Source organism: Anser cygnoides, chromosome 6 (genome assembly GCF_040182565.1).
Source record: "Anser cygnoides isolate HZ-2024a breed goose chromosome 6, Taihu_goose_T2T_genome, whole genome shotgun sequence".
Classification (NCBI taxonomy): Eukaryota; Metazoa; Chordata; class Aves; order Anseriformes; family Anatidae; genus Anser; species Anser cygnoides.
Genome location: NC_089878.1, coordinates 19,798,488 through 20,086,845, shown reverse-complemented (window position 1 = coordinate 20,086,845; position 288,358 = coordinate 19,798,488). Strand labels below are relative to the sequence as shown.

Sequence of the window (288,358 nt, the reverse complement as noted above, 5' to 3'; positions counted from 1 at the left end):
GGACAATACTTATCTGAAAACATTTATTGGTCATTGGGCGTAACTATTGCAATTCTTAACAGTGTTAACATTGCAGAGTTAGCCCTCTGCCTAAATACAGATCTGGTCAGTGTAAAAGAAAAAGCATGGCAAAAGCAGATGGAAAATCTTAGAAGGATGGATGTACAATAAAATTGGAAAACGTGAGGAAGAGTTTGAACTGGACACTCAACAAAAGGTGGAACAAACTTACTGCAATTTCATTCTGTGCATTTGGCATGTGAGACGGAGCAGTGAAAGCTTGTACTTTGGCATGAAAATAAATTAATAAATACTATGATCTATTTAAGATACAGTTACTGTTATTTACTACTCCGATTCTCTTCATAGGTAACAACAATTCTCTGATTATCAGTTAAGATAATATTTTATTACTTTTCCCATTTCTCTACATTTGGTTGCTTGCCTAGTCTTTAGCAGATAGAGTGTAGTTAAAGCACCATTAGTCCAGGGTAAAATTGCCAATTAAAAGGAAAAAGGATTTTGTTATTGGGCACATGGGAAGGGCAAGAAAACACTCGTATCACCGAAGTATGCCCTCAAGCCAGAACCGTGTTAGTAAGCTATCCACCTCACCCCCCTTACACGCTACCAAGCCCCAGGCCCTGCTTAGATTTAGCCAAGAGGCAGTGACCTTTCCGATGTGCCAGAATTAGACTAGCAGTAACTGCAGAATAACAGTGCTGCTATCCTCCACCATTACTGTTGTGGATTTTAAACTGATTCAGAAATTCTATTGCAGAATATTCAAATCCAAAATATATAAATAAGCTTGAAATCAAGACCTTAGTGTACTCAAATAAGTTTTAGAACCTATGTTTCTCTGTAATGCGCTGCATACATATTACAATCTTCCAAGTCTGCAGAAAGGAAATCACAGAACGGGAATGAAGCAGATGTTTACCATACCATGGCTTTTATGATTTCATACATGAAACGTGCCTGACTGCTGAAGACTGTTTTCCTATTCCAGAGCATGACAGGCAGATACCATGTCTTCCATGTCACTGTACATTTAGTTTCTTGGGAGCAAACTTGCATCACTGTATAATTAGACAGTTATATTTAAGTGCACCTGCTGTGTCAATGACTCTTCTCCGTGCCTCAACATGTCAAACCTGAAATTAGCCTGTGCCTTCTAGAAATGTCTGTAGTAAAGGATGAGGAAATGCTTTTCTCTAGGGTCAAATCCTGCAGGCATTGCACCTGAAGCAGTGAACTTGCATTTAGATGTTCTGACCCAATAATGCATTGACACAGTGCTTTATAGCCTCCAGCAGGGCATATATTGCATTCCTTTCTGCACCAGGCCAAGAAAATGGTCCCATGCTCATATTAGCAAAGCAAACTGCAAATGCTCTGCAGGTAGGCATGCTGTCTTTACCTTTCAGTTCTCTCATCTACAGCAAAAACCTTTGAAAAGCAGGTTGCACAGCAAAGAAAACAATGGCAATTCTGTGCTTGCTGTTACATTGTCTTTGTCATTTTGAGGAATGGGGGTAATGGTTTTAAAAGCTGCACTGGCAAAATGTAGTGAATAAACATGTCAAAAAGGATGATAAGGTTTGCTCTTTCCAAGTATCAGTTCAGCTTTGCATAAACCCAGAAAAGTAAACCCATTAAAAATAAACAGTAACAGCCTCTTTGACATACCAGCAAAAGAACAGAAGCAATGACAAATAGTGGGAATTTATATCTCTGCTATAACTCTTCTGTTGAATCAGATGGCAGAACTTTACCTAGCATATTTACTTTTGTTTTAACATATTAAACAACATATGGCATTCCTGAATTACAGCATAAAGTTGAAAATGCTGAGTGTCCTTAATTCCCATTGACTTCCCAGTGGAACGTAAGGGCCCAGCACTTTTGCAGGGTGCGAGTGCAGCGTGTTCCTATGCCTGCATCTGTTCCTAGCTCTCCTGTAGCAGGATCTCCTAATGTGTATTCCAGATGGCTTCTGTTTGAAGTGTCATTCCTCCCAAACCCGACTGCTAATAAACTCCCTATAGATTACAATGTGGAGGTCAGGAATTTCTGCTTCAGTCTACAGCAAGGATATCTGTAGGGATTTTAATTTACGTATTGGTAGTTGCAGTATTATTACATAGACCCACTGAATTAACTGTTTTTGTGGGACATCAGTGAGCTGCACTTTACCGAACAGAATCCTTAAGGATTAGAAAAGCCATGTATTCAACTCTGTGTATTTATTGCCAGTGAGATGACTGAAATTCACCAGCAGCAACTAGTTCACTAGCAGCAAAACAAACACAACAGAAAGATACAATACAATTTTCATCTCCTATCTGCTGCAAGAAGTAGTCTCAAATTCAAGTACAAATGAAACCACCTGACTGTGTTGGCTCACTTTCAACACGACAGTCTCCCTGACTTTGCCAAAGAAATGTTCTGAGTCTCACACTGTGAACGACAGAATATATGACTCCAGTGGCCCATAAAAAGAAGCAGAGAAAATGTAAAGCCAGCAGACAATGTCATCTACCGGCAACAACTGTATGACTTGATAAATCTTTTCTGTTGTTTCTGATCCAAAGGTAGAGCTATGAGACTAGAAATATTTGTAACTGCATACATGTGGTGCACTGCAAATATGCTTTCAAATATTCTGTTTTCCTAATGAAAAATTGGAGGGCTAATTTCACACCTGACATACAGGTATGACTCAACAGAAGTCAATGGAACTGCATCATTTGCTGCAGGGATAAATGTGACCGAGAGTTCTTGTTTCATTTTAACTTATCAAGAGACACCCAGTGCTAAAATTAGCTTACAGTAGAAGTCACGTGGTCATCTGAATCAATCTCTTCCCTCTAGTTCTGTGAAGACACCTCTGGCTGTGAACCACAGCCATCTGTGGGCAATAATCCTGTCTATCTAATAAATATCAGACAAAGTCATAAATTATGTGAGGCTGCACTGTACTTTAGAATAAAGGAAAAATGACAGATGGCAGAAAGCCCACGAAGTCACTGCAGGGGTGCATGTAAGTGTGCAAAATGTAGTGATGGAGCTGCCGGGAGACAGGTACATAGTGTCTTCCAAAATATTTTGCAAAGAGCTAACAAACGAATAAACTGTAAAACATACAGGCAAAGAACCATCCCATCTTTGCTACCATCTCACAGAAAAGGAAATGCATGTCTATCTTCATGCCCTTATAACCATTAAGCCTTTGCCCTGCCTTGTAGAAAGTGGGAAGCCACATAGTTTGAAAGAAGTTTTGGAGAGAAATAGTGTTCAGGAACTATGCAATGGCCCCATATGCTTTCTCTGCCTGGAAAGTGAAAGCAGCCCAAAATAAAGCTGGATGAAAATATGAATGGAAAACAGCTGTTAAGAACAGCAGTAAAACTGGGTTTGGAGGAGGTGCTCTTCTGTGGTTCTTCCCAAGCACCACAGCAATCAAACTGGAATATATAATATCAGATTCTGAAAGTATTAGAAAGCTAGATGACAATTAATTAAACTGGCAAAGAACTTTAGATATTGGAACCTGACCTTCCTACCTTAAATCTGTCTATACTTTAAAAAATGGAAAATACTTTTCAATCTAAAATTAAACCGTCTTCTGCCAGAAAACTAGCCAGATGCTGTTATTAATCTCGTAATTTTATTTATGGGGTCCAGACTAAATCAAAAGTATTCACATAGACAATGTCACCTCTGGATACGTTAGTTAAAGTTGCTGCTAAAAAAATGGCTAATTTCAAGCCTTACAAGTCTTCATGAAATACCTTTGTTACTTGGTACTTGACAGAACCTAAACAGAAAAAGCAAATCTCATTGTCATTGCCCCTGTTTGTTTTTAAGTAACTGCAGTGTTTGTATGAACAAGGTTCATAGAGTGCCCAAGAAAAAACAGTTTATAACTTTTTTTTTCCTACAAACCACCACAGTAGGTCTCCAACTAAACAAATCAATCCTTCTGTCCTGCATATCTTGCACAATCTGCATTAAAAGAAGAGCAAACATCCTGAAGATTTCCCAGATCTACTGCATATCTTGGGATCAAAGAAATGGGACGGGACCTCTTCCATTTTAATCAGATTTTCATCTGCTTCTAACTCCTCTGCTTACATGTTTTTTCTATGCCCCTAAAGATTTTCCTCTAATCTCTAGGTCTAGGTTAGAGCAATTTTTTTCCTTCACTTAAGCACATCCAGATTAGTAGGATTTAAAGTCGTTCTTTCAAATGTGGAATATTAACCACTTTTTAAAATTGTATTTGTTCAATTTTAATTTCCAATCGCTTGGGTTAAAGAACACTGGCAAATATGTCAAAAAGAGTTTAATCTTGATTGAGCCTTCATTTTTTTCCCTATGAGTACTGTAGTCACTACTGGTGGATTTTGTATATCGCTGTCATCCCACACTTCTCGCTACAGAGCACATTGCCACTTACTCTACTCATGATACTAAACCAAAGCTACTGGAGGCTTCATAGGCAATGAAATGCAAATCCCAACATACTCCAATGCATACATGTTTATCCCATGAATTCATAAAGCTCTGAGTTATCTTTATAAATCTGACAGTAATACTTACATGTAACAACATTAAATATGGGATAATCTCTGCAGGACTGGGGTCTCATTTACACTACTGGCCCAAATTACATGTGAAAACCCAGTGTCTGCTTTCCAATAGCACTTACAATCAGTTATTTGGTAACTGAAGTTTTTCAAAATCCTCCTGAAAGACTGAAATATCAACAGGTACTAAGACTGAAGAATGAATTATTTTTGTTCCTTAAAAGAGAAATAAAAATAGGGGAGTTTTATCAGCCTTTAAGTAGTAAACAAAATGCATTGGAATATTCACGTCAATTTCTCTGTCTGGAATAGTAATCACCACCCAGAAAATCAGGACAAAATTTCTGATTGAACCACAAATTAACGTCACTGCATTCCAGAGCTGAGCAATTACACTTCAGATCCCACTTAACAAAATCTGAGACATTCATTAAAGGACAGGTGATGGTTTAAGGCAGTCACAAATCTCCTCCTAGGGCACCAGGATCACATGGTATGTTTAAGTCATCTGGAGACTGTAAAGGGAAAAGTTGTACCCATCTGCCCCCTATTCACACCAGCCAGCAGGTGGAAGCCAGCCCAAAGTACACACAGATACATATTGAAAGACATGGTCATGGCTGCTGCTGTGTCCTCCTACTTCTGAGGGAATAAAGGAGGCAAAAATTTTCCAAGCAAAGCTTTGGAAACTCCCAGAGTTGAGACTTTTACATTGAACAATGCATTAAGAATATCTGGGAGGGAAAATCCTGTGCTGGCAGATGGGAGGACTAGATGATCTACAATGGTTTGTTCCATTTTTAAATTCTATCATCACATTTGTCCTCAAGCACAAACCCTCAAGGAGTTTCTTGGGGGCGGTGTATCCCTCCACAACCCCTACTGCGGGCACTGGCTTAAAAGCCACAATAGAGTCCTTAGAATCTAACAACAAGAGCTATTCTAGGCGCTGGTTAGGAAAATGGGATTTAAAGGAAGTTTCTACTATTGTGCAAAATTAGGGCAAAAAATCTCCTTTCAGATAAGCAACAAAGTATATCAATTCCAACAGTTTGCTCTCCTGCTGTTGTATCCATCGTAAAGAAAGACGGTCTTTCTGTGGTGAATAAAGGTGATAGTCTAATCAATTAAGATTCCATAGAGAAAATGGAACAATTCAGCTGTCTGCCCCACCCTCTTCCCAGGTTGAAACAGGACCTTTCCACTTTACTCTGCATGTCACTTTTGTTAAAATGACAGGCTCCTCACAGAAAACACCAAACATACATGTAGAGAGAGAGAAGAATTCCCATTTTGAGATCCACCATACAAGTGAAGGTTTTTGAGCTATGAATTTGATTGCTATATGCGCTGGACAATTGCTTATATAGCATGATATGTATCATTTCTGTATATGCAGTTATAACTGTATTACATTCTGGTTATGATTATATTTATTTTGATTATATTGATATAAAGAAAAGGCATTTGTGAAATTGATATAAAGCATGCACTGCACAGAAGTACTTGTAATACAAATCACTTACCTATCATCCATGACAGTGTTCAGTTGAATATGGTGAATATCTCCACAAAGCACAATCTGTTTTGGGTGATCCTGGAGAGTGGCAGAATGTTCTTTTACAGCAGATGAAAACAGGCCTTTCGGTTGAAGTCAGAAAGTTGATTCCCTTTAGCCATAAACATGCAACACGTTAGTTATTCATTTAGCTAATTTATCATGAAGACATCTTAGAGATTTCCACCTCCTTTACTGAAGGATGAAGAAACCCAAAATTGTTCACATGTGGTGGCAGCCTTAAGTCTAACGTCACAACAACATTAACTTCATGTTGGTGTAAATTTCACACAACATCTTTAGTACGTAATGACAAGCACAATGTTAGAGCATAGCTACATTTTCTTTTTATCTGAGTCAGAAATAATGTAATGTTTACAAAATATAGAAAAAATATAACGGCATAAAAATTTAGATTTAGGTTAGCACTGAACTCCTAATACTTAGAAATTATTGTAACACATTTTCTCTTGTACTTGTTTATGGAGGTTTGGCTGAATAAACAAAAGAGGAGATAAAAAGGACAATAAATTAAACAAATGGGTGCCAATATGAGATGCAGAGAAAATGCAGGGACAGCAGCAAAGAAGAGATATCTCCTAAAAATAAACTATAAGATATTACAATATAGGCAAAATACACATACTCTATCACAAAAACAGCATTGGCATAATACACCAATTTTATTCAACTTACCTCAAGTGTGAACTACAGTGTGATTCATAGAATCTGTTGTTTTAGTATGAGCTTATGCTGATAATGTTTTCTAAGTAATGAACTTGCAACACATTGTTTTACCAAAATATTTCCTTTAAAAAACAAGCAATTAGCAAGCAAAACAGGTGTTTTGGGAGGGTATTTGAAAATATAATTTACTTTATCTGATCTTTCCCCATTCCAGCATTTACAACCACAAAGGCTGTCTCTCTGTCAGCAGTACTTACAACTATGAGAACTAGAAGTCAGTAGATTTTAAATTTAAAGATTACTGACAACCTGACACAGACAGTTATATTCTACAAATACTCCTGTAGTATTAAAACACAGGAAAACAAAACTTTGTATTAAGAATTTCCTTTTCTTTTTTTCTTTTTTTTTTTTTTTTTAAATCTTCATTTCATGTAATTATCCTGAAGATTTTCTTCAAGGGAAGGGGAATAAATATGTACAAACAAGGGTTGTCTCCCTCCCAGAGGTTTAAACTAAGCCACCTCAGAAAGACCTGACCAACATGTTGAAGTGGAAATTCTCAAATTATTGCTTTATTTATCTAGGCAAGGTTGGGCTAGTGTTGACACAACAGTTTCAGATGTTTCTAACTTTGATAATTATCAGGAAGTGCGTACATAGTGCCCTCAAAGCAGTTACTGCCAACTTCTGCTCTTTGCAGCAGTGCTCTTTTTTATAGATCACTTGGGATTTATCTAAGAGAAGAGCTAAAAGGAATCCAGACGTGTTCTAAACATATGGGAAGAAAGGCAGACCTTGAGTACCCCGACACTTATATCTTCCTGACATAAGGCAGAAATCCCTACTGTAATTTCAATAAAATGCTATGATCTTAAAATATAGTGCAGCCATGCATGTTAATAGGACTCAATAGTCCTGCATAGTAAACCTATGCAGCAGACAGTCTCTGCATTCATACTGCAAGCCATGGCTTACCAGAACTGATGAATACCCTATGGACGTTAGCTTGCCTCTGACCTCAAATGAATCAGAGATCTCTGATCCTAGGCGACATGAAAATCCACAAAAGCAATTGTTAAATGCATCACCATTTCTCTCAGGAAATACCTGCAAAATAAAAAATAGGTTAGAGCTTCCAGAACCAGTAGCACAAATAAGCTAGCGAGGACTGAAGACGAATGGTGAGTTGTATGCCTCATGAGGAATAGGCCCAATGTGCCCTTCAGGTGTTAAGAGTCATGGAGCAGTGGTATGAGAGTAAAGAAAGAGATAGGGGAAATAGTCAAGAGAGAAAATAGTATGAAAACCTTAATAACGGAAAAAGAAGTTTTTAAAATGCCACAAATTGCTCTTTTATTCTCTTTCCCCATTTGGCAGTCTATTACTGGACTCATGAGATATAAGGACAATTCAAAGCCTCGCACAACCTTGTTTTGGATTTCAGTCCAATTTTTGAGAATTGTGTAACAAATGGATGATCATCTGGTCTAGGTGTTCACAAAAGCACTGGCTCCTGCTTTATTCATATTTGTTGCACTGGCCACCCCTTCTCCAGTACTTTTGACACTCTTCCTCTCTGGTTACTTTGCATCCCTTCCAGCAGTTCAGGTAGCTAGGTTCAATTGGCCAACTACTCTGGATTCTCTGAGTCTGATAAAACGCCATTTCAAGTGCTAAGAACTCTGCTAACCACCTCAGTTTGCTACCACCATGTGAGACAAAACAGTGATGCTTGGGGAAGGTACAGAGGGGTGACTAGCCAGTGCTGTAAACAGACGTGGAGAACAGAAAGATCACTCACCAAGCCACAGATACTGACACGGATACACAGATAAAATACTGAGTATTGATTTATGCCTTATGTGACTTGATGATAACCACAACAACTCATAGATCTCAAATGAAAGCCTGCTTAGCAAGCTTAACATGTTGGAATTGGTAGAATATTTTTATTTTACTGATGAATGGTCATTTGATACAACTGATAGTATTTGCCTACAAAGAAAATTAACGTGTCGAAACCTAAATCTGTGAGTGTTGATATGAATTTTACTGCATCTGTAAGGAAGAAGTGAAAGCTATCAGTCCAATATAAAGCTTGGTTATAAAGAAATTAAATCCATGAGGTACTGTCAATGTGAGTTGCAAACATACATCATGCTAAAAGAGAAAAAGAAACAGCAACTAATCAGACTCATAGTGATTATACTGTGGGTTTTGTTCTGGAAAGCATTGCCCTTTGAACTCTAAGCCACTGTCCACACTATTCTATTCCAGCTGATCATATAAATTGCTTGCATTGATCCTTAAATCCTCCTGTAGCTGACATTAGGTAGCATTAGTTACAAACATGGTACAAATTTGAAAAGATCGAAGAAATAACGGAAAAAGAAGTTTTTAAAATTCTCAGTTTTCAAATGCTATATTTAGCAATCTTTTTCTGTGCCTGTCACAGCCATTCTCTTCAGATCCATATTATAAATAAAACCTTGTCTAAGTACACATTTGTCCTGCCATGAGAAAATTCTGAAATTATGAAGCTACGGGGTGGGGGGGTGGGGGGGGAGCCTTTCTTGTCATGCTACTCCAGTACTCAGATTTGGCATTAGTTAAAAACTAACTGCAAATTCACCATAAACAGCATATGATTCACAAAGTTTTCTTCATGAAAAATTATCAGACTGTTATTAAGGATACTTAATGTCTCAGATTCTGATAGCTTTAATCAGAAGCTTAATGCTTTGGCCACTCTTTATATCAACAAGTATTTTATAGGCCTAGCCTGAAGAGTTTGCTGTCTAGACCAACATAGCATAAACTGACAAAGCACCGCAACTTCAGGAACAAAACCCAACAAGAAGATTAAATACTGACCACCAGACCAGTGTTCTGAGCACCTAAGTAGGTGGTTGGGTCCCACTTCAGCAATATATTTTAAGCCTGTGATTAAGGTTCCATTCAAATCAAAACGTTGTGCCTACAGTTCGGTATGTGTCCCCACGTGTTTTTTTAATTATTATTATATATTTTTTAATAAAGCTAGACATTTAAAAACAGTATAATGCTATTAGAGATTTTGGCAATTTGTTTCACGAACAGTTGGCCATAGTAGGCTTCTGAACGAGTTCAGACAATGCTATCCGAATTTCTAAAATAAAGCTTCTTAAATTGTTGTCATTGCATAGATTGAAGTGCAACCAAGCAAAGAGACAACATAATTACATTTGAATATTGAATGTTCAATTAAAATATAAAAATACATATATATAGACTAAAACATGTGTATTTCAAAATATATATAAAATTGAAAATATTTTTCCAGCGTGATTTCTGCTAATAATACTCCTTCAAGTCAAATAGAATGCAGTGACAGAACAGACTAATGACTTTGGTGATTTAGTGAATTATCTTCTGCAAAATCAGGTACGACATATGTTGGTGTAATGTAGTCCACCACTTTGCAGAAGGTGGTCTTCACCCTGCCTTACAAAGAAGAGCAGTCAGTCTCACTAGTGCTTCCTTCAGACCCTACATGTGAAACAAAGCAATATTTTTTTATTTTTATTTTTTTAAACTTACATTGGGTTAATGGATTGGGTCTGTAGCAAGAATAAATAAAAGGGGACTTTAAATAATTCCAATTGTTAAAGTAGAAATCAAACTCAGGTCACAAAAAAAGTACAGTGCTGGCATGAACAGTGCTATATTTTTATGGAATATTTCATTTCACTGTTGTGCAGACTGGGTATCAATATAGATACTGATCTAGAGAAATAAAATATATATTTTTCATATGCAGACATCAAGCACATATATTTGTGTGTGTGTACACACATATATACACATATGGTATAGTCTATTTAATGAAAAAAAAAGTATGAAACACTATAGTGCCTTTTCTTACTGTTACAGTTAGTAAAGGCATTAGCCAGATGTTGAAACACAGGCATCAAACAACAGTGATCATTACAGTCTTCAATCACCCCATTTAGAATTTACAATAAGCTAAGCAGAAAACCATTATTTCCACCTTCAGTATAAAGTTTTCCTCAGGCTGCAAACAGAGTTCTGCAATGGACTGACACACCATCTGTTCTAACTTCAGAACCCTTTTCCGTGAAACTTCCAGCAAGGGGAACAAGCCATTGATTACACCCACGAATATAAGGACATCATTAGTTCGTATCAATAGTAAGATTAAAATCCCAGAGGGCTCTCATCAAAACCAAGACAGAAAAGACAAGACTTACATTATAATAACAAACCATATTATAAGGCATAAAATTAACAAACATTATGAATTAATCATACTCAGACAATTACAACCCATATGGCTAGTTAAATTCAATCTGCTACCTGTAGTGACATAGTCTGGATACCGTACATTCAATGCCAGTGCATTTCTCCCAGGATGTAATTACTTAATTTTGTGAATGAGAAAATGATGTGTAAAAGACAATGTTTCCATGGATTCAATGCCCCAAGTCAGATAAAATGCATGAATGCTTATCAAACTTCACAACGCGTTTTAACCCTATTTCATCACATTTATATTACCTTTAGGTGTGTATAAACATATTAATTTTGCATTCACACTCACTACTACTAAGGTTAATACAAGAAACTAACTGGGTTCAAAGCTGAGTTGTCTACAAACAGGACCTTTAAGACATAGATGCCAACAAATGGCAGAAGATTAATGAAATAAGTAATTATACTCAAGTTTTTACATCACTCGAAGCATATATATTTGGATCTTGAGAATAACCACCCACCATATTTCCATTCCACTAGCGTTTCAGTCTGTCAAAGACGTTGGCCTTGAGATTCTGGTTCAGTCCCCTCCTTTGTTAACACATAGCATGTCTTAGCATGTGACATTATACATTCTGAAACCCTGGATGTCGATTCCTCCTCAAAGACCATGTCAGCTTTCTTATAATATTTATATTTAGGGAATTCCAAACTAATGCTTGGTCTTTCCCTACCCCAGTCTTGAGGCCCAACCTTTTCTCCTAGAATATCCAGAAGATTCTCCTTAAACACTTTACATTTGACATAAGCAAATCAGCTGTGTAATACAACAATGTAGTTCATCGTTTTGCCCTAAAGAAACATGAATAAAAAAACAAAAACAAAAACAGGAACATTCAGGTAACATAACATACACATGAAAAAGGAGCTGAAAAAAAAAAAAAAAACATGAAAAAAGATCCAGTAGGATCTTTTTCTGATACCTCAGAACCTTCTGAAGCTGTCTTCCATCTAGTTATTCAGACTGGGTCGCTAAGATGAGGAAAGATGATATTCACAAAGGTAATTTGTCTACCAGAGATTTGGTTCTGAAAGGAGGGTAGGACATCACCTTTCTCTTACCACATGGTGACTTTCCATGATACCCAAAAAAGACTGATACTATGGCACATTCCTGGTCATTTGCTGCTGCTTTAATGCCGGACAACCATGTGCTTATTTGGGGTTGCTTTTACTGGACCTCAAGTAAAATGTTAAATGATTATTAAAAATAAGTAGAATTAATTAACCATAGTGAGTAAATGACAGCTGAAATGAAACATTTTACAAAACAGCAAGGATTTAGCAGGGAATTAATAGGTTAAAACAATGACACACTCATAGGTCAAGAAATTATCATGTGCTCCTGTATTCACGAAGTATTACCAAAACCCAGCACACCTATATAATATCTCCAGGTTTACTTCCATCTTTTCATTTCCTGGACAGAATTACAACCAACACATTTAAATACTTTGAGATACTGGTCATAGTAGTCCAACTTACTTTGCACCCATCATTGAACATGCAAAAGAAAAAATGCAATGACTGTTTGAAATTAAACAGACATTTGTTATCTCCAGCATTTTCTTATTTCATATCATAAGACTGATGCAATGAGATACAAAATAAGTTACACACAAAGCATTCCTATCTGTTTTTCCAGTTGACAAGTAAAAAGAAATTGAACATTTTCACTTTCCTATTCCCTGACTGGTGGGTATTATTTAGAAAATACATATTTTTCCTTGGGTCCATAATCTCATTTATCTTCATTATTTCTGACTTGTGACACCTACTACATTATGCGATTCAAGAGAGGACAGGTGATGTCCCTTATAGACAGTATGATGTGCCCTGAATATATTTACAAGCTTTCCTGTGCTGTCATGAGCACATTAAACCCTGAGATAGGACAGAAGGTTTTAGAGCACGAATGGAGCCTTCTCAGTGGCCAAGAGCAAAGACTTGGCCCTGATGACTATGACCAGTAAATGACACTTTTATTTGATAATATATACTTCATTAAAGAAAGCAAAGGACACTTTAGTCAGTCTACAGTGATTATTAATGCACATTTTGCATGGTTAAAATCATCCAGCTTTCAGACACATGCCTTATAATATGTTGTGAGGCACGCTATACTCACCATGAAATCCTCTGCTTGTCATGTCTTACTGCTTAATTAAAATAATGTAATCAAAAAACTCACAGAACAAATGTTGACTGAAAAAATTATGCTAATCTATATGTATCTACTATTCACATATTACTTTGAGCAGAATAAGTTGACTAATGTGTTAATAAAATGAAACATACCCAGCTATCTTGTCAAATGCTATTTTTATCTCAGCATTTACATACATTTGTCATGAAGGGGGTACATTCTGAGTAAAAGGGATAAACACTGTTATGATTAAACATGTCTGACATGATGTTCTCATCTGAGCATTAGGCAATGCCACATGCATAGGAAACTTGCACTCATACAGTCATAAGGCCAGTGGCCTTATGTCAAAATCAAACTTACAGTGAGCAGGACAGCTTGAATTAGTCAGGAGATGCATCTGATTATACTTGCTCTGAATTTGGCCCCTAGCACTCGGGTGAAAAGATGTGGCACAAAGCTTTACCAAATACAGATTGGTAGGTCCAAACACTGCATCTCACATAGATCAGAAGAACACTGCTATAAGAAATAGAGAAACTGAGCAGAATCTTCTTACTCTCCACAGCTGCTCTCAGGAAGCAAGGGGGACCCAGTCCCCTCACACAGGCAGACATGCTTGATACTCTGCACCAGGAAGGAATTTAGAAGTATCACACTTACTAAAATTGATAGTTAAGGAAGAGGGGAAGAACAGAAAAACTAGTAAGGAGAGGGACTGGAGAAGTGGTGCCATTTGTCCCTTTGGAAAAGGCCAGATAAACCTATATAATTATGCACCCCAGCTTTCTTAGAAAGGACATGTCTTTTAGCAGCCTTCTTTCCTCTACTCTCTGAAGGCGCTGGAAAGAGATAATCAAGACCTGAGCTCATGCAGGAGTGTACACTAATGACTTGTCTGCTTTCTTTCTTACTGCTGCTGCCATTCAAGTACAATACCAAGAGTATTTCTCACATTCTTGCTACTGAATATGCGGGGAATTCTCTATAGTCCATTTCAAATGGATAGTGCCCTGCCCCCAAAATTCTTTAGTGTGCTTGTTTAACAGTAGCATTAGCAGCGAAAGTTAAAATTTTTCCTCCAGCACCCATTTAGATACAATGTGTAGAGCCAGATTAACTTTCTCACAAGTCTCTTTGAATGTGTAACTACTCTGATGTCAACATTATTTCACACAGAAGTCTGAAATCACCACTGTGTAAGCTCTGCAGGGTGGAAAGAAAACATGAGCATGAGACAGAGCTGTACTGCCACCATCCTCTGTGTTGTTGATTATGAGAATTTGTGCCTAATTGTCAATCAATCAAAAGTGTCAACAGCTTAATGACAACATCATATCAATTAACAAGATATCTGTGAGCAATACGGATGGTTTATAGTAATCTTTGTACTTTGACATTTTCAGACTTAAAAATCTACAGGAAACAAATAATTAATACTAGCAATAAAAAAGAGAAGATTAAGAAAACCTCATTAGTAGTTCACAGATCAATAGGCATTTTCTTGTCTTAGATTAAAAGACCATAAATGTCTTAGAATTTGATAAGCACCAAAGACTGATTTTATACTAAGCCAATTTTTAAAAAAGGGAACTGTGTGTGTTTTTCTAGAAGAATGATACAACGAAAAGAGAAGGCACTAAAATCTGAATTTAGCATATACAGACAAGAACATTTGTGGTAAATCTGCCGTGGAATATTCAGACAAAAATCCTCTAATAAAACAGTAATACTTTAATACTATAACCCATCTTTTACCTAGTGGCATTCATATTTATTAGACAATTCAAATATTTGAGATATTCAAGCAGGAAGACATTTTCCAGATTTAAGTTAAAGAAAAATTTTGCCTTTCCCATACATTATCACAAAGCTCAAATTCTTAATACTATAAGATGCCTCACAGTTCTTTGAAATCTGTTTTACAATAGAATATGCCATTAGACTTTAATGTCTTGTTTCAAGTGTTTCTAGCAAGCTGCCCCCAAGAAAGTTTCTTGATCTTCGGCTCTAGCCTTCATCTATTTCTTGTTAGTGGTCTTAAAGACCTAATGCTATAATTCAGAAAAAAGGGGAAAAAAAGATTTTTTTATATACCCACCAAAAAAGGGCTTTCGTTTTTTTCTGAAACATCTCTTTTTTTCTAGATTTGTTACTATGAAAATCTGCCATTTTCAATTCAGTAGTTTCACCTAAAAATCAGAAAAAGGTTATTGTGCCATAGGATAACACAAAAGTAAGCCTGAAAATCACTATTCCTCATCTACCTTTATTCCTTGGCCAAATACCATCCTGCAGTGTCTTAACGTAAACTGCTGCAACAGAAAACATATCCACAGAAATGCAACTGAGTTCATAAAAGCACCCCCATGCTCCAGTTTCGCATAAACCTTTATAGATACTTCAGACTAGTGTTTGTAAAAATGACAAAGACCCCACTGCAGTGATGAGGGCCCAGAATACCAAGACAGATTTTTTGTGGCGTGTTCTAAACATGGTTCATTTTGATTCACAGAGATTTCTGAAGACGTTACAGGTACTTCAGTTGCTACATATGTTACAAGGATAACCCTGTCAGTAGATAAACTCTAATGGCACATTTCATCTTTTCTGACTGGTGGCAAAAGGAATCTTACTTATTCACTGTGAGGTAACATAAGCAGTGTACCATTTCCTAGAATAGTCTAGGGTTTATGCATTTTTCTGCATAAGAGGGCTTTTTTTGTGTCTTTTAAGGCACTTAATTGTTTTGCCTTCTCTTCTCAAAATTGAACAGTCACAGCTCTCTCAGCCTCTCATCATGTGTCAGATGCTCCAAGCCCTTAACCACCTGAAGCCCTTTACTGGGCTTGCTGCAGTACGTCAACATCTGTCATGTACTGAGGAGCCCAGAACAAGACCATGGTGGTCTTTCTGCCTTCGTCTCGCTTCATTTACTGGTGTCTTATGCCTCTTGCATACTTCTAGTGCTATAAGCTTTACTTCACCATAAAATGATTTGCTTTTATATCTGACCAAAGGTTCTCTGCTAAAACTATACCTGCATTTTTATTTAATGGATGTGAGCCTTCATATATCACAACTTATGACAGCAATTTTTAATCTCATGGGGGCAGAAAAATACAAAATAGTCCAGCAAGAGGGTTGCTTAATTTTGTTTGAGAATTTTAGAAATAAAAACAATTAGCAGAACAAGGTAAATCATCATCTGTCAAAGCAGTTCTAATATTGTAATGACTTATATCAAGCCCAGTAAAACAAGGACATCAATTATTACATTGCCTTAAATTCAGAAGTGATCCAACTCCCTTCTTACAGTAATGCAACATACATAATCTCATCAGCAACAACAGATATATAAATTAAGAGTATACAATTAGTCAATCAGACAATTCCTGAATTAATTATGTAAGGAAAAATCAGCAGACAAGGGCAGGACTGTATATAACACCACTCTTCCCTTTTTGCTAACAATCCACTTTATATAATTCAGTCTGATTTAAAATTCAAAACAAAGAATATGATCACTCTAGGACAGGGCCAGTGATGAATTTAATCAGCATTTTGGTCTCTGAATTATTTGTGTTTATATAAGACATCACTCTTGTGTCCTCTAGTTTCACTTACTGTGTGTATCATGGTGCTTTCCTCTGATCCGTCCCACTTGTCTAGCATATCTCAATATATTATGTGTAATAGCCATACCTTCATTGCATAGCGCTGTCTACTTAGCTCTGAAGATCCTCAGGAGCCCGTTCTGTGACTGCACGCTACATTTGCAGCAGCTCTAGGTAGGTCATAAACTCATAAGGAATATCAATCCTCATGCTTCACAATATATACTGTATGCCTTTGGGGTGCTGCAAAGGGACTCCACAATTTACCATCAATGACCAATGACAACATTTTCCAAAACTGGACAAGTGTTATCTTGTATGTAAATTTTCAAACTTCCTCTAAATATTCATCTCCAGGACACTAAAGACAGAAGAGTGTCCTTTTGGTCTGACCTGTAGTCTGTCCTGAATCAGCATTTCCCTTCTTTTCACATCACTACTTTGGTAAGTATTCCATGATTCTCCCACAAGCTGCTGATCCTAGGATAGAGTCAGTGGCACACTTATAGTTCGGTAATCTCTACAAAAAAAAATATCAGTTAAACAGGCCATCTGTATATGACATAAATACTTGTTAATTAAGAAACGTGAAAGTGTTGCAATTGCCATCCATCAATCACACATTTCCTGAATGCTACAGTCATTGGCTTTACATAGATTTTCTTACATTGCATAAATAAAATTAAGAGAAATGAGAAAACTCTAAACATTTCTACCTATACAGCACATGGATTCTGTGCGCTCCTGTCTCACTCTGCTGATTGCTTAGCTTGAGAAACACAGCAAAAAAGGACAAAAAACTATTGAGATGTCAGTCACTACAACTCCAAACAAATCATTTATCTGCCACAGCCTACTCTTTCCTATGGTTTGTTACTCTAGATGGTAAATTTGGAGTAACAACTATGATTGACAATGTGCCAGTAGTAAGCAGTGAAAGAACTGAAATGCAGCTCATTGTGTTCAGAATTGCTCTAGTAAGAGTGACTTCACACAAGCACAGTCAACGTTTCAGAAGTTTCTGCAAAACACTACTTTGATCAGTTGAAAAATAAGACTTCAGCCAAAGAAGCCTAGTATACACTCTTAGGGAAGTCTAGCACTTAATTGAACTTAATATGTCTGCACCCACAAAAAGAAAAAAATGAAAACTGAAGTAACATGAATGACAAAAAATCACTAGGAAAGGGTGAGTGACTGACACCTTTGACATTCTGGCTCATCTGGCCCAGCAGGAAACATGACAGCTTCCTGAGGAAGAGCCCTACACACTCTGGCAGTTTGAAGCCGAAGAAAGCAGAGCAGCAGTTCCCAGAGCAGTCATAGTGCCAAAATAGATGGTTTCCTCAGAGAAACGATAATTACTCTGGTTGAATTTGCAAGTGTTTTTTTTATTTTCTTCCCCCAGGGTTGTTGTTTCCCGGAGTAAGGTGGGTAAGACTGAGCATTTGCTCACTCTTTTTGCTGGGTTAAATTCCAGAATGATGAACATTTGCAATACACGGCTCTTAGTTATGCCCTGATTAACAGGATGTCCATTTCTGCTTTGATCTGCCCTTTTCTTTAATATTGACTTTGAGAAAAAGAAAAGGGCACTAAAATGAGGTTTTTTCATGCTGAACTGGTGAGCACTGGCACATATACATACATACCACATTCTCACTTTAACAAAAATCAGAGTGAATTTAAGCTACGTATAGATTCACATGGGGAAAAATGCACTGTAACTATTCTTTAAAGTTGTTTTCCATGATTTCCTTTGACTTTTCAGAAGATCACAGACAAAGAAAAACATAATTCCTTAAAAAGTAAGGATTTGAGTCAAGAACCTAAGCATCCCTAACTCTGCATGGTTCCTATTTACACCAACTTAAGATCTGATTGTATATTGAAATTCTGTTTCCATTTTAAAAAAATCTGAACTCCCCAGGTAGGTGCAGAAACTATTCAAGGGGCTTCATTCAATCAGGTATGAGTGAAAAAGACTCCTCACTGCCTATCACCATGAGAGAAGAGAATCTGAAACATGACTAAAAGGAGATCTTGTTTCAGAAGCTACTAATGAACAGTACAAAAGTGTCTAAGCAAAAAGTGCCTAGTCATCTAGTCTGTCATATCTCTAAAAAGAGAATATTAAAAACAAAAAAATAACCAGGTACTTTTGCCTTGACGGCTCTGCATCCATTTGGAGACCTGAGCTCCTTTAAAACCTTTCCCTTCTCCCCACATTCCACTTCAATAGGAGGACGTTGCTTCATAGCTCTCAACAAAGTGGAAGGCCAACCACTAAAAATCAGGCCTCCTTGTTTTGATCTACTTAAAAGCACTGACTTCAAGATAAGTGAGAGCATGTTCTGGATCACATTTCCTTCAGTAATTAGGGTTGATACCATTTTTAGCAAAGGTGAGATGATCAAGATAAATTAATGTAAATGTAAGATGTTTTTGTTTGGTTAGAATGGTAGAGCATCTCAAGTCAGAAGACAGAAACTATGTTATCAGGTAAATAAAAGTTTTATCAGACTTCTGACTTCTTTTCTTTAGCTAGCGCACAAGTAGCCTCACCTTTTTAAATAGCACAAGGTGGAGCAGATGGTATCTCATGCTGGTAGTTTTCCTCTGTATTTTGCAGTTGACCTGAGTAAGAATTACTTTCAAGATCCACAAAAGGGCACTCAATATCATGAACAGAATTACAAAATATTTCACATATGTAAAATGAAGATGTTCTAAGTGCAATCTGATCCTATATTCAGTTGCGATCACTAAATATGAACCAAAATTAGAGAAGGGAGAGCAGGAAAGGGCAAGAAGAGCATCATTTTGATTGTGGTGCTGCATGAGATAATTCCCACCATGCATGCACCTTTGAGCCTTGTACAAAATTTAGATGTTTCTTTCTTTAATTCCATCTGTAGTCCTGTTTCCCCACTTTCCAACTGCAAAGCTGCCTTATGCAGGAACAGCATAGGCCAGCATTCTCTCCAAATACAAGAAATTAGGAATTTCTCTTCTTTTCTTACATGTAAATGCTCCTGAAAAATTCTCACCAATTTCCCTGTTCTAAAAGCCATTAGTTTGCCCCACCGACCTTTTCCTGCCTCAGTCAAGGCAGACTTCCTACCCACTGATATTTTTCACTTGCTTGAAGAAATCCCTTCTCCTATTTATCAATCTGTGTTCTTTCATCTCCCATGCTAGCAGGCACCAGTGGGTCTCCTTGCTTGCTCTAAATCTCCCAGGCTCATTAGTCCTTTTCTCCGCCCTTGATCTTCATCTTCTGCACCTTTGTGATTGTCTTCCATGTACTTTCTGATATCTGTGACTTTCTGAAAACCTTTTCCCTTAGCACTGCAGTACTTCTGCTTTCTTCTGTGACCATCTCCACATGATCCTCTAACCCTGCAGTATTTCTTGTTATTGCTGTAAACTGCTCACCTTGTATTTTGCTTGCAGGTCTGCCAACCCTTGGCTTCTGAGGAATCAGGCTATTTCCTTTGTCCTTTCCTGATCAAGATGCTCTGTCTTTCTGTCTTCCGCTCCATGAGTCATCCTCCTTTGTTTGTTCTTGTACACCTCTCCGACACATTGATCCCAGAGCTTTACAAAGATATAATTGATCATATCTTCCCCTTACCATTTGGTGAAACCTAAGTGACCAAAACTTTCCTGTATTTTCTCATCCTTTGTTTGAATCTTGTGCAAAGAAGTTATTTTTCCTTTATTTCTAAAATTATGAAGTTACATTTGGAGAGCGATAGCATTACATTAAGCTATCTCCTCCTTTAAATTAAGAGGACCAGCATTTAAAAGAAATTACCCACCACAGCTTCCTATTCAAGCTCACCAAAAATTTATCAATAATGAAGAAGGAAACATTCTGCCAGAGTAACGCTCATCCCATGTTTATACGTTTATGGTTGCAGCTATTTGAAAAGTCATTTCTACTGCCATGGAAAACAAACCTCACCATAAGCTTTGGAGACAGACATTTTTGCTATACACAGAGTAGTGTTGCAACATAAGCACTACTGATACAGCATTGCCTGCTCTGCATTTCAAGCAAATTACAACTCTGAATTTAGGGCTAAAGTGATGAATTAATATCCACACCTGCTCAATACCTTAATCTCTTTCTTTAGACAAGAAAGGCTAGCAATGGGGCTTCTGAACCACAAACACCTATGCACAACCACCTGACTATGCCCCATTAACTTTATTGTTTTTAAACTCTGTAACAGGACTGCAATAGTTTATAAAGGAAATTCTTCAAGCTGACAATATTAACATGATGGAAACACTAACAAGATACAGCGATTCCATGTTTATGGCTAAAATAACTTCTGCTAAGCTATGCGAAGAAACAATAACAAGGACTCCCATTCTCAGACAACCTCTTCCACCACTTACAGAAGCCAACTAGAGACTCTTCATTGACTTGAAGCAGGTCCTAATTAGTTGGGAACAGCATGTGCCTGCTCCAGCACTCAGGGGATGAAATGGTTTGTTAGCAGAGCACATGGTTTTGATTAGTGGTCTAATGAACTAACGCCTCAAATCAACAGGAAATGCAGCATCTGGTCAGCATTTCATTGCTTCCTTAGGTCTCAGCCACACCTTAGTACCCCCTCCAGCTTTCTTGTACTATATCCCAGTACACAAGAATGTTGAGGGAAGCAGTTATTTCAGTTATTTAGAAGAAAAAATAGAGATTAATATTTTAATTACTACAAGTGAGACATAGGGAAAGAAGGTTGCTGAGTTCTATAGTCTAAGGAAAAAGATTCCTGGACTTTTGCCAACTGAGGCAAAAATATGAGGTTTTATCTTGTTTTAAGTGTCCAGTATTTCTTCACCATTTCTTTAAATAACTGACAAGCTTTAATGATGTAAAATACATTTCATTCATTATTCATTCATAAACCTATTTGTATCCAGTAGTACTCTTTATTGACCTTTACATACTAGAATATATAGAGGCAGTTGTATCTGTGGCAAATAATTTTACTTGATCCTTATAGAGCCCCCCCACCCTGATCCCTACCCAACATTCTAATTAATAAGGATTCCATATTTCCACACAGCTTGTCAGTTTGATTATTTAAGTACTTATTCAGTGTACTAAGGACCATAATCACCCCTTCAAAGCATGCAGCTCTATATAAGGCCTCCAATGTCTGAAATACATAAGGATCATCACCATCATAATAGCATGGCAGCTGTGCTTCCTATAAGCCAGAAAAGTTGGTCCTGTATACAACAGACACACCTCAGCTACTGTGTGCCATCTGCCTAGTTAGCGGTTAGACAGTCACAGCAGATAGAAACAGCTGCTCCTGACAATATGAAAAACATCAGTACTTTCTTAAAGGCTTTGGCAATGTGGATAAACAATTCCAGTGAAAAGAATATTTTAAATTGCTGCAAATTTTCGATGCAACTGCTATTATGCATCACACCACAACAAAGTGATTATGCTCAGTAGAATGGATTTTGCTCAGCAACTGTAAGAGTTTTCTTTTTTTGTTGTTGGTGGTTTTTTTTGTTTTGTTTTTGTTTTTTAAACTGATTTACAGAATACCAGTTAACAAGGCTAAGAAACCATTGTCCTGGATAAGGAGGTTTCATGCTTTTTTTCTATTTTATTCTTTCAAGTAAAACAATTTTTTCCTTTCAAAGGTTTATTGTGGACTACTTCCTGTACTCTTTATTTAGGTCATTTATGCAAAGACTGGATTTCTGAGAAACCTCAATAGTGTTTGTCTGGCCTACAGCAAAATTATTATTTATAATAAAGCAAAGCATTGTCACACTGAACTCCTTACCATCATAGGGATGTACGGTGTCTAGAAACAGAGAGGGGGGCAATCCTTGCTCTTGGCAGCTACACATTGCCAAAGGGTGAATTTCACTGTGAGTAAACATGTTAAGATGCAATAAATGGAAGGATGACAGGCTATATAGGACAGATGAATGGATATGTGCTACATAAACAATTCGTATTTGACACAGTTCTCTTCTTCTCCCTTGTTACTTCTCACGTAGAAATGGGAAAGCTCTAGGTGTCTAAATCTGGAATAAAGCTGCCCATTCACACTGGGGGCTCAGTGCCTGCTCTGGCTGTCAGAGCTATCCCTTGCCTGAAGCTGGTTGCAGGCAGGAGGAGTGGAAGATACAAGAGCTCTCTCTCACCTGCCTAACCATGCATAAGGGAGCAGACATCTCATGGTGTCCCCCACCACCTCCTTCCTGTCTGGGTGGTCACGGTCTGAAGATGGAGAAGCAAATTACTATAAATAGGCCCCAGCAGTGCTGAAATCAGGCATGGAAAGAGTTAGCTGCACAGACTCCACCTCAGAAATTGATAGGGAAATAAAACATAGGTTAAAAAAAAGAAAAAGAATGATGTAATGCTGTCTGGAAACATAACACAATTGCTGTTTTATATTTTGTACGTATTAAACTTTCAAGCTATCTGTAATAAATGTGAGGTTTTATATTAATTGTGAGCAGATCAGTAATTGGAGGCAAATTAATGAGAAACCTGCTGTCACATTACAGCACACTTTTTTAATGGATTTCTTTAAACATTTGGACAAAACATCTATATATTTTAAAGGGTAATTCTTTAACTGGTAAATGTAATTATCTGACTCTAAAGCAAAAAATATAAAAGGACAAAAATGGATTGAATCAAAATAGTCTGTCATTGCCATACATAAGCTACCAGAATATCTTTTCAACAAATGAAATTATTCTTTATTTTATGCTTTTAAAAATGCATTAGTGTAATTGCTCTGTAACAAATTACCTTCTGTGCTATAAGCGTGGCTACAACATCCCTTGCATGTACATCAATTGTGCATGTTGTCATGATGTTCTGATGATCACCAGGGGTGAGTTCCCCTAACAGCATGTTTATAAGGGCATTCAGTTGAGCAATCTGCAAAATAATTATATTTCAATGGAGATATTATACTGTGGGAAAAAAAAAACAAAAACTACTATATGTCAAGTGCTAAATGGAGCAGTTATAGAACCAAGACACATTTATTGGTGCTTTTAATCAAAGCAAATAACTTTTGCAAACTAATAATGGTGTTGTTTTCTTACAATTTTAATTTGACTCTTTAATAACAAAAATACACTTTTCAGTTGGTGCCCAGAACTTAATCTCAGAACTGATAAATACTAGTCTGAAAGTGCACTTGTACTGCATCCTCACAAGCATGCTAAAGCTACTAGATCTTTAAAGCATTACATGCATACTTAAGAATACCAATTCCAAAATAGTCACAATGAAAGCCATGTTTACTACAGCAAATGCAGATTAAAAAAAACAAAAAACAAAAAACATTATTTGGAGCCTGATTGCAGGGACACAATGCCTGCTTTTTGTGTCAGAGGAACAGGAAAAGCAAGTTAACCAAACCATCCAATGAATCCCTGAACAATCTCCTTCACCAGACTGCATTGTAGTTCCCTATACTAATGGGAATGGTGACACTGAAAAGGTGTCCCAGAGTGCCTGCTTTCATGGCACTGGAAACCACAGGCAGTCCCTAAGGATCAGTTTTATTCCCAAGGCATCCAGACATCTTAGTAGAAAAGTGACGCTTCTGACTAATAACAGTAAAGATTTTTTTTTTAAATTATATTTTTGACTGGAACAGTCCTTCTAAAGTCTACTTGCTACTAAAATAACAACAAGCACAAATCTGCCTTTTTTTTTTTTTTTTAATAAACAGTTCCAAGACATACCTTTCTGACAGGGCCTTCCAAACAATATCAAGACCATGATTTTGCAAAGCTGACTCATACAGAATCCCAGCTTTGCCAGTGGAGAAAAGTTCACACTAATGCAAGAAACAGGACTTAAACACACATCCATAGTAGACCAAACAGCATCAAATGGACTAATTTTCTTAACCATTAAGATGTCACAGATCCAACTTATACAAAAAAAACTTGTCTTCGCCTAAAATTACCCTTATTTATTTATTTATGCATTTCTATAGGAAGTTCACATATCTACTTGTGGTTGCAGTCTTTCAGATGATTTCAAACTATTCCTCTGGACTCTCAAAGGAAACTTCAACATCCTCAGCTCTCCAAAATTCAATATCCGTCAAAACACTTCGGTTGAATTGTCAAATAAACACTGATTTTGTAGTTTATCCTATGTGATGCTACATCATCTGTGATTTTCTTTTGCTGGAAAGTTAAACAGAGTTTCTTCTAAATGCCTTAGCCAATTTTCTATCCAATGTAAATACTATTTTCCTTAAAATCATAGAGATACAATGTATAGGAAAGCCATTACAAAATGTTATGAACATTACAGACTTTGTCTTGTTGCTTCTGAAGATCAGTCTTGCCAAACCTGCTTTCAAAAAAACAAGACACAGAGACCTTAAGTCTCTGCAGGACAGATGACAGCATTTCAGTGCCCCAGAGACAGACCAACCTACATCCTATTTCCAGGCTCCAAGTTTGAGTTAGTTACACTGTGGAAGTCCTCTATCTTGTCAAATACACCATGATCTGCTAGTGCTTATCTGCTTTCTTCATTATCCTTGTAAAGCAGCCTGTGAAACTCCCATGAATTTACAGAGAGCAGGACGAAAATCACTGGGTTTTGGTATGCTTGTCTTGAATCATTCCTCCCTCCCTAAACTCTGACTACAGAGGTATAAAAGTTTATGAACCTGAGAGACAGAAATTGATCGAAGTTACACCTAGACTGGAACTCAGATCCTCAAGGGAGAAAACAGCTACAGAACCAAAAAAGGGGTAAAATCCCTAAAATTTCGCTTTCTCTCAGTACATTCACTACACAGGTAACACGGCTTATACATTTTGCAATGTACAGCAGTGACTGGATTTATAGCCTGTGTTCCTTACCAGTATGAAAAGAATGATTGTGGTGGCCTACATCCAAAGACACAGCAGTGGATCACTGTTCATATTACTCAGTGATTGCATATAATTTGGCATCACTGAAACAATCGCAGCTCTGAAAAGGTTGAGCTCTGGGCTATTACGAAGACTAAATTAACTCTCATCACTTGAGTGAATGATCCATTCACGCCAAGGTCAAAATCACTAGCTGAGCAGCATGGCAAAGATGACACTACAGCCGACTGACCTGCAGTTGTGTATGGATAAGACTTGAATTTTATTATTTTTTTAGACCTGAATTTTACTGAAAACATTAAATTAGCTATTTATTATGAAAAATAAAAAATCCAAAATGTAAAATCCAACCTATCCACCTTTTTCCGCTACTTTGCTACTTGGCTTCAGACAAAAGTATGAGAGCTGTGTGTAAGTGACTGACTGAAGTTACTGGGGCAGGAGTCCGGGAGAAAAATGAGGTGAGACTTTAGTAGGTTTCCTCTCAGGATCTCTAAAACTCAGTCTACAGATCAGATGCTTGAGCGCACTGTTGAGAAAGGAGAATAGGGAAGAAAGGAGGGCTATCAGGTGCTTAAGAGAAATAGAGAGTAGGCTCTCCCAAAGAATACGAAGTTCCTTTTGTGGAAGAGGAAGGGCTTTCTTTTTTATTCATTCTTCTTTCCTCTTCTATCCCCAATTTCAAGTGAATAAATACGAAATCTCCATGTGGTGGTAGGATAATCTGATGTTTTTTTCTGAACAGCAAGTAATAGTTAAATCAGAAAACCTCTTGGAGATTTTTTTTTTAAAAGCCACCTGTAAAGGTCAAAACTTTAAATTCGTCATTAATATTAATCTCCACATCCAGCTGCAGTGTCCTAAGTTAAGTTTTCATCCTCCATGGCTCACATTTCTAGGAAGCCTTTGTTTCAGATTGCACATCACTGTGTAATTGTGGAGCATCGTTATTATTGGTGTCACTGGCTGAATTACAGGAAGACAATGCGGTATGTCATGGGATATATAGTTCCAGAGACACAGGTCCCATTGTAGAGGAGTGGGAAATAAAAATTAATCACTCCACTTTCTTGTACAGGCTGTGGGGTATCCACAGCATGAGCAGAGCTACCTGATCGCTGTAACCTCTGCCTCATGCAACTCCACAGTAATAATGTGAGCAAATCAACTGCTATTTTTAATCCAACATTATGTTCTGTCTTGCTTTTCCCAACAGAAAGCTTACCTTAAGTGTCATTTTTTCCCCAATAGAAAAAATATTTGACTAATTGTTTTGATTTCCCAAACTCTTCCTGCTCCTCCCAGGAGGCAGGGCTGCATGTCAGGCCACTGCAAAGCAATTCAGCCTAAACCTCAGTACCCACTCCTAAACCTGGGTGGATTTGGTTACATTGCCTCCTCACACTTGGTAAGTTATTTTATTTCAAGTGTGTGAGGATACTTTAAATTAGAAAGACGAGTCTTTACATTCTGAGATAACTAACCTAGCTTTGACAAATTAGCTTCCCATCATCTTTGCATACAAATACACTTGAGTGAGCCTCAGGGAGAGAGAGAAAGAACAACACTTCATACAACTGGTAAGCAGTCCAGGGATAATGGGATTCACAACGAAGACTTACATTTTCCTTCAAGTTCCCCTGGTTCTGGCTTTGACCTCAGGATTGGTGGAGCTTCTCCTATTAGAAGCCACAGATAGTGTGGTCCAGACAGAGGGTCCGTGGTTTCTAAAATTATTTGCCTCATACCTTTCTAATTCAGCAGAATATTAGGCAGGAAAACACACTGCTCAGTAATCAGAACTGTTCTTCACAAAATAGAGGGCTTTGAAAAGTATATATAATTGCCAGATTCATATTCTCATCAAATGCAAGGTCAGAAACATTGTCAAATAATTTCACTACTTTGCAATCTGTTGATAGCCATTGAAGAAAGCTGGAGTTAGAATAATTTTCATTTGGTTAAACACAACAATTAAAGAACACAATAATCTAGGATGAAAAGTTTTCCTACTTTGAGTGACTTCCCTTAAAAATGATTTTCAGTAAAGCTACCTCAAAGAGGAAGCAGAAGAAGACTCACAGATTCCAAATGCGTTGCTGAGTCTTTCTGATAAATCCTGAGTAAAGAAATTTAATACAGCACTTCTTAGAAATACACTTGGAAATATTACAGTTTTAATGTTAGAAATATCCTTAGAAATATCACCATTGTAATGACAAATGAAACCACAACCGAACAGGGTCATTACTCTGCTTTCTATGACTGCAAACTTTCTATGCAACCTTAACGTCTACACAGGTGTTTGAGATCACCAGAAGGAAGATACTGTAAAATTGAAAGTATTTTCATTGTTTTAAAGTCCTCTGTGTTTCCAAAGCGTGTATGAGCCTTAAGTACTGATGTGCAAAATGGCTCTCGGAACTAGAACAATTCTTATTTCACTGAAATAAGTTAAACCATTTCAGTACATATGCACAGCTGGCCAGTCTTCAAAATAAGAAAAAGTTGCTTCTATCTTTCTGTTTTCAGTCTGAAGTGTGTATATAACAAAATCATTCTGTTGGTAAATGGTTCACCAGTAAGGACATATTTTCTCCAGATGAACTCATATTATTTTAAGCCACAGTATTGGCCATCTTTCAATTCTGCAAAACATTCTTCAAAACATTCTTGGTCTGTTAATTCTTAAGTATGAAGTTCCTTGAAAATTACACATTTTCTTGATAAGTTACTAACGTTATCTACAGGATCTGAAATGAACTCATTACACTGGTGACAAAAGAATTGTAATTAGAAATAGAGGACCTGTTTCCAAGAAAGGATAGTCCAAAGTTAAGAGCTCTGGCTCAAGACTTGAAAGATTTGCTCTCTCACAAAAGTTCTGCAGGTGACCTTTGATGAGTCACAGAACCTCTTTTTGGTTCTTTGCTGTGAAATGGAGATAATAGCACATTCCTGTCCACAGGGTACGTAAATATATTTCTTACTTTTATAAAGATTAAGAGATATCCAGATATACAGCAGGAACGCTTTTCTTGCAGAAACCAAAATCTATAAAGAGTTTATGTAAAATTCAACACACAGCTTTTGTTCAAACACTTGGGGCTGAAAGGGAGTTGCATTCGAACAAAATCATATGATAGACTCACATTCAACATTCTCCCGCAAGTAAATCTTGGCCACTGTGTCTCCCCAGCAACTGGAAATTGTTCTGACTACTGAGACATTCTTAAATTTCACTTTTGATGTTACCCCACACTGTATATAATATTTAAATACTTAAGCTGATCCTTGTGCAAAAAGTCAAAGAGAAATTTTCGTCCTAAAGATGATTTAATTTTAGCCCAATCTGCACCAATCTTTCTTTTTGTCTTTGGCTGCAGGTATCTTGGTGTGACAAAAGCAAGAGAAAGATGATGAGAGAAACAAAAAGCTATACTGTATTAATTATTTTTATTATAAGGAGATTGAATTTATAGGTAGGAAGACAAGAATTGCCTGTGGATCTGGTCTGGGGACTTCTATGTAAAAAGAGTCTGTAGACAAAGAATCCTGAAGAAGCTGCATGTAACAGTACAAGAATACACAATACATAAGCAGTGGTGGGTATATTATATATATATTATACAATAAATGTTCATTCTGCACTTCTTTATCTGGCAGCTACTGAGCTTGCTCAAAAGCACAGTCTACCTCATGAGCTATTGGCCTTCTCATTAGCCAAAGAAATATCTCAGAATTATTTTAGTACTTGTAAATCACTGTGTTGAAGTCATCACTACACTGAATTCATCACCAAACTTTCACTGACCTCAACAGTGTCTGAATTCAGTGACACCAAGAACTATAGATAGGTATTGCATTTTTCTACCTATTGCATTAGGTAGAAAAAAAAGTAATCATTTGATCTATTTGGCCTTTTAGTTTCCAGATGATTCTCTACCTTAATTATGAGAACAGAGAAGCATGTCTATAATAAAACAATAGTGATAAAAACCTATTTCAATGTATTTTATTAATATAAGCAATTGCTTTGAGATCATCTTCAAATTTCAAAGCACTTTGCTGAGGAACATAATTATCCTGAATGTCAGCAGAGAGGGAAGTTGAACACAACATGACACACCAGCAGTACAGCACTACAGCTGGTGAACAGAATTCAGGTTCCTGATCCCAGAAATGACCGTGCAGTTCCATTCTTCTGCAAACTGGTGACATCTGGATGTCACCAAAATCAAACTGGAGTGTTTTCTAGTTGGACCAACGGTATTAAAAGCAAACTAGCAACTGGTATTACCCTATATATATTACCTTTAAAATGCATTAAATTTTGGATCTATGCATATAAATTGCAATGTTTGTTTTCAGTTAGAGGTAGTAGAGCTACTGTGGACTAGTCATTATGATGCTGAGTTTCTGAAATTACTGAGACTAGCTGATGGTGTCATTCTGTTGTTACTTAGAGAAAAGGTGAAGATGTCATACAGACATAATGTAATGATATCGAATTTAGAATTTGTTTACCATTGAATACTTGCATTTGCACAAATATCCATCATTATGTTTTTAGGCTACACAGAAAGAATGGAAAACAGATTAGCATGAAGCAGATTACTCTCCAAAACACTTTCTGCCCAAGAACAATTACCTAAATATATGTTATACTGCAAGCCTTAAATTATGATGATACCTGCTCACATATACAAATAATGATGAAAGCTGAAGTTGGACTTTTTCTTTCATCCACCCAGATTGCAAAGCCAGAAACCAAACACTATTGTGTTCCTAACTGCTGGGTTCTGAGTTTTAAGGTTTAATTTCTTAAACTTCAAACATTTTCAGACTCTTAACCATTAATTCAAAAGCAACAGGCACATCCCAGGTACACAGTGCTTTGACAGGTCTTAATTTCTTATGCAGCAGATAGATAGATGTGAACACAATGACAGAAGGAATGAAGAAAAAGAAGGAAGCAGGCTAGTGAATGCATCTTGGAGATGGGCTTCTGAATCTCATGTGAAAGCCAGCTGGGTAATTTCCTGGTTACTGAAGAAAAACTGAATTCAGAAGGATATTTTCAGAAGTACTTTGCGATTTGGGAGTTCAATCCTGTAATACTTGTTTCCCCAATTTTTGAACTCCTTTGAGTTCAAAAACCCTCTAATGAAGGGAATTTAACAAGCTGCAGGCTCCTACATAATGCAGAGTACTCAGAACAGGAGAGATTATTTCAAGTAGCAAAACACCGTTCATTAGGGAAATGATCACATTTGCAAATCTTCTGAGCTCCATCTCCATGTGTTCAACATTTATTTGTTTCTATGGAGTTTTCATCCAATCTTTAATACTTGTCTATAAAATTAAAAAAAATAAACAAACAGCTTCTATAACGTTCTAAGCGAAGCCTGAGGCAACTGAAAATTAAAGGAAGGTTTCAAACTCATCAGCAGGTGAATATTTATAAATATGTATGGTATACAAATGCAACAATATCAGTTTCAACATTTGAAACCTACTGATGCTGAAATTTGAGAGGATTTATATTCTTTGTTCTTAGTGCTAGAATTCTGTTTGTTATAGGGAAAGAATCCCTGCTTAAATTTCATGATTTTGATTTTTGTTTTGTTTTCAAAGCTTAGAACATGTTTCAAATGTATACATTTCCAAAACTATGAACCAGTTTATTTTCTACACAATACCTTTTCAGTAGCATTAACTGATGAGAAGGTTGAAAGTAGTAAGAAAGAAAAGAAGGTTGAAAGTAGTAAGAAAGAACTACATTTCAAGCCTGAGGTAAGCAGGTATTTCTTTCTTACAGTCATAAAATGCATTCCTGCTTTCTTTGAGGACACATATGTCTCAAGAACCTCAAAGAGAATTCGGTGAAGGTAAGAATTTGACACTCCATGAAACTGAAAGCAAAAGTATACATGATTTCCCTGCTTTAGTATAATCAATGATTACAAACTAAACAGGATCTTTTAATGGAATTGCTCATCTGGCAATATTAATGCAAAAAATAGAGCTCTCACTTGAACATCTCTGGAAAATTACCTGGAATACATATTCAGTAAATAGTGTTGCAGTATTGCTACTTTAAATAATTTACTGTGTGGTTTACATCTACACCAATATAAAGTGACTTTATGCCTAAGAAATTACTCCTCTATGTAACCACCATGGTGGACAACTGAACAAGACGTATAACTAAAATTATAAATCACGTCTGCATGCAAATCAGTGGATTAGTGTGTAAAAATCTACCTGACATTTTAGAAACATTTAGTTTTTGTCATTTGATTTCAAACTTAGATCAACTTGCATTTAGACAAACTAAACAATAGTTTGTTCATTAAAAATAAAAGTTAAAAAATAAAAAAATCAGCAAGATCTCTTGCTTCCTAATCTTGTCAGGCACTGTTTCATCCGAGCAGAGGGAGCGTTTCCTATTATTCCACAACAATACCTTCACCTCTGAGGTAACTGTGCACTCATGGACATTAAAATAAATTTTGTCCTCTCCTGGAGACTGAATGGCTTGTGTACAGCTGCAATTACCTCTGAGGAAAAGCTGGTGAAAAGAGAAATCTGTGATGATCACTGAAAAGGACTCCTGTCATTCCAAACAAATACAAGTGAAGCTGGAAGCCAGATTAGCGACTTAATCATAAACTCTAAGTCAATAGACAGGATTCTGTTATAATCCATCCAAGTACAGGTTTTCATAGTCCTTACGTTATAAAATAGGAGTGCTGCAAAGGTTATTCTTCCAGGGGATTATTAAATGGCCATTTTGAAACCTCCTTTCTCCAGGCTAAAGAAAATATAAAGGAAAACAAAAGAGAGTTGTGTAATTTCCTGCAAGACACTATGAGAAACTTGGACCTACCAGGAACCATGTTATCCATTTGAATCCATAATAATGTGCATTTAGGTTTGGAACTTCTCCAACTTCGAATTGATTTGCAAAATTTCAGAAAAATTAGTAAAAAAAACCACTTCGTTTCCTCCTTGACGACCTCCGAAACATATTTCAGCCCTGGGCACTTTTTACAGCCATGCACAACAATTCAGAATAGAAGAAATGGCAGATCCCATACTCCAGCAGTGCTGGTAAATACCATTGCAATAAGGTTATCATTCACTGTCAGATACTGAAAGGGTACAAATCGAGGCAGGCAGTATGACACTGTGGGTGCACATGGTACCGTGTGAGACTTTTTCTTCTCCTTACTCTTCATTGCTTATTTGTGCAGACACCACTAATGCATTACCATCCAGAAGAGGGTTATCACAATGAACTACTGGTGCTTATGTTGCAAGGTGAGTTAAACCAAGTCTGAAGTCTAAGCTTATAATATTGTACAGTTCACAGATGGAATAATCTCTGTTTTTTAGACTACTTGAGAACACAGTTCACAGGTTGAGAATACTTGAGCAAAAACCTGAACTACATATTTCAAAGTTCCTTCTGCGACCATTCACTCTACATATGTGCTAAGATTGAGGCACACCCAGAGTCTGTCTTTTGTCCAAGTCTCTTCTACTTAGGAGATATGCTCGTACCTCTGTGGTGTTTCCTGATGCTGTCCATTCAACAACTGAGCTGCAGGCCTGGGAACCAAGCCAGGCTCTTTTCTGTGGCAACACATGGCAGTATTATGCCTGGAAAACTGAATGCTGCCAGTCCCTCAAAATCTTATTCTCTTAATGCACAATCCTTAGAAAGCCTACACTTTTTTTTTTCTCGTTTTTTGAGGGGGGTATCACAGCTTATGTTCATATTACTTTGTTTCTGATAAGCCATATTTCTGTGGATATAGTGCTATAAGCATCTAAGACACCTCATCTAAAGTTTGCTTAGCTAGATTTGCACTGTCATAAAGGCATTGATCATATTTATTTCTTTGAAAGATGCTTCGAGATCAGTGGACGAAAAACATATTCAGACCATTAACTTGATTCCATCAGTTTGTCCAATCAAAATGACCAACTCTGCCTTGAAAACTGAATTTGAGAGCTTAGTCCCTCCCACAAAATTTTTGCACTCAAGTCAGTGTTACTATAAAAGAGCTGTAGTTGCAATCATACATTTATGAACGTGTGGGAATCCTTCAAACATCAGGCCATCTCTCCAGGGCTCCACTTTATATGAAGGCACCTCTGAGTCAATGCTACTGCCTGTGACTCAGCAGAATGTCTGTCCTATAACCACTGCAATGGGAAGCTGGGTTCTACACCTGCTGACCCCGTGAAATCACCCATAAAACCAGAAAATCATAAGATTCAGAAAGTAATGCATTTGCAGTTAAAAAAGTATAATTAAATTAATCAGAAACACATATATCCACCACCATTTTAAGATCTGTTCTATTTTTCCTATTATCCAGCTAAAAACCTAAAGGATTTTAGATACTCAAAGCATTTTACATATTCAAACTTATCCTGGATGTCTACTCAAATTCAAACATCCCCTTCTTCTCCAAGGAATTCCTAACGTTCCTAGAGTCTTTATCTGGATACTGAAGAATATTTGACCCCCCTTAACTTACTTTTAGAAGCATTGATGTCCTTTGGACAAGGGGAGGCAGTGCCTTTTCCTATTTGATAGGTGAACAGAAATGTGTTGACAAGCTTTGCTTAATTTGCGTTACTGTTAATAATTTGCTTAATTATTAACAAATTATATACAACACATGAAGTAAACAATATTTCTTGCTGTTGGGAGGGGTCAGGAAGGGATTCAATTCTCAGTACTTAACTTCATCTAATCTCTAAATCCCGGTTTCATACACACAGACAAACCATACTTTGTACAAACAAACAATCATGCATAACTCATAGTAATTTCTTGATTTGGATGTAGCAGTACCGAGAAAACTTTGACATGAGCATAGATCTAATTGGGTTTTGAAGTATAGTGTGACATAGACCAAATGGAACTTGACAGTTCTCCTTGTCACTGACCCTTAGAGTGAAATAAGCACGAAACAAATTCATATAAGCAAATAATTTTGCCAGGAAGAGCAACCAAGCCTTACATCTGAGAACATTGTGTTAAGAAAATATCTAAACACATATTACTTGTCTGCAAAAGGAATAACTGTACTGACCTTCGTCTCTTTTCCTGCTGTGCCTTCCCCTAAAGTGCCTGTGGAGGTCAGTAATGCATAAAGTTGATAGAAGCCTGTGAATACCAGGTCCATGGAATTTACTGATGATGGAATTTTTCCTCTGCAAATGAATGAAGAAGGTCTGCTTACTCTCAACACTTCACAAGAAACTGCTGGAGTAGTCAGCCATACCACTATAAAGAAATGTATAAGCAAATACATATTTAGACATATACATATACATTCTTTTTCACACAGACACTTTTAAAATCATGAAGCCTGCAAATTAATTTGAAAGGAAGTCTAAGTAGAGGTCTGTCCTGGACAGCTTGCTGTCCAGCCAAATAGGAGTATTTCAAATACCATAAGGGAGAAGAGGGAGACAGGCTTACAGATTTATGAACATTAAGTGACATGGTTTAAGAAAATCTATGTCTTGGGGTTCCAAATATTTTTTTGTCTATTTGTTCACCTCTTTATTTAGAGGTTAATTGCTCTATATAACCCTATATAAATGAAGTTTGGGGAGCTACTTGAATTTGACAAGATATTTGAGGGAAAGGCTATTAGCCTAATTTGATAGTTATTCATCTTTTGAACATTTTCTTCTCTCCTCATTCATGTAGATAGTTGTTGTGATCAGTGCTACACATTTAGGTAGCACGGTTTTGATTCTGTCCTTCTGTAAATTAGCAGACGTAGGCACATCGCTTGGAGTAAAATATTGAAATGGTACATCCTGACCACTAAAGAAGAAAAGCAATCTGACTTCTATCTACTTTGCTGTTTAACTGTACAGTGAACGTGCCCATTGCTAAGCAAACCAGTCAAACAAGCTTTTTCCAGAGAGATAACAGAGCAAAACAATTTGTATATTTGGCCCTAGAGCACAGATGTAAGGCAGCACCAAAACCTGAGAACTGTAGCCATAATACAAATAAATATCATTTTTTGCTGGCTTTGTTATAAATAAAGTATTAAGCAACACTTTTGTCCTCAAAGTGTACATATGTAATTTTATTTCCTGGGTCTGGTATAAGAAAGCACAAATAGTGAGCAGTAAAAATCTATGCACTCCCTTGAACAAGCAGCTGTTGTTCCCAGTTACTTTTGGTCATGAATAGGTGCTCATTAGGCATACAAATGCATAAACTCTTTGTGTGTGGAAAAGGATAAAAGTCAGTTTACAGAAGGTAGAGTCTATCACATGGATGTTAAGAGATTTAGTCAAAATCTATGCCAGGATGTTTAAGCTTACATTCATCAGAAGAAAAAAAAAAAACAACTTTCTTACCTCAATTTACTTTGGTAAGTTGATGTAGAAGTAAAAACACTTTAACATCTTGTTCTTTTCTGCCTGGACTGATCACCATATTCTGTTCTGTAGTGACAGGCTGTGACCAACTCCCTCTGAATTCTGAGGGAACTATTTGCACACATCTGGCAGCAGAAGAGACAGACTCCTGAATTACCAGCTACTTGTATCATGAAGACATTTATTTTTCTTATTCAACATTCTTGTTTTCTGTAGGAGGGTGCTAATACATTCAGGAGAATTTGACTTGCTCATAACGTTTTTTTTTCAAGGACAAGAAGTGGTAATATTTTTTCAGGTAAGCAGGACTTGGGATTCGTTTTTGGGAATCACAAGAGTGATGCTGCAAGATGAGATCTTTTTGTATAAAGAGTTTCCACCTATATCTCTGTTTCTATTATAGCTCTTGCAAACCTAAGCAAGGTGAAACTCACAATGAAAACTTGAAGGCTTCATACTGAAATCAGATACACTTACTAAATTCCACATTCTTTCATGTAACTATTACAAACATAAATATTTATGCAATATATATTAATACACACACATAGAGAAGGCAGTAAGAGAAGCAAAGTAAAGCTTCTCTTCCAATTTCTTCATAGAATGTTTACCATTGAGGTTCAAAATTCCAGTTTTTCAAAAGGTCGAGGAGGAAAAATAAGAAGATTTGAAAATGATAACATCAGTAGAGAAAGACCATCAAGCAGAATATTGATATGTTTGCCCAGCATCTATTTTTTCTTTATTTTGTCTGCTTTTCAATCATTTTTGCTTGCATGTGCATAAATAATTTAGAATGGTACTTTAAAATGCACTAATATTCAAATGAGAAAATAGAGGGCTTTTTAAAAGCATGCAGTAACCACAAGAAAGTCAAAATAAATTAAATGGAATAAATTTCCAAGGCTCTTTTTCCCTCTTATATCAACCATCTAAGGGGTCTCTAAATTCAGATAAATTGAATAATAATAAACATCTGAAACTCTCTATCCTTTTCTCTTTGGGGATGTTCTCTCTCTTTTTCCTTACATGAAGGTAAATAAAGAGAGGAGGCCTTACTTTTCAATGGACACTGTATGACACAGTCTTTAGAAAAATGGCATACTTCAGTCATCTATACAATCAGTTATGCACACTTCAGAAAGATGTAGCTGGAAGCATTTGCAGTTCAACCTATAACTTTGCAACATCTCCATTAGTTTGCACAGAGAGGTTTTGTTTCCCATCATCTGCCAGTACCTTGATACACACTGTGAGAATGTTCATGCTTTGTCCAGAAATTTGTTGTCTTCACTCCACCTTTTCCATCTTTTTTGTCAGTAATCTTTGTCCCAGTGGGAAAGCTGGTAGGGGAGGTACCTCATCATGTTTGAGGATCATGAAGGATCATTGTATGACCATGAAGGATCACTATATAGTCCTAGAACAAAAGACAAACAACACATACTGAAGTATTTGGTCAGAGGAGCAAGCTGGTTTTCCTACCTGCAAGCAGACAATGTTTCAATCACAAAAAGTAGTACATGACTTTTGTTGGAGGCTCCTTCAGAGCCTTTACCATAGCTACTTCCCTTCCACAGAAAGCGATGATGACCTGCAAATATGTTTCTGTGTCTATACAGAAATGTGAAATTTACTGTGCATATCTGACACACACATAGCATATAAGGCAATTACAGAAAATTCCCTTCTGGCTGTTAAGAGAATCCAAGAGAGAGAAAGAGGCTAAAGGCTTGGCTGCAGGCTTGATGAATTGTTCCTGCCAAGCACATGCAGTTTACAGGCCCACTGGCTGAGCACCTTCATGCTACAAGAACTGCATAGCTAGCCCTCACACTGAAGAAATATATGAAAGGATGCAGGGATAGATGGTCTTCATCATCCTTTGTCTGGTAGTTCTTTTTAGTATTTACAGAAGGTCTAAATGGTAATGCCAAATAGCAACAAGGAGAGAGTAGTATCTATAGCCTGCTAGTCACATGCTTGCTCAGTCTTACATTCCCATCTTAGGGTGGAGCAAGTCATCACTAGTCAGCTCCACAGGGTACGTTTATGGAGAAAGGTTTCTCCTTCAAATGCAGAAACAGTGCCTGTGAACATCCCTTCCACTGAGCACAGCTGACGCAGATTCCTTCCATATTCCAGATTCATCATCTGTTGTATAAGTAGCACCTGTATGTGTGTTTAACACAATGAAGGTAGGTAGAGGCCTCTAGAAGCCTGAATCAAGGTCTGAACCACAGACAAAAATAAATTAAAATAAAATAAAATAAAAGCAAAACAAAAACAAAAATAAAAACACCACACACCACCACCACAAACCATAAAAACTCAAAACATAAAAAAATACACACCACACTCACAGTATCCCATCTTCCCCTCTTTTGATGTTTTTAGCAGTCACTTAGCTCAATATCTCCAAAACCTCCAGTGACAACTTGAAGGACAAGGGGAAAATAGATAAAAACAGACTTCTAACATTGGTCTCAAGTCCATGAGCAGCCTGCGGTTAGAATATACTTCAGAATAATTTCAATATTTCATCACTAGCATTTTGAAAGAATACAGAAGGATTCTTCATTTAGGTTCTTGATCATGGCAGAGAAACAAATACATTTTTTACTAATTCATGTGTTGCAGACTTTCAGATGAGACTTGTGAACCTTCCTCAAGGCAGAGGTCATGAGAACAGACATTTAAAATCCAACATTCTCAGATGAGCTACTCTCTCTTTAAAATATATTTCAAGCAGTGACAGACTTTTTGTTATGCTTTTCATTCTCACATTGTAGAACACTCAGGAATATACATCAGTAAATGTTTATGCAGTTTGTATTTTGACTGTATACTGGGATTAGTACTCCAAACTATTGACATTGATCAACACATAATGATAGTTCATAAACAATGGTAATTCCTAATTTATCCATATCCTGGAAAGGAACTTGAGAATGAAACCTAAGAATGACTTTGTTTTTAAAACTGTTTCTAAAGCTATCCTGCTTAACCTGAAAGATACAACATAATTGTTGAATTAAGGTTCATTAGGGATTAAGCAGGTAATCCACAGAGATTATTCCATAATTTTTCTGTAGCTGCCATTTATTAAATATGTTCCATCTCATGAACTATGAATCTTTTTTTTAAAGTACTATTTTATTTCCTTTAAATTTACCTAGAAGTTTATTAGGTTCAGTCTGTACAGCATACATTTAAAACATTCCCAGTGGAGAAGCATAACACATTTGAAATCTATATTTGATCTGACAACAACAGCACCATGTTTGAATTAGAAACAGATTAGACATAATTGAAGATAAAGAGGACACAAGCATCACTCCCATTTTGGTGGAATGGGCTTTAAATTATCAGATTCATCCAGAATACATTACTGAGAAACATTGAATTGTTATCTTTAGACAGCCTTTTCTAAGAGTTTACAATTTCTCAGTTCAGTGAAGCTTGCCACCAGCTTGTTATCAGAACAAAAAACGAAAAATCATTTGGTTCAGAGCACAGAACTGATCTCACCTCCAAAAGTACACGTTTTCTTCTGATAACAGACACTTCATTGGACTGCAGAGGTACCACTTCATGGTTACAGTGAAGGCAATCTTTTTAAGATTCTTCCACTTTTCAGGTAATTCCTAACAACATTACAAGTAGATATTGTTTGTCATTTTGCAGAGCCAACGACCTTCCCCACATAGAAACACACATACACATGCTTTCATTCCCTGCTCTTTTTATTTTTTTTTTAGCAGTAGTTGACTTTGTGACATTCTTTTGCCATGTCTTTTTGTGGTGACAAATGTGGACTCATTATCCACTCATTATCCAGGGTAATTTGCAAAATGCAATTTATACAAAAGATTAAAGTTTAAAATTTCTGATATTTTCTAGTTAGAACATATTTATCTATATTAAATTTGGAAATAAACCTCAGCAATAAAAAGAACACCACAGTGACGCAACTCACTATAAAATAGTTTTAATAAGTATGTTATTAATTTAAACCTCCCCTCAGAAAAAGAGTTCAAAAACGCACACAGTGACAACTGAATGTATCGGTAGGTGTGAGCTCAGTGTTAAGTGCTTTCAGAAACCTGCCTAGCTTTTAGCAATTGCATATTTGGTCTCAGCCTGGTCCCCCCAAAAGCCATGTTCCTTACCCAGCTTTTAGACATCCTGAAGACTCATCTACTCTACAAGAAATACATATTGCTGACAAAATAGTCAGCAGCGAGTGCCATTGAATATAGACAAGGACTTGATGACAGCTTGCCTAATTAGACACTGTAGTTTAAAGGCCACCACACACAGATAAAGGTGTTTTTGTTGTAATTTTGGAAAACTTTTATTGGGCTTTTGCAAACATTTGAGTTTACTTTGAATCTCAGTCTACATAATCCCACAATTCTGTGATACAGTTGAACTTCATTACCTCCTTGCAAATCATATTGTTCAAAAAGGTTTCCTATCATTATTTGAAGCAAGTTTTGACACAGCTGACTAAAGGCTTAATAAACACAAGCAATCCTTTGACAACGCATTCATAAATAAGAATACAATGAAATATCTGTCGATGAACTGTACTTTAAAAAGGATATTTCCATGGTAAACTTTACTTTTCAGCTTCATTATGAGGCAAAAAAAAAATTAAAATTTAAAAGTAAGGAAATTATTTGGAAAAAGTTCCCCATTTTCATATGCAGTGTAAGTCTTTATACTTCCTGAAAATCATGCCAGGAAAAAAAATAAATTAAAAAAAAAAACACCTACACAAACACCTTTAGTCTGGCACAAACTGGCTTGATAGCCGGGCCCAAAGAGTTGTGGTGAATGGAGTCAAATCCAGTTGGAGGCCGGTCACTAGTGGCGTCCCCCAGGGCTCAGTGCTGGGGCCAGTCCTCTTCAATATCTTTATCAATGATCTGGATGAGTGAATTGAGTGCACCCTCAGTAAGTTTGCAGACGACACCAAGTTAGGTGCGTGTGTCGATCTGCTCGAGGGAAGGAAGGCTCTGCAGGAGGATCTGGACAGGCTGGACCGATGGGCTGAGGCCAACTGTATGAAGTTCAACAAGGCCAAGTGCCGGGTCCTGCACCTGGGGCGTAACAACCCCAAGCAGCGCTACAGGCTGGGAGATGAGTGGCTGGAAAGCTGCCTGGCCGAGAGGGACCTGGGAGTATTGGTTGATAGTCGGCTGAATATGAGCCAGCAGTGTGCTCAGGTGGCCAAGAAGGCCAACAGCATCCTGGCTTGTATAAGAAGCAGCGTGGCCAGCAGGGCTAGGGAGGTGATTGTCCCCCTGTACTCGGCTCTGGTGAGGCCGCACCTCGAGTACTGTGTTCAGTTTTGGGCCCCTCACTACAAGAAGGACATGGAGGTGCTCGAGCAAGCCCAGAGAAGGGCAACGAAGGTGGTGAGGGGTCTGGAGAACAAGTCTTACGAGGAGCGGCTGAGGGAGCTGGGATTGTTCAGCCTGGAGAAGAGGAGGCTTGGGGTGACCTTATCGCTCTCTACAGGTACCTTAAAGGAGGCTGTAGCGAGGTGGGGGTTGGTCTGTTCTCCCACGTGCCTGGTGACAGGACGAGGGCGAATGGGCTAAAGTTGCGCCAGGGGAGGTTTAGGTTGGATGTTAGGAAGAACTTCTTTACTGAAAGGGTTGTTAGGCATTGGAATGGGCCGCCCAGGGAAGTGGTTGAGTCACCATCCCTGGAGGTCTTTAAAAGACGTTTAGATGTAGCCCTTAGTGATATGGTTCAGTGGAGGACTTGTTAGTGTTAGGTCAGCGGTTGGACTGGGTGATCTTGGAGGTCTCTTCCAACCTAGATGATTCTGTGATAGTCATTTGGAAAAAATCAGGTTGAAAGCAAAGATCTGATTGATAGAGAACTAGTGTTTTACATACTAAAACCATCAAATTTTGTAATGGTGCCATTTGTACTGCTTTAACTTTTGGTCTGTCAACATTTCCCTAATTAAAGGTATATTAGGGAGTATGGCTCAAATTTCAAGAAGATCACCTTCAATTTGCATGTACCATCTGAAACCATTCCTGCACACGTATGTGCGAACAGGCACATACACAACAGTGCGCAGCAAGGGCTATCTGCTTCCCAAGGAGAGGTGAGCCAGGAACAGGAGGGACCCCAGCATGGGCAAAGCCCTCACCAGCCAAGGGCATAGTCCCACTACATAAAGGTCTATCCAGGAGACAACCTACTTAGAGCATAGGTCCAAGTCCATCCAGGAGGCAGCACCAGAAACGGGCTTGAAAGCAGGCACACGTACTGTATAGCTCATGCAGAGACTGAAGTCCCAGTGTTGAGCTTAAGAGGAGCCCCTGGTGTGGGGTGGAGCCCCCAGGTGGGGATGGACGTAACCATTAAGGGCTTATTAGTGCACTCTTGATGGTTTGCACACAACCTAAGCTGCTAATTACCTGACCCGCCTGTGCAAACAAGGAATACCCCGATCCTACAACATTTAGACTTCTCAGTAGTTTTTTAGAGGATCAAGATTTATCCTGTCTCTGGTTATGCAAAAAAAAAAAAAAAAAAACCAACCAACCAAACAGCAACAACAACAAAACAACAACAACAACAAAAAACAACTAAAAGCTATTCATTTCAACAGAGACAGAATTGAGAACTCTTAATACTTTGAGGCCTTATTTATGAAAACTAAAACCGAAAGCACCCTGCAAGTTTCTTAGCTAAAATCAGATAAAAAACAAAATTTCATGTAACCAGAAATGTTCGTTTTACAAAAATTATTATTGTCCTGGTGGGGAAGTAGAGGGAACTGACCTTACAACAGTTTTGCTTGAAAAAATATGTATATATGAATCCACAGCGGTGCACTGCCCCGGGTTTCATGCATTCATTTGGAAGGTGAGAAACGCCCAAGGCCAAAGTTCTGCTCTAAAACAGACACTGTGGATTATGTTCATGATCTCTCACATCCCACCTTGAATCCCCTGACCAAGAATCTTTGCCTGTTTGAGCAACGTCATCCCTCAGTGTCACCCAACTCTACTCTTAGTCCCAACGACTGGAGAGGAGCTGGGGTTATGTTTGTGCTTTGAATTTCAGGTTTAATTGCAATGCAAGCACAACCATAAAAACAAAGTAAAAATTCCCAAATGTACCTTCTAGTACACATCTATGCAACCTGGAAATCCTATTCAGTGGAAGGCAGAACACTCAAGCTAGTGAGCCTATCTGGCCTTAAAATCTGCTATTAATAAAGGTGATACAAAGTTAAAAAATGTCTTAAACTGTCTTTAGCTTATGACTACTTGTGTGAAAACACTACTTCCCACTGAAAAATCATTTTTTTCTCCTAAACATTTTGATTGATTCCTAGGAGGACAATGATTGGACAGCATTGATAAACGCTTCTCATTAAATCTCTTGAATGAAACTTGAGAACATCGAGAAAAAATTATGATGTCCTTACTGTACACCCAAATAAATCAACAGAATAATTCTGTATTTAAATATATATATATATATATAGTAAAAAAAGTGTCCAAAGCAAACATCTCCACAGGGGATAAAGAGATTAAAAAAAAGATAAAAGCTCATTTAGGGTTATTTTTGTTACAGCTCTTATTCAAGTATGTTGCAAAGCTTTATATGTGTTATGTCAGACCCTTACCTCCAGATCTGCAGAAAAGCCTTGCCTCCAAGTTCTGGCACCTACCATCCATAAGTTCTGAAATGGTCAGTTTCAAGACTTTGAACACATCATCTTTGGAGTCCTGGTCTTCCGTGGCTATTAGATGTCCCATCATTTCACTTAAAGCTGTTCACCTTCCTCTTTACACTTTCTTATTCAAACCTCTCTTGGTTTCATGCATGAGTCTCTCCATTCCGTAACACTAATAATATGTAACGTGAGCAAATGTCAAGTTAATTAGCACAGAGCACCTGAAAACTTAAGGCAAACCATACACATCAATTATATTAATGAACAAGTAAATGCAATCAAATCAAACATAGAAGCATTGTGTTAGTGCTTAGTTGGTGGGCTCCTTTTTCCCCCTTTTTAAACAAGATGAGAAATACTTTTCACACACTTGATGAGATGCACTTGAGAAATATCATGAACTCATTTACACTTGCCCATCTCTTGACTTGCTGTATCTACTGCACATGATTCAAGTAATAATCCTGTTCAGGTTCTCAGTGTTGCAGAATTGGGGCAGAGGGGTGCTGTCTGGCTGCAGGAAATAGTTCAGATCTGAGGTGATGGGTACAGCACTGCGATCCATGTCAACCTTTTAGAAGAGTCCAAGATTAACACCCATTTCAAAGAGCTTTTCTCCCAGAGAGCAGATCTTCAGCATACCTTATGCAGCCAAATTGCTGTCTAGACACTCTCATGCTCTAAACACTCCTGATCTAGCTTTCCAGCATGGTGAAAATACTGCCATTTTGAAGTGCATTTTAGAAATAAATTTATACCAAAAATGAGATAGAAACATTGAAAGTTCTTAATATAGTATTATAAGCCAAACCCGTGACAAATAGTGAGTCTGCATCAATCAAAGAAGAAATCATCATTTCTAAGATCACTGATTAATCTAGGTTGGAAGAGACCTCCAAGATCACCAAGTCCAACCTCTGACCTAACACTAACAAGTCCTCCACTAAACCATGTCACTAAACTCTACGTTTATCCAGAAGAAATTTAAGCCCAAAGAAGCCTTTCATCCCAGGGATGCATCCAAGGTAGCAGGAAAGACCCATGTCTGCAAAGACTCTCCGTTGTCTGATAGCTAAAAGGGATTGAATTGGCTTCAAGAGATCCTTCAATCCCCCCTTCTGAATTAAAATACAAAATATTTATATACATAAACACATATACAGATATATTTGTATATATGTGTATGTGTTTATGTATGTATGCAAATGAATCAGAAACCAGAGAAGCTTGCCTAAGGGAATTACCTGAGCTGTTTTCCTTAAAAAATTCAGCTCTATTTTTTTTATATTAAATTCACCAATGGTATTTAAAAGGCTTGTGGTCAACTTGGTTTGAAAGAACTACTAAAAAATCATCTGATTTTTAGATTCACTAACTTCTTCGGAATATTTTGCTAATATTGGCTCTAAAGAAAGAAAAAAAAAACATAAACAGTAGGTCTTAAACAAATCACCAAAATAATATAGTTATTAATATTTCCTTAATAGGTAGGAGAAAAAAGAAACCTCTGCAAAAAGTGAAATATCTGTTCTTTAGAATACTTTACATCTTGCGAAAACATTTTGGAAGTGCATTACTTTCATGGAAATCCCGCTCCCCTCTACTAAGAATTCTGCTCTACTCATCCATAGAGCAGAAACTGCTTCATGCATCCAGTTTTGTCATCTATCCTTAAGTAGCACTATTTGTTCAAGTGACTTTGATGCTCCAGAACATAAACAGCGACCAAGTTCCCTTTCTTCATAGCCACTTATTTCTTCCAGGGTATCCATCTGATCTATATCATGCTAAATGAACACCTCAAATTGAAAAGGCAGTGGAGACAAAAATTAAATCAAAGAAAGATGTCCTAATAGCCAAGCCACGTGCCACGACCCAAGGTACTATACTGATGGCAATCACAAGTATAACTTGTCAGTTAGTAGCAAGTTCCCTGTCTGCTCCTTGGAACAAGTTAATGGGAAATGACTGCTTGGATTCATATTTCTCAAGTATTATAATTTCTATTTCACGCATCATACTAACATCAAAAATTCAAAGTACTTACTGTCATCAGCTAGACACAAAACATTGCACTTGCTATTACTCACATTCTCCAACATGTTGATTTAAATTACAACACTTGCTAGTGAGATGGGTTGTGACTCAGATTCTTATGGCTGTCAGTGTTACTTTCTAGTAGACCTCAAAAAATTGGAATCTTGATTCCAGGCATCTTCACCAAGAGTTTCCTTTATCCCATTAACAGATTTTTAATGCCACAGGGAGATGATGAAAGTACTTCTACTGACTGGGCTGTTATGGCTAGTAGAGAGTTCAATGGGACTCAGAAACCCCACCTTTTCTAAATCTGGGTTTGAAGATATTGCTTTGCAGGCAAAGGTAATGGACTCAGTAAAGACCAGAGTAAAAACTGTGGGCTGTTCCTGCTTCTAAAGGTACAGGGAAAGCACATTTTACAAATACAAGCCATTCCAAATACCATAATCTCCATTTCCACAGACTGCAGCACTTGGTGGAGGAAGAAGAAATAGGAAACTCAGAAGTTATAGAGTACAGATTATGCAAACTTGGCTCTCTATGTCTGAGAACACAGTTTAGGACATTCATTTCCTCCGTTTGCTCTTTGGTCCTAGGTAAAAAAAAAAGAGCCAGTCCAGGGGTGTGTGACAGGCTCATAAAGAACAGGGTAAGTCCTCCTGTCCACTCAACAGGTAGTGCTGCTTTCTGATATCCCCAAACCTTCATATCCCTGCTGCCAAGTACTGTAGAATAAGTAGCCATGAATTTCAGAGAAAAATCAAGCTGGCAAAAGCCAGAAGGATTTCAGGAACAGAGGTTCTGGACCATTTTGTTTGCTCCAGCCCTCTTCTATCTTTTCCTTTACTATCTCCTGGACTCTTTTCTCCAACTACTCCTTTTTATACTCCCCTCTGTCCTCTCAGTACCCCTTCTCAACTGTTATTTTACCCTTTCTTTGTTTCTTTTCACTGTTATGCAGTGTAACCAATTTGTAATTAATCTGGTTTTCCCTAGAGTCTGTTTAACTGTGATATTTTGATACATTTATTTATTTAAATTTGTTTCTATCTCATAAAAAAAAAAAGAGTTTGAAGAACTGCATAAAGATTTTTGCAGTCCGACTAGTCTGGCAAAAACAGTCTCACAAAAAAACTTGCATTAATATTACATCTCTAGAAAAAGTGTTTACTTAATTCACAAACCACTTCTGTCCCCTGTCTATGGACACAGTCTTCTAATAGTCTCATAATATAAGCTCAGTGGTACTTGCAGATGTGGAAGCAGAAACAGCACCAGGTATCCTGATGAGAAACGAGACACCAAGAGACCAAACATTCAACTAATAATCATATGGAACCAAAAAGTTCTTGAGAAAGATACAGCCTGGAATATAGCTGTAGAAGAAGACATTTGATGCCAAATCCTCAGTAACACATACACTGTAAAGCCACACAGTGCCTGTGGACAATACACAAGCAAAAATGGAAGGTAAATCAATGAACAAGCCTTGCGGATCATCCAGCTGCAGACTTCTGTGTGTACTGCCAAGGTGAACTCAATTGGGCAAGTGAATCATAAGGAGTTAAAAAAAAAAAAAGTTAGCCAATATCATTTAAAGAATGTGTGCTGGATGCTGAAAGAAATTACTAGACACATTCATAATACAAGAAGAGAGAAAGAAGTTAAGGAAAGCAGAAAATGACAGCTCACAGTGAATAGATGGGAAAAGCCTCACCACTTCTCTTGAGATGTTAGCCTTCTTGGCATAAACCACTGGATAGGGGTGACTCAGGTGGGAAAACAACTACATTCAAATGCTTAGATGGAAGGTCAACTTTAAAAAAAAAAAAAAGTAGCGAAAGTAACAATACCTGAAAAGGGTCCAAAGTATTTGACAGATCTGTTTACAGATGATGAAATATCATGGATGTCTTTGATTAGTCCCTCTGTAGTATCACAGAAATTGCTACTGACATTGAGTCCAAAGAAGGTTTAAAAGTCGTTTCACTGCCATTAAGAACAAGCTGCACTTCAAATAAAGGAGTAGATTTAAATGTTGTCTCACTGCTTTCAGCCAGATACTGAAGAGAACACTTGATAACTTTGAACAGCCCATCTACAATCATGTGGTCTCTGTATTCAGTGTACGGTTTCCATTCATCAGAAAGAGGATCTGCCTGGAGCAAATACTGATTGTCCTGGAAAGAGTAATTTAGAGAATCAGTAACAGGGGTTTAGAATTGCTCTTCCCAGTGTGGATTTCTTATCCTAGCTAACTGATCAGTTGAAGAATAAAGAAACTCTCACTTTGATGAAGAAAACCATTCCCATTATTTAAAACATAATTACCTTTTCATTGTAACTTTTACAAGTACGTCTGGAACTAATTACTGAAAACTCTTTTCCTTTGGAGTTAGATTTGCGTCAGCAAGTGCAAATACTTGAAAAGAGTTCTAGCTTTTACTTTTTTTTTTTAAAAAAAAAGTATTTATGTCTATTTATGGACAATTGCTACTCCCAGTATAAAAAATTTACTGTACCTAGTATCATGTGGACTGTCTGGTGGGTCTACTGTTTCTTAAATCATACTCCATAGTTTGAACATTTGTTTTATTGGACCAAAGGAATGATTTCTGTAATCTTTCTTCACACACACGCACACAAAGATATGTTTTTGTTTGTTTTTCTTGTCAACACAACAGCCAATTCCACATTATGCTTGATTGTTCAGATTATCTCATCCACATTTTAAACAAGGTCACCCTGTCTGCTCAATACAATCCCAGAGATCATCACTCTGCCAAGTCAGAGGCAGGCATCCATTGTTTATCAAAACTCTCCAATTCATGTATAGAATCATAGAATGGTTTGGGTTGGAAGGAACCTTAAAGATCATCTAATTCCAACCCCCCTGCCACAGACAGGGACACCTCCCATTAGACCAGGTTGCTCCAAGCCCCATCCAACCTGGCCTTGAACACTTCCAGGAATGGGGCATCCACAGCTTCTCTGGGAAACCTCTTCCAGTGCTTCACCACCCTGTGAGTGAAGAATTTCTTCTGAATGTCTAATATATACCTACCCTCTTTTAGTTTAAAAACATTACTCATTGTCCTGTCATCACAGTCCCTGACCAAGATCCCTCTCCGGCTTTCCTGTAGGCCTCCTTTAGGTACTGGAAGGCTGCAGTGAGGTCTCCCTTTCTCTTCTCAAGGCTGAACAACCCAACTCCCTCAGCTTGCCTTCATAGGCAAGGTGCTCTAGCTCTTTGATCATCCTTGTAGCCCTCCTCTGGACTCATTCTAATAGGTCCTTGAATTCTACTTCAGATGACTGTGCAAAAGCAGGATACTTTTCTCTACACTGCAGCTCCTCCTCTGTCTTTCTGACATAGCTTCTATGTGAAACAGATTTTAGTTCACAGGCAATGGAGCCAAACTGGTAAAGTTCTGAGTGTGGAGATTACCCTGTTTTAAAATAGGATTATACCAGTTTGTTCCTATTATCTAACAACCTGTTTAGACCCCAAGAAAGTGTATTTTATTGGCTGTGTATATGCAGACCAGAACTATCTTACCTAAAATCAATCCAACATAATATCTTGGATTAAAAAGGAACTTACCAACTTTTACAGAAAAATCCAACATGTATCTGCAGGGTTCCTGAGGTGCTATTTTCATTGACAAGAAGTCATCCAATTAGGAAATTACTTTCTTTGTTTCTACAGCAGAGGATGAAACACTCCCAGTCAGTACTCACTACAGTTTTGTCAGCATACATCTCTGGGAACTGGACTAAAATCACCAACAGACTTTATTCCGGTCCCTGAAAACCATTCTGTTCGGCCTACTAAGAGAAGTTTCATCATCTGTTACTAGTCTTGTAAAGCACTTATGCTTGATTTCAGAAAGTTCCTGATGGGAAGGATTAGTTCTGTCCCTGCATTTACAAATTAATGCATTAGGAGTCACCCTTCTGTATTCAAAGAAAAACATACATACACTCAATAAGACTACAATGTATGACTAGCTACAAAATACAGAGTAACAACCATCCAGAGGACAAGATAATTGGAAAAATAGTTGAACGCAGTTTGGTTTTGGTTTAGTGTAGCTGAAGATTTGAAGAGATTATTATGGTTATGTGAATTTTCTAGTATGTATTTATATTCGCATACATCTGTCAGAAAGAATCTTCCTTATTTACCTTGTAAAGTGTCTCTCGGAATACAAGAGCACTGCAACCGCTTTGTGTTAGAAAGATGTTTTAAAATCTCAAGATATTTCACCTCTTGCAGAAAGCTGCAGAATCACAAAAATGTTGTTACTCAGAAAAAGGCAATCAGACACTAAAAAGCTTGTTCAAGTTAGTATATATCATGAGTAAATCCTATAGTATTTACTGAAGCAGAATTTTCATCAGCCTCCCAAAAGCAAGAGCTTCAAGTCTTTACTGTCAGTATGCTTCAGTTCTACTCACTTCCTTTAGGTCCCACATACAAGACGCAGCCTCTAATGTTTCTCAGGGAACAGGCATTGTAGTACAAATACATGATCCTGTAACATTTTTTTTTGCACCCTGAAGTAAAAACATATGAAAACTGATACATAACATGCATTTACCTCTACAGAAAAAGAACTTTTAATGTAAAACAAGGTAATTGCTAAAATAATTAAAATAAATCCTTAATATCATACAGTGAGATTTACTAATGTGTTACTTTCTGATTAAACTTACTTCATACAGTCCAAATGCCAGAGAATGATTACATAGAGGTCCAATGCATAGAGAAGTATATTTTGAGATCTTTAGAAGTATATATATACTGTGTCTAGCAGAGGTACATTTCTTCATCATATCAGTCTATCCATTCCACTGCTCTCTCACATTTTGCAAAATAGGATATGTTTCCACTATCTGCAATATTCTACAGAGACAAAAGAGATTTCACCTCAATGTCATTTTAAGTACACAGAACAGCTATAACTTCAGAAAGTGCCTGAAGTGTTTTAAGCCCCGTTGTACAATGTTTTACAGTAATACTTAAAGATGATTGATGTGCTTAAACTGTGTTCTGTGCCTGAGAAGCCTCTCGTAACTCCTGAGACCATTTTAAACTGCCTGCAGTCACTGGCATGTTTTTTATGAAGTGCATCACATCCCTTCCTTAACTTAAATAAACAGAAACATTTATGGTGATAGACTGCCAGTTCTACCATTGTATAAGCTGCACATAAAACCAAATTTGCTTTTTGTAACTAAAGGAGTAAGCAGCTTCAGATCCAAAATACTGTCTCCAGGCAAAATTCCTAGAGACTCCATAGAACGTTATACTGGGTGGCAGAGGAGTTTCAGGTGCTCCAGGGAGATGCTTTCATTTCTCCCCTCTGTGAAACATCCATCACTCTAGAAAGAATGAGGCCTTCTGCTGGCTGCAGGCAAGTCCAGTTATTGCAGAAAAATCCCAGTGGCTTTTCTGACAGGCCCCAGAAAGGAAAACATATTTCTGAAGCCTGGAGAGTTGCAGGGTGTTCCTTGGGTGAAACTGCAATGATAAATGTATGGATGACACTAAAACAGAGTGGGCTGCAAACACAAATAGGGACACTGTTGTGTAGTCACAAGGTCCCAGAAGAGGAGATGCCTATGAGACCTCATTTGTTTTGTCACCATGCAGCTCTGCGACTCTTTAAGATCACCCTGGAACCTAGTTTCTGTTGTAATTACCAAGATAGCCAATTACTCTTCTTTTAGATTTTTCTTACAGAGAACATGCTTCTTCATATTTGTGATTCATGCTCATGGAGCAGTTTATAAAAATGAAAAAGCATCCTATGAGAACTTTATGAGCACATTTCCACATTTGTCACTCATGTCAAAATACACCTGTAATTGCTTATATAAAGATCTGCAGATCTGAATTTTTAGAGACAGGAAATAGAGCCAAAGTGTAGCTGGCTACATCAGCTTTCTTTTATGTCTAGGCAATCTCTGCTGTAATTATTTTCCATTGGGATTCTAAGGAACTGGATACGGCCTATCAAATTTTTGTATAATTCCATTTATCCTTTAAGTGTTTTGCTTTCACTGAATTTCATCAGAAGGTAATTTGGTTGTGAAAAAAATTAAGAATTCTGAGCATCTGCATACTCATTTTAAAGTGGAGATTTAACATAATTTGAATTTCAATGAAATAAAATGAGAAAGTGTTCAGATTTCAAGTATTTTTAAATTTCTCATGAACATTTCAGCAGCCTACAGAATTTGTGTTTTGGTTCGCAAGAGCATCTGCCTTTTAAAATCTCCCTGTTTTCTGCTACTATTGTTACTCTGTCACGTTCCTTATTATAGTGTCTCCTTTTCCAAATCCTAATGCAGGGAGAATTAATCTGCAATGCTCAAAAGTACCAGTGTCTTATTTCCACATAGGCAATAGGTATCATTAGAAACTTGATCAGTAGAGAGAGAATTTAAAATATTCAACTTCCAAATCCTACATATTGTCCAGAAAAACTGGCAAAATGCCACAGTAAATGTCTTCTAAATCAGCTAGATCATGAAATTATCACTAAATATGCTTGTAATCAAGCTAGGAATATCATGAAAACCTGCCTCTCTTTCAGGACCTTTCAATAATTCTGATTTTGGTTTTGTTTTGAAGCAAGTGCCAAACCTGACAATGCATGAAAATGAGCCATGTTCCAAGAGCCAGTTCAGCATTTCAAAAAGATCAGCAAAAATCCACTGGAGGTTTATACTGAATTCTGTTCAGCTTTATCAATTTTGCTAATTTCATTGTGTGGGGGAATACGTTGCCTGACTTTCTGATTACTTTACATAAAGAATTAATAGCCAGACAAAATTTCATTTTTTACCTTAGTAATTGCTGGCTTGCAAGTGAAGACACTGTTCTTAGCTTTTTTTATGTTTCTTTCAAGGAGAAAACTTTGCTCCTCTTGTTATATAATAAATAATAAATATACATAATAAATAATAAATACATACATAATAAATATCCTAATAGATACAAGTATGTACCTGCAGAACAATAATACTACTAAAAACACTGCACAGCATAAAACAAAAGAAGCCCTTGGAACTAGACTCCTTTGAAAATATGGCATATAACAGAGAAAATCAGTAGGTATAATCCAGAAAATAGGCGAAGAAAATTACTATGTTCCAGAGACTGTATATAAAACTGTAAAGAAGACAAAAATATAGAATGGAAAATACCTAATTAATTACTTAAAACTTTTGTCAAACACAAATTCAAATAAAACATAACTCTCTGGGGAAAAAAAAAGTGGTAATAAATTATATTAATTAATAAGAAAATCGAGAATACTAAAATTAAGAAATGATAAAACTAAAATAAAGCAAATTATTAATAAAATAACTGAAATGAAATGAATAAGAGAGGAGATTTTCCCTATTTTTTGTCTTTGATTCTCTTTATAGCAGGTAATTTCTGCCTCAAACACTGACGGAAGAACAGCAAAATTGGGATAAAAGCTGGAACTGATGGCAAGCCTCTCCAGCAAATTACTAAATATATGCAAATCTGAAGAAAATTCTTTGAGCAATAAAAAAAGAACTGCTACTTTATTATAAACCATATTACTCTAAAACCTGATTTCTTTCCCATGCAGATTGCTTTACAAATAATATTTTGTTAAAATTACTTCTTACTATCTTTCTAATTAATTGTGTTTTTGTTTTTGTTTTTTCTTTTCTGGAAAATTTTTCCTCACATGGAATCTTATTTTACAGTTATGTCCATTGGCTTTTCATATGCAAGATTAACGGATTGTGTGAAATGCTATGGCATGAAGGGTGGGGAAGATTACTAAGAACTGAATGATGGGAATGATAATAAAGCTAATAAAAAAGCTATTAAAATACAACATAGGAAAACAAAAATAATAGAAAAATCTAGCTACTTTTACTGTGACTAAAAAATGAACATAGAAGAATTTGCACAAACCATTGTAGACCTATTCCAAACTGCAGAACACTGGACTAGCGACCTGTATATGTGAGGAAACACTTTGAAGTAGCATTGTTAGGCAGTGCTGTGGCCCCACAAGCAGGGATAGATACTTTTTTAGGCATTATCTTCACTAGCTGTTTTGCTACAACAGTGGGTCAAAAAGCCAGTGGCAAAAAGCTCTGAGGAAACTATTCTGGCAGAGAAGAGGAAGACGTCTGTACTAAAGCACTGTATAGTTACTGTTTCTCCACATACCCAAATAATTTCAGAGATCTTGATGGACTGAGACAAGAAAAATCACTCCTCCTCTGATCTGGTTGCACCATTCAGTTAAGATCACTTGGTAAAATGCTATCAGGAGGAAATCCAAGAAATACTTAACTGTTGTGCACCTTCCTATTGAGTCTGTGACAATCCAGTTTGTCACACAGGAGTACTCACAGGCCGCAGGAAGTCTTCTTACTTTGCACACGTTGCTGCTATTCTCATGACACTGGGAGAAATTGCACCGAAGCAACCACTTCTTCAGATGTTCGTAAACACACTCTGCAACAGACAAATTGCAGATGCTTCATGCACAAATTCAGGAAATGCAACCAAAAATTTTATAGTGTGATTTTACGTATTTTTTTCCCAATAACGTATGCTGTATTTGAATATGTATTACATGCAGCAGCCTCTGTTTATGACAGCTTGTGGTTAAATATCCCATAAAAGGTAACTCACTTCTTCTATTCTGAACTCACTATAGTCCCGCTGACAGCCCAAATTACAGTATTTTATTATATTGCATCTTTACTGTCTATTTTATTTATCTCTGTTGTGCCTTCAAGTTTTTGGCATCTATTCAAAACCTTTACCTGTGTCCTCCTGCTGTTTGTCCTTCTGGTAAACTGTTCTGTTTCTTCTGTAGTTTTTTTGGCTTTCTATGCAGAGCAATGGCTCTTACTTTAATATGCTACAAAGTTTATTAGTTTAGAGAGTTTATGAAGATTCTCAATGACACCAAATTGTACTTCTGAATTCCTCGACAGCTGCAAATATAGCCTGTGCATTCAATTACCAGTTTTGACAACCTGTAAAACACTGCTTGTAAATATGCTCTTTATAGTATAAAGACAGCTTAATTTTAAGTGAAATGTCACAGTAAATATGTATGTTGACTATAACCAATTCACAATTCAACTGTTTGTGCATTGTCCATTTGCTATTCATTAGAACTTCAAATCTGGGCCCTTTTTGTGTCTCATCACAGGTTCTGATAAGATATCATCCACAAAAACTGGAACTTTTCATGGGATACCTAAGTTTGCTCTGTGATGTAACAGCTACGTTAACTTAATTGTTTCTGAATTTCCTTGAAGGAGGACATTCTTCCTAGATCTAAAAAGCTTTAACAATTAATGTCTTCATTTGGCAACATGTCCTACTGCATAGCTCCTAAAAGTAAGTACTTTGATTAAGTAAAAAAATTGGTTTACCTTTGGAACCTCTATTGGCTTACCTCTAGAGTCTGATATCACAGCCCAATCTCACCACAGAAATAAAATAACATACTTGCATTCATTTCAATGGTTGCGCAGATGTGAATGATTTTTGAGCTTCATTTGGTGATATTTAACTTTGTCATTCTTCATATCCATTACAAAACCTCGTCTTCCTTTTAATGTTTCTGAAGAGATTTTTTATCAACAACCTCTTGTTTAGTTGCTTGCCTCTCTGGAAGGCGATTTCCAAAGAGTAGCTTTTTGAGAAAAGAGCTTTTACCCACTCCTGTTTGGATGAGATTTTATAAGGGTCATAAGCACCTGAGTTGTGTAAAAGCAAAAGGAATGTGGGTGGTAATGGCCCTATGTTTCTTCTGAAGCTTCCCACTATGTTTGAAATCTTAAGTATCAGAAGTGAATTGGACCTTGAAACTACATCACATATCAGATAAAATCCTATGTTTTGTTGTTCTTCTTTTTATGGGACTAGTGAGTTATTTTGCCGAACTTACGTGCTGGATAAAATACAGCGCTTGTAGGGAACTAGCTTCTCCTTGTGCTGGTAAAAGCTCACGACCTGCTGAAAGTATGCTGATTACTTTCCTCAGAATCACCCTTCTAACATGGAGAGAGCACTTCCCATGTTCCTGTCAGCCATATTCTATTGTCAACTTTCTTCCTCAACCACAGTACACTGTCCATTTTCTCCTATGTTTTTTTTTCCCCACCACAGTTCCCCCTTTGTTCTGTCTGTTCTACATTACACGTGGTATGTTTGTATGTGTATACAAACTCCTTCTTCTACCTCTTGATTTTATGATACATCTGCTTTTATGTTTGTTGTACTTCTTAGGATGTATTTCTACAGTGTTGATGGTAAACCTGTCCTGTCTCAGCAGGAGGCTGCTCCTTACAGCAATTATACCTGATGACTTCCTTTCCATTTTCCTTCAGCTTCTCATGAAATTGTATTTTCTGAAACCCTGTGAATTCCCCCTTACATAACTCAATGTATTCAACCATCTCTTTTCCATCCAACTTGTTTTCCATCATCTTTTTCATTTTGCTAGATATTTGGCTCATTTACTCATGTATTATCTACTCCGCTACTTTATACTTTTCCCCACTATTTTGATTGTCATTTTCTTCAAGATTTCCTGGGTTTATTTGAGATCAAGGTATACAACTCCCACTGATTTTAGTAACTCCCACTGACTTTTATGTGAGTTTTGTGGCCAAATCCCTAGCAACTCAGAAAACACAGGGCCTGGTGGCTATCATTTATACTTTGTAATTTCTTTCAACAGGAGTTTAGAATCACCTTTTTAAAAGAATAACCCTTTTAAAGCTTTTTCTGTTTTTGCGATCTGACATTACTCTGACTTTTAATAGCTGAGGGACGAAAGAAGACATTTTCTTGGAAGTTAGAGTCTTTGAGTCCTGCACATCCACACTCAGAACAAATTAAGAAAGATTAGTAATTTCCCCTTGAGTCACGGCCAAATTTTGCCCTTGCTTTTTATCATTGCAGTCTATGGTGGTCTTCTCACTTCTATTGCAGATGAGCACACGTCTTGAATAATGAATGACTCTGCCATCAAAAATATGCAAATCTTGTTCTTCATTTCAATATTTGGACATATCAATTTCAATTTCCTAAATCCTCTCTTCTAAGTTGAGCTATTAATGATGCTAAGACAATTATCTAAGTCTACCAGACTGCCTATTGTTCATTCAACAGAAACTCCTATTTTTTCTGGAATGTCAAACTATTTCTGTAATTTTCACATATCAGTTCCTTATTCTTCCACAGAGTTTGTGTATCTAAGTAGTATCCTTGGTGTGTACAGATAAAGGACAAGAAGATTTTGTCTAAGAAAGCAATATTTTCTAATAGACCATCTAATATAACTAAGAACAACAGGTGAGCCTTTAGGTTTAATCCCTTCATCTGTAGGTTAATCCTGTGTTCTTTCCAACAAGACTACAATCTACTAGCAGACTTTGGCCACCTAAAACCATGTCTTTTTCTTCCACTTTACTCCTGCATCTCCAAAAGCAGTTTCTCCAAACCTGAGTATTTTTGTACCTATGTTTCTTTCCAGAAATCAAGCCATTTCTCACATAGCTACAAGTGTTAGCACGATTGCAGACAATGGGGTTTTGCTGCCCAGCAGTTTACAACATATGAACATTAGAAATACCTAGCACGAATGGCAACTTGATGTCTTTATTCAAGGTCAGACTGTGAATATCCTTTATATGATTTCAAGGGAAAAAAATAATGGAAGGATTTTAAATCATAATATACTGGCAGCCAACATGGCTGATGTGATCCTGAATAGACTCTGCAGAGCGAAAGACCAAGGTGTTGGCAGAGCCCTGAGTCACCCATCCAGGATCAGTGATGAAGCTGGCCATGAAGAAAGAATTCAGATTCCAGAAAGTTCCAGGCACTTGGATGCACAAACGATTTTGCATCTCCTGTATCAGAGAGGTGACCTACACAGTTTCATTTACTGTGAGCAAACAGGATTACATCCACTATCTACCATTGCTTCTTAGTCAAAAAAGCTATGATATTGGAGTCAGGGTCCCTATATATAAAGCAACTTTCAGCCACAATGACTGATATAATACATGTCTTTAAAATGCTGCAAGAATGTTGTATAAACAGATTTTCAGCTATTCACATTGATTTTCATTGGGAGCGAGGGGATATATCTCATTTAGTCCATATTTTGCAGATTTTATTTCACCACTTCACTATTTTCCTTCACTCGGAGAAATTTACTCCATGTGAAAGAAAGCTTTACTGTAAAAGTTGAGAACATCGTGCAGCAGCAAAAGACTTAGGCACTGAAGGAGGAATATTTGCCAAAATTATGCATTTCCCAACATTTTATGTTCAATTCCCTGAAGGCTGAAAGTTGCATATACATCAAATATAACAACAAACAAACAAAAGCTATACAGGTAGAAAAAAGGGAAAAAAAAGAGAAAAAACACAAGACTGTAGGTGTGGAAACACGTTGGCTACAGCATAATTTATTTTCATTCTGCAACCCTTATTCGTGCTATGTTGAATGTTAGCATCCAATCCTGAAAATTGCTCCACACAGCTAAGTTTTTATTGGAGGTTTGCCTGGAGCAGTTTTCAGGATCAGGGCCTGACTCATCAGGTGGTCCTACCCACATGAATTACATTAGTTCAAAGCACAATTCTAATACAAATTAATCACAGCATGTACTCAAATATTTATCAAATGTTTCTTAACCTAGTAATTAGGTTAGCAATTCTCAGGCTATCGAATTTTAAGATACGAAATAGATTAAATGTTTTACCTTAAAATCAGATTCCAATCCTTCCGACTCTTGAAATGCAGGATATAATATTGTTCCTAAGTGGTGATCATTCACCCGCCAAGTGAATCTCACATAGAGAGAGAGATTCCCACATTACAAATGTATGGAAAGTTCTACCTCAGAATTCAATTACAAATATCAATACTTGCTATTCAGAGCAACAGCTCCAAATTAAAGCTCTTTAATTCCATATTATAATTGAAAGTGTAACCAAATTATTGCATACTCTGTCACTTTTGGCACCACTGACACATACGGGAACTAACCCTGTAGCTGTTGCTCACATTAACACTAATGCAAGTAATCCCATTCAAATTAAGGACGTGTAAATAAAGATTACGCATGTAAGTAAAAATTACAAGATAGGGTGGATAAAGCTCCTGAAATGGAATGATACAATCCAATTAGTTTCTTTCTCTTAGGTATGTGGTTACACATGCCTGGCTAGAACTAAAAGTACAACTGAGAATGTAAGACCCTAAATAACAGATACTGCATAAGGTGCAGTCAGCAGCCCTGATACCAGTTGTTGAGTTTATCAAAAAAGCAGTTCCCAAGAGCTCCCTGCATCCCTCACAGTTCATGTTTTCCTACATGCTTATAGTGTTTAAGAGGCTCCTGACTGAAGCATAGGGCTTGACCTTCTTAACTATTACTTAAGCAGATACACCCTGCTACCATGAGCAGTTCCTTCAGAGAGAGTGAGATAGAAATAAACATTTGCAGGATCACACCTAGAATTCTCTTCTCTATTTTTCTGCCTCAGTTTTACATCTTCACCACACCACTATTCAGTCACAGCCCAGATGACTTAACAAGAAAAGGCATTATAACCAAGAGACTAGCGTATCACCATTCTTCTTACAAAAGGCTGAATAAATATGCTATGAATATAAAATAGCTAGATTCAGACTACATTTTTCCAACACGTCCGGCACCTTCAAACATTTGTGTGCTTAAAATCTTCTCATGCACAATTCCACAACTGGTACTGGTCCATTCTAACTACACTCCTTCCAACATACAGCCAGGAATGGAACTAGTATGGCTGAGCTGGTGAAGAGAGCAATTCACTTGTGCAGACCCAGAGTTTACTTCCCAGTTAGCTTCCCGTGATTTCCAGTCACCCTGAGCCATAAGTCATGCCTTCATCTGCCTCCGTGGCAGCTGGACTCTTTGCCAGCCCTCCTTACAGCCTGGTTCTTTGAAGTACACTCAGTCCTTCAAATGGCAAGGTAAAGGCAATTTGTAAGGTTAATTGAAAAGTTTTGTGAATTAACTTTGTAATCCATGTCATCACTCTCAAAAGGGTAAGTATTTTTATACAATTTGTTTAAAAAATAAGCAAGCCATATCTAGATTGAGCATGTGTCTTCTGTACAAGAGTAATAACCACATTTCACCAAAAATTGAATAAGTCTATCGTGTAAATGAAGGACTCCCTAAGCACACATTAGCAAGAGAGACTGTAGCAATCTATCATTTCAATGATTCCTGAACAACAGGATCTGTAAGTAATTTTGATAGAACAGACTGTGACAGCTTCATAGGAATTATTACAAGTTGCATAGGCAAAAATCTACAGAAATCAAAATAGGCCGCAGGCTGTTGTGTCAGTTCACATGTGATCAAGCATTGAAACTAGCCTTGCTAAAAATTAGTGAAAGGATTCACTTGAACAAAAAGATAAAGCGACGGTACAGGGATGACTGAGGTGTCACATACGTTAACCACATTGAGAAAACCAGTCTTGTTGTTACATAAAATATAAACAAAATATTTCTTTTCATCTTTCAGAAAAAGCTAAGCTAAGCACTGTACTCCTCATCATATAATTACTATTATAAACAGTATGTACATGCATATATAAGCTTGAATGACTCCAGTCAGCCAAACTGTATAAGAACAGAAAAGTCTGGATATTTTACCCATCACTTCTGTCATTTGTCCTTGTATGTCACCTTACACTGAGATAGTCAGAAGAAATTTGCCAAGCAGGACAATATTAGAAAACTGCACCAGCCTTCTTCTTGAGGAACAATTCTAGTTTTTAGAAAATATTTCTCCGTTTTAAAAAACTCTCAGACAAGACACTTACAATGAAATACTTCAAAGACTGTTAAGAGCAGACAGTAAAATACGGCCTTCTCCCCTTAACTTCTCTGCAAAAGAACTAAAAAGTTGCTGTCTGTGAAAGTGAATTAGTAGAATTTATCTGCCAATCTCTACTTGTGAATAGTCAGAGATGAAATAAATTAGAAATAAATTAGAATAGTTCAGAAGTTCTTGTCCACAGTAGTTTAACCTTTCATGTCAGTATTTCTTTTACTACTGACATTAGTGCATCCTATAAATAGAAAGCTGTTTACATATTTACAATTTTGCACAGGTAAAAAAAATACGCAGAAAGTTAAAAAGGAAGAGTTGAAAGGAAGAACAGTTTTTATGTCAATGTCCTAGCAAAAGGCCAGTTTTGTACTTGCAACATGCTGTCTAAATTTTTGCATCTTGATGTTGAATAAATATTTCACTTATGTTTCCTCTCCTCTGCTCAGGGATCACTCCACGTGCAATGAACAAAAGCAATTCAGACTGACACAGACCATTTCATCAGAACCTCATCATGCCTGACAAAAGCCAGTAAATGACACTTCTTCTCACTCGTACCAAGTTCAAATGCAGCTTTGCCAGGAAGTTCAGGGGAATTAGAAGTGTCTCAATTCCCAGCACTGTTGCAAAGTATGAGTAGGGTTTACAACTTCAACATATTGATGATTCTATGATTCAATATTACAGGAGATCTAGGCCACAAGAAGGAATTCTGAATGTACACAGGAAACCAAAAACAACAGATCCCAAAGCACCTTGATAATGATTGATTTAGATGAACTGTAACACCTTTTTTCTACTTTTTTTTTTTCAAACTCTGATCTTCCTTGGTGCTATTAGTCGCTAACATCAAATAACTTTCCTAAGTAAAGCAAACTGAAAATATTCCTTTGTAAAATATGATTATGATAAAACATGATACATTGCAAGTAAGAATTGCCTCTACAGAAAGAGCTCTATGGAAATGTCATAACATTTGTATTTACCAACCTGTTGTAATCCAGTAGGCTGGATTTACTTTCCTGTGTTTGCCTTCTGGCTCCTATGAAACTCTTCACTCGTGCACTGATCACCTTCTCTTTTTTCTTTTTTCTTCAAGAAATAGGTATATTTGCTGAAAGATGCATATTGAAACAACCCAAAAATAAGTGCCCACATAATAAACAGCCTTCTATCCAGAGCTTATAGCTAAACACAGAAGTTGTGTCTATTAAAATCAGCCTACACAGGCAGAGACAGCTTCACAGACTTGCATATATTTAAATGTTCATCTCTCCTGATAATTCTGAAATCAATTTCAGTGCACTAACGCTATTTTTGAAAACAGACTGTAGCAACAATATGACTATGGCTAATTTTGATTAATCAAATCCAACTGTGGAAACTTTTTTCAAAAGTAGAGTCCTACTTTCCAACTACTGCTAATTACACCACAAAATGCCCTTGCTTTCCTTGTCTCAGCTGAGCACACACACTGGTTTTCTGACAATTCAGGCATCATAGTCTGCACTATGTTCCTAACACTGTACTTTCTTTTTAAACATAACATATAAAAATTGTATTTAGCTTTGTATATAGTTTAAATATCAGAATAATTACACTATCTCAATATACAGCAATATTTAAAACATTTTATTTAACAGAGAAAATGCCAGTGCAGAGGGAAAGCCCCACTGTTTACAGCTTCCCCATTTTCAAGGGCTCTAACAAATTGTCTTAAGTACAAAAAACAAGCTTGTGAATACAAGCACTTTGTTGAATTTTTTCCATTTCTTCTTCTAGGTCTACTTTGAAAATCTCCACATAAGCCTATTTCAATTTAAATATATATATAGATATTCCCATGAATTTATATTATGCTTAAATATTTCAAAATATAAGATACCAGTTAATCATTTAGGTGTACAAATCGGCCTGTCATAGAGATGATATCCCTGTAAAATAAACATGTAAAATTTGTTTTGTGCTTCAGAGCTTGATGTACAATAATTAATACCCACCTTGTTCTAGAAATGCACGAAGTGCAGAGAAACATATATAACTGTGCAGGAAAATTGACCAGATACGTATTTAAATTTCTATGACAGTCAGGGCACATACTTAGTGGTGTCAAGGAATCTGTGGTAGACCAGGCTGCAACCAAAAAAAAATTTTTAGAGCTGGAAAGGAAGCAGAAGCAGCAGCATTTGGGGCTCTGTGGAGGGTCTCTTGTATTAAAAAAAATATGGATTTGCATCAACCTGAAACTATTTTGTTTCATTCTAAAGATTTTTATCCTTCTTCTTTTTCCAAATAAATTAAAAATGCCATGCCAAAAAATTGACAACCTCAGAAAACCTTTTGTTTTTAAATTCTCTAACCAGATCAATTCAGCTTTTCCAAAAAATAACTTGCCAAGTACTCAGTATCAGATGTTCTAAAATTTGTTTAATTTTTCCTGAGAAAACTGTTTTCCAACTTTGAGAGAAAGTTAGCAATGTTTTCAAATTTTCAAAGATCCTTTTCATGATGAGTACACTATGAACAGTAAAAAACATTATCCAGTTCAATGCTCTATCCTAAGAACTTTCTTTTCCTCGACATCATGTAAGATGTAGTAAATATTTACATCCTCACACTTCGCTCTCCTCCCCTGTATGATGATATGCTGCCACACCTGCACTGTCTTCATCTAAAGACTGATTCATTAGTGATTTTAAGACACACTGAGAGGCTTACTTAGCAGAATACCAGAAACAGCTTTTGCAAAGAGCATCATAAATGAAGTGTTGTTATAATCAAATTCAACTTTTCCAGAAGGTACAATTACATTCATATGTATTTCTTCTTAAACATTAGAAAGAACGATGCTGAAAGTTTTTAACCAGCAAAAAGGCACTGTTATCCACATTTAAGCACAGCAGGGATATTTAACAATGAGTCTATTTTTAACATCTGGTAATTGTGATCTGGAAACCATGTATAAGGATAGGATTAAACTGATTCTTACCAGACAACAGAAAACTGAGGGTTAAAATCCGCATTTCTGCTTTGTTCCCGCTCTCCTGTGCCAAGGTGCAACAAAGAGGCCTAGCTCCAGGTGATTCCATTTGCCATATGCGCTGCATTTCCTGCACATGCTAGGAATTGAGAACAGCATTTCCAGGTTTGCAGCTAGTCTGATTTTCTTGCTTTTTGTCAGTTTAAGCCTGCCCCCTCCTGTTGTTTAGACATTTTATTTAATTTGTGTCTTTCAATATTTTTATGCCAAGGACAATTAAAAACATACCTCCAAAAAAGCACAGGAGGAATGGAATCATTCTCTGAGAGACTTACAGCCAAATTCAGCCCTTTGGAGAATCTGCTCATGGAAGCGTGAAATTTTCACAGATGTCTGTGTAGTGCAAGGTTAGCATGACTGACTTGTTCTGCTGCCCTTGCTATTCAAAATATTTTGGTGTATGGCTCTGGGTGCGGGGCGAGCTTCTTTTTCACAGTGTTTCAAAACATAAATCAGCATAGACATTTTCAAAGGGGGTAAATACTAAAAATGCTGACCCCATATGCTGAGCTTTAGCATTTCTGAGTGGTCTCACTGACTTTGAAGTCCTTTCTTCATTCAGATGTGAAAGGCACAGCATTTGGTATGGGCTCAATTTTATGGCTTGATTTTAGGAGGTACAGCTTTTCTGAGGCAACTCAGACTGATGAACCTGTACTGAGCTCAGCCATGGAGGAGCGACAACGAACACAGGAAGCAGAGGTGCTGCAGGGTCATACAGCAGCCGTGCTCTACAGAGCTTCAACACCAGCGATGCTTTCACGGGAAGGAAAAGAACAAGGAAACAAGACGAGGCTAAATTTCCATCGGGGATTCACTCTTGGACAACAGCTGTTATTGTAGCTACCGTGTAGTATATCTTCCAGTACAAGAACACCCTACATGCAAAGGGCAGTTCCTCAAAAAGTAGTCAGACTCGTCATGGATCAAGCATTATTTACCCAGGTCTGCAGAGGCAAAGATGTGGATCACTGGCAGTAATTGTATTCCAGCCATGATTTCCTCTTGGGATTTGGCACGATGATGGTCTGAGCCTTGCCATAAAAAAATAAAAAATAAAAAAATAAATCCAATGCTACAGGCTAATCAATTCTCAGATTAATTTGGAAACTAAGAGCCTACAAAAGCAACCAGCATTGGTAAATATTTTTTATCTATCTATCTGTTACTAGTCACATGAAGTACATTTTCCCCTCTCCAAATGTCATTACTCAAACCTCCCCAAAATATCCAAAACATTTTAAACTAGATTCCATGCATAGGCCTGCTTTTAGGAATCAAGTTATGCGTCTACAAAAACATGAATCAGGGTCAACAGTGCTAATCCAAAAAATACCGCTTCTCAAAAGAAACAAAACCTAACGTCACAATCCAGGTCTATTTCATTTCCACATTTGGTCAGTAAGACAGTTTTCTGACCACATTTGTGTAATTAAATAATACTGAATCTCATAAATACAAGAGTTCTCATCTCACAGGAATTGACAGCAAAGCTGCTAGCTGAAGTTTGGAATTGATCACACTTCTATTTATATCTAACACACTCAACATGCTAAGGCTTCTTCCCCTCTCCCCTGCCATGCCCCCTCCCCATAGAAAAAAACCTGGCAAAGTACATCTGTTTCACAGTAAAAATAAAATATTAATACTACCCAGTAATTGAGCAGCTTCCCAGCCTTTGGGCAAATTTTGGTGAAGTACACAGACTCTGGTTTGTACTTGCTGATTCTGCCAGCTTCCTCTTACGCAATTTACATGAGAATATGTTCATTTCCATGTAAGTCAGGTTGTGAGGTGTTTTCCAAACAGCTTTCCAGAGTAATAAATATCATCCGATTGTAAAGCTATACCCTGCACTACAAGTTAGGTTTTGAGTGTCTGTTTAGCAAAGAAAGTACAGTAACTAAATGTTATAATTGCACAAAATGGAACCTGGATACAATTCCAGCAGGTTACACAGAATGCTGATCACTGGGAAAAAGAAAGTCTTTCAGATAGTGTATTAGTAACCCACTAATTGGAACGCTGGAAAAATTAATAAACTGTAAATTGCTTTTCATACTGAACACACTGATGCCCAAAAGAAGAGGAAGAACTTTCCTGTTATAGAATTTTACTCTGGTGCAGGAAATACACCTTCTGGAATTCCAGCTGGAAAGCAGAAAATAAATGGTATTTTCCCTTTTTCCTGGGAGAGCTCTTTAAATTATCAAGGTAGGGACTCCGTAGGATGCCATTTAACATAGAAGTTGTGTCAATCATACCTGCTTTTGGAGTGAAATTGTCCTCAACTGCCTTGATTTCAGCCACTCATGGCTCCCCTTTTAACACTTCCCAACCATTCTTTCAGATTATCAGCACAGTTCAAAAGAACACAGGCTGCGTGCACGACTCCTGCACTTGAGAACAGGCTAAGCAAATGCAATATATTTATACTGCCAGGGCACTGGACAAGGGCCTTTGTGTAAACGAAACACAGGTCTTGAAGTTATGGCCTAAGGAAGACTTAAACAGTGCAAATGCCTTTGAGTTACTCTCCATGTGTATCATCAAACTACTGACCAAACTCCCAACATCTTGTCACCACTCATAGGATTCAGAGTTAACTCTGCAGCTGGCTGCCCGAGGGGACAGTTGTTCCAAACTCCTAGGCGAGAATCTGGAAGTGACTAGGACATAGAAACAGATTCCAGGAAACAAAGGTTCGCTCTTTCAGCTGAATGGATGAAAATCGCTTCTCAAAACTAGGACCACGGGTAACATAAAACATTAATTGCCCAAAGAAAGAAAGAAAGAGCAGCATTCTCCCTTAAGCATGGGAGCGCGTACAATAGCAAACAAAAAGCAAAATATTCTGTGGGGGATATTCTGGGATACAGAGAGTTAATTGTTCAACAAGAAATTCTATCACTGTTCAGAGATGATCTACGTAGTTGAGGCTATAATGTAATATGCTGCTTTTGAAGGAAGTTGTCAGTGTCTGATGGGTTTTTATTACAATTGCTCACTATAAAACGCACTATTTAATTACTAGCATGAAAGTGATTCCAGCATAAAGGAAGAAGGGGAAATGAGACCTCTCCACCTTTTTAACAGTTAATGCACTTGCGCACATAAAATACAATGCTTTTTCATGTGTATTTTTAATGATGCATTGCATTTTCTTAGATCTATGGGATATATTTTCTATGTTGATCTCCTTAGATATGATGGCATATCTAAAGCAATATACAATGACAATATATAATTTAAATAAATCTAAAATTGTTAAGATACTGGTCAAGAAGAGATTAGTGATTTTGTGTGCAACTTAACAGTCCATTAAATGACATGGCTAAGTGCTCTGCTTCTAAAATACATTATCTTTCCTAAGACATTTCAAGTTGAACTCCTAAGATAAGACATCTATTTCCTAAATGATGAATTAACACTTCTGCAATACTGTATATAATCTGGAACTTGACACTTTTTAACCAGCCAACCAAATTTAAAAATACCCATTCTGCAACAGTATACAGACACTGTAAATTAATTGTCAAAATAAACAAACTAACACAGAACACAATGACAGAAAAGAACTAATTTTAAGTGTCAGTTTTTCAACAAAGCAGAGCACAAGCCAGAGTTTCTGACAAACGGCGTTTTTTGGTTTGCATCTTAAAATCTACAAACTGTAAGTGTACATGGCTATTCAGTGTTTATACCCATTATCAAAGAAACAACTGAACATAATGTGGATTGTCTTTACCCTGACTGAAAACTCTTGTACCAGGACAACCATATCTATTGGGAAAGCAGTATTATTTGGAAAGAGGCCAGATCAGACAGATGGCAGAGAAAAAGGGATCAGTGAAATATTCAGTGTTGGAAAGTTTCAGTAGCAATGTAACATTTAAAGGACAAAGAAATTGGTCAGTATCTTGAGCTTATGATATTGCTAAAGACAAAGAAAGGTATGGCATAAAACCCCCACATTTTTCTAGATTAAAACCAATAAATATAATCACCTGTGTTTCTGAGAAAAAGATCTGAAATATTTACTGGAAGTATCAAAATGGAAAAATTATCTTAACGTATAATCAAAAATAATTTACTGTGTTTTCCAAATGAGTATACTGTGGATAAAAAAATCATTCCTACCTTCCTTAATTTTTAATATAAGTTTTTGAAATTGGGGTAATGTGATTCTTATTATTTTTATGATATGTATGTCTTTTCATAGCTTTCAACTTTTTAACTATGATAAAAACGTGGATGATAGATTCAGTTCAAGTGTATGATCAACAGGCTACACACTTCAAGTCCCTGCTCTTAATTTCATGTAATGCTGCTCACAAAAACCTGAGATAAGCAGACACTATCTGTTTTTTCATGCACTGAGTTTATGGATTTACAGTAAAACCCTAAAGTAAAGATTTAACCAGATTTAATCAAGCTATCAAAAAGTAATTCAAGCAGATCTGCTTTTCTTGCCAACACCACACAGAAAGTTGATGTGACTCTATCATCCAGCCACCTTGACTCCCCATCTGCGTGATTCAAGGAGATTGATGAATTTGAGAACGAAGCTACTAGACTCATACAACTGCATCCATAGTGTTCAGCGACATAGGCGGCAGTTAATAATGCAACAAGCATCTGCTGAGACACTGGGGGGAATCCAGCTGAACTATAGTGAAAGCAATTATCTTTTGCAGACCCTCAGAACTGTTTGGAGGGAAATATTCCAGAGATTCTTGCTATCAGGACTCCTGGAAACATTTCTGTATTAAACCTAAGTCATGTGTATGTACATAATCTTTGAACTGGATCCTATCCAGCTCAAACACGTGGGTAATATGGATCCCACTGTGCCAACAGTGCCATCATGCTACACAATTATTTTCATTTGTGATGCCACAAATAAATAATTGAAGATAAAAGTGGTACTTCTGGTATGAAATCTAGCTTTTTTTGTTAAGATTATTTCCTTGTCCAGTGACATAAAAGGGATCTGTATACCATTAAGTGGATAAAACAATTAAAAAGTTTCTCAGAACTAACTCTGTCATCTTGGACAGCAAAATTACTGTTGGAAGGAGCCACCAGAACATTTGTTTTCGTTATAACCAAATGCACCACCCTCATCAAGTTGATAATTTGACAGGGTTTTTTTTTGTTCAACTCATGACAATTTATCCATGTCAGTGTTTATTATCTTACTGTCATGAAAGCTCCCATGCAGGCTGCCAGTTCATTATCTATACACAAGTTTAAAGCAGTGTTTTGCTTTATCAAAAATGCCAAGCAACTTATCATTTTGTATTTGCCAAAATTATTTTGTAATAGGTCACTGTTGTGGTGGTTTTTTGTTTTCCTTTTTTTCTTTAGAAAACAATCTTTGCTGAATCTTTTTCTAAAATATTAGATATCTAGTGCATCTAGTGGATTAATATGGTTTCGTTAGAATACAGTGCCACGGTTTCAGTGGAATGTTCCCTGGAAGAAAAAATTTGGCTAGTTATAATGAAGACACGTATCAATTCTTAACTGTATTTTCTATTAATTTGTTTTATAAATTCTCAGGTGGTAGCTCTTTTGATCCTTTACAATAACAGAAAGCTGATTAAATGTGGTTTTATTATCAACAAAATAAGGAGGCTCATAAATGCTGAGTCTCAGTACAAATCTGAACATTTTACACACTATTGTGGGCAAGTAACAAAGACAGAACAAAATATAACAATAGGAATACATCCACATACAGAAATACAGAAGACTACATACAGTAGGGCCCTGTTCTTCAGTTATGAGGGAATTGGATTCCTGGCTGCAGTGCATTCCTTCAAATTAAAAGATCTGTCTTGAAAAAAACTCTCAATCGCTGTTGTTTTCCTACCACCTAACTCTTAACATATCCACCTTCATATAATGCTGATAGATGCTTTCTAAAGTTGTTTTCATCTTTTCTGCCCAAAACTTTTCTGAGGCACACCAGCCGCTGAGTTGCTCAGTCTGCCTCAACAATCAGCAAAGACCTTCTTCGGTGCCTTATTCTGTCTTGACTTGAGGTTTAACATGTTCTTTTACTTCTCCTTATACCTACTTGCCTTTGCACAGCTCTATAGAGAAAACCCTGTGCCTGTGGCCTCTAGCTTGCCAGCTCTTCAAGGTCTAGCAGGTATTTTGTTTCCTTGTGCTCCCTTATCCACATCTGAAGTCTCCAATACTAAGCCTATGCTTCAACTTCCTTGAGCCTTTGTCCTTGGTTAGTCTCTCCCTGCTCTAAGCAGTACCTCTCTTACCTTCAAACACAAGTTCTTCTAGTGCACACATGCAAACCCAAGAACTTCTTCAATTTCCCAAAACTTGGTTCTTTCTGTACATATACCCTCACCCACTTTCTGACAGCTCCCTCTGGATCATAGAATGATAGAATCATTAAGGTTGGAAAAGACCTTCAAGATCATCTGGTCCAGCCATCACCATACTATCAATGCCACCCACTGAACCATGTCCCTAAGCACCAGGTCCAACCTTTCCTTAAACACTCCCAGGGTTGGTGACTCCACCACTTCCCTGGGCAAAAAAAAAAAATCCCAAGGCAATAGCTGATTGTCAGTATGGCTGAAATAGAGCTGTTACTCTCCCTACCCTTTTCTCTCTCCAACTTCATCTTGCATTAGATCTCCTGTTGTAACGACAGTGGATAATATTGCCATCCTGCCCATCACTCAAACAGAACTGGGACATCGTCTTCAACTCAGACTTTTCTCCAGGTCCTCTCCTGAGAGCTATATATAACTGTTACAGGACTTTGCTGCTTAGTGCAGGAGATAAAGTTTTCCCACCCATCCATATTGATGCCTTCCTCAGGCTCTTGTCATCTCACACCTTGATTATTCTAGTATCGTTTCTCCCAATCCTGCCAAGTGCCACCTTGTTAGATGGTCAAATAAGAACACATTCACTTTATCCTACACCACCCTTCATGCTTGGGAGGAACTTTTCAGAAATACCTGTTCAGGGCCCTGTTATCTTCAAATTCTTCCTTCAAACTCTCTTTTAGCAGTATGCCAATTAAATGCAGAGAAAACTGCTGTGCTCCCTGACCCGCACTGTCATTGGGTCCTTCTGCTTCCCTATCTCCATGTCCATCCGTCACCTCTCATCTCACAACTACACTGCAAGGTCTTGGGACCAGGGATGGCCTCATGTGTTTGTACAGCACCAACCAGAGCAAAGCCCACTGCACCACTAGGATTTCTGCAGAGCAGAGAACAGTACTGCAGGCCACAGAAGAGCGTCACTGTGGTAAGAGCAGCTGCCACCCTCAGCACAGCTATCCTTACTGCATCAGGGAGAAAAACCCCATCAGACCTTTCTTCCCACACGTGTCTGCTTGCAGCTTCTCTTAACAAAACACTGTCTGCTTGACTTGGAGGCAGGCGCTCCAAGGGATACATCACTGTCTCACACTTTGTAGTCTGTCAAACACTCAACCGGCTCTTTTCCCTCATCAGAGAAATAATAAGGTAAACCTTGAGAGATCCAGCAAACAAAAACAGTGTCAAAACAAGCATGGGCCAGATCCAGAGCCTTTTATATTTAAAGGAAATGCTAAATTTACTTTAATGGGCTTTGACAAAGGTCTGCTGTTATAAAGAAAAACAGGCTTTTGCTGAAATTGGTCGAGTCATCACAGTAAGAGGCAGAGCACTCTTCCAGTCCCACCACTGAGTTATTCAGCCATTCCCAGCCACCTGCTGGCAGTTCACACTCCCTCTCAGGGCTGCCTTCCTGTAAACCTAACATATTCCAGCTGTTCTGTGGTCCCAGGCCTTAACCCTTGCCTCCCCTTACAGAGCTAAAGGACTTACTGTCTTCCTCTGCACCGTCCCTTTTCCCCAAGCAACTTCGTGTCACACTCTTCATGCAGCTCTGCGAGGAGGCCTAAGAGAAAGTTGATCTGTTTAGATTGCAAAGTAAAACAAGCAGACTGTAAAGAAACAAATGATCTGTTCTGGATCTGAATATTTTGCAATGATTTCATATTTTAATCCTAATTCTAACATGAAAAATAAATGTGTCTTTAGCATTGTCTTTTCTAATTTATCTCTTAGAGAACAAAATTAGTCCTTAAGTCCTAAAACACCAGTTTTATTTGTATACATATATATATGTATGTTTCCTTAGCCTTGTTTGATAGGAAAATTGCACCTTGGTATATTTACAATATGATATTGTAGCAGATGCAGCCTTAGAACTGTTGCCATTTGTTACTGGTCATCATGAGAACAAAGTCAAGGAAAAACCCTACAGTTTCTTCATGAAAAGAAAAAAAAAATCTTCTTTTGATTTCACTAACCCAAACAAAAGAGTATCATGAGAATTTCATATGCATCTTCTTGTCAACTGCTTCTGACCCCAGACACTGTGGTTTATACCTATAAGCAGACCCTGTGAGTACTTATCCTTCAGCTTCATCCACAGTTCCAACCTGTGAGAGGAAGAGTAAATCAATACTTGCTGCCACGAACTTCTTGAGAAGTTTACTTTACTTTGCAGCTTTTCAATATACTTTTTCACATCCTCAGACACTGCTTGTGGCCAGCCATCATAACTGTTTGGGCTGGAAAGAACATCAGTAGCATCTATCAATAAGTGACACACAGGGAAATAACTGAGGTTCTCACATGTGAAACTGGGAGCTGGCAGCGGGAGAATACGCTTCCAAAAGGAATCTCTCAGCAATAAAAGCTCTATGCAATATGCACAGAGACCAAGATAACATGATAGCACACATTTAACACCCGCCTCACATTGCAACTGTTCACATTTGACGAGTTTATTTATATTCTCTCTGTTTTATGACAGGACACATTGGGACACAAAGTCATTAGCTGATATACCTTATTGCAAGACTGTCAAATTCCTACACACAGAAATACTGAGGGCTGAACGTAAGATACTTGTGAATGATAACATCCACTTCGTTGGAGATAGTTACGTATGGCAAACCAGCTATTAAAAGTAGACAACGAATTCAGTGCTCTCTCTAAAATCTTAAGACAGTTTGAGAAACAGCCTCAGTTATTAGTAAGAAAAAGTTTTTGGTGGTCACCAAACATACTAACAAGGAGGATAAAGCACAACTGGGACTAGATGTGAAATTCATTCAAATTTTGAATGTTACTTGTATAAAGTGATATATATCTACATTCTTGATCTTTACAAATAGTTTTTTAGTTTTATTACTTCAAAGGGCATCAGGAGCTGACAGCATAGAAAGTAATTAGAGCACAGCATATCCACAGAAAGTATTTTGATAGATAGATATAGAAAAACAGGCATATGATGGATTGCCCTCAATGCAGGAATTGTTTCAAAGATATTTCAAAGTTTTGCAATTGAATTTAGAAAGAAGCAATGAAAAAATATGGGGAATCCTATGCCAACCACAAAAGAGTCCAGCAGATGAGAAATATTCTCTACAGAGACCAAATTCACAGGCTTTTCCCTGCCCCAATGAAGCTAATCAATGAAATATAGAATCTGATTTGGATATTTATTTTTATATCAAGTATAAATTTATCCTTGGTTCCTTTTACCTTCTGTAATTTGGGATATTTAGATCCTGCCTCTTAAGCTTGTATTATATAAGCTTAATACTGTGAGTCCCTTTGAAACTTTTCCCTATGATATGAGCACATTGTGAAAGGAAGGTTTGTACTGCCTACCAACCCAGACGATAACTGACATTCAAGACAGCTAAGATGGCAGTTGCGTGGGTTTTTGGTATATGCTTTATTTGAAATATATATATATATATATATTTGTCTATATGGAAATTTGAGAAGTATTGATTTTAACCCTGGGTTACAAATCTCTCCATTTCATTTTTCCATTTGACTCTTTAGAGAGATCTATAGAAACACTGAAAACATGCATTTCCTGCTCAAACCTCGTCTTATGGAACTTGGTATGCTAGTAAAGTAGTCTTCAGTTGCCAGATTCTTAAAATGGCTGCAAGAAGTCTAAGACTGTGTCTACTATCTATCTTCTCTTTATCATTTTGAACAACTGGTGCCCTTAGTATAAGCTAGGCTTATAGTGATGATTATGCCCTTCTAATATACCGTACAACATGTACAGTATATTATCGATAGTTGGATCAGATGATCTTGGAGGTCTTTCCAACCTCAGTGATTCCATGATTGTATGAACAATGAATTTTAACAGAGATGTTTCAGCAAGTTCCTGAAAAGCAGTATTTGAACTTAAAAAAGCAGAATCTGTTTGGTCCATAAAAACATAGTGATTGCTGTTACAAGTTCTACATAAAGTATCTAGAAGTACTGGAAAGTCCTCCTATCTGGGCTAACTGGCTTTTTTCTGAAGATATTTTCTAGCTTTTTTCCTACTCAGATGGTTTCAAATTGTGATTTGGGCAGCTGGAACCTGGGGGCATATTTGCTTCATTACATATGTTATTTTGTCATCTGGAGCTGATTTTTTGTTAATATACAGATGGACACAGAAAACCTTCAAAGACCTTACAAATATATTTTGTTTTAAATGTAAATACCACCCTGGTATCATTAATAGCTAAGCTAGCTTGTTTCTCTTAGCATTCTACGCCTTACATGCCAATAATCTCAGGGTTTTATTTTGCCTGATATAAATTTTCATTACGCCTGAGGAGGGCTCTTTCTGTCTTTCCTGACTGATTCAGGTTTAATTGGCCTCTAAGGACAGTAAGCTGCTTGAGGGTTCTTTTAGAATCTGTGTTCATCTGCTGCTTTGCCAAATATTTTTTTATTATTATTTCATCTAACAATTTGTTTCCATCAGCTTCTTTTCCCCATTTTCCTCATCTGAGACAAAGCGGTTACATTTTTTTTCCTCATATTCTATAAGCATCCCTCCAGCAGTGTTCTCTGAAGAACCACTATTTTTCAGGTAGCTCCACCTTTTCTCACCTTTTCTTTCCAAGTCTGTTCTGGTATGTCCTAAAAAACGTTTAGACAAAAGATTTTGTCTCCATTCTAACTGAATCTCCATAGTAGATGTGTGGGCTGACCATGCTATTTAACCTCTTTCCAGCAAGGACAAACTGAGTGTAAGTTAGTCAGAACGTAATTGAATCTGACATAGAGACAGTATGGAAAAAAAAACAAACAAACAAAACCAAAAAACTCTTATACAAGGAACTCAAAATTATACAGAAAAGTATTTTCGATTTCATCTTTTTTTTTTTTCATCTTTCTTAATAAGAATTTAAGATTTCTTGGAGCATTTTCCTTCTTCCTGTCTATCAGGGAAGACTAGGATTCTTCTGTGATTTCCTCTAAAGTGAATAAAGAGTTTTGCTATCATTGTGCAATTTCCTGATTTTTTAATTTTCTTCTGTGTAGGTACAGAAGCCTCCACTTCAGCAATACATTATTTCCATGAGCAGCACTAAATCTATTATTTACCTGCCGTACTTCTAATTGTGCTTTCAGCGTTTCAGAAATAGTGCCATTCTGCCACAGTAATTAGCAGATTTCTAAGCTGGTAGCTCACAGTTTGCTCTTTGTAGCTTCTATTTCTCTATGCAGCTTCTTTTTTTTTAATAATAAAAAAAAATCAACCATAAAGTTTGTGGCCATCTCTCTGTTCATAGATGATCAAAACATTCAAATAAATAGCTATTTCATACGGCTGAGTACTCCAAAAGCCAAGCTTTGTCTGAAATAGATTCTGATCTCTCACAAGTGATATTCAGGTTTTCAGTAGTGTAAACTACAAACTTTGAACCTCCTCTAATAGGCTTTCATGGTCTTGTCATTATTCTGATGTTAAAGAGCCTTTAAAAATGGAAACCACACCTCTCACAGGATCTGCTGAAGTTCAGGATAATAATAGCAGAAACTACATCAAGAGGAGTGTAGCAAAAGTCAACAAATTATTGCACAACATTTGTAATGCCTGAGTACTAAAACGTGCACAGAAAAGATAAAAATTTATACTTTGTACTTTCCGTAACAGGGACAAGAGACAGAGGAATGGACTCCAGAGATAAAAAGAAAGAGAAATAATAGGGAGGGGATAGATAAATAAAATGTTAACTTGGATAGAAAAAGGAATGACAGAAATAGTCTGCTTTTGACCGAAGTGTAGCAGATGTTCCCTATTAAAGCAGCTGTCTTAATTTAACACCTTGAATTAAATTCTGTATCCATTGAACATCAAGGAGGATGAAGCTCCTTGAAAAAAAATCACAATCTTTAAGATAAAACCAAACAACTGGATGTTGGATGGTGTTTAAGACTGCCATTAGAATATTTTCTGTAGTCTTTCTTGAAATGAAGAGGAGAGAGAGAGGCATGGAAGTAAGAAGTTAAATGCAACTTTAATTATTTCACGCAAATATTTAAGCTTACCTGGCTGAGGAGAAGTAAGAGGATATGTTCTCCTAGCTCACTTGCTTGCTTATAACCAGTCTTGGACCCTTTCACTACCTTTGTCTTCCTAAGAACCTGTAAAATTTTGTGTTCCAAGAAGTGGGAATCTAAGATAACAAGCAGTAATATTTCATTGCCTTTATAAGTTTGCATATACAAAGGCTATAAATCAAAGGATACAAGATCTCTTTCATAAACTCACATTACTCAATGAGCATCAAATACTGTACCTGTATCTCAGACTGTTTTTGAAGTCTTGGGCTGACAGGACCACATTTTGCTTGTCTGCTATACACAATCTGCACGCACTGAATTGACAGATCACAAACTGTGCTGACAAACATAGAAACAAAACAACAAAAAAAACACTAGAAAACTTTTGGTCTCTATGGTCTTTTCCAGTCTTTGCTGCTTCAACTGTTTGTTAGATTAAGCGCAGGTTAAAGTATACTCAAAAGGAAATGTCATTTTAAATTGCAGGGATCACTAATACATACCTAACAGTGCACTTGAAAAACAAATCACATTATGCATGCACACACCAGTCTTTAAGCATTCAGGCTACAAACTATTTACATTTGAAGTGTCAAACGTGCGTGGGTTTTTTATAATTACATAATTTTATTATTATTATTTTTTAAATTTATTGTAGTATTTTACACCTATTTACACGCTCTGACTCTGAAATCCATGATTTTTGCAGTATCTGGTGCTGAATTTCAAAATTAGCGTGTTTCTAAACCATGGAAAAAGTCATGAACACTGGGAGACAACTTACAGCCCTTGCTCAAAATTATAAAGGTGTTTCATTTACTCATTTTGTAGTGTAACACTGAACTGAGCGTTACTGTGGAAATCCATTACTATTGTCATAAATGTAGATATGAACCTTACTTGTACCAGTCTGTGACAGAAGGTCCAATGTACCACCAATGTAACTCACTCATAGAGTCTCTGAAACTATTTCACAGAGATGGTAGAAAACATAAAGAAAAAAAACAGCCTACTGGGGAACACAGAGTCCATTTTGCCACGACAGAAAAGCACCCTAGATAACCTGAGCCTCAAATTCCCCTAGGGAGCCAATTCCTCCCCCCCCCCAACTTCTCATGCTTCCTAGATAGCAAAGGTCAAATAATCCACACCTGGCAGATTTCGGTTAACAAGGGTGGAACCAAGAGACCTTGTGGAATAGGCTCATCTACCTGGCTTCAATGTTTTAAGGCCAATTGCTCCTTATTTTCCAATTGCTCCTAATAGAAATAACCTGACAAGGGGCTTAGTGGTTAGAGTTGACCTAATTAATTAACTACAAAAGGTGCACAAGGGTCATATTTCTGTTAGTCATTCTGTGAGGAAAATTATTAAAGTCTGTTAAAAAAAAAATAAAATAAAATAAATAAAAGAAAAAAGAAAATAACCTTAAAGGCAAAATTGCTATCATAGATTGTCATCTGTCTAGTCATGACAGATAAAGAATATAGCAATCAGAATTACTTTTCTTGACGTTAATGTTATTTAAATTTGCTTTTCTGAGATCTCTTCTTTATGCAGGACTTTTCAAAATCTAGCCCCATGACCTCTGGCTACAGCATTTACTTCAGCTGCGTATAAACTATCACATATAAATGCCAGGATCCGGATCCTCACTCACTATTCAGGTCAAGGACTGGGATGAAAGTTTTGGCCTTAATTTGGTTACGTGCCTACATTGCTGTTTCCTGGCAGGTCATGGGAAGAAGATTGGCTGGCTTGGGGGAGTTTATGTACACATGGATTTTAGGCTGCAGCCAAAGTGTTCCTCCTCTAGATCTGGAAGTTTGAAGATGGTTGCAGTCTCCAACCTCAGATACAACCACATATTAGTCTGGTGCAACTGATTTTTGTGTTTCTTGCACTAGCTGTTCTTTCACCTCCTCTTCAGATAGAAGAAAGACACGCATCTCTTTCACGCTCTTTCATTAGTAAACAAACCAGGATAGATTAAAGTCTCTTTCTTCAAGTCAGTAAGATACCTGCCTTTGGTTTCAGTGAGAATTCAAGCCCTAACAACTTGAAAATTCAAGCCCTAAAAACTGAAGAGAAAAGCACATCTTTCTACCTTGTCAGCTACTGGCAGACTTAGGAAGAAAAAAGAAAGTTGTTAAAATCAAAAAGTAATGTTTTTTTTAGGACATTTCACCAAATATGTAACATTTAGTAGTAACCAGACTACAAATGAAAGGAAAGATGAAACAGTAGAAGGTACTTGCACGGCTTTAATTTACATGGCAATTGACAACAACCACCATCTGCAATGATTTGTAAGTAGCTTACACCATTCGCCCTGGAGACAGAAAAATGGGATTCCCATATTAGTTAAGGGGAGTGCAGTCCCTCTCAAAATATGAGCCTGGGGTACACTTCTGAGTACTGAAAATCTTAAGACTACACAGAACCGAACTCAACTGAGAAGGGAGGATGAGTCTCTTTGGATCTTCATGTAATAGATTTGGCCACAGCAAGAATCCCCCAGGATCCTTCAAGAAAGGAAACTCAGATTTTAGCCCTAAGCAACTATTTGTAGAGACAGGCTGGGAACTGGTTCTTTTTAACCCAGGGTCCATTTCAGCATCTTCAAAGCTAAAGAAATGGCTGACTGCTCTGTTGAATCGTGTTCCAGGCGGAAAAACTCATGTTCCTATTAACGTAAAGAGCTTAAGGTCTTGCTTCTGTCCTAAAGATGAGTTTGGGATTCAAACATACCCCCTCCAAGATGAACAACTACCTTTACTTTGTGGGGCACATAATCTGCATAAGAGATTTGTAACTTAAAACTTCATAATGTCTCCTCTCGATGAAAGGAGGAGGTTGCAGATGTATAAAAGGGCAAGACAACCTCCAAAAATACATTGCATTGCCACAAAACTACTTTAACGTATTCCTGCCAGTGCATAAACACCTTTGCAAACCACCACAGATTAGACATTAGGGTTAAAAAGTATGGAAGGCATTGTTTAACATTTTTCTGCATACTTCCAACTTTGTGAGCCAGTCAAGCCGAGATGACAGCTTGAGATCCCAACTGTGGTTTAGGATACGCTGTGCACCATAGAACTTCCTCCCCATAAGACGCCTTGTTTAGGAATTACATACTTTGTGGCCACCTGACTTTTAAAGTTCCTTCAAAATATTTCTAGTGTTATGTGTTAAATCACACTGCCTTAATCCAGAACTTGTTTAGCCACTGTTACTCTCCCAACAGCATGGTTCCAAAGAGTGTTTATCAATATGGAGATCTGGGACAGATCTTACCTCCTGAACAAAGGCATAAAACATTTTTTCAATCAATAAATTATTTATAAATTTGCATATTTAATTAAAATTTGTAAAAAAAATGTGTTTTTTTTTTTTCTATTTGTATAGCCTTACTTGTATGAACTTACGTAGATTGGCTAATACAGATTTTAAAATCTACGCAGTGACAGGACAAGACACATCCACAAATAGCTCTTCTACCTTATTTACCATTCGCAGAGTTGAAGGCTCCTCACACTAACATCAGGCCATAGTTAACTCCTTGCTCCCTCTTTATGTGTTCAGCATTCAAGAGCAGTGTCCTCAGTCTGTTTTTCACGCTGCATCTCATACACAGGCCAGAACAAAGTTTTGACCATTTCTACCCCCTACACTTTTTGTCTACCACAGATAAACAAGATTTCGTACAGGAAATATCTGCTGCTCTTGCTCAAAAAGGCAGGAGGAGCGAAGAGGCTTCTAAGAAATCTGGAGAGCTGTGGAAGAGGTGTGTTACATGCTGCTGAAAACAAAGGTAGTGAGAGGCTGGGACGTGACAGTTCATCTCCTGAAGCCAGAGCTTATCTAGGAATCCTCTGTATTTATGTTTTGTATCATGCACAGAATTAAAACTGTAAAATACACCAGATCTGCCAGTCTTCCCACACTGGAAATATTTCTCATAGCTACCTACTCCTTGCTCTCAGAGCTGTTATGACTTCAGAGGAAGCTAGAAAACACACCTGTTCTGAATCTCAGATGAGTAAGTATGTAATTGGACATTTTAAAAATCTAATTAGCACAACTGAAAATTGTACTATTTTAATCTTTCACATAAATATTGACTTGGGATCCCACTTGTGGTGAGATTATGCTTTTCTTTCTTTCCTTTTTTTTTTTTTTTAAAGGAAGTGTAGGAGAAGTAATGGAACAACTAAATATTGATATAATTTTAAAAGGTGTGTTATTTACAGAAAATACCTGAATAGCTCCTTGGGAAGAATTTCAAGCTGTTTAATAATTACGCATTTATGACACATATTTAGTAAAAACATCTATGAGTTTACACAGCAAAATCACTACTAAATCCTGTTATCTCAGAAAGCAGCTTTGGCATAAATCACCACAAAATTATGGGCTTTTTTTTTTTTTTCCCCCGGGACTTCAGCTAAGAACATACGGCATTGGCCTGCATGTGACACTGTTCACATCTGTAGCACCCCTCACTAGCAGGACTGAAACATCACCTCAAAATGAAGCTGGATGCCACATGCTCCCATCCTGACCCACAGCCCACGCTGGCCCCCACTGCTCTCAGGCCCTGCTTGCCCTGCTTGCCCTGTCCCTCCCCAGCTTACCTCCCTACATACGCTTTCCCTACCTACCAGCTTTCCCTCCCTACATACAGCTTGCGTGCCTTGGAAAGATGTAGGGGATGGCGAACTTGGGGCCATAATGCCCTCCCACCATGCCTGTGAGGTCCCCACCACAGGGAGGCCCCACCCAGCCCCGGTGGCAGGACCCAGGCTGCCCTGAGGCGGCTGCCGGGGGAACGGTGTGTGGTGGGTTCATCTCCAAAATAAATAACAAGCCTAGATACATGCTGTGTGTGTGTGCACGCACCCACGGAGGCAGGCACAGCAGAGCTGTGGCTGGGGAGCCACGAGTCTGGGGGCAGGAGGGGTCTCTGCTTGCCCGCCCTGAGGTACTGTGGCCCACGCCGCCATCACAGGCCAACCGCAGCCTTCTTGTGCGGCAGGAGGCAGCAGCTGTGGAAACCAGCTCTGACCACAGCAGGCACACGCAGCTAATGGGGGCCAAGGGGAGCTGAGAAATAATCTTCTTTCAGGCAATACATAAAGCTAATATGCAAAAAAGACATGCTGGTAAAGAGGCGAACAAATTTGATTTGCCACAGGACCAATCCCCTCTCTGGTGCTCAATTTCCAATCCAGTTCCTAAACCCTGGTATCTCTACATTTAAAATGAAATGACAGGATTCAGCCAAGATACCTTTCGAGTAACAGTCTACAGTTCAGTCATTAATGCATATCTGTTTATCTCCATCGTAAATAGCCACCAGTAATGCATATTGCTGGATAAAAGCTTTGTTAGTCCTCAACCAATAATGCATATCGACAACTAGACCTCAGTCTAGCAAGCGCGCTCTTGGTTTATGTTACCATCTGATGGGGCAAGTGACCTGGCAGGAGAATTACACCAGGGGAAGAACAGTACACAAAGGTGTAAAGAATCAAAAGGAAGTAAGAGCCACTATGAAAGCATCATGAGCATAGGAAAGCTTTATACAAATTTATGCACAAATTTAGTGCTGTAATAGCCACACTATTAGCCCTGCTCCAGCCGCAGTAAAACAATAAATGCTTATTTATATAAGGCAGAGGTCCCAGCTGGGATCCAAGGCTTATGCAGTAAGAGATACAGGCCATGCCAAATCAGCTTGTGCTGAACACTTCTGAAACACATGAACAATGTGACCATAAACCATAGAAACTTGGAGGAGTGGAGGGACTGGTGGAAGGCCCCAGAGCACAGCCACACTAACAATACAAGAAATGGCTTCTTACCTTTCAGAAGCTGTAGTTTTCACTGATAAACCTTCCATTACCACCATTCACAGCACTAGAACCATACTCTAGTACTGGGGAAAAAAGAATGGTTGATAGAATATATATTAAAAAAAGAAAAAAAAAAAGAAAAACCCACAGTGCATGAAAGCAATAGTTTTTTTGTTTGTGTTTTTTGTTGTTGTTGTTGTTGTTTTTGTATTCAGCTATCTCCCCTACGTACTGTTAATGACTCATGCAGGGGCCTAGATAGAGAGAATAGAAATCAGGAATCAACTTATCCAGCAAACATAGAACCGTCTTATCAGAAACATCATGATGTCTCACCATGGAGTGAACGTGTGCACAGAACCTGTCCTATCAGAAGCATCATCATGTCTCACCACGGGGTGAACACAAATCCCAGTGATTTTCCCTACAAACCTCTACCATACTGTCATTTCTTAACACTGCAGGTATTAACAGGTTTTCACTGGCAAGGACATTTCTGGTTTCTGGGTGAAAACAAAAAATCTTCAAATAACATTTTACCTGCTGCCCCACATATATACAAAGAGAAATGTCTGTAAATTGTACATACATTATATATTTTGTACCTAAAAAATAAATTACGTATGCATTCTATAAATACTTGTTTTCCAAGCACAAAGGCTGAGACACTGCAAAAAATCATACAGCACAGTTCTAAGCAAAGGGACAGCTTACATTTTTGGACTATTGGGGGGGTGGGGAAGTCATTGAAAACATTCAAGATGTTTTTACCTTTTTTTTTTTCTTGGCCTCTTGGACATCTCAGGAATTGGAAAGGATCATTATAGCTGGACTAGAGAGTTGGAAGGCTTCCACAGACCACTGTTTACTGTCAGGAAGGTGTGGTCACAAATTTTTGTGATTAATTACTGATCCCATTTGGAGCAATTCTTGGGGATGCATAAAGCACTTACACATCTGACTAAGATTCTAGCAGACATCCTACAGACACGGATTATAGGAAAGATGTGCAAGAATATACTGACGTAATAATGAACAGCAAATCTGGAGCATCAAAATGAGGTGGACTTTCTATAAAAACAATCATCTGCTGTATAAGATCATTGTCAGCCACGTCAGTCTCTTCTGCCCTGTTCTACAGTGCACACTGCACTTCTGGTGGTGATGGTGGTGGTAAAATGCTGGAGGAAAGAGAGCCTCACGCTCATTAGTTTGTAAAAAACTAATAACTATTTGACAGGTGACTGACTATTAGGTCCCTTCACCTCATTCCCTGACACCCTGAACAACTTGTTAGAGAACACATCAGAGCTTTCCTGAAGCCATTGGGAAGGTTTATGTTACTGATTCCAGAATCTGAAAATACCTCAAACCAAAGCCTGTTACTTCTTGTTCAGACAAGCTGAAAGAGCTCTGCAAAGTCCCTTCCCAGAGGAAAAACTGCATTTTGAAATCAATCTTGCTCTTCGCAAGTGTTTCTGTGATTACATCATTCTCCTTACAATCACATTGCCCCTTAGCTTGGTAAGGAGCAACGAAGAAAATCTCTTCTCTGCAAGAACTGGTACTAGTTTGTAACTTGCAAGAATCAAACCATGAGTTCAGTCAGGAAAGAGACCAGGAATTTAGATTACAGCAAATGTACATCCCAGCCTTGTACATACTGAAAATAAGTACCCTGAGTGTTGAAATTGAAAACATTGTCCTCTCAAGCTCATGCTCGCTTGCAGAACCAGTTTTAAGGTCTTCTTAATTACTGATTACACTAAGCTGCAAGAGAGACAAATCATCCAATGATCTAAAGGCTACCATACCAAGAACAAATTCAAGTAAGAAAGCCTCATATGAAAGTAAGTATGAAAAATGGTAAAGATTGCACAAATAAGCAGGAAGACACACACAAGCAAGCATCACCAGGAACGCATGAAGAACTGTGATTCACAGATAAGCTCAGAAAGCCTTCTATAGAGCGCACAACTTAGTCTTGGTATCATACGAGTGCCTAATGCAAACAGAAGAAAGCCATAATGTGGCAACAATCTTAGAATACACCAACATTTTCATATCAAAGCTAGCGAACCTTTGTGCTAGGGGTGAGCAGAGATCTTTCAAAAATCATTACCCTGCAACATGTGAACACGTGCAGTAGCATTCTCAAATACAAACACTATGGCTGTGAGCCATTAGACAGACAGCCCTTAGACTGTAGGCTTTCCATCAAACTCTTACCTACACATTTCCAGTTACCATCTTCCAAAACTTACACCTTCTGAAACTTCTGAAGAAAATAGCCTTTAAAAATTGTGCCACCTAAACATCAATTATATTAATCAGTTGATATACTGAGTATTGAAAGTTCTGGGAAATGAAACAGCATGGTTTGCAGTAAGGAGGCATCAAAACCCTTGGCACTGAAACACTTTAATCCACGGAGGTACATCAGTGAAAAGTGTCATTCGATAAAACTTCTGTATTGAAGAGCAGTTTCATTACGAAATTAACCCTCTTCCCTTCATCTTAAATAAAGCACTAATACAGCTACAAATAAAGGGAGAGATTAGAGTGCATGTAAATCACACTAAAATGCTCTGTGAACTAATACAGCTATTGGAAATCAAACCCATTCACCTGTCAAAGTGAGGTGGATTCAGATTATGTTAAAATATTGACAGCATCCATGGAATGGTTCAAGTTTAAGCAGAACTTCCTTTTCTCCTAAGCTGCTGCCTTTTAGCCAATTGCACTCTCTCATTTATTAAATAGATTAAACTGATGGTGAATTAACTCCCTTTTCTTTGTACCTGTCGATTCCTGTTTCTCTGAATCTTGAAAGATTTGCATTAATTTTTTCTTCCATTTAACTGCAAATGCAGAAAATCTTCTTTTCATGACTTTTTCCAGTTCTCTCTCTTCTAAGCTGAGCTCTATCCGGTTTATCTTAAATTATCCTGGTCTGTCCTCTAGCAGTTTGATACTCCAAGACTTTAGGCTTCTTTTATCACAAATATGAACTTTTCGCTTTCATTTTAGCACCAAATGCAACCATTAGTCTCTCTGATCTCACAGTTCTCACTGGCCCTTCTTACACCATCTAAAATTTTCAATTCAATCTTCTAAACTCATTTTTTCCCCCCTTGTCCTTATTATTTCTTCCTATGCTTTAAGCAAAAGGCCATTATAATTTTTAGACACAATTCACTATCAAGTCTGTGTGTATCATGGCACTTAAGTGTAAGGGGATTTAAATGCAATTTTATTCTCATATTCAGTAGGATAGGGCCTATGTTTTCTTCACGCTCTACTCAGCATAAGCTTAAAAACATTACTACAGCACCTCCACAGTATAGTACATGTATGCCTGGGCATACAGAGATTTTGGGACGGAGGGAGAAGGAGGTGCTATCTCACCATTTCTGTGTGCACAAGGAAAGGAAACACTATTTCTATTTCCCACCATCTGAAGAAAAATAAAACATTTCAGGCAATTAATATATATTATGAAATTACACCTTATTAGTTAATAAGAAGTACAGTAAACTCAAGTCAAAAGAAAAAAAAATAGTGTTTTATTAACTACCACACTGTTATAATACACTTTAAACGTACAATAAGGTAGCCTTTAAATTTGAGGTGGTTTTAAGAATAACAAATGAACAGATTTCCAAATGTTTGTAAATAGGTGAACTGCAGTAATTATTGTTGTACATTTTTGGAAAATGGTATAGCACTTACAGACTGGCTATATAACTTCATTTTGTACATTTTTTCTATAATTGAAAATATAAACAGTAATTAAAAAATAAAAAGAAAATTCAGCATAATAAAAAACATATATGTTTATCAGTTAAATGTACTGGATACATACAATTTTTAAGGGAAGAAGCAAAAAAGGAAAGATGGCTGATATTTAAATGCAGATTGACTAACCAAAAACTAAACAACAAACAAATAAAAACCTCATAAAACCCCTAGTTCACTATGACTATATCCATATGTTTGGGAGTACTGTCAATATGGAAGTGATTTTTCTGTTGTATTTGCATATGTTATATTTTACTGGTAATTTACATGATGGCTTTTAAGGCCCTGGCAGACAGATGTTTTTGGAAAAAAGATTTGATAAAAATCACTGCTGCGACGCAATACACCTTATTTTTGGTCCTCCAATGTTCAAGAGAAGGGATATACTTCACTATAACATTTGCCTTACCACCCAAATGCCTCAACCTATACATATTTATTTTTTTTATTTTTTTTTATCATTTTAAATTTTTTAAACATTGGTTATATTGCCCACCTTGGTTATTGAAAGAATATTAACAAGACATCATTTTGGCAAATTAAATCTTAAACATGGCTTTTCAATAGGATTTAAAAGGTGACTATCCCTAGAGTTCCATGTTAAAATGTAGTTTTCAAAATCTTACAACAGTAATGCTTAAAATATTGTACATAGTTAACCTAATTAAAATAATTAGCTTCAAAATGACAAGTTGATGAGCTAAGTAAAGCCTACACTATGTAACATTTGCTTGGAAACTTGATTTGTCAGTTATGCATAATAAAAATTCCAGTCATCAAGAAAATTACAAAATTTCTTTTATCATAACATGATTTCTTTTCACCCATCAACTTCTTTTATCTTACAATAGATAAATACCAACATGTTCTCATTTTTTTTTACACTAAACCACACAGGATTGATGCATTTGGTTAGACTACCATTTCCATCGTTAAATTCTTTTTTTTTTTTTAATATAACTTGGTAAAATTTCATCTCTTCTAGATTCCAAAAGTACCTACAAAACCCATGCAATTTTACCATTTTAATATACTATGGAATATCATACAAAGTAAGGCATTTCAGTGTCATGTATAACCAAGTTACTGTCAATCCAAAAATTTTTGCACATCAATAAAAAGATATCTAAGAACTTAGGAACAATATTCTTCTCACTACTGTATAAAAATAACCACAATTAATAGGTATCTTGTGTAATATTTACTCCATTGTCTCGTTTCCCGAAACTGTGACAAGCTGTAAAGGTATTTCAGTGTTGGTAAGAATATCTTGATTGCTGGTGCCAGATGTATTAACAGTTCCTATTCCTGAAACAGAACCTTGTTGAATATTTGCAAGGATAAGTGTTGTTCCTCCTGCAGTAATCAAAGTATCATCAGGCGTTGCTTCTACTGATGCCAGCACTGTACTGCTGGAGTGAATACCTTTTTTATTCTGATGTGTTTTAATGTGTTTGGCAAGGTGGTCACTTCTCATAAAGCGTTTTGAACATTCTGGACAGACAAATTTCTTCTCACCTGTCATATAAGATAAGAAAAAAAAATTGTTTTCAAGAACATTAGAAAAAAATTCACATATACACCAAAAACTGAGGTAACTTAGTGCTTCTAAGAGTCAGAATTCTAACAACATCTTAAGAAAACCCCTATCCAAGATGATAAACTTAAATTGTCATTTAATTTTCTAGATATTCATACAAATAATTTAAAAGAACGGAATTATTTTTCTGTCTCTCACTGAGCTTAGGGAAATCTTTCAGGCAAGATAAAGAATATCACAATCTAATATCCTCAGCTGCAGTTATTACCAATAAGTAACTTCTAAGAGGAGAACAAACCCTGCAGAACAATGGACAGGAAAGATAACATGAACTGCAGAATCCCACTTGAGACTGACAGACGGGACAATAGGGCAATTCAGGTTGGAAGGGAGCTCAGGAGGTCTCTAGACTGATCTCAGAGCAGGGTCAGCAATGAGGTCAGTCCAGGTTGCTCAGGAATTTATCCAGTCCAGTCTTGAAAGCCTGTAAGGATGGAGACCGTACAAGCTCTCTGGGCATCCTGCTCCAGTGCCTAGCAGTCCTCACAATGGAAATATTTTTCTTTGCATCTGGTCCGAACATCTCTTCTTTCAGCTTGTGTCTGCTGCCTCTTGTCCTCACACCAACACACCACCATGAAACGTCTGGCTTTTTCTTCCTAATGTTGGCCTTGCAGATTCTAGAAAGCTGCACTTGAATTGCCCACCCCCGCCATTACTCTTCTCTTTGCCTAGCTGAACAAGCTCAGTTCCTACATCCTCCCTGCTTCCCAGTCATCTTGGTTGCCCTCTGCTGAACTCAATCCTGTTGATTAATGTCTGTCTTATGCTGGGGGCTGAAATATTCTAGATGCAGTCTAACCAGTACTGAAAAGGTGATAAGCACTCTCCTAAATCTACTGTCTGTGCTTCTGTTGACACAGCTCTGTCCATCTTGGCTGCTGGATCACGTTGTTTATCAAGACTTCCCTAGATCCTTTTCAGCAGAGATACTTCCCAACTAGACAGCACTTCACCTGCATCGATGCAATGGTTTATTTCATCCCAAGTGAAGTACTTTTCCATTAACCATACCCTCTGAGCTGAATCACTTAACCAGCCTTTTTTTTTTTTTGAACAAACAAAAAAAATCTGGCTGTCCAGCCAGCCAGACCACAACACCCCAGATTAGATTCAACCATCCAACATGTTGAACAAAAGTACACCATTGCATACAAAAGATGAAATAATTTTCATAGACACTGCAGTTTTCTAAGCAATGCATATGCAGATAAGCACAAATTATCTACTGTCATTGGGTTTTTCAAATAATCTAATTTTAAAGATAAGCATGCTGTAGTTTGAACATTCTAGAATATTATCATGTGTTCCATTTGTAGGAAAACAGGTAATACAGACAGACTTGAAACAAACCTCTTCTTAAAAAGACAGAGAGCTAAACTAATTTCTATTCCTTGTATTAGACAAAAGGAGAAGTGTAAACTTCGGGTCCCGGTATCTCTAACAAGTAGTCTAACCACGAAACTAGAAGATGTAGAATGATGCACCATCAAATACTCTTCCTTGATTTTGTGAATGACATCTAATCCCTTGGACATCTAGCCCTCCATTTTTCTTTTTTCTTTTTTGCTTTTATAAAAAGGGAGAAAATTATTAAAGTTAAGATGTTTAAAAACAGTTCTAATCTGGTTCAAACAAATCAAAGTCATCACTGAACCTGAATCAAAGTTTTCTGATTAAGCTAATTTAAATATTAACTTTAACGTCAGTTCTGATTCAGGTTGCATTTTTTCCTCCTCAGATCTACTAAAGGACCTGAAACATACACATACCTGTAAATATTAGCTGATTTTAGAAATGCCATACAACAGTAAAATCAACCTAATACAAAGATGTTTTACTCTTTATTTATCCAAGCCCTCCCCATGAGACTCCTTTAGTAAAAGGCACTGGAATCAAAAATTGAAAACCTGTGTGTGTTCTTCGGTGTCGCTGAAGCTCATCGCTGCGAGTGAACCTTTTGCCACAGAACATCCAAGTACAAACAAATGGACGCTCTCCAGAGTGCCAGCGGAGATGAGCTCTCAAATGCGAAGTCTTCCCATATACTTTGCCACATCCTGGTATGTGACAAATGTGCTGCTTCTTTTTTCCCAAGTTGGAGCCTCTGTTAAATAAAAGTGAAGTTATTCATTGTAAAGCATTCCTCCTGAACAGTGGTCATACATAGAACTGGAGTTAAATATACCAATAGATCTATGAAAAAAATCTGAGCAGCTGCCCATTTTTGTTTCAAATATATTCAGAGCCCAGTACACTCCGTAAGAAGCTGGAAATAAAAACTATAATGGTATCTCAATTCTGCAGCAAATTATAAATTCAAAAGCATGTGAAATTTAAATGACGGAAGTATAATCTTTAGCAAACATGCATGCATATAAAGTTAGAAATACAATAATTACAGCAGTTTGTATTACTTTGATATTGAAGTGCCCATATCTTAAATTTCTCCCAATTTCAGCTTTTACTATGCCAAACACAGTTTTGGCAAAGAAACACAAATCACTACAATTGCCACTAGGGAAATTGGAGATTTTGGCAACTGGGAAGAGAGCAGATGGGACTTTTGGCATCTTGGGGAAACTTGAGAAATAGTTTCAGGTTGGAGGATAAGCATACTAACCTGCAGATTTCCACTAAAAGGAATGACAGTGAAATAGCTGATCTTGCTGACATTTCAATTAATTCCTTGATATTTCAGAAATAAAATTCATCAAATATGAATACATAATTCCTAGAAAGTGTAATCTAGACACATGAGCTTGATGCCTATTTTCAAGATGCTACCTCACTGAAATGGTAGTTGATTACATTCAGTGTAAGCGCCTAACACAAAAGCATAGCTTTTTTTCTTTTCTTTTTTTTTTAATTTAAAAAATAAACCAAAACCACCAGAGAGATAAGAACTTATGAATACTCAAAGAAAGATCAGTCTGAGCAGTGTAAGGCTGCTGCTGCTATGTCAGCGCAGTTACATGAATGGTACAAGGTAAGAGACTGAAAAATGCAGCCAAGCATCAGGACACCTTATTCAACAGCAATGTTAACTTAAAAGAGCTTAAGTTGATTCTGAAATCACAGTCTTTGGCGCTCTGTCCTTGATGACTAGGTAGAGAATTTTTAGTTGCCTCCCCAGGACAATTTTTTTTCCTTAAATTCGGGTGCTCCACTTCCTCTCAACAGTCCAGTGAACGATTTTCCAAACAACTATTAAACCTAGATTCTCATCCCTGCATTCAGAACATCGCTGTTTCACATTCGATGTAATCTAAAGGTGACAGAAGAGATTCCGCTCATCTCACTTTTTGTTGTTGTTACTGCTACCCCTCAAATCCATAGTCTCACAGAAAGTTCATCTGTCTTTTCCAGCTGGACTATAAGTTCCTTGCAAAGAGTACGCTGACATATGACCTGACATCTTAAACTCTTTCATCATTATTAGTACTGGCAAAAATATTTTTGACTTTTTTTTCCCCAAATGTCCCAAAAGCAGATTGTTTATCTGGACCAGATAAATACTGACTTATTTTTTAAACATCTACCCCAACTAAAATGTCCTTTGCTGCATCTAAACTGTCATGTTCACACTCGTACATGGCCTCCCCTCAAGCCAATATTAAAAGACAAAAATCAAATCTAATGTCAGACTTTTATCTTTGTACTGTGCCACCTACAAAAAAATCTCAATATTCACAAGTTTTGAACATTCAGCCAATCACAAAGGTATTTAGGAAAACGTCTTCAGAGTGCCCCCTTTCTTTTCTAATTACTCAGCTTCCACAGAAGGCTAGGCCAAAGAAATCTCCATAACACAAAATTCAATCTACCTCTAACAGTTTCAGTAGCATTCATCCATCGTCCCCAAACACCCAATTCTCAAGACTCCAAGGAAGAAATTTTCTTTAATTCCCCTTTTGTCTCACTGCAACCAGTTCCCCAGTTCTCAGGCTCAGTTCACCTTCACCTAATGTTTCAGTTCTGGGCACTCATATTATCACAGAATATCCTGAGTTGGAAGGGACCCACAAGGATCATCGAGTCCGACTCCTGGCACCACACAGGTCTACCCAAAAATTCAGACCACGTGACTAAGAGCACAGTCCAAACGCTGCTTAAACTCCGACAGGCTTGGTGCCGTGACCACGTCCCTGGGGAGCCTGTTCCAGTGCGCAACAACCCTCTCGAACCTTTTCCTCATATCCAGCCTGAACCTCCCCTGTTGCAGCTTGACACCATTCCCTCGGGTCCTATTGCTGGTCACTAAAGAGAACAGACCGGCGCCTGCCCCTCCACTCCCCCCCGTGAGGAAGCTGTAGGCCACATTGAGGTCTCCCCTCAGCCTCCTCTTTTCCAGGCTGAACAGGCCCAGTGACCTTGGCCGCTCCTCGTATGTCTTCCCCTCTACGCCCTTCACCATCTGGAGGGGAAAAAGTCCTTCAGGTCTTCTTGTTTGGTGGCTCAAGGCATCCAACAATTGTGGTGACAGCTTTCTTGGCAATACAGAAAAAGGAACACCCATGTCTCTTCCCCATTATATAGTCTTGGTAACTGATGGAATTCCCCATAGGATTCTGTTATCCTGTATCTTTAATTGCTTGTCCTACTCCATGTAACCCTACGAAGTGCTCAATCTATGCTTATAACAAAATTTATTTCTGCATTTTAAAATCTGTATACATTTCTGTATACAGATTCTTTTTTAATTTGGTATTTCATCCTCATATACTCCAAATATACTATAATCTTCCCCCTCCTGTAATAAACAGTCCAAATACTTTGGAACTTCGCATGACACAGTATACAAGTGTGACACAAATCACATGAAATCACATCCAATTTTGTTAAAATAACTAAGATTCCTAAGTCAATCATTTGGAGTTGCTTAACTACACCTTTAGTCTAGACTGAAGGAAATCATGGCTCAATTCACGGTCAGGTTATTGTGCTTCAGAGGCAGTGTACGTAATCCTGAGCACGTCACCTGATCGCTGAGGGAATTCCTCAGTGGACTCCACAGTACGAAGAGAAGAGAAAGTTAGGAACTCATAGAATAAGATCTGCAAGACTACTGTGAATGAGTAACTGAGCGTATTTACTGTACGTAGCTTCATACAGGCATGTGCACGTTTGCTTCATGCATGCTCTAAAGTGACTGGATATGAGCCAAGTTCTGTCTGGACGCTTTGCAGCTGTGACAGACTGGCACTGCGCCCTAACACGTCACGCTAAGAGGCCTTTCTTGCTGCACTGGCCAATAACCATTGCCACTGAGTAAAAGGATATGACTCACACCTCAACTGGAGTCTTCAAATCAATTAATACGTTAAGTATTTTCATAGCACATTTGAGCTTTATAAAGACAGGAAGCCACATTTCTCAGTAGCCATACAGAGTGCAATGGTTTCAACCAAAGATACCTTCATCTACAAAGAAACCAGACTTTCAATCCAGCAGTATTTCCAGGAAAAACGTTAATTACTTCAGGGGTAAAACAAAGGCTTTTTAGTTATTTTAAGAATGTGCATTTTAGGGTTAAGTATCTGAAGTGGTACTCAGAAACACTGTTCCTCTGTAGATCCAGAGGGTTGTAGTTACATCCCAATGTAATTGCAGATATAATTGAGAGGACAGTGAAACTTCCCCCTAACTTCTGACACCCTAACAGTAACCTTAATACTATCCAGTTGGGATCAGAGTCATCCTCTGAGGCATGTATCTCTCTTCTCTTTTATTCACCATTTACCATGTAAGCTTGAGGCTATAAGGCTTTCGATTTACACATTTACTACTTTCTCTCTACTTCACAGAACTGGTAAAAATATAAATTCTTTGAAGACCGCAATGTGTTCTAATTCTACATTGAGAGTCAAAAACCAACCGAACAAAAAAACAAGAAAACCAACCCTCAGCTCTCCTTTGCCCCCTCAAAAAAGAAAATACAAAAAAATGCCAAAATTAAGACTACATAAAAGATGAAATTATGATGAAGTCTGCATATGTGAAGCCATATACACTATATTCTCCTACCTCAGCACACAGAAGGGATAGCATTCATTGAGTGAACTACCATTCAGCTTTCTCATATTGATTTCATGTGTTTTCCTAATCTTACTAGTTACGTATTATTTAAATATTATCTTAATAGAATTATTCATTTCCCAGGTGTTTTTTTCCTCATTAAGAACACTCACAACAACATCGAAGCTTTTCAGAAAAAAGAGTTTATCATCGTGCAACATACTTGTGTAGTAAGCTTGAACTAATACAATCATTTCATACATCCAAACTTGAGGCAGAAAATGATTAAAATTGTCAAACAACCATCAACTTGAGGAATCAAGCTCAATGTAGCAGAAGCTTGATCTTTTAATTTTTTTTTTTATTATTATTATTTTTTAAATACTGTAGATATTCACAGTTGAGCTCAACTGATTCTTTACAGCAATGAACTCAGTACTTCTGTAGTGAAAAAAGTGGGGCAGATAGTACAAACGCCTCCAAAACTTCAGAGACCTGTTACTGCAATCCCCTATTTCAGTCCCTATATGCCTTCCAATTTCTGCAGTAAGCAAAGCAGGTGCCAACCATTATACTGTCCTGACTCGCACCCTGAGCATCACCCATCCCATCCACTGAATAGTACTGGGGTTGTATGATTATTTTTTTAATGCAAAATTAAAATAATTTAGAATAAATATAAATTTAGAACAATTATACAAATTTATAATATATATATTTGAATAAATTAAATTTATAAATACATTCATAAATTAAATTTATAAATTTAAAATGATTACAAATAAATTAGAATGACCAAATCAGAATTTGGTTTCTATTTTTTAGAAACAAAATCATAATGCACATGCGCAATTAATGTCACAAAGGATATCTTAACTTTGGCACTTGCCAACTTCCAATTTTTCAGTTTTGCAACCTTAAAATTTAAAAAATTCTGATTGCTATCTGAAGAAATTTATGGAAGCAGATGTCCTATTGACTGAAACTCAAAGTCATCAGCAGAGTTGAAAGACAAAATAAAACTCTGCATTACAGCACTAGACATAAATGAGCAAATGGAACAGCTACAGAACATTATCCATGTGTATCAGAGTGAGAAGGAAAACATTCCTCTGGTGGGTTTATTGCTTTTTGCTAGACTCTGAAGGAATTTTACATTCTGGTGGAAACATTGCTCTAGCAACTGTAGGCACTTTCACTCTTTTTCAGTTTCACTACCATTCCTACCATTGTCTCCTTCGCTATCCTGTTTCTATTCCAGTCCTAATTCTCACATCCTGACTTCCTGTCCTACTTTTCTCCTTACTTTGTATGTTTGATGTATCCCAGTCCTTCCCTTAACTGTGGAGTTCAGATTCACACCCATCTCACCTCTGACCTCAACTCCTTCCCCAATTCCAATCAGAGTTTCAGACAATGTACACCCTTCTCCACACTTTCTCAAAACCATCTCTCAATAAGACTCTCTCTCTTGGGCTTCAACCTTACGATTTGGTGTTATAGCAACTTCACTTAGGAGTAAGAGTAAATTTTAGAGTAAAGATGTCTTTAAGTTAAAGCCACTGCAGGCTGGAGTAGAGCACAAAGAAGAAGAACTTTATAAGAGTATAGTCATTGCCTGTAACATTATCAGAGTTTTCTCCTAGACCGAAGCAAATCTCAATCCAGGCTGTCCTTTGGGCAAATCTTCATGGCAAAGCCAAGGCTCACCAAGCCAGGTTTTCAGTGGACTACATGTAGGAATTTAAGAAAAAGCTGACTTACAAAGATGCTATATGACTATAACAGATATTATCAATAGCTTCATTTGTGATGAAAACATATGAAAGTGTTTTTGTCTTAAAAAAAATAACTTTTATTTGGCTAGGCGGACTAAAATATTATCTCCTTGTGCTTGCAAAGAAGGTATATGGAACTTGGAGCAAAAAAAGCTCAAAAGGCTAGACAATACATGTATTTAGCCAGTACTCATTTACAACTCTTAAAGCCGTGGAACACTGACAGATTCTTGAAACAGAACTCAGTAATTTACATTATAGTTCCCACAAAAATAAGACTTCCACTTTAGAGAATGAAGTATTATCAAAATGGGCAAATTTCAGTGTACTAGAAATAAGTCTTTGCATAGTTATATCAACACAAAGTTAGGCTGCCTTTTACAATTGAAAATATTTAGTCTATTATCCCCATTACCCCTCTTATATCCTTTCAAATATCACAATTATAGAAGTGTTTTAGAATAGAATAAAATCTTCGTATGCAGCCCTGAAGTCTTATATGAATAGAAACTTAATATCTTTGCATTTGCCATATCTATATTAAATTTGACTAAAACAATCAGCCAATTAAAAATTTTATATTTAGGGTTATTATACAAACGTTGTTTTTCTTAGGAACCTAGCAAAAAAGAAAACCAGGATAACTGTATTTTTATAACACGCCAAAGCAATAAAACAGAAAAAAAATGCTCAATCAGTGAGGAAATGCAGGAACACAGCATTTAATCAAGTCCCTGACATACGATAGGAAGCCAATCACAGATGCACATATTCCAAAATATTTCATTTTCATATTATTTAGAGCAATGTTCTACTCCCCTCACTTGTACTAGGTGGCATCTAACACCAGATTTTTCCAATTAATCTTAATGGAGTAACTCAGAGAGGATGGAATAATTTCCCCTTCCATCTGCAAGCCCAGAAAAAAAGGTGGCTGTCCTTTAGCGCATAAGCCCAAAGTTTTCTCTTTTTATAGCCAACTGTTATTAACTAAGGCTCCTTTTTTTCCTCACTCATTATTTGTTTTCATTATTATATGCATTATATGACACTGAAAGTTACATACCTTCCACCACCTTCTTTGCAGTTGGGGCATGTACAAGCTACTCGTCGCAGTCTTTTTCCTTCTTGATGTGGTTGGTCCCCTTCCTCATCTACCACCTGTACTCTCAAATGTGTTAGATCATTGGTATTCAGTGTAGAATCACCACTGAGCTGCCACTCTTCTGGATCAGGCTCCTCTTCTTTAATCCTAATATCTGAGGAAAAGAACAAACAGAGATCCATAAGTAGCCCATTAAATACAGAGAAGGAAACCATTATGATCAAATCTTTTTTTCTGTTGAGAGCACTATGTCTGTCAAAAGTCAACATACTTTAGTGCATACTGACATTGCTTCTGTGCCCTTATAACCCGTAAGGTATTTAAAAAGTTTATCTTACTATACAATTCAAAGTTGAAGACATGCTGTAACAAAGTATTAAACTTCAAGTTTGAACCATTCTTGGTAGTGAATGCTGTCACCTGCAAGATTTTGGCTGCTTGAAAGATAGGAAAAAATGAGGAACAAGGGGTTGGGAAAAAAAACGTAAACGCATGTTTCAAATGATCCTGAGTATCCATTTATATTCCCAGAGGGTTTCTCAATTAATGTGACGCATAGTAGAAACATTCTTTCTAGATGATCTTCAGGATTTTTTCAGTATGCACAGTAACAAATGAAATAATATAATAAATTAAATAAAAGGTTTCAACCTAAGAAAGACTAAGAAATCCAATGAAAAAAAAAACCTAACTCCTTTGTTCCCTCTTCCCCTTCTCATCTCAAATTTATGTCTTTTTTTTTTCCTTAAACTATTCATAGAGAAGAAAAAATTCAGGGAAGAATGTTCAGTATTAGAAAGAAGTAAACAAAACCCAAACTACTTTAAGGTTATTTTGAGCTGGTAGTCAAAATAGATCTTTGCAATTTCATGAAAGCAGAAAAAACGTCTCAAGTCTCAACTCACAGGATACACATTCACAAGTATGTGTACTCTACCTCCCCTTCCAAGGAAGCATCTAAATGCCCCTTAAATAGTACACGTTTTAGGAAAAAAATGGAATCTTCTACCACTCTTTCATCTCACCTAAAACACAGGTAGAAAAGCAAAATCCAAACCCAAAACCTATTAGGCAAAACGTAGTGTCCAATGTGAACATTCAATGCTAAGCATTTGTTGGAAGTACTACATCCAACTAAAAGGTAGAGGACTACCCTCATGTAAAAGCTCTATTTTCTACCATCACTGTCATCATAAGCTGAACATAAACATCACACAGCTTTTAAAACAGTAACATGGAAATAAGCAGTTAGATCCAACTCAAAGAATAAGTGCTGCATATTACACACAATACCACCAGCAGGTAATGAGCATATATCAACTGTTGCTTTGAGCGCTCTTTCTGGGCAGCCACACAAAGCTACACAGCATTCATTCGGTTTAATCCAAGAACCAAGTACAGTATCACAGTACACTGTGAGACAACTATTTCAACAAATTTACATTTTAACAGGAACATTTTTTCCCTCCAGACACTACTCTGGATTCCCCATGAGCTGAAAGTCCATAAATCAGTATTTATAAAAAAGTTTCTGTATGGCATTTTAGAAAGCTCCCTCTTAGATTCAGCACTCTAGTTTGGATTTTTTTCAGTGAAAATGGATTAGCCACTATCACAAACTAGTGAATAAGCCATCAAAAGTGTTTTTTTTTTTTTTCTTTCTTTCCTTGAAGCTTCAAACTAAAAACTGTCTCCTCCTGGATGCATTTAGCAACTGATTTCTCTGCATAATTGACTCTCTTAACATGTAGGTTTTCATCCTCAACACAACCTCCACTCAAACACTAAAACCTTAAGTGAGCACTGTGGCAATTCTAAATTCTTTTGGGGAGTCAGTGCATCAGCTACCACCTCTATAACGAAGACAAAGCTAAACAAATTGCATAGCAAAACATATGTAAAACTGTACTGGGCCAGATCATAATTGGCAACTGCTCGCAGTGAAGATCAATAAATAAATTCATGGTAAAACCTGTAAAGAGTAATAATTACCTGGTCTACCTTCCAAATGAAGTCCAGCATGCGTTTAGAGACAAAGGATGCAGCTAAACTAAAAATTTCTTGGTGCTAATAAGGTGTCAGTGCACTCTTTCTGAACACCATAGTTTGCCTTCCTTTTGGTTGCATCTATATAACCGCTTGTGGGATTGTCCTGTAAACTACATTGCTGACGTAACTTGAGAGTTATTTCAACTTGAGGAAATCACTCCTTTTGGGATAGCATTACAGGTCAGAACCAAGGAAGTCTAGATTATTAACTGTTTTAGCTGCAAAAGTCAATGCTAGAAACTAGATTGAAAAAAAAAAAAAAGCCAGTCTCAGCTATGGGAATTCAAAAGCTAGCACGCTTACTTTTGCTGATTCTATGCATATGGTAACATCAGCAGAAGTACTGCAGTAAGCTTTTGCACTGTCCAAAGTCACCTGCACACTAACTAAGATTTACTGCTACAGTAAGAAGCTCAAAATTTCAGGCAGCAACGTGTCTTTCACATGAAAGGTATAAATTTTGCTATTAAATGAACAGAAAAAAAAAATAAAAACCTGCCTATGTGTACCTCAGAAACATCATATTTTTTCAGGCCTCCAACTATCAGAAGAAAAAGAAAGATATACTATTAAGCATACCAATATATTCACTTACAGCATCTTTAGAAAAAGGCAAAAGCGTCATTGACTCTTACGCAACTGGGCACTCAATAGGAATTCAAACACAGCCAAGTGATAAGGTTGCCAGCACAGACCAATTCAGCCTTGTATGGATGTGCCACAAAAAAATTACAAAAAAATCTCCAAGCAGTTCTTTAGGGCTGGCTGTGGTAGACACCACGGTTAAAATTCTTTGACTGATCAAGTGTGCCACAAGGTGTTCATCTAAAACGAGATGAAGTAATGCTAATAAAATAAAACATTGTTTTAAGAAGGTAATTTCATTATCATCTTAGATACAAAAGTCAGTAAGTGAATCCAGCTAACACTACATACACATACTTATAAAGAGATACCAACATGGCCCAGTAAAGTAGAAAGGATCACATCAGGGATGAAACTGTGTTACCAAATCCAACACCACTACTGAAGTCAAACATTCCACGTAACACAATTTCCATTTCCACATACCCACGTTATACGGGCAAATCATATCTGCAATAACCAGTCACAAAGAAGACAACTGTCTGTGCATTCTCCTTGTAGCTATGGGCCTCACTTGTAACAACTCTTCTGGTTTTTGGGTATCTGAACATGCGCACCAATATTCTAGATAAAAAGATGATCAAAACACTAGATGCTCCAAACCCAGTGCACAGTTGGTATGGTCAAGCTTGGAATAAACTTTGAACATCCCAAAGCCTGTCAGTCCTTCTCCATTATATATGCAACATGGAACTGCTCTGCTCCTGAGGTGTGTGTCTGGACAGTGGACAACTGCAGACAGAGCTGGTCAAGAACTGAGGAGGTACACAGACTTCACAATCCCTTCATAACCCACTTTGTTTCCAACAGTATCACTCTATTCCCAATTCCCATTTCAAGGTGTAGTCTAGGTGAGAGTGGATCTCATCAAATCCCATTGTGAATCAGACAGCCTTAATAGGATCCTTAGAAGCAATGAGGCTGCTGCTCTCTGAGCAGATTCTACATTATTGCAAGAGATAAGGGTAAATCCCATCACTATTTTGGGGAGGAGAAGGGGGTATAATTTAGACATTGGAACAAAATGAAGGGGTAGAAGGGAGAAAGCATGGAGAAGAGCAAAAGTTAAGAGTCTTCTCAAATGCAATGCAACTGCAGATTATGCAAATTCATATAGATAGCAACGACACCATATTTCTCCCTTGGTGTTCCTCTGGATGTGTTCCATTCTAATTCAGTCTTAACTGACAGAATACTAGGTTTCACACATGCTCTGCAAAAAAATGGGACTAAACCCCCCCTTTTTTTTTTTTTTTTTTTTTAACATAACCCCTAATGTCATGACAAGCACTGATAAATTTGAGGCAACTTTCATTTTCTACCAATTAAACACGGGCAAAATGAAGGTCACATTTGCTTTATTACTATTTTATTTCCGTGCTTCCAAGTTTCTTTATGTCCTTACTTCTTCATTACGTGTTCAAGACCTATTCCTAAGTATGAAAGGGAAATTCAAAGATACTATTTCAAATGAATTCTTCTTGGTATCTAATGAGCTAGATCTGGTTTAGTATTTGCTTTCCTCTAAAGGATGCAAACTGGGGTCCTGGTGCATAATTGTTCCAAAGCGACTATTCCATAATCACATAAAAACTAGAGCTGGCTTCAACATAGAACAAGTTTAAGTGTATTTGGTGAATAAAAGTAATAACTAGAAGATTCATCTTCAGTGCTTCAGAGAAGATTAACTGATAGGATGAAACTATGCAGGTAAAAATGCAGCTGAACTATTCTTGAATATATTTCAGCTACAATCTAGTGTGGAAAGAATTACCGCTGCCCACCGATACAGCCAGGTCACTTACTCACTTCATCAGGTATCAGATGAACGCAGCAGTTAAACTGAATCAAAACAGAGAAGAAAAACTTCACATTCTATTTTGGTCTGTTTCAAGTGGGACTTTAATACTATTTTTTTTTTCCATCTCTGAGAAAAATTATTGGTTTACCCAACAGTTACAAAAACAGATATAAAAGAAGAAGGCATGAAGATGCAGTGCAAAACCTCTTCATTTGCATACTTCACCATCACCACCATAATTTTAGGATCTATCTGCCTCTGCAGACTGTCACATCAAGGTACTCTTGGAATTACCTGTAGCTGACTCCAAACTGTGGGCTTCCAGTTTAGCTTCTTTTCCTAGATGCTGAAAGCCACCCTGCCATTTAACTCAACTAAGATTTACAAGTTCCTGATCTGAGAAGCAGGAATATGGCTGTTCAACTGAAAACAGATTTGTATCAGCATTGCATACACCTTCATACCAATTTCCTCACAGCATCACAAATTGTCCGTCTACAGTTTCAATGTCTTGTAATCAGTCATGCCTATTCATTTTTTTTTTCCAAATAGATACTTCCTTTCCCACCCCTCTTCTCAAGAAAAGAAAACAGATGTGAATTCCCATCTCCTTTCCATCTTCTTGCTCATTTGGCTTTCACTGTTCTCTCTACAGTGCACCCACCATTCATTCCCTCAGTGTCTTGACTTATCTTGCTTTTATCTGTGGATGTGAGGAAGCTTTAATAAAGATTTCTTAGATACTGCCTTTGTTCATTCCCATCTAAACTAACCTTCTTCTAGCCTAATTCCTATCTAAATTAAAGCCTACTTAATTGGACAGCTGTCCAAGTCATTCGCACAGGAAATTCAACTAGGTGAATGATTTCTATTTTGATTTGCCCCTCAAAACTTATGTTTGAATTTAAGTATTCTTGCTACGTCATAAATTAGAAGGGTAATAGAAAACACACTGTGTAATGTCATCTTGCAATACCAGCAAAGCTCAGCTCAGAGAAAAGACTGTCATCTAGTTTCAACAGAGCAAAATCACACTTTAAGCTTCTAAGGAAAACAGCTTGTGTACAAGTTGTATACAAGTCTAAGAGCAGGACCTCACAGTACTGAATATTGAAGTAGTACCAGCAAAATGATTAAAAACAGAGCTATAGATCTCTTGCAAGAAATGCCACATACTGTATTTCCAAGTGATCCCATGCATTATTCTACACCAATTCTTTAAAAATTTCAATCATTCAATACTTATACCAGTGCTGATGCATAATTTGTGCTGTGATAAAGAACACTTACTTACCCTACAGCAACTTCAGTTCTTCAAAGAAGATACACTGTCTACAGATTCTCAAGATTTTGGGTTCTTTTGAAGGGTGATATCTGCTACAGCATGCCCCTATTTTTTTCCCCTATTTTCCATTGTTAAAAATTTAAGAGGGGATTGCTACAAAGGGGGAAGAAGAGTTCGCCATACTCAGTACAGAAGCCAGGAACTGCACAAATAGGTAAGGAAAGCAGTAGGACACAGAATTCTGGGTCAAATATTCCTGCATAAGAGTACTAGAATGCTACTAGGATTAAAAGACCAAACTGTCATCAGCAATTCAGAAAGGCAGAACTGTACAGTAAGAATTTCTGTTACGTATTTGGCTTTAAAGCCAAATAATAGTTCTACCACTAGATGAGAATGAAATGCTTTTCACTGACAATAAATTAGGAAAATGTAAAAAAAGCTACTAAAATAAATACTTAGTAACAGATCAAAAGATCCTAATCAACAGATTAGGATAATTTTCATTCAGTAGTTTTGAAAGAAGGCTGAAGAGCTTTCTGCAGTTTTAATGCTGTAAGCCTTGGACCATGTGAATGCTCCACCAGGCTTAGAAAAAAGCTAGCACTGTGGTAATATTGAAAAAGGATAAACAAAGACTCAAGAAGTAGGGAAAGAATTAATGCCACTCAAGATGGGATTATGGGAACTATGAGATCAAAAAGTAAGTTGTTTTTTGGTGTTCGCTTGTTTAAAATCTATGGTGACACCGTTCTTGACATAAATACTTGAGACTTCTGCACAGCAAGTGACTTATTAGGATACAGTAAACGTTTTGAATAAGAAAAATTAGGTACAAAATGTACATGGAACACACGGGTTAAAAATTGCAATGACATTTAAATGCAGACTGAAAACTATCTCTTCTGTATGACCAAAAAATGAAGAGGACATGCCACTCACGATACAAATTTCTTCCTCCTTTCACCCTTAACAGCCTCTTGAGACAACGCATCTCATCCAAGCAGTATTCCCATGTGTACAGCCCATCCACAACCTATCGCCTGAACACAGATGCATCAAGCCTCACCACCGTGGGCTGTACGAAAGTGCATTAGGCTGTGAGCTGTTTTGGGATACAGAGAGCAGAGAAGCACATCAACCACAGACATGGAGGATGCACGTTAAGATTCAATCTTTTCCAGAATTCAAAGAAAAAATGCAATTCTATACCACAGCAGTAGATACTGCATTAAAAAAGACTAATTAAAGTTATACAAACTTTCTTACACTTGAAGTGAGTTAATTTGCTATATGCTGTTATAAGCAAGATTGTGAAACACGAGTATGATCATCTAATTCTTCCACAATTTATTAATTTCCTTTGAAAATGATGGAAATAGGGAATGTAATACTTGCATGCTGAAAGCAAACTGTTTACATAAGATTGCTACATAAATAGCTCTAATTCCTGCACTAACTTAAATCTGTCAGTTTCCAATTCAAGTTTTTCATATCAAAAATAGAACAGTGGAAGTACCATTTTAAACTACATTGATTTTACAACATGTAAACTAAACGCCTCAAATTTAAATGGGATAGCCCAAAACAGATGTCAGATGAAAATATTTATTTAACATCATAGCTTCAGCTTACTTGATTTCATAAGACTTTTCTTTTCTAATTAACAGATTTAATTTCATATGAACACCATGCCCTTCTTGCAAAAGCTTGGAAGACGATGCCTTAGAAGGAAAAACTGCAAAACCAAAAGTAAAATTAATAAAATTTTGAACTGGAACTTGAAAAGAAAAAAGTCAAGAATCTTGAAAAGAAAAAAGTTGTGTAACACTGAAAACTAGCCAAAACCTTTTATAAAGTTCTAGATGCCAGAAAAAAGCTATGCTTTAAGTAGCATTCTGCAGAACTTCACCAGAAGCATTAGAACACTGAAACAACCACTCCAGCAAATAAAACGTAAATATTCCATTTTTAATTATCTTGGGGGGGGGGGGGGGGGGGGGGTTAGACTGTTTTACCTAATGGATGTCAGACATCAGCCTCACAAGACATCAGCAGATGAGCAAGAAATTGTTACTTAGGCAACTATTTACCTAGAAAATTGCCATTTTTTTGGCCAAATTTAGAATAGCTCAATTATTTCAGCACGACAGTGACTTCAGGTTCTGGCAGGAATGGAATGAAGTCCCCACCACAAATAGCCAACCACTCCCACTCTCTATCAACTGGTGTAAGTTGATCAACAGGCACAACTGTAAGCTTCAGTGGGAGCAGGCAGATGAGTCCCTAAATAGCTGTACATACTCCTGCAATGGAGAAGCTGGGAAGAAAGACGCAAAAATTAAGACCTCAGTTTTGCTGCAGCACTTAAAGTCAGCTCTTGAAAGGGACCCCTTTGACTTTATTTCAACTATAGACCAAATGGAAAACTGTGGGGTTTTATTTTTAAATAAATTAATCTTCCAGCTGAGTGTGCCTGGGTTGATAAGCAGCAAAGTCCCTTCTCAAGCCCATGCTACTTCTTCTCAGGTCACTCGCTAGTTTCTTCAGATGCTACTGGAAAAGTCAAAAGGATTATTAAAAAACATTCATTCCAGCTTTACAAAAAGTGAAGTAACCTAGATCAGACCTGGTAAAGTTGTCTTTTTTCAGGTAGTAACCAGTCCAAACGCATGATTCGGTATATTAATAACTTAACTTAGACACTATTACTATATGTTGCTGTACTCCAAAAGGAAAGTTACTTCATATTAAACTTTTTAAGAAGAAACCAACGAAGAAACAAATACCTTCCTTGAACAGGTACGTTGCTAAAGAGTAATGTGAACAGTGTGCCTAATGCCTCTTTTTGTTACAGACAATGCAGTGTTTTATTACCAAGTGCCTATAAAAGGAGTAGACTACTCAAGGGTTTACTCAGGCTTAGCTTCCTCTCAAGACCAAAGGACTGAAGCTAGAACACCTGTGAAAAGGTATTCTCTCTTTGCCACTGGTAACACACTGATAGCATTTGATACCACCTATTTGTTCTGAAAAGCAATGCTAAAGAAGGTTTCAGATATGACAAAACAACACCCTTCCCTGCTCTACCTCATGACAACACTAATCACAAAAAGATGGAATATGTGCTCTGATAAACAGCCAAAGATAAAATAAACTCATCTAGGACTTTTCCAAAACAAATTTAGTGCAATGAAAGTCTCCGCATATGTACACCCAGTAAAACAAACATTTTGGTAGAAAGCATAATTACTGGACGTTTTTCAAAGAAAATTGTACATTTACAGGACAGAACTATTAGCTTTGTATGAGGTATGTGATGACTTTCCATTAAGTAAAACGTAGGATGTAGGTAAAGACATTTTTTCTTCTCACACGCTCATGAGAATAGTGAGGATGTTCTCCATTGATTATCTGGAAAGCAACACCTCTTGCACTACAGACTGTAGCTGCCAAAAGCTAAAACCAAACCTTCGGTTTTCCCAGCTACACAGCTAACAGAGCAACCTGTATTATTTGAATTTCAAATAATTACCAACCACCTCTGATCCAAAACTAGGAAAGTGTTTTATTTTAGCCTCAAGTAGAAAAGTTCTGCTAAATGAAAACACAAAATACAGCCTAGCAGTATTTGTTATGGAAGTTTTTGTCTGTTTGTTTTGCATTTTAATGTGCACTTCACTGAGGTGAGGGAGAACATACAGGGAAAACCTTATCTTGCTTCAAAGCTCATTGGTAGCTTGTAGAAAAGAGGAATAAAGTAACCTCTCACCCTTTAGCTTTACCTTCTCATTCTGCTGTCCCTTCCATACACCTTCCTCTTTCAACTTAAAATTAAACTGTTTTTCCTCATTTGCAGGTCAGAAGAGCAATATACTCTCCACTGAAAAAAAAAATGAACATTTCACTATCTGCTTCTACTTATGCATTTATTCTTCAAAGTGAAGAAAGGGTGCCATACCATACCATGGGGTGTTATAAAAAAAAAGATGAAAATCACTCAACAAGATTATCTTAGACAACCTCGATATAGACAAAATGAGAGATTCATATGGAAAAGGTAGTGAAGGTCAGTCAAGATAATTCCGTTTGAATGCTAGATTGATCGTTACTTTGGAAAAGTCAGTTTCCTGTAATATAAAGGAGGGACCAATTAAATTCTCCCCAAATTTAGGGGATGGCAGTTTTAATGCCTTCCAGTCCATATATCACTCCTAGACAAGTAGGAAAAATGTCACTGTAAATCTCTGCCCTGTCTTTAATATAACCAGGTGTTTATAGCTAGTCACTTCAGGCAATAGTTTCTGCTCTGCCTTGGCTGAATCAGCCTGTTTAATCACATTTCCTATATCCCATTTATTCACTTCCATTCACATGTGAAATTCCTTACAGAAGAATAGTTCAGGAATGCTTGATGGAATTCCCTTCCAGTTGATTATGAACTGGCATTAAAACACTCTCAAAGAGTGTCAATGGACAAACTAACATATACACAGCTGGCTCAACTTCTGTTTCACATGCCTTTTGTTTTGGTTCTTCTCTGCTTTTCTTTTTTATCTTTACTCTCAAATTTATGCTATGTTAATCCGTAAGCAATAACCATTACCTACATGTTCCTACTCATATAAACCTCAGAAATAAAGAAGTTCTCATCTTTCTTGTACTTCAAGTTAGCCATAGGGCTCTTTTTCCAAGGGTTGGAAAGACACCATCAGACAAATCACAGGCTTTTTCTTATTGATGTCTAGACCCACTGCCCTCATAGGTAACAAGGTGTGACAGAGACAAACCAAGACTTTCTGTTTTCACTGGAAATAGAAAATTTAAGAACGAAGATTACCCAGCAGAGCAAATGCTGTTGGCAGCACACTCATTTATTTGCTGTTGTTGCTGACGAGCCAATGAAAAACAGGTTTATCTAGGTCTGGGTAACTTCTCCTTAGTAAATCTATAATATAGAAGTAATTTCCAAAACAAAAAGAACTAGAAAAACATCCCACTTATTATTTTAAATTCAAATTTTAGATCACAAAGGAAAAGTAAGCTTATGACATACAATATATCAACAGCAGCAACTATATGCAAGTATTATAATCAGTAGGCCTTAACTCAGCAGCTCCTCTAGGCATTTTTACTTAATATTGCTTTCTGCTCATGTGTTTAAATAGGCATACAATACAAAACATTCATGCTTTACATTATACATGTATGCTTCAGTATCTTAATGAAGCGGAGCCTTGGATCACGTGATTATAGTAAAATAGCAATTCCCAAGCTACTTTATGCAGCACTTCCCTCCAAAATTATCTCTACTACCCACTCTGCCCCTCATAACTAGCCTGAGCACAACGCCAAAATGATTAGATTAAATGGCTTCTGGTACAACAAAACACCTTGAGGCTCTCTTATTCTTGAACCTCTCCTATTCTTTTTTTTTTTTTTTTTAAGCAGCTAAGCCCTGAAATTGGGAATGCACTGTATTAAATTTACCAAAAATAAACACGCGTTTGTATTTTCCTCACACTAAGAAATTCCTATTTTAAGAAAATCACATTTCTTATCTGCTTACAGAGATAAAACATGCTGTGATGCTCATCATTCAAAACTGTACATTCTGAAACGTAACGCAAATATGTACTACTGGAAACTCATATGTGTTGTTAAGTACGGCCTCCATTTTGATATTCAGATGCTTGTTTCACTTCTGCTTACATGGGTATTGTACATCCTAGTAACACTGACATTATATCAACAGGAAATTAATTTAAAAAAACATCAGGTCAATAACAGCACCTCAGAGGATCCACAGATTTTCAAGAAAGATAATGGTAAACACATATTTGGATTTTCCATGAAAAATTCATCTATTCGTTACGGGTAATGCTAATGACACTGCTTTATTGGAAGCGTAGTTGCTTGTCAGGTTTCTGTAAGACTTGTAAGTACTGACAAACATTGTATTAGAAGTGCAATTAACTAATATGACCAGCTGAGAGTTACAGGAGTTTATAGTAACACAAGTGGGGTAGGACCATGTTCTACCACTACAGTTGTTTCTTATGCAATAGTACTTTCAAGTAAAATCTATCATTACTTTAACCCACTGTATTTTGAAGGCTTCTGCAGCAAAAACAGTAATGTTATGATTATCATCATTCAAACCAAGTACATACAATAATAATAAAAAAACAATTTTATGCAAAAAGAGTAAAGTAAATACCTGCAGGACTGCCAGCATTTTCTCCTTGATGCAGCTGAATACCAGCAGAATCTATAGAGTTTACTGTAACTGTCTGTAGATTTGGCAATTGAGCAGTGCTTAGACTAACTGGAGTTGACGTCAATGCCCCACCTGCTGCAACTTGACCAAGAGTGAGAGTCTGCACAGGGGTTAGAGTTATTTGTTGACCAGGTGCATTCTGAATTTGCAAGTTCTGCAAATTCTGAACTCCTTGCACTTGAAATGTCTGCCAGGTTATCTGCCCAGAAGGGGTCACTGTTTGTGCCTGAATTAAAAAAGTTCCGGGGTTCAGCTGCAGTTGAAGGTTCTGAAGAGCCTGTTGAGATATGCTTTGACTTGCCTGCACACCGTGGATTGTCTGTTGCGCAATACCTTGTACAATCTGGGCTTGACTGGTTGGCTGCTGAGACTCTTGAAGCTGTATGTGTTGTACAATTGGCTGTGCTGTGGAGACCTGAATATTCTGAGCCTGTGTATCATCAGAGACTGATGTCTGAATGTAATTTCCCTGAAGATCAGAACTGTGAACCTGACCACTGGTTGTGGTCAAGTTGTTTGCATTTTGTTCCAATATACTTGAACTGTCTATGGTAACGGGCAATTGTGATGAAGATGATGTTGGCACAAACAAGTCATTATCAGTGGCAGTTTCTGAAATTTCAGGAGAAACTTGCTCACCAGTCCTTTCAGAAGTATCTGAACTATCCATGGCCTGTCCAGTATTTATCAAGTGCCCATCTGCATTAATGCCTGCTGTCATGGTTTGAGAACCACTGCCGAGTCCCAGAGAATCTAGATCAACACTATTGATGGGTACAAAAGTAATATTTCCTGGCAGTCCAAGAGGGACGTTAGCAACTACTTGTGCTTGGCCAGGAAAAGACGAACCACCAATTGCAACTCCCTGAACCTGGACTTGACCAGACTGTGATAAGATATTCTGAATATTAGTTGAAGGTGTTCCAGAGGCAATGATGGTTTGATTAGAGCCAGGAATGATCTGAATTTGACCGGTTTCTTGATTTATACTGCTATTATCAGAAGAGGCTGCAAAGCCAAGTTGAACTTGCTGACCATCCGCTGTCTGGATCTGGGGTATTACTTGGTATTGTACGTTAGACACTGTACCATTCGACGAATCTGATCCTGGTGCAACAGAAAAGATTTGTTGATTTTGCAAACTCTGAATAGGAAGGACATACTGCCCACTTGAAGTTACTGTGGCAGCACCTGGAATCTGTACTATATTACCAGCTTCATCCTTTATAGTGGCAGGAGCTGCAGACAAGACCTCCCATCTATTTGGAGTTCCTGCTAATTGCACAGAAGCCAAATCCCCTGTCTGAATAAAAAGAAGAAAAGAAAAGAAAAAAATTAAAACAAGAGACATACAGATTACACGCTAGAACAGTCATGCAATTCAACACTAGAGATCAATACACTACTGAAAAACATGCAGTGCAGCCCATGTAAACAACAGCAACTGAATTAGAACTACAAAATACAGATTTTTGTTAGGTGAGCTAATGCTTAAGTCAGGGTAACCAACCTGTGGTTCGTGAGCTGCATGTGGCTCACAAGCAGATCAAAAGCAGTTCCTGTGCCATGGCTACAGCAGGTGACCAGCAGCAGAGTTATTCTGGTGGGATGCTGCTGGGTAATCCAAACCCCTGGCTGTGGGAAGAAGGGAGCTGGCACGGGCTGATGAAGTTGCCATCACCAGGTTACCCTGGGACTCAGCTACATGCCTTACCAAGCCTTGCACCTACTGCACAGCAACGGAGGAATTCCTGTGAAGCCAGCATCGCCTCCATCTCCTAGAGTTCCACTGCCTTTTGACTCTGTGTTATATACGGTATATACATGCATATGGTGACTCTCAGCAATGTGGAGAGCATTCAGAGGTAACTTAGTCATCGGGTTGGAAAGACCAGATAGCCTCAGTTTGAGTTACGCATAATACAAAGTCCTAGTATTTATAAGCTTATACGAGTTACTGTTTCACTAGGCAAAAACACCTCTAGAACTAAGGATTTTTACAGTGAGATCACGGTTGGATTAGTCATATGCATCTGTTTGGAAAAAAAAAATCTATCTGCATTAAGTTGGAACAATAGAAAAGGTCAGTGTTTCAGAACAGACCCCAGATGGTTAAACATTAAAGAACCTAAGGATTGGTGTAGTATGCTCTTGTTTCTTATTCAGTAAAGGAAAGGTAAATTGCACTTACCTTTCTTTACCAAAGCAAGCTTTTTCAGAATAGAGTATTAAGAATTAGATTTAACATTCTGCAATGCTTAGATGCGTGTAGTCAACCAACTTGGTAATGTAAACATCCATCACTTTTAAAAAAAGATATAGGTTTCTCATCTGTTTTATGGCACTACAGTAAACCAATGGAATAATTTAATATTTAGCAAAAAGTAAGTAACTTGCCTTACAATTCATTAAACTTTAATTGTGAAACAAATTCTGTCTCATTGGTGGAGTCCAAGTACATAGAAAGAAAAGCTCTAGCTTGTCCTTCTGCACTGATCCCATGATCGCTCCTGTTAGACAAGTTACCGGAGCATATCGCAGCTTCCTTCTAATGCTGCATGCCAACTTCCTTTAGAATAAAACCTGGATATGCAAAATATAGCGCACAGCTTATTCTTCTCTAGCATGGCATTGAGATTTAGCCAGCATGAATGAATTCTGTGGCATGCATCAGAGTGAATTTAGTCTACGACGTAGGCTGGGACTTCTCTAGTTTCACTTTCTGATCCTATTCTGAGCAGCAACACCAAAACGTTTACATATTAAAAAAATACTCAAGCTTAAGAAGTATTTTTCTTCTATAATAGTTTTACTGCTCTTGGTAAGCTTCTTTTCCAATAAGGAAACCCACATCTTCATTCTACATTCCTCTCAAGAGCTGTACAAATAAAAACTGTCAATAAAGAAAAGAATGCAAGCCTTCCTTTTGCCCTGAAAGAGATACAAAATCCTTCAAGCAGTTTGTTAGTAAACAGACACAGCATCACCAGAACAAAACAAATTTTATGGCCTTAATGTTTCCAGGAACAGAAAGAGAAAAAGGGGTCTTGGTAATCCATCCTACTATTTTCTTTTCCTTATACTGATTAGCCTTTCACTTAAAGAACAGTTTTAAATCCTGTAGTCTTATAAGCTTGTAATTTACATGATTACAAAAATGTTTGTCAATATTCCAAACCACACCTTCCTATCTAGAGAAAGGCAAAAAAATCCATTTTCCTCTACTACCACATTAGCTTTATAATCTTGTGTTTAATATTACTTACACATAGGTACTGGTTGCTGAAATACTGTTAAGAAAGTTCCTAACTACTCAATCTGCTAGTATAGAAACATTTGTTAACTGGAAGTTCTATAAAGTATCAAAAGACCCATAAAAGTCATAGGTAAACGGCATTCAGAAAATACCAAAAGCAAAAATATGATCGTTATATGTTTAATGCATGCTGTTATAAAATAAATGTGGAGTACAACGTGCTGATAGTGACTGTTAGAACGAGAGAAAGAAAGATTAATGGAAAGCACTGCAAGTCTGATACTACTCCTTGCCGATTTAAGATTATGCAACCTAAACATTTGATGTTTGGTTCTACAACTAGACTGACTTAATGAGCAACAGCAGGTATGTACGTAAGAACATTCCCTATAGAAACTGTCCAAAGGGAACCTGTCTCCTTCACGGTACAGAGATGACCTACCGTCTTCTTCCACTTCTCCCTAAATGTACGTTGATTTCCACGTCCCATTCAATGGCCTTTGGTCTTCTCACCTTGGGCACATATCTCTCCTCACCTATTTGTGATACAGTGAAATCTTCCCCCAAATCCTGCTCCGTTAGGGTTTTAGCTCAGTACAGGCACTCTTAACAGATGCACTTGCCAGTTCACAGAAAAGTTTAGGAGGGTCATGCATGTGGATACAAAGCTATCGCTACGCATAATAGGTGAAACGCCAGTTGTTCACACGTTGCCCTTACAGCTGGCTGTATCAAAGAATACCAGATGAATCATGAGGAGGGAGGGGCAAAAAGAGGGCGAGGTTTTCAAGAAGCTATCTGCCAGCTACCAAAATTACTAGTATTAAAGCATGAAAAAAAACACTTGTATGATGGTAAAGAGTATTTGAGGATGATTTCTAACCTCAACTGGTCATCATCCTGTCATAACAAGCTCGACTGCTATACCCTTTCTCAAAGACTCTGGAGATAGTAGGACACTTATTGGACTCCTTTTCCTGCTAAAAGGAGTAGTCATCTTCCACTGCATCCTCAAGCAATTAGGAATTATTGTAGTAACTCAAATTTCTACCACTGATGCATAAGCAGCAACATCTACAGCCCACTCACTCACTCATCTTTACAGGGCAGTCCTAAATAAAACACTTCGTTTGCTGTGTCTCGGCCATCCGTAAAAAACACTTCAAGGGTATACATAAAGCAACAGTCTCCTTATCGACTGATACGCAGGCAGCAGTTTTGTGGAAGCTGCTCCTTTAAGGGCGGGCTGGACGGTTGCAATCCCAACGCTGTGTGTCAAGAGGAAGGGACAAAGATCTGAGGAAAGCTCAGCACCAGCGCCGCTTAGCCAAGGAGGAGGGAACAGGAAGCAACAGGGAGCTCGCTGGAAGCAGCAGCAGGAAGCAAGAGAAAGAGACAGCAACAGAGCAAAGAGAGTAGCTGGAGCAGGGCACAGGAAGAATTAAAATCAAGTGATATGTCCACCTGAAGACAGGTCAAGTACCACCAAAGAATGGGAGCAACAACTGCTAATTCAGCCTGTCTGTTGGTTCAACAAGTCTTGTGTAAGTTCCTGGCGGTAAAATAAAGAGATCTCTCAGAGCCAAAACTCTCATGCCTGAAGAATGAGGGGTCATGATAAACAGAAACGTAGTAACGGCCCTGTTTGTTTTTTAAGAGAGTATCAAAGCAACACTAAGTTGAATGTGGAAGGAGACAAGAAACACACAAGGCAGATACCTTTATGAAGTGCTCTAAAGCACGTTGAGGGATGGGACTTGAGTTAGAATAAAAAAGTCCTTCAACCAAAGTAAAACCATCCCTGTGGTAACTGCTATGTGTTGTAGGCATCTGCATTTCTACAAGACAAGCGTGATCAGCCTGACGTAAGTCATTAACTATGAGTACTCTGCTCCTAAAGAACTCCAAAAGTTTCCCTGTACCAGTCTTTGGTGGCTTGCCTTTTGCTGCACTTCTCAGAAAGTCAATTTTTCCCCCTTCAGTCCTGGAGTAAAAGCATCAGCAAACAAGCAAGCAGAGGTGGACAGATGAGTCAGGAGCTCCTAAACACTTAAAAATCACATACCTAATGAACAAGATTGGCCAGTGCCTCATCCAAATTGTTGTTTTATGAAAGACTTAGGGCACTAATGCAGGAGTTTAATACCATGTGTTTACCAAGCTACAATAAACTATCTGTGCATTCTTGGGTTATTACAAATATAAGATAAAATGCACCTGCTTCAACTCCCTCATTAAGGTATGAGCTAACACATTCTATCTCGTATTTGCCACAGGTTAAAAACATGCTTAACGCCAGTCACTGTGGTTCAGATGACACAAAGCTTGTTAAGGCAAATTAATTCTGATGCATGTTTCAGAAGCACTCAATTCAAAGTAATACATTTTTTCCAAATCAAAATTTTAGAAAATAAAAGAAGGTTTCAGGGAAGAAGCACTACCATGGGTTGCTTAAAATGTTATTTAAAAAAATAATCCCAATCTGGCAAAACACATTTAACATTAATTGCATCTCATTTAAGGAGGGTCCACATCATTTTGCTCAGAATGGACAATTGGGCCCAGAACTCTAATACATTCTTTTTAATCACCAGCAGTCTAGAACCTGTCTATATTAAGACAATACAACGTCCCTGACATTAGTAAAAACTAGAAAGCTGCAGTAGGCATTTTTAACCAGACTGCATGTAACTTCATTTATTAATTATTAACCTCTATATACGTATTAGATGCTTTGTAACTGCATGCCAAACTAGAATTTTGAACAATTTCATGCAAACTTCTACTCATTTTCGTCATGCCTTCACCTAGGTGCTGAAAGCTCTACCAGATCATCAAGATGGTTAAGAAAGAAGACCTGGGGCCAGTCAGCCTCAACTTGACCTCCGGGAAGGCAACGGAGCAAATTGAAAACCGCTTCCAAACACATCAAGAACAAGAAGGTGATCAGAAGCAGTCAGCCTGGACTTACAAAGGGGAAATGATGCTTAATTAACTAACCTGACAGACTTCTACGGCGAGATGACTGGCTTGGTAGATGAGGTTTCGAGTGGATATTCTTTACAGCTACTGTAGGTAGGCTATTGACACAGCTTCCTGCCCACCGTGACATCCTCACAGCCAAACTAAGTACAGCCTAGATAACCGTACAGTGGGGTGCACTGAAAACTTGCTGCATTGCTGGGCTCAAAGGGTTGCAAGCAGCAGCACGAAAGTCCAGCTGGGGGCCAGTCACTGTATCCCAGTGGGTCAATACTGGGGCCAAGACTGTTTAACTTTTTCACCAGTTACCTATGTGATCAGACAGGGTGCACCTTCGGCAAGTCGGCAGTTAATAGCAAACCAATAAGGTGGCTGATATGTGTGATGGTTCTGCTGCCATTCAGTGGGACCTCAACAGGATGGAAAATTGGGCTGGCAGGAACCTAAAGAAGTTCAACAAACAGAAATGCGCAGTCCTGCACCTGGGGAGGAATAACTTATACACGCACCAGGACAGGCTGTGGGCCAAATGGCTGAAAAGCAGCTTTGCAGGAAAAGACACAGGGATCCTGGTGGACACATTCATCATGAGGCAGCAACGTACCTTTGCAGCAAAGAAGGCCAAGAGCACCTTCATTAGGAAGCGCATGGCCAGCAGGTTGTGGGAGGTAATCTGTCAACGCTGGTGAGGTCACATCTGGAGTGCTGTGTCCAGTTCTTTACTCCCCAGTGCAAGCAAGGAATGGACATACTGGTACAAGTCCAGCAAAGGGGCAACAAGGATGATTTAGAGACTGGAGTATCTGATGTACGAAGAGACTCATGTACAAAGACCGGATGAGAGAGCTGAGACTCTTTAGTGATTCAAAGAGAACACTCTGGGGGTGGGGAGAACGTCTTAGCAATGTTTATAAATATCTGATGGGAGGCTACAAAAAAGATGAGAGCCATGTTCTTCTGAGTGACACCCAGTGGCAGGACAAGAGGTGACAGGCAAAATCGGAATGCAAGGAAATCTTTGTAAATATGAGAGATAAGATCTTCTTTTTTCCTCTTTTTTTTTTTTTTTTTTTTTTTTTTTGCATTAAGGGTAATTTAACACTGTCAAAGGTTGCCCAGAGAGGTTGTAAAGTCTCCATCCTTGGAGATACTCAAAAACTACTGCACATAGTCCTGAGCAACCTGCTCCCATTGACCTACTTTGAGCAAGGGGGTGGACCAGACGATCTCCAGAAGTCCTTTCTAGCTTCAACTGTTCTATGAAACGTTTATGTGAAATCTCGCTCTTCCTGAATTTGTCTAAGAGTCAGAACTTTTTGTTTCATTTTGTTTTTAAACATGGAAATGTTTGTTGTTTTTTTTTTTTTAAATACTTTCTCTAATACCATAGGGAAGAATAAAACCAAATTTGACAAACATCCTTAAAGCACTAGAAGAGGAACTCCTACGCTTGGCTCTGACCGAGGACTAGGAAGATGTAACTGGAAGAGGAAGATTAAAGAACATTTTAAAGGATGAGCTTCCAGGCAGCAATAAGGGGAAAAAATGGTTAGGGTCAAAATGGTTAGGCACTCTTTCTACCTGAAACTTCTCTATTTTGCAAAAGCATAAAACAGAGGCTGGACAATCCCAGGTAGATTTCGTATAGTGGATAAACACATTCCAGTGCATCTGTTCACCTCCAGAAACATAGCTTCAGGAAGCTGTATTATCACCCATAAAGGAGAAAACGGACATCGAGATCACTTGGAGCTTCCTCAAAAACATGATATAGGCCAGAGAACTGAGAGGTATGGATAACTGATGCATGGCGCTCATCTGTATTTTTGCCTACTGCAAAATACAGAATTTGAAGACCCTCGTGTTTCTCTATCCTACCAGCACTATCGCTATTTCCATCTAGAATGAGATTAAGCCAGTTGCTTCTCAAATGGTTAAAGTAATGTTCCGAGGCATCAATAAACTGGACTTACACATTTTCATTAAATTCTGCGAATCACTGATACTCAATTCTAAAGCTGAAGATACGCCAAAGCAGTCCTATAACACTCTAACCTTTATTTGTAAAATATGCAAACAAATGCTTTGTCTACAGCCCAGAAATGACGCTCATCTTCCCCACATTGCTAATTATTAACCTCTACAAATGTTTTTAACATCTTGCTGGTAAGCAACAGTACATATTAATCACTCCCCACCCTTTTTTCTTTTTAAAACTGAGGAATAAGTGCAGCCTGCAATGCACTGTTTGCAACTACCTACCGCAACTGGGGCAGTCAACTCCGACAGCTCCCATTTTTTGGCAGCTGTCAGAGTCAACAGCTTTCTCAGCCAGCCTGCCACTTTTCTTAATTCTTGGGCCTTCCAGCCCTCCCACCCCACGCTCCCATCAGTCTTGCACTCTGTCCTCACCTATCCCAGCCATACCTGGCACAACCGTCAGAATGACCCCTGGGAGCCTGGTAGTATCTTTCATTTTGCATCGCAATGAAATTGGAGCACACACACACCTGGTTACCATCTCAGCTTTGTAGATGACCAAGACTTAGACTGAAATTTTAGAATGTTTCCTCTTTCGTTTTCTCCTCTATGCACGGCTCTGCCGTCTTCTACATTGCTTCTCCTTTTCCCCTAACGCTAAAATCTTTGCAGATGTTTGAACTGGAATGAAACTAGATTATTTATAACTAAACGAAAAAGAATCCTAAATATGAACGTTTAAGTAGAACTATTAGTCAATGATAAATAGTGAAAAAGCAATACCCAAATTAAAGCTTCTCAGACTTCAAATTCCCAAGGGAGAGAGAGGCATCCATAGAGGTCAGGATACATGAGCTGTCACTCTGGGTCAGGCAGTAGGGCGTACCATCCCAGCAAGACTTTTGTACGCACCAGTAGTCAGCAGTATTCAAGGGGAAGTTTCCATGGCGAGCGTTTGAACAAACCATGGATACAGCAGTATGCAATGGAGGAAAAGATTCTCAGGTAAGCAGGCCACAATCTCAAGGCCATCTACATTTAATGAAAACCAAGCAGGCAGAAAAAAAAGCACCAGGGTCAGATGGTCATAGGCAGGACAAATCACAGTGGAAAAGCCTAAGTTGAAAGACTGCAGACTCCATCAACATACAATGACAAGATCAACAGTAATGCTTGCTAATATTTTGTCATCCAAAAGCAAATATAGCCCTAATCAGAATCCTAGGCCAAGCTGAAAACCTTGTGAACTAGAGACAGCCTTTGCAGTTAGTTCCCTGCCAGCAGGATGGAAGGTAGGAGAGGGCTTAGCTCCGTTGACTATCTTCCTCACTTGCTTTCCACACCAAGCAGTTGAGACTTTCGTTAGTCTTTTTATTTCCATGCTAATCCATTCAGTGCTATAAAAGTCGTGTCTGCTCCAACAGCAGGCCTGGATTCAGACGCAAACATAGAATAATTTTGGTTGGAGAGGACCTCTGAAGGTCATCTGGTCCAACCCCCAGGCTCACGGCAGGGCCAACTAGATCACAGCAAACACAACCACATTTGCTCCGGCTCTTTCCCAAATCCCAGACACACGATATTCCCCACATTCCTATGGGAGTTTTGTTGTTGCTGTTGCTTTTAAATCATTCTCCTGGTCTCTTGGGGAGCAGCTGCAGCATACCATTTCAGCCAGGAAAGCAGTGTGCAATAACTGGCTAGTCCAGCATACTGGCTCCAGCCCTGCCATTTCCTACCAAGTGAATGTCAGTAAAGCGTTAACAAAACTACCCTAAAACGCAGCACTGCTATCCTTATACATAAAAGCTCTTCAAGTGCCTCTAAAAGCAAATGCCTACTCGCTTATCTTCAACTATCCATTTACATGGCTTGAGAATCCTACCAGACCTTCAGCAGTCTGGACCACAATCCAGGTGTGGAAAACTTCGGGAAAGGATCTCCTCCCAGTCGCTAAGCTAGGCACCACCACCCATACGCACGTATCAAACTGATTCATCTGTAAGCCTGAGAAAGGGAAGAACACCAGAAACCCCACAAAGACAATATGCCTGCATCCCCGCATACAGACTTCATTTTCCCTATGACTTACGAGGCGTCTACAATTTAAGCCTTTTTAGCTCCTCCCTCCTTCTCCCACTCCCCAGCAAGATGCATTCCAGGGATCAGAAAAATCTGTATTTCATCAAAACTCTTTTGTCATTCTTTTTCACAAGGAACACGTTTCAGGGACTTCCCTCCCTCCCTCCCCTCCCTTAATCAAGGTCATCTTAATTAACTCCAGTGTCTAGTTCAGCTACCATAGACATCTCCTCCAATTTATATTTAGATTCCATCCAAAACATTCTGAATCATTCAAGAGCAATGTTGCAGCAGAAAAAAATTACCAGAATTGTATAACCTAACTCATGGCAGATATGTTGGAGAGGCCTATCTGCATGTATGTAGAATAGTGAGTAAACCTCTATTAGTATTTTGTTTTAACCTCTCATAAATTGTTTCTGCTTTGCCCTGAAGAGCCCCTCACACGTCAGCCTAAGACAAGTAAAAATGTGACTTTTCAAAACCTGTTTGCCCATTTTGAACTATTAGGAACTATTTGTCTTGTCCTGTACTAGCACTCTAGCACCCATTCAGACCACTGCTCATACTGAACAGTCAACCGATTCTCAAGATGCACATTTTTAGCTTTATAATGAGAACCACCTTGAGATGGATATAGGAAAGCAAACCATCATTTAAGCATCATTCATTTTTTGATGTGTGTGTTTATGCAAGAGACAGATCCGACATCCCACTTTTCAGCACCATATGCATCTGGTATTATGAAACAAGTTTTAGAGGCAGTAGACACTTAACAATATCTACAAAGACTTTTAAAAGACTAGAGCTTAAGAACATAAACATGCTCAGCAGAAAGCGCAGCTGAAAGGGGGGAAGAATTTTAATATATTTTCAAGTTGTTCTTAGGCTGCAATATGCCGCATGACCTCAGACAACTATTTTTACATTCTTCCTTTACCTGAAGGGAAAAGGAAGCTGAAATATACAGATGAACATACAGTATGTTAAAGTTCAGCACTTGAGCGTTTAGTAAGCTTAACGTTACCATTAACATTCTGACGTTTGTAAAAAAAAAAAAAAAAAAAAAAAAGGTCTGGCAGTGCCAATCTGCTATGCAGATTTTTTTCTCCAATTTCCAGAACCCTGGAAACATAGAAGGCTTTTGTACAGCAATTTTTTAAAAACAGCAGACTTGCTTTAAAAGAAAAAAAGAAAACAGGAAAAAAGAGCTTTGTTTCTTCTTTTAAAACCCTGTTTGTTAAAAAGAGGTAGTATACATGATTTCCCAAGTAGTAAGGCCAAAAAGACCTCGTCACGTCATTTTTAAAGGCATTCTGGATCCGCCCTTTTTATATACCCGTATTTTTAGATACCATTTATTTTTAAACGCCCCATCTCTGCTCGCTTTATGAGCATAAGCCAAAAGAAGAGATTAGGTCAACTGATCGAGGAAGATAGGAGGCTTTTGTTATGGAGATGGTTAAACTAGCCTCCACAGGAATAAATTTCTAGCGTGCAAGATCCATCTCATCACGCAAGGTCCCAAGGTCATCAGGGCTCCTTTCGGAGCAGACGGCACCCGGGAGATAAGGACAGAAATTCAGCCCGCGGTAGGAGAGACCGCGTGGCGACTGCGTCTGGAAAACACAGCGTCGACACAGGAAGCAGCTTTCCGCCGCCGCGCTCGGTTTCTAACAGCCATTTTACTTCGCACTACATCCTTCCCGGCGAGGCAGCCTTCATTTTGTGCTCCCGCCCGGCCGCGCCGTCCCGGGCCGCCGGCCGCCGGGGGTGCGCCCAGGTGGAGGTGAGGCGCCTCCGGCCCCGCCGGGCGAGCCGCTGCGGTGCCAGGGCCGGCGGAGGGCGAATTTCCCGCCTGCCCCCGGTTTTGAAAGTAAACGGAGGCGCCGCTGCCGGCGGCGGGGGAGGGGGGAGCCAGGCTCCCGCCTCCTCCCGGGAGCCCGGCTCCTCCTGGAGAGGCAGGGGAGCCCGGGGACCCCTCTCCTGGCAGGTCGGCCCTGCTATCGTCCCTCCCCCCGGGCGGGCAGTGCCGTGTGTCCCGTCCCTCCCCCCGGGCGGGCGGGCTGGCTGGCTGTGCTGTCTCTCCCCCCGGCAGGCCGTGCGAGAGCGGCGGGGCGGGCACTCACCGCTCCGGCAGAGTGAGAGGCGGCGGCGGCGGCCTCATCCTCCTCCGGCGACGGCGGGCCGATCTTGCTGCAGGTGGCCGCCAGCAGAGCGAGCGGTGACGGCTGAGCGTCCTACCCACAAGGGGCGGGTTCAGGGAGAGAAAGTGGGTGGCGGTTAGTGCGGGACGGCGGCCGGGCTCCTCGCAGGCGCGCACACAGGAAGCGGCGGCGGCGGCACCGGCTCCCGCACCCGCTCCCGACGTGTCACCGGGGAGGGGGGGGGGCCGGGGGGGGGGGGGGGCGGCCCGGCCGGGCCTGCGCTTACCTGGGGGGCGGCCGCGCCGGCGGAGGCCGAGGCGGCGCCGTTGCCGTGCTGGAGATACTCGCCGTGGCTGCTGCTGTCCACGTCCAAGGCAGCCATTTCCTCTTGTTTCACGGGCTTCTCGGGAGCTGCGGGCGCAGCGGGGAGGGGGAGGGGAGAGTCACTGACGGGAGCGATCACCCCCTCCCTCCCTCCCTCCTCCCTCCCTCTCCTTCCCTCCCTCCCTCCCTCCTCTCCCCCCCCTAACCCCAGCGCTCCCCCCGCCCTCCCGCACGGAGCCCTCCTCCTCCTCCTCCTCCTCCTCCTCCCCGTGCTGCTGCCCCTGCCCCTCTTCTCCCTCCTCCCCCTGCTCCTCCTGCTGCCGCTCTCAGTGCCGCTCTCGCCTCGCTACCGCACGGACGGCTCCGGGGCCGGAGCGGGGGACGCGCAGGGCCGGAGCAGGAGCGGGGAGCCCCGCGGGGCGGCTCGGGCGGTGCGTACGTACCGGTCATGGTGCGGGTGCGAGCGGCCGGCTGGCTGGCTGGCGGGCTGCGCGGGAGGGAGGCAGGCGGGCTGGCTGGCTCGCACGCAGGCCCCGCCGGCTGGGGCTAGGCGGCCGCCGCCGGGGACATGCTTATTGTGCTCACGGGCTGAAGCGGCGGCGGCGGCCCGAGCCTTACTCCGGGGTTTTTTTTCCTATTTTGATTGACGGTGCGGGAAAGCCGAAAGGTGGGGCTTGCAGCGGGAGAGGGGGCCCGGCCGACACCGCCGCCCGCCCGCCCGCCTGCCAGCCCGGAACTCCCGCCTACGCCCGGCCGCGCGCGCTCATTGGCTGCGCCCCGCCGCCGCCGCCGCTCGCACCGGCCGCCCGGCCTGCCACTCACCCGCCGGGGGCGGGGGGGGCGCCTCGCGCCGAGGCGGCTTCCTGTTTGCCGGGGCTCGGCCGAGGAACAATGAGCGGCGCCCGAGGCCGCCGCCGGGCTCCGGCCGCCCGCCGCCGCGCTGCCCCCGGCCCCGCGGGGGGCTCGGCACCGGCCCCGGCCCGCGCCGAGGGGGGTACCGCGGGGCCGCGGCCGCCCCCTGACCGCTCCGAGGCGGCCCCGAGGCGGGGGGGGGGCCCCTCGGGGCCGCTCGGCCCGGCCCGGCCCGGCCCTAAGATGTCGGCGCCGCGTCCCCGGGGAGCCTGGTGGGGGGCCTCGGGGCCGGGCCGGCGGGGCAGCGGCAGCCCGGGGCCGTGGCCGAGCCGCCGCCGTTGCGTAAGGCGCTGGCCGCGGCGGGCCAAATCCCCAAAGCTGCTTGGGCCGGGTCGGCCCCGGCCGGGATCAGGCCGCCAGTCACGGCCTGCTGGCAGGAGCACGGCGCTGCGCCTCGGCACCGAGCGCTCAGGCAAACGGGCCTTTTTTAGGCAGACAGGCCTTTTTTAGTCATATCAGGGGGAATTGATGAGATTCCCCTCAGCAGCAGCAGTTGGTCGCTCGTGTTACACAACAGAAAGGAAACTAGTAACTCGGGTTGCCAAACTATGACAGGAAATAAGTTCAAAGTGTACGATGATGCAGGACTGATGATTAGTGGGGCCTGTTTGTTACACCACAGCTCGCAAAGGCTTCCTGTGAAGCTGGACAGCTTCAGCGTGGCCTTTCTTTGCTTCCAGGTGCAGGTGCAGCATGATACAGCACCGCCTGGCCTGTGTAGCGAGCGTGACCCCAAGCTTTTAGACACCTCCAATAAATGAGCTCTGCCTTTCATATAGAGTTCCAGGGAGTCCATGAATGAGGTTGAAAAGCATCAGACTGAAGAACTCAAGCATACTTTCCTTAAAAAAAAAGTGATTATCACTGAGAATCACTTAGAAGATCCAGTGAGCATATTCTCATCTGTCCATATTTGTGCTTTATAGCTGAACCTGCAGGCTACCCAGAAAGGCCTGCTGACATTAACTATGAAACCCAGGAACGTGGTCAGGATTTTCAGCATATTCTCTGAACAGAGAATAAACATTTCTTCTTAATCAGTCCATCCCTACGACCTTGCAGTAACCGCCCAGCCTTACTTAGCCCAGAAACTGTCAGAGAACATGAAAAATGCACTGTGAAAAATGTGAATTTAATATTAGGAAGTTAGAATGGAGGAAGACTGCAGCATCTGCACCATCAGCATAAGATTGCTCTTACTGTGTCATGTGCAGTCCGACTTTTGGCATATGTATTTTGCAAGTAAATTGCGAGTGCCATCAGATGACTTTTAATAGTAAATTGCAAATCAATTCCAAAACTATTTGTCAAACTCCTTTTTTTTTTTTCCAGGGTATTAAAAAAACACTTCATTTTGAACTGGCTGTATGTGTACATAGTTTTTGTGAGTCTACTTTAGAATCAGTTGTTAGCGAGTTAAATAGCACATCCATAAAAGAGAGGAAGCTTTTTGCAATTTGTAATTTTTATTTTAATATCAGAACTCTTAAGAACGAAAAGCTTTCACTAAGAACACAAGTCACATTTATTTTGACATAATATAACGTCAGAAATAACTTTTAGCCAGTAAAAGCTAGACTCCACAACATTTAAGGATGAGTCACTATATACACATGAGCAAGTTAGGGGATGATGAAAATGGAAGATTACATGCTGCATAAGACCAGTGTAGTATCTAAAAATTTCTGTTTGTATCAGACGTTGTTAGTGATACCCTGTCATCCTGGAACAAAAACTTATTACAGATGGCTTTGGACTTCCGATAACCTAGGAAATAGTGAATTTAAAGTTTGATGTGTAAGGGAAGTAATTTCCTGTTCATATGCTGGGAATTATATTAAAAAATTGGGCCTTTCTAATTAGCAGGGTATTGCTGAATATTAGCATGGCGTTTTGCTTTAGAAAGAGGATGTTGTCTAGGACGTAGATTTCAATTTCTACTGCAGTTGGATATACGTGGAGAGCTCTGTAACTTCTTCCATGAGACGTTGCTGATCTGGCAGTTTAGCTGTATGGATCTGACTGCAGACCTGTGGCATAATTGCAGTGCTTTAGGACAGAAGAATTTGAAATACCTGTATTGGGATTGTTTTTATTTATTAAGAGAGTTTTTTTAGTACAATAAAACTCAGATGTGTAAGCAGGCTTCACAACACCAGTTGAAGACCAATGTTTTCTAGTCCAGTACCTAAAATTAGGGGGACATGGTCATGGTATTACTAAATGCAGATAAAGAAAGAAAAGTGAAACATAATAGAATAGTTACAAGTATTAAAAAGAGTATGAGATAAATCACAATAAATTTGGAAAAAAAAAACTAACTAGGTATGTTATTACCAAAAAAAAAAAAAGTAGGTACACTATTACAAAAAGAAGCAGAAATGTTAAATGAAGACTGATAAAAGTTTTGATTTACAACTTTACAGTGGAGAACACAAGAAAAAAAAATCAAGGAAAAAAGGAGACGAGACATTATTTGTAGTTTTGTGTTTATCAATGTACAAGAATCAAAACATTCACCAGGAAAATCCTGGATGTATCAGGGAGGTGATCATATCCGTAGTGTGTGAAAGCTCTGTTAGGTGGTGGTCTTGCTGAATTAGCGCTGACCTGGTATCCCCACAGAGACTGAGCTCCATGCCCAATTAGAGGAGCCATTGTTTCCTCTTTCTTGAGATTACCCACCAGATGTACTGTATCAGTATGTGATCTGAATAAACTAACCATGACCAGTTTATTATTAAACAGTCTTGCCTCTTCAAACCCTCACCACCTCTTTCTAGGCTGCTAGTGATAAACTGCAGGCCCTGTGATGAATTCCCAATCTATTTGCTGAAAAGGTATGTTGTAGTTTGAGCCATGTAGGTCTAGAGAAAGCAACACTGGCCTATAAATAATGAGAATAGCCAACAGAGTCAAAAATGCACCTATTTCAGAACTGAGATACAGCCCTTGCTGTAAGTAGCAGCAGAGTTCAGGAGAGGAACGATGCCTACCTGATTCTGATGAAACCTCAGGGAAGGTTTTGAAAGATCAAGTAAGATGCAAATTGGAAAGAACTCTAACACCTCTCCTGTCATTCACCTGTAAGCTTAGTGTTGCATTTGACCACTTAATTAGATCTCATTGGTTTAAATCTTTGAGTTGTACAAATTCAGAAGGAAGTGCACCATCTAAGACAACTTCCACCAACTGGAAATGTCTTTTCTGTTTGTACACTCCTTTGAAACTGCTAAGTTACATACAGTACATTATTTTTGGGTTTAGCAGTCCCTTCTACCAGTGACCCTGCATTTTTTTAAGGAGCATGTTATTTAACAATTGCTGGTATGTGGTCAAGATCAGTTTTCACATCCGTGTTGCTCTGTTCCTCTGTAAAGTGGTGTTTTTTTCATACTGAAGCCTAGAATGCAACTGGACAAGACGCACAGGAATGCATGCTGGTGTGGTGTATTCTGCACCACTGGGAGAACTGGGGCTCAGGTTGTTTTAGTTTGAAAGCCTGGGATTTAAAATGAGGTTGAGTAATCATTAGGGATTCAGTTCAAAAAAACACAGCCTTTACTGAAGGGGCAACAAGCAGAATATCTAAATTGCATGCCTGAAAAAGCAACTATGACACACACAAAAAAACAATGAATCAGAGGAGGTATCCTCTGAATGTGAGGTACCTTCTTTGAATTCAGTCACCTGGGTAAAAATTGCAGTAGAATCTGTAGGACCACGTTTTGCTTTTTAAACCAAACATTTATGTGGTTCTACAGAGGAAAAAAAAACACTGACAAGGCTCTGACTCGCTCATTAAACTTCCTAGAATCCAACTTCATCCAGAATTTTGGCTTTCCTCTTCCAAAAAAAAAATTTTTTGAAGTCTTAGCAGCCCAGCAGAAAGATTTAGCTACTATTCCTAGATGTTGCCCCCGAATTTCTGTCGCATATGGATCCATTTGCTTAAGAAGATTGGGAGATCTTTACCTAAGGCAGCAGGAAGGACTGGCAGGTTGACATGAGAGGTTTCTTGAGTCAGCATGTGGTAGTTGGAGGTAGTTGCATGACTGAGTTCAACCCTTCAGATACCAACAGGGAAATGATTCCTTGTGTGGTATAAAATCAGCAAGGAAGCAGCAATGGTCAGAGAAAGGTGTTGGCTGGGATTGTATCATTAGCCCCCAGAAAGCACCTCCCTGTCCTGTGATGAGTGGCTACAAGAGCACAAATTTTGCAAGGCCGGAGCAGGCTTGAGCAGTAGGTGTGGTTTGACCAGAAGAAGCTGAGCCAACCTAACAGCTCACTGACCTCACCATAATTTAATCAATTTACAGATAGGCCACAAAATCAACCCTGCAAAAATACTGCTTCCCACATTGCAAGCTAAATTGAGTCAAACTACAGCAGACATGGCTCCATGGGTGGGAGCAAATGAGTAGAGGTAGGACTCTCTTCAGCAGCAAAAAACAGATTAGTTCAGGGTGTCAAGCTTGCCAGACTGCTCAGGAACTTGCTTTTGGCTATGTTTATGTGAAGTGTCTGTCAGTAGCCCAGGATTTCTAGCCTCTAGAGGAGCACAAACAGTACTCAAGAGCACTTGAAAAAGCCCTATGGTTCTGTATGGCTGCCATGAATATCAAAGACCATGTAGTTCACTGTGCAAGTGTGATAGTATCCAGCTGTAACCATATAAAGGACAAATAATACTCATTAAAGATGGAACTGGATTTTAGACGAGCAGTTTTTCTGTTTTCAAAATATTAGTTTCTGCCTGAATGTCTCCATTAAGCACCTCCATTTTATAAAGGTCAAAGAAATCTCTGGTACTTGGGTCCAGCTGTTAGCAGGGGAGACATTTGATTCCACTGATCTGCTCACATCCAGTGGGAACAGTTCATGGGACAAAGCAAGGCCTAGTCATCTAGTGAACAGTTCACAGCAGTAATACACCAGGCCCAGACTCTTTCAGCACTGAACTGGAGGTCTGAGACATACAGCCTAGCCACAGAAGAGGAAGAACCTGTGAATAAGTAGCTTAACCAACCAGTCTACACACAAATCTAAAGGCCATGACTCTTCACCAACACCGATGACAGATCTTCAAAGAATGGGGCCAACAGAAAGTCTGTCCAAGCTCTACACATGCCAGTGTATGAGGACAGTCATCAAGAACATTGTTTCTAGCCTAGTCACTTTATTTACAAATTTTTTTAAGCAATTAGGACAAAAAAAGTCATGTTGCCTTTTAGTCAGAAATTCTTCCTCCTTCATTACAGCTGTAACTCACTGGGTGATACTGTTTTTGTATATTCTCCTCTCCCAGTTGTCAAATTCCATGAGGATATCTTTTAATATTTGACTGGTAAATAGGATCTGTCCTTAATAAGATGCTAGCGAAAACTAATCCTGCTGTTTTTAATTTCCAGTGTTAAACTGTGTGACTAAGACAGGAGAAAAATTTCAATGTGCTATGCATGTGTTGTTGGTTTTTTTCCCCATTAATTGTATTGTCTTGTTTTTATTTGTGTGTACCTGTAAATAAAGAGTATGTTAGTTATATCTACTCTGTAAAATTTGGGTGGTTTTTGTTCAATTGGCAACTTAGTCCATCTAAGTAAGTACATTTTTAACAAAATCTGTTTCTTTCAAAGAGGAAACAAATTAATCTGCCCATTTGGAGAGAGGTGGCAGGAAAAAGCAGATAGGCACACAAAGCTAAAAACTTGTCATTTGGCAGGTAATGTCACTGGAGAGAGGAAAGAACTCTTTTATTTCACCTCACTTAAATGAGAAATATGTGTCACATTTTTCAAGCTTCCTAAAACTTACTACACTTGGGCCCTGCCATTATCCCGTTTGTTTATGCATAATTCCTATCCTCCAAGGTCATCGTGACAGACATAATTGAATTAAATAAATAATTTAAATAAATAAATAAAAACATAGGATGCTTTAGGTAAGGTTAGAAAAACTGTTCAGAGGAAAATTCCATAACCATGACTTGCAGAATTGGTAATATGGTGTCTAAGGATCTTTCTCCATAGCCTGTCACAAGGTTGGAACAGAAATAAATAAGTAGATACATAGATAAAAAGAAAAAAAGATTTTTTTTTCTTTCACTGAAAGAAAAAAAATGTATTATGTACTTCTTGTCTAGCATAATTCTGTCTGTCTTCCAATTTGGCATTTTACTTTTAATAATACTGATAGCAGAAAATTAGGCCATTGTGGAAACGAAAGAGACTGGCAAATTATATATATGCACATATGTTTACTGAAAATTTGAAAACTTAATAGCAGGAATTATGTGCTCTGAAAGGAAATATTTTTAGAAGGATTAAGTGACATTTTTAGGAATCTCAATCTGAATTCTAGTTGCCAGAGCAAGATCAGGCAGGACTCTGTGGCTCCCCCTAGGAGAAAGAAGCTTGGGGCTACAGGTCCCAACCACATCCCAGCTCGCGCTGGCAAGCAGCAGGTCTCAAGGCTGTTGGAGAGTAGCCCCTGCTCCAGCAGCCTCAAGGCCGGGGGGTTAAAGTGGTCTGAACGGTGAGGGATTGAATGCAAATTTTGTATGCAAAGGGGATTGATAAACCTGGGTAACAGCTCTAAACGCTGTCATAGCTTTCAGTGAGGGAGGGGTTGTTTTTGGTTTCTTAAAAAACAACGACAACAAAACAATAACAACAAAACCGGATCTTTGAAAGAAAAGTTGTGGGCAGTTACTTCTAGAAGAGGGCTCAGGGCCACGTGTGACAGGAAAACCTTCTCCAGGAAGGGTCTGGGGCAGGAATGACATGAACACCCAGCAGTTCCCAGCATTTTGTTTTAGCTGGCCCTGGGAGACTGCATGCAGCCCATGCCATCACCAGACTGCTTGGCTTGGATGCTCCCCAGGCTGCCTGATCTGCTCTCGCTCGTTTGCAAGGAACCCCCAAGGTTTAGCTTTCTTTCTGGCCTGTCCACAGTGGCATATAAAACCTTTGTGGTTTTTGCTACAAGCGTAATTTCATTAGAAGTAGACATAAGCATCAAGAGTAATGGAACAAATTAGGTTTGTGCCTTTAACTTAATAACTTCTAAAGAGGAGGTAGAAAGTTTCAAGGTTCACTGCAGGTTTTTCTGTTTTTACACTGCAGAAAAGTCAATATTTAAAATTTGGACAAGACAATGGTAACAGTTATGTTCGCCTTTTTTTTTCCCCGCAATACCACAGACAAGGAGAATTACATCACAAATACCAAGGAAGAGAAGAAACCTGGGTGAGATTTGAAATTCCAGTTCTAGTCATAGAAGAAACTTTTCAGGAAAAAAAATAGATACTTACTAAAATTTATCCAAGAAACACCGTAGTAAAAGAATTGTCAGTATTTCAGCGTAAGTCTGAAAGAGAGACATTTGAGATTTGAAAACGATAATTAACACACTGATGGTGCTGATATAAAACACTGTATATATTTTTGACTGTTAATTAACTTCTGGCTTCTATAAACACCTTAAAAAAACGTGCATCTTCACTGCCTTTTTTGCAGCTCACTAGCAATCGCATAGTGCACACAACTTCTCAGACCATGCTGCAAATCACTCTTGGTCCTCTTGACCCATTTTTGTTTCAGAATTACTACACAGCCTTCCCAGTCTAATGACACCCACTAATGTCTGTGCTTTGCCGCAGGTGTCCTTCCTATTTCTAAAAATTAATTAACAAAAGTTAATTATTTTTACTGTATTGTTTCTCTCTCGTGTGTCAATTAATATTTGAATTATTGAAGTGGATCATTGCTATTAGTTTGTTTTCACAAAGTTGGAAAATTCAGAAACTCCACTATCATCTTAATTACTTACAAGTGAAGGGTAAAATGCCTTCCTTTCCATGGCAAAACTCCAAAAGATTTAACAGAGACAGGATTGCACTGCAAGCCTAAGTTCCCTGTGCATTCCTCCAGTCTCAGCAGGACCACTCGAGCACTGAAGGCTAAGTCTGCGTGCCCTGCATAAGCATCAGCATGCAATTCCAGGACAAGAATTCCAGTACATCTTTTACTTTGCTACAGTAGGGCCAGATTTTCAGCAATGCACACAATTTAAACAGAGAGGTAATTGAATATTTTATCTGCCGCCAAAAAACAACAAACCACCTTCCTGCTTTTCTTCTTTCAAAGAAAAAAAAAAATACAGCACTTTTTTTTTTTTCCTCCTAGCCTGGATTCCTACAGAAATTAAAAGTTTTTTGGAGATTATTATCTCTTCGCAGCTTTAATAAATCTCTGTGTGTGCGCCTGCGTGCACACATACGTGCGTGTACATACTTGCACGTTATGCAAGAGAAAGAGGGGGAACAAGAACAAACAGTAGCCAATTTTAACCACATCTGACAGAGCAATAAAAGGCTCTAAAATGGTACATTCTTATACATTTTGTGAAAACAGGCTGCTAAGTAAAGGAGACAAGACCCACTGCAGCTTGAGTTAAACCCTTATTAAACACCAGGAAAGCTGCAAAGATGAAAGATGTAATGAATACCCACCCACAGGAAAAGCTGCAATCGGAGCCTCTAGCCTGCTAGACCTAGGAGAATCCAAATAAGAGATCACCCAAGGGAAGCCAAGCCCCATCAGATCCATAGCTCACAGGACTACTCGTTTATGTTGGATTTCTAATCCATTGTTGTCCAGCTCTGAAGATGACATCACACATTTCTGCTTAAACTTTGGGGAAGAATATATCTTTTTTTTTTCTTTCATACCAATTCCTGAAATCTAATTCAATGAAACACAAGATAAAAGCACCAGAATTTATTTTCTAAGATGTCCTGGGATGTTCTCACCAGAGCCTCAGTGATCTGCATGCAGCACGCTAGACAAAGACAAAACATCTTCAGGTTCTTGGATCCTGGAGACTAGAGAAAAGCTCCAAGCCCTGGCATCCAGGACTTTGGTCTTAAATCAGCAAGAGCCAATGCTGTTAAAATGCCTTTATCCCACATTTTAACCTGTCTCATCACTGATGTCCCAGTGTCTATCCACTCTCAAAAGATTGTCTGAGGGATACACGGCTCAGGTCTTCTGACTTTTCCCATTTTTCTGCAGTGCAGCTGTGGTGTCTATGGAGATGCCACAGTTGGAGAAAGTCAGGCTTCTCTGGACTGCTGTCTCCTGCCCGTGCAGCACAGTGCCCTCATCTGGGCCGTGCTGCAGGAGTTGTGGATGCCAGCACCATTATTTAAGCAAAGCGCAGGGACTTGCTTTTGCATTCCTGGAGTCCAGGGCTGACCGCAGTGATGAGTCAGGTGGCAGCTCCACTCAGGACTGTCATCAAATATCTGAAATCTCCTCTCACTTGGATGCCAAGGGAAAACTGAAAACAAAAGAGGTTCCAAACTGTACTGCATAACGTACCAATGAACACATTGTCTTCCAGATGATGCTTACTAACTGCAGTTTTTGTGTCTTGGTCACATTTCCTCCCCATCCATAGCTGGAGCATGTTTGACAAAGCTTGTTTACTTTATCCCAGAGTTGCGTGTTTATCACCTATCAGTCGTACACCCAGGGGCAAGTTATTTTACTCCAACGTTCACAATCCCTTCTGGATGACTGCCTTCCTTTTTATGTTCTAGTCACAGTAACTGATCTTTCATCTCTAACTCTCTTCTGCACTGCACACTTCAGTCCCTCCTTTGCTAGGCACGTTCACATCTCTAAAAATATCATCCAGGAACTTTTTATTCTTCTTAATGCTGTGTAGCAAGGAAACCTGGCTCTCAAGATCAGCAATCTTGCTCGTAGGTGCTCAAGAAATCAATGTGCATAGACTCCCTTGGATGCCTGTAGCCATATCTAGCAGTGCTCTGATTCAGTCCTTCATACCCCACACAAAGGAAGGAGAGATAATGAAAGAATTCAGCAGCCAAATCCTGCTATTTCCTTCTTCTTCCCAAAAAGGTTAACTCCAAGAAAAACAGAAGTGCCCATTCTCATCACAGGGTGACAAAGGGATTTGTGTGGCATTTGTATTATTATTGCTGCTTCACACAATGTGTGAGGTTAGCCTGGGATATTTTAAATTATTTTTTGTAACCTTTTGTTGCTAAGAGAGTAATAATGACCCTAATAAGAATGTCCAAGACTTGGAGCAATAAAGTTAAGGTACAGTCTAATAAACTAGCTACATTTTGCAATTTTATGGGAAAATAAACGTTCATTCTCTTCAGTATGTTATAGTTGTCAATTCCTGTTTTTCCTAAACTAACCTAAATTAACTGAGACAAGTAACTGCCTTTTTATGGTCTGTCATTCATTACTTAAAGATATATAAAGTCAGAGCAGCATGTTTGTTGAATAAGTAAATATTTAACAAACTGACTTTCATTTTAACAGAACTGTAAGAACATTTTAACTACTGTAAGGAAACAGTACCACAAAGTCTTAGAAATTCAGTGGTATTCTTATTTTTTTGTTATGTGACACTGAAGTTAGTCACTGGAGTCATTATATTCCCGGATGAATGATAATTCCTATAGCAGGACAATTCAACATAAATATGTGCAATAAAACAGGTCGATTAAATCTGCAAGGTAATTCTGTGCAAGAATGAGAAGGCTGCCTTAGTCTTATTCACTGTTCCCTAGGGAGTTAAAGCCCCAGGGCAGTATGGCTCTGCCTGGACTAAAGGTTAAACACGCACTTGATTTCTGAGTTGGGACCCAGATACTCGCAGGTCTGTGATTCGCTGCATGCGTTCAGCTGGGAAGTGGTTTTCATTAGGAAACATTTTCTTATTCACGTGATTTTCAGGCAATGTAAGAGGCATGCTGGGAAACAGGTCTCTAATGGCCATAGTGGAAAAAAAAAAGAAAAAAAAGCAGTTTCCAAATGATCTGTAAAACTTTGTATTCTGCCTCTGGGCTTTCTGTGGGAAAAAAGTAATTTATTTGTCAAAGTCAGTATAAAGACACACAGTTTGGCTTCTGTAAAAGCTGTGAGTTGGATATTACTTTTGCCAAATAGAAATCAATAAGAATTAAAATATGTTAATGATTTCCCAGAGGGCCAGAGGGCCAGCCACTCAGGCATCAAAACCAAGTGTCAGCCAATGCAGACAGGAGCTAATACTCATTTCTCTCATTTTCTCATTGATTCATCTACCGTTTGCCCACATTTGATACACAGGTCATCAACGCCATGACTGTAAGCACAGAAGAGACTTCACTGGGAACATCACCTGCTGTATCCTGAGTGAAAAGGCCTCAGCCTGCCCCGTATCTAGCATTTAATTAAACTCCCAGTCACAGTCTATATCAAACCATTTCTGATCTATCAACAGAGTCTGAGAACTCCCAACTGGTGACTATGGAAAATATTTTCATTGCTGCGCTAATCTACAAAGGCAAATATTTTCATGTTTACACTGTGAGAAACAAAATATCCTTATCTCCCAATAGAAAACATTCGGTCTTTGTTGGATACAAATGCCATTCAGTTCCAAAACTGTTTTAAATCCTTGCTTGTAGCTTATCTAATTCAGTAATGCCTGTTATAGGAACGGGAGCATTGCCTCCAGTACTGCTCCATAAGCACTTCAGTCAGCTGAGGATGTTCTCCGCCTGAAGTCTCTGTTAATCATGAGAGAAACTATCCTCATTTCACAGACATGAATCTGATGCACAGGAGTACTGAGAGCCTTGCCAGAGGCTATGCACTGAGACTCATGGCAGAAACAGGTGACCACCTTACCACCTCAAAGAAGAAAAACAGAACAATGTTTTTCCTTGTCCTCTGGTTTGAGTAAGAGCCTAATTATTTATTCACTGCTCCATTCTGTTCTTTGGAAAACATTTTTCCATCCTGTTGTAGATTTTCCATGTACACATGCATTCACAATTTGCAAATTTATGCTGCCGATCCAGGCTCTGCCTGTACCACCCACCTGTAGCTCTGCAGATCCCAAACAACTTGAAGCATTAATGTGGATTCTCCAGCTCACAGGTGGAGTGGGAGCAGCTCCAAATCCAGCAGCAACTCAGTGTCCCCTTAGGGGGTGAGGCACTGGAACAAGTTGCCCAGAGAAGGTGTAGATGCCCCACCTCTGGAGGTGTTTAAGGCCAGGTTGGATGGGACTTTGAGCAACCTTGTCTAGCAGAAGGCGTCCCTGCCCATATCAGGGGGGCTGAAATTAGATGGTCTTTAAGGTCCCTTCCAACCCAAACCATTCTGTGATTCTGTGATCTGAAGGGGGAAGCCTGCAAAGACCACCACAGAGCTGCCACCAGGCCCAGGCTCCCTGGTTTGGGCTGTTTCTCAGACACTTGTGCATAGGAAGTGTATCATTACAGCCCTGGGCATAATATTCAAACAAGCTTTTCAGCTGGGATTTTAACAGAAGCCATTCTCAACATTTTGCCTATTAGTGCTATTGCCAAAATACCAGCTGGAGATTAGAGCCCATTCAGAACTTGTTTCTCCACTTTTTTTTTTTTTTTAATTTAAGGTTTTGCTGTATTTTAAAACAAAACACTACAACAAAAAAATTTAAGTCCACCTGTGCAGTACTAATAACTGCTTCCTTGTGGGACAGTGCTCCTCTCTCTGTCATCTCCGTACAGTTTTAGTCCTTGCCCATCCAAGTTGTTAATTCTCTCTGACATTTTCCTATATCTTTCTTCCAGAGAAGAAAGAGGCCATTGAAGAATATCGTGCAGAGTGTCAAGCAGTTCCCGAACTGATCCCTCAAGGCTCAGGCTGGTGAGAGGGCAGCCCGGCTCAGAGGCAGAGCCCGGCAGAGTTTGTTGAGGAACCTTTGAGCCAGCAGCATGCCACTTGAAAAGCCTTTTTCCTTTAGACATACTTGTGCTTCAAATCAGTACCAAATATAGAATGTATTCTTTAAAATATACTACTTTCCTCGCATGAGGTATCTAAAACTGTTGGAAAAAGCAAAGCTGAAAAATACATTGATGCCCGTTACCATATATGACACACAATTAAATCAAAATTCCCCCACAGCCTGACTTGGTGGCCATATAAGCCTTCACTTTACTCCCCTGAGTGGGTTTACAAGATACAACCAGATCCTTACGCACGTACACAGCCACTGGCAGGGCTGCTTGCATACCCATTTGCCTGAAGGAAGGGGCACTTGACAGAATCATTGTTAATAAATAACAGGGAGATATTAACAGTGACCAGAACAACAATATAAAATCCCCTTGTCCAGACTCTTCCAGTTGCTGCTCCAGCTGTTGTGATATCTGGCAGTCACAGAAATGGCTTCCCACAGTATTAATATCTCTGTGATGCAAAAAATAGCATTGCTGGCTCTCCTCCTGCCCCATCCCTTCCCATTAGGGCTCCACACACAGCCACGAAGGGTCACTGGGCCCTCGCTGTTCTGCCTTGTCCTACTCTGGAGCACAGCAGGCCCCACTGCAAGGCTGTGCCACAGACGTCACACATGCTCCCTCACCCAGGAAGCACAAGAAAACAATTTTCAAGGCTTATGGGACATCTTCCAACAGGAAAGGCTCCCAGGAAAGTGTTAGGGATGAATAGGAGAAGAATAAAGTCCTCCCTCCCTCTACTTTTTACACACACTCACTGTGTAAGCTCCCCTTCCCATTCCAGGAAGTAGGCTGCCATTTTGTGACAGCTCTTCACCTAAAAGCCATCTTAGTTTACTTCACACAAATTTAAAAAACAAAACAAAAACAAAAAACTTATTCATTGCTTACAATGTATAGATGTTTTAGACCCCAGTACTGTCAAAGTAGGAGGGATAACTCTTCCTCTCTCATTTCTTTTCCACTTGTATCTGGTCTCTGGCCTACTTCCCCCATGGCTGATTCTGTGGCAATAGGTGCTCGTGCTGCTTGGTTGAATGAAGGAAAAAATGGAGAGGAGGAGGGAAGGCAAACTATCACCACTTCTCTGGTCAGAGCCCCGACCCTCAATCCATTTCATTGCTCTGCCCAAGCACCTGAACATTACCACGATTGCACTGCTGAGACATGAATATAAATCCATCCTTTCAATGTTGGCCAGCTGATCACTCCCATCTTACAAGTTTTACGTAATCCTTTTAGTATTCTTTCACTATAAGGCTAACAAATGGCATCTGAAAATTGAGGAAGTGGGAAGAGCCAGCATTCTTCCACACTGACACTGTTCCTAGAAGGCAAATCTAGTCAAGGCAAGTCTTACTCCCCAGCAGGAGCTGAAGAATAACCTTAGTTTACATTTTGTTCCCCTTTACAGATGGAGCACAACACGTCTCTCATGGAATTTTGCTAAGGGTTATTTTTCCGCTTGTGCTCCAAGTAAGCTCCCTGGAGGTGCAGTACGCATTTATTAAAACCGGAGGACAGCAGCTGTGGGTCAAGAAAATCAGAGGCAGAAGGCGCATGAAAAGTATTTTCTGACTGATCACAAAAGACAACAGAGAGAGAAAACCTTTAAAATCCTCTCAAGATATTTTAATATTAAACATTAAAAATTTTACAGATGTGATACTTACAAATTGCTCCCAAATATACAAGAACTTTGTAAGCAACTATTAGAATAGTATGCAGTTTGTAGTAACACTCAAAATCCTGAAAATATTTACAGACGTTCCTTTTAAGCCAGGGGTGAGACACAAAACAAAAAAGAATTATGTTAACAAGAAGACTACAGAGAGAATGGTCTTAATGTGAGTTTCCCAGGCTGTGGAGAGTGGAAATGCACTGGGATCCTGCTTGTTCACGTATACCATTTGACATCAGATTTAAAGCAAATGGGTTCACCATGGGAGAGAGGCTCTACAACTCCTGCTGGTCATCCAGCAGTGGGCATCTCTCAGCTTGTTTTTAGGAACTCAAAAGAAAGAAACATATCACTCTGTCTAGACTCTTACTAGTGAACTGTTTCTAGCTGCTGTTAAATTAGAAGCCTCTGATCCTTAACCAATACTAGTCTTACCAACAGCAAGGAGTGCAAATGAAACCAGTCTCTCTCAAAAGTGAGCAAGGATTTAATGCTAAATGTAGTGCTACCAATTGAGCAGAAGGTAAAATTAATCTATTTCACTGTTACAACAGACCACGTTTGGGATTCTGGGGGAAAGGCTAGGTAGGACTTTCCCTTTCAACACAAGTTCAGGATCCAAGTACCTCCCAAGTGAATGGGGTCTTCTGGTGTTGCTTTCTTACCTGCTTGTTGTGGTTTAGCCCCCGCAGGCTGCTGAGCACCACCCTGCCCCTCGCTCACTCTCTCCGTGTGGGATGGGGGAGAGAATCAGAAAGGTAAAGCGTGAGAACTCATGAGTTGAGACAAAGACAGTTTACTAGGTAAAGTAAAAGCCACACACACAAGCAAAGCAAAACCAGGAATTCACTTGCCACTTCCCACCGGCAGGCAGGTGTTCAACCACTCACAGGAAAGCAGGGCTCATCACACGTTAACGGTTTCTTGTGCTCCAAATGTCCCCCCCTTCCTCCTTCTTTACCCCACCTTTTAGTGCCGAGCATGATGCCATATGAAATGGAGTATCTCTTTGGTCCATTCTGGCTCACCTGTCCTGGCCATGTCCCCTCCCAGTTCCTGGTGAACCGCCAGCTCCCTCGCTGGCAAGAAGCAGAAAAGTCCTTGCTCTGTGTAAGCACTGCTCTGCAACAACTAAAAACATTGCTGTTATCACCACTATTTTCACCAAAAATCTAAAGCACAGCATTATACAAGCTTCTACAAAGAATTAACGCTATCCCAGTCAAAACCATCACACTGCTATATTGGGTTAGCCATGAGAGACTGTAGAAGAAAGCGCCCCATTCTGTTCAAGCACAGAAGTCCATCAATCGCCTGCTCTACCAGACTCATATTCAACTGGCTGTGCAGGGAAGGGCAGCTCAACAGGGCTGTGTCCTTGCCAGCTAGTGTCTCAGTAAGCCTGCCCATCAGTGGATCAAGCTGTGACGTCTTGTGGTTTCTTACATCCCACCCCAGAATTCTTGCTTCACTTCCCATATCTTCTTCATTCCGTTCCCTTCATCCCTAGCTATGCTTGATATTTATAGAAGTTTTACTTCTCCTTTTTTTAGCTTTGTTTATTCTGTTTTCTTGTTCTCAGTATTTTCACCAGAAGCTACATGTTTTTTCTCTCTTTTGACATGCACATTTGGAACAAGCAGCACAGACACCTGAGCTCTGCGCTTGTCCCTGCACAACAAAGGAGAAGAGAGGCATACAGTAGGAATGAGGAAAAGCAATAGAGACAGAGGCTGACTTCCTTTCAGCTGCTGTGCTGCCTCTCAGCCGGCCTAGTCCTCCCACACGAGCCTAGAACCACCAACCTACTTCATACCAAAAGCAACAGTTTTGGCAACCCAAACATCACATGGCTTTGCCTCCTCCTGCCAGACAGATGGCAGAGGACAGCTGGGAAAGAACTCACTCCATCAAAACAGCACCTCCAGTGGATCTCTCCTGGATCTGCCAAAATGCCAGCTGCAGCGCTTCCAACAGTTCAGCACAGAAGTAGGCGGCTACCTGGGACCTGCCACCTCTGTTCCCAGCCCTTCCAAAGTCTGATGAGTCCTGGTGGCCTCAGCATTGCACCCAGCCCAGAAGACAATTCCAGTTGGTGCTCTTTACCATGCTGTTGTACTGGGACCTGCGGGGAAAAGTCCCATGTAAGGTCCCTGTGCCTTGCTGTGCTGGTGTGGGGGAAGCGGGTTGCAGCCTTTGACTGGTTGCCTCCAAGTGTCCTCAGAAACCCCAGGGAGATGAATGAGCCTCTTGCATACACCTGCCTTGATATGATTATGGACTGACCAGTTCCTCCCTTCTACCCCTTCATTCAAAATCATCTTAGAAATTCCTGTTAATAACGAGTAATTTTTTGCTGTCTGGTGTCTTTCAAATACTGAGTGATATCATGTATGCAGAGAGTCGCAGCAAGGTTTTTGTCTTTCAAAAAAGCTTCATTTCCTGAAGTACATTATATCAAAATCCCACCCTATGAATCCCTTCTGTGCAACACAGCTCCTCTTGTTAAAATTCTGCACAAGCATATTGCCTCCCCTCTCCCTAGGTACCATTCTCTCTATGTACACTACAATAACAACTGCGCCTTTACTAAGATTGAGCACAATAACCAGGTCTTTGTAGGGGATAATTAACAGCCAGCAGTGAATCTTAGTGTTTATTCAATGGACTATGAATGAGTTATGAAAATTCTTTTCTACTGGGGAAGTAGGGAGATATCATTACGTTTGCATATGCTTTGCCTCTTGCATGATAGCATATTTATGGTTTTCATAGTTTAAAGTCAGAAATATGTACACAGTTATTATACATTTGCATTCAGGCAGTTATGGCTCAATGTTTGCTTCTCCTTCTGTCATTAATGAAATCCCCACTCCATCTGTATCTAATCCAAATGCCTCATGTCCACCCTGAGCTGGATGAGTAGACCTGAGCCTCTGCAGCTGTTCCAAGAGATGCAAAGGTTCATTTCTTGGACTGAATTTCTACAGCATTACATAAACTATCTAGATTAGTGCCCTCACACAGGATACTGCACAGAGTGCTTGGAGGTGAATACAATGATATTACACAGCTCTGAGATACATGGAGCACCTAAATTTGCATGTGAGCTTTTCATTTCATGATAAAAAAGCTGTCATGTTGTTCTCTACTATTTAATAGATTTGTCAAACACAGCAACTTCCAGTTGTAGCATATATCTAATACATATATACATACGTATCTATAGAGTGTATTCATATACATATAGTCAATTTTTATATAACACAGAAACATCTCTCAAATTAAGACTGGAGAACAACTCTTGTATAATTTAAATGAGAACACAGTCTTTTAAAGTAGAAATACTAACAATCATTGACAGAACAGCAAAAGGAAGAAAAAACGTCCAGATGCATTAGAAAAATAACAAATAAAAACAAAGCTTTACTGTTACTGTTCCGAATATCCAGTTTCAGTTCTCATCCAAGCTACCAGGATATGACTAAGAGAAGAGAGGACTCGGGCTGAGGAAATGTGCACATTCACTGCTGACTCAAAACACCTTTCCCCTACATTTTTCTGACCAGGAAACATTGATCCAGTAGGTAAGCTGCTCTTACCTGGATGCATATTGCTGGAAAAATACAGCAGACCTCAGTGTTTTTTCTCACAGAAGATCCTCCCTGGGAGCTTCCAGAAGCATCTGCTCTGGGTGCTTGAGCGATGGAGATGAGGCAGTCACCTCTGAGCAGGGAAGGTGGGTGAGTGCCTTCAGGTACATCCCCTGACTTGCACAGGTAATTGCCACACACAAAGAGACACTCGAGGATGAGGCCCAGGAAAGCCTAAAGCATCTGAAAAGGGTGTGAGGCCAGGCACTGTGGTGAGCAGAGGCCAACAGAGAGCACCTGAAACATTGCACTTAGGAAGTGTTGAATCTGTCCAAGACACAAGTCACCTGGGACAGCAGAATGGCCCTTTTCATGGTGGGACAGGTGCATTCCTGCTTCTGTAGAGCGTGTCGGGACACGATTGCTGAGGCACAAGGGCTTAGGCAGCGAGCAGGCTTTGTTGCTGCTGTTACATAGTTTTGCATTGCTAAGGCATGCACAAAAACTTGGGAACACTGCTGAAAGATGAGCCTTTTGGTCTGACCTTGAGTGCGTGCAGTGGCTGGCACCGCAATTACATGATTGCTGTCATGCCAGTAAGCATGCCAGGCAGCCCAGGTCGGTGGAGGAGTCCCATCTGTAAGTGGGCCACAACTGGGAGTTTTCCGTTTTCGGCCAGGATTTGCTAGAGCTGGAAACATGGCTGTACGTGGGCACTTGGAACTAGCACTCCTGACAATGAACTTCATGCCATTTCTGTAATTGTTACTGAATAGGGCTTTTTTCCTCTCCACTGCAACCTAAAAATCCCCTTTCAGTCCAGCAAGTCATTCACACTGAAGGGCCGCTTCCAAAGCAGCGATCTGACGAGAGGATTGGGAATAAAAGCATCACAGCCCTTGGCTGCAGCGCAGCAGCCCTCAGAGGTGACCTACAAAGGGAGCCCGAGAGCCTCTGACCTCCCTGGCCCTTTTATGATATTTTAAAGCTGTCTTGTTTTTTTTTCTTTTCTTTTCTTTGAAAACTACCAGGAATAGTGGGGGAGGTTCTGCATGGTGGTTTGTTTGTTTGTATGTTTTGCTCTCAAAATGTAGGTCCCATCTCTCATGGAAGGGGTTCTGACTATCTGGACAACTAATGACATAAAATAATATTGCCTGAGTCAAGGGGGTGAAAGTCTAGAAAATAAATTTTTGTTTTTAATCTGGCTGCTTAGCATTCCTCCTTCCTCATTAACATTTACTGGAGTTTAGTCAAAAAGTTACATTTTGGAGTAACAAGGTTTTTGTGAAATGTTAAAGAGCTCTGCTCGTCCTGGCACTAAACACACATCTGCCAGCCCACTGTGTATTTTTTCAGATACTCAGGTATCAAGGTTTAGCACTATGCAAATTTTAGAAGTTAAACAACACACACACAAAAAAAAGTCTTTTAAGTAACTGCCTTTTTAACTGCACAAGAAAACAAACAAACAAATCAAATTGGTCTATAAGTTACCTGTGGACGGCAAACATGATAAGTTGGAGACATTTAGTTTCATTCATTTATAGGGATTTCTTCTAAGCATCATAAAACATGTGCTCCGTGGTCCATAGCCAGCACAGCCTGCACCATGGTATCAGTGAACACATTTCTGCACTGCTGGTCAGAAGGGCACTTGACAAATACTGCACTTGAAATTATTCATTGCACAGATGAGTTAAAAACGAGTCTGCTTCTGCATAGGTGCAAAAAAGCCACTCACTTTGTAAGGGAGGGTTTCTTGAAGTTAAACTAGGTTCAGTAGCTGATGATGGAGATGCACATAATGAATTTGTAACAATGGGGAAGGAAAGCAGAGCTTATGACCCAGATAAAATCTGAAACATTTTGCTGATGTCCCACCCGGGCTTGCAGGACAAGGGCTGCACACCGAGCCCTGCAGTCACAGTCAGAGCTGCCAACGCGCAAACACCTTTCCCAGCTCCAGCAGCCTCATCAGAGCGAGAAGCACAAACATGGATTACTACACCAAACACGTCAGACTAAGTCAATAGTTTAATAACCACTATTAAGGCTTTTCCAAATCCATTTAACAACTGTAAATTAGTCCAAAATAAAATAGCCTCAGCCAATCAGCTGTGTAGTCACTGACCCACTGGTATATGCTCATTTCTCAATTAAGCAAATCTCTGCACTGCGATAGGCCTGGTTGTTTTTGCATGTTTGTGTGGTCCAAGATCCAGCGGGTAAATCCCTGTACCCCTCTGAGAGCCTCAGCAGGCTGTCCCTGACACAAGGCACGAGCTTCTTTCTCACTGCGGGTGATCCTGATGCTGGATAAACCCCTCCGAGCCACTCATCCCCTGCTGTCCCCTCCTGCCTCATGCCCCCAGCAGCTCTGCTGGGGTGCGGGACCACCCTGAAGACCCATGCACATGTGTGGAAGGAGACGGGTCACTCACCTGCTGCCGCCATCCCCTTCCTCTCACAGGAGCTGCCATTTGCCTGGGCCAGTGACGCTGCAAGGGAACAAGGTCCAAAATCATCACCCAGAGCACACCCTCGGAAAACCAGGCAGCTCCCCGAGCCGCACGCACTTTTCGGGCCATGCCAGGGCTCCTGTCAGGCTCCAGGGCTTGGCGGGCCCCAGGGAGGTGCAGTGGCAGCACCAAGGGGAGGTGACGGGGCGAGGCAGCCGCCGCTAACGAGCCGGTGGCACCGCTCGCTCGTTTAGCACCGCAGAGCTGACAGTAGCCAATCAGCCCGTCGGGGGGAGCGGGGAGAGCCCGTCAGGCGCAGCAGGAATAATTGGAGGGAGCTCCTAATTAATTTGATAATAACCCTATCCTGTACTAACACACTCCACATGCAAAAATGGGTAAAAAGTGCCAATTAGCGGTGGAAGGGGAAGGAAGCGTGTGGTGGGGATTCAGAGATCTTCGCAGCCAGCTCCTCGGGGCGCGCAGGTGTGCGGGGCCTGGCCTGAGGCAGCCACGCTCAGCGGCATCGCACTGAGGGGCAAGCTCGCGGCCTGGGCAGCCGCTGCCCCTCAGCGCTGAGAAACCACGTCCCTAACATGGTGTGAGGGCATTCGTGCGGATTTCCATCAGCAGGAAGGTTTTTCCCCTTTAGTTGTATGAGGTCAGGAGTGCCAGGCAGCGTGGCTCATGCCAGCACTGGTGTCGTGTCGACCCAAAGAGGCACCTGCAAAGCCTGTGGTGGGCCGGGCACCCGTGGCAGCCATGACAAGCTGCTGGTAGTCCAAACATCAGGTTTAGGATTTCATTTCTAAGTACTGACATTGGCCTGCCACCAGCATTTAAGGTAGGTTACTTTTTTTTTTTTTTTTTAGTCAGTGACAACCTGTTTTGTATTTTCACCTCCGAATTTTCTCAAAACTCTCAACATTCTGTATTACAGCCTAATCACAGGGCAGAAACTAGCTGATAATGCAATATGGTTTTCAGAAAACAGCCAACTTGGATCAAATTATACATTGTTAAAGTTTTAACAGGTATTCCATACTCACCACTTTAAAACTCCCATAAAGCATGCAGCTGCTATAATGAGCTCCAGCTTGCTCTCTGGGCAAATATGAAAGTTGTTTTTCTATTCATGTTTGTGAACACAAACACAAGTCCAAGCTCTATGGATGCTATTGTGATTGCTGGAACAGACAGGTGGTGTTTTACTTTCCTGATTCGTGCCTTACAAAGCAGAGACCCCGTGCAAGAAGCTACATAGCGGTTTGCGAGGTTGGCAATGAGGGGAGCTTCCAACCATACAAAGCCACTTCTCCCAGGCCTTACTGAGGGCAAGCGCAGAGAAAAGGGATGGCAATGCAAAGAACTATTCTTACAGCAGCTCCATATTCAATGAGCAGGGGCTGATTTCCAGCTTCTTGGTACCAGCACTTGTTTCCAGGCACAGAAAAGGCGAAGGCTGGGACAATGCCGGTGCCTCCAGCACAGCAGTGCCCCCATCCCAGAGCTGCCAACCTCCAGGGCCCATAGCTGGGGAATAGATGTGTGGGATGGTAGCCGCGTGGTAATCTCCACAGGGTGGGGATGCCTGTGCCGGCAGGGAAGGATGTGTGTGGGGAGACCAGACCCCGGCCTTGCAGCCTGGCCAAGTGTCCCTAGTCCTGCCCACTCCTGTTCGTCACCCGAGGGAGCCTGAGGTTTTTTGTTTTGTTTTGTTTTGTTTTTTTGGTCTGTGTGACAATGCCAAGCAAGGCATCATCCCTCCTTACATGGCAACATGCTTACAATTGAGGCCAGATCTCGGGTTTAAAATGAAGTCCAAAAAAATAAGAAAACAAAGCAAACAACCACCCCTCCCTCCCAACATTCATAAACCTCTTTAAAAGGCACCAATTTAAAATGAGACACAAACCTGGCACCTCGCCATGGGACCGCACCGTTTTTAACTGACCCCATATGTAAAATCAACCTGAGTGAGCTGTTAAATACTTTAATCCAGCCCTCCAGCCCCCTAGAGGCATGTTTCTCCTGTGAACTCTGGAGCCAAATTTCTGCAAAAGCAAGCTTTAGATCTGAAAACATTAACTACCCTCCCATGTAGTCAGAGAATGAAAGTCTTCACTGGGACATAATGAACAGCCTACCAAATGCACCAGTTACAGGTAAGGCAGACTTTGCGTCTCGCCGCTGTGCAATGCGGAATTGCAAAGCGGTGTGAATCCTGAATCCCGGCCCCAGCAGCCACTGGGGCAAGGAGGCTGTGTTCGGGGCCACCCATCCCCTGCAAGGTATTCACACAGGAACTTTGCTCATACAGTAGATCACAAAAACTCTATGTTTCAAACACTTAAAAATGACATTTAGGTAATTATGGATCAGCATTGCGGGTGAGATTAATACCCAAAGCAAGCGGGACAGAAAGCTCTCCTAGCAGACGCTGAACAACCACAAGAAAAGTCCCACATGTTGGTGTGTTGTTTCGGACACACTCAGCTTTGTGATGGAGTTGCCCAATTCTGCTTTTCTCCGTTTCAGGTAAAAGCTCCCTGCTAGCTACCTGTTCCTTTCTCCCACAAAGCACTCGCACCTGGAAAGTGCTGCTCTTAGTGGTAGCACTCCAGTTACTGGTGACAGCAGAGCTGTCTTGCTGTGGGATGGTGACGTAGGGAGGCTCTCCTTCCCACCACGTGGAGCTCAGAAGGTGCCAGTTGTAGCCAGGATCCCTGAAAAAGCTTCCGCATTGCACAGCTGCCAGCAAGCACACGGCACGGGAGGAGGACTCTGCCCCCATCCTCTGGTAATTTATTAATTTGCATTGCTGTATATCCGATTCTCCCCTCAGCAGAAAGAAGAAATAAAGCATTGTCTTTCCTTAGAGCAGAGACCAGAACTGATGCACAGAACATACTTCAGTGATTTTTGCTGTTGTTGTTTTAAACAACAAAACTTTGATGTATTTGATGCAGGAAATGACATGGCTTCTCTGTAGCTACATTTCTATGAAATCTTAAGTGAAAGATTGCTTCCAGCAGAACACCCTGATTAAATCTGAAGAGATTTAGCAAAAAATAAGATTTCAAGACCCAATTAATTTTCTGATTAAGAAGTCAAGATGGGTAAGGAACTGGGAAAGAGCAGCTGAGATCCTAGTCTTTCTCCTTGAATATGCTTCTGTTCGTTAATGAAGTTTTTAAAAACCAGGGGACAGGAGAATAAAAGGGTGACCTTTGATGTATGTGATATGCCATAAACTAGAACCAGTCCTCCGGATTTTTGCTTGTCAGCTTTGCATTTACTAAACAGAAGTTGCCTTTAAAGATAATTTGACATGATTACAGGTTTCTCTCTCAGACTGAAGTTCTCTCTTAAAAGTAACCTATATACATTGCCCCTGTTTTACAAAAAGGCCTGAAAGTTCTGAAAATCAATGCTTCCTGCTCGACTCTCTTTTATGATATCTTAAAGACATCTGAAATCTTGTCCTTTTTTTTTTTTTTTTCCCTGGAGAAATTTCTAGATGATCTGGTTTTCTCTGTGAGGCGAGAGGGGCTTCCTTGCTTCTGCAGGAGAAAGTCAGTTCCTCACAAAAAGAGCTTTTCTTATAAATGTATTCGTAACGATCATAAAAATGAAAACAGCCTAAATAAAAACCATTTCCAGGCACTGAATTAGGATATCACTCACTCGGAAGAAGTGAGCCCGCATCAGCCAGTTCTGTCATCAACCAGAGCCATGCGGAACAGATCTGCCAATTCACTGTTTAAAAACATACAACTGAGAACCAAAAGCCAGGCCTCTTTAGGTCTTTTTCACACACCAACGGTCAAGCAGCAAGTTATTTTCAAGTAATACTGAGTACCACTTATATCTATAGATCCGTGTTCCTAACCAAATACAAAAGTCTCAAGTTTAAACCTTTGACTGAAAAGGGGAAAAAAAAAAATTCCCCTGGATCAGGGAATTTGAGAGACTTTCCCCTGCCTGAAGCAGACACATGCAAGTCCTAGAACAAGGGGTTACCTAAAAAAGTAAGGGGAAAAAAATCACCCAGGAGTAAAGTAGACTATACTGAGAATCCAATATACTGCAGGTAGTGAAAATTGTCTAACCCCCTGAAGTTTGCAATGCTTGTCTAAAGTACTGTATACTCTGTAAGTAAAACCTCCTGCCCCAGAAATCCAAGGGAGGGTGAAAGAACTCACTTGAAGGTTTGTCTCTTTGAAAAAGACCTGAGGAAAGGAAAAAAGGTCCATTTCAGGGCTCGCAGAATAAGTGTATTTAGATACTCCTCCTTAAGAAAAGACCCAGATGCAAGCAAGGTTTGTGCCATAGTTTAAATCCAGGTTCCCAGAAAAAAACTTGCTTACAGAAAGATCAGAAGATCTGAGGATCATTACTGCAGAGGATTCTGAGAAATTATCTCCTAATACGCAGTTGAAGACAGAACTAGTCTTGGTCTCTCTTTGGCTTGAACCTCTACTGAAATTTAATGCTGACAAATCAAAAAGGGATATATCCAGAATCCGTAACCCTGATAAAAATGGGAAATCTGTATCATCTTAATCAAAGGATATGCCACCCTGAGCTGGATCTGTGTCTTGTCCCTTGGCCTCATATGACTCCTGTGTGCTAGAGGTTAAGGGTTTGTTAAAGAATATCGGTTTTGATTAAGTGTCACATACGGTGTAAAACATCCTCTTTATCATTGGAAGTGAAGGTTGGGGGCCAGACAGTGCCTTTTAGAGAGCTTCTAATATAAATTAGGTGTCTTAGGTAATGGGTGGTTTTCAGGCAGGATTGATCTTTCTGTGGTCCAGTGAAAGTAGGTGTGTTTGGTGAGATGTCACAAAAGCGAGCTTCCTGGCACCTATACTAATGGGCTGGTTACCCCTTTTGGAGTAGGAGTTGAAAAAATATAACACAGGAATCCCCCCTCCCCCTTCCTAACTTTTTCATTTTCTTGATGTAATGGGCAAAGGTCTATATATCCTTTACTCCTTTGGTATTTCAGTCCTTGTATTTGCAGTATCACTCAGTGAATCTTAAGCCACTCATCCTTTTAGTCACTCACAGCTCCCTAAACTTGCATGAACTTAAAGATGAAGCTGTTGTGAGTAGACTAGGTTACTTACTATTTTTATCAATGTACAGCCTTTAAAGAAAAATGTATCAAGTATGCCATCACCACCACAACCAAATGATTTCTCTTCCCCATTAAGTCCTCCTTGGAAACTTTGATTGCACAGAGAACTAGGAAGAACTGTAGAGATGTTAAACCTGAAGTTCCCCTGCCTCAAAAATAAGAGCAAACATAAATTTCTATAGACTTCAAAACGTGTCTGTATTTTCCTCTTTATGAAGCAGAAATTCTCTCGGCTTTGTGCAAAGAGTGGTATGATCAAAAGCACAAACTGAGCACATGAGAGCAAGAAGCTCTAATGCAGAACCTAACCATGGACCTCAGGTAAAGAGGGTATATACAAAATAAACCTTCCCTTTGTTCATTGACATGATGTAGTTAAAACTTTTCTGAAAAGTTCCCATGGATTTATGAAGAAGTGAAAGCACAAATGCACAGTTGGTATTGCAGGCTCACAAACTCAGCCAATGAAAAAAATCCCTAAGTCTTTAAATATGCAGGAATATGTTGTAAACGCTTTAGTATTTCACTATTTCCCACATACCCACTCATCATTTGAGCACTGATAAATACCGATTTAAAAAAAATATTTAGATAATCAGGATACATAAATTCTGATTCTCACCCAGAACAGCTTCCTTGGTCCCAGTTTAACTAACCAGGATGGACAGGATTTAGAACATAAGTATCCTTAATTCACCAAAATTACTGCAAAGACAGAAAATGGAGACGTTCCACTACAGCAAAGAAGGATTACAGAAATATCGGTGACTTTCTGCCGTATTCCACTTACAGGGAATTTGTGGCACCTAGGTATTACTCAATGTATAAGAGATGAGAAGTGCTAGAAATGTAATGTCGGGCAGACGTTTCCTGAATGATCAGTTCTGCACTTATTATTCTTTTTGTGCTGATTAACAGAAGTCACGACAAAAGGGTGACGGGATCCCTGGGATTTCTCCTTTTATCCCATGGCCATCCAACGGCAGCAGCCGTGGCTGGATGACCCAGCGGTGCGAGGAAGGGCTGCCCGTTCTGTTTGAGGGCAAAGCGCAGGGAGCAGGGAGGCTTGCAGGCCCACTGCCACGGGGATTTCACCGTGCCTTGCTGGCAGTCCTGGTTAAATGCAGAATAGCGCCACGTATTTGAAAGGCAGCTAACGCATGTGAACTGGTGGCAGAATAAGCAAGAGAGGGAAACAAAGGGTTTTGGCAACGCAGATCTACTATCAGAGCAACCTACTTAATGGGGAAATACTGAAATCACAACAAAATGGTTTCTCTTATCCCTTGTTCTATAGTGCTAATACAGCGGCTTGAGATACCCAGCTGTCCTACACATGCCTCTGAAGGACATCTCCTGCAGACCTTCCGAACGCAGAAGCTCCCTGTACAGAAGTGACCCTTCAAGGGTTTGACAGTTTTCCACGTATGGGTGGAGGAGGGAGGAAAAAAAAATGACCTTTAAAGAACAGACCTATCCACTTCCAGGGACAATTTTTATGAAATAGAGTATTAATTATTCGGTGCTCTTCCTAAGTGCAAGTTCCCTGATAACCGTCCTGCACCCACTTTGGTTTTATTGATTTCTAATTCCTATTAGCCTCTCTTCATTAGTAGGGTGAGGAGCAGCGGCTGTCCTGTGCCGCCACGCAGACCCACCTCCGCCAGCCCAACAGCAGCGGGCAGCGCAGCCCCAAGCACGGTGTGCCCAGGGTTTTTGCTGCCTTTCCTGTGCCCCTGCCCTGCTGGAGGTGCTTGGTGCCGCACTGCGGCCAGGTGACCGAGCATCGGCTTGCCTGCGAGCACTGCCTAAATCCCATTCCTAATCCACATCGCTTTTGGTAAGAACAAAAGCTGCGGGCAAATGAATATTTCCATCTTATTTCAAATTCTAGGTTTCAACTGCAATATTAATGCTATTTTACAGTGTAATTTACTTGTAATAATATGTCATTATTGCCATTTTACAGTTTTCTCTTAAAGTAGTAAAGAAAATGTTTTAAAAGGCACAAATAGCTGCAGCACAAATCTCCATTCAGCCTAAGAATCTGTGCTCTCCCGTCAGAATGGCACGTAATTGAAAACAATGACATCCCCAATGCGCTAAACGCTCCAGTCATTACTGCATTTTTATTTTGGAATAAAAGAGCGCACTCACAGCTTTTTTCCCCTAAATAGTAAATATAAATTAAACATTTCTCTTCTGTTCCCAGAATGGCATCTGCCAGGGCTGACCTCGAGCACTTCCCACACGCGCGTCCCAAGCCAGCAGGCTGCGGAGGCAGGAACCTCTGCGGGAAACTCAGACAGCCCGCCTGAAACACTGCGCAAAAAGGTAGGAGAAGTGTCCTCACCTGGGAACGAGCTCCTGAGCACCGGGACCCGGGGCAGGGATGGCAGGAACTGCAGAAATCTCGGGCAAGCCGTCAAAAGCCAGGCTACAGGTGAAGGGATAGAGACATCGCAAGGAAGAAGGCATCGTTTAACGGAGAAGACATCCTTGTTGCAGTAATTTTCCACCAGTTGTGTTCCCATCTCTCCTAAGTATATTTAGAGCAGAACTGATGCGGCATTAGCTGATGAATAAGAGAACTCGCCCTGGAGAAGAGCAGACAGTCTTTGCTCTGTGAAAGGTTCTGCAAACATTAAAGGCAGGATCCCAGTGTTAGTTACGAAAAATACAAAAGTGACAATGGTCAGACTTCAAGAGCAGCCATCTGATGAGCAAAAGGGACACAAGGTTGCTGTCAGGAAGTAGAACATCTTCATAAAAACTTTTCACCCTAACATGGAGAGTGAAGAAAGACCAGACGTGTCTTTAAAAATCCCTTCTAACCCAAACCATTCTACAATTCTATGACAGTGAAAATTGCAAATTGCAATGTTAGGGCACATTCAAGACAAGAAGCTGATGCCAGCCAGCCAGCACAGCTCCACCAAGGGCAAATCATACCTGACCAACCTGTGGATGCCCCATCCCCAGCAGTGTTCAAGGTTAGGTTGGATGGGGCCCTGGGCAACCTGATTTAGTGGGTAACATCCCTGTCCAGGGAGCTGAAACTAGATGGTCTGTAAGGTCCCTTCCAACCCAAGCCATTCTATTATTCTATAATTCAAAGTTTATTTTCAATTACTCTTCATCCTTGCTTACTTAAGGGTGTACTTGTCGGCATTACTGGAATATTGCAACCATTCAGTTTATTAGGGTGGAGCCTAGAGTCAGTGGATGCAAGCAGTCTGTACAGAAAAGTCCTAAAACTTGACATATTTGTGTGGGAAAAAAAGAAAAAAAAGAAAGAAAGGGGGGCTCACAGGGTGTGGTGGGGCTGTGCACATGTCTGGAAGTGCCAGCACTTCCAAGCAGCAGCAGGACCGAGCCACAGCCGCTCACCAGCCTGGGGAACTGTCCAGCTTCCCTGGCCACGCTGCAGCTTGGGCATGTTTCTTGTCTAAACTGCTCTGTAATTTAAACACTTCACAGCAGCTTGTGATGAAAGATGGCCTAAACTGCCAGCTCCTTGCATTTCTGAAAGCCATCCCCACCACATCAAATCTCTGGCTGCAGCAGCCATGCCCAGGGGCAGCGCTGCTTGCAGCTGTCTTGGTGCCGCAGCGCGGCTCCTGGGAGAGCCTGCAGCTGCAAGGCTGCAGGTTACATCAAGTCATCTCTTGCAGTATGGGAGCTTGTGCCAGTAGTGACTGCTGCTGAACAGCAGTGGGATTTACGCTGCATTTCCAAAAAACCGTATGATTTCTCACTGCGATCTCTGTCTGAATTCAGCAAAAAAATATTCAGTGACTGGCAAAACATTAGTAAACAAAAGCAGATCAAGACGATGTTGCTATAATAACAGATTACATTTACTATTTTCTGTCCTTGCAAAAGCCCTGATTAGACCAAAGGCCTCATGAATAAGCCAGGAGGGGGCTCAGCCACCCCGTGTGAGAGTGCAGGAGCCCAGTGCAGCCAGAGAGGGGCCAGGCGCTGCTCGGAAAGAGGCGAGGGCCTGGCTGACCTATGCAGTTATCAGGGGGGTTGCTGATTTTCTTAATAGCCTGGGCCAGATTTTCTGCTAGCATAAACTAATACTGCTCTACTGAAGCTGAGAGCACTGCCAATTTGTGACAGCAAAAACTGACCCTTGGCTACATCTAATCCCTTTTTTATGCAAGTCTTCATTCTTGTTTTATGCAAGTCTGCATTATCTTAGTGAAGAATTGTACCTCAGTGAGAATGTTCCCCACTACAGCGACAAGCAGCAGACTTTTTGCTGTTACTCAATGGATGGGGAACTCCACCAGCTGAAGTATGCTTCCAACTCTGCAAGTGCACCTAGCATTGATTGCTGATCTTAGATCTGCAATTGCATAATTACTGAACTAAGAGAAAATTACTTTTTGCTCGAGAGTGCTAGGACAGCTCTGAATCCATGAATGACTCACCCTCAGGCACTGGTGTTTAATTTATGAGCTATTTATCTCCTTGCACACACCCCAGCACAAACAATTATACATAGTAATTTGTTGATCTTATCACGGCTGTTTGATGCTACTACTGCTACCTCCAATAATGCTGTGCTTTGAAACTTAAGCAGGATTTATAACCAAACTCAGGTACTTCACACACAATTCAGACTTCAGAGAAGTTTAACTCTTCAGCAGCTACAAGAGTTCGCAGACAATTTTTGAAGGAGAGCAAATGTGTTTTTTGCTGCCAAACATGGCAACACGGCCCTTCAGCAGCAGCAGAGCCCCTGCTGGGAGCTGGTCCTGCCCTCACACGGCATGGGGTGTTGGGGGGTTCCTACCACAACCAGCGCTGAGCACGGGCAAATCCCTGCTCTGCCATTCGCACACTGAGCTGCTGCATTCCTGCCTGAGCCCTTCTTCGTGGTGCTCAGGCTCCCTCCTAGGATCTTTTTACATGGGCAACAGCTTTCCTATCTACTGAATGGAGACATTATTGGCTTTGAAGTTATCGCATGTTTACCATGAATCAAAATTTGTGGATGCCTTTGTGCAGCCTTACTTTTTTTCTTTGTTCTTGGGAGCAGGAACCAAACTTGGGGGCACACCATGCTTACCTTGGGCTGTACCTCAGGTATGCAGCTCCTCTGTGGCCAGAAGGCAGTGAAGGTGCTCACAAATAGGTCTCCCAAGTCCCCCTCAGGAACCTCTCACCTTCCGGGCATGCTGCCATGACTATTGGGCTCACCAAAATACAGCAAGTTACCTGGATACGAGAGATACAAGTAGGGCAGTGATTTAAGTCTGCACTTCAAAGTCCAGGCTGAGATTAGACATCACATTGGAACTGACGCTGCTGCTGCCAGTGAGGAGGAGAAGGAAGAGGAGGAGGAGGACAGAGCTGAGGCAGGGCACATCGCACCTGCCCCCACCTGAGCTGGAGCCTGGGTTACCGAGGACAAAAGCCTGGTCAATGCAGAGCAGCACTTCTTCCAACACCATCCCCACGGAAACAGCCCTTGGCATGCTATTTATCTGCGCTTGGACATACCCACATATAATCTCAGCCTTCTGAATCCCTTCTGCTCTGCAGATTTCCTGCCCCGCAGGGGCCCAAAGCCAAGGACCTTCCCCTCCTGCAGCAGCACTGGAGCCGCAGAGGGCAGGAAAACGCCCGCGCCTCTGCTCGGCCAGCCCCACCTGCAGGCCTGCTGACTTTCCCAGTCGGACGTCTTCTGGGAACTTCTGCACCGCACGTGCTCTTGGAGCAGCAGAAGATTTTGTTTTCTGTATGGTTTGTAAAGCTGTGCTGAACACATACATTTTGCATGTAGGAAATAAAATGCTACAGGCAATCTGCAAATGCACGGAGCTATAATGAGCTCTGATGAGCAGGCACATACCAAATCATCTGTTTATGTCGGCAAGTACACACATGTAACTTATTTCACAATATGCAACACGCTGCCATATGCGTCTGTTCTCATAGATCAGGAACTGGCACTACCTGTAGATAGAAGCCAAGAAATAACTGCTTCAAAGACAGCCTTGAAACACAGAATTGACTTTAAAACTTTCAAAGCCCGACCAGCACGCAGCTCTTCCACTCTGCCGGGATACTGTGATGAATACCACTACTTTGATTTTATTTTTTTTTCAAAGCCTTCAGTGGTTTTCCTGGTTTAATTGAAGCAAAATGGTAGGATTAGCATAATCAAACATGTGGAATTAGTATTGGGAGAGTAAAAATTAAAACAAGTGATTATTAGTTTTAAACAATTACCAACTTTTAATGACTCCCCACACACACCCTTCGTGAGCGGAGTTCATGAGTGGAGAAAAACGTTAAAACTTAGCAATTTTTTTTTTAAACTGACAACTTTTCCGCATTCTTTGCTCTTTCAAAACGCAGTTTTACCGCCATACCTTGCAACTGGCAGGAGCGATGCTCGGCGCTCAATCCACCTGGTGAAAAGGGCCTCGCAGTGCCACTGCCAGCTGACACGGTGAGGAGCAGCCAGGCTCTGCCAGGATGGTTTGAGGAAGGCTGGCGCCCACAAAAGCACGGGAGGCTGCACGAGAAAGTGCATTGCTGACACCTTGGTCGTGATGAGGGTTGTTGGCCAGCTCGCCGTGCAGGAGCACACTCCTGACGGCTTTCCGAGGCGGCAGCCACCAGCAGCATCGCTCCAGCACCAGGAGCTACGCAGCTACGGTGCAGCCGCTTCACCGGGGGCTTGTTCAGCCAGCGGAAGGAAAGAAAATAACAGTGTTTTCAAAGCAGGCTCTCTGACATGAAAACTCCTCGACCAGCCAGACCCTGGGCAGAGATCAGAGAGAACCTGGGTGACGAAGGGAAGAAGGCAGATAGGAACCTGCAGCAGGTTAAGAGAGCAATGTTCCAGAAAAGGTAAATAATTTAAAATAGTTATGATCATGCTACAACCACTACAGAGCTGGTCAAATTCATTGAAAGACCAAATAAACCTGACATTAAGCCAGTAATCCCCCCATTTTTATTTTTTTAAGAAAGGCTTTAATCAAAATGCAGTACCAGGAAGGACATTAAAGAGGCCATACTCTTCACTGGTGTTTGTGGGCAGCCTTTGAAGAAAAGTTGCTTTGGAGAGGATGCACGAATGGCAGCAGCAGGTCAGACCACAGTCCCATCCCACCCTGCACCCCAGTTTGTGATGGTAGCCAACTGATGCCCCACAGCTGAGAACAAAACCAGAGACAACATATACTTAACAGCTTTTCACCAGCTTCCAGCAACTTGTGACTTAAGGACTCCAAGTGCAGAGGTGATACCTTTTTTTTTTTTTCTAATCCCATCAACTGCTTCTCCCCTCCCCACCCCAAACGTTTTGTCCAAGCATTTTTGAACCCTCGCCAACTTCTACCATCAACATTTTGTGGCAAGGAGTGCACAGCTGAAACCATGGAAAATAAATACCCTTTTCTTTGTTTTAGCCTGTCACCCACCGCCTGAACATGTTTATGAAGACACTTAAGACACCAACTCCTACGTTTATGAAGACATTTCTTTCATTTCTCTGTGGAATATTCTGACCACACTGATGCTCAGCTGGGCAGCCAAGAGGTGGCCAGCTATATCCCGGTGGCTCTTATCCTGCCAAAATATTTCCTTCAATTTTCAGTTAGCAGGAAAAACACACCTAATTTCCAGGCAGTTAGGAGTTCATGCGTGAGCACACCTGCTATTTTACTTTAGGTAGCATACAATGGAAACAACATTATGATAATATTCAATATTTTGAATCCCAGAGAAAGCCCAAGCCTTCTCCCCTTGTGTTGTTTTGGGAAATGCTGATAAGGACAGAAAATATTATCCTACATGAGAGGTATCCTTGAGTACAAGTAGTCTTTAAAAGTTAAACCTCCGTGCTTCTTAACAGCCTGAAATGTCACGTGGAGTATCCAAGTGCAGCACCTAAATATTGTTATTGATGCTGTCAGTGAAGACCACAAAAAGCCCTGAGTTGTCTACAGCAATGTTATTTGAACATGCTTTCAAAGTGAATCCACGGAAGTGAATGGGAAGGGTTAGTACTCCTCCTCTGCAAAATCCCCTACTTCCAATATTTTGGAAGAACAGTGCCTAAAATCCTCTCTCACCTTTCTTCATTTGGGGGAATAAAATGTCTCCTCCTGCTCACCATCATCCGCCTCAGTTTGTATGGGCCATCAAGACTTTGGTAGGAGCATGCAGATATAGATTTATTTACTTTTAAATAGAAAATGTGAGTAAGATGGATACATTGCACCTGGAATCAACTGCACAGGTTGAAATGCATAAATGCTATGTGCTTGGCTTAAATTAAAATCACAGTTCTATTTAAAACAGAGCATTTGAAACTTGTTACATCTATCTACAGGTTTTTAGGAGTGGTACATCTTAAACGTATACAACTGCTGAAGAGAAACACAGACTGCACGTATTTAATGCAGCAGTTGCCACAAGTCACCAGAGATGGGAGTAACAGAGCTTATCAGATTTTTCTTTCTTTCCTTTAATAAAACTTCTTTTATTCTGGAATAATTTATTAGCTTCAGTAGTTAAAAAGAACACTGAAACAGAAAAAGAAAGCTGAAATATATGCCATATTTCAGTATACATACTTTTAAAGAAGATGTCGCAAAGTTTTTAAGTTCAGTTTCTATTTTCAGAATATTGTAATAGCTTCAAAAAACTACCTATCTAAAAGAACTTACTTCAATTTTTAACTATTTCTATTTTTAGAACAGGGACATATTGTGAAGTATAAACATTCAAACAAATATGGCTTGCTAAATGTAATGAAGCAACAATACAAAGGAATCCATTAATTGTGCAGTCCTTTCTAACAACTTCTTCATTTATACATATAATAATTAGGGGGCATGGGAATACTTTGGAAGCCAGAATGGATTTCAGATGGACAAGACAACACGTTTAGCTGGTACCAGCGCAGCAAAGAGGTGACTTCTCTTTTCCCAGCTCATACACTCCACTTCTCTCTCACCTTTCACTGTGTCTGTAACCCAGCACGAACCCTTCTCTGTGACTAGCACCTTGCTGACTTCCAAGAGAAACGGGCAGATTCTACTTTCTTTTGGATTTGACTTTTAAACACAATATTTGGTGCTCCTAATTTTTTCTCAATTAAGCAACATCAAAATAATGCCAAGAACAAACACCAGCTGCACCAGGGAAATGATACAAAAGAGAATTTCAAGGGCTGCAAAACACATGAAGTCCTAATTTCCCTGCCTTAAAATACTCTCCCCCCTCCTGCCACCATGGAAAAGGAGAAGCTCTTTAAAACAAAATCAACAACTATGTATTGAAGTCATCTGCCCTCCCTCTTTCTCCTCAGTTCAATTAAAGGCACGATGCCAACTTTTCCACAATAAGCCTCCTGGCTTTGACTGACCCATGCTTTGCTCTTTCAGGGACGAGCACTGAAGCTCAAAGGTGGCGTCTCGAGGGAAGTCTCTGTGCAGGACACGACCAGCGCTCCCCGGATCTCGCACACAAAGGGTAGGCCAGCCAGCGAGACGTTGTCTTTTCAAAGTTTATAACAAGCAAATTTATCACAGTGATGCAAGAGGTCTGACACACCAGTAAGCCATGGGTAACATCAGCATCTCCCCTAGCCGTGACCCACTGAATCTGTAGCTGAAACCACGGGCACAGGCACTTCCAAAAATAATCAGGCTATTTTAAATACATTAAACATACTGCAAGCAAGGGCAATCCTACAGCTTGCATTCAAAGTACAAACTTGGTTCTATTTTTGGCAACAACTTACTCTTCTGTGTTACCCGAGAAGACTAGCTCTCACTCATGGTTAAAAGGGAAAAGAAAAAAAAAGTATTCATATCTGCAGCCTTATTTCAGCAGAATGACTTACCTGCCAGCACAGCGTGACCTCTTCCCTCACAACACTATCTGTGTCACCCTCCACTGGCCTGAAATCCTGACCTGAGAGGACAACACACAACATCAGGCACCGCTGCTCCAGCCTCCACAATTTAATAATTTCAAGGCGAGAATGAAATACTCTTTAAAAATGACTTGAGCAAAAAAAGCTTCAGTCTCCAAGAAAAACATGATTTTTCTACATACATTTGCTCTCTCCAGTAAAAATCATTTATGCTGCATCGTTTTTATTATCCTTACTATCATCTTTCAGTGAATGTCCATCTACAAATTCATTAACTTTTTTGAGACAAATCATTGGCATCCTAATCTTCTGATTCCCATGAAAGACTCACTTTCAAGATACAATTGCAGCTGCCCCACACTGCCAGTTACTGTATCATACACGTCTTAAAATTCTGTAATCAGCATCCACCAGGTGCCGTATCGCATTCAGCACACCACAGTCAGTCAATACAGACATCCCCAAACACACCAAGGCTGGTTTTGTCAAATGTTTTATTGAGTGTAGACATCTGGAGTACTGTAAAACATGCATTATCTGTAGATTCAAAAAGGAGCAAGCCACATTGTCCTCACTGTCAAACGTGTCAGGCTTGGCATACATGATGGAGATTAATGAAGTATCATGAGAGTAATATGGTTCCTGAAAAGCTTCTACAATTTGGAGTAGGGTCTTAATCGTTTGAAATGCAAAGCTGTTCACATTTAGTGAACTTGCATGTTCACTGGAGGTGCCATATTTTAATTCAAAACAAACAAGAATAATTTCACTGGGGGAGGGGAGGTTCCCTAGGTAGAAACTGTATGCCTTTTGTTTCCAGATATTCCATCCTAAATAAAAATTCATACGCTTTTTGAAGCAGCACAGTTTATTTCTGAGCAATGAACAACATCTGATACTCATTTCTTCTTGGGTTGCTGAGGTGTATTAAATTTAAAGAAGATAATATCTCCATCCTCCACTATGTAATTTCTGCCTTGTTGTCTGTATTTTCCAGCAGCCTGTAAATACAACAGACAAAAGGAAAATTGGTTATTTCATTAGATATTTTATAGTATTTCCAAATTATAATTATTTAAATACATTTTGGTTTAAAAAAATAGAAAAAAGGTATTGCTTCAGCTTCAGAGTTTGACAGTCACACAGCACTCCTCAGTTTAACACAACTTGGTTTTACACACATATAAAACGTATCCACAAATAATTTAGCCTCCACTGAACTGATGGCGCTTGAGTGCCTTCCATGTTATCAAGTGGTAAACCTGAAACTTTTCTGTAAACTCTGGCAAATCTTACAATAAAGGAGACTAAACCAACTCAAATATTTTTCTTCCAGCTTTTAGGCTTTCTTTTTCTTTATCTAAAAGAACCCTTCAGATGGCAAACAGCAGTGGCAGGAATCTAAAATGGTACTGCTTGAGAGAGCAATCCCTAACAGCCTGCACAGTGGCTGCACGGTTTCCAAACCTGTACACGAACTACTACTACTATCCTGCGAAGGGCAAGCAAGTACTGCCAAAACTGAAGATAGAAACGCCGTGCAAAGAAGTCACAATGGTACCTGCCTCGTGCTTTGAGTGGGGCTCTCGTCTGCTTATGCCCAGATAACGATGGACTCAGGAGTATAAAATACAGGCTCAGTCCTTCTGTCAGAATTTCCTTTAGAACAAATTTGCTTATGATGCAGACATCAGAAGGACGGATGTAAGAGCAGATAGGTTCTGAAATCAGGATACAGGGAAGGTACATAGACCAAAGACATGAAAAGAAAATTCCTCATGGAAACTTGAGGAGATCAGAAAATAGGCACATAATCTATTTAGTATCCGTACTCTCCGCATTAGAATTTATTATTATACTTCTCTATCTTTACCTCTTTGTAATTAAACCTAGCATTACTGAGGCTACAGAGAAGCCGTAGCATTAGGACTGACAGACTGGGCAGGAGGTGGTCTACGGCTGCATTTATCTTGAAAAGTGATCTACGATACGGAAAAGTTGAGAGCTTCTGCTTTAGTTCAATAACCATTCCTGTTTTGAAGTTTCCTCTTGCAGGAGAAAGTGCTTCCATGCAAGACCTCACTGTGCCATTATTCTCAATGACACTATCACAGTGGTGGCATGCTAAGATCCCATTACAGGAACGCTGTTAACTAATGACCTTAGTTGCAGTAGAACAGATCAGATTAATGGTACGTAGTTAACTTAGACACCTTTCTTTCAAAAAACCTGCTCTGTAAAGCAACGTATTCCCGCACATTGCTGTTGAGGAATTTAGAAGCACGATAACCTTGTTGCTGTCTTTCCTTATATTTAAGCGACACCAGTGATGCTAGCCTACAGAAATTTTCAGATAAAACAGCCTAAACAATAAATATTTAGTGCAGCAGTAATTGACCTTATCCCATACGACACTCTATCAATAGATAATAAATAACACTTTACAAATGTTTTTATATTTTTCCCCTGGAAATTTGCTAAACTATAAAAGGTTTACTTTCAAGTAGTCTTAGCAGTTCTTTCCTTTGAAGATCCTAATAATGCTCAAAGTCAAGAGTAATTAGACTAATTGATGGCATAAACACTAATAAAACAGTGCCGTAAAAATCATCAGCAAGTGTAAGCTGCAGGCACAGGTACACAGACATTTTACAGCCGAATACATTTATTACTCTCATATTTGTAGAAAAACCTGACCTCCACAAAGTAACAATTTTTTTTCAGCACACTATTGCACACTGTCAAAGTGGCACGGACTTCTTTAATTAAATACATTTTGACACACTAATACAAGTTTATGTATTTTTTGTTACCAGTTTACAGTTAATTAAAAGTGACAGTGTTCCTTTAAATTCTCTAGAGACCATTTAATCCATTTCCATTGCTATCAGAAACACTGGTTGAAAAAATCAATACCCATTTGTGAATCTTGAGTATGTATTAAACAAGACACGTCTAACCAGTTCATTTGCACTTGAAAGCAGCCATCTGTAGAAGCCAGCTTTGCCTAAGCAGATATGATTGCTAATAATGTGATATCCCTGTAGACTACAAAGCCCACACAGAGCTATTCAGTGTATAGTTCACAGCACTGGCATTAAATTAGTTATGCTGTACTGGTGTTAGACACACACAAAATCAAACTTAAAAATCGATCAACTTGATAACATACAAAGCAAGCAACTCCCATTACCACTGTTATTTCAGTTGACTCCTAAAGGCTCCCAAATTTAATTTTGAAATTTACCAGCAATATAGAAGTAATTAGTATTGTATATAGCATGAAACATTGTATTAAATGCAAATTAGAAAGACTAGAGTAATATCATGCATTTTTCTAAGAGCAAGGGTTTTGTTGTGTTTTTTTTTGGGGGGGGGGTGCTGTTTTTAACTGACTTAAAAACTGAATAACAAAGGCAAATATGCTTGCTTTACAGCTAATTCAAAATAATGAAAGTTTAGTCATTAAATATAATTTCAACATGGAAGTTTGATGTCCAGAATCTTGCATTGTGAAAAGCCAGTCACAATATACAGGCAAGATGCTTATAGATTAATTCAATAGATGACGACTGATGCAGCTTCTTAGGGAGAACACTTAGATTTGAACTTCAAAAACTGCTGCTAGCAAAATTTGAATCTTGGTTACGTAAAGTGGTTTCTGACTACAGAATATTAGATTTATTTATAGCTGTGGTTTCACTTTACAACTACAACTTTACTTCCCTTTTCATAACACAGTTCACATGCCGCAACGAACCAATTATACTGGGATTTTTTCCCCCCACTTCCTGGGGTTCAAACAAACCTATTAAAGCCCCGCTGCTCAGTATGATCTTCCTTAGCGATACCACTGAGAATAAGCTGAATCTGAAATCACAGTTTTGCATACCTTTCAAGCTATCAAATAGCAAACAAAAACCCGAACCTTTTAAATTCTTTAACACATTCTAGTGTGTAGGAACCTTCAAATACTGGGATGGATTAAATGAAACTCATGCTCTCTGTAATTGCAATTTTATAAAATACAAATCTTAATAAAACATCAACAATGCCAAATGAGAAATCAAATGCATATGAAACAAAGGGAAGTTTCTCTGCTTAAAGAAGATGGAAATAGTGCAATAGCAATGCAGAGAAGAACTGCTTTTCTTATGACACTTATTTGCCATGTACAAGTTAATTTTGTATTTAGTAACTTCAGATCAGATATAATTTGTCAGCTATAAGAAGGGCACAACTTTGGGCACCCAATCAGTCTCTGCCCTCTAGTGTTGAGAAAGCAGATAAAACTCTTCTGAACAGAAGTGTAACTACAAAGAAGTGTGAGCTCAAGAAAAGTTTTTCATTAAAAATCTTTACCGTCTATTCAGTAGATAGTAACTAGAAAACTTCACTTACTGTAATACATTTTTGTGGGCCATCTACAATTATTACTGTACCCTAAACAGAGTAAGGCATGGCATTTTTTAATAAGATATCAATCAACGGGCGATTTAATTAAATATTTAAATGGTAAATTTTAAGATTCAATTATATCTATCACAGACTACAATAGGAGTCCACTAGACCTAAAAACACAATGGTAATTTTTAAAATTCTTAAATATTCTTAAATTCTAAATATTCTTAAATATTTGCATTTGACAACTGTAATATCTTCACTGAAAGCTCAAAACAAGATGACACGTTGTTGGAAGAAACATTTTCTGTTTCCTGCTCTTCTTTTAATTTGAAAATCTGGTATCTCATGGTAAAAATTTGATTTTTCAAAAGCATGTTCATTTTAAAGATTATTACATTCTGAACACTAATATAAAACCTAAGAAAAAAAAATCAGCATAGCTTTTGCTGTTCGGGTTGACGTTTAGTCCATAAACTGTCATGTCTTGGACACTGAAACTGTTGCATTCCTGGTCAGTAAGTTGGTGGATTTCAATTCTTTCCTAAGTAGACAGTGGATTTTTGGTCTATTGCTAGAGGAAGGTGACTGCTAAATTCACTTAACATCAAGAACATCTTCCCAATGTAAAATACACTTGAAAATTGTATATATGGAGGAAGGGAGAAGAAAAGATGGGAAGCTCACCTTGACAGCGGCTTCTGAACCTCCTTCTTTAAAATCTTCATATTTCATTACTTCAGCCATAATGAATCCCTTTTCAAAATCTGTGTGAATCTTCCCTGCTGCCTGAGGAGCCTTCGTCCCTTTCTGTCAAAGGAAAGACCGGAAGAAAATTAATTGCATTTAAGAAGATTGATTGCAGGAGAGAGGTTTCTTCCTTTTTGATATATTTTCAGGATCTGTTGAAACTTTGTTTCGTATCAGTTAAAATGTCACACATACAGCTGGGTAATTCTCAATATTGGGACACACAGATAAATGCCTTTGCCACAGATAAACCAACTGATATTAAAGAAAGGCAGCTTTGTTTTTTCCTAATAGGTATAAACAGCAGTATTGATTTTAGAAGCTATGATTGTGTTTTGTTGTGGGATTCACTTCGATCCCTAGCTCTCCATACAGAAAGTGAAGAAAATATAGATTTTTAAATAACTTTAAAATCTGAAATACTCTAGACTTTTAGTCACATCCAAATAATTTCAATTAAATGATAACATTCATTGGCGAATCATATTTGTAATCAAAAATGATGTATGAATCTCAAGTTATATATACTGGCTTATTTTTATTTTGGAATAATTTTAGTAAGTCTAAGGTAGAACAAAATAAGTATTCTTACCAAAATGTCAACAACTGAATGACTAAAAAAAATTTTTAAAAATCACATGCAAATATTATGAGATAATTTCAGCTTTTGCAGTAAAGGAGAATGCATTATAACTGTATGCCTTAAATTACAAGGACATACATTCTGTGCACATACAACCATGGAAAGAAATTTGAGAAATAATGGTGACCTAAAGGCTGCTTAATAAAGCATGTTAAAGTGCTAAGGAGTCTGACACTGTAAAGCACAGTTTTTACAATAAAAGATGTATTGGGTTAATATGGCTACTCACTGATGCTTACCTGACTAAATATCTTTGCACATTAAATCAAAGATACTTACAATCAGTCTTAAGATAAACCAGCTTTCAAATTTTCTAATAAAGAGCAAGCATTTCTCCTACTGAAAACAGCAGAGTTTCAGAACGTGCTTTTAAAAAGAACAGAACTTCTGCTTTTATATTATTTTGGTAGCTATTTCAAGGACACTAGCTACGAGTTATCACGTAAAAGGAGATGCAGATGAAAAGACTAAAAAAATTTTCTAAAGCACACTTGTAAGTTTAATGTGCTGAAATATATACACGAACATCTGTAGCAGTATCAAGTAAAAATATAAATTTACTGGAAATTATGTTGATTAATGAAAACAAATTAATTCCTTTGAAATGAAATTAAATGCAGCACTGAAATTCACTGCACAGCTCTAAACATAATGATGCAGCAAATAAAAGCTCAGTGACAGATCTGCATCTCCAAAAGTTGACGTTTTAATAAATTTTAAGGTAGAATTTATAACTGCATGCATTTCAAAATATTTTTCAATACTAATTTTTATATTATACTGTATTTTCAAAGGCAAACTACTACAGCTCAGCTCTTACTGTCCTCTGGGAATAAATTAGTCAATCTCTATGGCTGTAATCATTCTACATCAACATTTAAAATACGTAATTTAATTTTAGGCATTACATAAGTTCCTGGATAAACATATATAAAACTACCAAAATAAATCCGGTCTAAATATTAGTCAGTAAACAACCTGAATTATTGCACACTGATTTTAGGTTTTGGAGCCCAACTGTGTATCCACGAGGAATATAATGATGTTATATTGCTTTTATTGCTGAAAATGTAATCCGAGCAAAGCAAAGGAGGAATGAACCACCCGCAACCCAAACAAACTTAGTGAATACAAAATGAAAAGCAACATCAATTTCACTGCAGACAAACCCAGTCACACAGATTAAGCAAGCACAATACTGGTACGTCTTATCTCTGACCACAGGAGGAGGGTAGACAGATTCTACAGGATGAAGAAATTCAGACTATGTAATAGGCAGAATCAATTGTTACCTGCCTCAATCAATGCAGCTCCACTTTCACTGTTCAGCAGCTCACAAATAATTAAAGTTATCCTGGACAAAAACCTCATCTGTAATGACTAGCTAACCGCCACCATGACAAACTTCAAAGTCAGTGATATCAATCTGAATTCAATAGTGTGGAACTGGATATAGCTGATGAATAAGTATGAATCTTACCCTGATGGTCCATGCACGCACTTCATCTGGGCCTGCAGTGAAAAAGTATTCTAGTTGGAGTGCCGCATATCCAGCCTTAATGATCTTTGCTAAAGCACTGAAAAAAAAAATGAATCCAATTCATTCAACATATACACATAAAACAGATAAATGCCTCAAGTAATCAATTTATGTAGAAAGACATTGCATATTTGGAAGACACTGGATCTACTTTAAAACCCCGTGATAATCGGAGTAGCCTTTTTCTTTGAACTCTCTTCAGAAGAACTTTTTTTTTTTTTTTTACTGCAGCATCATAAAGACAGTATTTTGATTTGTTTATTCCACAGGATACAGAAATGTGGGATCCATTTAAAACACCCTATCAGGCAGCACTTTTGGTCGCATGCAATTTTCAGGACTCCGGGTCATGAAAGCATAACTGTTTGACTGAAATTCAATATTGAAACAATTTATTAGAGTTCTTCAGAAAAATTATGGCAAAATTTTTTCCACCATCCCTGTTCCCCATGGATGACGAAACAGTTTTGGTGATCATTCCTTCTCAAAAATATACATAACTAATACCTATGTTATAATTAAAACACTGTACAGAGATGACAGATGACAGTTAAAAACTTAATTTAAAATAAATCTTTTCACTCTGTCTCATGGTAAAGAAAGGAGAAGATTCTCTCTTTATAATGGTAATTACTCTGTCATTTATTATTCTATCAGCGCAAGCAATTAAATTACTGCAAGGAAATAGTTGATAATAAAGTGTAGGGAAAATGAATGCTAATTAACCTTTGTGTCATGTTCTCTTCCAGATACTTCTGTTTCTCCTCAGCACTCATATCTTGCAACTTGAGTTCCAAGGCCCCACTAAAAGGAATGACCAAAGCACCCGGGTCGTGCTTGTCCACCCACTCTTTAATTTTTATCAACCTGTAGACAACAAAGGGCACAACATTATCTTGTAGTGCATGCATGGCTGTACCACATTCATTATTATCAAGTAGCACATACATATTCATAAGAATTGCACGGTTTTATGATGCCATCTTTTTGTGTATTGCTTTCCAAGGTCAAGGCATTAACAGGCAGCAATTGCTTCAGGTGTACTCCATTAACATTTCACTGTTTCTTGGTTTCTGTTTGGTATTTAATCTATAAGAAATGGGCATAATTTGAGACAATAACTAGGTTTTAGAGGTTAAATACTTGCAATCTAAAATGTTAACTGAATAAAACTTCGTGGATCTGTGGACGTAATTTTTCTGAGACTTACAAAGGTGAAATTCATCAAATGTAGCAAAAACTGGGGGTCTTCAGTTTTTCTTCTGACATCACCTCGCACCCCCCCCCCTTTTTTTTCTTATATATAAGCATCTCTTCTCAGTGGCTAAGGCAACTGATATTAGCAGACCGAAAAAAAAACTACATACTGTAAACTCCTAGACAGCAAGGAGTACCCTGTTTTTTCTGGTTATTGATCTCAGAGGATGCCATAGCTAATGAATACAGGGCCATGTTGCTAAGTTTCTCACACCTTTCTATTATCTCCCCAGGACAAAGCTTCTAGATATTACACTACTATTATTTTAAAATAAAGAATCAAATTTTCTATTTCTCATCTTCTGTTTTCTCTTCACAACTGGCAGCATCGGCAATAGCTTAGTGTACATCTTTTTTTTTTTTAGTTGAATGAAATTAAGCATTTAGATCTACAGATTCATGGAATGTTAAAAGATCTGTTAATTCTGCAAATATTTTTTATTTGGATATTGAACAATCTTTAAACACAGACAGTGCATTTAGAACTGCAAATGCTATTTATTGTACATGTAAGAGAGATATTCATAAATGACCTGGAAGGACTGATGACTCTTCACAATGTTACCTACAGGGCACTATTTCTGAACAGGTGGAAATGGTAAGAACGGGGACAACTGCGCATTCAGCAAGTAAGCACAACAGGCAAGAGAATATTTCCTGCACGCTAAGATAAAAAGTACAAAACACAGTACTTTGGGTGCCGTAGATGTTTCAGACCTGAAGCACCCACCATACAGCATAGGGTTTTATGCTTGCTGAGTTCTTTTTCTTAGTCCTGCTAATCTCCAAGATTTAGACTAAGGTTTTAACTGCTATTATACTAAAGTGCTTTGAAACTGTGGCCTGCAAACCTTTAAATAATCAATGCAAATGTCACTTCAGAAAAAAATGAACTGAACCACAAGTTCATCAACACACATTTGTCAAAGAAAATAGCAGGGGATCAGAGCTATTATGAGATTAAGTGCATGGCCCACTGAGTAGGGCTTTAGATGGGACAAAGAATATAAAAGTTCACTCAACAGTTTTCACACGTTTGTTATATAAGGCTGGTCCTTCTATCATTTACTTATGTAAATACCCCATCAGTGGTTTTCAATCCTCATTATACTAATCTTTTTTCCTCCAGTTATCCAATGAAAATAGTCTGGTATCCAGGACTGATACTGAAACACTTTTGCCTTCAGACACGTCTGAACTGAAAATCACAATTAAGGTGCGTTCCTGAAACCACATGTGACATTTAACAGCGCTTCTAAAACTGACGTTTGTAGTTAACTAATTTACTTTGGCTAACAAACTGGATATCAAAGTTCACAGCTTATAAATGCCAACCTTTTATGGAAAACGTATCTAGGAATGTATCTGCTATTCATAAGCATACTTCAACATCTGTGCATACATCCTTTTTTTTTCTTTTCTTTAAAAAAGTATCTAACAGCAGCCTCTGGACTAATTTAATAATGTACCAAGTGAAAGACAGAATTAAACATGCAAACTTCAAAAACTGAAACGGGCATGAAAGTCGTGCCTAAAATAGGATTCAAATTCTGTTTGGTAAATATGGTCATCGTAACTAATAAACTAAGAATTATTGTGGAACAACAAGATAAGAAATAATTACTTTGGCTAAAACACCAATTCAGAATAATAATAGTCTTAGACTGTCATTTTAACAGCTTTTCTATTGAGTCCTTAGAGGGATTATTTGCATTCCTCAGGTATTCTATTGTACAATTCAGATGAATAAAGACTTACAAATCATTCCTCTACCGCCAGTGTGAGACTTTGATCCAGTGAATACACCATTGTACCTTAACTATAATTGGCAAAAAACCTGACAGTGTAGAGCATCACAAGCTTAATAACAAAGGAGAATATCTCAAAGTGTTGACAGATGATCTTCATAATGCAGGAGCAGAACTGGTACATTTTAGCAATAAATGAGCACTGAGGTCTAAAGGTCTCTGAAGTGACTGACATCAGACCTGCTACAGCCTCACTAAAAGATACGGTACTGCATCGTACTCTGTAGAGACAGTCGGGTTCTCTGCCTGAGTGTTTCACTTTTGTGACTTTCAATGTCACAGAATTACTAAAAAGCACTCAGGAATTCCCCTAACAGTGACCAAAACAAAGCAAACAAAAATAAAAAGCACATACTCAAATACTGATACATATTCTAAATTAAATTTTCCCCAAAGCAAAACGGTTGACCAATGATTGGTAAAGTGGTCATGCAAGTTTGCTTTTAAACCAAGTAGTGCTAAACAGATAACCAAGTGTGCTAAACAGAACAAAATTCCCTTAAGAAATGGTAACAATTAACGTCAAAGTCTGTTTTATTTGAGCACATCATTTTTCCATGGAAATACTAGGACATCTGTAACAGGACAGCATTAGCACATTTACTTGGACACATGGTAAGCAAATCCTAGAGTATTTCTTCATTTTTTCATGCTACATGACAATAAATTACAAAGGGTATTGGACTTCAGGTGGAGAGAGAAGACAACAGAAAATCTCAATTAAGAAAACACACTGAAATCTAACAACATATAAAAAAAGCATTAAAACAGGCAGAAGAATCAATGACCATGGTTAACAGATGGAACTATTTTAACTTTGAGAAACAAGAAAGTGCTCAAGATGAAGACACCACTTAACGTCAAAACTACCTGTAAATGGTGTACACACTAAAAGCAATTTAAAAAATCCTCTTTCCTAACCATGTTACTAAAAATGCTGTTAGAAGCAGAGTCAAAACCAAATTCTGGTTATAAACCATACAGCAGAAAGAAGAAAGGCTTTTCTTCTAGTTCTGCTCAGTAACAACAGCAAGGGATGTCGCAAAGCATTTTAGGCAACTAACAGTGCTCCTCTGCTGAGATGGTTCAGTTGTTCCCTCCAGCTGCTTTGTGGAGAAGAGGACAGCAACTACAGAGGGTTTCTGAATTGAAATTCGACTCTGTTCACCACAAATGGACAGTGAGCTCCTTTCTGGAAAAAAATACAGGCCCAACAGACAGCAAGACCACCAGACATTCCGGCAAAGACAAGAGTCTTAGATAAAAGTTGAACTTCAAACTAAATTAAAAAGGAGACTTTGTAAAAACCTGACACAAGAACAAAACCAGATCTGAATGGACTTGCACATGGAGGAGGCACTCAAAATTCTGACCTGGGAAAACAGCTAAGAGGAATTAAGATGCTCACTTCCACAACTAACACTGTTACTGGTGGCTGATACATGAGGAAGGACAAAAGCATGACAACATACCTATTACCAAATTGGAAAAAACTGTGAAGACCTAAGTGTTTTCTTGCCACTACTAGATCCCCAAATTTAACAAAGGCATCGTTTCAGGGGATTCCAGATTTTAACTCTGCGTCAGCCTGACAAGGAAAAAGTAAACTAAAGAAGCCAGTACTCCAAGGGCAGCAGGATCAGGATGACGACCAGAGTTAACTGCTGGCATTAAACCAGGATGCAGAACAGGATTTAAACCTTGGAAAAAGGTTTAAAAATCAGGACTGCCACTGAGAAGGCCAGTAAGCAAAGAGCACCAAAAAAAAAGGGAGCTGTGGAGAAGGGAAGGAAGCTGTAAAACTGTGGTGGTTCCTGAGGCAAAAGAAACCAATACCTGCAGACAGCCAAAATAAATAGATACAAGAGTTGCAGAAGGTACATTAACTATAGAATGACATTTGACAAGCTGAGTTTCACATGAGAAATCCAGCTGGGAACAGAGGCAGAGTTCTGATGGAAATAGAAGTAGTGATGGAAGAGAGAAGCTGCAGAGAGAACGCGAGCTCTGAGGATACCTGCAAGACAAGATGATCTGAGAAACTGACCCCGACAAGAAAGGTGATTTGTCAAAGTACGCTTTCATACAAGCAAGACCAAAAAAACTCACCCATCCAACTCATGGGAGAGAAACAATTGCTTCTCTGTCCTATGCCTGGACTAAGAGTGGAAATTGGCAGAAACTAAACAGCATGGCAGGGAAGGAGAAAATACCGGGTAGCACCGCAAGAAAGACAGAAAGGTGGAGAAAGAAATATAAAGATCAAACTAAGTCATGAAAACATACAGAAGATTGGAGGGAAAGAAAAAAAAAGATTTATAGATAAGAGCAAGACTACAAGGACCTAGGAATTTCAACATGTTCTTTCTCTTCACAGCTCTGAGCAACTGAGGATTTTTAAAAACTATTCATGGCAATCTGTTTAGTGCTTCCTTCCCCACTGCAGAAAAGCTTTTTTTACATACTTTAAGACTCAGATCTTTATTATTATTATTAATTATTTTCCATTTATTTAGAGCTTTCCTTATATCAGACATGTATTAATTCTAACTTTATACCTCTTAGTTCCTAAACTTCTAACCATTCTCACTGCTTTTTTTCTGCACTCTGTCCAGTTGGTCTAAATATTCCTGAAAGCACATGGTCCCCAACGCACTCCTCAGACGTTTCAATAATAAGGTCTTATAAGCGGGGGGAAGTGCTAGAGAATTAACTCACATTTTTCAGATGACTCTTCTGTTTATAAAACCTGGCACACCATTTGCCTTTTTTTTTTTTTGTGACAGCATTGCAATGTTATCTCATGCTCAGTTTATAACTTTTTGTACGACCCCATGTGACTAGCTTGTCCTTAATGCTATATTTGCATAGTTGATTATTCCTGCTTAAAATCCCTCTCCTCAGAAGCTGCACCCTAACTCTTTTTTTACCTAATGATTTCTTCTATTTCTTGAGATGCTCCTAAATTCTAATTTTGTTCTCTGCATACCTGGACATCTCCTAGTTTGGGGTCATCTGCAGATTTAACAAGAACGCTCATCATCCAGCTCATTAATGGAAATACATAACGGTATTCAACCAGCAGCCGCTTCAGCAGATCTCATAATGAGATATTCTTCCATTTGGAAAGTGAACCACTGATAACTATGCTCTGTATATTATCTTCCAACCAATCTTTCACACTCAAACTTTCAGTAGTTTCCATTTAACCAGAATTTCCTATCTTGTTTATGGAAACGCTGTAAGGCATTAAAGCCTTTAAAGCCTTAATAAAAATCACAATACATAGATTACCATGTTTTTTCACAATATATAAGGCTGTTAAATTTATCACAGATATCTGACAATTTTGTCTTCGCAGATTCCTGTTGGCTACTACTTGTCCACTGGCTTGCTTCTAGATGATTAAAAGCACTTGAACTGTTCCAATGTTTATCTTGAAATTCATGAAAAAGTCATTAGAAATTGCGTGTTTCTTCTTTCCTCTTTGCGGCTGCCTTCTGTCTTTTGAAGCCTCACCCATTACCCACAAGTTATCTACAGTGATGACAAATTAGGAAGTAATTTTTTTATTTTTTTTTTTTTTACCAGGTCCCAAATGCGTCTACTATAAGAATCATCAGGTTTAGTTGATTTGGTGGGGTGGGAGAGGAAAATCCAATTTATCTGAACACCAGTGCTACACGATACAGTTCACAAGTGATGTCCTTTCCTTCCATTTTGTTAGCATGCAGACTCCACAACGACCAGGTCCTGCTATTCTCAGCACTATAGGTATACATACATACGTAGGTAGAGATACATACAAACCTGCACAGCCTCAGTAAGCTTTCATTCTAAATTTCTATTTTCAACAAAGAATGTAACACGGAAAATGATGAAACCAATGTATATAATAATGTTATATCACAAAATAGGTCAGTAGTAGAAATCAAGAATGGGAAACAAAGCTCAGGCCGTAATCTGTTACTCTGCTGTAACAGATGAACATGCTGTAACTCTTACTGTTACCTGGCTCTTTTTGAGGGTATCCCTTTCTTCTTGCCCTACATGAACAGAAAGGAAGACTAAACAGGAAAATATTAAAGAATAAAAAGGTACTTTCTTCCCCATCATGACAGCTTGCTTTTTATGAAGAAAAAAGACTTACAGAAGGTTTTGGAGTACCTGTTACCGGCCTAGGCAATCCCATTTCAAACCATCAGTGACATTTAGGAATTTATTCTACTTTATTTGCAGTTCCCAGATGGTCTGTAGGAACACAGCAACCCTCAGATTTCAAAAGGCCCCTTCCCACCCCCTGCCCTCACCTGCAAGTACTTCACAGCAACACTTCAGAGCCGACCACCGCGTCCCACCCGCGGGGCTGCTCCCTAGCCAAGAGCCTCCCCTCAGCCCCTCGGGACGAGAGCTGTGGGAGCTCACACCTTCATTTGTTCTGTGTGTCCCGAATGCTTTAACTTCTTTCATCTTCGGTAACTTCCCAGAGTCTGATGTTCATATCCCCTTCCGGATCCTGCCTCCCACGCTACTCACTGAATCCAGATGAATCTCCAGAGACGAGGGTAGAGAACTGATCTCACCCCTCAGGCGTCACTTGCACCTCCACCACACACTGACTTTGGCCTTACACCACGAAGTGCAAGAGTCTTTAAAATTCTTTACCACAAAAATTTTGGGGACTTCTGACACATCCTGTGATAGGTACCTTAAAGGAGGCTGTAGCAAGGTGGGGGTTGGTCTTTTCTCCCACGTGCCTGGTGACAGGACGAGGGGGAATGGGCTAAAGTTGTGCCAGGGGAGGTTTAGGTTGGATGTTAGGAAGAACTTCTTTACTGAAAGGGTTGTTAGGCATTGGAATGGGCTGCCCAGGGAAGTGGTTGAGTCACCATCCCTGGAGGTCTTTAAAAGACGTTTAGATGTAGAACTTAGTGATATGGTTTAGTGGAGGACTTGTTAGTGTTAGGTCATAGGTTGGACTGGGTGATCTTGGAGGTCTCTTCCAACCTAGACGATTCTGTGATTCTGTGAATCTTATGACAGAACAGTTATATAAAGTATTTCGTTCTACCAGAACTGATTTCACACATTTTTAACTTAATTGTAATTTCAACTGATACTATATCAAGAAAAAAAAATAGAAGTTTCTGATCTACACTGTCATTTGCCATTTATTCAGATGTTTTTATAACTTTCCTTAATATTCTCCTTTCAAATTTAAGCAATTCCAGGCTCTCTGCCTCATGTATGTCAAAGGCAGTTTTTCCATGGCCTTGATCTCTATCACTGCTGTTATCCTAAATCCCCTCTAACTCTACAAAATCATTTGGCAAATGGGGTGACCAGTATTGCACCTACTATTTTAGTTCACATTGAATCCCGGTTTCTAAAGAAACGTTTTTTTTATACCCTAGACGTGAGCTTCTCATCCTATTCCTTATCCATCCAGATGTTACACCTGTTTTTCTGCTACCAGCTGGACATGGAGCAGGAGTCCTACCAGCACTCGCTGCAGTCATACTCAAGCCATTCACCAACAAAAACAATCTGGCAAAATGCAGTTTGGGGAAGGAGAGAGAATTCATTTATTTCTTTACTTCTACATCCCTTTTCTTCTGGAAGTTAGATCAATTCACTTGCCCATGTATCCTTACAACCAGTTGTGTCAACAGAATGGGAAGATGGTGCAGGAGCAGCTGAAGACTGAGGGACAGGAATGCATTAAGTTATCCTTCCACTCAAAAAAGAGCAAAGCTATGTAGCCAGGTTCAATCAGAATTTTTAGTGTTTATTACTGGAGAATGCTGGTATATGACAAGTCCTCGGTCACAATTATCCTGTATGAGATCACTAAAAAAATATATCCTCCGAGGCAGAAAATTTTAGTTGACAAGAAAAAAAAAATCAAGGTAATACTGCTGGAAATTCATGTAAAAGCAATTCACACCCAAGACACAATTTTGTTAACAAATTGTCTAATATAGTACAATATGTTAGCAGTATACAGTTTGTCTGTTCTAGATGAACTACCTGGCAGTATTCACTGTTCTGTGGTATGTTAAAACAGACAAGGATGTTAACAGTTCACTTACAACATTATGCTATGGACCAGTTTTTGAACATATTTCATATCAAGATTTAGCTAACACAAAGCTTGTTTAGTTGTTTTGGGTTTGCAAGATGTTGGCACTGTGAAAGAAATTGTAATAGAGAACATGATGTTACCTGTAAACTGAATACAGATATCAGTTAAAGGACAAAATACTTCTATAACATGGAGAAATAAAGCCTGCAGAACAGAAAAATCAAGTTGTTGATCTCTAAAACCAAGTCCGAATTCAAAAATATCAAGATGGTAAGAGAGAGAGCCAGAAAGAGGCAAAACAATCCAGCATGATTTTCCTGCCAATAAAGCTTTCAGTAAGACTTCCAGTACCTTATAAAACAAATTCCATCTAACCAAAGGTCAAACAAGGTAACCTTATTTTAAACATTCGTAAGGAGCATCATTCATGAAGAATGAAGATCTTGAGATTCATTTTAAACATTCCTTTCTGATCTAATGTTCAAAACTTCAGTAATACCTCTTTATCTGTAATATAGTCCCCATTAAAGTGATCAAAACCAATTATAACTTAAACAGTAATGGAAATGGTACTACTCTGCTGCTGCAGCACCTGCGTGTATGTGAAACGCTTACAGTATCCAGTTCTCCTTGGTCTGCCAATTCTGAAAATTAATTGTCTTAACTCAAAAAAGACATAGCTTTTGCTGTCAGCAAGCATCAAGACAGTCAGGACGGAACTACTGATGAAACTGCGTAACAATGCAGACTGCAACAAATCATGCACATTACATGTTTCATGGTCATAGACATAATAGGCTCCATTTGTGGCAGATATACTTTGGACAGAAAACAAGCCTTTGGAAATTCACATCTTGTCATTCTTTCTGCTATCATTGCTAAAATACAGACTTTTGAAAAGTTACCTTAAAAAGTTTATAACAGTAATTTAACAAATACTCAGTCAAACTATAGCAAATCTCAGTCACAAGACCTATGTGAAAAACGATGATGACTGAGATACTACAGATCAGAAGAAAGAATCCCTATTCCACAGTCAGGTTTACATTATGGCATGATAATTTTAACTTTCGTCTCTTGACAGTGCTTCTTATGTCACATGGAAAACTATATTCTTAAGGATCGTGTATGAAAAAAGTAGAATAATTTATACCAATGCAAAGTCTCAAAGTATGAAATCCCATAAAAAGGAATTATAAACCATGTAGAAACAGAATATTTGATCAAAAGAATATGCGATGCTTTCAGAAAAGGACCTTTACATGAAACACACGATGGACAACATCTTAAATTTATATTCCCTAATTCTATGCACTGTGTGCACATGTATAGTAACAAACACAAGGCCATACTCTCAAACAAAAAAATATGATCTACATAAAACTCCCACGTAATTAAATATATATATATATACACACATATATATAGTAACAACACTTGAAATAAGACACTAGAAGAGTAATTGGGAATATATTCCACTAGTGCTAATTAAAAATCTGCAATGAGTAACACAAATACAGACTACACCATGTGTGAGTTTTGGCTTTCATTAATGTTGCACAACAATCAAATGAAAACTAAACAAACAGGCTCAGGACATTGCTCTCTGATTCTCTTAATGAAGTATCTTCCCCTGCTCACACATGGTAAGCGGAGATATTCCTTGCATCTCCAAAATTCTTTTTTATCATTTTAACTGTGGAGTCTTTCTACACCACACAACTCACAAATTCTCTCTCCCTTCCTCCATCAGTTGTTAAAAACTATGTAAGCATTAAAACTGCAAGAGCCAGGTGTTACTACGATAAGTGCATTAGATTTAAAATAATAAAACCTGTTTATTTTTTTTTTCTGCACCCAGCTTACCATATAGTAGGTCCACACTTCGATATCACGCAATACTACAAGCAAGATTTTTGAAACAATTTTAACAAGACTAGAAATAAAAATCACAGAAGCTAGCAATATTGGCATAAGCTGTGGGTGTTTTTTGACAAAGAAAAGACCAAATTCGCTTTAGTAGGGAATACCCTACTCAGCAAATCAGAAATTAACTTTGATATTTATCCAGAAAAAGAACAGCTTCTAAGCTCTCAGTACAGCAATGAACGAATTACTTAGCTGAACACTTAATATTCACAGTATAGCAACTCCAAGAATACAATGCTTCATTTCAGACACCTGATACCTAATCTCACTCTGCTCCCTACATAGTTAATGAAGCAGGAGGCTCTTCTGAGAGCAATTCAGACCACTTAAATTTGGACTCCTGTTCTAACATTCTCCTTAAAGCATCATCTTTCTGCTTTTCATAGGCTGCTTTAGAAACTAACCATAGCATTAACTGCCTAAGTTGTACATGTAAAGTTCTGTGGTGTGTCCAAAGTCTTACCCCCTGCTGGTACATTTTCCCCAAATACTCTCTAATAAATACAACAACAGATACTGTACTGTCAAAGGAACATCATCATATCCAAATAAAACACTAAACGAGCCAGGGATTTTCACAGTGTGCAGAGATGCCTTGACCTGAATAGCTGTCACAAAAATATTCAGTTCTACAGTCTGTTTATCTATTTAAACTATGCTGAACAGAAAAAATAACAATATTTGAACATTCTACTAAAACATACTTGTCCTACAGGAACACTAACTTTGATTTTTCAGAAGCAGGAATAAGTAAGTATATGGATCATTGTCTGAAATGACACTGCTTATCTGACAGGCTGTAAAGGATCTGTTAGACACAATTTTTATGGCTGAAAATGGAAGGAAAAGTACATTTGTCAGAGATACTCTTATTCTGTGGGTGAGTACATATAAAACGTTTTTATTTTGCAAACACCAAACTAAAACTTGACTTACAAAACCACCAGTATACTTATCTTCACCTTCTTATTGATTATGGAATCAGGATGCACTGAACGCTCCCAGCCATTTTAACTGAATGTATTTGACTGAAAAAAGTTCCACCTCTAAGTCACAGGTCTCCGTGAAATGTTTTGCCCTTACAAATACTAACACTAACAACAACAACAGAATCAAAGAGACAAACCTGAAGTGCAAGCTACATCAATCTTTATGACCTGGCCAGAAACCACTTTTCAATAGAAAACTGGGAACGTCAGCCCAAAACCAAGCTAATTCATGTTCAGTCTCTTCTGACTACATAAAAGGCTCCATGTGTGGTGGCATGCATGATAGTTGTCAACATAAATGAAAATGTTCATGAATAAAAAACAGCCTGCATAAAGAGCTAATTATAATATTACTATCAATTGCTAGCTTGCGCTTGCAAATCTTTCATATCGTATAAATGCATTGTTTTTGACATTTCTCTGTAGCTAAACATCACATCATCTCACTTTTTCAAAGTAATTCAAATATGCACAGGATATACTATAGGAAACGTATCTAGAGTTAAAAAGAGAAAGCCTATGACATAAATGTACATTGTCATTAAACATTAACTGAAAACAATCAGCTCCCAAGTCAAAAGAATTCTATACTTCTGATAGCCTATATAACCTGTTTTTCACTTTCTTGTTCATTCCTTCTTTCTATCCAAAACAACACTTGAAAACACTTCACCCAGTCGTGCATTTGAAGACTAAAATAATGGATACACCATTTGTTTACCATTACAAAACCGCTTGATTATAACAGATCACTTAGACTCTTAGCATATGAGATGCATGAAAACCGATCTTATTTTAATGACCAAATGGATTTATTTTCTCTGTTTTAGAAATACCATATAACTTTAAGTTTGGAAAAGGCCTGCTCAGCAGGCAAAAGCTCTAGTAAGCACTATATGGTTAAAGGCAGACCAAGCCAAAGGAAAAACACTAAAAAATTCTAGTGGGCCATTATTCTGGTATGTGATCGTCAATTCATTCCTCCACCAAAGAGTCACTTATCAGATACAAAGCTATTTTAGACTTAGTTTGGTTGAGCAATGATATCATCAAAGAAGAAACAATCACAGAAAATAACCTTGGTAAATACAAGTAATTTGGTTTAAAGGAAGAAATAAAGCATGCCCTGATAACTTTATTCTCATTGATATGACATATGATTTTCTACGCAGGAGGAATGCATCTATAAAGTATTTGATACGGTGCTGTGTGTGACACTACTCATTCACCAGTAAAGAGGTGGAAGTGGATTTGTATAGACCATGCACTGAGTAACGCGCTCCATGTGTTGACAGGAGAACAACTTGGTGTATGAGGATATCATTAATGAAGTTTCTCAAACTTATACAGATCTTTTTAACACCTACATTCATGACCTTGACACAAACATTAGGTGCCTGCTACGTCCGCTACAAGACCAAGAGATGTCTTCCTCAAGGAAGTAGCCATCATCACCAATTTGGAGTGGCAAAGAAGGGGGATCATGACATGTTAGTCTTCCTCAAAACAGCTCTAAGCCACCAACACAATGCAACTTGGAAAAAGCAAATGTAATCTACAGATCTTGCTGGAAACATTTCCCTTTGTTTAACCAGATACATTACATCTGCATATAAGCTATTTATGGAAACATGGAGTACTACGTGCAGCTGTGGTCAGCTAAATTCACAGAAAGATGACTTATTTTCAGAACAGATATAAGGTTTTCAGAGGAACAGAAACCTCACATAAATGACAGAAGCACAGAATTGATAATGCCTGCTTCAAGTACAAGAGGCAAACACCAATTAAGTAAGATACTATTTAATCTGCAGGACAAAACTACCAAAACCACCAATGAAAAAACCAGCCCCAGAAAAACGCAGGCTGGAAATTGGCAGAATATTTTCAAAGCAGGACAGCAGCGAGGTTCTGTGAACAGCCTCCCAGTACTAAGTGCAAAACAATCAGCTACTGATAAAAAAAATCTTAATTAACTTATGAAAGTCATTACTACATTGTGTAGCTACCAACAATAACTGGTTCTGTTCTGAATGCAGAGGAGGGATTACAGTAATTTAGGGATTACCATATAGTTACAAGGAAGCATTACACTTTGTGAATTCACAAGTACATAAACGCTACCCAGAAATGCAGAAGTGGGACAAATCGGTCTCAATCTGATACAAATCAAGTCCCTACAGGTTTTGTAAAAAACCAGCGTCTCCACTAGGGAAAAGGCATGAAGAACATATGTTTGACATGTCTGCAGCTATCCAGCTGACCAACAGTGGTAGGCTGGCAGACTGAGCATCGCACACAAAGTCCTCACTATCCACACAAACATGATGGTACCTACTGTTCATGCAACATGTTGTTATTTTTTAAAGAATTAGTATACATCAGTAATCACTGTTGTAAGGAAACAAGATTCAAACTTGTGGAAAATTAGACTCCACGAGTTCTGCTCTTCCAAAAGAATATGTAATAGAAGTCAAAATTAACTCATGATAATTCTCAGACCATGTATAGGTCAGCATGGATCCAGCACCACTCATAAGGAAAGTGCAAAAGTAAGGAAAGTGCAAAAAGGGCAGAAGAGGTGGCTACAGTACTTGCATCACAGCTATAGAGTAAGTGATTAAAATTTGTACCTTGCCCAAATTTTGAAAAAATAGAACTAATGAGAACACTGGATATCGTTATCCCAGCTGGTCAAATGAAGAACATGATTACTTTAAAACATGTGAAAAAGTTAATAAAAGTTACTTACTTGGCATCACGAATGGAAATCTAAAAGAGACAAAAGAGAAGTCTAGTTCTCCAACCCCAAATCTCCAGGCAGATAAACTGCTTTTAACATAAAGCTACCCCTTGTCCTCTTCCAGTTTCATGTCATTATCAAGTTTTGCTCCAGAGGAAGTGAATCCCATTGACAAGAGTCTCCCATCCTACCCAACCCTCAGGAGCAAGCTTGTCCTTTGCACTGGGCAAGGCTCCCTGTAAGGGAAATGGAACTGTTAGCGTATCCGGGAGCAGACACGCCTCTGAAGCAGGAAATGGATTCTGAAATGCACTGGTACCCTTCACACGGACATTTTGCGACTTCAAAGTGCTTCGCTTTACAACATTAAGCCATTTAACGTACCTGTACATAAATTCCAATTTCTAAAAAGGCAACCAATAAATGTGCTAAATTCTATTCCGAATGTACTCATTACATATCCACTACACAAACTATCTTTGAGCTACAAACAGTAAGTACTAGCCCCTTGATGTGCTAGAAGCTGGGTAGAGGTAAGACATCCTTCTGTATGATATCACAGGTACTTGCAAAGAGCAGAGAAACAAAAAGACACAATTCTGAGTTTCTCCATCTTACAAAACAGTGCATTAAAAACCTAGTGAGTAGAGTCTCTTCTGACCCTTCTTCCTAAATACAGCTGCTTTCCCATGCCATCCAACAGTTGTTCACAATCTGTTGCTCATTCTTGTTTCTTTTCCCAGCATCATTCTCTGATCTTCACAGCTTTCCATCCTGGTCCAACAGCTCTTTAGAAAGATGCTTCCAAGTGTCCCCCCAGCATCTCTTCATTCAGTTTGTACCTCTCTCTTACTCCAGCTTTCAATCCCTACCACACTTCTTCCTTTTGCCTCCTTTGCAGTGCAAACCCTTTTGGTCCTGATCAGGGACCCAACTCCTCATCAGTTTCTTTCATTCCTCAACATACAGGACATGAGGAAACGGCCTCAGGACATGCCAGGGAAGGTTTAGACTGGATATCAGGAAAAATTTGTCCACGGAAAGGGTAGTTAGGCACTGGAACAGTCTGACCAGGGAAGGGGTGGAGTCGCCATTGTCAGAGGTATTTAAGAGACATAAAGATGTGCTGCTTATGGACATGGCTTAGTGGTGAACTTGTAAAGTTACACTGGTAGTTGGATTTAATTGTCTTTTCCAATCTAAATGATTCTATGATTCCATACAGAGGGACAGATGGATCAGAGACACATCCAAATTCTGGTTAGGTATGCTCAGTTCTTAAGTAACAACTGACTAATTCCAAGAAAAGCCCTCAGCTACTGTGTATCTCACAGTATTTACTACTACACCAATATTTACCACTGCACTTTCTTACATTTTATTTAATAATTAAACCATAGAAATATTGAAATGTTGTAATTTGTGTTCTGCACAACTGCAATGTATTTTTTAAGATTTTCCCATTAGGAGGAAGAGAAAGTAATTATGTAATTGGCTAAAATGGCTCAGGATCGAAATAAAAATTTTAAACAAGAAACAGTGTATAGACATTAAGTTGCTAGAGACACAAAAGTGGTTCTATAAAGGATTACAGCTTATCATATACATAGTGGTATTTGTTCAAGAAATATTCATTGTAAGTCCTTCAGTAAAATCTACCAAAGCACTGAACTTATTGTATTTCTAGTGCCTCTACTTATCAGACGAAGTCTTCTCTTTTCATAGGCAAAGGACAAAAAAAAGGGAACCTAAATACAGCAGGCTGTGGTACAGTTAACAAACATCGTATCTTTCCTAAAAAGAGAAGTTCCTCTCAGCAAAGATGCTGCTAGTAGTTTCTCTAGCAGGCTCCTATAGTTACTGTATGCCATACTTCGGCACGCACCTGTGGAACACCCAGCAAGTGCTAAGACTGCAGAAGACAATACGGTGTGTCCTTAGTTTGCTTTTAACCACATCAAAACTACAAATTACACATCAATCAGAAAGAAGATTCTACATTCCTAGATCTCTTAATAAAAATAACATGAACCATAGAATTCCCTGGTGACAAGATGCCTAAACCAGAAGTACTTTCCTAGCTCTACAGCAGTTATAAAGCAGCACGTAGTAATTCTTTACGGAAAAAGAGTTTATTGAATTTGTGCAAAACTTGTATGCTGCAATTTTCAAAAAATCACCACAGTACAAATGCATTCCATTCATTCAAAAGCAGCCCATACTCAGTACTACAGAAGCTGAAGGTACTGCTCAATGCAATGATTCATAGTTTCTCTAATAGAAAGATTCAGCAGTTTTCAATCGAGACCTTTATTCCCTCTCTGAATAAATGATGCCTGAAATTTTTATTCTTGTTCTAATGGAATTTCAATGGCCTTCACTGCAAATCTACTGGAAATTTTCGCATATTAAGTGGAAAAAATTAAATGATGTTAACCACATTTTAATGTGATTAAAGCTGACAGGGTCATTATTTCTGCTAATCACTCAGTTTAAAAAGCTCAAACAAAACTTTGTAACAGCCGGTGTTTTTTTCTATTTTTCCGTATGTCTGCTGTAGTTGAGAATTAAAGCCACTACAGAATATGAAACAGTATATATCATGAAAAAGAGTTTGCTCCAATTTGTACATGGATTTCATTATAATTAATCTCAAGATTAAAAAAAGAAAGGGGGGGATCAATCTTACAATATGTATACCACTACCGCTTTTGTCTTCCTCACTTAAAAGGCTTAAGTTCCTTAAAAGGAACACGTAGAGCTTTTCCTGTAGCTCCTATTTGTTACTAAAAATTAGAAAATATCTCTGCATGCCTCTACTAAGTAATGAAAGGTATATGTAATCATATAAAATCATTTATTTTGGAAAGTGGCTGTTGGGCCCTGCAATACAAAGTTCTGTGTCATCAGTGAGGTCAGCAAAAGCTAGAAAATGGGCATTGAAAAAAGCAGAAAATAGAAGCAAGAGACGATGATGAAAAGCAAACGGTATTTGGTTATCAGTGTCTTGTAGTTTCCTCTAGTGGACATTCAACAAAAGAACAGAAAACAGAAACAGCTGCTCTTGCTCAAAGGTCCACCAAGTGCAGCTGCACCTCTGCGAGATGAGGAATAGACCACAGAAGCCTCAGGGTGACCAAAGAGGGTAGAGGGATCGAAACTGAGAAACAGACATCCGTCTGCCTCATCAGATCTCCTGGGTGGGAGTTGTTTGAGGTTTGTTTTTTGTTTCTGGATGGGAGGAGGTTGTTTGAAGTTTTTGTTTGTCCTGGGTTTTAGTTGTTGTTGTTTTGTTTTTTTAATGACCTTTACAGAAAAGACTGATCATGCAATGTAATTAATTGCTTATTGCCGGCTTTATTATTACTACTGCTCTCTGTGGATGGATCCTCATTCCTGGAGGACCTATACATCTCATAACAACCCCACACCCTCAAAAAAAAAAAAGCTTGATGGGGCCATGTTCTCTCTGTTCAGAAAATCAAAACTAAGATGATTAAAAAAAGTGGGGGGGGGGAAGCATTTCAGCATCCAAATTCATTTTTTCTACGTAAGTAACTGTTTATACTTAAGTTACTTTAGAAGAGAATGAAAGTTCAGACTGATTCACATTGATTATTTCCATCTGGTTTAATAGATACATTTCAACCTTACTGAATCACTAAATACAAAAACTGTATTACAGCAGCTTCTTCTATTACAAAAAAAAATAAATTAAAAATCTCAAACAAGACCATTACCTTCATAACCTTAAGGTACATTAAATTAATCTGAAAAACATTTTATTTCCTTCCCATTCCTTGGCAAAGTATCCAATCACATATACAGTGATTTTTAGATCTGCTACATGATTAAAACAAAAAATGCTAGGAAAAAAACACAGTAATTAATCATACATAACTCTCTCCAAGCAAGAATTTTTTTCTACCTTCATATCTAACATGTATTCCTAACTCTGTATTTCAATACTCAGCAGCCTTTTTTTTTTCCTGAAGAATATTGCTTCCTGCCTGAATACTTTCTGTAACAAGAAAAAAAATGTCAAACAACATTAGATCTTTTTACAATCAAGGAACAAGCTACATTAATATCAATATCACTTTATAGCTGGTGTTCGTGATGTTCTCAAAAAGAAACATTACTGATATTGTTGGACCTTCTAGCTTTAGCGTGATGCCATGCACTAGTGCATCAACTAACAGCCTCACAGAATTCTTGTGCTCATCTAAGAAGGGACCCTGCTGAATGTCCTAATGCATCTTATTGTGAATCTTCAGCAAATAAAACTTCATGTATGAGCTCATGATGTGCTTTGCTGCTGGAAAGTCACAGACTCTGTGGGAAGCTTTTTATCTTCCCAGCAGTCAGTTCTCTGAGAACATCAGTGCAGCTACTGTAGTTACCTGTAGATTACTTGTATTTTCTCACATCTGTGTCCAGCAATCTAAACCATGATGATAAAGGGTCATTAGGTGTTGAGTGAGGAAGGGGATGGACTAGACAATTTGCTCTGATAAGCTCCTTGTTGCGAGCTCCAGTTTAGAATGTGAAACGCGGGGTACGCATGTTCTCAACTCAAAAACCAGCTCACTCACAGCACCAATTAAAAATCATGCTCATGCCATCTGAAACTACATGAAGACATCTTATCTGAAATTTTTGCAATTAATAATATTGTAGCAAAAATAATTCTGTCATGGTAAAAAGGACATCAACTGTCTATTAGCCACAAAAGAATTCAGGTACAATTACTGAGATAACTGCTGTTTGGAGCACAGCAAAGCAATTTCCCACAGTGGGACTTAGAGTTCAATTTACCAGTTGGGCAAATATTTTGTGCTCTGTAGTGGTCTACAGAGTTAACAGTTACCTGTAACGTTTGAGCTGTGTTATACTTGAAGAAAACTTTCTTCAACCAAAACAGGTGTTTCAGCTTTACCTGCTCCCAAGAACACACATTTTTTCTAACATGGTTTTAGGAACCATTTTAATGCTTTTCAATTAATATTAAATGCAAACTTATCAAAGAGCCAATGGATCTATTTTCCCATTCCAAGCTGCTCACAGTGAGGTCCTGTAAGTTATAGGCTACTTGGAAGAGGCATGAGAATACACACAATGCCATCTGTAAGACTACGTTAGTCCTCAAGTAAACTTTTTTTCCCTAGAGGATGGTCGAAATTAAGTAAAATAACAACCTGATCACTTAACTAGACAATACTGTCACAAATGGAAGAAAGCTGTGTTTTCACATGTAGCAAAACCAAATTATACCATGAATACAATATGTAGTGAAAATGCTCCACTGACTTGCTCAGTAATAGAGCTCTAAGAGTCACTTAAGATATATATAGTGACATTTTGTGTCAAGTTCCAGATAGTACCATGGTATCACATTAAGTGATAGATTAACACCTGAAAAGGCAAAGGAGCCATTGAACATTTGGTCAACATGCAAGTCATCAAAAGAAATTGACTTGCAAGTATGAAGAATGTAACTACTACACTTCCCTCTTCTCAAAATTAAAGGTTAAAATAATTACCATTCAAACACTAACTCATCAGCTTAGATAGTTCAAAAGGGTTTTTCTCCATTGCCCTTGCAGAGATGACGATATCCTGCTATGTTGCTTTTGAGTCTCAATTTCAAGTCAGGGAAAAAAGACAGAATAATGCTATTTTAGACAAAAAAAAAGAAGTCTATTTCCAAGGTAGGATAACAGTAACAGTGCATGCTGACAATGTATATTCCACAGAGACTCGAAGTCAGTATTTGAAAATGAGTTTTTTAATTTGGTCCATTACTTTTATTTTATACATATACCTCTGCTGGTTCTATTTTCTGCAGCAGCACTAGCTACGTACACCACACTTGTGCTTTTTTTTTTTAAACTACATGGCCTTTAGTGAAAATGCAACATTTGAAGAACTAACATTAACAGTCTGCATCATCACAGAAAATGAATCCTTAATAATTATTCATACACCAAGTAACTGTAAACCCAAATCATTTCAGAAGACCTGAATGTGTCAAGAACTTTGACAATTATGACTGGAGCCAGGAAACTGTAGCACTGCAGAATTTCTTATGAATTTTTCTAGTTACTTTTTATAAATGCTGTCCTAGATGACAGCTTAATGTGTACCACATGCAATATTTATTCTTCTTCAGTGTCAGACTGTCTAGCCATCCAAGGGAATACAAAGAATGTCACTTATTAGGATAAAAGCACAAGGAAGGTAATCAAGGACATATGTAACATCAGCCAATCATGCCCTATTTCAACATCCTATTCCATTCATAACAGTTCAACAATTATTTGCTTACTGATAACTTGCTTTCAGGCTGTTTGTGTTCCCCATAATGGTGGTTTGCATTTATTTTGCTCTTTAGAATTGGACACTTGCTGTGCCATGCATGTTTGTCAAAACTTTATATCTTCTGTCAGAAACAGCGTTAGCACATCAAATCATTTCTGTGTCAGAAATCACTAATAGAACAATCTAGTTACCTTTTATGTCAACAGGGCACTGACATAACCAGAAATCAGAAACAAAAGGCTATCACACAACCACATGCTGCTGCAAGACAGGCAACTAAAATGCTTCTGTTTAATATACCTTGAGCATATAACAATATCTTTATTGAAAACCTAATACAGAAATTAGACCTTGACTAGAATGCAAAAATATTTCAGAAATACAGTCTAGGCATAAAGACATTAGCCGCTTTTTTGAGCTTGTATAACTAAATTCGTTACTAGTCCTCCATGTCTCTTTGACGACATTTTTAGTTATTTATCTTACAGCACACCTACATGGAATACTTGCAGACATTCTTCAGCTGACTCCAATCTACCTGATGGAAGCAAGTTATGAAGAATCATTAATTTACAAAGACAAATAGAGACAGGCAGATAGAGGGAGCCAAAGACAAACATTTACCTTCCATAAAGTTATTTTTAAATAATAATAATTTAAAGAATCCTACAGGAAACTGAACACGCGTGCACATGCACACACACTTCATTAATCTGAGTATCCTGAGACATCAAGATTTTATTAAATAAAAACAGGTATGGATTTAATGAGCCTCTGAAATAAAACAAGCTGGAAGAACCATCACATGTTTTAGATCCACAACATTTTGTAGGTTTTCAATGTATTAGGTGTTAAGATTATTTATTTTAATAAAAGCCATTTGTTTGGACTTAAAATTATTTTCACTTCAGAAGTGTAACACTGTGCCAGTACATGAAAACCAAAGTGAAACTTTATCAAACGGATCTGATTAATCCATTCTCACTGTTCAACCCAATGAAGTACAAAATCAGCACATGCATCTACTCTTTCACCTATTTATCTTCTAAATGTCTCTTCAGTTTTTAGAATTATTTATTATTTAGTATTATTGCTGGAACGCAGTAAATCCCAAACTTTATCTTATTGTAATTTCTTACCAAATTAACAATAATTAAGGTCAAGCATTGGTAACAAAGGGTAAATAAACTATCAAATGAGATATACTATGAAATAAGTTATCGAATGGGATAGATCTCCCATTAAAGTGATATAACCTACAAACTTTTCTCTCCAATTTAAACATGAAGAAGCACCTATTCTTGGTTTTAAAACAAGTATACATAAAACCAGTGACTATAAACGTGTGAACATCAGTCGTTATTATTAATCATTATAGGAAACTCAAACTGTGAAAACAAAATACTCTGCCAAAACTTTAGAAGGTAACTAACTGCTCTTGGGAAAAAAGAGCAATTAAAAGAAAACATATATCCATATACTTAATATATAAAATCGAGCTATAAATAACCACAAAATAAAAAGCTTTTAATAATTTTTAAAGCATCATATTTTCAAAAATAACTGTCATTGAAAGATGTCTGTCAACTGTAAAACAAATAATTTACTTCAGCACAAAAATAAACTTGAAAAATGCATGCCAAACCAAAGCAGCTTTTATTTCCAACTGTATAAAAGAATTTCCTTTCAGACATTTTTCTATTTGTAATAAATTATTTTTCATTGACTGATGTTTAACACTTACTTATTTGTAGAAAGCAGCAATATTCCATAAACCGTTCTTCCAGAGAATGGCAATGCCACAAACAAATCACAAAAGAAAATTTCAGGAGGTATTAGATCCTAACACAAGGAATGAGAAATACTTGCTTTGCTCATCCAGCATGGAACAGGGACGAGGACACAGCCGCTCACCTCTCTACAGTCATTCAAAAGCCTTTCTCTCCGCCTTCCAACTTCTCAACAGGACCCACACAAAAATAAACATACACTGGTGGGTTTTAAATGTCGCGTCAGATATAGTGATAATAATAATGACCCAACAGATGTTAAAAGCAGGGCACACATACCCAAAGCATCTATTTTTTCCTTGATTTGAAAGAGCAACTTACTTGCTTCAAGGACTACATTCAAATTCTGTTTCTATGTTGTCTGGCTAACAATACTCATTCATTCTGAAAGGTGCATGGCTCTGTAAGTTAATAATAAACTAATAACTTCACATACCATAACTTAAGAATACACAATTCCTATCAAACATAATAATAATAATACTCTTTTAAATGTGATTTTGCACAATCCTACTAGATGATTTATAAAGAAAAAAAAAAGGGGGCAAAATACCCTTTACTTAAAAGAACAAAAAATCCTATTTTCTAGCATGAGACCTGCTCATTACTGGGACAAATTCAAGCTAATCTTCTAGCTCATGAGCCAAACCATGGCATTTGTAGATCAGCCCCTACTCCTCTTTCCACGTCAAAACTCTCCTGAGGTTCCAACACGCAGAACAGATAACTCGATTCAGCTACAGTATATTAGCATACAGCACTTTAAGAGTAATGACAGAAGTGTAACTGGACCTTTTTAACTTATGTCACAAAAAGGAATACATTTCTACTAGTCAACAGTAAACAGACAAACGCATCAGAACAGAGCTCCTCCATGTACATTTTGACTCTCATTTGCAATCAATGGATAATCTTTATCCCTGAGAAATACAACTGAGAAGACTATTTCACCTTACTCCCTTCTCTGTCTCGTCAATGTTATTTCATGCACACAAAAATCACTGCAGTGAAGGTGGCTGTGCTTATAATACGCAAGACGAGTAAGGAAACTTCTTCATTAGCAATATCTCTCATCACAAATTTGAAATGTGAAAGGGATTTTGACACCAACATCTACTGTCTTACATGCACAGTCAAATTGTTTTACTCCAAAATGAGTAAGAGTGAATTCACTGAAACTATTTACCACCCTGTAGACAGATGACAGCACTGATATGGTGGTTAGAACCCTTATCTGTTCCAAAATCCCCGCGGATCTGCTGATGGGGTTGTGTTGCTGATGCTCAGAACTAGTAAACCTCAACTGGAACATACTGTAAATTCCAGAATCTGGTCCTCAGCATAAAGGCTGATTTCTTAAGTTGCTTTCCCTTCCCTGTTTGTCCTTTTTGTAACAAAGACAAGTGAGGAAAACTTTTTTCTTTTTGTCTTGTACTTTATCCGTTTCAATGTTTAAGTTAGTTGATTTCTCTGGGTCTGAGCACTATGACAGAAAGGTGCCTACTCCCCTAAATAGAAGCAAGTATGAATCTAAGAACATAAGCCAATAAAAAGCAAGATGAGAAATCTCTGAAGCTGAAAATTTCAGCATAGAGCCTATGAAAAGGTATCAAGCTACTGAAAATACCCAAACTCATTTAGCTGACAGTAAAAGTAATATGGGGCTGCTTGACTGTACCTTGTCAAAAGCTATGCACTAAACTGCAGTGACATACAGCAAATGCATTTACGACAGAAACATTCTAAAAAAGAATCTATTCACAAGCTAGAAATCCTCATTTAGGCATGGGAGCAGCATGCTGTTTAGCCAATCAAGCCTGTGATACCAGCGTTCAGTGAAGGACCACAGCTACATACAGGCTACACTGAAATCACTCCAGGCACATTTGGAAAGCCTTTGACAAAGAGGACTGACAGAACGGACGATACTTCTGCAGATGTCATTCAGGAGATGACTGACATTATTCCAGGGGAAAAAAAAAAGCAATTACTAGACAATATCAATATTTTTATTAGGTAACTTGATTTTAAAAGAGAGCATTCCTTCACACCCTACCAAAAAAAAAAAACACACATTTTTCTATGTCACCAGCAAAGAAGCTTTTAGGGAAATAGTAAAGAAAACTAAGGCATAAAGCACAAAATTCCCAAGTGTTGGAATGCAAGCTGCAGAAAATTAAAGTAAGCCTTTCCTTTTACACAAAAAAATGGGAAGAGGAACAGTCATTTATCAGTCTTTACTTTCTCCAACTATATTATGCAGTAACAAAAATCTACACCTGGACATATCTGTGTGTCTCAGATTTGTTTCTGAGCTGTTTTTGAGCATTCTTCACTTTTAAACAGACTGAAATTTGAAAAGGATGTTGTACCTCATGATACAGCCAGAGTCCATTTCATGTCATTTTGCAATGACTTTGCAACAAAGTTTGTCATCGTCTTTGACTATGTCACCACATATCATTTTCTGTGGAAGTCCCTCTCTGCACTGCTTACTGAATGAAGCAAAGTTGTGTAATTAATTGATTTGACACCCAATGCCAAATTATTCTCTCCCCTAGTACTATACATCCTAAGTAGAATGTGTTTATAAATGGTGACAAAAATAGTTATTGAAAACTTCCAGTTTGAATGAAGATTGTGAAAATGCAAAGTTTCTCAAATGCTTAGACGGTATACAAATAGAGATGCCCCCTTCTTACTCCTCACTGTTTTGGGCAACTTTATCAGCAGTTATGTTTTTGCCTGTTGAAAGCTAGCACCTATTGCTTTAGATTCTGCCTATGAAAACACAAGTGTTTAAACTAAATATCACACAAGTTACTTGATTCTCAGAATTGCCAAGGTAGACTCAAAATTATTACATTATCAGGTAGCAATTCCTAAGATTACGAGCCAACTATAAAACTGGTGGAGCATCTGAACTTAGAGTTGCAGTTGTTCAACACTACTCCGCAGCCACAGAGCTGTGTTTGAAGAGCTCAGTGATGACAGCCAAAAAAGTGATGACAGACAAAATAAGACTCCAACAAACCCCAAGATCATCATCTGGAGAGAGAACAAGAAAAGGAACAGAAGATGGGAAGCAAATCTGAGTTCTTCAGAAAAGGGCTTGGGATAACATGCAGCTGGGTAAGACAGCGCTCGCACACAGAGCGATGAAGTTGCAGAGAAATGAGAGATGCTTTCAGCAGAGCCTTACTGACATGAAGTATTAAGTAGCAGCTCTTTTGCAGTACTCTGATAGCACAGTCAGCTTGAAGCACATGGATGGTCTCGGAGCATACAAGAGACTCTCTAGGAGCTAACGCACTGAGGCCTGGGCGGGTATTTCGAGCTGCGGTATGGAGGGCTGACATCCGCACCCTTTGCAACGCTGCACAAACAGTGCTTCACTACAGCGGCCACCCTGCTCTCTCCAGTCTGCAGTACTTGGTGAGTTGTAGAATAGCTTAAGGCTACCTTCACCTGCCTAGGAAAGGCCTTGCCAAGAACCGGGGGGCTCCCTGCCACCACCACCCATTTTACCCAGTTTCAAGACCCAAGATGTCCTAGGTGAATTACTGAGGCCTTACTTCCTGACTTCACAACCAGAGTTTTAGCCACTTCTAACTGCCACGTTGTAATTAAGTGGGCTGAACACTTTGAAAGCAGCTTCACCGTGCAGTATTGTCCATTTTTAAAACATCCCAGATGACTTTTTTTTTTCTTTGAAAAGCTTTGCTTAGGAGCCAAAACTTTACATGTGGCACACAGCAAACTTGGTATCAGAGAGAAACCACTGCACTTCCATGAAAATCCATCTAGATTTAGTAACCTCATAATCTATCAAAAAAAGAAAACCAAACAACAGAACACCAACTCATGTCCTCAGGAGAAAACCTCCTCAAATTTAACACTGAACAGTCTCAAAGGTTTAACCTCTTTATATGCCCCACAGCACCCGTACATGAGTGGAGCTAGATTTTTTTTTTGGCTTGTTTGTGGTCTTTTTTTGCCTTGTTTTGGGGTTTGAAGCAAGGTTACCCATTGGAGACGAGAGCAGGGAATCCATCTTCCCTATGCTTAGAGACAGGTCTCCAGTTCCTGCTGCTAGCCAAACAATATGCATTCACATTCAAATGGGCGGAGGAAGAGGCAAAGCAAAGCGGGAAGCCTGGTGAAAGAAATCCAGTCTGAAGGACTGGACTGGAACTAAGCCAGCAAGAATGGGATGAAACCAGAGAAAAGGGAGAGAATCTGGCAAAGGTCCAAGGAGGATACTTCAGCTAGGAAAAGGCTGGAGCAAAAAAAAAAATGGGACAGACAGAACAACTGAATGAAAAGTCACTGGAAATGGTAAGATAGTGACAAGAAGCCAACTGGGAATGTCAGGCAAAGATGCCAGAAAGAAGAGAGATTGCAATTAGGTTGATGGGTGAGAAATTAATTTGTATTCATTAATTAATTTGTATGAGACATAATAAAGAATAGCTGTTTATTAAGCAAACAGCATGCACCATCCCCTATTAATGTATGTAAGTGCTCTATGGAAAACATATGCAAGCCTCTAGTTAAAACAAAGCTGTGATGTAAGGTCTTCTGTCTCACAGGCAGCAAAGGTACGAGAGGAAATCTAAATTCTCATCTTGTTAACTCTGAATATCTGACTGTAAAATGCGTATGCCGAATGCCATTTATGCACAGATAATTACCCACTCATTACTTTTTTTTTAAAAAAAAAGATTTCAGTTGTAAGGCAGGGACAAGCATTACATATTAAGAAAAATTCTAAATTTTCCAGATCCATCAGCATAGAAGAGAACCTTAAATCAACTATATCAAAGAAGCTTCTCAATACCACAATTTATAACTGAAATTTAAAGAATTTTAAAGAATTGTACATTCTTGAAAATGTACATACAATTTATCTGCCTAAACATCCATTACTACGTGACCTACAGCATATTTAAATATACACAACATAATCAGAAAATAAACGTAATTCAGAAGCTGAAGTTAGTGACAACAGCATTCTGCACTGACTTGGGTACCCTGCTACATGACCAATATGCTGGTATTGGTGAATAACTGTTCTAAAGGCTGTAGCTGGTTTAAGACTCCGTGTGCCATGTCAAAAAGATGTACTTCTGTTTCCCTCTGCACTGCTAATGTTCATTACCTACAGGATCCCTCCTTTCAGGAGAGGAACTACGTTTAGATATCTGGTCCAGTTTTTTTTTTTTTTAAAGCAAAATCTGCAAAGTTCATGTATTTCAGACAGCTTTTGGAAAAGGCTGAAACGTAGACAGTGGAAAGAGATGGTTTTTGTGGAACTAACATTGAGATGTTTCATATTTTTATTTAGTCACCATACTTTCAATTGTAAAGGAGGTGGAGCTGGCCCACAGCTGTTCTTTGTCTGTGTTTCCTGTAAATCTATTTATTAGAAGGATTCTTAAATATACATATTGTTAATACTGCTCATTAAAATGTTTTGTTTCATGATATGTCACACCAATGTTACCATTTTCATTAATATGTGCTTGTTTTAAATGTCTTTTGGAAGGTTTCAAACTGAAATGTAGGTGAAATGCTATGGAACAATTTTTACTTTTTTTTTTTTTAACCATAGAGATCAAATATTCACTGCTAACAAATCCAAGAAGAATCTATACAGAGAAAATATATTCAGGACTTCTCTAAAAGCAGACATTATTTAAGGGTGGATGGGGAAGTTTTGGAGCTGAAGGGTATTTTTCATGTTGAATTATGTTTTTTTTTTTTCCAAGTTTTCTTTTCTTGTTTTTAACAGGCGTGCTGAAGACATGAAAACCTTCTGGATATTGTTTCTTTTCCTCTCAGTCCTCTTGCACTGAGTCCTCTGCGCTCTAACAACACACGAAGTTACCTTGCTGTTTTGTTAAGATGGAGAACACACAGCTATCAGATCTATTCTACCAGTGGACATGTACCCACAGAAATAAGACCAAGAACATCAAGTCTCCAGTCACCACCAGGTGCTAACTTTCTAAGTAGTCTAAAAGTGAAAGGTTGGGCAAAGCAGATAAATTCATGCACAAGCCCATTGGGTCTTCCTTGTAGTTTACCCTTGACATTTTTTTCTTCATGTCTTTTTTTTTTTTGGTTATATTTGGAACATCTGAAGCAATATGGAAAAGATGAATGAAAAAGGATTATTCACTCTCATACTACAAGATCTAAGGAGCATCAAATGAAATTATGATGTGGCAGATCCAAAACAAGCATAAGGAAGTACTTCTCCATATAGCACATAGTTAAACTGTGGAAGTCCTTGCTCCAGGATATTGGGATGCCAAGAGTATACTTAGGTTGAAAAGGTCAATGGCTAAATTTATAGAATAAAAATCAGTCACAAATTATTAACCATAAGTATATCACATCTCGCTTAGTCAGTTCTACACTAACAGATTGCAAGAAGCTGGGCACATATACTCTATTTGCTTAATCTGTACCTATACTCTTCCCTGCACATCTGCTAGTGGCCTGTCAGAAACACGATACCAGAAAAAACAGACCTTTCATCTCACCTAATTGTGGCTCTTCTAGCTTAAGAACATAACAAATGCTATAAAAATTAACAGGAAGAGGGTTATTCATTACAACCAACGCACCTTCTTTAAACACATAGGAATAAGATATGTGAAGAGTTACCCTATCCCATCACAACCCAACTTGTTCATTAACAAGATGTCTACCCTAACATTCTGAGGAAGAACCCTTGATAGTAATGTTAACATAAATTTGGATACTCAAGAAGTCTGAATTGTTTTAGAAAACAATATACAAAGATCTGTATCAAGTCTCAAACAACTTAATGATGACACTATACATATTCCTAATTTCATGCTTCATATTAGAAAATCTTTAACATCATAGTCAGCTCTTTAAGTTGCATTCTATGCATAGACTGAAGAAAAAATTAAAAATCAATTGTTTAGACCTGAAGAGTTGAGTCAAAAGATTAGCCTGACACATAACAATGTTCCTGGTGCCCACTGCAAAGAATCATTCCCAATCGCTGCAACTAACAGTATGCTAAGTACAGTCCACTACATCCACTTATTAATTAGCTCAACATATTTCATAATTCATTTTCATATTATGATCTGCTAAAAGCATCCTCTTTAGCAAGACCAAAACAAACCTTTAATTAGGTGAAGGGCTGACAAGTCTTATGTCCTGGATTTACTTTACATCGTATAACTCAGAAAGCAGTTTTAATTGAAAAAGAATAAGCTCATTTAGAATACTATCATGATGAAGCTCAAATATACACTTATCATGTTAAGGTGGTAGTATAGCCATATAAAAATCATTAGGATTTATTAAAAGAAGAGATTAAGTATTCTCTTAGAGCATGGCAATATGTAGTAGGAACAGTTTCAGTGGATTCCTCTATACAACATCATGATTACTGTCATCTGATCATAACACAAGTGCAACTAACACAGCTGCCATGTCAGCTTCTCTTCAGGGGCTAGGTCTTAATCATAAATCAACTGAATGACTAATTCAACATTGTTAAAACCAGCAAGTAGCTGCTTGGAGCCATTCCAGTTTTTACATCTTTCAAAAGGTCAACACACCTACTCAGACACACAATAGTCCTATCTTTCACTGTGTTTTCTTCTTTTCTAGGATTGAAAAATAACATGTTAGCACTTAAATGTGTGTTTTAGCTAACAGTTAAAATGTTCATTAATTCTGAACGAATGACCCAGTAAAACAAAGACAATTTTAGTTTTCCTCTCATACCCACAATCAAAACACCTCTCCTCTTCTTTGCTGTTTTAAATACTTCTATAGTTGTAAAAGTCTTATGAAAACATTTATACTGCTGAGCATTTCCTGCATTAACCTTACTTTTGTTACAGTAATATTACAAATTATGCTCAGAAATAAACTTTTTCAACTTGAACGACAAGTCTAAATGTGGCTTACATTTCAAATGTGTACCTCTGCCCCTCAAAATAGTAACAAAAAATCACAAATTAAGTGGCATCTAACGGCAAAATATATTCTAATCATTTACATCTGCTTGCACCATACAAATGGCAAAGCCTACCGTTAGTATCCTTCATAGAAAAAATTTATTCTGCTCTTAAATATAAAAGCTATGTTGCATAAACAGAGGATTTAAAGCTGTAGCAGAATGGCTGAATGAAGGAAAATGGCAATCTTTCTGGTCCTAGTAGATGCCTTTCCCTATCACACAATGTTTCCCACTCATAAATACATGACAAATACTTCCTCAATCATTTTTTACGAGCAGGGATGCACAGGGGGTAGTCAATGGCTAGCTTGAGGGAAAATAGGAACAGCAGGAGGCAGAAACTGTACTGAAAATGGCTATGTGGTAAATTCTCTTCTGGAACATCACTCAGCTACCCAGGCTTTGATCTTTCGGCTACAATTACACTAACATCCATGAGATCTGGATATACTTTTTTAAAACTAAATCATTAATTGTAATAGAAACAGTTAAACCATTTCATTATATGACTTCTCAATTCAAACATCTGATTTTTTTTTACAAATTAAAAATTGTAATTTATACAAAGATTTGCTTTCAATTGGGTTTAACTATGTCATCATCACAACCAGTCTCACAAAAAACATGGGGTGACTGGCGACAGCTAAATCACAGACTGGCGTCTCCTAAGTAGTCTGTCTACCATTAGGGTCTGGGAAATGGTATTTACTGTACAATTAGAGCCAGTGAGCTCTACCTGTAATCATCCAAATACAGGTGTGAGGATCCTTTTTGGACAGGGAAACCGATGCATCCATTTTCACATAAACTTCCACATCTGTACTGTTTATAGCAAACCATAGGAAACCTCAACGTTTGTACTTGAAAAAAAAAAATCACCTAACAGAGCAAGTGCTACTACCCAGATTTTAAAGACTTTCCTGGATATAACCACTTTTAATGTTTAAACGTTCCTACATACAAAACATTTAAAGAATTAATAAATTAACAACTATAAAATTTGGCCAAACATGAAAAACTTAGATTATTACACCGTTTACCAAGTTCAATCCAAAGTCTGTGTTTTGGGGTGACATAGGTTCCTATTTAATAGATTAAATTTTGTTCTTTAATACTAACACAAAATTTCTTGGAGTATCATAAGGACAGTTTTAGTTGCAGTAATTTCACAGAATTTATTCTAATGATTTATTGGAGTTAACCATCTGACATTAATTATTGTTTTGGCTTCCAGTCTATGAATGTTTATTTTTCAGTTTAAAGCCTTCTCACTCTTTGATATCATATGGAAATGAGAATTTTTAATGGAAAATTGAAACCATGTGCATCTAAGTACTTAATGAAGTACAGGGAGAAACAGAGGGTGTACTTTAGGAGAATTCAGATATTCCGCTTTGGATACTTTTGATTTGTTTGGATGAGTTACATGCATATATCTGTTCACAAACATGCGTTTATACATCTTCAAAGTATCTCACAAGTGAAGTGTTTAAAGATGTGAATACTAAAAAAATAAGTTGTTTTTTTTTAAAATATACTGCTATTGATTTTTCTTCATAGTATACTATTTAATCCTGTTCCCTCCTCCACAAACCAAATATTTATCCCATCTAGAGCTTCCTCTGACATGCTAAATGCTGTACTTCTCAACAGCAGATTCCCAACGTATGTCTACCATGCTAGGACTGAATCTTCAACCAGTTCATTGAATGTCTGATAGATTGATTTCATAACCATCATGTACCTAAGTCACAATATTGATGTCAGGAATACGTGAACAAAACCTGCACTGTTTGTGGCATTAAAGACCATCAAGGCAGGACTATACACTGTAAGCAAAGTGCAAGCTGTAGCAAGGAAACAAGGAACCCAACTGCAAACAGAAGTGTACTGTTAAAATGTGCAATTTTGCCACAGTTTGAAAGCCTTCTGTGCAACTTACATAGCTTTACTCCTCTGGCATTCAATTCATTCCCTTGGAATGAAAAAGATGTTGTTCAGACGATCAGCATTATACAACAAGATAAAAATGTGTGTTTATTTAAATCTGTAGTTCTAAATCAAAGCTGTTTTCTTCATAGTTAATGGATTCACATAAAAATATAGGGAAGGAAAATATATTGTTTTCTATCCTACACTTTCATTCAGGGTTTCACCATATGCATTGTACTCAGCAGCATATCAGTGGGAACACAACAGGCAAAAAAAAGTGCAATGTTAGTTTTTATTCCTATTTTAATATACTTTGATCTTAATAAGCAAGGAATTATTCGCCATTGAAAAAAATGTGAAATAGAAATAAATCTAGATATTTGACCTGAACACACTCACCATTTGTTTTTCTTTCTTATGTAGTCTTTTTCAGAGAGGTTAACCAAGTAGATCATTGGTTTCGAAGTGAAAAACAAATGCTTGTTCAAAACATCGATCTAGAAGTGAAAATACAAGAGGAGAATTTTAAAAACAAGTTATACCAACTTAATTTTAGGACTCTTTTCCTCATGGCATTTCTGAGAAGGCTACAGAATTAAAGTTTAGTATGTAGATCACACTGACAAACACAGCACTGACTGATAAATTTAACATTCAGTACACTCTGAATATGAATTCTTTAAAAAAACTTTTAAAAGAGAAGACAGTAACAGGTAGCAAAATTAGAAGTCAATTCATGGGATAATACTTATAGCCTACCTCTTTGTCATTCCAATCATGATAGAAGCGGACAGCTTTCTTTTCATCTATTACCCAGGTTTTGATTTTGCACATTACGTCCTATGCAAGATCAAGAAAAAACAAAGTCAAAAACTCAGCTGGATATCAGACAATTCTCTTCCACAAACACGGCATGTATACATTAAAATTCAAAATGTACAAACGAATTAAAAATTAGATAGCATCTTTTAAAAACAATTTTTACTACCCCAGAAAAATAAAAATTCCTGCTTTGAGTCACTAAAGAGAAATAGCAACTACTGAAGAAATACAAATCACAATCAGAAAGTTAAATACATGCTATCCAAGTATCATCTCTCGCCACCATGAAAATTAGCAGAGCTCATAAAACATATGTAAAAATCGGTACATTTTAGATTGCTTTTCAAACTCAGTAAGACGCGACATTTCAGCATCCAGCGGGAGAGACCACGTACAATATAAACATGCCATTAAGAAAAGGGAATGGGTGGGGAAAAAACACCACGAATATATTTTTTTCCGATTGTTAGCGAAAGAAATTGAGCCTATTATTGATGATCCACCCTTCAAGAAATTAATTCAAATGGCCAGAGCCCTTTTTATTCCGCATTAATTTTTTGCCAACACCTTCTCCCTCCCCCCCAAAATGAAACCTGCCAAAGCCTCCATTACACAATGGCAAGAGCCTTGCACTGGTGACCTCCAACCAGCTGCATTCACTTTCAGAACATCTCTCTCTGCAGGAAATCTAAAGGCCTTTTAGTTAGCAAGCTAGTGTGCATTCAGAAGGAGTAACTGCAGGAAGAGCCCAATGTGCTTTGTTTCTCTGGCCTTTCTTCACAGAAAGATTAATCATCTGTGAAATGGAAACGGCAAACAGCAAGTGACACAAACTGAACCCTTCAAGCCTTTCCTCATCAGTTTTGTGGTGCTGAATCTGAAAGCTGCGTGTGGCACGGCTCTCCTTACAGGCAGGTGTTAATAAAAGGCTCTTGGGTCTGAAAGGTCAAACTTGGCTCTTCTAGGAGTAGTACATTTCAGAGTCGATTTTTTCTGGTAGATAATTTATGATCATGCTTTAAATAATGCATTTTTGGGGGTTATAATTGACACAACGGAGAATTAAGGTATTTGAAATACAAAGAAGCGTTCCCGAAACCATTGCGCGCACAAAATTTTTTACACTTAATGCTATGCGGCTGAAGCACATTATAAACAACCACAAATAACATCAGTATTTACTACAGTCTTTCCTAGTCAAGCACTTGCCGCAGCGAAAAACAAAGACAAAGCTCTTCAAAATCTTCAGATCCTGATTTGAAACCCTCCAGGAACATGACTCCCCACAGATTTTAACAAGGAAGGGGCAAGCTAAAACTTTTAATGAAATCTAACATGTTCTGACGAAGAATAATCACTTTTACTCTCCTATAAGTGAATTTCACTCATAAATGTTTAAAAGTGGCTAATATAACACCATTTCCTACAAGGAGAAGATCAAAGTGCTATATTACAAATGCATTATGATTAAAAAAGCACTGTGCAGCTTTGCTATTAACTGTTCTTTAAACCCTAAAAGGCTTCCCATAGATCTCACTTGGCACTGCATATACAACCTTTGACAAGTAATGTAGACCATTTTTATTCATTGCCTAAAATTGTAGGCAATTATGTGCGTCACACTGGCCACCTGCAAATTCTGAATGCCTGCTCCAGTTGTCAGAGCAAAAAACTAATGTCGGAGGGGATTAATCTAGGGGGAGAGAGTCCTCTTTAATGGCTCCAGCAGGTGAAATGGCCCAGCTGGTTACTGTGATGAGTGGCCAGAACAGCTTATGTAGAGACATGCAACAAGATTACACATAAAGAAAACCACGGTGCCATCTTATCTTTAACCCTATCTGCTTTTTATTTTTTAATTAATCACTGCAAACGAGGCAAGGGAAGCAGTTCTAGCAATAGGTGCCTTTCATTTAAGATCTTTATCTTCAGCTTTTGTTTAAATAGATAGACAAAAAAATCAACGCAATCTCGAATTCCTGTCCAGCAGTGAAGGAATTCTGACTACCTGATATTTCAGGTTTTTAAATAATTCTATAGGCACCTACCACATGGTTCTCAGCATTACAATTCCCGTCCAACAGGAACTCGTTATCGCATATAAATTAGAGTCAATAAAAAATTTACAGAAGAAAACACTATAGCAAGAGTTGTCAAAGCCAATTTTTAGGCTTAAGCAGTAATAAGGTTTTTTTTTCCAATCAGACTGTAAGGGTAGCTACATAATGTGGAACCTCCAGAAAATTTCAAGAATCAATACAACAAATAACATTTGCTCTTTCTAAAGCATTATCTAAGCACAGAGACGTCAATCAGAGATTCCCTTCCCCATTCAACTGGCTACTTATAGCTACATGTCTAAGCCAATTTTGAAACAGACCTAATTTTTCAGAGTTCAGTTTGAGGTACCCAACTTCATGCAGTTCACAGCTGTTGTTCCAGAGGAATAATTGCGTGGCTAACTTCTACAGAGAAGGCTAACCAACACAACCTGCTGCGCAGAACTGACAGCTGTATGCACGCAAGCCTGCTTCAGTTTTACAGAGAAAGTGGCGAAGTATTGGAAAGCTTTCTTTAAAAAAAGGACAAACTTATTAGCAAACATAACATCTATGTTCAAAGCTGGTGAGGCAGGAAGACACAAAGAAAAAAAGTGGAAATGATTATTCAAATTTTCTCTGACAGAGTACCGGGACAGCCGCACCCAGCAGAATTTAAGGCAGGCAGCCCACAACTCAAATGACACGAGACAGATAAACTCAGATTCCCCTGCACCAGTGGCGGTGTCCCCTTTACATGAGATTTAATATGATCCCTTAACAACAAATCTGTAAAGTGCTAATAACAATATGAAGAAAGGCAACTTTTCCCACGTATTTCCTGTTCTCTCAGCCACCCCAAAACTCTAAGCAAACAGGCAAAAAGCACGTTTTCAGGCTGTATTTCATTTAGCACTATTTTTACTTTTATTAATTGTTTCTATTTAGGCCTGGCGAAAGAATATGAACCGACCTTTTTATCTTCACTCTCATTTTAACAGTTATTTAAACACTTCTAGTCACTACTCTAGTTAACTCAGAGATGCTTAATAACAGAACGCAGAGCAATGATCCACTTTGTTTCGTTAGGTCTGGCCTTCCCAGTTGCGTGCTGCGAGGCCAATCTGTCACCAGCAGAACGATCCCCTTCTCCTTCTTTGATGAGAGGGGGACTCTGGTTCCATTTTTCAGATAGCAACATTATACCAAGCACCATTTAAGAACACCATCAAAAAAAGCCTCCAAAATCCCATTTAGTTACGATTGTCAAAGCACATGAAGTACAGCAAACATCATGAATATCAAATACCACTGTTTTAAACATTAGATCATTTCTGACTATACCCTTGGCAGTATATTTAGCACATGTGGATACTTGGTATATTTAGCCATATGCAGTACAGAGATTTTAATTTAGGTCCTGCTCTCCTTTTCAAATGAAGGCAAGTAGTCAACCCAGAAATGTTAAGCAGGACCTTAACAGTAAGTCCCAACGGTATAAAATACCATAAAGAAATACATTTAAATTGCATTTAGCAGATTTATCAAGACATGCTCATGAGACACTACTGTGTAGAAAAATGTGCATATATTAATAAACTCTCTGGATGGATGATAGTTATAACATGTGCCAATGCCAAATTCTTCTTACAGCGTGAGGGACTAAACTAAAGCTTGGAAAACTCACTTGCCTACTTGGCATCAGAGAATTGTGAGGTTTTTGTTGGAAATTAGCAGGGCATGTAATTAACTTCCGCAAATTTAATAAAGAAGTAAGCAGTCGTGAGGATTATCACTTCACACTTCAAAGTGCAAGTGAACTCTCCGTGATTTTGCAGGCAGTGCAAAAGTCTCCGCTACTACAGAGACTAACTGAATACAGGGCTCTTTCCTTCCCCCAGACAAGAGATTTCTAGGAAACAGGGTGCTTCTTAGCACCTTGTTTGCCTCAGTACTTCCAAGATGTAATGATTGACCAACTACCTGTGAACACATCTGCTTTTGAAGTATTTAATTAAAATATTTCAATTTAGGCATTGCTATACTGAAGTAGCAACATGGCAAATGAGGTGAAATTGGCCAAATTCCATCAATTTCACTGTTGTGTTCCTCTGAAAAACTATAAGGACTACCTAAAACATTACCTGTAGCTCTTAGTTAGCGCCCCTCATTTCATACAGGCTGACAGCATAGCATGCCAGCAGTAAAGGTAATAGTGTAAAATTAATATACTCAGAATTCCCTAAGGAATCTGGCTAAGTGACATAAAAGTGTTTAATTAAAAAACAAACACTACATACACTAAATGCAATCAACACTACCTAACTAGTAGGTCTAGAGTGTAATGTAGATAGAAAATCTACAGTGTGTTTCCAGTGGTGCTCCAAATAAATTACTTGCGTATTGCTACTTAACTTTCATCATCACCCTAAAAAAATAATGAAAAAGACCATTTTAATGACACAGATTACAAGAATAAATGACTAAAAACATGAATCACACATGCAGTGACCAGAACTGTCGAACGCTGTTTGCTTTTACTAAATCTGTCTATCATTAGAATAAATTCAAGCTCATATGGGTAATGGGTGGGGGATAAGGAAGGGTGGACAAAGTATTTACTACGTAGCGGACCTGCCCCTTGCAAGAGAGACTAAGACTTGAAGGTTACAAGATTAGGCTTTAGTTACTGTACTGTAACTAAAAAGACTAATGCAGTCTTTGAGTACATAAATACTAATGTCAAATGTGAATAGTTTCGCACTTACCTGATGAAATACCAAAAGATGGGAGAAAAATTATAAAAGGTATTCAAAAAAAATGCTTAGATATTAAGATTTCACATGCTTGAATCTCACCAAAAAGTCAGGGCTTTTCACACTAGCATGCAGAAAACACATGGCTGAAAGCTGAAGGTTGACAAATACAAACTAAAAACATGTTTGTTTATTTTTATTTATTTCTAAACAGTAAAGTTAATTAATCACTGGCACAGCTTATTCAAGTTACAGTAATTTGTCTCTCCCTAGAAAATATTTAAGTAAAAGTTCCCCCCCCTCCCCCCCCAAAAAAAGTTTAAACGCACCTGTGAGAATTAAACTGAGATATGCAGGGGATCAAAACAGATCATTATTATTCCATCTGCCTTTCAAAATAGCTATGGTGTTTATTTAGTCACAGGTACAAACTACTCTATTTGAGGTAAAGAGTACTCCTAGCCAGTTAAACTGTGCAGCTCCAGGAACAATTTATCACACCCACAACAGTTTCCTTGTTAACACAACGAAATGTATGGTGATCACAGTCCTGTTCATAGCTTTCCTGGGAAAATCTTTTTCAGTTCTAGCTAGCATAGCCTCATCTCTGTACTCTTCTGAGAGGTTTCCTGGTGATGTAGAAGAGCAGGACTGAAGTGATAAAGAAAGAATTTATTGTAAAAGCAATGTTTAGAAAAAGCGGTATTTTTAAAAAACAATTTAGACAAATTTTGCAGTTAAAAAAAGGTTAGATCGTGTTTTTCAAATACGTTAAGTGCTTAAATAAGCTGTAGCAGCCAGGTGCAAGAAAGAGAACAAGTCAGGTACTGCATCAACTGGAGTGACAATGAGCTCCTCTGTGGTACAAAACAATGTCTAATCTCTTACAATTCCCTTGCTCACTGACTTTAATAAAAATACAATGGGAGAAGTAATGGATTTAGGACAAGTGTATTATCCTTTCTTCTATTCAATACCTCCTAACAGAGCCAGTACAAGCTGTACATGATATAAGGTTTACTCAGAGCTAGATGCCAATAATGTTTATGAACCACTGCAAGTACTTTCACCCAAAATATTCTAAAACCATTCCAGGCAACGTAACTCATGTTAATAAGCTCCAAATTCTCTCCTGTGTTGGTCAGCCTTGGAAGTTTTAAGGCATATACATTAAAAAAAAATAACTTGCAGATTCTCAAAGAAAAAAGTATACAAATACAGAAATCAGTCTATCTGCAAGTGATTATTTCAATCAATTCAGGAATTCAGAACAGGGAAATTGTACTGAAAAGTGACATTTTCTCCACACATCCACTGAACTTTTCTTATTGCATTTGTGTACACACACTTATTTCCAAAGAAATCCATGTGCGAACGTATTTGTTCTAAAAGTGAATTAATCCAACTGAAAAAGATGCCTTTTCCAGAATACAACTATTCATATATGAAGTTGTTTTGGTGATACGCATCGTCTATTTACAAGTTACAACTGTGGCTTGATCTAGACATTCCCAAAGAGACATTATTTTAAACCACTATTCAAATCTATGCAGGGAAGATCAGCCTTGACAGAAAGTATTTAAGCATTGACTTCTCTTTGTCTACTGATAATACCAAAAGAAATCCAAACGTGTATTTATACATTATGTACTTCCACCTCAGGCTTTTCTACCAATTAATTCACAAACATCTGCCATGAATATTTTCCTGTTACATTCACAACGTTCTTCAGAATAAACTTTAATTTCCTTTAAATACCACATTAAGCACAGCAAATGGTCCACTGAAGATTTTAGGCATAATTACGTGCATCAAGAACACAAATATTTTCTTGATTCCCTATGATTTAACATTTAAGTTACTAATTGTTAACAGCCATTGGCAAAAAGTGTGTCAATAACGTACACATACACTCTTCCTTTCCTTCCATCTCCAGTGGAACAAACTGACCTCTCAAACTTTCCTCACAAAAACAGATGAAAGCAACTGACAAAAAAAAAAATACAATTCACTACTGTATTTATCTTCAACTTGGAACGAAAGAAAGGTGAAAATTCCCAACTGACATCATCAGTTAGATGAAATAAGAGTTCATCCATCCGTGAGAACTCTGGCGAGTGCATGCGGTACGAGGTCAGTGAATTTTGCTCAGTGCAATCCCATTCATCAGAATATCGCGGGCAAGAAATATTTTCACCCTGTTTTCATCTAGCATAGTGGTAATGAGAAGCAACAGAATCTACCACCTCTCTGCGGTTTGTGAATCATCTCCCAAACAGTACTGGTAATTTTAAATGAAGAGAAACGACTGTCGAACGGTTACTGTATTATCAGGACAGGACCAATATGTTAAATGGAAAGGAGGAGGAAGGAAGAACCATAGATTACACAGACACAAGATATCTGCTGACAGGTGTTTATGCTCTGGGGTTTTGGTCACTGTATCAATTACTAATTTATCATCCACTGCAATAACAAAGCAAAGCTTGATTTGTTTCCTCTGCACTAGATGGTTCTAATACCATGACATTAAAAGGCATCTTTAATTCTTTTCACAATTGCTACTACTTTTGCTCTTAAAAAGTGTTTAATTTCAAAAGCTAACCTTATTTTCAAGTTGACAGACTTTGACAACAGAATTTGGATGTCTTGCAGAACTTACAAAAGCATCCTTTGAACTGAAAACTGGAAGTTCAAATGCAGTGGACATTGATACTGACCTACTGTAAAAGCTGCCCTTCAGCTGAAAATTGGAAGCTCAAATACTGCAGACATTGATCCTGACCTAAAGATTTTGTCTTCATATCACTGAAGTCAACAATCTGTATGAACTCAACTATAAATAATATTCTTATGGTCAGATATATAAATCGCTATACCATTACCACTAAGAATTATTCTGTGCTGGAATTCAAGATTTGGAGCACTAACAAAGGATTGAATGAATAGCTATCAATTGCAGGGGGTCAATCTCTAAGGACTAGAATTGAATCACGCGGGAAGGGTAATGGAAGAGAATCCTGTAATAATGTTCACTTAACTGTATTATATTGTATTAACTTGAAGACCTCCGTTTCCAGGACTGAAAATCCCATAAACCAAATACATATATATACACGCATGTACATATATGTATTTAAAACAAGATCTATAAGTTTACGTACTTGAATTTTACTTTGAAATCTCCTGCTACCCAAAATGACAGATGAATAAGCTAATAATAAAGAAGTTTAACTCAACTTCTTTCTCATGTCTCTACAGATACCAGCACCAAGCAGATTTAATATATAAAATCTAAATTACTCTAATTTCTGAAGTGATTCTCATACCATTTTAGTACATGCTGATATTGGGGATATTTCTGTTCTATAATACCTCATTTAGAAGGTTATAGTCAAAATAATATATGAATGTATACTGAGTCTGAAAGAATAGTACCCTTAGTAAAAAAACAGACATCATTTCTAAGAAGCCTGTGAGAAGAACACTTGCAAAACACAAAAGTGAATGTGAAGGAAGCTATTCCGTGTCTATGTCAACAGTGCATGTTGCTGATCTTGGACCATATCGTGTCATTGATTTTTAAGAAGAACTTGAAAATGATTTCATTGATGGCTTCTTAACAGCAGTTGGCTATTTTATTTCTGCTGACAGGAGATTGAGAAATCAATTCTGTGAGAGAGAGCACGAACAGTTAACACTGTATTCAACTGCAAAGCCAGGTCACTGCACAAAGGTGAACTTACCAACTGTATGCAATGTGGGCTTACATGAAGAAAAAATGATAATTAACAAGTTAGAGCACAGGTGTGAAGACAGGCAATCGAATAAAAATCTCAGATTTAAGAATTGCTGGCTGATACAGACTGACAATTTTTTTTTTCTTTTTTTTTTTTTTTCCCCTCTTCGCCTTTTGGAGATTTCAGACTATCAAGTTACAGTTGTGGAGGCTTACTGATAAAGAAGAGAATCCTCTCCTCTAAAGCAGAGGATTCATATTTATGAAATAAAAAGAATGACTTCCACTTTCAATTAGGTTCCATGAAGCTCAAAGTGAAATCCCCATTGATGCCAACAATAAGTTTACACAGGTCACACAGATTATAGTCTCTCTGAAATCAGTGACTTTTTCTTAGCTTTCATATTAGGCTTATTGTTATATTCAGCAAACAACCAAAGGAAAAACACGCTCAACTAAGATCAATACTATTTCTTTTCTTTCCTCACCTTCTTCTTCTTTCCCTAATCTTATATAGTTTTTCCTCAATAGATTTCAAAGTGCTCTCAAAAAAGTGGAAAGAAATGAAAAATGCAATTCAAGTGCTAGATGTTTTTGTTCAGCAGGGGAAAGAAAGCAAGTAAAAGGTCTGAAAGTGATATTGGTAAGAAAGCTTTCAGTATTTTTATTTGAATGAACCATAGAACTTTCACAACTCTCAACCAGTTAAAACGCTTAAGAAATTCTAAAGTGTCTTTACCTTAAATTCCTCCAAAAAGGATGAGAAAAGGAAACTACGAAAGAGACAGACTAAAATTTTAACACTGTGCTTAAGAAAGTTTTTCCCCTTTTAATCTCCCAATTTTCTTGAAAGGGAAAATGACTGAACACTCAGAAGACAGACAAGTGCTGTTTGTTGAGCACCTCTGTTACAGGAAGAGCAGAATATTATCTATGTCTAACATTATACTGGCAAATAACACAAGAAAAGGCAAACCCTGAGTAGTTTTCCATTCCCTCCCAATTTATGAAGATAACCTGTTTAAAAAAAAAATATATCCTTAGCAGTTTATACTGCTGTCTCAATCACTTTTCTGCCCTGGGAAGAGGAAGCCCAAAATACTCTCTTAACAGAGAATCATCTAGGTTGGAAAAGCCCTTCAAGATCATCAAGACCAACCATCAACCTCACCTACCAAGTCCTATCACTAAACCACATCCCTAACCACCACATCTACATCTCTTAAATACGGGGACTCGACAACTCCTCTGGGCAGCCTGTTCCAATTCTGAGATTGCATGGAGGTGCAGTTCTTAACTGTTCGTCTTTTTCACCACCACCACCAATTCCTTATGGTTTCTCTTACCATATGTCTAAGTCATTAACTGCACAGTTAATTCTCCAGTATATCATATAAATGCAACCACATGCCTTCACTGTGACATACAATGTTAAAGGAAAAGACAAAAAAGGTTGCAGAGGAGCAGCTCACAACCGAATGACTCGACATCTATGCAAACCCCTTCAGTGGATGGAAAACTCAGAATCGCTATTATGGTCTTACAATTACACAAGGCTATTGGCAGGCACCAGGCCTGAGGATTAATTTACCAGGAAAAGAAAAGTAACTGGGCAGAATTCTTATGGACCTTTACCATAAAGAAGTCCATTTTACTAAGTTCTACCGCCCACCTTACAATTCATGCATACAAGCCACAAAGGAAGACAAGCATGAAGGTCCCAAGATTAGCAGGACCTGATGCCCTGCACTTCCCTGGGCACATTCTCTGGTGACTGTAGAGAGCAGAGTTCCTACTTGGAGCCTTTGTCTCCACGGAAGCATTTATTTGTGCCTTTCCCTTCTGTTAAGCCACCCATTTCCATGAAACAAAAGAATTTAATACCTTTGAAACCTCTATTGTTGACAAACTCAGCTGAAACTGACCGAGTGTAACAGCTGTTACTGAGGTTAGAACTGGCAGAGCAATGCAACTTCAAAACCTTGTGTTTTGCGTGTGTGACTTCATAAAGAAAGGCTAAAATCCCCCAAGGAATAACAGGAAGTATAAATTACAAACACAAGATGACAAAATCCATTTGACTGCTGAACTACAGATTTAAGTACTGGTTAGGAGATTGAAGGAAGAGGCAAAGAAAAGGATGAGAAACTGAAGCTGAGAAGAGACCAGTTAATAATGGAGATTTTGAAGTTCTAATTGATTTGAATTACATTTCTAGGTTTGAGTTTTTAATTTACTGTCTCCCTTGATTGTAGAATAATCTGATTTGCTGATGATACAAAAGTGGGAGGAGTGCCTGATACCCCAGAGCGCTACGCTGCCATTCAGAAAGATCTCAACCAGCTGCAAAGATGGGCAGAAGGGAACCTCTTGAAACTCAAAGGCATGTGCAGGGTCCCACACCTAGGGAAGAACAACCACATGCACTCGTACAGGCTGGGAACTGATCTGCTGGAAATTAGCTCTGCAGAGAAGGATCGGGGGGTTCTGGTGGTCGCCTGAATCTCTCTTGCCTGACGTGAAAGCCTTCAAATCATCCAAATAAGTCTCACTTCGACTAACCGAGGAATAAAATACTTCTAAAGCCAGACGAAGGCTAGTTCTTCACTAAGGGAAGTCACCAAGGAAGTGCTTTTTAAACACCGCATCTTAGAGCGGGATATTCAATTTCACATCCTACTCGCTGCCAAACACTAGTCAGAGCCAAAAAAAACTTAGTGTGCTTCAATGCTGATAAACTAAAATACCAGCACTGCTGTGACAATATTTTTCTTATTAGTTGCTATCTAAAAAGCTATGGGATAAAACAATATTTTTTATTTCATAATTGCTAGGCATAAATATCCTGTTTCCATACTGATATAATGTAATAATTAGAGAACATGCTTTACATTCCACCAGAAATACCTTTGGAAGGCTAACGAAATAAAGAAAAATTAATAACTATACTACTGGCAAAACATAGCTGACTTGAAAGTCACGTGGCAGTAAAATAATAATTTTAAAAATATCCTTTGAAGTTGATGACTATTATATATTTCTAATGTACAGAAAACAACCACTGTTACCCCATGATATTTGAGCTCATTTAACAGCTTTCCACAACCACATTCAAAAATTAACTTCAACTAGCAGCCTTCATTTAACGTGCATTAAAAGACACAAAGTGCAACCACATCAAGAAAAACATATTCACTTTGAGGCTACTAGGAATACAGTATCAACATCAGACTGGAACTTAACAGCAAGAATAATTTGGAAGTCACTGCTGTACTTTGAATTACAACTAAACCCCTGATCTAAGTTTGATGAAGCACTGGAAACTCATAATAAACTTGTGTCAGCAAGAACATTACAGTTAAATTTAAAAAATGACAATTACCTTTTTAATTGAAATCTTAAACTTTCAACACAGCAAATAATCCATTCTTTTTTTTTTTTTAAAAACTTAGAATAATTACTTCAAAATACACAAAAATAGTGGTGTTTTGTATTATGCATGTGCGATATCATGAGCAAAATCCAACAATGTAAAAATTTCAATTCAATGCAGGCAGTACTTAATGATCTACGTTTATACTTACATATTCAGGTTTCAATTTCTTGTCTCCGCCTCTCACAGCTACTTTTTCTAGCTTGTCTATACTCTGCATGATCAGTTCCTCATCTTTAAGTCGAAGTTCCTCATGTATTATTTCGATGTCTCGAACAGGATCTACACTTCCTTCAACATGAGTGATATCATCATCTTCAAATGCTCCTAAACCAAAGAAAAATTTAAGTTACATATTAAGGTAAAAAGACAGAATACAGATCTTTAAAACAGACTATTAAGAGTCACAAGAATTTAGTATGAAAAAGTAAAGTCGGCAGGTCTGTTCTACTGCCTGTACACAACTGTTACTGGCAATATTTTATAACATACTGCTGTAGTTTGCTAATTTATGTATCAACTCCAAAATCCAAAGATTTATACACATGCATGCAGAGCATAGTGTTTTGCCATTTCAGGAGAGCACTTAAGCCATCTTTAAGAGTTTTTTCTAAATAGGAACAGATTAGAGCACTTTCCTGAAAATTGGTACCACTGTATTTAACAGTGTCTTATCTATCAACAGCAAACATGGTAGCCAAGTTCAAAATCGTGGAACATTTTAATACACACAGTAATGACTAAACGACTGGTGGAAAGAAAACCTTACAAATCATCCTGGCAGCCCTCACTGGCTGACCAATTTTATGCATTAAGAAAAAAAGAAGTTCTAGACAAAGAATTCTGAAGTTCTGAACGACTCTTAGTGTTTCCAAGGGAAACGGGGTTTAGAAAAAAAGGCCTGAAATCATCTGGCAGACCTCTTCCCTGTTTCAATCTACTTTATCACTGTGGTTCTGACGGTGATTAGATAATGAACCACTCAGACACACAATTTACACAGCAGCTAATTTCATCGGCCTGATTTGAGGGTATGGTTTTTAGGGGGCCATCAAAGAAGCAGATGAAGGTGCATTTGTCATATATGAGTGACAACCATTCACACTATCTGAACAAAATGGTGCTGGCCCTTATTAGAAACACATGCTATTATCACATATTTAAAGTGCAGTTGAAGCCATAATTTCAAATTGCCAACTGGAAACATAAGGGTAAAACAACCAGATATTACTGAAGCATGTGTGCTGACTTCATGCCCTTCTGAAGACAATCTGGCAACATAATTCAACTAGGATTTAAATTATCAGATAAACAGCATCACAAAAAAAATAAATCAATAAATATTTAAAGAATAAAAATATTAACACTTTGTTACTTAGTTCCTGGATAATTTTTCAGTGTATTTGCATGCCTATTCCGTAACATTAAATATATGCCCGAGAAATAAGCCATGATAAGAATTTTATTTAAACTTTACCAAAATGATTTTTTTTTTTTACAGGGGGAAAAAAAAGGCATTTCTTGTACTAAATATAAAATAGGAGAAATGGTAGACTACGAAGAAGCTCTTCAACTGACAGAAAGTTGAGACTCTCTGTTGTCTCACACATCTTAATTTTTTCCTTCTAAATTACTGAAAACAGGGGTTTTAGCAATAAAGATTTTAACATCAAAACAAACAATACACAGGTTTAAAATGTTGTTGGCAGTCAAACATGAAAATCATTTTCACATAAACATGAGCAGTCTTTAGAACAGTGATTAGGGGAAGTTTCCTGCTCTCCCGTCAGCTGTCTCTCTCCAAAGATCATCTGCGAGTCCCCCAGTACAAGAAAAACACCTCCGCAACAGATGCGGCCCTGATGCTGGCTGTGACGGGAGAATGTGCCTCCGTCAAATGAAAACCTGCTACGCTAACCCATACCAATGCCAGGCAATTAAAGAAGAGGTGCTGTAGCCTTTGTCTTCCATAAATCCCTATCTGTGCACCAAAGTCAGCAATGGGACGTGGGCTGTCTGGATGCATGAATACGTGAAACCGTCATTCTACGGATCTGTTTAAATATACAAGGAAATTACTCCAAAAAAAAAAAGAGTAGGAATATGTCACCATATAGATCAAAGAAAATTCTTCTACCTGCCCAGACTTCTCAACAGATTATACTATTTAGTCAGCTAAAAAAAGGTAAAAAGTGCTTTCCTCCTTGTATTAAGAAAAAAAGAGTGCATCACCATCTAAATAATATAGTCTCAAGCTGTTCACATCTTCCTGCTGCATTTGGTGTCCACAGGGTTTAAAAAAAAACCACACTATAAAAGCGAGGAGAAAAGCTCTATGACTATAGAGATCCCACATTAAGAACATAAAAATAGGTAGTAAATTGTTTAATTGGGTTGCTTGGTCAGGTGAGGAGTTTCTCATGAAAGAAACAGACACTAGTTGCATGTTCTATTGAAACACCGGATTGTGAGCCTAAATTTTCAATTCTGAGTTTAGAAGAAAAGTGCATTTCTTAACTTGGAAAGGATGTAACATATCAACAGGCGTGCTGACAAAAGCTCATATAATTACTTTTTAAATAACCAGGAAGTCAATTAAATTAATCATGACAGATATTTTTAAATTATCAGGAACACTTGGAGAAGAGAAATCAAAACCTTCCCATTGAGACAGTTGCAGTCCATACGAAAGCATTTAGGTATAAAATTTTGTACACACAAAAGACCCTCAAGCTGGAATAACGTCCAGATTTTGGCATAAACTGAGAGAGACTTCTTCATAAGCAAGAGGCATTAAGGTTTATTTTTGAATCTCTCAATTCAGGATGTACTGGACACAGATTTCAGTCATCAACCTAAAACAGATCAGCTGCTGACTGACAGCCCAGCCAGAACGAAGATGATGGGATACTCAAGGAAGAAGGAAAAGAGAAGGGAGAGAGACACTACTCTGATGAAAGAGCCCTAGTTATAACTTCATTTCGATATCCATGTGGGATCAATCTTGGACAACCCATTGTACCAGCCTCAAGCCCGCTCTGTACTGATGGAATAGCACAAATCACGCTGAGCGTTGTAGGGAAACCAACTCCAGCCTGCAGAACTGAACGTGGGCTACTCCAGGGACATCAGTAAGCAAGAACTGGTGGTTACCTAAGGGATTAGGCTCTGTGGAGAGGAGAGATCATCTGGAAAAGCAAAACTGAGAAAATAACTAAGTTAAATTATTAGAATTTAGAATTTTGTAATTATTATTACAGAGTAATGGTTTAGTCAGTCCTTGGTTTAAAAGCAGTTTTAAAAGGAAGTTTAAAAAGAAGTTTTAAAAGCAGTTTATGGACATGTTGCACTCTGAAGATAGCAAATAAAAGACAAATGTTGGTAAGAAATGCTGACACTGACATAGCTGATACTGATCACTGATTACAACAGAATCAGCAAGTAAAAATAATAGGGAAAGGGAGAAAAGGAGACCAAAAAGCTTGGTAGAAAGATGAGGGAGAAAAGTTTCCCTGAAGCCACACTAAAGGTGCATCTAGATGAAGAAAAGAACACGAATGGGATAGTCGATAAAAAACAGAACACCTACGGTCACCTGCTAGCATTTCTGATTATGAGCAGTGTTTAAAATATGGTGAACCTCAAACACAAACATGTCCATCTTCTTATTGACACAGCGAGGATTCAACTGCTGTACATGTGAGGGGATCTTTCCACGGTTAGAAACTTGTCTACGCTCTGTCCTCTAAGAGCGTACCTGCACCTGTCTGGTTACCAGTTGCTGAGCCCTGTCGTCTGGCTTCCAAAGCAGAAAGCAGCAACTAGTAACCTGGTTCAACTGCCTTTATGCCCTTCAGGAACTCCCAGTATTTTTTCCAGAAAAAGAGGAATCAGTTTACCATCTAGGCAGGAAAAAAACGTGTCCGTAAAAAGTCTTACTCAAGAGCCTTCCCAAAAAAGCATCTCTGTCAACACCTAAGAATCCTAACTGAAGCTTTTGAGGGGAAGAAAAGAAGCCCAAAATGATGGATGACCCTGTTCTCCAAGACATTTATAATGAGACAGGGTAGGCAGGAAGGGGCAGGAGGAAGCAGTTCTGGAAAGTATGGCTATGTGAATAAGAATATGAAGTTGCTTAAAGATAAGCATATAGCGACACAGGAAAGTCAACCAGAAAACAATAATCAATAATTTCATTATTTATGGAACTGGTTATGACTTCTCTGGTGTCCAGTGTGTCCCACCAGAAGTATGTTTTCATCAGAGGTCTGCCAGCCTTTCAAAAGAAGTTGAGTGGAATCTAAGTCTTTCTTCAATTATCCTAGCTAGGAGCCTTTTTTCAAATTACCACCTAGAAAATGTCAATGGATTTGCATTTGAGCTTGAAAGGTGGACCCCTTCCACTTCCTTTGGTGTAAAAGAACAATGACTACAGAGTTAGAAACATCACGCTTGCTGTAAGCGAACAAATCTGTTGTGGTAAATTCCCATAACATTTTAGTGACATACAGGTATCATTATTAAAACAAGGCAAGTACGTCAGACAGGAAAAAAGTAAAGCCTAACAGCAGCACAGTTCATCTTGCCACCTAACAGCACCAAAGTAACGACAGCCTGAAGTTACTAGAAAGGAGGAGATACGAAATTACCACTGCCAATTATCCAGCTCCCTCTTCAGCTGCCAGCAGGTCCAAACCTAAACGATTCTCCAGTTTCAGGGAAGGATTTATCTTTGGCTGTGGGGTTTATTTGGGCTGTCAGGGCCAAAGTGTGGTGGGCCCACAGTGCTGTGAAGCAGTCTGGATCTTTTTCCTACACCAGAAGTGAGCTCTGCACGGGGTCCCACTCTGTCACTGCAGGCAGTGCACCTGCAGACCTCCTTGGAGAATCCAGTTAGCAATGACACTTATTTATACATGTTCAAATGTAATGCTAGGAGGTAAATATTTTTAAAAAGATGCACTGAAGAAGTAACGCTGTGACAGCTGGTTCTGCACTTTGCTTCCAAGTGATACTGGATAACTAAGATGGGGAAAACAGGATAACTGGCTGGAGAAGATGTCGAAACACTGTTTTTGTCCTGAAGAAGAGCAGGAATTGCCTATCTGCCAGGTCCTGATGGCAGCAAGACCACACAGACTTCATCTTCTCTCCTTCACATGCAAAAGTAGTAACAGATAAATATGTATACAGCACAGCAGTAACAAATGCCACATTTTAAACGGTATCATCTAATGGCATGCACGTTTCTTTCCATTTCTTTCAAGAATCAGCTTCAAAATTCTTTGACAAAATTTACCTCTCAGCCTCCAGAGATTTTTGCATTGCTTATGTTATACCTGTCAAGATCTGATGACTGTATGTTATGTATTCATCTGAACAGAACCACTACACTTAGTTACAGGCTATCATCAACCAATTCATTCTCTTGCTAAAATCAAGTCATCCAATTACTCCTTGACTAATCAAGGCTGTTTTGGCTTTTTCTTTTTTCAAAAGGTACTCAACAGCATAAACAGTTCACTTACAAGAAATGGAAAGGGGCTAATCAGCAGAATTATTGTTTTGCTGCCACAATTTGCAGTATTTAAATGTAGTTGCTGATTGGACTGAAAGTTTTATGATATAGCATATAAAACTAGTTTGACGCAAAAACGAAGCTGCCTAAAAGCCTAAACTTTATTGTTCCTGTCTGCTCTGAGCAGCCACCGAGATGCTGAAAACCAAATCAAAATAATACTAGACATCTTATTCTGATCCTAATTGCAATTATGGAAATTAATTAATATCTTCAAAATTAATTTATACTTATGTCAGTTTCTTCATTTCTTTAATTACCCTTATCCTTAAAGCAAAATTGAACAAAATATTTGGCTAATATTAAGCTTCCACATAACAGCATTTTGGTATCTTGTATTCATTTACGAAAGGTAAGCAACTGCATTGGCCTATGTTATGCTATAATTAAGACTGATATTCACAACTTGATCAAAATCTGAACTGCACCACAAGGTGAAACACCCATCGGTATTTAGGGTAATGACCAGCCTCTTCTTGTCAGTAAGCTATAAAAGAATGTTTAATAACACCACCAAAAACCAGACCTAAAGAATAATTGATACTTGCACTTACTCGCAAGCATACATTCAATGACTATTATCAAAAAGAGCTGCTCATCACAGACTGATACAGTACATCACAATATGGATACATACCCTGTTATAAGCCCTGAAGTAAATGAGCAATAATACCTATCTGGCCATTCACTAGGGTAGAAATGGGGGGGAACAAAAAGAAACAAAATAGGGTAACTTCGGCAGGGGGCTAGAAGCAGAATGTTTCTTTGAGCTGTCAAAAGAAACAAGACTACAAATGTCAAAAAACATTAAATCATAAATAGTATCTCTACTTAGACTTGTCTGACATGTTATCATCAGTATTATAGAGATTTAAATGGTTAAAAAAAACATTTCTGACTGAGGTACAAGTGCATTTAGCATTATAGAGAGCATTAAACTTCGATGATGGTACATTTTACTGTGCATACTCACAATCAGAAGGGCAAAAGGATATTGTAAGAGTCAACGTATTTTACAGATTCTTAAACGTAGCACGTGTTAACAAAGGATCAACAAATGAAGTAGGTTTAGCATGTTTTCCCTTGCAAGCTAATCTCAAGTAAAATTAATCACCTGTAACACAAACCTAATATTCTTTGAGCAGAGTAATTTTCAGTTGAAGAAGGTGCACCTGCCTACATCTTCAACATAAGCAAAATCAAGTACAAAAAAAATTAAATAAAATGCTGTAAGTAAACCTTGACTTCTGAAGAAAGAATTTTTTCAGACATCTTTTGTGGCTTTGTTTTGTGCCACAGCCCTTTAAGTTTTGTCTTCATAAAGCCCTAACTAGTTGTAATCACTCGCAGTCTAATTGTGGACATTTATCTGCTTTTCTTATGCATAGAACATAGCTATTAAAGCTGAATGGTGATGGTGTGAAGTATAGGTTAAATTGGGTGAAATTAAAGCAAATTACTCTGGGATGTGGAACTCTGAAAATAGAAACCGCCAATGATTTGCAACCCTCTTGATGATCAGCTTCACAGAACCCTAAATGACAAGAAAACTTACATATTTTAAAGTTAACTAGATTTTTTTAAAAAAATAATGTGTATAAACTTATTTAAAATGCAAGCAGTCACTGTAGCAATAATTATTTTGTTTTACCTGCACCGTAGAAATGTAAGAAAAGGTTTTAATTCCCATTAAAAACATTTGTTTTTATTCTCAAGTTTAGCTGATTTTCAGTAACAGAAAAACAGTTCAGAATATTGGCTGTGGCATTAACTACTTTGAACACAAGGTTATGGTTTATGCGTACCATATGGCAATACAGATATGGGATGGTAAAAGCAGCTGCTTTGGGCTCTCTCGACTGGTGTGGTATTAGGACTCAAATTCATTACTTACCTCTACAAAAGATAAGCAGCTACACTTACCCTGCTGAGCCCTAATATTGCAGTAGTGGGGAGAGCGCAAAGCAAGCATCCCTCCCCAAAAGTCTGAAATAGCAGTTGAATAGCAGGCCATTCAATATCATATCTACTGGGAGTATTTGACAAAAAAAAAAAAAGGGCAAGTCTATTTCAGCTCAGGCATACACACAATGAGAGCATGCAGCAGCAATACAGGATTTTAAATGACTGTAGTATCAACTTCTCGAGCATACAAAGAGTTTATATTTGCATAAAAGTACTTGTCAAGTAAGTACTTCACAAAGTCAGGGATGAGAATTACAACCTCCACAGGAAAACCTGAGGCAAAGCAATTCACTTAAGGACATGCAAGTTAACAGAAGAAACTACAATCTGGTTCCTAGTGGAAGCATTTTTAAGAGAAAAGTCGTTACCAAGAAAGTAGTTCCACTGAACTTATCTATAAAATCTTGTTCCAGAGTCCTCACCCTTGGATCTGTGTGACAAATATTAGTGATTTATTTCTGATGTAAAATGTGTTTACCTGCCATTGTTCTTTCATCCTAGCACCACTGGGATGCAGTCAATGCTCCGCAGGCAAAACCTTCTACCTGCTTAGATTTGCTATCAACTTGGTTGCACCGGGTAAAGAGCATTATTTGAAAGCTGAAGGAATAATCTTTGAGCCCTTCATGCCTCCACTTGGAGAGGGCTCACTCTTACTGCCCTTGATCATACATTTGAAATATTATCACTGCACTGTCCACCAAGTAGCATCTGGGATACACTCCTTGGTAACTCTTCTGGCAACCCGCTTTGTCCAGAATCACATCATGCAGTAATTTGCACGGAATCATTATCGTAAGACACTGAGAAGGGCAGCACTGAACGTAACTTTGTGAGATGGCTGACATACCACCACACAAATCATTTAAGAGAATTCCCTAGGAAAAATTAGACTCTGTTCAGATTTTTCCAAAACACAACTGTGTTAATTGGAACAACAAGGGAAGTTTGGAACCTAGCCTGGATAACTGCAAAATTTCCAAAACATACAAAAGCTGAAGAATGTTAATGTTTGCTTCAGAGACAAGTGTTCTTGTCAACCTGAGCTCAGCAACGCTTCATTTCATTTTACATTCTAATGACTGAAAACCTCCCTCTGTGAGTTAGAGTCTTGAAAAGAGAAGCAAACAGTAACAAGGGAGAGTCCCCACGGGATCACCCTCCCTGCTAAGCCCTCGCACAGCAGCGTCGCCTACATAAAGCATGGTACGCTTGGGAAGGTCTGGCCACAAATGTCAGTGGGTAACTTTTAACACGCCTCTGTGAACCATGTATCCAGACCATTCACAGAAGAACATTTCTACCCAAGACCAGACTGGAACTCATGTATTTGTAATTTAATGGCATCTACAATGGAAAAAAAAATGCTCCCAAGCAGAAACCATTTGGAAGTAGAAATAAGCACACATATATGACTGCACATTTGTGTTACTTTCACCATCATCTCCACAGTGCATTTTATCCATTTTTTTTTCTGACCGAAGGTCGGTCTTCCAGGTCTTCTCTACAGAGCCAGGTTTAATTGGAATTCCTGACAGTCACCATAACAAAATATAATTGCTACCAATAACTGTGTTTTAAGACAACATAGTTACATAGATCACAAACAGGAACTAGCGACTACCAGTGGAAAACCACAGGACAGTTCCTTCTGGCCTCAAATGACCAGGAACACAGCAAACACTTTATTCATGGACAGTTTATCTGGGTCACAGATTGACTATGCCAATGATGCAGAGATACCTAAAAACACTTCAGCCTTCAACTTTTTATCAGGTCTCATATAGCACTGCCAAGTGGTTACCATGACTCCTATTGAACTGCTTGGATCCTTAATGCTGCAACGAAGTCCAAGCAGTTCTGCAATCCTCAACACACTGCAATGCTGTTAGTCTTTGTACCATAATGAACAGAGAATGAACAGTTCAGTTCAACACAGAACGTAAAGCTATAACCCTCCTGGAACCTACAGCAAAGGGTATAAAGAAGAATTACTGAAAAACGTTCCAATGAGGCAACTTCTCTTCAAAAATGTTCAAAGCAATCTTAAGCTATATAAATACCTAGACAAAACTCAGTAATGAAAAATTTTCAGATACCAGAGGTTAGTTACCTAAGCAGTTCCCATATATTCTGAAACTTAAAATTGTTGTTAAACAAGAATACTACACGAGTCAAACTTTCTCGCACTGCCTTACAAAAAAGCTATGAAAAAATATATTATACAATTTAGCACAGTGAAAATAAAACCGTGTGTAAACAATGACTAATTTATAAACAAGAGGTAGCTGAATTTTTAAAAGAATGGTATTTATAAGGAGTTGTAAACTCCATTCATCATATGTTGACAAAGAACCTTGTTCTACATATCCGAATGTCTCTCTTTTGAGGATCTATGTCATTGCATAATAGGAGTTAGGAGGAGTAAACATAACCTGAGGAAAGACCAGTCAAATTATTAAAAAAAAAAATCAGAGCTGATAAAGACTTCAGGAAGCAAAAGTTTTTTGGTCAGTGCCATTACGCACATATATGGTTTAAGTAATGAAGTGTTGTGTTGCTAAGTGAATAAAACATCTTCAAAAACAAAAGCAAAAAGTGTCTCAGTAAATTTACCTTATGAAAATGTGCTCCATCACACAACTTTCCTTCTGCATTTAGAATGCAGTACATAAACTTAATGTAACATAATACACTTTATACAGATATGTTCTTTGTATATTAATTTAATAGAACCTTTACAGGCAGAACTCTCAAAAATTTAACAGAATTCCTGTTGAGAATGAAAAAAATCATTAGCTGTTGAGAGTTTGTTCTTCATCATTATTTTTCACATTCAATGATTAGTTTTCACCAAATTAAAGGTGATGTCACAGTTCTTTGGACTTCACATAAGGGAACAGCCTTGGGATCACAAGAAATGCCAAACTGTCTTTTTAAAATAGCACCTGAAATACTGAAAACAAAAGAGAATATCATTTACATCTTATTTGAGATGCTAGAGCTGAGAAAGATGGTTTGCAATATTTCCTGATCAATATTCAAATCTTACCGTAACAACCAGATAAAACCCAACACTACTGTTTTACTTCAGATGTTAGTCCTCCTATATAAAGCACAAAACAGCATTCCAACACAAAACTACGCATATTTGTAAAGACTGGCTGACCAGTTATTCCACAGGAAGTGAAGAACTCACTCTTTTGTACATCATTTCAGTGAAGAAATCCTGAACGCTCAGGGATTTGCTTTTCTTTCCAGTAATCTTTTACTTCAATGACAACTACTTCATGGAACATTTCAGTTGTTCTGTAACTATCTGGCACCATCTAGTAGCCGGTGGCATCGCCTTTACAAAATCCCATTAAGAGAACCTATGACAAGGGATGATACTGAACAGATATACAACAAAATAAAACAGTAAGAGAAACTCCATCTGAATCTTATATGGTCAAACAAATGTTTTATGTTGAACGAGGTACTTACAGCTGTAGTCAGTAACTACTTGTACACTGAGCAAATGCCTTCTGCCTTCCTTGAAAAAGCATATTAAATATTTGTGCCTTTTAAGTTCCCAAGTAATTTAAGAATCTGCTGGCAGATTTTAGCAATAGTTGGCAAAACACATCGCTCTATGCACATGTGCAAATAGTTTCTGTTTATTCCCTTTTGCTATCCTGAAAAGATGCAACTTAGAAACAATGAGAGACAACATACGCTTTGATTAACTTTGATCCTGGACATACGGGGTAGTTTTTTTTTCCCCCATAACTGTCAAAGTAGAGTATCTTCTAGGACTCTAAAAGGGGACCTTCAGGGTGGGAGAAATATCAACATACTGAGGCTACTTCGTTACATTCCTGAGGTGCAACTCAGTAGAAAACTTCCGTTTCCAATAGTACCACTCCTTTAACCCGCAAACAAGCACGAATACACAGCCCCACCATTCTGCTCCTTGCAAAATAAATATATAAATGTGATACTTTTGCAACATCTAACCACAGCTTTTTAAGCTGAAATGGTTCTTCTTCTTTCACTTTAGATGTCAAATCCATCACAGGAAAAAATTTTGTTTTTAAAAGACTTCCTCAATGAAGCAGTTCATTTCTTTGCCATTTAGCTCACTGTATTTTTACAAGCACCAGGCTGAGCAAACTATGATTGAGAGAAGCCATCTTATGCACATTGCTGTTGTCCCACATCATTCAGAACAAACCTTTTTAGATCGTTAACTACCACAGGAGTGCTGATTACACAGGCACCAGCAATTTCCTAACCAATGACCACCTGAACAATGATGTGTTCAGCTTCTCAGACCCTGAAGCCTTTCAGAGGTGAATCATTTCACAGTTTGGAACTAGATCTCCATAGCAACTTCCCTTTGAGGGTTTTAGAATCACCATCCCGTAATTCTATGATCATCAAGCTCAACCATTCCCAATGGTTCTTTTCACAGCAGATGGAAAAGGAAGCCTTGAAATTTTACAGTCTATTTCAAGCAATTCATCTGGCAGCCTATTAGAATTCAAAATATTTCGACCTTCAATCACAAAGCATGTTATCTGAAGCTGTGGTGATCTCAAGTCAAGACAAGCAGACGTTTTAGTCTAATCATCCATGATGAGAAGAGACTGACAAAAACTCTTAATTCAACCACCATCAAAATGCTTATTTTAACTGCATGAAAGTCTTTCAACAGGCAATGAAAACACACCATGTACCATTTTATCACAACCTTCCATTCAAGGGAAATATGAATTCTGAATATTGGCATGGATCTTTGCACTCTCCGACTGCTTTTGAACAAATATCTGCTTCCTAAAAGTCGCTATAAATCCAATCTTACCACACTATTTTCAACAGCTGTCAAGAAAAACGATGGAAGCAAACTGCAATTAAATGTCTCACAATTGAGTACAATAATTCTGTAAATAAGTTACTTATTGATACATCCAATTTGTTATAGGTACCTTCTAATAAATTCACATCAGTTAAATCCAAGAAAATAAATACCAATTAAATTATGAAAGCATAGCATCGGTTACAATCTTGAAGCAAAGCTCAATTTCATGATAATCATCATCAGAGGGGGGTTTCAAGTTGTTGTTTTTTTTCTCCTCTCCCTCTCTGTTCCCAACTCCCAGCCCAATTCCCTCTGTGTAAAGAAATATTTTCCTTCTCTTAAATGTTTGAGTCGGCCACTGAAATAGTCAGAAGTGCTGTCAGGGGCACAACAGCTTTATATCTGAAAATCTTTTCAAAGTAAATTCAAATGTTTTAAAATCTGAATTATACACTATTATTTTAATAACAGCAGTTCGTAAAAAGTATTCCCTCCACCCAAAAAGATGCTCTTCCCCAAACCCCAAAACAACTCCATGAAGTTAACTCTAGAAATACTTAATTCTTGTAACTAAGTTGTCAACAAAGTACAAAGCATCAAAATTGCAGTACTGAAAAATAATCACTAAATATATAAGCAAGCTATCTGGTGACTGAAGAATCCCAAAGATTTGCAACTTACCATACAAAAATGCCACCAATGTTATTTAAGATGATAACCAGTAAGTTTAATAAATAATGATAATGTCTTAAAAATCATTAATTAGTGACTTGACAGTGAGACTTACAACACCACCTATGGTAATAGATATCAAACTGAAAATGACCCACCTGTAACAAAGCCCCAGCATCCACTATAAATAGTAAAATTAACAGATACATTAGATTTTACAACATTTGTAGAGGCAAGAACACGTAATTATTTTATTTTCTTAGAATGAAAAAAAAGAGCGTCTTCAGCATTCCTAAGCAGTTACTTGGTGGAGACAACAGCCACAATTCAGACCCTCTCTACAGCACTTAAAATACCTCATTTTATTAGGCTACAGGGAGAAAACCACCAACTAAATCCCCAGCTGACCTTACCCTTATCAGTATTGACATTGTTGGGCCATACTGTTGCTCTACTTCAAAGAAAAACTCTTTAAGAGAGAAACTGAAAAAAAAATCAAAATAATTTATTGACTGATGGTTTATTGAGAGCTACTATTTCTGGTGAAGTGGTTTTGAAAATATTTCTGCAAAAGAAACAATGAAAATCTTCGGACAAAATAAACTGGAATAGTATAGGATTTGTCTTCATACATTTTGCACTATTTTCAAAGTTAGCTCATGATCAAAACTATACAACTGTCTACGTTGAACTTCTTGAAGATCTGAGGGGAATTATGTTAACATAACCACAAAATTTAATGGGATGAGGCTAGAATTTAAGATATGGTAAAGAAAATGAAAAAGTTATGCATCAGCTAAAAATGTAAACTGTTTATTTCTACGTACAATTGACTGAAACAAATACTGATTTTATTCTAGCAATCTGAGAAAGAAACACCATGGAAAAAACTCTTGAGTATTTATAAAGCACCATCTCCTGCAAAGACCAGAGATTAAGGCAATTATACATGAACAATATTAAAATTCTTAGTGGTTTCCAGCGCTAGATCAGTTACGTCAATCGCTAATAAAAAATTTACTTTAAATAACTTTGCAGAGGAGACAAAGCAGTTATAGGATACAGGATACATTTTATAATACTAAAAAATTCTGCTCAGAAATAAATTATTTAAACTTCTTAATTTTAATATCTAAGCAAGTCAAGTTTACTTTATCAGAACTTTTAACTTATCTATAAAACTTACCTTTTTTTTTAAACAAGTGTTGACCACACAACAAACATTAAATACAACCTTCACTCTTCTATCAGAAATTGAATATAAAACTGCCCACAAACATTAAGTTATTTAAACATTTGCTAATTAAAAACTACAGCTGTCACTCAGATGTCAGTACTCAGATACACAGTCTGTAGTATACACATGTAATTTATCTACTTGAACGTAACTGTTACTAAATGTGGTTTGAACAGGAGCATTTTTAAAAAATTCTTAAGTGATAGTAAATAAGTATCTTGCATTAGACTGTCAGGAAAGGATGCCTATTAGTTACACACTCTCAAATCATCCAACAGTTACATCTTTACAATCTTTTTTATGATTATGTACAGTTATGATTCAAAATATTTTCATGGTATTTTACCAGACATTTCTTGTAAGTAGTAGTTTTAAAATCTAAGAGGCAATTCTTAAAATTGTCTTCAAATACTCAGGAATGAGTCTGGTTGTCTAGCTATTCCACCTCCTAATATCCCCAGCACCATATCTGAAAAACCTCGTCTTAAGCACAGTAGTTACGTATTAGCTCACTGTTTAACAATCTAGAATAACCTTAAGTTTATTTCATAACATATAATCAAGCAACATACGGTAATTAAAGCACACTGAAAACAGCAGTTACTAGCTAATTAACATTACAGAAACACTTTTCTTAATGATAGAAAAAGACAAAGATGTTATAAAGTACAGTAACATAAGAAACAATTTGCTACAAACCTAGTTTAATACGTTAAAAACTTCAACTTTGCGGTTTGAATTGATGATACGTTATGAATTGAAAACATGAGCCTAAGTTATGCACGGCTAGGTGAGCAGTTTGGGGACTACCCCTTCACCACACGGTTCGTGTAGGACAAGCATCATCAAGGCAAACTGTTGCACTCCTGAGTACAGCTCGGCATTTGCAGGCACACCCAACCTCTTACATCATACCCTTATTTATGCAGAGGTACAGTAGGAGCTTCCCCAGTTTTTCCAGCCATAGGACGCACGCTGCCATCACCACAGCACCCGGCGGGGGCAGGAAGCAGAGCGCGGGCCTAGCTGTAGCGGTGGCACCCAGGCCCTCAGTTCAGAGATGGCAGCTGAGGCTGATCCCGCCATGATCTCCTCAACAAGCCGGTGTGCAACAGCAGTTCCGCTGCACTCTTTGTTAGGCAATTCTTCTGTTTTCCAGTTAAATCCCCATTTTAAAACAGTGGCATTTCCCTTTCTGTGCTATTTTTATGAGGTAACAAATAGAAGTTGGGTTTATTTTATATTTCATATTTGTCTGTATTAACAGTAGCACCTAAAAATGCTTGCCGGGCAAAATTGTGTCCGACACATGCAGCCCTAGCAGTAGTCTCAACAGAAAGCAAGACTTTCAGATGAAAATCTCTTCTGATTTTTACTAGTCACCACGAGTTTCTATATACGCTTCTAGCATTACTTATCTATTTAACTTAAGCTTTCAATTTACTGCACATATAAAGGTGTATTCATTTTCTCCACAGCTTCATGATTATTAAATGGGTATACATAAGTACTGCACCTGTAAATTAGTTGGTGGCTAGTAATAAACAGGATCAGGCATTCCGTAAAGTTTGGTGCAGCACCCCAAGTATTTTGGGGCTCATATGCAGGAGCGGGACAGCGCACAAGTAAAACCACGTGGCCACCACCTAACGGATGGCACAAGGCCCCTCTCAGCAGCACTGCCTTAGTTTCCTAGTCACTATAAGCTAGCAATAGCATGTCTACCTTTCTACGGATGTTCTGAAATCCACAAGAAGTGCTTACATAAAGGTATGCTCAAATTCTCAGGGTAAATATCCACAGCTCCTCCACATGTGAACATCACATGTGTATCGTGCAGTAAAAAAACATCAAGCAGGACAACAGAAACAGCCTTTTTGCACAAGGAAGCACACATCTTAAAACACTACCTTTCTAATTAAAAAAGATGTATCTGAAACCCAAGCGTTTCAGAAGGAGAAATAATCAATACCAGTGTGTTCTTAACTGCTGCCTTTTTAAACATCACCTCTACCACAAATTTTTTCCTTTTTTTTCCTCCTCCAAATAGGCTGCAATATAAACTCCTAAACTCACAGTCAGTCAAAAAAGACTAAAAAAAAATACTATTTTAGTTGCTAGTTCCAGCATGCAACATCTTTCATTCAAAGTCTAGTTTGATACTGCCCTTATTCTCCTGATAAAATAAACCTAAAAATCATTTTCAGACAGAGTGAAAAATCCTCATCTCAAAACATTCTGGCTTTCAAAGAAATCCTCCAGAAGAAAAGGACCATATTGACCATTACACTTCTGGAAGTCCTTTTTTATTATTTTATAATTTTGAAGTACCTGAAGGAAGTCCTTGTTTATCAGCACCTATATCTATACAAAAATCTTCATCCAATTATTGTAGCAAGTTTCCTTGTATTTTTTTTTTCCCTCAAAAGCTGATGCTATCATGTAGCATTTACCTTGGGTGTAGGAAATATATGGAATTATTTTAGGGTTTCTAAAACTAGTAGACACTCAACAGAAAATGTTGAAACAGAATACTTTTTCCACATTAGATGGAAACAGTCTGGCAAAAAAAAAATTCAAAGGATATGATGAAGGCATATACAACATTAAGAATTTTCAGATGCCTCTGACACTACTACTACAGACAGCCCCAGCACACCGGGTCAACAAGCACTGTCACCACCTCGTGAAGTTTCGCTTCACTTGTAGCCTGCGTGCCCTTCGGTCACAGGAAAGAGTGCTGAAAGGAGTAAGCCACAGGCCAGATGAACTGTCCTGTCCTAGCAGACTTCACATCGCCTGCTAGATGCGAAAGGAGACTCTGACGAAAAAGCAGATCTTTTAAAAGTTGTGTCCTGTATTTCTGTAACCTTACGATTTCAAAACGGTTTAACTTTGTTATGAAGGCGTAGTTTACTGCTCAGTTTTTCCTTTTTTTTTTTTGGTAGCAATCCTTACAAAGAATACTACACTTACCTTTTCACATAATGAAATGTTCTAAGCTAAATTTGATCAGAAATTTAAAAAAAATCAGTATCACATAACACAGCATAATACAGAAAGAATATGTTACCTATCTAAGATTCTTTCCTTTTTGTTTGGCAGGAAAACCCTGATGCTCAGAGCTTATGAAACTCTTATACAGAAATGTCAAGAAGGTTAGAAACACACCACAAATCAACAGGAAACTTTTCCACTAAAAACAAAATATTAAAAAACGAAGAAAGTATAGCTGCTGCACTGGTATGAAAAGAGGCCACATTTTATTATCAAACCAGTGTTTACTCAACGCTGATTTTTCAAACAATTTGTTTCCATGAAATCATTTTCTTAAGTTTTAAGAGATGTTGCTCCCTGAGAAGACAGGAACTTCTACAAGGCTGTTAAGCTTCTACTCCGTCATTTATTTAATAATACAGACATATATAAAATCCTTTTCTTTAAAGAAATGGATAGGCAGTATAGCTAAGAAAAAACAGGTTAAGTGAACAGAAGATGGATTACCTTTGACTAGGCTCTCGATCTTAGTGAAAAATCAGAACCCTGATCACAAGATAATTTTCTTTGTGGTTTGCTGATTACTAACCTTAAAAATGTTCTTGGAGTCATTAAAATCATCTGTTTCTTCACAATGTGCTTTCAGTTACTGGCTTTCAATTTTTAACACAACTTTGCTGGTAATATTACAATATCCCCTCCTAAGAGAGGCCTTAAGTGCCTTTTACATTCCAGGGAAACACTGCCTCGCTCTCCATCTGCATTCCTCCTCTGCGCTGACATGCACATGCCCAGCTTATTTGTCTGCTCACTCCATCAACATATTAAATCTGGTGGCATACTGTACATATGAGACTGATTTATGCATTCAAACTGCATCATATGAGTATTTTTTCCCTTACCAAAGGCTTCTAAAAGGCCCTTTCTTTTAAATATGCTGAATATTTCATTCTAGTTATGTGGAAATATTTCTATTCAGTGCTTGTGTAATGCAAAAATAATGCACTTCCACATAATTACGCTCATTCTAAAACAAAGAACAGCTATTTGTTCCACAAAGCAAAGTTGAAAACAGAAAAAAAATGACCTCACACATTTTCTGAGTGAGATTAGAAGTTTTTCTGTGTTAAACTGGGACTTAAGGTACCAAATTCCACCAATTTTAACATTTCAACTTCCCATAGTTGTAGTGGTCCCAAAGATACCTTTCTAGCAAAGAAGTTTACACCTCTCAACCCGAGTCTGCAAACAAGTTATTGTTTCTCACATTTTCCCTGCTCTAAGCACAATAAATTAGCAACACTCTAGTAAATAACACCAGTGATGTTACAATCCTGTTAACCAATGGCATCCTGCTATTACATAGCAGGAAAACAAGTAGGAAGGCAAAAAAAAGCAAAAAAGTGCAGCAAAAACGTGTATTACTGCCAATTGCAGAGGAACTGCCAAAAAAATCCACAAACAGCAAGAGACGAGAGAAAAGCATACTTTAAGGTTTCTCAGCTGACAGAGGTGGCATTTGAAAGGCATTACTACTTAGGAGAAGTGGATGAGGGGATGCAAAGAAGCAGCAATTCCCCACGCGAGCAGGGTGCCAGCTGTGAGCGAGCCGCTCACCACCTTCCGGCGCAGCACCACCAGACCCCACCACGCGCTCGGACTTGGTGCCCCGAGGAGAGGCTGGCTCCAGCCGGCACGCTGGCCTGGGGATCCCCTGCGGAAAGAAGCTGCCTGCCTGCTGGGGTGGCTCCATGCAGGCAGTGCCCAGCATCACCCCGGGAGGCAGAGCCTCTGCGCTGCACCGCTGTCCCAGTGGGGCCGCAGACGCAGCCAGAGCCTGCCGACTCGCACTGCGCTCCTGGACTTGGCTGGTCCCTTCGTTCAGCACACAGCAAACGGCAGGCACGTCCCCCTCTACAGCATGACTATGGGAAACTGACATCTTTCTGTCTGAAAAGCCTGCTGGTTAGGGAAGATCAGAATTATGATGTATATACCTTCTGAAGTGCCTAGTTCATTGAGCAGCAGTGCCCAAACGAGGCAGTCGTAACATCTTAGCATGGCAACACCACAACGAACACAAGGGAGGAAAAGGAAAACTCAATAATATCCCGAACTTTTTTTTTCCTAAAAAAAAGTAGAGGGTTTCATTAAACCAAAATATTAGATAATTACAAAGGTTTTCTTGTTGTGTTATAACCAAAACCCTGTTGAGCTTTAGTGAGCTAGCTGCCTGACAACTGCCTAGCCAATTCGGCTGCAGGGCACCTTCACCCTGCTGAAGTACTCACGCTGTCCCTTCCAACCCCAGCAACAGGGAAAAGCAAGGCTAACGGTGATACCTTAAAAGCTTTTGTATGGAAGAGAATGTGTATTCACCTAACAAATCTCTCCCATTATTTACTCAAAGAACACAACTGCATTCCATTAATGCTCAAAACCACTCACAGTGAAAACATACAGAGAGGAAAAACAATTTAAACAAGCATACCGGTGTTACTTTGTTTCAGCACAGGACAAACCAGCTACCAGGAAACATTCTCTCCAAACAACAAATAGGTGGATTTGTAAATGATCAATTAACTTGTACAATAAATTACTCTTTTTATATGGCGCAAGTATTAATGTCATTTGGCAAATTTAATAAATATTGCAAAAGGGGAGGTTATTTTTTATAAATATAATACTGATTAGCTTTGGTTCCGACCAAGCCACCTTTATTAACAGTGAGCAGAACTTGACTGCGATTCATTGAATTTAAATCACAATCACAGTATGACAAAATAAAAGAATCATGCCCTTGGAAAGGATACAGAAGTATTTTAAAAAGTCACTTTTGTTCTCTCTTCCTACTTGTTTACACACACATTCCAAGAACAGCAACAAGAGGAAAACACATGAAAGGACAAGAACACGAATCAGTGCTTTACTAGCTAGCAGCTTAGAATGATGTTGGAATAATATATATTTTTTAATCGCATCTAAGTAAAATGTTTGTTAAAGATTTATCAGTTTAACCATAACAGTGAAATGCAAACGTTAAAATATTATCATCTCCATATCAAAGCTACTTCATGGAAAAGAAAATCTATTTGAGCACAGCTGCATTTTTAAGAGTGTTCAGCAAGGCCGTAGCTTAGGTTTACAACTTTTCATCTTCTGTAGGGTTATTGCAGGAACAGTCTTGTCCTTATTACTCAACTGTAAGCTACTTTTATTTGTGGATTGAAGGATCATCTTGAAATACCATTGCATATATCTTCCCCTTCCTCTAGTAAAAGCTTTAACTAGTAAAACAAGAAACCTGCCCAAATTGTGCTATCTGGTTTTAAGAAATTCCGTACCAAGCTTCAGTAACTTTTTCCTAGTTGTAACTAGTACGAACAGACTCCTTTGATTCCTTGCCCCATCAGAGCCACACAGTGTGGCCAGAACACCTTAACCAAGTTAGATTTATTGCACTTCACCATCACCACACGGGGGAGGAGGTTTGAGAAAAAAGATGGAGCCCGCTACAGTGGGAGCTCCTTAACCTGCAGTCTAGTACTGTTCAGAAGGGTAAGTTAGTAGGTAACATTATGTGAAAGAACAGGAAAATTGAGCTTCCAGTTACTATTTGCACACCCTGTCTCAGTTCTTCTGGCCCTAGGAGGAGCAGTGCTGCAGGACTAACATGCAGCCGCCAAGATTTTACGTAGCAGCAAGAAGGGGGCGAAGGAACAGCAAAGCAATCAGAGCCTTGACACATATCACACACCTCGTGTTCCTCTCATCACAGGCTTGGTGTAGCCAGTTATTTCTGCATGCAAATCACAACAGAGTTCCCTGGCATTCTCTACAGAAAATAATGCGCTTTTATTGCAAAATTAGTAACGATATACCTCTGTTATAACCTAGTTTCTTCAGATGGGAACTATGCCTCACATTTAAACGATGTGTATGGAAAGTTCAAAGAGATATTGTTTCCTAAGGCTACATGGAACAAGACAAACCTATTGTGTGCTTACCACAATCAACATACAGAAATCCTACACTAATTTTACCCAGTTTATAATTAAGAAATACAATTAAAATATAGTTAAAAATTAAAAATCAAAATTAAAAAAAATATATCATCCTTTACTCAAGACTACAGATTTGGAGGAGGACACAGTACTATTTTCCATGAATTTCTATAGCACTGAATATCTGTTTTAACACACGGAAAACAACTTAATAGGAGGAAATCATAACCTAGTCACATGCAAATTCTTCCTTTTCACTGTAAAGTGCAAAGGCATGTAAATAAAAAAAAAACCAGAGCAATAACTGAGGAACAGAACATCACGCATTAGGCCTTTCCGACAGCGACAGTCATTCAGCAGGTATCTGTACAGGCATTAGTACGGTAGGGTCAGAATCCAAAAAACTTGTGTGTGAATCTTCAAAACCAGGGTTTGCTTATGGGTTTTACTTTGAAGCATGCAAACTACAACTATTTTATTCATGACAAGATGTGTTCTTATGGAACAAAACATCTCCTGCAGTCCAGATCACTTTACTGCAAGGCTTCTTTATGTTGCAGTATCATCATGTGCCATTACTTCGCTATGTGGAAAAAAAAAATACTGAGGCCTATGTATATTTATATCTGCATGTTTTTTTAAAAAAAAAGGATGAGAAAAGCCTTCCACAATGGAGAAGGGAGGGGAAATGGAGGGGGTGGGCAACAAGAACAGGACACAAAAAAACACCTTTTCCAAAGATTGTTCAAGGCAAAAGGGACATGTCATGTTAAACAGTAGTCAATAGCTGCATACAATCAGTAAACAAATTCAGCTCTATGAAAAAAGAACTACATCACCATTTAGTGGTTGCAATTTAGATTATTCTAGCGTGTAATACTTTAATTGTATAAAACAAAGCTGATGTCACAAACACAAAAGAACTTCTTGCAAAGCAAGCACCACAAGTAATTTTTATGCTGCCACTGATGGCTGACAAGTGATGAGCACTTTGTTCGAATTTATGTACTTATGCATCTAAGGCAACAGGTGGCTTATAAAAAGAAAACACAGAGAGGTTTTTAACTCTTCTTTAGCAAAATTTTTTATAATGTGTGTTATCATAATGACTAAACAATGTCTACAAATAAAAGCTCAACATACTAACTACAAAGATGAACTATGTCTCAGGAAAAAACATTCATTCTTTTGATAAAACCATAAAGTGGGGTAAGGTTCTGGACCCCAGTGACTTGGGAATTCTGCGTACGTTCTGTAATTGCACAAAGCACTCAATATTTAAACAGCACTTTGTTACATATAAATTACATCAATTTAAGACAAGACATTTCATATTTTTTGCTGTTGTTTCTATACACATCTCAAACAATAGCTCAATATTGCAACATAGTCAAGAGGAAATTTTTGCTTTCAGGTCTCTAAACCAACTGACAGAGTGATGTGCTTCAACTGTTGCTTGATGCAGTTTTGGGCCAAGAGTAGCATTACAGAAACATACCGTTCGTTTTTTTCCTAAATAGTGCACAGTCCAACGAACAATTTATTTTTCTTTAAGCATGAACACAATTATTAAAAAATTCTTGAAAGGTCTACACAGCAGAATGCAGAATAATACTTCTCACCTGCATTTAATTCCAAAGGATTTCCAAGCAAGAAGACACACAGCTAATTCAGATTAAAATGTTAAAAAAAAAAAAAAAAGGATCTTGGAGTGGTATTGACTGGTTCGCTTATTCTAGAAAAATTTGAAAGATAAATTGAGAAGGCAGAAACACAGTAAGCATACCAAAACAATCTTTATTTTCTGCCTTGTAATTAAATATGAAATAACTGTCTGCTTTTGATTAAAACATTTTAGTGTCTGGTCTTTTGGATAGATTAAATTCACATACCAGGATATTAGACTTTTTTCTCTGCATGGCAATTTCACCGCACTGTCCCTAACAATTAAAAAATATGACATCAATATTTCTGTTCTGTACATCACAAAAATACGTATATGCAATTTCTATGGTGATGTTTGCTAGATCAATCTTTCTGCTCTGTGACACTTCAGAGCAGCGCAGAACAGCTCAGCCCAGAGGCTGACTGCCTATCTTTCAGATTCCCTTTGCTTCTTTCCATATTTCCGCTGAAAGCAAACAATCCCTCCCAGGTAGTGTATGGTCTTGTAGTTATACATTCCCCCCTTTTGTAACTCTTTCACACACTTGACTTCCCATTCCTGCTACTATTTAGTTTTGAGACATCAATTTTCACATCGAATTACCAAAGCTTGGTGCATAAAAATATTCAATAAGCCTCAAGGAACTGTTATTTCAGTAACAGCTATCTCAGTAAGTACTGAAATGCAACCCTATGCTCAAATATATTTTAAAAGTTTAACTAGTAAAGTGAGCTTGAGGTACAGGAGCTTATCTGCCATTATCGTTATTGGAAGAAAACCTGCCTGGGAGTGCTTTGAGTCTTTTTTGGGAGGCGGGGGGAAACAAGAGAGAAGGAAAAGAGGGCAGAGAGAAAGAAGGAAGGAGGTGGTGTTTGTTTTTTATAAAGAAAGCCTTTTAAACTACCTTTTAACAGAGAATAAATTAATTGTCTAATGCTTGAATTCTCAGAAAACAAATTCTACATCTAAAGATAAACACTGAGGTTCTGAAGAACACTGTTGTATCTGACATCAGGTGAAGCCCCACTTTAACTGGAAAAGTCAACGTAACAACTAGAAGTAGCATTTCTGAGGTTCTGCACAAAAACAGATGGTCACTTAAGGGTTATTAATTTATGCATTTTGTTAATTGTGTCCAGGCAATAAGACTTCAGAGTGGTATTTGAAGCTAGAGATTCCCCTTGGCATCAATATTAAAGCAACAGCTTTCAAAGCAGCTCTAGCAACTACTGCTGACGTCAACATCCACACCAAAATTAAGCCCAATGCTTGTTTTGTTCTTCCATGTAGGATTACAGGACAAAACCTATATGCTGAAATACACTAGGAAATAGCCATGAGAAACCCAAATTGCAAGAATGACAACTTCCAAAGAGAAAAAAAAATAAATCAGACCATCAGAATTTCTGCTCAGATACCATAGAGAACTGATTAACAAAAAAGAAAAATCACTTCTAAACCCAAGCAAAAAAGTAAAACTTCATCCTTAGCTAATGGATCAAAGTTTTAGAAAGGATACTGGAAAATACCAAGTACCTTTGTAGAAGGCTCACCAGAAGAAAGGCAGCACATTTCCACATCAGTACCTCGTCATTACAACAACAGCATAAAGGCACATCTGCAGTCAAACCCTGTATCTCACTAACATCTCCAGAACACGTTATAGTCATTAAAAGGTCATTTTTCTGTGGACTTCAGTAGACAATATGCACAGTATTGAAAGAAAATGTCTCTAGGCCTTGCAGACTTAAAGAAGAGAGACCAAAAGCATGCAATTTGCATCAGGTATTTCCTATGGCTGCCTCTTTACAGACCTTTTTTTTTTTTTTAACTCACTGTATCAGTTTAATGCTCCCTCAGCTAGAACAGCACGACTATTTTCTGGATTACACTTTAAATGTGATTAGAAAAATGATCTATTTTTAAAATAACCCAGCAAGAATATGGTTATTTTTAAAACCAAATTGGCTCCCAAAGCCATTTTACTGCACGGTTCTACAATCAGCTTCAGCAGCACACAAGAAAGTGACAGCATATAGATGAGAAAAGGTGTTGGAGTATGGAGCTGCTAAGGCTGCCAAAAGACAGACTTTGCAAGTTGTGTAAGTTGGGCACTAAGTACGAATTGGGGCAGGGCAAGCACCTGTTTCTCTGGAACTGGCAATTTGTTCATTGTGAAACCAGGGCTGCTCCGATAAATAGCAATTCTGAAAGAAAACTTAAGCAGAGGTTTTTCTGTCAGCTTATTAAACAGTCTCAGACTGAAAAAAGGTTGCATATGAATTGGATAACTGCACAGAGATTTTGTTTGGCTGTGATTCCTAAGGATAAGGTAAGAATATTTGGTATATCCTATATATTTGATATAAGGTATCCTTTTGGTAAGGAGAAATTCACTGTTTGGCTTTCTAACATGCAGTTACTGCTGCCAGTGATTTTCAAGCATCTGTGGGACCATGGGCAAAGAAAAAGGAAGCACTCTAAGTTGACACCACACACAAACTCAGACAAATTTGCTTGACACGCAAAAAAAAGGAATTATATTTTAATTAAGACTTACAATTAAATATCCCAACTAAGCCAGTAGTCCTGTTTCAGTTTGTCTGAGATAAGTAACTTATAGCCAGAACAATAAGACTAGAGGCAGTTTTTCCTTGGGCTTCATTTAGGGAATTTTCTCCACTGCTTAGTTCACAGCAGCACCACATTTCTATGCCAGGCAACTGCCTTGACTTCAACTATGTAAAAGATGTATGTAAACTATGTAAAAGATCAAGATCAACTATGTAAAAGATCAAGAAAAAATAAAATCAAGGTGAACAAGCCAGAGAAGTCTGAAAAGTTATGGATACAAGAACAGCTGCCTGTAACAGAACGTGTCCAGTAGCATTACAGATAATATACCACACACTGGGTATATCAATACAAGAAGTACAGACAATTGGAAGAATTTAATTCATAGACTTTTGAGGAAAGACCAGCTATCAGAGCATAAACTGTATTCAGAACAACTTGTAAGTATAAAGCTTATTTAAATGTAAATAAATAAATACAATGAACGTATGTCCAATGATGTACACATTTGTTTTAGGAACATGAACTGAACACGAGTCCATGACATGGCAAAGTTCTTTTAAATAAAATAAAATGTCCAGTACAAAAGTGTGCTCACTGCTGCTCTTCTTCACAAGCACTTCAAATATAGTTTTCCCTTCTTCAGCTAGATTACTGCCATTCCAGACTTTTTTTTTTTACTTCAAAATCTTAGATTTTAGTACCTATCTGAGGAGAAGACGATAGAAAATTTTGGAGTAAATTGGTCTCTTGCCTCAAGGCACAAAGAACTACACTGCTTGCAGATCTAGCAGGAGCCGATGCATCACTTCCCCCCACCTGGAGGCCACCACTCCCACAGACGACACAGCACGATCACTTTTGTGAGTGCTCCTTGTCTGTTTTACTATGAAGCCACTTAATTTCACATCAGCCTCAGCAACAATTAAACCAATTCATTCGATACCGACACACTCACACAGTCCCTTGCCATAGTGACAAGGGATAGTGATGAACAGCCCGTGAGCACTAACAGGTAACTGCTTCTGCTGTTTCCCAGGCAAACACAGGTCTATGCCCTCTGCTGGGTTAGGAAGCACGGCCATCATTTCCGTCTGGGAAGTCTATTGTATGAATTAGGAAACAGGGAAGTGCTTCCACACGCCTATTGCAAAGTTCTAATGAAAACTTCACTTAAAAAAACAAGTAATAAAAAAGAAGCTGCTTCTTCTGAGAAAGCAACTTTCTGAATGTAAAGTTATAACATTCTCAGTCTATAACATATAACTTTCTGAATGTAAAGTTATAACATTCTCAGTCTGCAGATCACTCACCGTTCTGATACAATTGCTGCAGCTAATAAAGCGATGCTGATCCAACTTCAAGCCACTTGTCTTTTCCTATTCCCAAATTCTAACAAGAATTCTTGATTTTAACTTTTCTGAGGTGACATTCCTCCAACTAAAGGAACACATGCTTTCACATTTCATATTATAGCAAGAAGAAAAAAAAATCCTGCAGGATTTCTACCTTCAAGCTTTCCAGAAAGCCCATGGCAAAGAGAAAAAGAAATAACTTATAAAATACTAAATTATCACTGTCTTAAAGCCGAGGTACCTTACACCATCAATAAAGACGTCCACTCAAGGAGGCAAACATTTAAAAACAGTCACCTGAATACACTCAAAACACTGCCACAGCTTAATAATTTCCTTAAAATGTTGCAGAGGAAATTGAAGTCCCATCTGTATTGCCTAAATATCAATTATATACCGTCATACGACACACAAAACTATAACAAAAGTAGTTGTAGGTCAAATAATAGCAATGACTCAGTAAAGACAACCTGCCTGGTCTTTATTCTCAGGAGAGGCGGGGGGGGGTATTACTGGTCAAGTACTTTATGACTCACAGTGCAGTATATTAGAATTTCTTTTTTTTATGTATTCTTTAGAATTGAGAGATTGCCCTTGTAGCTCAGTAGGTAGCTCTCCTGTTTCTGGCCTACGAGGTCATAGCTTTAAGTCCCCGCTAAGGAAATTTAACAAGTTCCATCTATAAATAGATTGGCATTAGATGCTGTTACTCCAGCAAGGGTGGTAGCCTTTAAATAATAATTTTTAATGTTTCCTTCTGTTCTGATGAGAAGTAGAAATTGGACATAGAGAGGAACAATATATTAGATGAATGGCAAAGTGGGCTCCAAAATCCTTTGTAACTTCAGTTACCATCAGACTCTCAATTCTAGCACTATCAAACTGTAATAAAGGCTAGAGAAGAACTTAAGCACCATAAATTTCCTTCTCAATGAGCATAAGTAATTAACTAATACTGCAGAGACTGAGACTGAAAAGAAACCTCCTAGGTACAGTACTATCAAAATCCAACTTGTGACATCAAGAGGCAGCCTCAATGTAAAACAAACTTTGGATTTTTGCTTAGTAACAAAAACATTCCAACATTCACAGTTCCCATTTTCTGAAGAAACAAATTCTTTAAGAGACATTTATTTCATTATCAGGGTTAAAAAGGACACCATTCAACAGCGCATAAGTTTTTTGTTCCCTATACCCATGTATTCAGGAGGCTTATTCAGCTCTCAAAGAATAGCAATTATTGTGCCAAAACTCAAGAATAAAGCCTATTCAAACTCTCATTTGAGTTTACCTTTGCTTTAAACCATAGTTACCTGGCCCTGGAGCTTAAAGCTTGCCTATCACTTCCACTCGGCAGTGACATAATTTACTGATTAGCAAAGACAAAGGCTAACTCACTGGAGTGTTGACAGTTTTCCAGCACCTTTTCCAGTCCTCACCCATGTGCCTAGGAAAGCAGACTCACTCTTCCATGGGAGACAAAGCAGTAGAGAATACTGCAAGAAGATCTAAGGTACAAACAGTAAGTTTTGTTCATATTTGCACACCAAAAGGAAAGAAACAACAGTAATAAAACAGGTGATGACGGTGATTTTACAGTGTGACTTCCTAGGTATTAGAGAGAGACTAATGTTACGCTTAAGTAAGAATGATGACAGACATCGTGCAAAATTCCTCTGCAATGCTTTAAGACATTTTTATCCTCTGCTATCCATCTTGAGCTTAACAGGTTTATTGACCTTCCAGTATTAATTTTATTTGCCTAAGTGACAATCCTGATTACTTTCAACAGTTTTCCACAGCAGACCAAATACAGCATCAACATGGGTTACAGAGGCCTGATCAAATTTAGATAGCAGTTGTTACACGTGTGCTCAGTTTCTGCTCGCAGGTAAAAACCGCTGTAAGTAGGGAAGAAATCTATCACCCTGCTGCTTCTGCTCATATCATCTGTAACAAAAGGTCTGGAGTAAAATAAAGATCATCATCCTCTGAAAAACTCTCTTCTCCCACAACAACACAAACAGTTTATTTTCATAGGATGACAAACTAGTGACAAGCAAATTTACATGCATCCCTTGAAACATCTATTAGTCTCCTTCCCCTTTCAAGGTGGTGGACTGAATGCTGAGAGGTAAAATTAAAAGGAAGACAGCAAATAACCTAAGATGAATTACCTGTTATTTTTTTGCAACCTGATATTCTAAAATTGAAACATACGATGCAGATATGTTCTTGCTAACCAAAAATACTTCAGTTTTCCTAAGGATTTTGCTAAAAGGGGGAAGAGGAATGCTATTTTCACAAATGTGTGTTTGAAAAATCTCCTATGCAGTGCCTTACCGAAAATCAAAAGCCTCCACAACATTTTATGAAAACATGAAATCAAGCTCTAGTTAATGCAATAAAATGTTTCACATGGCAGCGACTGCAACTTTGATTTGAAATCTTTTTTTTTTTGCTTTAATATACCAGAAGTCACTGAAAGTTAATTCAAAGTTTAGATAAATTGAACTACTCCAAATATTTTATTCAACTTTCACTTATTCTAACAAATAATAAAGAAGAAAAATTCAGTAAGAACTGTTATCTACTCAATAGCATACAGAAATACATCTTGATTGTATAACAATAACAAGTTTAATGTGCGCAGGAAGTTAGTTTAAACTCTGATAGCTTACCAATCAAATGTTTGTACATGTAAGCAAGGAACCTCAGCTTTTTTCTTTTTTAACAGGTATCAAGCAGTTTTAGTAACAGAAGGAAAAAAACGTATCAGAAAGAAAACTGAAATAAAGTGTGTTGAAAAAAAGCCTGTAAGACAATAATGTTTAATTATTTCAAGGTGAATTTTGACATGTCATAAAGATAAGAAAACAGCTTCAGGTAATAGAAGCGACACAGCCAAGCTACAGCTGCATAAACAAAGCTGCTATGATCCCAGTGCACAGAACGTACACGCTGAAGAGCTGAAATGCAACTCATACTCTGCTCACTGAAATGCTGGAGCAATGGAGTGTGGCTAAGAGATATCATCATATGCCTCCTCTCCATAGCAGCAACTTCCATGAGCAGTAGGTAAGATATCTTCAAAAAGACAGGAAAAAAAAATGCATCATGCCTCAAGTATATAAAGCTACAGAAAGATTAACACCTTTATACAGAAAATACTTTTTTTTTTTTTAAACAGGTCAAAAAATGAGCTCAGAGGACACAAGAATGGCCATTTTAGCTAAATATTTTTGTTATCACCATTTCTATTTTTACAAGAAAAGCAAAACAGTGGAGTTATTACTTTGAATTCCCAATAACCTTCATGACGATAAAAAATAAAGCCAAGTAGCTTAATTTTTTATCTTGAGCAAAAGTCATTATGAGTATCACCAGACTCAGTTTTGGTTAGTGTTTGTACCAGATAAGAACGCTGCACTTGCAGCTCATGTGACTGGTAACTACACTAGCTTTAAATGATGGCAAATTGGTTTATGAGTTATGTAAAACCATGAACAAGCAAAACCGGGGGTGTACGAAATGATTCCAGCTATAACAGACATAAAACTGGAGTCAAAGCAATTAAAGCTTTTCAGAAACCAGTTCACATTGGTCACACCAGCCACTTGTACCAGACGGCAGCTGATGTTTACCCAGCTTTGTGGCCCTTTCACTCTCATCATGAAGACTGATGTTTCACGGACTGCCAGTTACCCAACTCCCTAACATTTAGTTTCACCAAGGCCCTTTACATTCAAGAAGCAGGCAGGACACGGCTCAAACAAGTTGTGGAGAAGGCCTGTTGTCCCCTCCCCACTCCATCCTGTCCCCAAAGGGACGGATGGGTTGTTGGGCATGGGCGAGCTGCAGCTCCCCAACCCCTCCGTAAAAGCAGAGGCTGCCCGCCCTGCTCAGAGCACTGGGCATTTAATGCCACATTTTTTACTTAACAGAAAAGAGCATTTCATATAGAAGTATTTTTACAGATGCATTTCCTTCCAATTTCTGTACCTTTGAAGAGAAAGACTGGATTTCATTAAAGAAACTAAAAATAAGAGAAGGATGTGGAACACATTTCCTGGAAAACTAGGACCCGGGGGTATCAGTGGGAGAAGCAGCTCAAAACCACCAACAACTCTGGCTGCTTAGCACCCAGAATACTCAAAACTTGATGGAGCTGTAGCAGGGACTTAATATTGACAAATTCCATTTCCTTGCGGAAACGTTATCTAAGAGTGATTCCTACATTTGCACTTGTAACAGGGTTGCTATTTTTAATCCACCTTACAAAGAAAGTAATTTTCTACAAGTACCTGTGACTGATCTGCCATAAAAGTTGAAAGTAGTTGAAGCCACACAACTGGGGAAGAAACACTTATTACAACCTTCAAACAGCCTGCCTTATGCCATCATGAAAATGTTTCTGCCTCAGTTAAAACCATAAATTCACCTGAAACACGGAAAACAGAACTGAGAGAGAAATACTTCAAAACAACGAAGCTCAGAGGATGAACAAAGTTTTAATTAGTCTAAAGTGTGTGTCAGGTTATCGTGGTGCTAAGGTTGTAAACGCCATTATACAGGACAGAAAAAAAAAGAAATTTAGAATTAAAGCCCAAGTTCACTCAACTAATAGTAAGTGAATACATCTGTTTGAACAAAGGTTTTCAAACTTTCATTCATCCAAAAATAAAATATAACCCTATTCCCCCAAAGAAACTGGGATAGCCTCTGAAATAAAATAAATAAATGTTGAGAACAAACCGTTTACCTCAAATAATTCATTTTTAGTTTGTTCACTTTATTAGAAAAAAATCTGTAGGAAATTTTAAAAGAAAGAAAAACATACAGCTCTACTCTGTATGGGAAAACTTGTTTGCTGAGCTGAGAGAACCCACTCCATATTGTTACTAATCACACAAAAATACAGCAGTACTCTCTAGCACATTACGTGGCTTTACTTATCCTATTACCCCACCATATGTTGTTCTCACACATTGTTGCTGCTTCATTATATATATTTAAAATGTAGTTTACACATAAAAACAACATTTTCCTTGAATTCATAAACACCATGCCTCCAAGTGAAAGTAACAGTGTATCTACGATATGGAAATCAGAACCCTGAAAATCCATAACCACTTCAAGGTGGGGTTACTTTCCTTTTTCAAAATGAAATAAAGTAACGCATTAAACAGAAATAAATCTTCTGTTTAGCTTTATGTTATGCAAGAAACAGTGTAGATAAACATCACACACAACTTCCACAGTTTCAACAGAAATGTAATTATAATTGTTCTAAGAGTACTAGAGAGCTGCAGCTCACCTACGTGCCCTGCAGTGGACTAAGTGATAGGCAAAGATCTTCAAAAACCTTCTCTTAGCACAGAATAAACATCAGTGAATCCTGTTATGGGAGCTAAAAACCACAAACAGACCTTTTGTCCTAAAGAAAGCAAAAATTCAACATATTCTTAGTGAATAAAGAAAAACAGGATCAAAACCATTAGCCTAGGACTATAAAGTACCTTCAACGAGATTCCAAAAGCTCATTACACTCAAATTACACCCCATTCCTAGCTACCCACTTCCTCACCTGTCATTACCTTAATTAACACAACCTGGGTGAACTTTCTGCAAAAACACCAACTGAACCAAGCCTAGAAGAACAGCCAGGCACACATCCCTGTAAATTCTTGGGATCACCTGTCTCAGCTACCTCCGATTATAGTCCAAGAACTGTTTTTACCTGGTAAAATAACGTGCTTCAAGACAGCAGTGAAGGTGCTCCATAAGTTATATTAATGGATCAGACATTGACATTTAAAAAAAATTAAATGGCCAAGCATCTTCATTGTTGGGAAAATAACATGAAGTCTCAAATAATGCGATCTGGTAGACAGCAATAGTTTTAAAGCCTTTTTTCTGAAACAAAAAACAGCCAACCAAACAAAAAAATATTGTTTCCCAAATAAGTCTAGCACGCATTTACTTTGGTAGCAGCTGCAGTTAGTAATGCTGACTTCATCTCTTCTGAAGTCAAGTTCCTAGGACAGTAAGTGAACAGGAAGTTTTCAGAAGATTCCCACTGGCATCTGAGTTCTGGAAATCACAGAAGAGGAGGAAAAGATCAACACCCTGCTACCTCACGCTGCAGTACTGTGGTACAGCCGTAGCCAGTCCAGGAGTCCACAGAGAGCCCGTGCAGCAGGATGCAATCAGCATCTTTTCTTACTATGGAACTAAATTAAAAGAAACAAACTCAGTGCAAAGGACAATCCTCCTGACTGGAGCCCATCAATACAAAGACGAAATGACTCTACCCAGATCTGCATAAAAAGCTATTTATAAACATGGAAAGTCTCATTTTTCTTGTCAAGATTAACACGTTTTTCCACACAATGAAAGTTATGTTTGTTTCAGATCTGCATCAAAGTCACCACTACCTACCTTTCCTAGTTTTTCAGAGAAATGTAATGAATATGCCAATAATGGCCAGTAAGTAGCCTAAAACCCAAACTCATTTAGATAACAACGTGCTCAGCCTGACACTAGCAGCACTCCAGCCTGAGCGTGGTCTGCCACACTTCTCAGTGTCAGGGTGAAGCACACAACGCCGTTTGCCTAACGAGCCTTTCTTCAGTACATTCAGGCACACAGACCTTGAAGTCCACTGCACAAACCCCACAATGACCTGCTTTTAACCTTCTGCCTGACACCCGGAAAGAAGAAAAAACACAGTTCTCTGAAGGGCTCTGCTTCCCATACTGGCCATTAACATGGGCAGGATAAGGACTGGGAGCAATAGTTGCAGTGCTCAAAGGTAAAAGTTTCTTCCAGATCAACAACTGAACACTAAATTTTTTATGCTTTGAAACAGAATGACCCAAAATTTTAAGTAATCTCCCTGACGATGACTGTTTTGTTCCGATTCCTACCTGAAAATCCTGTATAAAAGAGCTTAGCTGCTTTTTAGTCAGTCCTGCTTACTTCCCCAGATCACTTCCTAGTGCATCTCTTCTTAGGAGCGTTTTGTCATTCCCATCATCTCTTAAGCTTCAGTAACACCTCCTTTCCAGCTTGCTGGTGTACAAAGCCTCACCTACCAGATCACAGCCTCTTCCCCTGTAGTAGAAGCAACCTGTCCAGATTCCTTTCAAGTCGGCTTCTATGCTACTGCAAAAAATCCAGTGCCTGCCAGCGGGGCTCAAAACTGACAGCCAGTCCCAGGCCATTGGCTCCCAAAGACAGACAGCCCATTAAGAATTTGGACCAAACTCTGATAAAAGCCAACAAAAAAGCTTCATCTTCCCAGGATCCGCAAAATTTAAGGATTCACAGGAACAGTTTAGGTAGTTTCCAAAATCTGACAGAGATAGTGCCAACCCCGGATATGCCACAGACTCATAAGAAAGAATTTTTAGAGTGGAAATAATTGTGAAAGGTAGTTGAGTATAAATAACATTACAACATATAAAAAGGGTTTATACATTTTTATAATTTGACATGGTATGTAGAAAACTTCACTGAGTCATACATTTTTACTTAAGTTTGGGTTGTGTAAACAACAGTTTCTTATTTTTAATTTACTAGAGAGGTTATTGCTAGCTTTTAGTACCAAATCTTCACTTTAACAGTACCGTGGGAAAAGGAAAGTAGAAATAACGCAGTTTGCAGGAAGAAAAAAGTTGTACATTTCTCGGCCAGACTACTTTTCATTAACTTTGTTTTATTTTATTAACTATTAGCTCTAACAATCCTAAACGATCTTTGGAAAGATCTTCATGTTTATGGGCAGTTAATACAATTTTACAACAATTCATGACTAGCTTAAACGTGTCTAGCAAGAGCAGTATAAGAAGAAGGTTAAGATTTTAAAAACAAAAAAGAAAATGAAAAAAGTGATATTTAAAAAGTACTGATTCTAGTATCTTTTTTGATCCCAGAGTCTGAAGAAAAGGAGCAATAACCATTTCACAACCATTACATTTAAGAATCCCTAAAAGAAACTGAAACATACAGCAAGTAAATGCAAGACTAGATTAAAAGACAGATTCTAATACAAAGAACACAAAGTATCTGAAAGGTTTAAAACCCCACAACAATACTCTCATTGCTTCTTCAATCCCCAAAGAAAAGCACAAATGGCATTAACCCTTATAATAGCTGCCAGAGACAAACACGTAAAATTATTCAATATATATATATTAAAAAGCATCTTCTCCGCTTGATGCCATATAAATTTGTTCCTTAACAGGCATCTATGATACAAATACTGAAACAGAACAAGTCTAAACAGGTTATCACTTGTTCTTAACTGACACAAGACAAAACAGTAATTACAAACCCGGGACAGAAATGGACTTGGAGAGAACGATTTCCCTAGAAGAAAGGGGAGATTGTACCAATGGTTGTCAGGTAGTCCTAACATTTACAATATAGCAATGTATTAGTACTGCCTTCACATATGGATCTAGTTCCTGAAGTGATGCAGAAATTCAAGAGATTTACTTCACTCTATCCCAGTGAAGACCTGTCCTCGCCTTTTCAGAACATTTTAAATACTCTTCATTACTTAGCTGCAATCATTATCCCATGGTTTTCCATTCTACTCAAAGCATATGTCAAATGACTTTACCAGAAAACAGTAGTACTAGACGTAAATAAGACCAAGTTCTCAAAGGTGAGATAATGCTTTCTGCACCACCCTCCTCCTCCCCCGCTTACTTAAAGATGGTTTCCAGGCAAACACTTTGGAGAAGGGCCTAGGCTCCCCAAAGCACATCCTATTTTTCAGCTGTATAAGCCTAAGAACACAATACATTTGCCTCCAAAGTTTGTTCCACTTGATTTAAAACCAGAGTACCGTTATTCTGTACCAAATTTGTGTCTAGGTATTCCTGATGCATAGTAAGTTGTACCCGACTTACCTATTCATCAACCATGCAATTAACTGTAAAGGCATGTCAGCTCACTGCTCTGCATAAATATGCTTCAAATCTCAACTTCACGGGAACAAGGGTTCTCAGCATCTAAATCATTACTGTAAGATAGCCATCCCCAAACTTGATGACTAAGCTGAATGGTAAAAGCAATTTTTAATGGATATTTGGTTCTACAGTTCTTGAAGTACAACAGTGCTGTCCATTAAGCTATACGCAGAACATGTAAATGGAGTTTACATACGCATCAGATGAAAGATCCCATCACAGGCGTTAATATGAGACAAAAAGGCATTTCCTAAGCCTTGGCCAGTATGGGCTCCTTTCACAAGGCCAGCAATATCCACTACATTCAGAAAGGCTGGAATTTTGCTGAAAGATAAAAGTTGAAAGTTTCATTGTTGACACATATCAGCAAACACATTTAGCACAGAAATAAGTTCAGAATATGAAAATGAAACTTTTTCCAGAAAAAGTTGCACATGACGGTATCTTTCTTCTCCATTTAACCTGCAACGTATAAAAGACAAGAAGATTCCCTCCCCCCCAAGTAAAACAACAACCATTCTTTAATTTGTCATAGTTCATGTAAAATGAAAACACTTTTTTTTTTTTTTTTTTGACAATGTGGAGTCATAGTGACATCTATACAAATAATCAACCGGGCCTGAAATGCTGAAATAAGACACCTGTAATGAGCAGTTTTCATAGTACCAAAGGGATAAAACTCATATGTGGTCATCACACTCAGCTGTTTTCACCTCTAAGGTTACTGTTTAGTTCAGTAAGTTAAGCGACTTCGTCAGAAGACAAGAGCATTTTTTAAACAGCGTTGATTAAAACTAGCAGTTTTAACTAGTAGTAGTGGTGGTCAGGGTTACACAAACAATTTGATAGAAGGCAGAAAACAAGTTTAGATGAAGCTGAGCGTTGAATGGAAACAGCTGTGACATTTTACACCAGTACACTCAAACCAAGATTACTTCTCAAAATCCATCTTGGGAAATCAACAATTAAAACTCTGATAATGTGTTGACTAAAAGCATCTTCACATAGTCTACATAAATGACCATGCCATCATTAACAACTGCAGAGAGAAAACCATGCTGAAATGATGCAAATTCCTCACTTGCAAAAGACTAGAAACAGCACACCACAGGCATCAAGACTTCCAACTTGATGGCTTCAAAATACATAAACAAAAGGAACAGTACTTAATTTCCAAACACCTTAAATTATCACCAACTATATTTCATTAGCATGATGCTTCGGTAAATACAACACTTCACCGTCCTACTAACTGTCAAGTATAATGAAAAATGCCCAAATCTAATGCCCATGACTAAATGCTTTAGTAATGTTGATGAAAAGGGTGTGACTAAAGATAGGAAGTCTATCCCATTTTTGTTTTCAATATTCCTCTTACACTTCACAAGAAAAATGCGGGGTGTTTGTGTGTTTCTTTTTTGTGTGTGCACGTGGTTTTGTTTGTTCTTGTTTTTGTTTTGCTGTTGTTTTGTTTTTTTCCCCTCCAAATAAACAAACTTCACAGTACAGGATCTGGACAAAATCTTTTTCTTTGCCAAGGTGAAGTTCAAAGCATTACTATACCCACCAGTTCCCAATAAATTGGGAACTTAACAATATGTTTCATGTCATCAATACCTTTGTGACGCGATTAGAGACAAGCCATAATACAACATGACATTCAAAAGGGTGAGGCTAGAAAATATTCAAGAAAATATTTACAAAATAACACGAGTTGCTTATAATTCTTATAAATACCTTCTGAAGTAAACAAGCTTTGAAAGCTTCACATTTTTGTCCCACTACAGTTTTCTTAGCAAATTCTATCGATTTTTTTTTTAATTACTAGTACACAAATTCAAATGGAAGCAGCTAATCAGTCATCATTAAGACACTACCAAGAATAACGCACATTCTGAAGGTAGAAACCAGTAACCCCATAAATGCATTAACCTAGTAACTCCTTCCACCTGACAGAAGTGCGGAGCTAATAAAACCTTCTCAAGACACAGCAGCAACTTCCCTGATAGAATTGTTAGAATTCCTTGCTTTTTGACAAAAACTTAAGTCAGCAGCAAGGTAGAAAAATGACACTTTTTAAAGCACTTTTCCATTGTAATTTCAAATTTTAGTGTAAGAAAAACAAAGGTGGTGTTAGAAATGTTCTCTTTCCATGCTCCCCTCAAATCATTCCGACAGGATTAGCTTCCTGGGCAGCCGTCAGAAGAATTCACACTTTCGCTACAAAGATGGCACATTAGAGCAGGACAGACACCTTCACATGCAGATAGGCCGCTATCACCAGAATCGGCCTCATTTGCCAGACAATGCATGCAAAACCCTAGCATATTTATTTCACAATTGGCTCATACAAGTGAGAGACCTCTGAAGATGAAGTAGCTGGGTTTCCAGGATGTTTTCTCATCTTCATCTCGGGTATCAAAAAGCTAACATCCCAAGCAAAGGAAAACCATCACCATTCTAGGTGGCCCGTTTCCTAAGCCTAAATCTTTATATCGTAGGAAGATGAAGACGGAGGAAAGCAGAGAAAGGCATTCAAAACTACTCACTCTTGCCTATGCTCTGAAAGACAAACAGTTAACATCATGAAGCTAAACCACCTGCAATTTGTTGTACATACGTATTTGTTCCAAAATTTGAGGGGAGAAGGCATACATTTATTTCGCAGGTTTCCACAAGTAATGTTTAGTACAACTAGTTGTTTAGTTGCAAAATGTTGCAGGCAACACACACCTAAAGCTTTGGCTTCAGATTAAAACATACTTAGTGAAAATGCTGCTTCTGTCCCTGCATTTTTATTCTTCTCCAGTGACAATACCCTAATAATTTCTCTGCAGCATTTAATGCAGTTTACTGAAATCTCATACCCACCAGGATACCCTGAAAAGCCAACCGAAAGCTTCAGCCAATTTCATAATGCAGCAATTTTCCAACAAGCCTGGTTGATAATTCTTGTAACGCTTACTTCATGTTCATTCCCTGAATGGTTCAAGACACTTCTCTCAACTCGGGCTCTACCAGGTCCAAGATCCCTCACAGCAAAAAAGGACAGATTCTTTTCCCTTTGGTAAAAAGAAATGTTACTCTCCTGGTTCCAGTATGGGCTCTTCTTCCTTTAAAAACTTTCATTTGAAATCTGTTAGAAAAGAGAAATTCTACTTCCTTCCTGAGCATTCCTATAATTTAACCAGGAGTCACCCGTTAAGACTTCACAAATTTACATGAAGCAGCAATGCAGAAGACCATCTACACTGTGATAACTTCTCCCACTGGGTCCTCCGTCCTCACTATTATTTTTGGCTTGTTTCCAAACACAACATTACCCTGCAATATAGTCAAGAGAATTTGTATTTAATATTACACAGGACTTTTATGACCCAGACAACAATGCAAGTTACTGCTCAGATTTAGTTCAGTAACCACCACTCGAGCACTGCAGATCCGAATGCATGAATTTTAATAATCTACAACGTAACAGAATGAACCAAGGCAATTTGCTGCCAGAAACATAAAGAGAGATCCTGAAGGATAATGCTAGAGCTAAAGAGGGGTAGTTGTACTTCACATATTATTCCCCTGTGAGATAACGAGGATTGCTTTAAAATTTAAGTTGAAAAAGACATCCAGGAGAGATTTAAAACTGCCTAAATTAAACAGAAATGTTTGTAGTTGCAATAAACACTGTTTTGTGAATACAACTGTGCCACACAATGCATCTACTTACAGCTGCAAACACACCAGGAATTGAATGAATACTGCTAACTTGAGAAAGGATGGACCAAACAAATTACTTATATTTTACTCATTCCTGCTTATAATCTGATTTGATTTTAAGCAGAGCAGGAAGCATAAGCCTAGACTTTAAAATCTTTTTCTGTTAAAATATTACCTGCAGTTAACAGATCAATTGTTTCTGGATTTCAATTCCCTATATTCAAGGCAGGAGCTACCTGCCAAGATGAAGAACACCTCTTCTATTTTAAAATTAGTGGATACCATTGTTTCCTACCTGGTTAAGATTTATAGATCAAGGAAAAAGAATACATATTTCTGCTTTTGTTCCTAAAGGGATTATCTTCCAACAAAGATAATCTCTTTCCAATTGCTAAATTGAAACTAATTCACTCATTAGTCAGCAAAGCCTTGCCTGAAAGTACCCATATTGGGGGAATGGAGGTAGGAGAAGAACAAAATAAAACCCCAGCTTTCCTCTCTGGAAAAGCTAGATGTTAGCACAACGTAAAAACTGTGAGTTTTCACCAAGCATGGTATAAAATCTAAAAGAAACAGGTAGTTTAAATGGCTTATATTCTGTTCTAACTCATTTTACCTAAGACCTTAAATTAACAAGCATATAGAATTATTTTTAATGTGTTACATTCTTCTGTTTTTTCTGTTTTTTTTTTTTGTTTTGTTTTCTTTTGTTTTGGTTTTAGTTTTTAAACCAAAATTTTTAAATTTTATTCACACTGGAAAGTGAGCAATAGATAACATTAAATTCAAGGAAACTTGCGTAAATTTGGCAGCAACGTAGCAGTTTTTTCCAGAAGTTTTTGATCCCATCTTCTGCACAGGGTCTCTAACACTAAGCTAATTTATTGTAAGCAGTCATACATCATCCACTACTGCAGAAAGGAAAAAAAAACCACAGGGTTTAAGTTCAGTCAGTACACCTTGATCTATTAAATACAGATTTACGTTTATGTCATTGCCTCTAAATTGTTGCCTACCTGATTTCATTTACAAACATTTACATTTCCAGTAAGTAACACCAGTCAGCTGTCAGTGGGGGCTAGCAGGTAACTGCACACCAGTCCCTTCCCAGCGGATGCTTTAATCTTGTGGCAATGGGAATGCAACAAACGGTACCTGGAGAGCCTAGCTCCTCCTCTGGTGGCAGGACAGCCACAACCCAGACCAGCAATATTCTCGCAGCAGGGCCCACCTCTCCCTGGCAGAAGCGATCTCCTCCCAGTGGCAGTGGCTGCCAGCCTGGCCCAGTCCCATGCTCGCCACGCCTCACCTGCAGGAACCCAGCACAAGCAGGCAGGCGAGGTTTTCGGCTGCTGCCGCTCTGCATGGCTGCTACTCACGCTGAGCAAAGAGGCTCTCAGGAGTGCTGGACTCCAAGCATCCAGGCAAAATCGCTTTGGCCTGTCATACGCTACTCACAACGAAGCCCTCTTCCCTCCTACCTCCATACAATGACTGCAGTTCTGTCATGACTAAGTGTAGCATACAGGAAATAAAAACATCAGTGTTTTAAACTGTATGAGACAAAATCTTCAGGCGTTAGGGCAAATGAGGCTGGTTTAACGAGAACTTAATGTTTATACGACATTTCTGCATGCACAGATTGATTACTTTTACTAATCTAAACACGTAGAAAATTAACACGGAACGTCTTACATAAAGATGAAGAAAGAAATCAAGACTATTCAAGAGAAATTAAGGAATTTGAATTACAATTTAAATGTAAATTAAATTGTGTATCTTCATGACCATGGCCACCTTTCCCTGAGTTAGTTCCAACCAGATAAACACAGACCAAGGAGTGTTACCTCAGTCTACTGTGCTACTGAATTACTGCCTTTTTTTTCCTGTTACAGTGAAATATTAAAGAGAGAAAAGCATAACAGAACTCAGACGAGCTATTCACTCATCCCCATACCCATTTATTTTAAGTAATCCAATAACAATATCCAGTAATATTAAAGGGAAGGGGGGTTTTTTGTTCTCTCTCCAGACGGTTTCTGAGTGGGACACCATGCATTCCTTCTACGGAGAGATGCCCAAAGAAGGTGAGGAAGAAGAGCTCGTTCTCTTTGTCACTTCAACCACTGATTTAGAAGTAGCCAGTCATAGTTAAATGAGAAGAAACAGTGTTTATGTGGCCAAGCAGTGGTATCATTACAATTTAGACTTAAAAAAAAAAAAGAATATTATAAGCCACATTGTTACTTCTACACAATCAACAAACCAAAGGTTTTGTCTCAAGTTCAGCACAGATTTATTGCACAGTCTACACAGTAACAAGTATGCTTAATTCTCACTTGGGAAGGAAGAATTAGGTAACATTATAACAATTCACCTAATCAAATAGCTCTGCATTAGTGTATTTTTCAGTATTTCAAAAGTACGCAGGAATTACAGACAGAAGTAACTTGTTTGGACCTGAAAATTAAGTTGAAAAATGGATTCTTGGTCAGTCATCTTTCTTCAACTGGGAGACACCTGGCTCGAAAACTTGAGGCCCAAACGTTAAACAAAAGCACAGACATGGGTGATAATTTGGCCCTATGATTTATGTACATTCGCTTTATTCAAGATACATCTGCATGTAGCTGAAAACTGAAATTAATAAGTTATGAGTATCTATTTTAGTTTCTGAGTTCTGTGAGTACCTTAAACTTTTATTTTCAGTCACAAATCCATTTCTCACACTGAGCACATAGAGCAGGCTATGAAAACACTCACTACCAAAAAACAACTATGTGACAAAATCAATACACTTATAGAGCAGGGAAACATTTGGAAGAGAGAGAGCACTAAATATCATTGAATGTATCAGGCAACAAATAGCAGAGCCCCAAAAAAAGGAGAGAGAGTTGAGGAAAAGGGCTGTCCATAACCGTTACTGTTAAAAGACTGACGACACAGGTTACTTTGCAAGGTAGCTGAATATCCATGGCATATATTGTGTTCTAAACAATGTAAAAGACAGGATGAAAATTTTAAAATGAACAATCTCATGACACAAATTAGGTACGTCCACTATTGTTACTGTTGATTTTCCAAATCTCTGCAAAAGATCCAAGTCACCTGGGAGCCTCTACCTTCAAAGGTGGAAGAAAGCTGAGCAATGACTAGCAGCGCCTAGATTTCTCACTCACAGCACAAAGGTCATATGGAAAAAAAAGTCCAGTTGGTTGTATACATACCACTTCACATACCAAGAGAGACATCAGTAAAAACAAAGACACTGTGATCTCATTAAACTTCTACGAAAACTTTGGTTTCAGTAACACCATTTCATCTGCTTAACCAAAGAAGAATATGAAGAACTTGAGTTACCTTGGAGGTTTGTGGTACTGACATAGGAAGTCAAATCTGTCATCTGGCACAGGTACTCGACTCTCATTTGGATCAATAGTACAGAACGGGAAGTTTTCTGCTGCCGCTTGACTCTTTGTTAATACATTGAAAAATGTGGATTTCCTATTTAAAAAAAAACACACTTTCTTAAACAAATTTGAATTAGAAGGGCTGGATAGAAACACGTGTTATCCCAAACCACATGCAATATCGAACTATCCCTCTGCTTCAAGAGGGAGTGACCATTGCACTGTTTCTAGTACAAGATGCTTTCAAACACACGTATGGAGTGTCACATCAAAACTCAATGTTTACCTCTCTTCCATGCCCTAAAGAATTCCTTTAAGTGACCAAATCGCGCATGTCAGCAGAGAAATTTTAGGTCAAAAGTAAAGCACAGCTCTACTGGCCACTACTCATTTTCCTCAAGCACAAGATGAGAAAACAATAAGGAAGCCTGAAACTTATTTCAAGTGAACGTGCTTTACTGAGACTCATTGGCCCTTTCCACAACTATACTATTTCTTCAGATTTATTTACGCATTAACACAACTTCAGTATCTAAGCAATAAAAGTCAACAACCAAACAAGGAAAAGGGAGCAAAGAAAGTGAGTCACATCAGTTAATCAATTATAAGTAATCTTTTGTGCACATGAATATACAGTTTAACTCACCAAATACTTTTTGTGTGTTAATTACTGTCAGTAAAACTGCTAGGAAAAAAAAAGAACATTTCATTTAAACCAGAGAGTAGATTATTTTGTTAGTTGGTATTTATTAAACCAAAACTAGCCACTCTTGAGTTATTGCTAAGAGGAAGTTCTTAATCAAGTCCTGAGTCTTCTACCATAAATATTCTGGTAGGTGTTTCGTTTGTCTCCTTAATCTCAGTTTTACAGACTTTCTTTGCTACTGGGTGAAAGAAGTCTGATAGCTGCCCCTGTACACAGCCAAAATGCTCAGAAGTAAGTCACAATTATACTTGAAAGTTTCTTTCTAACTGCAAACCCTATTTTCTCCATTTACATGTTAGCCATTGCTACCACTAATTATTTCCTTTCTGGTGTGTAACTCTCCTAGGCCCTGAAAAATTAAATAGATATTAATACTGGCTTCTTGTTTTTTCATTATGTGAGACAAGTTCAACGTTTTCTTTCTTATTTTCAGAAAAGAACTAAGTAGGGAAAGCTTTCAAAAAACTTCATAACGTTAACCAAAATGGAAGATCTGATAGCGACGATTAAGGTGCTTTTTCACCTCATTAAAGAGATAACAAATACACTATTTTTGTACTATTTTACAACCCACTTTCCCCTTACTTCTCCCTGTTATTTTGTTATCATATCGCACAAGGATTTTAAGTTTGTGAACGCCTGGAGGTTCTTTTAGAAAGCACGATACACAGATCACCACTGATGGTTTCCCACAAGCGCTCTCCAGGTGACTTACCCTCCTTCAGAAGCACCTCAGGACAGGCTCCCCTGTCGGGCCCTAAGCACTGCAGCTGAGGAGCACACCAGAGAACCACAGCTCATCTCCCCCCACCCGCCACGTCCCTGACGCTTGTCTTTACCAACTCTCCAGAAGCTCCAGGAGCAGCAGTCCTGCTCGCTGCTCTTGACAGCTCCTGCCCCGTGAAGCCCTCCCCGCGCACCTCATCCCCTCCAAAGCAAGCAGGAAGGCCCCTGCGTGCCCGTGCCCGCCCCGCTCCGTGCCCACGAGGCTCCGGGGCCGGACGGGGGGGGGGCAGCCGCCACCTACCCGACGTTGGGCAGCCCGACGATGCCGATCTTGAGGGACGTCCCGAACCTGCCGATGATCGGGTGCGCCTTCACCCCGTCGCCTGCCTTCTTCGGGGGCATCTGGGGAGGCAGAGCAGAGCAGAGCGCCGTGAAGGCCCCGCGCTGCGAGGGCCGCCCGGAGCCGCCTAGGGGCGGAGAGCCCCCCGCCCGCCCGCCCCCCGAGGCCGCCCGCAGAGCCCCGGCCCGGTGTGCGGCCTGCTCCCGGGGGCCCGGCCGCGCCGGGGCGGGGCGGCGAGGCGAGGGGAGCGGGGCGGGGCGGGGCCGCCCCCACGCAGCCGAGCCCCCCCGGGGCTGCGGGCCGCCGGGCTCACCTCGCAGCTCGGCACGGGACCGGAGGGGAGAGGAGGGGAGCGGAGCGGCCTCACACGCGGCCGGGACACGCCGGCCCAGCAGCTGCCGCCGGCGGAACAGGCGGGGCCGCGCCGCCCATTGGCCGTGCCCGCCGCCAGGGGAAAGGTCGGCGGAGCGGAGCGGGGCGGGCCCGGCGGCGGGGCGGCCTCAGCGGGGCTCCGGGAGCGGCCCGGGCGCTCCGTGCTGCCCCGGAACCACAAGAGGCGCCCGGTGCCCTGCGGCCCCGCGGCACGGCGAGGCGGCCCGGCCCGGCTAGGTGAAGCCCTGCCCGGGCCGGCCCAACAGGCACGGAGCAGGAATTGGCACGGGGAAGCACGGAGAGCTCTGCACGTCCTGGGCTTCACGGTGCTTCTGCCAGTAGCCATCCAGGCGGGCTGGAGGCACCGCAGCGTGTAGGACTGGAGACTTTAACCTCCAAGGGTGCCAGTGGGATCGCCTACAATTTGATACTTCGCGATATCAAGTAAAAAGACATTCCTGAAGCTTTTGGACTTAACAGAACCCCTGCACCACATCCAGTAACTTTTCCAAAGCCATTCACAAACAGAAATCCATAGTCTAATGTCTAATGCTCATGGCGGGGAAGATCATCGTTAAGGAAGCCAATACCACCATCTGAATACATTACAATCAAATGTAATTGCATTTACTTAATAAATTACAATGTATATATAACAGCAACTCATTTGCTATAAATGAAACCAGCGAAAGTACATGTAACAGTTAAAGAACATACATAGATGAGCCCTACCCATCCAGAGGAAACACAACTGTGTGCCACAAGACACACACAAGTCCCATCATTTAGGGCTGGTGACCATTGGGCTCCCAACGCTTGCAGCACCAGCCACCTGGGGCATCCTTCCCAGGAGGAGAAAGCACACATCCCAAAATCAGCAAAGAGTCAAAGAAAGGGGACAGTGATAAATAAGTAAATAAAACTGGGGCTGTGCGAGGTGGAAAACCAACCTGAGGAATCAGCGAACCAGCGCGGGAGGTGAGAGCAGAGCTCCACAGCCAGCTGCAGGTGCTCAGCATCCAGTCTCCATCTCCCGGCAGAGGAGCGCTGAGCCCCGCAGAGCTGCTTCTGTCCAGCACAATCTGCCAGAACAGCCTGGGCGAGGCAGGAGGTAACAGGGACCTGCAAGAAGTTACGGTTGTACTAGAAGAATTTATCTCCGTGCAGGGTCCCACTTAACCTGTAAATAGGATTTTAGTGTAATGAGTGATCATTATTATAATAACCTGTGTTTTTGCTGCTTCAGCAATGCCTTACAAAACCAACTTTGCTGTCCTACAAAGGAGAGCGCAGGCACGCAGAGCCTGTTCAGTCAGTCTTCAGATGCAAGACTGGACTTGAGTCTCAGATCAGTTCGGGGTAGAAGTGGCTGGTCTCAGAAGTCAGTATTTCTACACAGTGTTAGGTAACATGGCAAGGACATTTAGGGCTACACTGACAGTTATCAGAATAAAGAATGTTTCCATTTGCTGTTTCAAAGAAACGAGATGATTTTAATCTATAAACAGAATGAAGATCACTAACTAGCTGTAAGTCATTAAGATCACCAGTTCACCAATCAAATTACTTTGATAATATCATTTTCAACAGGAAAAAAAAAGTGTCCATAATGATTAGACTTTGTATTATCTGTCTAGGTCATTGGCTAACGTCATATTCATACACTTTGAAGAATGCAAAGACTTAGTTGAGTGTATAATTTGCTTTAGGGGGTCTTTAAAATATTTTAACTGAAGAATTATTTTTTCATCTAACTTCCTCTAAGATCTGTTAAAACAATTTGCCAAAAATAAATAAATCAGCAAGAAAATAATTCTCTAAATTGGCCTTGTCAAAATATGTCATGCTATAATTTAAGGATGACCTCCTACACAGGCTTTTTTTATTGAATGTGATCTCTAAGAGCATTCTGAGGTGATTATTGCTTGTATAGGAACCGTGACCAAGACCCTGCACCCTTCTGCAAATAACAACATGAATGAAAGGGAAACATCAAGGCACCAAGAGTAACCCTGTTCACTGCAAGCAGAGACACAGGTTCAGATCTCCTGGTCTTCTGTTTCCTGACCCAACAGTCCTGCGCTGGAGCAGGCAGCACCGGAAAGGTAGAATACCAGGAATATGCACTGAGCATCAGCTTTCCTTTCGGATTTAAGGAGCAGTGGCAGTTAGGCATACTGCAAGTTCTTTGTTCGTGCTTATTTAGATTAATAAAGACAGCATATGAGCTCAAGAGGCATGTGCCCATTGTAAAAACATCCGGATTTGTTTATAACAACTCACACAGCAATTTAATAAATAACAAACTAAACCTTGAGAGGTTGTACCTGGGAATATATTAGATGTCAAGACAAGACAAAATATTTAGAATATACAAAAAATTAGTTGTAGAATGTTACAGAAGTCTGATCAAGACTCTTGAAAAAAAAATTTAAAGACACTTCCTTGAACTCAGACTGTTCCTCTGAACCATTACAGACAGACACCATCAAGTGTTTGCCTGCTAAGAAAATTGAAGGAGAGATGTCAGTAAAAACTGTTCTTATAGCATGTCCTATTTTAGGTCCGTAAGATTAAATTCTCAGAACTGGAAAACCACCAGAGTGAAGGAGTCAAGGTGAGAGTATCATCAGATTATATATCATCTCAGTCACGATAAAAGGAATATAATCTTGATTTTTTATTGGTTTTTGCTAAGAAAGGACACTGTTTTCCAAAGCCTAATTTAGAATTGCATATCAAAAAACCTGCAGTTACTACTTATTTTCATTTTCAGTGACCAAAGATTTTGCTGCAGTATGGTGGAGAAAGAGACTACTGTATCCATGCAGAGGTTTTTCCTCTTAGTGTAGTGATAACCATTACTAGTCAGTCTTTGGTGGTAGCATGCTTATGCAAGTCTTTCTATTTAATCTAACACTATCATCAGGAGAAAAAAAAAACTAATTCAAGTTAACATTTAGTTACTTAGCTCCTGAATGAAGCAAACGGATTACTGCAAGAAACATTCAGAAATACTGAAATTAACCAAAAATATGTATGAATAACTGCTGAGCAGCTCTGCAGCCTTTGCATCCGTAAATAAAAAGCCTCCAGTAAGCAAAATTTGTGTCTTTTTCAGGAATGGAATCAACACATCTCAGTTTTCCACCCTTCTAAAAGTTCAAGACAGCCCACTCCTACCCATCCTACTCTGTATGTCCTGAAAGTCCTGAAAGGAGGGTTATGCAGGGCTACTTCACTGCAGAATGAGGCATGAACTCGCCTAGCTCCATTAATAAGACTGCAAACATTCTGAAAGGCTACTTTTGGGGAGCATTTCCATCAAATAAATTCTCTCACCCTCCTAACATTTTGTCAGTCAATTTTGTTGTCCATCTTTTTAGTATAGGCATGGTATATCTCAGAAGATAATTTTCTTTAACTGTCTTCTTAAAATAAAAATAATTAACCTCGCTGAATATCTGTCTATGACAAGAAAGTTGCTATTTATCTAGCAGCCAGTTAAGTTTAACTTTTTTTTTTCTCACCAGTTCATAAGCAAATACAGGTATCAGCAGTTTGCTACATGAAATCAAGGAATATACATATATATATATGTATGCATATATATATATATATGTATACATAAATATATATTATAAAGTCTACTTTGTGTATAACACTGATTTTAGCTACCTGGGAAAACAGATGAAGTCTGGAAGAGAAAAAATTGTTAAGATCTTGACCACTTTTGCTGCTGCTTCTAGTTCAGCATGTCTAAATCAGTGCTATGTGCGCAAGAATTTGCAAGTTTGCATACAATTTTTTTAATTGATGTTCTTTGTACTTCATCACACAACATACTATAATAATCTATTCTATTTCTATATCTATTTCTATATCTAATTTACTGTTAATCATTGCTGTTTCACTACCTACAGTAAAGGACTTGAAAGCATTTGATTCCATCGGCTAGAAATCATCTGGCAGCGTAACATTTCACCTTACCTACCTTTGTTTTCAAGTTGCATTTAGAGTCATGCTTTGCCTTACTGGGTTGAATGTTTCTATCCAAAGCTGTCATAGTGCTGAAAGCCTTGTTTTAAACTGGCATGCATAGCTTAAATTATAACAATCCTGTTACTTAAAATGTGTTCTGTAAGTTTGATGGAAAAAACATCTAGAGAGCAGTCATCTCAATGTCATCTTAACTCTACAACATGGACGCCTGCAAAAATACAGCTTATTGTACAGCTAGAACACGTGCAGAAGTCAAACAGTCCTAGAGCAACTCTACCTGATTAAAAACAATGTTTAAGGGAGAGTAATAAAACAAACACCTCGTGGTTTGTGCCACCAGCATACTCTTTGCTTTTTGCTTCCCAGAACATATATTTACTGCAAAGCCACCGTTAACTACAAAAATAAGTGGTTTTGTAGAACTGAAAGAATAAACACAGAGCCCCTGATCCTTGCTGTGACCGGGCAATGTTCAGTGCAACCCAGGGGGTTAGAAGAACAAAGTTGCTTTTGCACGCCACCAATCCTGGATTGCCTGGGTCCTTGCCCCTGGGAGGGAATGGGATGGCTCTGAGGAATAAATACACTCAGTGCTAAAAAGAAATGCTGCTCAAGGGCACAGTCTAAACTAAATGCTGTTCAGTGACTTCTGGGGAGCTTAAGGGCACTCATCACCCAGCTGAACTGTACTTTAACACAACATTTTTAAACACTGCATTTGACAGGATTCAAGAGGCTTTGGCTTTGTTTTCTTAACTGTGGATTCATCCACTTCCATAGAGAATCTAGCCTTGTGCCATTCCTTACGTTCTTAAATTCATACAATACTTTATGTTTTATATTTATCAATTTTCATTCTTTTTCATTGTAGTCACTCTCCTTACGTAAAGACCAGTACAAGGGTAAGAGATTGTTAATGACGCTAGTGCCACTTCAAAGTTGTCAGGATCGTTGCGGTGGCAGAAAACATCTCTTACTACCTTCGGCCACGTCCCAGACGTTGGCAGCTCAGGAGCATATAACGCAGAACAGTCAGGTCTGGCACATATTAACATTTTTTTCCTAGATCATAGAAGTTTCAGCTGAATTTCATAACTTCAACGTGGATGATGTCACTAACAGGTATAACACGTACTAAAATTTCCACAGTGAGAATACTGAAAAAGATGCAATCACAGACAGAGATGAGAGAAGAGAGATACTGAAGTAGGAGAAATTACTGGGGAATTAATGAAATTTTAGTTCAAAAATGACAAGTCTCCTTTGAACTTTCCGGTAGCCTAGCAAAATGACAGTATAAAAGCAAGTACCGATTTAAAATAAAAACAATTCTACAAATACTACTACTAAAAGCAGAGAAAAGTAGGGGAAAAAGAGTTACTCACGGACAGGAGTTAAGGGATATTATTCACAAAATACCAAAGAATTCCTTAAGATCTGTCAAAAGCTGCAACCTTAAGCAGGTCAGCCAGGCTTCTGAGGAAAACCACAGCAGCTGTACCACTGCACAGGCAGCACATGCTCCAGTAACGATGGCGAGCAACAGGGGCTGGATGCTGAGGGGCTGCGGAATGGTCCTCAGGACTCCCTCATTAGAGCACCAAAGTGAGTCACACCTATGCGTGCAGAAAGATATCAAGGACATTATCTGCTTCTTCAAGAAGACATTGTGTATAACAACGTATACAATTTCAAGAGTTTACAACAGCTGTCATCTAGAAGCTTTGCCTCATGAAGGAACATTGTTAGGTTGACCCAGTGGGTGCCTATCTGAGTCCAATCCAGAAATACCGTGGTAGCACTGCACCCCCAAAAGAAAATGGGATGACAGTTCTATGTTAGGGTTACAGTGACCTTTCCAAATACAACAGAGATTTGTTTGCTAGAATGCACCAATTTGCACATAAATACTAACTGCAAACAGCTGTTATTGTATTCTTGCGGTCATTATACGAATCCAATTATTACTTTATAGTAATTTAGTTACTACGCTATAAAAATTCAGTAAGAAGAGCAATTTTAGCCTTGGACCATATAAATATACATAAATTTTCTTTAATTTCATCATAGTGTTCTTCATAAGAAAAAGTCACAATACAATTATGCCTCATTCAAGTGTTCAGAAGAGGATCTCTTAGCTATTTTGCAACTTATTTCATGACTCTCCACTTGAAAGAGCTTACCAACTCAAAGCTTCACTCATCACCAATGCTTTCCCCATAGTTAATTTACAAAATTGCTCCTAAGAGCCAGTCTTCTTCAAAGCTGGAAGAAGACCGTGCCTTCAGGTGCTTTTCTTTCCCTGGCTCCAGGTTTCATCTTTCTGACCTACCTTGTATCCATGTTTTAGAAGAGCTCTGAAAACACCTTAGATTTCATGTTTCTTCAAACTCTACTACTTTCAAAAAGAAGTTGGAAAAATAATTTTTATCTAGAATACAGTTGTTTCATTTTTCTGCTTACTGCTGATCTATATAATTGTTTTCATAACTGCCTTGTTGATAGAGAGATGACAATTCCATTTTGTCACTTCCTTTTCGCTGTGGATCAAAAGAAGAAATACACTAAAATACAGTAATAAGAGTATAAAATGAATCTGGAAGTCATTAATTGACCATAAACACCCAGGTTTTCTCCATGCTTGATGAAGAACTCTGTAAAACAACAGTACTGTCCTTCAAAATGACCTATTTATGTTTGCCTTGAAGGTCTGAAGGAAACGACTTGTATATATGCATTACTGTGTATATACACTATATACGCTATGTCCCAGCACAAATCAAGAGTCACAGCAATTTCCGAGATATACCAGCCTCTACCTCTGTAGGTCAGTAACAGCCACAAGTACCGCACAAGCACCATCATCCGGCAACAGCCATCAACAAGCCAATGCAGCTGAACATGAACACCACTTAGCAGACACCTTTCCATTTTATCTCATGCCCTGCTCTCTCAAAATTAGAATAACATTCATGTCAATAATCAAAGGTGATCACCATCCTGCCCTGTGAGTTGCTGGGGTGGAGGATATGCACAGCAAGACAGAGCATGGCATGCCAGAAGGTCATGCTGACCCACAGCCCAACAACACTTCTGCAGCAGTTCTGGTAAGACAATGAAATTCTCTTATGAAACACTAAGAAGTTACTTCCTATGTGGTAAAGTTTACTATCACAGCATTAAAAAATATAAAATATGACCAGAGAAGTACCATTGCCTCACAATTCTAATATTTTTGTGGATACAACCAAAATTTGACTTAAGCGTGGCTGCTTGTATACAGGTTTCATTGATAGGAATTTCAGGGCCCAAATAAATTCTGCAGAGAGATTTTCAGTCGGAGTTTAACTAGGGCCTACCACGATGCGATGTCTCTCCCATGCCCCCAAAGAAAAATGAGAGCATGGCCTTCCATCAATAGCTGTTCTTCTGCCAAATCTAGTCTATGTCTTCATACACATTTATGCCAATATTTTATATCCCAGTCTCCCTTTTAAAGCAAAATTTTGCCTTACAAAGCAGTTTCATTACTCTCAATAGCTTTACTCAGATCATCATCTCTTTACTACAATGTAAAAACGGTGAGCGTATTTACAGCCGGGGCAGTAAGACCCTTGAAGTGGAAAGGAATGCTGCTGCTAAGCTGTGGGAACGCACTGAAATAACGTCACTAACCCGTTATGACAAGAAGGAAAAGCGTGCGGCTGCTCTCGTGGCAGATGCAAAACCTTCAGGAGTTTAATTTGTTACATAAGTAAAACAGATAAACGGATTGCATCTCTAGGACACTGAAATTTAGCCTCCCACACTGAATTTTCTTCGGCAAGAGCAATCTTTATCAGGAAAAGTACTTGCTTGCTCTGCTTTCTAGCTAAGGAAGATCTTGCAACGCTTGACATGCCAGTTTCAATTTACAGGACTCCTGACAACATCATCTGAGAAATTACACATTTGTGTTGGTCTTTTTTAGAAATCGGGTTCTTAAAATGTGACCCCTTGTTTGTAACTACAGGCTGTCTGACTGGAACTGAATACAGTTGTCAGCTGGCGGGGCACAAATTTTTAATGTCAAGCATCCAAGAATCCCTGAGAGCTCCATAGCCTATAGTCACATCTGCCTTAAGCAATTTTGGAAGAAAGGTTTATTTCCTGCCTGCACAGTTCTAACTGCCAACCTATATGTAACATATATTTGTTCCTTCTTCATTTCAAGGTGGGCAATAACGTTTCCTGGTATGTTATAAAGACACAAAGAAGAATATATCGCTAAGGATTTTAGGTGCCTAACTCTCTTAGACTGCTTGAAAAAATCAAAGGCCAATACTTGGAGTTGCATAAGATCCCTTTAAGACATTTATAGATCATGAGATGTCAGAAAACACACTTCTGTTACTTTTCTGAACAACTTGCCTATAAACTATGGATTAAAACCACAAATGTATGCAGTGGTAATTAAATCTTCCTATAGTTCATCTTTAACATTTATGTTACAATTGTTTATCACATTTCCTGTAATGTCTTTTGTGAATTCTCTTCATTTTTATGAAGGTCTTGTGAACCAATCTCCAACCTATTTAAAAAGAAAATGTTTTCTGTGCCATTTTGCACTCATGGTCGTTTGGAGCTCTATTTCAGCTTCATTAATATTGATGCAACTTGTCTCTCCATTCATTCTCAGTAGCTCCTTTGAAATTAATCCTCGGCATTTACTGTGATTTGTTTCTGTTTTGTGCTTCATCCCTGAGTCCAGCTCTTCTCTAGTTAATTTTGTTTTCTTTATTTTTATCCACTTGCTATGACTGTTCTACTACTTGTGCCACTGTGGTGTGTCAGTCCTTTATGGGATCCCTGTTTCGTCTCTGCCTTTCACTGTGATTTTCCGTCATTATGGGCCTCTTGAATAAAAATGTAGCCCTTGTTTCTGACAAAGTCCATGTTCCTTTTCTTTTCTTTCTGTGTGATTTTCCATCATTACAGTTCTTAAATTTCTTGAATAATGATATATACTATGAACAAATGGATGGAGCAGTAATGGCTTCATCAGTGTTTTCTAAAATGTATCTGCAGCTTTTAAAGCATACAGTGCTACAGCAGAGTCTGTGCCATGTTTGTAAAAGCATGATTTTTAAAGTGTATTTTGTAGTCTGTTGATGACTATGCCACTCTGCATTAATAATTCGTCTTCTTTCTAAGATTATCTACTTCTTAGGATTGTGGTTCCAAAATGATATTGAAGTTGAGGAGTAAGTATTAGCACTGAACGTCTTTGAATAAAATGGTGAAAACATAATCACTTGGTGATGTTTACAGTAACACCACTGTTTTATAAAAATAATAGTACTCTTTCTAGACCTTTTACATGCATTAATACATTTAGAATCCTCACTAAATTTAGTTAAGATTCTAACCTGAAGCAATGTATCATAATAAACAAGTAATCATAATAAATGCTTAAAAAAATGTTTCTGCAAAAACACAAGTGATAAATGAAAAGTTGTACTTCACCACTAATTAGTTACATTTGAACTATGTCAAGTACGTAATGGAAACCAAAACTGTGAAAATACATAGAGTTAAAGTCTCAATGAATAACATCAGTTCACCAATTTGAACAATGGAAATGTTTAATAAGCCATAATGTAAATGGGGTTAAAAATAGGGATCAAAACATGACCCATTTCTCACCTTTTTTGATATTAGCGGTATGGTAACCTAGTCTACAATGTCCTCTAGTTATTGTAAAGGGGGAAAAAGTTAATTACAAAATGCTAACCAAGAATGTCAGTGACATTAGCATTACCTTTTTTTACATCATCTGTTAAATGATAGCCATTAGTGTTTCAGTTTGGCCGATGAAAGTAAAGCTCAAAGGACTCTAACAAAGATCTGGAATGTCTTGCAAAGAAGAGTAAAGTAGGTTTGGTGATGGTCACCAGGATCAGCCAAAAGTCCAGTAACTGCCAGAAATGTCTGTAAAGCCTGACCGAGTCTGACAAGGAAGATCTGTGGCCCAGTAATGCATGCACATCAGCAGGCCCCACAACTGGGTTCAGGCCCACCTATACTGTCACGCTGAAGTTTAAATGCAGCTCCCTGGTGAGATTTCTTGCAGTGCTTCCTCAGGCAACTCTACTCGCATCGGGGCTGCTCTGGGCAGGCAGGAGCTGGGCACCAGGCCCCGACCCAAGCAGCTTGTGGTAATTTATGCCCCTTACCTTGATTTAGCCCAAAACATGCAGCTGAGAATGCTTGCACGTCCCACTCAGTTTATGTTCCAAAGGACCAGTGACTGTTTAATAATATTAGTACTAACAATTTCTTCTGACTACTTTCCCTTACAGTGGGTTCACAGCGATTCTGAGGCACTGCTGGTTCGGCTAAAAGCCTTGGGAAGAGCCCTCATTTATGGTATCTATCTGCCACACAGCCATCCCACTCCAATTTTCCCTCCGTTGTGTTTCACGGGTTGGAACACGTAGCTAGGTGGCCAATTCCGAATAGCTGTGCTACGTTACTTCAAGAAAGATTAAGCGTCATTACTTTTGGCTAATTGTTGTATGGCTGACAGACACACCTGACACATTTACAGCCTTTGGAAAAGAAATCTAGGCAATTGCTTGTAAGGCTTTGTCCAACCCTTCTAATGAAACGATAGGGATTGTTTTGCAGCACTAAGAAGACTTAAAAGAATTGGGGACAATTTTAGCGATACCTCTGCTTCAATACCCAATTTAGGAAAATTGGATACAAATTGACATTTCTCATAAGTAGGTGGTTGAGAAAAATATTAGTATTTTTTCATCTTCCAAGTAAAGGTACTGTCTTTTCTTTCTAGCTAGGATGAATTTTGAAGTCCCTTCTCAAGTGCAAGTTCCAGTCCTAATCCCTCTTGGTTTCAGAGAAGTACTGGTAAGACTAGTATTTGACCACTATTTGTATCATTCAAAGCATATTCCTGCCAAAAAGCCATGAAAGGTTTCAAGTCATTTTCTTCAAGTTATTTTCTGAGTTGTTCTCTAACTGAGCAGACTCAGGCATGAAACTTCACAATGAAAGTACTGTTTTGTTATGCAAAGAGCCAAGCACAGCCAGGTTTTGTTTTCAAATCAAAATGATAAATAAAACATAAGGAAAATAAAAAGGCTTGCAGTATAAAAAAAAAGTTGTTAAAAATGAAGAAAGTAAATGTCTGAAAATTTTAGCTCAACAGCCACTATAGTTTAGAACAAAAACAGGAGCTCACACATTTGTTGCTTATTTCACTAGACAAGACTAGAAATACAGATGATTTCACAGGAGAATTTTTGATAAAGTTAACTTTTCACAACAGTTATCTGAAATACTTTTCATGTTGACTAATGTCTTCTGCATAACCCCAGCAGAAATATAGGCTACTTTATAAAGGCATCCAACGATCAAGATGTCCAGTCACTGAAAATCCACCCCAATGCAAATCTCAACACACTTACCATCTCTCAGCATTCACCCGTAGGAAACCAGTGATGATATTCTGTCTATATCTTCTGTGTATTTTTGAGCTGACTGTGTGTGGAGTAACACAGGAGACCTCCTGTCATCTCACTTTCCATCTCATGGGTCAAGAAAACTAGCAACAACAGCATCTGCAGACTCATCTGTCTGTGAGGCAGAAGAAGAATTCCTCTCGATTTAGGCCAGAAGTGATCTTCAGTTTCTCCAGTTATTTTTTCTGTCATTTCTGTGTTTTTTGTTTGTTTTTTTGTTCAGCACTTGGTGTATCACCCGTGTCAGATGAGACTGAAATACTGTTTGCCTCGTGATTCTTTGAGCTGAAGATTCACACTTCCCTTGAGAGGTATATTGTCAAGCACAAAATGCCTAAAAACAGCATTCAGCCAAGTAAGAGATGATGGTCACTAGTGCCAGCATTAATCTCACTGCTGTGATAACACAAGGGGCTGGATGACCTCCACACCGTCAAAGCTGAAGAAAAGTTACATCCACTGCCCGAGCACCGGTTGTGTTAACCACAAAAATATCTTTAATAAGCAAAATAATGACCACAATAAAATACCTTTAAGTGGGAAAAGCACTTGGTGAGAAACACATTAAGTGCTTGTATAGATGCACAAATCCCAGTCACCCCCACAGCCCATACCTGGGAGAATAAATAACAGAGCAGTCAGAATGCAACGTTCAGCTCTCAAGACCAGAAGAGGAATGAGGTAATTAAAAACATTAGCCTCTTATCTAGCCTTGTTAAATTCAGGACTTGCTTAACTGTCTTCTACCCAGCTGAGCAACATCAAGCTGTTTAAGAAACACCCAAGCAAGGGCTTTTGGGAAACAGCCAGAGCTTGAGGACTCTTTATTAGCTTCAGGGCTTAAATAAGAAAATCTGGAAAGCTCTTCTAGTGTTTCAGGAAGCTACAAAATGAGTTAAAACCATTAATTGTACAATTACAGGTGATGTTCTGTGGCTGAACATACCTTCTCAGCCATCTTTACCAGATTTTCTTAGAAATAATTCAAAGACCCCAACAGGCAATGAATCAAAAACACTGTCTTGGAGATCTCATATGTAAGAGTGTGCAGTGAGCAAACGCAATCATTACAATACAGAGACAAATTTACAAAGTAAATATTTCCTGTTTTTTTCTTAATTCAAATGTCATTTTCATATCAATGTTGTCTAAAACACAACAACATAATATTAGATACTACACACTAAGAATGGGTATGAATAGTTTCAAAAGTAGTTGTACCTATTTTTTCTGTTTAAGGTCTGATAATTACGTATGTGCTCAATGTTCAATCACAACAGAACTCAAAAATTCTCAAGTCATGAATTTGACTTCAAAGTAATAAGAACATGTAGTATTTTGAAGGATAGAAGAAAGGTAAAACAGTGATTTACTTTTGGATTTTTGAACACCAAAGGCTGCTGCTAACACCTCTTTAAAACTCTCAGCCTTAAATAAGTTTATAAAGGTGTCTGGGTGCAGCTCCAAGTGGGATGCAGAAGCTGCCGGACACCGAAGCCACTCCCATAAGATGTAAAGCGAGGGTGTATTTCATACCAGGAGATTTGTAGCAATCCCCTGCTACTGGACAAAGTTTTCCTGAAAGTGTGAGCTCCCCTATAAGTTGCTCAGCAGGGAACTCTATTAACCCTGTGAGCTGACCGAAGTGGTCTGATGCATGCAAAATGATTAAATTTGGGGATAATCACAAACAGCAGTATCTCCAGAGTACAAAACATGACCTGTTTTTTTTAATTGCTCACAAAACATCTCCAAGGTGACATGGATACAAATCACTAAACTTGAACTTGCCAGGATCCAGCGCTGTGAATGACTCACCATAAGAAGGGTTTGGCTGTGACGCTTTGCCAGTTTGGTCAACAATCTGTCAAATGAAGAAATTTTCAAAATTATACATTTTCAAAATACTTGATAACTTAAGGTTTTAAGGTTTTTCTCCCTTTTTCAGTATGTTATTGACTGAAGAAGTACCAGACTATTTAATTTTGAAATGTAGAACTGCTACAGACTGTAAGCCACGGTAGGTATCTGCATCTACAGACTGGGAATTCACCCAGGAAGAGCACCTGAAATAAAATCTCCTGATTTCAAAAGCCCTAAATACTATTTCTTGCAATGTGTTTGCAGTTAAGAAGCTTGAGAGACTCTCTTTTGTTTAGCTGAAATTAAAGATGATAATCTAAAGTCTCAAAACCCTGAATCACAAAAATTTGTCACATTTCTCCTTATAAAAATGTTCTATAAAAATCTTCATTACATTATCTCCATGATGGGGTGAATGAACTCTAAAAAGGAAATTCTGTAATTGGGTCTGAAGTTAGAATCCAGTCATGAAATAACAATTTCCTTGAGTATCAAGACATTTGCTTATAAGGCCTCTATTTATTACGCACCTTTTGTTTTCACATCATATAGCTTCAACTCTTCTGAAAGAGACTAAATGGAGACTATTTTTAATTTTGTTACCAACAACTGTGAAATAATCCTTACAATTCAGTAATACCAGTCCAGGAATGCTTACAATTAAACAATTTGCAAATGTGGGCTGGATATAATTAGTATGGCTTGATGAATGAGCTCCTTTCTTTGCATTTTTAACAGTCATGGCTATGTTGATCTGAGAACAGAATGCTTTTAGCATCAATGTCCATTTTAGATAGTAATGCACAGCTGAAAGCATATTCAGATTTTACCCACTACACCTTTTCTTATATTTCCCATCACCAACACAGAACTGCATCTGGAAGGGTTTTCTTAAAACGGATTGATCACACATGAAACTGTTCACAAAGGCAGGTATGAGTCTTTTCAGTTGTGTGTATCTCTGTGGCTACATACTACTTCCAACCATTATAAATAAAAAAAAGGTTGAAATGCAATAAGAATTACAGGTACACCTCATCTTCTGACAGTGTTACGTCTGGACAATTACAGCATTACATTGGCATGCTAAATGACAACTTGCATATTCACAGTGTTAATGTATTCATAGTAAATAGCTAATTAATTTTCATTTTGTTTCCATCATAGAAAAGCTGATTTAAAAATATCAACGCTTTTTTTTTTTTTCCTTTTTTTTTTCCCCCTTTGGCTTGTCCCGAAATGGGAATTAAAATTACAAGCTTTTTCTGTTTTGGCAGTTAAAATGTATGTATGCAAATGAGGTACAGATATACAATGCCAGAGCTGGGTAGGTCCTTCTGCCTTTTCATTTAATAAAATAAATACTTGTATGCAAACATCAGATCTCATCCTAGAGCTAATATATACAGCTAATATATAATTACTATGAGATTAGATGTGATCCTAATCTAATAGTAATCAGGGTATAAGTGAGGTGGGATTTTCAAATGAACCCTTCAGCAGAGGCCAGTTCAGTGTCTCTTAGTGTCAGTTCAAGCCCTTTTGTTAGACAGACCCTAACACACTGCTATTTTACTGCCTTCAGACAGACTGAGCATTCTTCCAGCCAAGCAAAGCGGCTTTTATCCCTAATGTTTCAACATTTAAGAAGACTGTGAAACTGGGTAGGAATTTCACTACAGTCCGTTCTGGGGCCCTGCAACCAGCTTCAGGGTGAGCAGTGTGAGAGGTGCAGTGTGAGCAGAGTTATTGCGGTGTGAGCAGACTTATTCACAGCTAGTTTCCCTGAGTTTGGATAGTATTACGCATATAGCGCTGTACTAGGAAATTCGGCTAATCCCCCCAAACTGTTGTATTCAGAGTACCCCACGTTACCCACAGGCAGGGCTCTGCACCCTCTTACACAAGCGGACTTCTGAAGAACAAAGTGATGGTAGCCAGCGGACCTTGCACTGCTGAAGGAACATCCTGTCCAGCCAAAACGTCAGAGGAAAAGTTCTGGTGCAAGCAGAGACAAGTTACATACTCCTACAGAACAGTTCAGTTGGCTTCGTGTAACTCTTTCCCTCCTGCTCAGATACTGGTATGCTCCCATTCCTGCTCTCCTAGCCACGTGGAGCACACACTCTTCGGCCACATGTTAGATTTCATACTTTATATTATTTAAATACCACGGCACTGTGTGTTATTAATCAAAATCTAAATATTTTGGAGCTGTTTGTTAAACAATTTTCTAGCATCAAAACCTTAAAAATCACAATCTGAGACACTCAGCTGCCTTGAAGCTCTCTTCAGAGAGCGCTTCAAAGAGTAACCCTTTCGTAGAGGTCACTTCACTATAGACAACCCTGTGAATGCAAGGAAACATTTTTGTTTTAAAAGTTAGCAAGAACAAAATGTTATGTAATAGCTTTAAATTGTTGGACTATTTAGGAAGTCATGTTAAAATAGTCAGGTTCCACGATGAGGCTTGTCTTATAAATTTTGGCATGCGTAAGCTACAAAGCATGTCTATTATTAATTTCAGAAATAGTTGTGGGTACCTACAGTGAATTAAACTGTCACTTTTGATGTAATTATTAAGCAAGATTACAGACCCTGCTCAGAAGTTCAAATAGTGGTCGTTTCAAAAGTTCCCTCGGTAGTTCTGAGTCCTAAGGCAACCTACAATGACTTTGTCACACCGGACCACGGTATGAAAGCTCTTTTTGTTTAAAGCCTCTCTTCTCAACCCCACTTACAGCACAGTGGTGTGAAAGCAAGAGATTGTGGCTGTCGATACATTAAATACATCTCACTGACATTTTTCACACGGACATGCAAACAACGTGGAGCGTAACAAAGGCGCACGTGGTACCTGTCACTCGACTTCAAACCTGCAGATTTGTTGCTGGTTCGAAACGGTCTCAGACTGAACAACCTAGCTGCAGCAAATAACATCTAGCGGGCAGCCGTGTGGATGAACATCCTTCACATTATCAATCAGACTGCAGGAATCTGTAGGACCACTTCCACCTTTTTTATAGAAAGTGATGTCTGATCGAGGAGAGTTAAATCAGCCCCGTCACAGCTCCGTTGCTAAACCAAAAAGAGACACTTGAGCAGACATGCTAACACTGGACCTGCTGTATTCTGAAAAGTGGAAACAAATCGACATGGGTATGCTTTTAAATACTGCAGAACTGGGGGGGGGGGGGGGGGGGGGGGGGGATTAATTCAGCTACACATCAGAAAAAAATTCTCAGCTACTCAGGAAGAAATTGCGATCCCTTCTGAATTTTCAATACAGAGCTACAAATCATGTGATTTGTGATGCTGTTTTAAGCATTGCTGTTTGCAGGCTTCACAAACGGAACAGAAGACACAAGTAACATTAATGTAATTCATGGAACCTTTTCCTATTCAGTGATAACTACTTAAAAACCAAAACAACTTACAACATGGTCGTAGCTGATTACAAAATAACCCTTGCAAAAAGAAATAATTTTGTCCCTAGATCTACCGAATATTTAATAATGACAAAAATGCAGGACATGCAATTTAGAAAGTAAATAAGGATGCATATTTTGACTTTGGAAAACACTGTGTCCAAGGTTATATACTTTGAATATGAAAGAAGTATAATGAGAGAAAAAGTGGTCAATCTGTGCAATCATGTAACATTTGAATAGCTGGTGCCTCAGTTTCCCCTTCAAATGAAAAAGAAAGTACAACAACTACTCTTCAGAGGGGCGGCTACATTTGATGAACTGATAGGCATTAAAATTGTTTCTAGAAAGAAGATGGTATTAGCAGACAAATTATTAAATATAATAATCTGAACATGTTTGCCACTGTCAAGTGTGTAGATGGCCTGGATAAGTGATTTTTTTCTTAGTCATGCAAACTGTTTGAATCCAAAACAAAACTGCCAGCACTTTCAGGGCAGCATCAGTGTTTAAAGGGGATACCTTTTCTTTTGCTTTTTCCGATTGTTTTATAGTAACTTTTGTTTGATTATGTTAAACCTCTCTCATCTACAATATTTACTTTAAGAATTTAGCAAAATATGTATTGTATCTCCTATCTCCTTTCTTCCTCCTTTTTTTTTTTTTTGGTAGGTATATATATGTCCCTAATAGGTCAAAATCTAATTCCTGGTATTTAGAATACAGACAGTGTACCAAAGTAGAATCTTTAAAGTTTGGTCTGATACAGATTTTCATGTATGGCAAAATTCTACCAACAGGTATCAAATGTCTTGTTCCATGGCTAGTGATCAGCTCTGAATCCCATCCTTACTGATACTTGCTCTTTGGAGATGAGGGAAAAAAGAAAAAACAACAACAACAACCGCACAACATGTTTTATAAAGCTCAAATTGGCCTTATCAAACAAAACATCTGCTAGATTTGTGAGTGACTTGTGACAGCAGGAGACATCAGCACTGGCCTCACCAAGAGAAGCCACTGCAGTTAATGGAAGCTATTATGGAAGAATTCTGGCAAGTATTTTTTTTTTCAAACAGGATAAAAAAAAGTAGAAGAATATGTTATGTTGTTATGGCAACAGCTATTTGAAAAATACTGTAACAAAAGGCAATCGAATATCAAACTACCAAGCTGGTAGTTTGACTGTTTGGTTTTCCTCTTAAGCAGCTGATTTTACAGAGATCCCCTTCCTCTTCCTTTCTTGGCCACAAGTGTGTGCGCACAGGTAAGAGAGCCTCTGCAAACAGTCCGTGTCCACAGAATATCTGTCCTGGAGCTGCAAAACTTGAGATATGGCAGATTTTTACATCTGACTGGAAGAACACCCAGTGTTATATGGGCTGAGTGCCTCGCTCACATAACAATAAAAGCACATTTTGTAGTATTTCCAGTCTGCGCTTTTGGCACAGAGATATTCTGGGACTCCCTGGTTACAGGATCCCACCAGCCTCTCTGCAAGTACCACATCAACTGCCAGAACAGAGCAGTATCACTTGTGTGCCGCGTGCGAACCTGCACCTCCCCGGCCACGGGGAGAGCAGGGGTCCCGCACACTCTGAGGATTTCAAGCACGGTGCAATGACCTACCTTTCCAAGGCCCGCAGCTGGATCACCTACTTTATAATTTTTTTAAAAAGTTTCTCTGAATGAACCCAAGTTTCTCCATGTACTAACCCTCACCTTACTTTGAGGTACTCATGTAGGGTTTCTCCTGAGGCCAGTGAGTAACAAGCTGGGTAAGGACTACACCGCCTGGCTATGTGGTGTTACCTACCGGTGTATGTACAGGGGTACTCCGAAAGAGCTTGAGGACACTGCTTCTTCTTCCTTTCAGACCTATATTTTGATTCATCATGTCTCCAAAAAAACTGACAAACACCACACACTGCTGTCTCAGGCTGAACACACCTAGGAGCTTTGCTAAGTTTCCTCCAAATGGCATAATAGAGTTATACAGCGTAAGTATTGCATAGGTATGGCGAACATCATATTTCTTAATACAGAGGTGAGAACCTACATTTTGTTTCACTGCTTTCAATCATTCTGAGGTGCTCAACAGTCTGCTTTTACACCGAGTCCCATTGTGATGAGATTAACTAACATGTTTTATCTAACAGAAATACGAACTGGGGAGGGGGGGATGATACAGACATTGGCTTCTAGTTGTTTTGCCGTAACAGAGAATTTTGGAGTTGCATCATTTTCTAACTAGGCAACTGTTAACACTGAAAAATAGTCACGTTAGTGTGCAATAACAGCCCTGAGAAATGTTGAAGTTAGATAGCAAAAACTCACAACAACTTATTTTCTATCTGTTCTCTGCAACTGTTCAAACTCAGAAATAATGTGCTATGTAAGTCCTACTGACACTCGTAGGTATCTATGGGACCGGGTTTGGAAACTGAATGCAAATGGCGGCATTTTCAAACCCACCCCAAAATCCCTGGAGCATTTCAGACATTCCAGTCAAAGTGATTCTTTAATGTGGGACCTACTTACCACATTTGTTTTACATTAGAAAACGCTGTATAGGTTGTTTACATTTGGAAAAGTCAGTGGAGAGAGATTTCTGTAAGTGTTCGGAAAGAAAGATTGCACCGTTACTGTAGCAAGGACAATTATGGACAGACACAGGTAATAGCTGTTTAGAAAATGTTAGGAGCATTATTGTGGATAATAGACATTCTTTTCTTATCATTGCCCTTACCCGAGTTTCCTTTCCGTCGGTGTTGTCTGCCTAGATTGCTTAAGACAGCTGCAGTCCTCTCATTTACATTAAGGTAACAAAAAGTTGACTGCTGGGTTGTCCCAGACGGAGTTCATCTGTACAAAGGTCTGAAACTGTGAGGGAATACCTAAAATGTCAGACATGTCCAATATGTAGTGCTGCTGCAAATTATCACCTCTTCCAGGTCAGAAAGGCCAAAATAATTTCCAGCTCTATTTTTCTGAAAGCCATTTTCATTTAATCTGTCCTTTACAAATGGTAAATTTAATGAGAACTTCAGGAACAACTCAAACTAAAATTAAGAAAAAACCTTGATATATATGTATTCAATTCAAATGTATTTCAGTAAGCAACAACCTGGCCACTATTGAAACAGTTCTCAAGTACTATTGAAATAATAGGTATGTTCGCGAAGGAAACCTGCTTTCTTTTAAAGCGACTGTATGCATTATTTCGGCTTCTTCTGATAATAGCGCATTTAATACCAAGGCCAAGACGCAATCAATCTTTTTTGTTGGAAGGAAGTGCCGTATTGTACCCGGGGGCTTGTGCTCACCCGGCAGCTCCAATCTGCCAAGCAGCCCGAGGTTCAGCGGGGCTGCGGCTTGCCCGGCCCCCGCCGCTCCTCTCTTACCTCCATGGGGTGGGGGCAGCACGGGAGGTGAGAGCGGGACGGGGAAGCGAAGAGGTCTGCCTCTGAAGAGACACTGAATTAGGCTGGAGTGAATAGCCGACGTCCTCTGTAATTATACACACATTGAACTCTTTACAGTTGACTTAAGTTACATCGAACTGCATTGGTGTGGCCCTCCGTATTGATTAAAAGCAGCATCTATTTACCTTAACAATAAATGTGGAGATTAGTAAAAGTTCACTTGATCACAATAAGAAGACTGATAATTAAAGGGCAATGCAACCCAGATGGAATGTAAGTGCCTGAAGCAGCATGATAGGAAACATAGGCTGCTTTTTCACAAGAGAGTATAAATGCATAGGGTAAGGCTTGCAGAAAGCACTTCAAGTAGACAGCGTCTGTAGGGATACTTGAAGGAGAAGGCCAGAGCCCATCCCAGGAAGGCTGGCGCAGTGCTTCTCCTGGGCAAAGTGATAAACACAGCGCTCTGGAGAAGGAAAAAGACCTAAAAGCACAATGGCTAAGGGGACAATCTCCGCAAAACCTTTGAAAGCAGCCTCCACATCTTTTACTCTTCTTTCGCATCTTCTCTGTAAGAAAGAACAACTGTAAGGTAAGCAGGACACACTGTGAGCTCTGTGTGTTAAGCTCCTGATGGTGTAGGCTCTAGCAGAAAGGGAAGGATTGGGTTCTGTGTGACAGGCTCAACAGAAACACTCCCTCTCGCATCACAGCATCTCCTATAGGGAAGCGGGAGGAGGGCTCGTATTCCGATTGCATCCATCCTTCAGTTTACACGGCAGATGCTGCGTTTTCCTAATCCCTTTTTATCAAGGAAAGAAGCAGCTGATGACTAGATTAGTAAGTGAATAGTCTCAGTGCCATATGAACAACTTGGAAAATCAGACTCTGAAGTGGTTGTACACACGCTTTGCGACAAAAGGGTCATATCCCTTGACAGGATTTGACACCCTTCCCTTGTTTCTTTTCTTTGTCCCGGTATCGATGCACCCTGTGCTTACCTCCTTGCAGAAAATGACGTGATGAAACAGTGACTTTTGACAAGCATTGTAGCAATTTCTGGAGGCCAGAACGTAGAAAAGAGATGACCAGATCGCTACTGAAACACCAGCGATACCTGGGATCTTAAATTAGTAACGTTCTCTCGTGTGCTATCTCAGAGCAAATTTCCAGCTGAAGAAAGACTGCCAACGTATTTGTTTTCCTAACAAACAGTGCCACCAGTTCCACCGGTCCCATCTGAGCGCTGCTTTAAAGATCAGCCTGGTTAGCTGGCACTGCGTGTCCCCCTCAGGAGTTTAGATTCAGAGCACTTCAGAGCTGGCTAACACCAAGCTGTCGGCTCACTCAGCTTGTAGAGAGGACAGCAATTTTGAGCGCTAAGGAGCAGGGCAAGTGAGGTTAGCGAGAAGGTAAGGGAAACAGGAGAAACAGAGGCCCTCCACTGAATTATGGCAAAACACAGTCCCGCTGCTTCTGACCCGGGCCAGCCTCCCCCTGCCCCTCGCTCTGGGAGGCATTGCCCGGGTGCCAGCCCTTCCCTGCCCCTTCTGACCGGCAGCAGGCGAGCAGGCCAAGGCCTACTGGCAGCCGCTCCGGCCTGGTGAGCGCCTGACAGGCCACCACCTTGGGCTGGAGCTGCTGGGCACAGCAGGCCGTGCCCTACTCCTTCCCTCCTCACCTAGCAGCCCCAGCACCTCAAGGGCTGGTAGGTCCACACCCCTCGGTCAATATAAGGCTAGGAAGCCACCCCACCGCTTCGTTACACAAACGGGCAACTGCTGCTTTCCTCCTCGCCTCGCAAGTGCCCAGCGGGCCGGGGGCTTGTTTCGGGAGCAGCCAGGATCCCTTTGTTTCCTTCCCCCCTTCAGGTAGGGGGTGAATTAATCCCTCTGGAAAGCAGCAGCACGCCCGTGCCCACAGCCCCTGCCACCAGGGACCGGCACGGTCTCAGGATGGAGGAGCCGAGCCTGTCTCTTTGCATGCAAGTTTTCAAAATAAATCGCTTTTGTTGTTCACAGCTGTGATGAATGGACACGCAGGGCCAGGTTGGCCGCCGGAACAGTACAATGGATGCGAGCAGGTTTTTTTTTCTTTGCCATATAAATCATTCACATTGTTTAAGGTACATTGATCAATCTAATGGCTTGTAATAGGCTCCTAATTGCCACTAGGAAAGTACCGCAAGCTTGCATTTGGACGTGAAATGGTTCATGATCCGGGCTGAAATTCACCTTAGGCTGGAGCGCCAGCAATTACAGACGCGTCGGGAGCGGCTCCGCGTGTCCCGGTCCCGAGCCTGGGACAGGGGAGGGGACGGGGGGACCCGCAGCCACCGGGGGACCCGCAGCCACCGGGGGACCCGCAGCCACCGGGGGACCCGCCGGCCGGGTTTGGCGGCCACGGCGGGCCGGGAGGAAGTTTGTAACGTCGGTCACCTCGCCCGCTCCCTACGTGCCCGCACCCCCGCCGACAGGCGGCCGGCTCGCCCCAGAAGCCGGGGGCGAACGGAGCCGGGACGGGCCCCGCCGGGCTGGGCTCCGGCCCCCGCAACAGGCTGCCGGGGAGCCCGGCCGAGCCGAGCCGAGCCGAGCCGAGCCGTGCCGCAGCCGGGGCTCGCCGCGCCGCCGAGCAGGGGAAGAAGCGGGAGGGAAAGCGGCCCCCGTACGGCGCTCCTCGGGCTTCCCCGGCGAGGCAGCGCACGGCTCCGTGCCGCCGCTGAATAATCTCGCAGTAATTGCGGTAATTAAAATCACCGCGCAGCCGGCAGTCACCTTCCTTCCCCTGCCACCGGCCTCGCCTCTACCCGGCAAGGCGGCGGCGGCGCTGAGCGGAGCGGGAGGGCTCCGAGGTGCGGTCCCGAGGGAGGCAGCGCGGGGCAGCGCCGCTCCGGCAGCCCCCGGGCACTGCGGGGCGGCCCCCGGGGACCCCCGGGACCCCCAGCGCCGGGGCCGGGCCGAGCCCCGTCTCCTGCCCCCGCCCGGGTCCGGCTGCAGGGCAGGAGCAGGAGCGAGGGCTTTACGTGGCCGGGATCGGCGGCAGGCTCGGGCAGAAATTGTTGGAGAGTGCCATAATTTCCATTTAATTTCCATGATCTATTCGATCCCGGGGCTCATTCCCTTTTTATTAACCATAAAAAGATTCCCTTCTAATCAAAAGCCGCGCTTCATCTTTCCCCGCAAATGAGAAAAGTCTACAGCAGAAAGAATTCAGTGGGCTCAACAGGCACCGAGGGCTGTATTTCAGCACCGTCTCTATCTATTCGTCCCCCTTTTAATACCTCCTCTTTGGCAGAATAGTGGGGAAGCCTTTTCTTAACTGAAGTTATTAATTTATCACCGGGTCCCCCTCTGCGTTGCTCTGATAATCAATGGTGGTTTCTAGATCACGTAAATGAAAAGTATAATTGAGGGAGAGAGAGGGAGGGAGGGAGGGAGAGGTTCGCATGGCAGTCCTGGTGGCAGGGGAGGAAAAAAAAAAAAAAAAAAAGCAGGACGCAATTATTTGCCCAAGCGATGAGCATTTTGTCTGTTTCCTGCACACGTCCCTTCTGCTTGGCAGAAAATCAGGCTGCTGCTCTTGAACTTGGAAGGCTTCGCCCCTTCCCCACCCGTAACATCCCCGTGTAAAACTCCGTGCCCCTCCTAGGACTCGCGGGAAATTGTGCGGCAACCTCGCGTTTAACTGCCGGTAAATCGATTTATTTGGGGAATATTTGGCAGCCCCTTCCCGGAGCTCGGCTTGAGGAGAAGAGCCGTTTCATCTGACGCTCTCGCACGCGAAGCCGGGAGCCTCCCAATCAGCCCTAATGAACGAATTGTTTCCCTGCTTTACCTCCGAAAGGCACCAACTTTAGCGCTTGCACAGATCAAAAGACACGCGTGAGGGGAAGATGGGAAACAATATCGCTCAAAGGAAGCGAACTGTTGCGTTTAATTAGGCTATTCTTCTTTATTAGGATTCACATTGAGATTTTTTTTTTTTAAGATTTCTGTTGATTTAAACATAATGTATTTATGATGTAAATATATGCCGAGATGAAAACGTCACGGATCAATTGTGAAGGACCCGGATACATAATTTTAAAAAATCAGTTTCAGTTTATGTGAGGTTCTCACCCCACTTTCGCTTCTTAGTCAGATTTGTTTATGCAGAATCGACATTTAATAGTGCTAATTGCACTCCAGTTAAATTGCCCTGATTGCAGAAAGGGAAGCAATTTTCGTGCTCTCTGTCTGGGTTTGGAAGAAATTGTTTTATATTCACCTCTTTATAAAGAAGTGGAGATAAGGCACCGAGCCTTTGCACAAATTGCACTTATGGGCTGACTGGCAGCATTCAGGCGCTATAATAGAGCATTATTTGGCCGTTTTGAATAATGTAAAGCGTTTGCTGAAAGCTATTCTCCTGAAAATTGCTTTAACTTTTAAAAGGGTGATGATTCACTCCGAACCAGGCCTTTGTTACGTTGTCATTATCCCCCCAAATGTTTTAACAGGCGGCTCGACACTTGAGCATAACACATCGATCTTTGTTTAAAAACTCGGGGTCTGGAGCGCGCAAAGCCCCGCCAGGAGCCACTTGACCCCCCCAAGGCTTCAGCGGGGCTCCCCGCCCGGCCGCCGCCTCCCCTCCCCTTCCCTTCCCTTTCCCCCTTCCCTCGCCGGGGGCCGCGGCTCCGAGCCCCGCCGCGCAGGGCCGGACGCCCCCAGCCCCGGGGGCCTCCCGCAGGACCGGGAGCGGGGCCGGGCACCTGTTGGGGCCGCGCGCCCCCCGCCGCCCCCGCGCAGCGCCGCCGCCGCCGGAGCGGGGCAGCGGGGCAGCGGGGCAGCAGCGAAGGTGACCGCGCGGAGCAGCGGCGGGCGCTGCCCCGGGCGGGGGCTGCGGGCCGGGGGGGGGAAGGGGGGGGCTCGCCGCCCGCCGCCCCCCGCCGCGCCCCGGCTCGTGCCGCCGGCCGCTAATTGCGGAGCGTTCCCCGCAGCCCGGCGCGGGAGTCCTCTGCCCGCGCGCGCTCGGCTGGCACGCGCCCCGCGCCCCGGCGCCGAGCACCTCCGCGCGCCTGATTGGCTGCGGGGCCGCTCCGGCCCGCTCCGCCCGCGCCCTCATTGGGCGAGCGCGGCAGGCAGCGGTACTTCAAAGCGGGCGCGCCCCGCACTTAGGCAGAGTTTGGCCCCGCCGCGCCGGAGTGTCCGTGGCGCCGCCGGGGCAGCGCGGCCGCACCGCCAGCGCCGTCCCCGTCCCGTCCCCTCGCGTCCCGGCCAGCCCCAGCCCAGGGCCGTGCTATGGCTACGTCTATACTCGGGGTAAGTCGGCGGCGCGGCACCAATGCCTGCCCTTACGGGGGGGGGAAAAAAAAAAAAAGAAGGAATAAATGGGGGAAATAACCGAAGTGCTGCCGCTGTCGCCGTTCCGGTCGCGCGGGGCTGCGGGCGGGGGCGGCCCCGGGGGCTCGGCGCGGGCGGCTCGCTCGGAGAGCTCCCCCGGCCGGGGCGAAGCGGGGCTCTGCCGGCGCTGGGCGGCGCGTCCCCTTTCCTCTTTCCTCCGTTTCTTTTGTTTTTCCCCGATCGACCCGCGGAGCGCTCCGCCCGCCCGGTGCTCGTGCCCGGCTCGGCTCCCGGCGCCGCTCCGCGAGCCCCGGCCGCCCCGCTGCGCTCCTCGGCGGCGCCGGGCCCCGGCCCCCGGCCGCGCTCCCCGCGGGCAGCCGCCCCCCGACGTGAGCCGGCCCCGGGGCGGCGGGCAGGGCCGGAGCCTCGCTGCCGGCGCGGAGCTCGTCGGGTCCCCGCGGCCGCCCGGCCAGGCTGACGGAGCGCTCCGGCTTTGTGTCTGTCCTAGGAAGAGCCGAGGTTTGGGACCACCCCGCTGGCCATGCTGGCCGCCACCTGCAACAAGATCGGCAACACCAGCCCGCTGACCACGCTGCCCGAGTCCAGCGCCTTCGCCAAGGGGGGCTTCCACCCCTGGAAACGCTCCACCTCCAGCTGCAACCTGGGCTCCAGCCTCTCGGGCTTCACGGTGGCCACGAGCAGGGGCTCCGGCGGACTGGCCAGCGGCACGGGCACGGCCAACAGCGCCTTCTGCCTGGCCTCCACCTCGCCCACCTCGTCGGCCTTCAGCAGCGACTACGGCGGCCTCTTCTCCAACTCGGCGGCGGCGGCGGCCGGCGTGTCGCCGCAGGAGCCCGGCGGGCAGTCGGCCTTCATCTCCAAGGTGCACAGCTCGGCGGCCGAGAGCCTGTACCCGCGGGTGGGCATGGCGCACCCCTACGAGTCCTGGTACAAGTCCGGCTTCCACTCCACGCTGTCGGCGGGCGAGGTGGCCAACGGGGCGGCCTCCTCGTGGTGGGACGTGCACGCCAACCCGGGCTCCTGGCTGGAGGTGCAGAACCCGGCGGGGGGGCTCCAGGGCTCGCTGCACTCGGGCGCCCCCCAGGCCTCGCTGCACTCCCAGCTGGGCACCTACAACCCCGACTTCAGCTCGCTCACCCACTCCGCCTTCAGCTCCACCGGCCTGGGCTCCACGGCCGCCTCGCACCTGCTCTCCACCGGCCAGCACCTGCTCGCCCAGGAGGGCTTCAAGCCCGTGCTGCCCTCCTACACGGACTCCAGCGCGGCGGTGGCGGCGGCCAGCGCCATGATCACGGGCGCCGCCGCCGCCGCCGGGGGGGGCTCGGCCCGCTCCGCCCGGCGCTACTCGGGCCGGGCCACCTGCGACTGCCCCAACTGCCAGGAGGCCGAGCGGCTGGGGCCGGCGGGGGCCAGCCTGCGGCGCAAGGGGCTGCACAGCTGCCACATCCCCGGCTGCGGCAAGGTGTACGGCAAGACGTCGCACCTGAAGGCGCACCTGCGCTGGCACACGGGCGAGCGGCCCTTCGTCTGCAACTGGCTCTTCTGCGGCAAGCGCTTCACCCGCTCCGACGAGCTGCAGCGGCACCTGCGGACTCACACGGGCGAGAAGCGCTTCGCCTGCCCCGTCTGCAACAAGCGCTTCATGCGCAGCGACCACCTGAGCAAACACATCAAAACGCACAACGGGGGCGGCGGCGGCAAAAAGGGCAGCGACAGCGACACGGACGCCAGCAACCTGGAGACGCCGCGCTCCGAGTCCCCCGACCTCATCCTGCACGACGGGGTGGGCGCCGCCCGCGCCCCCGCCAAGGAGCCGCCCGGCGACTCCTAGGGCAGCGCCCGCCGCCCCCAGGGACGCTTCTCCCCCTCGCTCCTTCGCCTTGGGGTCTTGGTTTCTTTCCGTTTTCCGCCCTTCTGGTTTTCTTTCTCTTTTATTTTTTGCTTTTCTTTCCCCGTTTCCTTTTCCCGTCCAAAGGAAAAGCATCCCGAGAGAGGCTGGAGGTGAGAAACTGAACGGGCAGCCCGAGACGGTTCCTCTGTATCGCATAAACAGCTGTATAAATAGGGTTCAAAGAGAAAAAAAAAAAGAAAAAAAACACACAAAAAAAATACCCCAACCAGATTGTGTTTGCTTATTTTTCTTGTAAATGTTGATCTGATAGGGGGGTCGGGGATTTCCTTTTCTTATCGGTGAATTCCTGAAATTCAGGGAGCTTTTGGGGGTTTCGGTTATTATTTTTTTTTTAATTTTAAATTTCTGATGCACTTTGTGGAAGTCAGTATATATGTAAAAGATATTTAAAATGTTGAGTTAACATTTCACTCAGACACACGTAAGTTAAGGTCACTTAAAGAAATTAAATGCGTTTATCTGTATGGAAAAAAAAAGAAACAAAAACAAGATCTCGACATATTTTCATTTTGGTATTATTAAAGGACTCTGAACAATACGCTCGCGGTTTTGTCCTTATTCCTGGCACGGTCGGGGCAGCGGCCGGAGCCCCGCCGCTCCCCCCGGCAGGCGGTAAGGGCCGGGAAAAGGAAGGGGCTGCCCCCGGGCGAGGCCAGCCGAAGCGCCCCGCTCGCTCTCTCCGAGCCCCCTCGCTTTTATTTTGCTCCTTCCCCAGCGAAACGAAGCCGAGCCCGAGCCCCGCCGGCGCGCCGCGCGGCCCCGAGCCGGGGAGGAAGGCTCGCAGCGCCGAGGAACGATTTATTTAATTTTCAAAGCCTCCAGCGCCACAAGGCTGCCCGGGCTGGGAGGGGATCTCGGGGGAATAAATCGCTAGAGTCAATACTCCGGAAAAGACATTTCATGCCTAAATGAAAATCTTGTTAAATGTTATTAATTTTGACTTAGAGCACACAGCAGCCCCCTGTGCCTTGTATTCCCTTATTAGGGATTCATGTCTTATCAAATATCTAATTAATCTCCTAGACATCATTTGTTCTGGCCAACTTTATCTCAGCTGGTCCACGGGGAAAACTCCGAATATTCTCGGTGACAAAGCTCCCTTGAAGATCCTTTTAATTGTCCAAATTAACTGCACCAAATTTGCATGTCAAACGGTAAAGGGCAACCTGAGATAAAATGTAAACGTTTTAAAAGCCCCAAACTAAGCACTTGATTTGATAACTAGGCTTTTTAATGTTATGGAAGACAACTGCTCCTTTCCTTTTCAAAGACGGTTGATCTATGCAAATAGTGAATTGGAAATGCTTATGTCCCCATGCAGTCAAATGGTCCTTGCATGTTATTTGAATATCAGTGGCTCTGCTATTGAAAAGGTTCAAGGATGCTCTCTGACTTCTTTGTGATTACTCAGTGCAGCGTCTTATTCTGAAGAAAAAAAACTCAGGAATAATTAAAGGCTGGGCTAAGGCCTGGGAACACATTTGGGACAGGAATCTCATTTAGACAGGCTCTTTCAAAATAAGGCACAGTTAAATTGACCAGAAGGCAATTATTGAAATGAAAATTATTTTCACTCCCTTTGTCTCCTGACCACCAACCTAACAGCCACAGTATTTTTTTAAAGGCAAATTGTTAAATGAGATAATTGTGTTATTAAAAAAAAAAAAAGAAAATGAGGAGGGGGAGGAAGGAAAAAAAAAAGTTAATTTAGCCTGCCCGGTACAGATCGGAGGAATACAAATATTTTAATCCGCCACAAAACAGGGGACGCGAATAGCACGGGGAAACGGGCTCGGCGGCCGGCCGGGACGCAGGCATCGCACCGAGCAGCTCGCATCCACCGCTCCGGGCTCCCGGGGCTGCCCGGGGGGCCGGGAGGAGCGGGCCGGGAGCCCTCCCTTCCCTTCCCACCCCTTTCCGTGCCGTCCCTTCCCTTCCCTTCCCATCCCGGCCGAAGGGGCGCGGGGCTCCCCGCGGGCCGCCGCTGTCGGGGCTCCCCAGGAATGCGCCGGGTGCGGGGCGGGAGGCGGCTTTGTGTGCGGGGCGGGATACAGCACATCAAAGGGAGCCGTGCGGGTCCGCTTTCTGCCCGGCCGGGGTTACGATTCGCAGCTCAGTGATCAAGGACCTCGTGGCAGTGCCTTTGCCCCTTCGGGTCAGAAAACGTCCATCACCCGCGGGCTCCCCACAAACGGAGAAGGGAGCAGCTCCGGGCCGCGGAGCCGGTTCGTTTAGCCGGGAAAATAGGCAGCATGTCACCTTTTTAAGAATAAATGACACCATTCTTTCGGACGTGTTGGCGATAATTACATGGTCTGGGGAACTTTTCGCACAAAGGACGGCCGGCGCGAGAACCCAGCGCTAAACCCCGTTTCCCCCTCGCCGGCCGCGCCCGAGGGGCACCCCCGGAGCGGGGAGAAAGCCCCGGGGAGAGCCGCTGCCGCCGGGGGTCCCGGGGTCCCTAACGAGAGGGAGGCAGCCCCCGGGCCGAGCCGGTCGGAGCCCGCCGCCCCCCGACACCTTTGCTGGGCTTTTTGTTACGAAAACGCAAGGAAAACCAAGAGCCAAAACAAAAGGCAACGACGGCAGCCACCGAGCAACGGGGGAAAAAAAGGGGGTGGTGGGGGACAACGCCAGGAGAAAAGCTTTAACCAATGCCACCCGCTCGGCCCCTGTCGGGGGACATTGGAAACCTGTCCCCCCCCCCCCGGCGAATTACGGCCCCGACGGCTCGCCTTACACTTTAAAGGCGCCCTCAATATTTTTGCCCTACCGAGAAAACACACGTTTGCCGTGCAAACGCCCTGTCCCGCGCCCGGCCGGCCCCTCGCCGCCGGTGCAAACTTCGCGATCCCCCGCCACCGTCCCCAAAGGGGCGACGGAGGGAACCTAGGCGGAATCCCGCCCCTCCGGGCGTAATTGGCGCGCTGAGTGTTTATTTTAAGTGAGAACAGTTTAGCTCCGAATTTCCTCAAGGAATAACATCCTTAAGGCTTTTTATGTAAAGGCGGGGTGTGGGGGGGGGGGCTGTAGGTTTGCTCTCCGGAGCACGGCGGCTCTTTGGCGACACCTACAGCCCCGAGCCGCTTGCAGCGGGGGCTGGCGGCGGGGATGGGGCTCGGGGGGCGGCGGCGCGGCTTCGCCCGGTGCCCGCCGGCGGGTCCCCCGCCGGCGGGCACCGGGCGAAACCGCGCCGCCGCCGCCGCCGCCTCCTCCTCCTCCTCGGCTCCGTCCTCGGCTGTTTCACCACAAAGCTCGCCAGACGTGCTAATTGCTACCTGGCTGCCGGGGCGCGGAGCCCTCGTCCGCTGGCGAAGATGCGGAGTAGCAGGCTGGCGGAAAATTTGAGATTTGCCTTTCAGCCTTAAAAGCTTTGCCTCACCTGAGCGCCGTAATTACAGTAATTACGCACATCCAAATTACACGCTAATTAAATTAGAATCAAATCGCTCTAAATCGGAATCAAATGAGGTAGCGGGAATTAATCAATGACAACATAAATAGAGAGCTTCCTTCAGGGATATTTATTGTAACGATCCGAGAGGGGAACTCGATCGGGAAGTCACCTGCTCGTCGCCTCTCCCCGCACCCAGCCTTCACGCCTCGGCTCCGAGCCCCCCTCCGCCGGCCGCCCCCGGGAGGAGACCCCCGAGCCCGCCCTGTCCCCGCCGACGGGGGGGAAGCAGGACGGGAGCGGGAGCCGGAGCCTCGCCCTGCCCGGCCCTGCCCCGCCGCCCTCCCTCAGAGCCGCCCCGGGGCCGGGCAGCCGCCCGCCCGCCCTCGCCTCACAACTTCTCCCGGCCGCCGCCAGGCTGAGGGAGCCACCTCACGGCGCCGCGGTCCTCTCACGCGTACACCGGCCACGCGTTAACCCGCATTCCGCGTTTTAATTTTTTTTAAATAAATAATAATAATTAAAAAAAAAAAAAAAACGCGAGACGTTCTTACCGTCATCTGTGAAGCGACAGCACCTCCTACAGGGCTGGGGAGCGCTGCGGAGAGCGGCCGCGCTGCGGGCCCGGGCGGGCTGCCCCAGCGGAGCCCCGCCGTGAGGGGACTCACCGGGAGCGCCTCGGCCCGGAGCCTGCGCAGAGGGCGCGGGGGAACACCCCCGGCCTCGCCCCTCGCCCCCTCATCGGGCCCCGAGCCCACCTGGCGCCGCGCCCTGGGGCCGCAGGGCGGCCGGGGAGGTCAGGGCAGGCCCAGCTGCCCGACGGCCGCCTCGTCAGGCGCCGGCCAGCGCCCTCGCAGCGGTAACGGGGAGCAAAGTGGCCTGAGGGAAGGGCTGGGAGCGGCAAGGCTCCCTCCGAAGCCCTCAGGTGGTGGTCTTGGAGATGGGTGTATCCGAAACGGCATTGTCCTGCTTTAACTGCCCTCCACAACGGCCACCGCCGCAGTAAACCCCTGCGATTTACCAGTGTTCCTGTGCAAAAGGGTCAGATGTACTCAGCGTACGCTTCGGCTACACACACACAAATACAACGCAGCGCCCACCGCAACGCCTAAAAGCGTCGATGTGGAGCTGCCCTTCCTTCGTCGGGGGAAGTCGGTTGCATTGCAGTTGGCACTGGTGGGCACATTCCTGTGCCCCTGCCACACAGCGACAACCAGACAGACCTGTAAGCAAGAGACCTTTCTTTGGAGAAGAAGCACGTTCCGTCACTTGTTATTCCGTGTATTTTTCATGCTGCATTTAACATGAAAATGTTCCGTGAGAATATGCCTTTTCCCCTATCGCATTACCCTGCCCATCCTCCTTCCCAGAGGGAT

At 39.5% G+C, this 288,358-nt stretch overlaps 3 protein-coding genes and 4 long non-coding RNA genes across 15 annotated transcripts in view; 2 read left to right on the top strand and 5 right to left on the bottom strand.

Annotated features, from left to right (window-relative positions):
* The window catches only part of LOC136791148 (uncharacterized), a 9,795-nt gene extending 1,855 nt beyond the window's left edge, over positions 1-7,940 (bottom strand). The window contains exons 1-2 of the long non-coding RNA XR_010832535.1: positions 7,819-7,940; positions 6,122-6,265 (exon numbers count right to left, since the gene is read on the bottom strand). This is a non-coding gene — a long non-coding RNA (uncharacterized lncRNA). The remainder of the gene's footprint in view (positions 1-6,121; positions 6,266-7,818) is intronic.
* A 55,471-nt stretch (positions 7,941-63,411) lies between these two features.
* Positions 63,412-72,063, bottom strand: LOC125182511 (uncharacterized). The gene is made up of 3 exons (XR_010832487.1): positions 71,864-72,063; positions 64,946-65,038; positions 63,412-64,083 (listed from the first exon to the last, which is right to left on the bottom strand). It is a non-coding gene; the product is annotated as an uncharacterized lncRNA (long non-coding RNA).
* A 13,767-nt stretch (positions 72,064-85,830) lies between these two features.
* Positions 85,831-122,364, bottom strand: SP3 (Sp3 transcription factor). 2 transcript variants are annotated; one of them, XM_066999658.1, is made up of 8 exons: positions 121,864-122,364; positions 121,383-121,507; positions 121,079-121,189; positions 109,862-109,952; positions 108,590-109,756; positions 96,551-96,743; positions 89,599-89,795; positions 85,831-87,606 (listed from the first exon to the last, which is right to left on the bottom strand). In XM_066999658.1, the coding sequence occupies exons 1-8, from the start codon at positions 121,868-121,870 to the stop codon at positions 87,290-87,292; spliced, it is 2,208 nt and encodes a 735-aa protein (XP_066855759.1). In that variant the 5' UTR covers positions 121,871-122,364; the 3' UTR covers positions 85,831-87,289. The 2 variants fall into 2 exon arrangements, with proteins under 2 accessions (XP_066855759.1, XP_066855758.1); XM_066999657.1 differs by having other exon boundaries at positions 108,590-109,952.
* Positions 121,506-158,929, top strand: LOC125182488 (uncharacterized). Its single transcript, XR_007162391.2, has 2 exons — positions 121,506-121,851; positions 150,253-158,929. It is a non-coding gene; the product is annotated as an uncharacterized lncRNA (long non-coding RNA).
* On the bottom strand, positions 123,784-143,789 carry LOC106030007 (uncharacterized). Of its 6 annotated transcripts, none has more exons than XR_007162386.2 (4): positions 143,012-143,789; positions 142,877-142,933; positions 129,648-129,703; positions 123,784-124,520 (listed from the first exon to the last, which is right to left on the bottom strand). It is a non-coding gene; the product is annotated as an uncharacterized lncRNA (long non-coding RNA). The 6 variants fall into 6 exon arrangements; XR_007162388.2 differs by lacking the exons at positions 142,877-142,933; positions 143,012-143,789 and adding exons at positions 137,505-137,970; positions 138,746-138,863; XR_007162384.2 differs by having other exon boundaries at positions 142,877-143,789.
* Positions 158,434-268,249, bottom strand: OLA1 (Obg like ATPase 1). Of its 3 annotated transcripts, none has more exons than XM_066999662.1 (11): positions 268,230-268,249; positions 255,680-255,780; positions 253,897-254,040; positions 247,019-247,146; positions 211,102-211,277; positions 198,921-199,001; positions 198,561-198,658; positions 166,017-166,157; positions 165,231-165,327; positions 163,045-163,167; positions 158,434-158,957 (listed from the first exon to the last, which is right to left on the bottom strand). In XM_066999662.1, the coding sequence occupies exons 2-11, from the start codon at positions 255,778-255,780 to the stop codon at positions 158,856-158,858; spliced, it is 1,191 nt and encodes a 396-aa protein (XP_066855763.1). In that variant the 5' UTR covers positions 268,230-268,249; the 3' UTR covers positions 158,434-158,855. The 3 variants fall into 3 exon arrangements, with proteins under 3 accessions (XP_066855763.1, XP_047917243.1, XP_066855764.1); XM_048061286.2 differs by lacking the exon at positions 268,230-268,249 and adding an exon at positions 256,032-256,163; XM_066999663.1 differs by lacking the exons at positions 247,019-247,146; positions 268,230-268,249 and adding an exon at positions 256,032-256,091.
* A 13,258-nt stretch (positions 268,250-281,507) lies between these two features.
* On the top strand, positions 281,508-284,124 carry SP9 (Sp9 transcription factor). Its single transcript, XM_048061287.2, has 2 exons — positions 281,508-281,634; positions 282,164-284,124. The coding sequence occupies exons 1-2, from the start codon at positions 281,614-281,616 to the stop codon at positions 283,505-283,507; spliced, it is 1,365 nt and encodes a 454-aa protein (XP_047917244.1). The 5' UTR covers positions 281,508-281,613; the 3' UTR covers positions 283,508-284,124.
* The last annotated feature ends 4,234 nt before the right edge of the window (positions 284,125-288,358 follow it).

Bases quoted from the DNA above. Each gene is read 5' to 3' on its own strand.
- SP3 (XM_066999657.1), bottom strand. The intron at 109,953-121,078 runs GTGAGTGCCCGC...CTTTTTATTCAG, and splicing joins CCTCTCACTCTGCCGGAGCG to ACAGGGGATTTGGCTTCTGT. The intron at 87,607-89,598 runs GTTTTCAATTTT...CTTATATGACAG, and splicing joins ACACCGAAGAACACACACAG to GTGAGAAGAAATTTGTCTGT.
- OLA1 (XM_066999662.1), bottom strand. From the start codon at position 255,780: ATGCCCCCGAAGAAGGCAGGCGACGGGGTGAAGGCGCACCCGATCATC. The intron at 254,041-255,679 runs GTAGGTGGCGGC...TTTTTTAAATAG, and splicing joins GTCGGGCTGCCCAACGTCGG to GAAATCCACATTTTTCAATG. The intron at 211,278-247,018 runs GTATGTAAACTC...TCTTTGGTTTAG, and splicing joins TGGGATCTTTCATCTGATGC to GAGCATTTGAAGATGATGAT.
- SP9 (XM_048061287.2), top strand. From the start codon at position 281,614: ATGGCTACGTCTATACTCGGG. The intron at 281,635-282,163 runs GTAAGTCGGCGG...TGTCTGTCCTAG, and splicing joins TGGCTACGTCTATACTCGGG to GAAGAGCCGAGGTTTGGGAC.